We start from the raw sequence: 206,798 nt of genomic DNA, 5'->3' as shown, positions 1-206,798 counted from the left end.
TCTCATCTCCGCTATAGGCTTTCTGCTCCTAAATTTCGCAGGCTACATATATATTTATGTATATGTCGCTCATTGGAATTTAGGAGCAGAACATGTAGTGTATCATACATACATGTTCGATCAGTTTCTTGCGCGCTCAACGAGTCCGCTCAGTAACAAACGACGTGTCATAAACTTCGACACCAGATGAGAACTCAGCGACAGACTATCGCTGAAAAGTCACGGAATTAAACAGAAACTGATTGCCACTTTACAGGAAACATTGAGCAAAATCCACCCCATGGACACTTAGAACATAAGCACCAGGTGCCTCCAGAAAGTTACCCTGATGTTCAACACTCGCGCTTACGTTTGAACTCTCTCAATGACGTTTCTTGCTTCTTACGTTTATACTAAATACTTGAAATAAACGTACAAATCGCAAGTATACTAGAAATCTTTAATCTCTCTTCGCCTTCAGCGTTAATTATTAGGTCGTTCGAAAAGTTCCTTTCGCTTTATAAGGAAATAATGGATGCACAATATTTTCTGTTTTATATTATTTTATCGAATTACGTATAGTCCATTTTGTTCTATCGAAATAAAGATCACAACGTTCGACAGATTAGGTTTCATGTTTGTATAAAGATGCGTTGTTGTGTAAAAGACGTATCTGTAAAAGAAAATCACTTTTCGGACGACCTAATAATATCTTTCAAGCTTCGCGAGCTCAACCGACTAAAGTACAATTTTAACAGATGGCCACTTGGTTCAGTGGTCTTATCGTATTTATTTAGATTGACATTATCTACGTACACCTAACATTGTTTTGCATAGTTCTTTTTTATTAAGTTTATGTTACTTATTTTATTAACAATAAATTAACCTTATCCATGGGATAACGAATAAAGCGCTTGACGCTTATGATAATTGGGAGGAGGTTCGAGTGAGAAAAATACGCACGAAAAAATATTTATTTGACTATCAACAGCGAGATATCGTTGTTGAAACAATTAAGAAATCGTTAATCGAAAGACGTTAGCCACAAATATTGTGTATCTCGTTTGTTGAGAATTCTTATCCGCAAAATGTCTCTATATAGTTCGTACTTATCTTGAATTTCTGTTAATATACACACGTATGCGTTTGTTATTAATTTCTTAATTACGCCTTGCTAAACTTCTCAATTCGCTCGCTCCTCTTTTCTTCTTGCTAACTTGTCGCACTAACCTGAGTAAGTAGACAGCGAATCTCTGTGTGTTCATGAACAGTGGAACGAATTCACGGAATATACGTTTTCCAATTTATAGATTCGACCAATATGATGGATTAATTACTATTGAAAGATGAATTCTCGTTAAATCACGTCAGATTTCTCAGCGAGGCTCGTTATTTTCTCTCGACAAATTAACCCGACAACGCAAACCTTAAATTTCTCCGAACAGATAGCAACGACCAAAATTACTTCCCACAACGCCCTTAAAAAAAAGAGGAAGAAAGAAAAAAAAAGAAACGTTCTCGGACGAAGTAGAGAAGGAAACGAGCTGGAAACAGAAGAGACTGGGAAGAAACAAGGGAGAAGAAAACAAATTGAATGAGCAACGAGACCCGTCAGAATGTCGGGATAGAAACAAGTTACGCGGACACAGCCAGTCCATCCTGATAAACGTCGCATGTAACCTTTGGCCCGTTCCATCGCACAGCTTCCTGGCAGTCAAGTCGTTGGAGAAACAATGCTGACAGAAGCGTATTTCAAAAAGCCTGTTCCGAAAAAGAAGCTTCTGCCACGCTTCCCATCTCTGTACACGTATCGATACAGGAACGTAACGATGGACGCGTGTAGCTGGTTGCTTTTGCATCCATCAAAGTCTCGCGCAAACCAGTACCAATGGCTTTATTGTGCCATCGAATTCCGATTAAATAGTCGTAAAACCAGCATGAAAAATCTGAAATTTACGGTGATAAATTCCTTCCTTTTGGAAAAATGAGTTACGACGAAATTTCGATGTTTTGGGATGTTTGATCTTGTTCGTCGGATCTGTTCCTCGTTTTCGAACAGGTTTTGCAAGCGGCTGGTGCGTGTTTCTAGATAGTTTTGTTGGAATTTGAAAGTGGAAGATGGGAAGTACAAGAAATTGATTTTTCAAGTTATTAAATTTATTATTCAAATTTATTAACTATATAGATAGTTATTGATTGGAAGAAACGCGACGAGTCGCAACTTCCTTAGGATCATCGGTGATCGCGAAGCTAACGAAATGGCGAATTACCGAGCAACGATACGAGGGATAATTAATACTGAGGATAATTAATTTCATTGAAAGCAACCGCGTGAAGATTTATAATATGTAATTTGCGAAATTGAACAGAGTAGAATCTCAGAGAATTATTAAACTTAAACGCCTCAAGGCATATATATAGTGGTTATTTCGAAATGTTTCGTTATACCTGGTGAAACGATGCGTTTAAGGACTAAAGGAGCGATCAAAGGAATTTTAATATTTTACCGTTTCAAGCATTTTATTATTTTCTCAATTACTTCACAAGATCGCAGATAATTTTCTATAAACGTTGATTCGAAGCAAAGAGAAGAAAAATTCAAGCTTTCCTCGCGTGCATACGTACACTAATTTGCATTAGCATTCTACTCTACCATTCGCTGAGATATATTCACGAGATATTTATCTTGCTGCAAACGAAAGCTTTTTCTTCCTTAAATTCTCGCTATTTACCTTCGTTTCTTCTTTTTTTTTTAATTATTATTTTTTCAAGTAGAAAATAGTACACGAGAAAAATTTTACTCGTTTCTTCCGAATCGAATATTTCGACAAAATGGTCCAGGTTTTCTATAGATTCGATGGTTCATGGTCGGTTTTAATAATTCACGAGTCAACGATCTACTAACAGAGACTCGAACGGAAGTTCATCTCCTCGCGACAGTCTATTCTCATGAGACCAGACGATATTTAATCCAGATATACCACGAACACGCGACTGGCTATTCTCGTTGCTCAACAATGTTCTTGGACGTGTTCCAATTTAATTAGCTCGTAATTCGCGAAGATGTCGAAGTTGCACGGAAGATGGAGCGTTTACGAGCTATTGGCCACCATCCGCAGTAGCCATCTTATCAGCAATACTCGATATCTAATACATCGGTTTCCTATTCAAGCTGATCGATGATCTTATTCTCCGATGTATTGGAGTGACCTGTTCGAGAAATTGATATTCCGTGGAATATTTTAGACAAGGACTCTAACAGTTATAACCAAAATGACTAAAAGTTGCAGTACAAGAATCAGCAGATCATTTCGCTTATGAATAACCAGCTACAAACGATCGAAATGTTTCTGGTTACTGATAATCATTAATATCGAGAGAATTTTTCTTTCACTGCCGATAACCATCATCGGTAAGAGAATTCCCTTTTGGTTGCCTATAACAGAATTTTTCTTTTCTTTTTTTTTTTTTTTTTTTTGGTTACCGATAACCATTATTCTCGACAAATTTTCCTTTCGTTACCGATAAACATTATCGACGAGAGAACTTTTTGGATTATCGATCACCATTATGGACGAGAGAATTTCTTTTTGGTTGCTGATAACCATCATATTGTACATGAGACGATACTTTTGCTTGTAGATAGCAGTTATTTGTGATATAATTTTTCTTTAGATATATCCATCGATAACCATCGTCGATGAGAGCATTTTTATCGGTTACCGATAACCGTTATCCTTGACGAAATTTTTGTTTTTAAATAATAAAAACTACTCGTTTCAGATTATGCGAAATTTTACTGGGAAAGAGGGTATAATATCTGCCGCGTGTAACTATCCTGAAATTTGACGGTGAATGGTACTTTGAAAAGGGTGAAAAGTTCTCTCTAGGTCGCGAGTTCTGTATCCGGGCTCATCGGCTTCCCGGAACTGTTAAAAACTAATTTCTGTCTTGCCTTTTTGGAAACTCTGGCAGTTGGAACGCGCCAATTCCACGTTGAGAATGGTAAAAACGAGAGTTCGAAAAAATTAATTGAAAGAACTTCGAATATTTTAAAATGGATATTTGAAAAAACGTAATGAGATACCTGAGCGAGATTTTCGCTTTAATTAATAATTTTTGTGACACGAACGTCAGAAAGAATTTTAATTTACAGTTGATAAATACTGTACGTACTTCATTTGTAATAATCCATGATGACGCGAATGATAACAATAAAATAGTACTTAACTTTATGTATAATAAAATCTACAATTGTGTATGTATTTATTCGATGAATTATTCTCAACTCCGATGCGAAAATTTCTACGTTTGAATAATCTCAGAATTTTCAAAAATTGAAATTCTTCTCAGTTTCAAATTAAAGCCTTTTCACAAAAATTCAACGTTCTCTGAACCAATCTACCTACTAAAGAACCTCTTCCACTTTAATTTAATAGTTTCTCAAAAGTATCAATCTTCACTCACTTTGCGAATTACACTTTACTCCTGTTGCCGTGCCACTTTGTTCCATCGTTGTGCTATGACTCTACCATCAACAAATCCCTTCAGAAAAATCGCTAATCCCCTGTTCTGACGAAATTTTGTTCCATTGAAATTATTCCAGCGAGCCGAAAGATTTCTCAGCAACGTCGTAATGTTTTCTCCTCGAGAGCATCAAAAGATGAAAACCAGATGTGACAGACTTAGGGATATCCGCGTAATGCTCTTGACTCATAAAATCACGGCAATTCGCCTTTCTACGTGTAAACTTTATCGTTCGTCGTGTCACTCGAATCCAGAAGTTCGTTACTTTTCGCCATCGTCGACCACCGTCTCATTTCCGCTATAGGCTTTCTGCTCCTAAATTTCGTAGACAAAACATATATATTTATATATATATATGACTTACCGAAATTTAGGAGCAGAACATGTAGTGTATAATGTACTATACCTTCTCGATCATGATCGCCTTAAGGGGGTGTCCTGAATTAGAATGTTCTAAAACAGCGTCTTTTTGTGATTTTTTTTAGAAAAGAAAGAAAGGAATGAAGTTATTGAATTTTGAAGTATGGCTTTACGTATATTTAACCAATACAATAAAATTTTTGTTAAAGTAAAAAAGAAATTATAACAGATTTTTAGGCCTATTTCATGGGCTACAGTTTTCAATCGGCGTGAAAGGTGCACCTCGTAATTCCTGGCTGAAACGAATAACCGAAAAAGGATTAAATCGTTATATATTTTTCTTCTCGACCACCGTCTCATCTCCGCTATAGGCTTTCTGCTCCTAAATTTCGTAGACAACGTATATATTTATATATATACGTTCTATGGGCATTTAGGAGCAGAACATGTAGTGTATAATGTACTATACCTTCTCGATCATGATCGCCTTAAGGGGGTGTCCTGAATTAGAATGTTCTAAAACAGCATCTTTTTGTGATTTTTTTTAGAAAAGAAAGAAAGGAATGAAGTTATTGAATTTTGAAGTATGGCTTTACGTATATTTAACCAATACAATAAAATTTTTGTTAAAGTAAAAAAGAAATTATAACAGATTTTTAGGCCTATTTCATGGGCTACAGTTTTCAATCGGCGTGAAAGGTGCACCTCGTAATTCCTGGCTGAAACGAATAACCGAAAAAGGATTAAATCGTTATATATTTTTCTTCTCGACCACCGTCTCATCTCCGCTATAGGCTTTCTGCTCCTAAATTTCGCAGGCTACAAATATATTTATATATATGTAATTTACCGAAATTTAGGAGCAGAACATGTAGTGTATAATGTACTATACCTTCTCGATCATGATCGCCTTAAGGGGGTGTCCTGAATTAGAATGTTCTAAAACAGCGTCTTTTTGTGATTTTTTTTAGAAAAGAAAGAGAGGAATGAAGTTATTGAATTTTGAAGTATGGCTTTACGTATATTTAACCAATACAATAAAATTTTTGTTAAAGTAAAAAAGAAATTATAACAGATTTTTAGGCCTATTTCATGGGCTACAGTTTTCAATCGGCGTGAAAGGTGCACCTCGTAATTCCTGGCTGAAACTAATAACCGAAAAAGGATTAAATCGTTATATATTTTTCTTCTAATTTCTTTTTTTACATTAAAAGAAATTTTATTGTATTCGTTAAATATACATAAAACCATACCTCAAAATTCAATAACATCATTTCTTTCTTTCCTTTCTAAAAACGATCACAAAAAGATGCAGTTTTGGAACATTCTAATTCAGGACGCCCCCGTAATGATCCCAGGGGTTGCCGGTCGCTTGTCAGGTGAGGTGCACGTCAGGTTATCTTTCACGCCACGTCGAATTCAATTTACCGTGCAACGTCGAATCGTCACGGTGAAAGCTCGTGCTCTATCCTCTGTGCATGGATCATAGATCTATAGAGGACGAAGAGTCGAGACGGTGGTCATAAATCGAGGCTTTTGCACGTCGCTGCACCTCGCAGACGTAGAGTTAACTGCGACTGACCTCCGACCTTTGCCAGGCGTTTTATTGAATTCTCGGCTACCGTGGGTGTCGCCGGGAACAGCCGAACGATTTTCGGCCGAATTGTTTCCGATTTAATTTTCCAAGTCTCTCCGAATGCCGGCCAGTCGAACGATTCTTTTATTTTTCTGCGTCGTCAATTTTACGTCACGGGGAACGCGTTAGGAGGCGATGGAAGGCAATTGCTTCCCGAAAATTGCGTCTCGGTTTTAATCGTGTTTTTCAAATTCGACAGTTAATCGGAATTAAAATTTAATTATTGTTAGCGGAGAAGGAATTTTGCGTCGTTTGGCAGTCATGGTCTTTTTTTTCTTTTTTTTTTTTAACAATGAAAGATAGCCTGTTTCGTGATCGATGATTTATCGAGGAGACGTTTCCTTTTTTTTAAGGCGTGTATGGCATGGTATTTGATTGGATATTTGTTTACTTCTACGAATTTTCTCCTCTAATCGTTGTTTTACGTTTTAGATTTGCAATTTTTGATTGTTCGGTTACGTACGAAGTTAGATGTGAATTTTCCTAACCGATAAAGGTTTTTAGAGGGACGCGTCGACTTTTCTTCGCATCGGAGATCCAGAAATATCTGCTCAAGCACCGTGACTCTATTTGTATCAAAAATACCTAGAAATGACGGCTTGAATAAATTACCGCGTGACGTGAGTGAAAAATTGTGAATTAAAATTCGAAATGGCACGTGTGGGATTATCGTGTCGTGATGAATCGTGTCGATACGAGGCAAATGGCATGGAGTTTTGGCGATGATTCCATGGCGTATCGCTGATCCAGCAACGCATTTGAACCGTCGCCAACCATCTACGGGATTAGCGAATACCAGGTTGCTTGGCTACGCGAAAACCACACGAGAATTCGCTGATTCTCGCGAGGATCTTGTTATTGTCGCGAGAAATTGGACGCTGCGTCTCGTTACCTATGCTCACAGCAAGTTGGAATTATTCCCGTGAGTAGAGCTTACTGCTTCTGCTTGATACAGCTACCTGCGGATCGTATTCTCTTTAAAACTATGATACAAGGTGTGATACATAAATAAGAATCTAAAAAGCTGCCGATGAAAAATTCTGGATTGGTATTCCAATAAAAAAATAAAAAAAGAAGAATAAGTAAATAATTAATTGAAAAATTTTTGATCGAAAATAGCGCTCAAAATCAGTTCTGCACGAACGAAATTTTGTCTCAGTTTAATTAATTTGTTGGTAACTTCGAATCATTTAAAGTAACACAGTTTTTGGAAGAAGATTTTATTTCGTTCCGATTTTACTTCTGATTTACTATCATTTCCAACGTACAAGTAACTTAAAAACCATTTTCTCACGAAGCAAATTTGACTTTGGTTTCGTAATCGTAACCGGTTAAATTAAGCACTCTCGGACACAAATATTGCGTTGAGAAGAAAGTTCGTTCTGTTTTTCGTAGCGAGATGAGTTTAAACAACGGCTATTAACCTCAATTTAATTGGCGTTGTTGATTACTTCCGAAACAACTGTAGAGAGTATACCAATATTTTTCGAAGCATTTGTTTTCCGTTGGCCTGGCGCAAGTTCAAACATAGTTCGGTAAGACAACGCAACGCTACGTGTATCAATCGTCGCGATTTAGATAAAAATCGATGCTTCTTGAACGAGATTTTCTACTTTATCCACCATATTTTCCCTATCCTGCACGCTCAGACTATCATTTGTTCCGCTGCTTCGGAAACTACCTCAACAATAAGAATTCATCTTCTTCGGAAGACTGCAAAAACGAATAGGATCGTTTCTTTCTCTCAGAAGGCTCAGACGCGACTCAGCGATGTTACGCTAATGGAATAGCAAGGTTACCACGAAGATGGCGAAAAATGATCGAAAGGATTGGCGCATATATTGCGATCGAAAACAATGTACTTATTATATATAAAACACGTACTTCAGTTTGGCCTTAAAAAGGGAACAAACTTCCTTTCAACCCGATACGTTAATTAATAGTACAATTATCAGTATTTCGACTGTACCTTCTTCGATACTTGGAATTTATTTTCACTAAAAACGAATGACTTTATTAGCAACGAATGGTTTTGTGTCAATGTGATCCCCAGAAGAACAAATGTTCGTACGTATTACGACATTGCGTAAGTTAGGATAATTGAGTCTCAGCATTAACTTGTCCGGATAATTGAATCTCAGAATTATCCTACTCGAATAATTGACTCCCAGCGTCAACTTGTACGCGCGATCGAGCCTCGGCGCTAACTTCATCGCGTAGTCGAGTCTCAGCGTTAACTTGCTCGGATTGCTGAGTCTCGGAACTGACTTGTTCGGATAATTGAGTCGCGGAATTGGCTCGTTTGAATAATTGAATCTCAGAGTTATCCTGCTCGACTGATTGACTCTCAGCATCTCGGAATTAACTTGTTCGAATAATTGAGTTGAGTGTTAACTCGATCAGACGAACAAGATTCTTCCGTGGCGATTCACGAGGCATCTGTCGACTAATAGTAACAAGTACGTATTAGTCGAAGAGGAGAGGAGGCTGGCTCGAGGCCAGAAGCTTCTTTTCGATAAAGGAGAGATCGGGTGCTTGACACAGTGCTTGCCGCGACGTTTCTCGCGGAGGCAAAAGGAAACGTCTCGCGCATCGTGCTTTTCAGCCAGGAATTAGACGAAAGAAACAGGAAAAAGGAACAGGCGGATGAGATGAGAACTGGTGAGTCTTTGAGAATGTCTTACAAAAGCTCTTCCTCTAGCTCCGGCTTTCGTGAGACCGCGTTTTATCGCGTCTATGCAAACGAGCTATTGTTAGAACATTTTCAAAGGGTTTCCTAACTCATTGTCCAACGTTTGTGTTTATTTGGCCGTTTGTTCCTATCGGTGATCCGGAGCTGTGTTTATAGAAAATCGATAGAGAGTAGGCGGCCAGGTGCAATTGTTCGTGATTCATTGAAGTCGCGTAGAGATACATTTGTTTGATATATTGTTAGATGTCGCAGGATGTTCACGATTTCTTGCTTCACACGAAATAACGGATGTTGGTTAAGATTAGTTGGAAAATAAATTGTCGAGTTCTGCAAAGGAAGTTGCAGTATTTTCTTTCGACAGCTTTTTAAAAGGAAACTTTTCAAATCGTTCGTGGGACGAGATCTTTTAAAGAAATACCTTTCCCGCCCTTAATACGCGTATAATATCGATGTTAGAGGGAGCTATTTTAACACACGGTTGTCACGCTTGTCACACTGGACCACCGAGATCCTCTTTAATCTTCAAGTAGCTGCTATTCAAAAAATAGCAGTGATATTGAATCGAAGAAATTTGGGAATATTGTTTGAACGTCCTAGAATACGTTTCGATAAAAACTGGTTAACAAACGAAGTGACATCATTGCGAAAAAAAATCTTTTTCACTGTAACTTTTAAAAACGATCATTTTTATGAAAAAATGTTGTTAACGTTCGCGCGATCATCAGATATTATAAGAAACGCTTCAAATTAATAGTAAACTGTACACACGATGCCATTACATGCGAATTATGAAGATATTTCTTTGCAAAGTAAAACTGTGGATCGCTAAGACTCATAATGACAACCGATTATTATATTAAAATACACGAAAGAATTCACATGATGAAAGTAAAGAAATACTTGATCTTGAATATCATAGATCATCCGTTCTTACAAAAAAAAAAAAAGAAAAAATTGCAGTGGTGTCAAATTCAAAAGCTTCCAGATAACAGATAAAGAATAATCTTGCGTGTATATGTATACGTTTTTTGTATATATATACGAGTACGAAATCTGAAATAAAATTATACTTTTACACCTTTCAAGCTCACTTTATCTTCCTGTAAGTAAAACCTAATCGCCACGAGTGGGGATGCAGAAATGAAAAAATCGCCGACGCCAGCGGAGAGCAGAAGTTTTTCCGCAGCTAGAGTTTCCAGTATCGCGCAATTATATTATTCCTATATTCGCGATGCGAATTATATTATTCTTTGAAAACGCGTGTTCCACCGGCGATTTGGTATTCCAATGGCGTGCGTATGCCGCGAAATTTAATGAATTCGCCTCACGAACCGCCTTCTCCTTTCGAAGGGGAGGAATTTTTCTATTCCATCAGGACAACCGACGAGCTTAAACGAGCGTATTTTCCTCGTTGGTTCCTTTTTATTCCCCCGGCAATCTCTTTCGCTTGGAATTCTATCGCTTATTTATAAAAAAAAAAAAAGAGAAAATGTAACGAATAACAACGATCACCCGAAAATGTAATTCCTTTGTGATTTCTTCTCGCTCTGCATTTCGCAGTTCTCTTCTTTCTTTTCGCCTTACGAGCGTGATCGATCGGTGAGAGAATATTAATTCGCGAAGAGTGTTTCCGAGATAAAGAGGATCAATGGCTGGCAATTAAATCGAGAGACGAGCGGATTTACCTTGTGTGGAAACAGTGACAAGGAATTCGTTTAATGTTTCTTCCGTCTTCTGTTCGTTTCTTTGTAGCATAAAAGTCACTTCGGGGACCACGTTTATTTGTCGCGTGAGATTTCTCTGTCTACGTTTTATCTTCACATTGGAAGTAGAAAAAGCTTGGATTAGCGTGGAATCAAGCGAACAAATGAATATTTATAACGCTATTCGTAGAACAATCAGAGCTGAAGCAAGTAATCGATGCGGGAAACAAGAGTACGAAGCTGAAAATACATTTATTTTGGTATTCGAATATAGCGAACAATTTTTTGACACATTTATCGAAGTAATTTGTCGATAACGGTGCTCCGCTAATTAATCGCCTTCCAGTCTATTTGTCTGTATGATTAGCGCGTGATTAAGGTAATTCAATTGTTTATATATCTTACGACCGAAGGATAAGAAGAACGCATTAATAAGATGATATTTATTCAGCCGAGTATAGTGCACCGTCTCGTCACTTTGATTAATTTAATCATCTTGATCATAGCACCAGGGCAATTGGTTCGAATTTCTTGTTTTAATAACGTTGGATAGTAACCCTATTAAGAGGAAATCTGTTTTTAAGATTTCACGAGATTAACATGCAAGTTTGTATAAAGCTGCGATAGCTTTAAAGGGATTCTACGATTTAAGAGGAGAGACGATTTGCCGATCAGGATTCCCCTCAACAACTCACAGACGTTCGATAAAACGAATCAACACCACACAATATTACAAAACGTACGTGCACAATACAAATAACAATATTGACACAATTTTTGTTACAGTTTTTCTTCACTCTTTCCTCCTCCTCGTTATCATCGTCTCTATGGGGGCCCAAAAATATTTTTTGTAACTACTAAACGTCCCATAACTACTAAATGTCCCATAAACGCTCCGATTCTTAAATCCGCATCCTTGCCACGAAGAAGCTGTTTCTGCCAAACTAATCTGTTAATGAGTTCACCGACAGATTGCTCGATCATCGTCCGCGCTAAACGGGCACGAACTCTCGCTCGTTTGCTCTAAACGCATCTTCACGCGATCGATTCGCAATCGCGGACACAGCTGTTATTTAGAATCTACAGCTACCTGTTACGCGTCGCCGTTTCTGTTTCCATCGGAAACGCGCTGCCAAGGTCCAAGAGGAGTAATTAAAAATGGCCGTTCGGGGGATCAAACCCTTTGGTCGTTGCGGAAAGGTCGTCAATGGCTAGCTACGTTCGTCCTGTATTCGCCATTGAAACAAGCTCATTTATGGCCACGTTCTACCGCAGCTTTCTCCGCTATCGCTATGCGTAAACGGCGGCGTTAATTGCGTTTAAACTCCGCTCCGTGGGTTTATTCTCTGTGCATAGCAGGGGATGTAACGCTGCACAATAACAAAATGGTTCGATTGTATGGATAAATAGGACAACGAAGTATTGTAAAAAGAGCGAAAGAGGATTAAGCTTTCGTTAGCGGAATTTTGTTTGTTCGAGAGAAAAAGGGTATGGGTATTATCGAGTGTAGTTTTTCTTTTTTTTCATTATAGCTCGAGCAGTCGTTTTTTTCAAATATTTCTCGATGTCTTTGTGTTTAATCAAGCGTAAATGTTTGGTTTAACCAGTTAGCTGTTTTTGACGAGTATACTCGTTATGAAGAAATGAAGTTTGCCCTGTCGTTAACAAAATTAAAAAATATACATGTATCGGAATAACAGCTAACTGATGGTTAAACTGGAATTTTTCAGTCTGTTCGAAGATCTCGAGGTATTTGAAAAATGTGGGTAACCTTTGGCCTTTAAAAAGGCACCGGGCAATTCAACCGATTAATTCGAAAAAATTCATCGATATGTAGTTTAACTTTGTTTTAAATAAATGTCCAAGAGATATTTGTACGTTTATGTTAATCGAGTGATATGCGAAGTATGTTCACGCGAAATATATTCGTTATAAAGCTACGTATTTTTTACGTGTTTCGCGTACGTCTTGCGTATTTATTATACGTTTAAGAACATACGCGATATACGTAGCACCGTGTTCTGCGTATCACAGCTATGACAAAGCAACGCGAAACATCTTTCACAAACATTTTCACAAACGGGTTCGATCTCTGTGAAAAACGAAATTAAATTAAACATCGTGATCGAATCGCTTTTGTAAAAGTCGTCGCCTTTTTTCCAATCCACGTTCTTTGCCACGGAAAACAGAAACAGAGGAAAAGGTAGAATTAACGAGGAAAATGTTTTACAAAAAAAATATCTCGCGTGTATAATCGTATTTTTGGAAAAAAAAATAAAAAAGAGAAAAGAAGATACACGCTTATCCTCGGCTTATCGATTAAATTACCGGTTATTTCTATCCAGCGAGCAAATTTACAAATGAGATACGAAAGGCGAGATCAGCCAGCGATCTCTGATGATTTAATTACCGTGCCATAATTGACCGTTCAATTAACGTGCCTCTAGCGTCAGGAGGCTTGCGTCCAGAGTAGATTTCAGTTGCACACGACGTCCTTTTATCGTCGTTTTCTCATATTTTCAACGAAGCTTCTCCTGTCTTCGAGACGTTTAGGTATAAAGACAAGCGAACAACGTAATACAACAGCCGTTGTCGATGATAACAGCGATCTGTGTAATTTGGCGAGCTGTAAAACCTCGTAAATCTCAAATTAGCTCGTAAGCGGTATGCGGGAGATTAATTTTCCTACGTCGGTAGCGTTCGAATGAGTTGCTGTTTCCCTTGTCGACGATCGATGCGAGATAATTTGGATTTGACGGGATTTTACTTGGGTTAATCGAGGTTAATCGAGAAGCTTTTCACAACGAGTTTATAAAAATCGAAAGCCGAAGAAATTTCAATGTGCGTTCTATCGAAACCAGTAGAAGATTAATGTAACTTCTCGTTCGATCAGGAAACCTTTAATGGAAAATAATCGGAATACTTCGAACACGAAAGAATTTTAGAAATAAACGAACGACAGAAGGCTGACTCGGTAGTATAATAAATCAATTAACTAAATATTGCGTGTCACTAAAACGTGACAAAGCTTCGGTGAAATTCTCACTAATTTTCTCGACTTCTTAATAGGAACTAACGTGTCGGCTGGAAACGTTTCGATCGACGATCCCTCGAACGCGATGATTTCTCTGTTTAAGAATTCGGCGTTTCCCTGTTTTTTTTACGCGTTTCCTTTTTTATCGAAAATAAATTCTATCGCGTGTCTACGTTTGCAAAATTCTCGTTCAAGGCAATTCCTTTCTATTAAATTTCGACTTGGTGATTACAAGAGTTTCTAGTTGAAGAACGAGCCGTTTAACGAGTTATCCTATTCCACGATAAAGTATCGATATCCGCGACCGATATTTCCATTTCGGCACGGAATTCCACGACAAACAGAACAAATACGTTTCGTCGAGCGTTTTCGAGTTCGCCAAGTGCCATTTCCCCGATACCCTTCTCCGCTGGTGTGTTCGTTAACGATGGAACCTGACGGTAACGAGATACACATCAACGAAAGATACACAAAACTACTTCCCGTGTCTCGTTTATGTTATTTGTTCGTATAACCAATCGCAAGTGCACGCGATTCCCTTGCGTTCTGGCACGAGCAATTAACCAGTTGGCTGTTTTTCGCGAGTATACTCGTCATGAAGAAATGGTAGTATTTTCTCCTCACAACTCGTATACACATTATACGTAAGAAAAGGTTACAATTTGTAGCCTAAACTGTAATTTATTGATTGCAGTACATCGTAGTAATAAAATTCGCGAATAGAACAGTCGTTTGTTTACAAATGAATTGCATGTTACAACAGGCACGCGTACTCTGCGTTTCACGAGTATACTCGTCGTCGTCGCTTACCTGTAGCGACACAGCTTAGGTACGCGGTTTTCAAGGAGATCGCAACAGCTGAACTGGTTAAGCGAGAGCAACGTGCGCGCAAATTCGCGTTCCTGCATATCAAACAACGCGATTACTTTTGTGATGTTGCATTGTTACCGAATGAATGGCAGTTGTTCGCGATAAAGAGCTTCCTTTTCCGAAGCGAAGAATTTGGAAGATGCCGCAGTATTATTTAGAAGATGAATATTATCTAGAAGATATTGTTTAGAATTTAGAAGATGACGAATAGAGCCAGTGACGCGAGACTCTCCATGCAGCCGCATTTTCTAACCTGCGGCCTCGGCCATCGACGAGAAGCCTGATCACGAGTATGATAATTTTTAATCATTCTTGAGACGAACGACGTAATAATTTTAGAAAGACCGTGACTTTGGAGAGAATAGGCGATTATCTGCTTACAGGAGAAATTAACCGAAATTGCTCGTGATAAGATAGACAGGATCGTTTTGCTGGCGTGAAAATTAATCAGAGCAAAATTGCGAAAGCAGTTGGTCGCGAGACACGGCATTGTGCAGCGTTTACGTGGCTCGTTCGTTTTATATTTCATCGCGTGCGCCGCATTTACAACCGAACCATCTCTCGCAAAAATATTCATTGCGTTTCTCTTATTACGCGCTCGTATAACCAACTATTCGTGCAACTTCTTTATTTCCGCCTTGGACCGAAATATTTACAATCTTCCGTTTAATTTCGTCGGATCACGAGTCGAGTCGAGGCGACTCTCAATAATTATTTTTAACAAGTTTTTCAAGAAGTCTGGAAACCGACAATTGCGATAAAAAAAAGGTCGTTCGATTACGATACAACGGCGGTGCCAATGAAAGATACAGAAGCGCAACGAACAGATACGTAATATCAAATTAATTTTGCAGCTTCGTTGCGTTTTCGAGAAACGTTTTAAAAACTGTCCATCGAGATAATTGCTGGAAGTTGTATTTTGCTGTCGTTTAAAGCAAATGGCGTACACGTACGTGTGGGAAAATAAATTTCAAACGAAATTGCACGAAACGAATTTTGTACAATTTCCCGCGTCACGTATTCTTAGCATAAAAAAAATCGGCAGCCACGCAGCTTGCAAAATTAGTAAAACTAACAGCTCGAAAATACGACGAAGCTACTGAAGAACATAGAAGAATTCTCTATTGGAAAAACGTAATAATTTTCCACGACATTGTGCGTTCAGAGTAATCAATACTTCGTAAGAATCAAGTTTCACATCTCGCTGAATGAACTCTGGACGAAACAACGGGAGATAAAATTAGCATACTCACAGCAGAGATCGCACGAATGGGGAATAATTTAGCAAGAATGCAAATGGGAGATGTATCAGAAGTCAGTTCTCTAATAACCATAGACGAAATAGCTCACACCACTAAAGATCAATCAGTCTTTCGAGAACCTCCTCCAATACCTCAGACACCACCTCAATCATCCGAGGACAGAATTTTTCCTAAACGTTCTACACGATTAAAGCTAAAGACGCATTAGAATGTATTTCGACATTAGCGAACAAACATCATTAAAAATGATTGAAACAAAGAAAATTGTGGGAAAAGCCGCAATGGCAATCCGAAATATCCGTATTACCGAATTCGAAACCCTGTACAAAGCGTTGAAACGTAACGTTAGCTACTCAAGCATCAGTGAGAGAACACCAAAACGAACTATGGAAATGGAAATACAACAAGTCGTTTTCGAAAAGTGTTTAATCGTAGTTTCGCGTTCATAAGCGAGCGATGAATAAATAAACGACGAAACGAAAGCTGCAAAACAGCATTGAATAAATAACATTCTCGCTAAACTGTTTAAATCCTTTTGGAATTATTCACGTTGGTTCAGAGTCGAGAATTAGATGTTTAAACAGCTTGATAATAATAATTGAAAAACGATTATTTCTATAATATTTAATTATTGAAAAACATAACCATCCACTAGGATAATTTCTGTGGTTTGTTACAAGAAGCGCCGACGTCATATTTTTATGTAAAAATGAGTCAAACCGGATATTCAGTTTTGGATAAAAATTTATAATTCTAAGTATTTCTAACGATAATAAATCAAACCAAAGACAAATCAAAGATTGCTATTTTCTTCGAACTAAAAACTTTCCTTCGCTTTTCTACATTTTCGATTCGTCGGATCTCGTTTAAAAATTGCTACATGGTTTCATAAATAATTTTTCGACGCGCAAACGACGATATTCCCTCGTGGCAATTACCAACGTCTCTTACGAGGAATACGGCGCGAGAATGGCCGCTCTAACTTCCAAAGAAACGCCATGTAAAATAAACGACGAGTTCGAAGATGTTTGGTCTGGTCTAGCCGACGTCATACCGTGAAACGAAACAAACAGCAGTCGGTTTTTAATGTTTGAAATTCTTATGAATAAGGGATGAACGTGGAAGTTGGTATCGTGACCATGACGTCGGTCGATGGAAACATTTTTCAGGGACATTATTATCGTTCCGTCTGTCGCAGTCAGTGCGCGACTGGTCATAAAACAATACGATCGCGATTTAACCAAGAATCTTGAAATTTTTATTTACGACTGTGAAAACGTTGCTCGCGCTACAAATTGTGACTCTTTCTGCACGATCGTTTCAACTTCTGCTCCTGGTACGTATTATCTGACGTTTCGTATTTAAAAAGGAAAAAAAATCGTTGCGCTTTTTGTGTTCTGCCGAATCACGCGACAATTTGCGATTAACCAGCCGATTCTCGCTTCCACGCGCCGTGCAATTGTGTTCTGTGCGAAGAAAATAGCGTGAGCGTCCTTGGCAAATTATGTAAAAATAGGGACCAAGTATGAGAAAAATATAGAAATATATCCTTGATATGTTAAAAAAAGATTGGAACGCGAAATTAACATAATAAGAAATGTTAAGAATATTTATGTTCAAGGTACTCTTCAGAGAATTTATGCTCAAGTTGTATTATGATTTAACTGTAATACCACGCTAACTACGATATTATGTTAATGTTAGAATTCAGAAAATAGGATAAGATGGATTACATAAATTACGTAGAATTATGTAGTATGATATCCCATTTTCCTTTCTTCGTGTAATATAGTTGTTTAAGTTTTATAAGCGGTTAAATTTTATTATCAAATTTCAATCTACACGTATTAGCATCACGTTATACAGGCTTGTTTTTCCGGAACTAAACAGTATCCTGGCTCTTATATACTAACAAATTTCACGTGACTGAGTGAAGCTTGTTTAAGCTTCCTTTCGTCGAACATGGTTCACTCAAGAAATTTCGCAATGCCATTTTATACTGTCATTGTACGAGCGTTTTAAACATTCAGAATTGGTTATCTTACGTGGTGTCCTTATACGAAAAACGTATACAATGTGAGCGATAAGTATCTATATAATTACTTACTACGATAGCTCGTCCAAAGCCGAAATAATAATAAATAATATAATTACTTATAGACGCGTCGTTAATTGATTAACATTGGAACTACTACTAAAAGAAGAGACGAGAAACATTTTAACACATAATAAGGAAAAAACATTTTTATCCGCTTAAATCGTTTACTAAGACAGTGTAACAGAAACAGGTGCACTAAAAGTCATCAGGAATAACGAAGAGCTTTTCAAAGATCATCGATCGACGATAAATAAATAAATAATAAATAACATAAAAGAAAATACTTTCTGTAGCCACTGTAAACTCAGTTACAGACGTTTTTAACGTAATTGCCAACTAAAAGGGTGAATGTACAGTGACATTGAAACGAAACGATTAGACGTGAAACGGTTGGCAGAGCAGAGTGAATTTCAAGTTCCCCTGGCCGACTGGTCAATGCGTCGCATCGGTATATTACTATGAAGCGAAATCCTCGATTTATTGGCTCGACCCACGCAGCCTGTGCTGTACCAGCGACAACTACCTTAATTAAGTTTACCTTCGTTAAAGGCCTGATTCAGTGTTCCCCGTGAACATCCGCCGCCTGCAGCGCTGTCCCTTCTGCTTTCACCGATCTGCATCCTTCCCCTCGAGACTCGTCCAGCCTTGCTTCGATCGTGAATAATTCGTTTTAGAGGTCCGATTTAGCGGTCTTAGTCCGATATATCTCGCTTGTCTGTACGAAATGTAAAAGAAAAGTCTCCTATTCTTGCCGCGTGCAATGAAATTCCATTGTAGATGACTTGGAAAATTAAAGCTTCTACATGGGAAAGTATAGCGGCAAATATTGGACGATAGCGTCGAATTTATTAAATTTTAAGCTTGTAACATTTCTTACGTCGCGCGAAAATTATTGCATAATTTTTCCTGCGATCCTATGTTCAACTAGTTGGAATTTTATATAAATATCGGATTAATTTAAATAAGTAAAATTATTAAAGCGATACACACGAAGACGAAGATGTACAAGCGATCATACTTTTGTTCGAATGAAATGGAAATTAACGACAATGGTATTCCGGCGTTAAACAATCCTTTTAGTCCTTTTATCGTATAATACGCTAATTTTATGGCGAGAATGTGTAATTTAAAATTGTTAAATATCCTGTAGAATACGTGAAAACTTTTATGGATGCTTGTATCGTATTTTGAAACTGACCTTCTTGCTCGCAGAAATTCACATATCAAATTTGATTTTACACCATCCAACTTGTTTTCCTTTTCTTCGACGCTTTTCTTCGTCTCTTCTATCCCGCGGATGACATCGTATATGTGTGAGTATATTTGCAGCTACGATCACAGGTTGGAAACTTGGTGCACGAAGTTACTCGAAGCTTCGATCACTTCCCCGACTATTTATTTTGAAGACTGTGCAAACGTTGGAAACGTCGAACGTTTGAAGAGAGAAATCCCTTGAAGATCGGCTATTTCCTTGCTTCTACACGCCTCCAAATGTAAAGCGTATTAAACGTAACATGATCGGCAATTTCTCTCGTTCAATTTTATGCCTCGACAAAGCGGAGTCTGTGGTTCCTTTTCTAAATAAAAATCGTAACGTGGATTAATATACAATTATAGTTAACGTTTTCCTAGGCTACAGACAATTTCCATCCAATAATCGATAATTCTAAAGAATCATGGAAGAGACTTGAACGAAACTAGAATTCAATTTCGTTTTATATCGAGAAATTGTTAGTCATTTCGACGTTCAAGAATAAATGAGAATTTCGAAATATTAAACAATTTTTCGGTACAGTTAATTTATTTGTTGGTTAATTTATTTAAATGGTAACCATTTGTCAGTGGTTCTACGCCGAACGTACAATTATCTGTATTTATAACAAATCAGCGAACAAAAATCTTCCGCGTTACTGTGTAGAAAATAAATGATCCTCTTTCACCTACATCGACGAAGATATTCTAAAAATAAATTTCTGAACCACTTGGAAAGTTTGGCAGAGAATAGGAACGGCCGTAAAAATCCAAGCTGTAATACCGAATCTCCGAATCGTAGTTTGCTAAACGTCAGCCCCGAACTCGAGCATTTATGCCAACCGTTATAACCCAGTTACATTGCCTGACCACCTGTATACTTCTACTACTGACGGTCTGACCACCGCAGAGGTTTGCGTGTCGCAGGTCGTTACAGCTCACCTACATGTATACCAAGGAGCCTGTATTTCTACGTATGTACAAAAGGTGTTAATAAAAAATGTATTCAGTTTTTGGAAGGTCGTGTATCTATATATAGCTGTGTACAAGGGTGGAACAAAATAATGGAATAGAAAAATCTTATACATTATGTACGTATATGACATATAACAGGCTTTTCTGTTATTAAATAATAAATTATGTATATACAATATTGTATGATTGATGATTTTCTGCTCCTAAATTTCGTAGACATCATATATATTTATATATATGTGATCTATTGCAATTTAGGAGTAGAACATGTGTATCATACATACATGTTCGATCAGTTTCTTGCGCGCTCAACGAGTCCGCTCAGTAACAAACGACGTGTCATAAACTTCGACACCAGATGAAAACTCAGCGACAGACTATCGTTGGAAATTGAACAGTCACTGAATTTAACAGACCCAGATTGCCACTTTACAGGAAACATTGAGCAAAATCCACCCCATGGACACTTAGAATATAAGCACCAGGTGCCTCCAGAAAGTTACCCCGATGTTCAACACGCTCGCTTACGTTTGAACTCTCTCACTGACGTTTCTTGTTTCTTACGTTTATACTAAATACTTGAAATAAACGTACAAATCGCAAGTATACTAGAAATCTTTAATCTCTCTTCGCCTTCAGCGTTAATTATTACGTCGTCCGAAAAGTTCCTTTCTCTTTATAAGGAAATAGTGGATGCACAATATTTTCTGTTTTATATTATTTTATTGAATTACGTATGGTCGATTTTGTTCTATCATAATAAAGATCTCAACGTTCGACAGATTAGGTTTCGTGTTTGCATAAATATTACAATACAAATTATACAAATGTATAAATATATTAGGTTCGGATAACCTAATATAAGATATTGGAAACAGCTGTTATATGTCATATACATATATGACGTATATACGTGTAACATGTTTCCATTATTTTGTTTAATAGTGTATGTGGATATGTATATATAAATGGATATGTATATATAAATACATGTGGATATGTATATATGTATATATAAATAGAACCACGACCTTCGAAAAGGGGAATTCATTTTTTATCAACATCTTATTAACGCCTGTACATCTGTAACACGTATGGCATGTATGTTTCTTGTTACACGAAAGTTCGCGTGCCCGCCAATCGTACCACCGAAACGTACAATACAATACGAGGAAACGAAAGTTTAAAAGGCTTGAAATATCAAAAAATCGTGATACTATAGTAATTTCGCTGTGTAATTTTACTTTTAAGACGTTGCTTTATTTGACAAGAATATTATAATTATAAATAGATGATCAGTAACAACGTTTAAATTGTCACGTCCACCGTATATCAACCGTATAGCTGAAAACGCTATGTCGCGTAAGTATTAGGTTGTCCGAAAAGTTTCTTTCGTTGCATAAGGTGATATTAGGAGAACAACAATTTCTGTTTTATATTATTTTACTGAATTAGGTATCATCCATATCGTTATATTTCTATTATTATGTTCGTTCAATAAACTAATATAAAACAAAAAAAACATTATGTGTCTATTATTTACTTATAAAACGAAAGAAACTTTTCGGACGACCTAATACCAAGACCAGCCTTTTCTCAAACTGTGCTAATCACCCAAACTGGCCCTTATTCTGCAAGTTCCCATTCGATCGTGAATGCTCCGCGATCCATGGACGATAGCCCACGTTCTGGCTCGTAAAATTTTCCATCGAGAAGATGCGTCATTTCCCGTACACCCGGTAGATCCACGTCGAAAGGGATTTTGTCACGCGATGGCCAGCCGGCCAGCTCGAGAGACTCGGTTCTCGATTAAAACAGGGACTATCGAGCGGCCTACGTCGCCTTTTGCACACCGTGTCCCCGTAACGTGTTACAAAACGCGAAAACGAATCTCTCCGTCTGTTTCTGTGACGCGACGTCGGCCCAATTCGCGTGTGCCAAGTGTTGTTTCCGCGATCCCCACAATTTTTTTTCCTTCCCTTTCGACACGATTCTCCAAAGGAGGTGAACGACCAGGCGTTGTCCTCGTCGCGTTGTTAACGACGGACAAGAGTTTGCTTCGCAGAGGACTCTCGGAAGGGAAAAAGGCAGGTTTGTTTCCGTGTTGTGCGTGTTGTACACGGAAAGGTGTGTTTGCTTTGCTGGCGGTAAGTCGAAGGGATGTTTATTAGTTGTGAGAGGGTGTTTCTCTTTTTTGACGAAGGGTGGATGTACACCGGGAGATTGTAATTTTTGATAGACTTCAGGACGAATGTCGTGTTGTTTGTAATTGGTGTGTGTGTGTGTGTGTGTTATCAGGGATTGAGAACGTCTCGTTTGATGGACGCGGTATTTTTAGATTACGCGACAGAGAATGCTTAATGCGAAGCTTCAATTAAAAGAATTAACGTAGAGATGGTGGTTGTAGCGGTTGATGAGCATTCTGCGGATACGTACGCAAATTCGTATTTTTATGGACAGAATGGAAACGAATGGTACGTTGTACGTTGCAAATATTATGCTTTCGATGTGTTCTATATTTTCGCGTGAAACCTGGATATGTTTTATACGTGTAATGTAGACAGTGATACAGACCGTAAGTGGCCTGTACTGCATGTTGTTAGAAGAATATGTGTGTGTGTATTGAGAGAGAGAGAGAAATTGGAATAAAGCGAGCCTTTGTGGAAAACACATGGAAGAGAAAAAGATTGAGGAAGACAGTTGTAGTATTGTAAAATAAAGAGCAGCTTTTTGTTTCGAAAGTTTATTTATTTATTTGTTATTTATATGTATTTAGGCTCTTTTGTGTGTGCAGTAAGAGATATAGATATAAAACATGATTCTTTATTTCGCTTATTTATGAAATAGGAGAATCGATACGGTTACGTAAGGCCACTAGCCTGAATAATTACTGCGAAGAATCAACGTATATCTCGGATATCGTAAAACTATTATTTCAAAACTAGCGTGCCATCTACTCGAGAACGATGCACCCGAAACTGGCTCTGGAAAACGAATCTTCGCCAACAACCCCATTTAAACGGGCCTCCTCTGCAGCTTTATCCTCAGTCGTTGCGAAAGTTGTCTATCGCAACGATTTCCTAATCGTCCAGTGGACATGCAGACGCTCGTCCATCCACGCGATTATGCAAATTAGCCGTGTCGATGCAGAATCGTTGTTCGGATTCGAGGGGTCGTTAAATGGCTACAGCTTGCAACGAGATCGGCGGTTCTAGTTGGCAGAGTGGAGGGCAGACACTCGTCTCCTGGCACGTTTACAGGCCGATGGAAAAAGTTTTATCGTATTCATGGGACGAAGAACGATCGTCGTCGAGGCGAGTCCAGCTTACGAACTCTGAAATCGATTCGATCGTTTCCAAAACGGATACGACGTTCATTATCTCCTCGTCGTCCATCGACCTCGTAAAAACTTGCCGAAGAAATCACTTTTAACCGCGTTTATGCTCAGCCAGCTTAGATTTCTCGAAATTTCCTGGAGATATCGAGCAAGAACTACGACCCTGGGAACCCGCACCGTCGTCGTTACACGTCGTTTGCCAAATTATAAGGTCGAGAGGTAACTCGGGCAAACGTTCATTTAGTTTAGATACTGAAGAGCTCGTAGCGATGTCGTTAGACCTTGTTACCGTAAATGCTACGTTTCACGTCCACGTATTAATAACCGTTGTTGTAAGCTGCAATGTAACTGAAAGTGGAGCGACAAGAACAATGCGAAAATCATGACCGCTGCTGTAAGCTTTGTTGCAAATACCCTAACAATAACGATCTTCTGGTATTTTATGTTTCGATGTCGACGTAACGCGGAAAGCTGGCATAATCAGGGTGTCGCCATAAATGTGGAAATTTCAAACATTGTTCGCGTAATACGTACACGGTTTACATTAATTAAATATACAGTTAACTCGTGTTCGATATCGCTACATAGATAACATAGCATTGTCTATTAAACACTTTGACCGCCACGTGGAAATCACATGTTTCGCTCAGGACGCCACGGGAGTATTTTTATTAATCAAAACATATGACAAAATATTAATAACTTCGTGTAAGACAACTTTCTTCCCCAATGGACCGTTTATCCTATTGATGGTCACGGGTGACCAACGTGGCGCCTTGGTAACATTTGATAGCGACATATCATAACAAGGTTTTGTTTATTTCAACAAACCATTTGTTACCATAGATACTGCGCGTAAGAAAACAAAATAAATAGTGTATTGAGATATATGTAATTTTGCGTGTCACACTGCATTAGCTGCGTAGTGGTGACACACGTATATGAGTATGAGTGTATGTGGGAGTATGTACGTGCGTAGCGTCTCGTAGAACAAAATAAGCATAGCGGTAAAAAGATGCTGAGACAAGAAGAATGCTGAGACAATGCTGCAATGGGTATCTACGAATATCTTGTAAATCGCGTATTAAATAAATATAAAACAATTTTCATATTATTTCTACGTGTAATGTGAATATTCCTATACATTTATTTCGGCGACTAACGTTCACAATTCTCAACAGGATGAATAAACAAATAGAATATATATAGAATGTCGATATGAAAAGGATACGAAAAAGATATCGTAGAAAATATACGAACAAATTCTATAGATTATTTCGGTATTTCCGTAATTATAAGCAAAACTACTAGATATTTTCATTGTTATCGTTAATTATCAGCTTCGTTGCTTTACCATTATCGCTGTCGATGTTATTACGATACGAGACACGCGATTATCTCTGTTAAACGATAGATTCGTTTGTTGAGTTATCGCACGGTATGCGTAAAGGCCGCCTGCTACTCGAGAAGAAGAAAGTCTCTGCGATATAACGTAATCCCAGGTATTTCGACATTCTGCGTAGAAGTTGGCGTTCCAATTTCAAAGTAGCCGCATTAAAGGCAAACACAATTAGTGGGACACGGCCCAGTCGAAAGTTTACACACGGCCACGCAAAAATCGCGGAATACGAGGCGGGTAAACACGAAGAGGAATATGGCAAACGCAAAAGGTTTCCGGCGAGTCGTCGAGCGGACTTAATGGGGGCGTGGATCGATATTGACCCCGGTTTACACGGGCAATTTTTTCGCCATCGCTGACATGCTCCCGTCAAAGCTTTGTGTCGCCATACTTTGCCAACTAATTAATAACTCGTCGTACTTTTTACCTGTACGCTTGTTCGCATCGTAATTAAAAGAAGTGAAATTATATCGAGCCATAAGAAACGAAATATGGTACGGTAGTAAGTGAAACAGAAGTTTCAACGAATAATTACCCTACAAGTTTGTTTTCCGTTACATTGTATAACGCTTCTGCGTTTTCTACTGCAGCAAAATATCGCGTTTCGATGGAAATTATTATGTAAAATGAATGTATATAAACGATAGTATGGAATATACGAGAATAATTATAATATAATAAAATATAATTCGATATTTAAATATATATACTACGTATATGATATAGGAAAGTTTTGAAATTGCATTTACTGTATTTTTAACGATTGGTGTAACGCATAAAGAGAAATTACGATTGTTAATAATTACGTGAACGTAAAATACGAGAAGGTGTAATTATTTTGGACGAAGCGAGCAAAAACTTTAGTAATCGGAATCGACCATACGCATTCCTAGAAAGAGGAAGGGAGAGGTAAGAATGAATAGCTACAAGGAAACTTCTTAGTTCGAAATCTTCAGAAAAATTTAGCAATATACATGAAATATGCGTTTCGTGCTTCGATCCAAAAGCTTTCACGCAAATTGAAAGATAGAACGCGCATCGGAGTGAGCCGGACGCTCCTTGAAACGAGTAGAAGAAGGAGACCTTCTTGCGCAGCCTGCAAGAAGATTCTTCGGAATTTCAAAGCGAAACGCAAACATCGGCAAAGTTTCGCGTGGATGGCCGTCGATAATGATTCTGGCCAGTCTCGAAGAGGATGTCTTTGTGATTCGTCCTCGACGAACGATTTTATCCGAAATCACAAGCCCCGTAATGACTCGGTGTGGCCTGGTAGTCGAAGCGTTCCAGTTTTTTTTTCTCTTTTTTTCTTCTCGGGGCAGGAAAAACCGATGGAAACTGATTACTCGTGGAGAAAATGCGACGGGAAATCGATAGCCGGCCGATGCGTGGAACGACGCTCGTTTTCAACGACTTCTGGAGCCTTTTGACGTTGAAACAGGGGTCGTGGCTCTGATATATCCAGGACAAGAGGAAATCGTTTTCATTTCCAATGGAACGAGCCTTCGTATTCCCTGCGCGATGGAAAATGCCTTTTCTCTAGTTATTCCGTCACGTACAACGGAGAATCTCTGTTAACCTCGAAGCGATATAATTCTCTTCGTTATGTCTGCTCGTTCGGGATTAGCCCCTTAGAGGGGGAGGGGGCGGATTCTCGCGTGACGACGACAAAAGCCAGCGAATTTCACGAATTTTTTTTTTACTCCAACTACTAGTTACACGGAACTGGACGTTTTCCTGGGACGTAGATATAATCTCGAGGTACAAATGTAATTTTCTTTTTTATATCTCGATTCTTTTTATCGTTTATCAACTTTTTTAGGCGCAACGTTCAATAACTTTTTTAAACCGGCGTGCGCGATAATTGAAAAAGTAATTGCTCCATCAATTTCGAACAAAACTCATTCGCTTGGATTGCAAATCGGTCCTGGGAGATTGAAGCTGGAATTTCTACTCGATTATTTTCTAATATTCTTTTTAAACAACGTACGCTCTATTTATCTGTCAGAGAAGACGTTGGAGATTTGTTGGAACAAATAGGCGCGATGTCAGCGTGAAGTATCTAACGTTAAGAAAAATCTCTTTGCTTTTGCGTTCTGATAGCAGTGACAGATACCATACTGTACGCCAACGATGGTTACATTATAAAAGATGATCGCCGGGCTCGTATCACATGCAACAAACGATAAGGAGAAGTGAAATAAAAAGAGTTACTTCAACGCTTTTGCACTTCAACGCCATTTACTTACACGCCAGAAACGTCTAGACTCGTAGAGACAGCAGTTAGTCGATGGAAAAAATCATGAAAATGACTTGCTTTTATCCTTGTTACCTCTGAAACGTTTCTTAACACTCGCGACAATATAAGAAATGAGCACAGCTGATCGTCCAAAATGCACAATCCTGTACAAGACATAAGTACAATTAGCCAGTCGTTTTATTTTTCACAAAATTTTTCACCAATTTTCACAAAACATTTTAACCAATTTTTCTACTAATAAATGTATTGTGTTAGCAACTAAGCGATTGCGGATTTTGTCAATGCCACCTAATGACAAAATCCACAATCTGTTAGTTGCCAATCAAATATTTACAGAAACATATGCTACTTTTCGCTTCCTGCTTTGCGTTTCACGCCTACTTTGCGTATCAAAAACTAGTAAAATTAGCACGTGGACCGTTGATTTTGAAAGTGGTGCGAGTCCATCTTCCTTCGTTTCGAGATGTTGAAGCGTCCGCGTTTCCATCGATCGAAAAATATTGATACGCTCTACTTGGTTTGTCCACTTCTCTGCAATGTATTTAAGTAGACCTGAACTCAATATACGAACAATTTCCTTCTTTTTCTTTGAGAATTAGCCAGGCCAGTGTCTTCCTTCTGCATCAGAAACGAACCTGAACACGTTCGAAATTAGTGAATCGTTGAACTGATTAAATTTTAATCGTTCAAAGTGTAACGTGTTTTGTGTAACGAAATTTTCTTTCGTGGGTAGATAAGAGCCGAGAAAGCAAACTACCGCTGTTTAATTTCCATATCGTTTGTTTTTTATTCTACTGATGCGACGACTGTTCGAGGAAACTGTAGATCGCAGGAAATGAACTCGCACCGCATATCGAAATAAATGATTACGCATTAGCAATTTTGCGATTGCGTTTTTTATCGAAATTTCAATCGAACAAAACAAAGGAATATTCTAAAATGTAAATCGTGCGTTGTTTATGAATAAAAAGTTCACGTTGAAATATCCTTCATGAAATACATTCATTGAAATACATTTTTCGCTTTCTCTATTTTTTTTCGAAAAATGTACTCGACCTGCAATTCGAAATGAGCGGCTCGTATAATGTATCGGAAGTACAGAAATTTAATAAAATAAGATGAAGGTAAGATATGGAAAATTACAGAAAAATATGTTGCTATACTACGACCGAGGAACAATTGCGTTAGAGAAAATCGTGTATTTTGACAGATTAGGTCGAAAACAATTGTAAAAGGATTAATTGTAATTCCCTCACTATTGGTATAGTATTTTAATATGCTGCCTTCTTTCGAGCTTCTTTCTTATCTTTTTAATATCAAAAGGTATCTCAAGTTTGAACAAAACACGGAAGAAATGTCATTGATACGTTTGATTTGCCGTTTCAATTTTTTGTTGAACATTTTCTTAAGGCATTGAAAATTTTCCTTATTTTCTATAAAAATATATATATCCTACAATATAGATTAGAATATAAAAATTCGAGGATAGCAGAACGGTTAATAATAAGTATTAATTAATAATCGAAGCGTTTGAGGACATTTTATCGAGTAATAAAAATTAAAGGTACAACGATCGAATTGTTCGATCGTTCGTGGGAAGAGAATTTTTTTTTTCTTTAATTTTATAAATGGAACGTCGTTCGTAACTAATGAGAATCGAGTTGCTTGCCATTACTCTTGATTATTCAAATATTATTGGTAAAATACGTTGAGAAGTAATGTGTCGTAAACGCGATTCCACTCTCGGCTCACGTACGGTTTCATTCCCGGAGGGAAACGTCGGGATTTAATACCGAAAACGTTTCTGGCATCGAAAAGGGTTACAAATCAGCCCTCGACACGCAACTAACTTTTTCATCGACCGAGTCTCAGGAGCTCGTAAATCGATGACAGATATGATACTGAGAAATATGTGTAATTATCGGAATAATGTCATTGTTCCTTTAGAAACCTTCCGGGGACTTTCTATTTTACATTTATGAACAAATATTATGATACATATATCGAAGATATAGAAACGAGAAGTTTCCAACTATATTTTGACGTATCAATGAAAATTGAATCAATAATATTTCATTCTCAAAATTTTACTGTACAAATATTTTGACTATAAAATGTATTTTTTATTTATATATATACTAAATAATTAGCAATTAAATAAAGTGATGAAATAGTTCTAATAAACTATAATATATAATGTGGCTATTGAACGACTGAATTTCATCGGTTTTCTATATTTTTCAAATGGAAATTTAATCCCTATCAGAGAATTCAATTCTGAATTTGATTAAAAACACTGGACGAATGAAAATAATTATTCTAATAGATAAATAACTTTTTATACTAATTCCACATATAAATATTCCCTTTTCCTTTCTTCTCCTTCTGGTATCTTATCATTTTCATTTATCTTCTTAGCCATCTCCATCGACTTCTTCTTCCTCCTCCACTTCCTCTTCTATCTCTTCTTCTTCTACCTCTCCGTCATTTTCTTCTTTCTTCTGTTTCTTCGTTTCGTCATTTTTCCCCTAAACGTAAAGCAACGATCATACGTTCGAGCTTTCGGTGAATATTTCTATCTCGAGGTTCTCAGTCGAAACGACGTTAATTCAGCTTAATTTCACGTTCGTAGTCAATTTTTACGAAATGTGCTAACGAATGGCATACCTTTTCGTGTTGTTACAGGAGCAAGCCGAAAACCTTCGCGTTCGATCATTGTTTCTATTCCCTGGACCCGGCCGTGGAAAACTTTGCGAATCAAGATGTGGTGTTCGACGCCCTGGGTCGCGACATTTTGGACAATGCGTTCCAAGGTTACAACGCCTGCATTTTCGCCTACGGTCAAACCGGTGAGACAACATATCATCAATATACCGATTAACCATAGAACCAACGTAACAGAATATATTTTACGATACGAAGATCGAGTTGAGCTTTGCTAAATGAAACTCTACGTACGCACATAAATTGTCGTACCCTGTACCTGTCATTGGTGATTTGCGTTAGCGATATCTGACGGAATCTAGCGGATTCTCCTGCGAGGCGACATAGATTTAGTGAAGGGAATTGGGATTTATAGGTAGCATCAGATAGTGATAGATTTAACTGAACCTAACCCGAGGCAAACCTAACTTCTTGCTTCCTGATGTTATCTAGTACGATGTTTAGATAATCTGCTAGCTTTCCTGTAACGTAGGTTTGCTAAAAGGAATCCGAATCTGTGGCTAAGTTACACACGACGGTGTAACTAATTTTAAACTTAATTCGAACTTTACGTAGCAGCGTTCGAAATATCTTTGGAGTTTCGAAATATTAGATCGTCGTAAGAGTTTCTTGTCTTGTAATAAGGAAATAATAGATGCAGCACATTTTTTCTTTTATATTAATTTATCGAATCACGTTGGATCCATTTTGCAGTAATAGAAGAAACGAGAGAATCTTTTGCAAGAATCTAACATGGATATTTTATATTGTTACGAGCCGTGTCTACGCGATTTTATTATTTAAATACCTGCTACGGTATAGCCATTCCTATTTGAACATTCATTTTCAAAATACCGAAGGTTTTCTTATCCGAAGATAATATTAGCTTGTCCGAAACGTGTCTTTCTTTCGCAAACGTGTTTCTTACAGCAATGCACCTTCGTAGAAACGTGAAACCGAGTCTGTGAAATGTCGCTGTGTTTATCTCAACAGAACAAAATGGATAATAATATAAAGCAAAAAACGTCGTGCGTCTATTATTTCCTCAAAAAAACGAAAGAAACTTTTCAGACAACCTAATATTTCCCAGTTGCGGATTTTTCCCTTTCGGATATGGACATATTTCATTGACGTTCGCATATACAGTGTATTCTTCTCTTCGTTCGAATCGAAACAAATTTCGATTATATTGTAGATAATTTAGAAACTGGTAATAAATAACGTGATAGGTTATACGGGTTTAACATTTCGACCTTGATTTCACGGTCCTTCGGACAGCCACACCCAACGTAACACGTAGCTGATTAAACTCCCTTCACGTGGAACGTTTCCACGTACTTACTTTGATCAGATTCTGGTTTCATTAACATTGCACAAGCGTGTCGCATTACGGATTTGTCGCCTCGCTGTGGTCTTTAAGTCTCTCCGTTCCGACGAGATCGTCATTAATCGGCAAGAATCTGATTATTTACCGTTCGTTGCATAGCGAATGCAGCATTGATGTTCGCGTGACTGCCAACGAGACTACGGACGTTCGTGCGATTTTATGTTCTCGCGAACGTAATTAGAGAAAAAAGTGTCTAAATAGAAATTTGTTCGAGTCTGCTAAATATCGCGACGAGTACGTTGCTCCGGATATTTTTTTCTAATTTTCCGTATCGCGTGCTGCCTGTAGATTTTTCCGCCACGACTTTCCTTCTTCGCCCTGACACGAACTTTTATTTCAAAATTCCCCGGTGAAAAGGACAAACAAGAAAAAGCCAAGCGTCGATTGTGATCTCAATGATTCGTAGATCTTGAAACGCGCAATGAATTTATTCGCTCGACGTGAATTTTGATTCTGAACATTTTTAAGCGTCCTTTTTTCGCGAGAGACGAAAAGGCAGCTGGTTTTTATGCTGCGTTTAAATCCGAGAGAGAATAGCACGGAGAGAAGCAGCGTCGATTAGAGTCCGGCCATGCGCTTAAAAGCGCACGGGTTGAGGATTAAGGAAATAATGCCGCCAATTGAAAGACAGAGGGAAATAATAGCGCGTGATAACAGAAATTTATGCACTGGCGTGAACTGTAGTTTGGTTATCACAGTTAATTGAAAGTTGGCAAAGAAGGTTCGCTGATTTTCAAAACGCAACGCTACGACGCAATATTCGAAGAACCCTGAAGACGACGAGGGAAGAAATAAAACTAATATAAGAAATAATCTAATGACAGGAAAGGTAACGATAATTACTATACAATTGACACGAGTTATGTGGCACTGGTACTATTTATGACCAAACAATTTGTTTAATATTGTAAAAGTTTGTAAAAGTCTACTGTACAGGAGTCTGTAGTCGCTAGCAGGCTTCAGAGGAGGACGTGACTCTAAATAAGTAAAGATAAAAAAAGAAAGAAGGAATATTTCTAAACTTCGATAGCGTAGAAAGCATAATGGAAAAATTCACGATAACAAAAATATACGTCGTCCATTATAAAGAGTACACCTTTAGAACTTAGCGTTTGCGGAAAACTTCACTCAATTTGTGTTTCACGGAGATTAGATAAAAAGCAAACAACCTTTTCAAATTATCGATGTATCTGAAGGTCTGAAGCGAAACTACACAACTTGTGAATGACAGTGTATACCGCGCAAACTTTTTTTTTATTTAAAACGTCGTTTATCGGCATCTATGAACTATATACGCTGGAAACTGCGCTGTAAACGCTCAAACATGAGAAAAGAAGCGAAAAAGGTCAAAAGGAAGCAAAGCAGCGTGAAATGTACAGTGCAGAAGAAGAACAACGACCAGAAGCGAAAACGAGCAGAAAAAGGGGAAACGAAGGAAAAAGAAGAAAAGGAACGCGAGGAATAGAAATAGAAGGCAAAGATAAAGAACGAAAATGTGCAAGATAATGGAAGGAAAAACGTGATAGAAAATGTCTAATCTCCGACCAAATGAGGCACCAAGCGAAAGAAACGCCTGTTACTGATTTTCTACGTCGTTCAACATCCACGTTCACCGTTTTCATCTAACGTTTTATTTCTGCCGATAAGGCGAGAACATGGTTCCACCCCGTGAACACGATCACCGTCATCCGCTTTTGCGCGACGAATAACACAATTAGAGGGGTCGACACCGATAAAACGCGAACAGTATGAGCAAGGTTCACCTTACAGAGACATTGGCCCCTTTTCTCTTTTTCCTTCTGCTTTTAAAGCGAATTAACCAAATGGAATCGAAGTGGAAATGTCCTTTTTTTTTTATTTCGGTTATTTCTCTTTACAATTTGTTCGATTGGACATTCGAAGAATTCTTCCAGCTATGAATTACCACTTGGGTGACTATCCTCGGTAGGATTTCATCTTGCTAATGCAACACGTATCCCATGGGAGTTCCATAACAAGTCAGTACACATTCACAGGTACACACATGCTTTGAGTTTTGCGAACGGTCGCAGTATGAGCGCAACTATCACATGCTTTGTGACATGTCTATGTAATCTTGCCGACCTCCTGGGCACAATCGGTACACTCACTGGGCCTCCCCCCGAATTATTCTCACTCGTTAAATTGTCCATGAAGTAGTCAGTCTCCCCTTCATCGTTTTCGCCATCACTTTGTGTTTCGACGTCAGTCCGCTCCCCTTCCAAGTTCAAAATTTTCTACGTCCCATATCCATTCTGAGGACCTCCTTTTTATATTGCTCGTGTCCATCTTAACACTCTTGTAGGGAAACGTATTCTCCTCGAACCTGACATGACAAGATATTATTACTTTCTTGGTCTTTAGCAGGTAAATCCTATAGCCTTTGACCTGTCTGTCGTATCCTACAAATATCCCCTCATCTGCCCTAGTAACATGTATAGCTTATACAGAATTGATCCTAGAAGGTTTCTCTGAAGATTTTCCTCCTGCTGTAACTCAATCGCCCTAATTTTCCAGTATGCGTCTTTGACTCCTGCCATAAATCTTTCCATTGCTCGCGTACGATTTAAGTAAGCGATACATTTGCCTTGGACAATGATTTTTAATTACTCGCGGTAGCCTCTCGCGCCAGACCTTGTCGAATAAGTTTTAGCCCTCTCGATATCCAGGAAGAAAATAGAAATTCGTTTCACCTTCTGAATATTATAATACGTAACGCTGTACTTTGCATACTTTGTGCCTATCATTTTTACGTATTGCGTGTATCTTTTACAATTTAATTTCCCTCTAGCGCATAATAAATCCACATTATCCGCTGCTTATAACAAATCGCTTCGGTTAGGATGTTCCGTATATTTTTCCATGTCACGCGTACTCTATCATTTTTCCATATTTAAATTTCCTATAAATGCAATAGATATTCGCATAGTCACGATAGCAATGCCTCTCCCTTTCGAGGAGAGGCATTGACCCTAGCGTGGGCGATGACGACGTCGACGACGACGACGAATGTTGAACTTCCCTCGACGTTCAATTACTGCCGCGATGTTAAAAAGGAGGGTGAACAAGAAAGAGAAAAAAAAGAAAAAAGGAACAAGATTACGCACTTCTAAAGACTCTCGCGTCTTCTCGCACTTAGCTGCTCGCTTGTCATCGATCAATCGGATTGCACCTCTCCTCTGCTCATCGTCTCAAGGGATTATAGCAGGATAGAATGCTTGTACGTCTTATGAGAAGTTGTAGATGAGAATGCGAACTTAAACCTGTTAACGTTCGAGGAAACAATGGTGTCAATTGGGGGTTAAAAGCCTGTTGGAGGATGGTTCGCTGTTGATCGTCGCGGTCTTACAGGTTTCTTCGAGAGCCGACGATTTAAAGGAAGATTTACAAGTTAATAATGGGGTGAAAAAGTATGTTTGCATTATGAGAATCGTCGAGAATATCGATTATGGTTTCTGTCCATGGAAGAGTGGTCTGTCGGTGATCGGAGCAGCGTCAGTTTCCTTGAAAGTGATTGGAACTAAAAGGAGACTTGGACGTTAACGATGGGCAGGAAGATGTGTTTGACGTGGAAATTTGAATACGCGTAATTGAAAATTAATTGAGTTCACCGAAGGGTGATCTGCCTTGGTTTGCGCGATTCATCGTCTTGCGATTTTTCGACAGGATTTGAATTGGAACACGTTTCATCTATAAAATTTTATGAAATCCAGTTACAGTCTGAGTGGATCATAGTCGTGGTCCGACTAAAATATATTCTACTACTAACGTGCTTCGATTCGAACTCTGACCTTAGTCGCAACTTTATAGACCAGGAATTATTCAAATTTTGCTATGGTTCATCAGGTTCGCGTTCTACGTTTGAAACTGACCATTAGTCCATCCTCCGCTCGGTCCTGATAACATCTAAACGCCAACCCTCGCTCAATTACTTCATTTACATAACTCGCCCTGTGGCTAAACATTTCCAAAGAAGAGAAGTCATAAAGCCTGGCAAAAATTACGGGATGTCTCTTATCTCATCAAGGTGTAGTCGTTTTATCGCCGAGATATAACTTCTCGCAAAGACAATCCTTTTAGCCCGTTTCACTAACTCTGAGTCTGTGTATAATAACGAGAAACAACAGGATTTTCAAGATCGATGTACGTGTCTCATACAAGTCACAAACTTCGGGAGAAAAGATTCAGCTTCGATTTCAATTTTTCAATTCCATTACTTTGGCAAATTCTCTCGTCGAACATCTGTCGAAATGAAAAGAATTAATCAATATTAATAAAAATAGAATTTTAATATTATTATAATAAACAATGAATAATATATTAAATTAAAATATGAATAAAAAATTTAACGAATTCTTCCACAGGTTTATACATTAGGTTGTCCAAAAAGTTTCTTTCGTTTCATAAGGCGATGATAGATGGACCAGAATTTCTGTTTTATACTATTTTATTGAATTAAGCGTAATTCATTTCGTTCTATTTCTATTATTATGTTCGTGCACAATTCAATAAACAAGAAAATATTGTGCGTCTATTATTTCCTTATAAAACGAAAGAAACTTTTCCTTATAAAACGAAAGAAACTTTTCGGTCAACCTAATAGATACGATCGATCCGATGGTCTGCATTTTTTAACGATTGATCCAAGTTAATAAGAAAGCCAATTTTGTAAAAAGGGTCCGGGAAATCGTACACGATGATGGGAAGCGGCGAGAACAAAGGTATCATACCACGGCTGTGCGACAACCTCTTCGACATGATCGCGAAGCAGCAGAGCTCGGAGCTTACTTACAAAGTCGAGGTTTCCTATATGGAGATCTACAACGAGAAGGTGCACGATCTGCTCGATCCAAAGCCGAACAAACAGTCGCTGAAAGTCAGGGAACACAATGTCCTGGGCCCGTACGTGGATGGACTTAGTCAGCTCGCCGTCACATCCTTTCAGGTAAGGGAAGATTTATCGATATTCGTCCCGTCCTTTTTAATCATTCCTTTTGTGTGCGCATAAAGCATCGAAATATTAAGTTAGTAAGTGCCTGAAACTCCTGGTAAGTAAAGTAACGAAGAAAGTAAAATTGAGAATTTTCTACACCGCGAGCGTTGATGACTTTTGCGTTAAACGTTTTTCGCATTCTTTCATATTTGTTAAACCTATTATATCTATTTAAATATAAAATTACATCTCGTATAATTACATTGTCTCTCTCTCTCGTATTCTTTTCCTTTCAAACTTTCTGTCGTTCGACGCTGTACGCGTACGAGTTACGAGCGACAATCGAATTATTAAAATTACATGAAAATTGTACATATCGTTTTCTTCTTATCACACTCTTTGTATCGTTCAATATACCTAGATATTTAATATCGTTCGTTTTATTCGCGATATAGACGAGATACTGGCGTATAGAAATTACGTATAAATTATACCGTCGTATTCTTTCGTACGATACGTCTTGTTTATTCTAAATATTCTTTTCGATCGAGTTATTTATCGATAAACGAGGACTGGCAACACGCTTGTCCGGTTTTTCCACGATACGGCAAATCGCAGCGGTGTTATTTATCGCTTGTTTCGCGTGTAACTGGCATATTGCCAAAACTGAAACCGTTATGATCGATATCCGTCATTGCGGTGCTTCGACAATTTAATTCCCGCAATAATGTACTATCATCTGCAATTAAATCGCGAAATAGTGAACTTTATAGCTTTCGAAATTAATGATTTCGTGTTCTCGTGAAACGCAACCGAATATTATGGACAAAAGCGTGGTTTCGTTTTACCAAATTAATATGAATCTCTTTGATGTGCATTATGAAATTGGCATTCGTTTGCAAAGAACGTTGAAAATCGTACGCACGTCGGTTTATTTTCTAAGTTGATGAAGTTGATTGAACTGTCGCGATTACCACCGATCCGATGACTTTTACCGATCGCTCGACCGACGTACGAACATTAAACGAACGAAGGTGTATAACGATACACGATCCTTTCAGAAAGTAAAATCAGGTCGTTTTACATGTATGCGAAGCTAGTGGTTACCTCTTTTATGCAACAAACACGTTTCGTGCATACCAGTAACGCGTGATAAGTTTCAATTTGCTTCATCGACTGTGAACTACGATACTATCGTGTCACGTTTTTCGGCTTTCCTTTGTATCCTTTCGATGCGATCTCTTTTTCCATACAAACGGCGCGCACAGTCGTTCGATCCTGCAGTTTTTTAAGGGAAAACTTAAGAAACGTTTACCTAGCAGTCTCTTCCTTCGTATTTCATCACGTTTCGTTTATATTTCGCGTCACCGTGTCTCGGTCAGTTCTCTGCGTTTCTACAAATTAACGGGAACTATTTGCCGTATTTGTCGGAATTACGCTGAAAGGCTGGAATTTTCCAATCGATTTCTCTCCGATTTTCAAAATTACAAAACGATCTTGGAAAAGACAAGTACATACGCGTACTGGAAATCGTTAGAAAGTCCAAATATCTTTCTCTTTCTTTTCCATCTGAGGATAATCGTAAAAGGAAGACAGAGAAAGGCTTTTGGAATTTCAAAGAAACGATGGATACGTAACATTCGAGAAACGAGTGGAAATGGTCCCCTCGTAAAACTTGGGTCTCGATAGGCGAACACGAAAGTCGGAGAATGTCAAATCGGTTTCCCGGTTCTCGGAATACCCAAGAATCTGCTCGTTACGTCACGGTCGCCAGCTACCGATTCGTTACGATCGTTAAATCCAGCATTCCTGCCGAATCGACTGAATTTCCCAACAGAATCGCCTTAATTTCCCAACTTTTCCATGCCAGTCATCCGTTCGCCGGTAACCCGAGCCCAGAAATCACCTTTCACCAAGTCAGTCAAGTCACCCGAGTAATCTATCAACGACCGGATGATATGTTGGAAACCGCTCGAAGCTGTGTATCGCGTGTGCGATTCGAACGGTAACAAGAGAAAAGTCAAATTGGCCGTGAGGCGTCACGAGTTACCGCAATGATTTCGCAGGACATCGACAATCTGATGGCGGAGGGGAACAAGTCGAGGACGGTAGCTGCAACGAACATGAATTCCGAGAGTTCACGGTCGCACGCTGTATTCTCCGTGATCCTGACGCAAACGTTGACGGACTCGAAGAGCGGCGTCAGCGGTGAAAAGGTCTCGCGGATGAGCCTGGTGGACTTGGCAGGGAGCGAAAGGGCTGTGAAAACTGGAGCAGTGGGCGATAGGCTTAAAGAAGGAAGCAATATAAACAAGTAAAGTTTCCTTTTGTTGACGCTATACAGCTAATCGTCTAACGCGGTTAGAAAACGTTGCTTGTAATTAAATATTTACCATCCTCTAGCTTGTTAATAAGGCTAGAAGTGTTTGCGCCTGGACATATACGAGAGACGTGATAGATCGTGCGATATAAGAGAGACAAATGTTTGCAGATCCCTAACGACGTTGGGTCTAGTCATTTCGAAGCTGGCGGATCAAAATTCCGGAAGTAATAAGAATAAGGACAAGTTCGTGCCGTACAGGGACTCCGTTCTGACGTGGCTGTTGAAGGTATCGTTTGATATATTTAGAATTTTAGATGCGACCAGCTTGCTAATTGTTAGGTACACAATGGGAAAGATATGTCAGTACGGTAAAGAACGAATTAACACAAAATTACTAATATAAAGGGTGGTGAGGATGGTACTTTTTGACGCGGAGATTTTATTTTCTTTTTTTTTTTTTTGTTTGGATTATAACTTTCAATATGAAGAGATTCGTTAATAATTACAAAGTAGGCTGCAACTGTATCTAAAAAATAAAAAAATAAATAAATAAATTAAACTCCGTGGATGATAGATCGTAGTATGAAAAAATTGTAGAATTAAAATACAGTGAAATCATTAAGAAGACAAAGTTTTGCGATCGCCGACGTTTAATTAATTTTAAAAGCAACTTCTTTCATTTATAACCATGCTGTACTTTTAATTATAGGATAACCTTGGCGGGAACAGTAAGACCGTAATGGTAGCCACTATATCTCCTGCCGCGGATAATTACGAGGAAACGCTTTCAACCCTGCGATACGCGGACAGAGCCAAGAGAATCGTTAATCACGCGGTGGTCAACGAGGATCCAAATGCAAGAATCATTCGGGAATTAAGGCAGGAAGTGGAGGCGTTGAAAGAGATGCTATTACATGCAACTGTAAGATGATTAAGACTCGTTAACATCGTTGTATTAATTATGCGTTAGACCGGACAGACAAACATGGCCATTAGAGTTGGTCGATAAAAACTTGAAGAAGTTTCTTACAATTAGCCGTATTAAAAACTTGCCGTCGAAGTTTCACATTTTGTGAAGAAAATTACAAGGAAAGCGTCAAAGAGAACGATCGAGATTAATTCCCTTAAATACGAATAATGTGATATTTCAACGAGAGACGAGATTCCAACGAAGTTATGAAACTCGTCGAATCGAGCAGATTTATTTTTAAAAGAGGCGTAAATAACGTACAACATAGTTATAAACTATCGGAAATTTAATAAACTAGATAGAGGAAATAATCTTAAACCGATTCCTCGAACTTCGTACTTGGTAGTTCCATTAAAATTCATTCCGGATTTAACAAACAACTGCATTCGTAGAAGTTACTCGAGAAATAATTACTTCCGCGCTCTACTAAACTCAGGATTCTCTTTCTTCCGGAAATTCTAGGGACAAGGCTCGATAGTGGGCCAGCAACGCACAGACATAACGGAGAAGCTGTCGGAATCGGAACGATTAATGAAGGAAATGTCGCAAACGTGGGAGGAAAAACTGGTGAAAACCGAGAGGCTGCAACACGAAAGGCAGCAGGCCTTAGAAAAAATGGGAATCAGTGTTCAAGCCTCTGGTATCCAAGTGGAAAAGAACAAGTATTATCTCGTAAATCTAAACGACGACCCTAGCTTGAACGAGTTGCTAGTTTATTATCTGAAGGTACCTAAAAATTCTTAATTACTTCCGAACAATTAAGACACCCCCTCCCATTCTTAATAAGATATCGATTACGAAAATCGTTGATATATTAGTAGCGTATAATTTGATAATAAAAATATCATTTCTCAATATCTTTGTTATGTAATATGAATTTATCCCAGTAAATTGTACTAATCTTAGAAAACTGGAGATATTCGTCGTTTCTCAAATTAAATAATTGCCAAATAATATTTTACACATAGAATCACTACGTTTGCCAATTGTATCATAATTACTAGAACATTCTGTATATGTAAGTAACATAATACATAAAAAAATGTACAATATAAAGTATAAAATACATAATACAAAATATTGTGCTCGTTGTGTTAATAATTAGGAAAGGACTCTGGTTGGAGGACGTTCGGCAAAGACAGACCAAGACATTCAGCTGCACGGGCTTGGTATTCTGCCTGAACACTGTGTCATCACGATAGAGGAAACTGGCCTCTATATGACACCATTAAACGGTGCTAGGTGTTTCGTGAACGGCACTCAGGTAGTAGAGAAAACACCGTTGTTACACGGTGACAGGATCGTCTGGGGAAATCATCATTTCTTCCGGGTGAATTGTCCCAGAAGTGCAACAGGTAACGCTTAATGGATATCCCTGATTGAATTCTTTGAGATCGATGTGTGACACCCGATAGTCTGTACGTATATATGTGTCCCTCTGTTTATAGCGATCAACAGTGAGCCTCAGACGCCGGCACAGAATATTGATTACACTTTTGCACGAGAAGAACTGATGCTTAACGAGTTGTCGAACGACCCTATTCAAAGAGCTATCGCTAGACTCGAGAAGCAGCACGAAGAAGATAAACAGGTATTCTTAGGGATTGATGATGTTTGGCGGAGATTCTCAAAGATATTGTTCATATCCAACAGGGAATATCGCACATTTATTTCAAAAGTGACACAAGTCCAACAATTTTTTCAAGAAAAGTGAAGAACTATTTGGAGATTTACAAAAAAATGTTCTATTTTAACTTCTTTAATCAGTTCTAAGCAACTATTTCAGAAGCCATATAATAGTAACCTAATTAACTGTATAGTCCTAAATTTCATATTCACTTGGGAAGGTTCAGAATCATATTTTGTTATATGAAATTCCTCGATGTTGGATGAAATTGTCACAGCTGACTGTTACTTCCCAGTTTTATCTTATCAAGTACCATCAATGTGTTCCTTTATTTAGGTCGCGTTAGAGAAACAGAGGCAAGAGTACGAACGGCAGTTTCAGCAACTTCGCAACATTTTGTCTCCATCGACACCATATTCCCCTTACGTACCATACGATCCCCTGCGGGGCAGTCAAAGCAGTAAACTTCCTGCTTGCACGCCAACTACGCAAATGCGAGTAGAGAAGTGGGCCCAGGAAAGAGACGAGATGTTCAAAAGGAGTTTAGGCCAATTGAAAGCGGACATCTTAAAGGCGAACGCATTGGTGCAGGAGGCAAACTTCTTGGCGGAAGAGATGGGGAAGCAAACGAAATTTAGCGTCACTTTACAGATTCCGCCAAACAATTTAAGTCCAAATAGAAAGGTAACGCATGTGCTGGTTCTTATTGATTCTTATTACATCTTTAAAGTAATGGATTAAGGAATCTTCAGAGCTTGACTCTGGATTCTTAAAACTCGTGTTTACAACTTTTAAATAATTTGGAATCTAATGAAATTGCTTTTCCTGATCTTTTCAGATTGTTAGAAGTGAAAACTAAGAAATTTATTCGAAATATATCAGTATGCCTATGTATCAACTTATCCATCAAATACTTCAGCATAAATATTTTGTTACTTTATTAATACTTTTTATTTTATATATTTTCTGAATTCTCTATTCTTCACTCTCTTCCTTATCTTGTCTTACTTTGTGATATAATTTTGCAATTTCCCATCAATTATTATCTTTTTTTTTATATATGCACCCTCTTCGTTGTACTAATTTAATTTCCTTTTGAGTTGTATTTATTTATTTCTGTTCATTCTGCTTTCACACTCTTCGACATGCAGAGTGTATTTTTTCAGCGGGGCGCCTTCGTCAGCGAGCCTGCGATTCTAGTGAAAAGGACAAACATGGGCAGCCAGGTGTGGTCCATGGAAAAATTAGAAAACAAATTAGTCGATATGCGGGATATGTACGAGGACAGAAAGGATCCCAACAATTGTCAACGATTACCTGCCATTAAGGTATACTACCTAGTTCGTTCTAGTTTTTTAATACATTTTCGACTGGCTATTTTATCCAAAATGAGGATGAGGAAAATTGATGATATCAAAGCTAATCGGATACAATTAAAATACACACAATTTTACAAAACTTACGTGATTCTGTGCTTATGCAAACACGAGCATATTCATAGCCAGTCAGCAATGCATTAAACAGTAACTAGAGAAACTATGTAAATCTGAACGATTTCTAAATTAGGATGAAGTGCCCGGGAAGACTCAAGACCCGTTCTACGAGTCCCAGGAGAATCACAATCTCATTGGAGTAGCGAATATTTTCTTAGAGGTTCTGTTTCACGACGTTCGGTTAGATTATCACACGCCAATTATCAGTCAACAAGGAGAAGTCGCTGGACGACTGCAGGTCGAAATTAGTCGCATATCTGGTCACTTTCCTCAGGACCGTATCTGCGAGGCAGCATCAGAATCGTCGAATGACTCGACCTCGTCAGAACCTGAGGATTATTCCGGATCGAGCTTCATCACTTGTCGCGTGACCATCAAACAAGCAACTGGTTTGCCTCTGTCACTGAGCCATTTTGTATTTTGTCAATATATGTTCTGCGGACATCCAGACCCCATAGTGGTCCCAGCCATCGACAATTCCGAACAATTAACTTCGAATTGCCAGATAGGGCAGAGAGACTCTCTGGTGTTCAAGTTTAATCACACGAAAGATTTTACCGTGCCCATAACGGAGGAGTTTATCGAACACTGTAGCGGTGAGTGGTGAATCAAATTGTTTGATGTCTCAGTGATACGATAACTAATCCTATTAGGCTGCTTTCCAAGATACTTTTAGATACGTATGTAGATATGGAATTTTTAAATACATAGAAACACATTTTCATATACAGAAGGGGCCTTAAGCATAGAAGTTTGGGGACACCGAAGTGCCGGATTTTCGCGAAGTAAACCAGGTTGGGAAGTGGAGCAGCAGCTTGCTAAAGCTAGATCTCTGGCTGATCGATGGTCAGAGTTAACGCGGAAGATCGAATTGTGGGTCGAAATTCAGGAACTAAATGAGCAAGGGGAATATTCACCGGTGGATGTGGTTGTGAAACAAGATACATGGACAGGTACATTGTATACTTGTCTTTTTTAAATATATTAAAATATCGTTACGTTATAGCTCATTGCTTAGCATGTAATTCATATCTTTTTAGGAGGTATTTATCAGTTACGTCAAGGACAGCAACGACGAATACAAGTTCGTGTGAAACCAGTACAAAATTCAGGAACATTGCCCATAATTTGTCAGTCGATATTAAATATAGCAGTTGGTAGCGTGTCTGTAAGGAATCGTCTTCAGATTCCATTGGATAGTTATCAGGACGAAGACTTAAGTATACTAAGGGAAAAGTGGAGCGAAGCTTTAATGAGAAGGAGACAATACTTGGATCAACAGATACAGAAACTCATTAACAAACAAGGTATATTTTTCGTATAGAAAAAACTTCGACCTTCTATTGAAATCATTATATAATTAATATCATGTAATTGATTTCAATGTATAATTACAGATAAAACTGAACAAGATATTGAACGAGAACAAAGCCTCGTGGATCAGTGGGTCAGTCTCACAGAAGAAAGAAACGCAGTGTTAGTCCCTGCAGCAGGCTCAGGTATTCCTGGTGCACCTGCTGACTGGAACCCCCCTCCAGGAATGGAACCACATATACCTGTTCTCTTCCTTGATCTCAATGGTACGTCAAAAAGATTCTATATGTATTTTGTGGAAAATTATTCATCCTTTTTTGAACTGTCACAATTTGTTTAAAATCGTTTATATTTAGCAATACACATTTAATGATCTCTTAATAATCGAATATTCACAGCCGATGATCTTTCAACACATCAGTCGGGAGAAGAAGTCTCCGTAACCGGATTAAATTCCATCTTACCAAAGGAACATGGCAATAAATTCTACAATTTACCCATAATTCGTCGCATAGAGAAAGATGTGTGCGCTATCGCTGCTTGGGATTCCAGTATACACGACAATATACATCTGAACAAAGTCACAGATGGTAAGATATATAACAATAAAAATCTAATGTTCAAGAATTTATAATATTCGGGATCTTCAATTCTGTTTATGAATATATTTTAGCAAACGAGCGGGTTTTTTTAATTTTGAAAACAACGGTGCGCCTCTCACACCCGGCGCCAATGGACCTTGTGCTGCGTAAACGATTAGCCTTGAACATCTACAAACGGCAAAGTATCACAGACAGAATCTTCAAGAGAATCGTTCGTACCGACTGCTTAACTCAAACTGGAGTCACTTACGAAGTCGTGTCTAATATACCAAAGGCTAGCGAAGAATTGGAAGATCGCGAGAGTTTGGCACAAATAGCTGCAAGTGGCGAAGACAATAGCTTATGTGATGGTGAGACTTACATCGGTAAGTCAGCTTTGATAATACTTGCGCAAAATCTTGTACACTCAAGACCAAACACACATAAAAATATAATTTAAACTCACATGTCTGATGTTTGCATAGAAAAATATACACGCGGTGTTTCTGCGGTGGAAAGTATCTTAACTTTAGACCGATTACGACAAAGCGTCGCGGTAAAAGAATTACTGCAAGCACAGGGTCAACCACTTATGCGCAAGACAGCAAGCGTACCCAACTTCTCGCAGGTACTACTGCCTCTCCGCCGTCTCGGACGCACTGTATGCTTTTGTTTAATTTGTTTTTCTTTTTTAATCTCTATAGTTGGTATTTTAATCTCTATTCTATAGTTGGTATTTTGTGTTCCACTTTTGAGTCCAAGTATTTTCTTATTCCAGTCCAAACCAGTAGTAGTTTTAGACATTGTAGTATCATTAGTTTCAAAATTTCATTGTATTCACTATCCTGTCACTTTTTCTAAATTATCACGGTTTGTCTAGAATCATTTGGCCATATAAACACCTCAGTACACTTAACGAAGATGATATTTTAAAGAAATGTTTTCATTAACTTTTTTAATTTTGTAAATGGTTGAAGAATGTAAAAGAGGGAGGGGTCACTTGTGATGTTGTTTATAATTGGGAAAAGGCCTTGAACGGCTGATTGATTTTGGACAGACTATAGTTAAATCATACAGTATCTCCTGAGATAGAGATAAGTAACGTGATACGCCGACTACTTGCAGATCATGAGATCCGATACTTCGATGGACTCTTTGAACGTTACGCGTTCTGAAAGCGTGACTGATCTCAACACAGAGTTGAACGGGCTGCTTCATTCGCGACGTGCATCCACGGGTCACACCAGAAACGATGAGAACTTCGTTTCTGCGCCGGCTAAACCATTCGGAATCGGTAAGCAAACTTTTCATTTTTATCCATTACATTTTTCCAACGAAACATTTCCAAACAACAAATTCAGCGATCATACGTTCTATGATTTCTTAATTGCACATCCAACTGAAAGTGTATGAAATAATTATATGCTTGATATTTAACGTTGGTAACAATGAGCAATTTTGGAAGAATATATAATTTATGAAATCATAGAAGATAAATGAAATTTTGATTGATACTCAAGTTAGAAGCTAATATAAACGATAAACGAAGGATTCTTTTTTTTTTATTATTATTCACACAAAATATTCACTCATACAATTCATTTTCTCATTCATTAGTTCACCGTTCATTTTGTAGTAATCCATTTTATTAATTCGATCGATTGCATATATCACTTAATTCTTCGATTGTGTAATGGCAATAGAATTAACATGTTACTATTGTTCATAATAACTTTTAACAATATCTCCAACGGTGCTACCATAAGCACGCCAACAAAGAGGTAATTCCCAAGATTTCTTGCAAGAGAGTTCTTTTGCTACGCAAGCGTTTTTGCCATGATGTTGATGAAGGCGTAGCTAATTTAGCAAAAGGAATATTATTTTGTTTCGTTATTAACGCTGCTCTATGATCGACGACAGAGCTTGCTACCTGGGCGCAGAATTTTACGCTAAATGGATTGCTACTTTACATTAAAAGTTCGAACGAATTTTAATTATCGACGTTTTAGTTCTTTTTCTCTCTCTCTTTTTTTTTCTTTTCCTTTTACTTTTTTCTAATTTTGTTTGGATATCTTTATGACTTATAATCTTATGCGAATCCATCATTTGATTGAATGCAACATCTTAGTTTGCTTAAATCACAATTTGAATTATTAATAATATTTAAACGCTTTGATAAATTTTAATGGCACTGTGTTTTGAGGACCTTAGTCTTAGAATAATATATCGACATACGTTTTACGATCACTTCTCGTTGCCTTGATTTTTTGCTTTCTTGAATTATATTCGACGAAAAAAGTCTATTCATTCATTTCTGAAATGTGGCTTATGCAATGTTTCTTAATATATTATACATATATATATATATATTTATAAATATACCACCTTGCCATGATAGTCACTCTAAGATTTGCCCTAGTTTTTGATTGTCTTAAAATTCCACTGTTATGTCCTCCTTTGGTATTAGATATGTTGTTTCTGAATAATGGAAGATGTTCATTTCATACGTTTCCTTTTTCGTTCGTTTTTATTATTGAGATTTCATGTCATCCATCGTTAGCGTTTCCTTATATCGTGTCCACTGGAAATCAAATTTACTTCTATCTTTAAAATAAAAAGAGTTTTCTCTATATTCGTTTACAGAAGCGTTACGCGTGCTCTTTTGATAAATTTTGCGTTTAGGATAGATCAAAATATTGCAATATTTTAATGGAAATTTTCAGAAAATACTCGATAACAAACCGTACTATTTGTTAATTCACCGATATTATTTCTAATATTAAATAATATTAATTAATATTTCTAATATAAAAAAAATGAGATTTCCAAGTAATAAAAATTCTATGAAATTCTACTGAATTCTATGTATGAAAAAGAAGAACACCATACAAGGAAATCGCTCAATCACTTAGAACAGACACGATCAAACAGATCGATCACTCTCCTTAACGATGTTTGGTAAAACCGATCTCCCTCTTAGCGAATTACCACTACACATTGGAACTTCGTATTTATTCTATTTACAGCTTCTATCATACTGTTATGTCACCACGCTATGTTCAACTTTTACGCACGATTTTTGCCACTATTTAGCAACGTTTATTAAAGCTTTCCTAGTAAAAAAAAATCACATGAACCGTGATATCATGCAAGAAAGGGGAGAGAGAGAGAGAGGGAGAGAGAGGGGCGGGCCTAAAGAGAGTTGAGCATGGTAAAAAGAAAAACGACCTACTGTTTTTTTCTTCAGATCCGCCTTTACTATAGCGTTTATTAGCAGCGATATTTACAAAAAAAAGCTCCACCACTTGTTACAGAGCCTCTTTGATAACGTTAATTAACGAGCCTTATTGATAATCAGCAGAATTTTGTAGCAAAATTAACACGAACGAGTCCAAGCGATTATATCAATAATACGCAACTTATATCTCTGTTCCTCTGTTTATAACACTACGTCTACTACTTCTACAACTATTTCGGCCCACGCAAGGCTCCATTCTGAACTCAGGTAAAATGGAGTCTTGATTGATATTTGATTGATGCCGTAACAGGCAGTGACGATTTAGTATATAAATATGTCTCGTGAGTGGTTGAGTCTGTCTGTTGTTTTAGTTCTTCCAGTGCGCCTTAAATATATATATATGTGTATATAGTGTGTCGATGGTGCTGCACTTCTATTTTCTTTCTTTTTTTTTTTTTTGTGATCCTAGCAATGTTCAGAACCAGAAGTGATTCATATCATCAAAGAAAATACAAGATTTTCATGATTTTCTATTTGTTTCAAGCTCTTATTATCATAGCATCAAAATCAAATTATGTGTATTGTAATACACATGGACTAGGGATAAAAACAAAAGAACATCTTAAACCTATCGATTAAATCTATCGATTGTATCTAGAATTATCTTCTAATTACTATTTATTGTAACTAGGGCATCTGCATATAGATAGCGAGCGTGAACTCACGTTGTCATTTTCAATAAAAATCGTATTACGAATATTTCGCTTCAAATGATCTAAACTCTAGTTCTGAAAATTGCTGATGCCTTCTCTGTCTATGTGTCTATGTGTCGAACGCTGTTTCATTGCAACGAGAGCAAATGCTGTTTTAGTTTCACGATTTTACTGTTGCATGCCGAATGCGTTTCCTTGTGTGCCTCTAAGCAAGCATATATCGGCTCGTCTATGTTCATGCGGACTGTTTCTCTTTGGCTCACATCTTTTACACGATGATTTGTCTGCGTTGCTGATCATGATCGACGCTTAACGAAAGTCACGTCAACGCATTGCAAACGCAAGATGAAAGAACGATCTTCTCTCGTGTCTATCGCAGTATCTATCAGAGATCACCATGCGTAGAAATCATGTTCACTAGCACTGTATATCACGACTATGATTATCTATAATCTATACTATACTATATCACGAATCGCAGTCGAAAAGCATGGGTATTTGAACAATTCTTTCGCAAAAGTTTTTTACTAGAATAGAAACGATTTCTATAGTTCTGTTTTTCTTATCTTTTTCTTTTTTCTTATTTTTTTTTTTTGAAATCTTTTTCTTCTTTTTATCGACGACTCGTCGAAGTTTGAGACAAGAAACAAAATTCGTAACGTTCGACGAGTTATCGATATTGGTATCTATGTTTTAAGACTGAATTTAAGAGTGAACCAGCGTGCATAAGATGTTTTTCTTTTTTCTATCATGATCGAATTATAGTCGAAGAGTAAAAAAAGAACAAATTGAGAAAGACGAATAAGATGGCTTGTAAAGTTGTTCTACTTTTACTGTCTCTACCTGTGAATGTGCTATTAAGCGATATTTTAGAAACAGACGTAGGGTAACTGTATCATATATGTGTACATATATATATATATATATATAAATATTTATTGATTAATGATTTAGGTGGACGTGCTTCTGAAAAACAATTCAGGATCTTTCTTTTTTTTTGTATTATGAATATTTCCTTAATTAAACGATATTGTTGGTCTTAATTAATTAAAGCAACTAAATTGTTTTTCATTGAAGCGAAGAAGAAGGAAGAAACTTACAAGTAACTAAGAAAATGGGAAGATATATCTCAAAGAAGGGAATAAATATTTATTCGTATTTGGAAGAAGAATTTAGCCAACTATTCTTTATGACGAAAGACCCATTTTCTTTATCCGCAGGAAGAATTAGTTTAAAGTCGAACGAAGCGAAGAAATACAAGCAGACAAGTTGAGAATGGCGTAGGGGGCAAAATTAAGAGTAATTTAGTACTGCATGAGATTATTGTTTCGGCCATAGTGAAGCATGCTTTGCGGGAGGATAGAGTCTACATATTTAATGCTATCGACTGTACAGTAAAAATCCAAGGAAGATACCGCATTGAGAAGAGCTCGAGATCAATACCACTTTTGACTTTAAACTAATAAAATGCTATCGTTAGCATACTTTATGACAAATCCACGATGCATATGAGATCATAAATTACGATCAGATCTCTTCGTTAATGATATTTCTACGTTAGTTTCCTCTGGATAAATTGAAATTTCTAATCGTACGAAATAACTTTGAATTTTAGAAGATTCCTAACAAATATCTTCTCGAATAAGATCAGGAAAAATATATTTCGAGTTTTAATCAACGTATCGGTGCATTTTGGATTGGTTAAAGAATGGCGAGTTAAATCGTTTCACGTGTACAAAGAATCTCAAAATGAGAAAGCAACGAAGAAACGATTTGAAATTGTACCTCTGCAATATTTTCTACTAAATTTTACAAATATTTGTACGCGGCTGTAATAACTGCTGTCGACACGAATATCTTCGATATGAGACGCAAAAGGTGTACATCGTACGCTGATCTGGTTTGCCTGATTGTATCAAGTGTCTTCTAGCCTACAGGCATGATCGATCACGCGTGACAAGCCTGCAAACAGAAAGAAAGAAAAATAAGAAAGGTTTTGTCGAAGGCTCGCCATTAAGAGGAGAACAAAAATGTAGTGTTTAGCGATCGACGAGAAAAACCGAGTGCCGTGTAATCAGTACGTCTATCTCCTTTCAGCGAGACCAACCTTCCTGAATTTGAACCTGAATCTCAACTCATTGACACGTCTGCAACAATCCACCTCTGCCAAGTGTAGGTGACACTCGCTGTTGATGGCTCTTTCGAACTGGCATTGCCACGAGAATTCATCGATTTTATTTCAAATTATTCGTGTAAATTCTCGCGGAAATTTCGTATCTTTCGTAAGAATGCGAGGATCTATGGATCCTCACCTCTGAAAGAATCGAAATGGTCCAGGGGTTCAACGCAGCTCGAGAATAAGTTGGCAGATATTTTAAGGAAAAAAGTTTCCTCTATTCATTTTTGATGCAATTTAAGCCTTTCTCCAATATTTTCTATCAAACGTCTTATCTTTCTGCTTCGATAATAGAATAGTAACGTATATATATATATCAGTGATAAGGTAGAATTTCATACTCTTAGCTTTCACATTCAGCAACGAAGCTAACAATAGTATCAATAGATGGACACTGCTAAGTATTAGAATTTTTCTAGAAGCTAATTTACTGGAGAAAGGATTAAAAATTAATATTCGTTGAATTTAATGAATTTCTGAAAATCGTCGACTTCCTAAATCAATGTGGCGAGTTTGAAAGAGTCCATTCGATCATTCTCGTAGTGATTAGTAGATCGTTTCGTTTCCTTACTCCTTATTTCGATTATTACGTAGCACTACGATAACAGATATCGATAAGAATCACGATTCGTTTTCTTTTTCTTCTTTTCTTCCGTATTTATCATTTTTCTCCGTAGTTATTGTCCTTTATCGGAACTGCAGCCTCGCTGTGCCGCAGTGCATAGTCTCCGTATGTGTTCGATGTTTTATCGCTTTCGATTACCATACGGTACCTTTCTCGCCCTCTGTTTTACGTTTCTTCCAGGCTGCCTTATATTCCACGTATTTATGTGCTTGGATCTTCCGAATCTTTATAGTATCTTCATTTCGAGCACTTACTTCGATTCTCGAGTACAAAATTTGGCCTCACATGGATCATTCTGACACGTACAGAAACACACACGTTTTATCAGAAGTAAAACGAAGAAATATACTGTTAGGTGCAAGACGAGAAACAGTCGAACATTATCAATACACGAAATTAGCGTATAGGATGAGACACGTGACCGAAAACATTTTGATAATTACGCAAGTACTAATTACAGACTGTGGATTTTTATGGAAATTACGGGAAATTTGTAAATGCAAAAACGTACAGAACGCAATATCAACAAGACAATAGTACAAGGACACTTTGTGAATAAAGAATAAAAGATAAATGATAATTTAATTAGAAAAAGAAATCGTCGAATACGTGGAATATACCCGTTTATCCTTTTCATTCTTTTTTTTCTTTTTTCTTTAGGAACAGCATGGACCACATTCCTTTTGTTCGATATTATTGCAATCACTGATAAATGTGTATCAGAACCGACCTGGCACCTTTTAGTGTGATCATAAACCCGATTAAATGGATGTTTGATATGTTGGAACCCAAAAGAAGGAATAAATCTAAATAAACGGGCAATCACAAATCAATCGATTCTTCCCTTTTACTTTTAATCAATTTTTCTTTATTCACGGTGGCCAGATCGGCCCTGATATTCTTTACAATTTCTCACAGTCTTCGCAAGTGCGATATAATCACATGCGACTTTTATTGACTTGATAATGTTCGTTTTTAGCATCTCCGAATATGGTCGGTGGCAAATTGGGTCTACGAATGACCACTCTGCACGAGGAAACATCGAACACTGGCAACCAGTTGTCGACGCCCGTACACGACGAGGACGAAGAGAAGAGCGACGCTGATTACTCGGAATACGACTCGTACCAGGTAGTACGCCTTTTTAAATTTCGAAAATACATTGGAAATAGTTTATACTTGAATCGTTGTCTTTGTTACGTGATCGATATATTCGTATTCTATTAAAAAAAAAAAAAAACACTTATATATAACAAATTACCATTTCGAGTCTTAAGTTTGAAGTTTCTACAGTTTTAGTTAAGCTTTGAAATTTTTGCTAGATTCGATCATCTTCGTAAAGAAATATTTGATTTATTATTCGTATATCGTATATCTTATCATTTATCTGAATAATTTCTATGCAGTTTTAAAATTTGATGAATTTAAACTTAGAGGAACAAAACGCGAGGAGCATAAAATGTGAAAACGGATCGTCTATGGTCAGACACGCTCTTGCAGTAAACGTAACAAAAATTGTGGTATTTCTATTTTCTTTTGAAAGAACGATACCACGAAGTTTGTATTCATATGTTGGCGAACGATTCTAATAATTAATTTCTTAAAAAGCAATTCTTAGAAGACTTAACCATTAGAATATCACAGACAGTGAAATTGTTAACTTTGTTTAGAGAAGAAACATTGTATCTGTATCTAGAGATCTGAATCCGTGAAAAGAAACGGTACAAAAATACAAATGCGATTAAATACTACTACAGGTATAAAAATGAACAAATCGTCGAGAAAGATCAAGTACAATTGTTTCTCCTCTTTCTGTCTACGATTAGAAAAAAGTTATTAAGTCCCACGATATCATCTTTGTCACAATCAAATCACACGCGATTACGTTCAGGCACCGGCGAAACCAGTAAAACCGCTAACTTCTTCACGCACACTGGATTCTCTTGTCGAACTTCAATCGACGAAGATCAACACGCCAAGCATGAGCAGCAGCGGCTACGGTTCACAAGCGGTGTCTACGACCAATCTCACGTCCGAGGACTCCATCTCCGTTAAATCTATCAGCGTGGACGAGACACCAGACCTGGAATACAGAAATCTGTTGGATTATAAGAAACCAGAGAGAATGGACAGCTCACTGGTGGAGGAAACGCCGGAGGAATATATGGGTGAAGTGACTAACGCGTTGGGCAACTTAAACGTGATGGAGAACACTTGCGGCGAGGGTTAGTTGAATGGCTCTCGAAAGAGCAAATACTTAAAGTATACATTCTTGTTAAGATGAGCGTCGCGTGAAATAGTTACTGAGAGATTGTATCGTAAGGGAAGAGTAAGGGAAGAATAGTCGAAGTTTAACAGTTTAATGAGAACAGAAGAGTTTAAAGGTTGTTGTTTGCTATTTCAGATTTACTTAAAATCCAGGGATTGATAGATCTTTATGCATTTATGAGAAATTTGAAATCCGTTTTTAGAAAACGTTTAGTATACAGTTTCTCTCCCCATTGATTTAATATTTTTTTTTTAATTTTATAAACATACAAACATATATGCAAAATGGATCTTTTGTATATCGCAGAACATACTAGAAAGAACTTGGACGAGACAGGTGCCTACATGGACGCAGACATCGACAGTCCGGTTTCTTCGACGAAAAGCGATGGCGATGCAAATACCAATGTGTCGCGTACAAGTTCTACTCATCGTCAGAAGAAGGATATACCAAGTCAGGGTTTGAGCAACAGAAGGAAAAGCGACATGGAGATTAGTCAGGCATCGAATTCTGGAGAAGACAGCCCTCTGGAGGGTAGCTCGGTTGTACACACGAAGCTACCACCAGGAAAGGTAATGTTAATATTTAAGCTATTGAACGAACATATATATCGCGTACATTATTCGTGTCGAATTGACTAATATGTCAAATTAAATCGACTAATCTTATAATGTTAATCTGACGATTACAGGTCGTACGTCGAAGGAAAGCTTCTACTAGTACAGGAAGGCCTACGAGTTCTCAGCACAGGGCTTCATTCCCCATGGTCCGTCCACAAGTTTCAGAGAGCAAAGCAGCAGCACGACTCGAACAATCAATGCAACCTAACATTCCCTATGAGAACGGTGACAACAGCTCCTCTGAACGAATCGATGGTAAATAACTATTGATAGCAACAAAGTAACTAGCGTTTGTTAACGAATCTTTAATAAAATTTCGCCTCTGTTTCTATAAAAATTTAATAGACGACGTGAGCGACAAGAGTTCAGCTTTTGGATCGAGACACGACTTAAGTAGAGTCGAAACTCCGCTCCCGGATTGGGTTATAGTTGGTGAATCGGTGCTGGTTCGCCCATACAGCTATTCTGGTGTCATAGCGTACGTTGGCCCAACAGAGTTTGCAACCGGGACGTGGATAGGAGTTGAACTCGATGCCCCGACAGGTAACGTTCGCTTTTATTATCTTCACGTTTCTATTAAATAAAAAAGAACGTTTTTAATAGATAAAAAAAAGAAAAGTAGTTGAGGAAATTAATTTCATTGTTACAGGTAAAAACGATGGTGCTGTGAATGGCCATAGGTACTTCACGTGTCGACCGAAATGCGGTATCTTCGTTAAAGTGGACAAACTAATTCAGGACAAACGTGGCCGAGCACTTAGAAACTATGTCTCTGTCCCTCAACCTGCACCGATGCGTCGAAGCGTCAGCAGAGGTACGAAGAATATTTTATATAAAAAGCTATAACAGAATAACTTAATGTGCAATTATTACAAAATAATCAACTACTTTCTTTTAAATTCGAAGATAAACTCTGCAAACGAGAAGATAAACTTGCACGACGTAGCGAAATTAATAAAAACCTGGCAAAAACTTAGAAATATTACGTCTTCCGAGTGCTTTGAAGTATTATAAATTTATGCCAATATATAATCGAATGCTCCAGGTGAGGGTTTACATTCCTTGCACCGAAGTCGAAGCCGAGGGGAGGGCCTTTCAACGACAGGCACGCGATCTTCTCCACGGGGCAAGTAAACGGATCACAACGCCGCTTCACCAGTAACTTCGTTCTACTAATAAGCCACTAAATATCCTAATTGCTACATGCCTATGATATGTGTAGCAGCAGTGTTTCAGTCCCTTAGACATTAGGGCAGTTATGGATTAATTAATACTTATAAATATTACTTGAAATATTAGGTCATTGTAATGTGTATCACACAAAGCATGGGACGTTCTGTCAAAGAAACTTTTTTTCTGGTGTTTTTTTTTTTCTCGAACAGAACATGCTGTTCTGAAAGCATAGTATCTACAACTACTTCGCATCTTCAGTAGCATAGCGAGAGCGAGAGAGAGAGCGAGTATAGCGCGAAAGGGAGAGAGAGAAAGAGTGAGAGAGAATGAGTATTAAACAAAAAGCGCAAGAAACATCGATACGAAGAAAAGTTTCGTCTTTGCGTATCGAAAGTCAGCGAACGATGTTCAATCGAATATATATAGTATATATATATAATTTGTAAGCATTCCACAAAAAACTTTTAATTTTAACGACTGGGATGATGAGCCATTTACTTTTTACATAAGACGAAGCATCATTTAGTTCGCGTATTAATTGTACATTTTTTAATACTAATTGAAAAAATAGGGAAAAACAGAGTCAGTTATTTTGATCGTAATCTTCTACCATTGGTGGTAAATCAAGGCTCGTTTTAAACAATAATATTCCATAATTTCTAAGCATCGATTGCATTTAAAAGAAAAGAAAAAGAAACAGAATAAATATCGACACGAATATTAAATATATTACAATATGTACAATAATCATATGAATTAAAATAAAAAAAAAAGAAATAACAATTTGGCAATTTTATGGAAATTGCCAGTGAATATATATATAAATAGACAGAATATGAAAGACACTCTCCAAAATTGCCGGGCCGGTAATTTGAAACAATGGAGATGTAGCCAACAGAGGAATAAATCACACGGGACGGCCAAAAACTAAAATAAATGTGAAGATGATGATTCTTTTCATGAGACACGAATTTACCGCGTTGCGTAGATTATTTAAAGATTTTATATGTATACAATTGTTTCATATATATTGTATTTTTTTAGCGCAATCTGTTAAGTTCCTTTTTATTGTAACATACAATTATTGTCCTCTGTCCAGCATTACGTTGTTAACGCGAACATGACACGCAATTAATTTATACGGCGCAAAAGTGTATGGAAGAAACTGTGCGTGTTGCATGACGATATAAATTGAAGATAAAAAAAGAAATTCACATTGGCTATCGTCTCTGTCGTAAGTGATTGTCAGTGTTGGTCATCGATCGATTAAAATCTTAACAAATTAGACACAAGTTATTCTTGCGTAACAGCAACTAGTTTGTTGATAAAACAAGCGAAATTTTACAAATTACGAGTTATCCGTTTCTGTATATTATAAAATCATAAAAAACAAATATCGTACACTAATATTATTAATTGCTAAAATATCGTGCAAGAAGATCCACAGAGCAAGGATAATAAAAAAAGTCAACGTTTCTTACAAATGTTCATAACAAAAGACGATTGAGAATGCAATATTACATTATAGTGTTCCAAGATTAAATAGCAATTTTAATCGTTAATTGTGATTACACTTAGTTGAATGAAATTTTCATCGTCAATGACAATTAATTGTAATCATTGATTATCAATTACGTAGTAGTTGCCCGATGCTGGCATTGATTCACAACAATCGATTCGCTGGCTAATGTGAATCGTCTCTGAGTGCAACACGATCACATAGGGTCGCAATACTAGATTCGTAAGTTTTAGATAGTAGAGATCGAATTAAAGAAAATGAAAAAACACACGAGCTTGCTTGATCGTATCTTGAATTAGCGTCACGTCAAACTGCGTTGATTCGACGTTATTTCTTTCTTTCTCTGTTCTTTATCGTGGCGAATTGTCCACGATTCGTTGCACTTGACTCTTCTTGATTCTTGGCTGAATTTTCACCGCGAAACGACTCTAATATACATATATGTATATATATTTGATACATTTCAAACGTGATTTTTGCTCAGTACGACGATGACGATACTGATTTCTCGTTCGACAATGAATTAAATAAAAAAAAAAGAAGCGAAGAAGAAGAAGAAGAAGAAGAAGGAGATAAGCAAAGCACTGTGAAAAGATATAACGGCGATAGATGGTCAAAGGTGTCGCGTATAAGAGAAAAATCAAACGACGGTATCGCATATTTTTTTTAATTTATCGAATAGATCGTGTGGAGTACAAGAAAGATGCGAAAATAGAAAGAAAGGAGGGGGGGAAAAGGTTAAACGTGTAACGAAGAAATGAACGTCGAATGAAAGAAGCTAATTAATCATCATAAAGATTAAGATATAATCGTAAAGAAACGAAAGAAAAGAAAGAAAAAAGAAAGAAAGAAAATTCGCCCAAATTGTGAACATCAACCAAAAAGAAAAAAAAAAAAAGAAAAAAATAACCATAACAAGAACAACAACTTCTGTCCAATTAGAACAATACTAAACGCTATCAATAATGAACATATATTACTGTATGTAATACTTATTGAATATAAATAATAAACTCTCGCCTGCGACGCGACGTTTCCTTGGTCATACGGCGATTAAAAGACGAGAGACTTGCGGTTGTTGCTTTCGTGTGCACGCGTGTTATCATAAACGAATAGAATAAACGAAGTAAAGATGGTAAAGATAAAAATACGAACGCGTATTTTACACGAAAGGGAAACGCCGCGGGCGAAGGTATCTCTGTCCATTTTTTGGTAATTCAAGAATATTAATGATGAAAGAAAATTAAGACTCACAAATGTCACAGTGATGCTACATGCCTACCTGGCATATAGGATTAATAGAGTCTCCTTTAAGTTTCAAACAACGCGTTACACTTTTCTGTTCTTTTTTTCTTTTTTCTTAGGTTCTTTTTCTCCGCTATCGTTACGATGAGAAATTATATACATACATAGAATTGAAACATAGTAAAATTTAATTTCTAATAATTGTAAAATGTTCGATCGTCTGCTTATAAATATTTTCTAATAATTAACTAATTTTATTGTAATAGCTAAAAATTGTACATATATGATTACTTTCGTTTTCTGTGTTTTCTTTTCTTTTTTATTAATTTTGTCTGTTCATTTCCAATTATATCTCGCAGTGGAGCATCTAGCATCGACGGAGCTTACACAGCCTATTCCATCCCACGATAAGACAATGTCCATTTTTATCGTTATTAATTATCTAATATGATAATCGTTCAACAACTATACTTTGTACCCTAACGGATCCTAGAATAATATTTTCGACCAATCGGTTTTACGAATGTCTCTGGAAGACTTCCGAGTTTAACATTATCCCTTTCATCTGAAAGCAAAGCTGCTGCAGCCACAGACAAACACACACAACACACGGTCTAAGTTCCAAACGAAAATCAGTGAGAAAGAAACGAATAAAATGATGAAAGAAAGAGACGAAGACGCGAACAAGTGAAATAAATAAACAACGTTGAAACAAAGGGTCGCACGGGTCCATTTTTTTCAGAGTATTAAAGAAAAGAAAAAAAAAAGTAACAAGACGTAAAATAAAACGCCCTGTAATCTAATCGATTCTCCTAACTATAAAAAGGCTGTGAGACTAATCTTTTGCTGTTTTACGCTGCTCCCTCGTTTTTCTACCCTCGCACTGCTGCCGATTGCATACGCGCGACTTGTGCACGGTACCATTTTACGCGTCCATCAGGCTAGCCATTTTGGCTGGACTTCTCAGAAAGCTGGCATAAGCTCCAACTAAAGAAAACAAATCTTCTTCGTTATTTGTGGAAAGTTTCGCGAGACAATGGTGAACGTGTTATGCCGAAGAATTTTAAAAGCGTAAACCATTTTTGGGAAGTGTGAGTCGAGGAGGTATTTGAGTACTTTTAATTAATAAGTTAAATCTGTACTCTAAATTATATGTCTGTTTCGTACTTCAAATTGTGGAATAGACTTGAGAATATTTTTATTTATGAATAATATGATCATGAAGACTATGTTGATAAAAATTGAAGGTAATTTGAAGTATGTGATGAAATTGGAATGTTTAACTTGCAGTAACCTGCTTACATATTTCTATATCTTTTACATTCTCTTTTATTTGTTTATCATCGTAATATGGTATTTTATTATCGCGTCATTAATTTAAAGATGTTCGTGTTACGATATAATCATCAGAGCATTGTTATACTTGTTGATAAACGATAATCAATCTGCGATTGATGAGTATTAACGAGTAATAAGTTAGAGAAACAATTAATGTTTACAAATTCTAATAATAATTTGATTAACTCAACTCTGGTGCTTTGGTTTGTTAAATACTTTGATTACAAGTACTCCAATACACGATTAATGATTGGCTTAAAGTAAAATTATTCGCGTTTCCATATTTCAGAGAACTGACAAACATCTGTCTACTAAATAGTCGAAATGCTAAAGGATAGCAGTAAAAAAGAAATTGGAAACTTTTGACTTCTTTTCTCCCAAGAAAGTTAGCAAGAATTTAACAGCACGTCTACCAGAAACTTATTTAAAATATCTTTACGGTGTATTAAATATTGTGTAGTAACGTACAAAGTATTTATCAACTATATTGCTTTCATTGGGAGAACATAAAACATACCTTTTTTTCATCAGGCAACAGTTTATCAATTAAAATTCATTTAATTCTTAATGGTCCATGTGCTAAATTATCGAAATCAAGGATGAAAAATAAGTAAAATAAATAATTTGATACAGCGAAGGAACATACGAAATTTGTATTCATGGGTGATAACCACCAAAATAGCGTTTCTAAAATTGAAAAAGAGATATGCCGAAATATTACAATAAAAGATTGCCACTCTATTATACATTAATATAATCCAAGTAAAAAGTATTTTATATTTAATCGATAAAAATATAATAAAACAATGCAAGATGATCTCTAAACTAATATAAGGAAATCAATTATACTGCTACATAATATTTAATTGCACTTAATCGCCCAGAAACTTTCCTACAGAATCCTAATTGCTATACCCGCGGAGCCTGCATTTTCCAGTGTCGTCAATTAAACGCGAAGTGCGAGCATGTTAATATTGAATTCGGAACTCTTCTAAAAACGCTTGACGGTGAGAGACTGTTCGAACGATCATCGCTAAATACATTAAACGAAACAAAAGAAAAAAAAAATAATAAGAACTCACATATGTACATGTATAATGTAAGCGAGTCGAGATTGGTGTTATATTTTAATATAATGTGTAAAAAAAGAAGAGCAAATAACAAAAGACAAAGGAGGTATGTGCGCAAACGAAAAAAAGATGCCATCAGACACACACACCGGTATTTAGACGTTTATCGACACAGTATTGTAAGAAAATTGTAGCTACGATGTGCACCAGCTTCACGATAACTCCAGACACCCTCCACCTCCATATTTCCTCACCATCATCCCTTTGATTGTTGTTATTGTATTAGCGATACCGAGACCGACACTCTGTACATTGCAAATCGAATCAATCTGTACGTCGAACATGGTGCGACCAAATAGAATTGTCGACCGTACAATTTTCGTTCATTGTACCTTCTCGAATCCTCGATCTTCGGAAACACGTGTGTATTCTGTTCTAATTTACTTCATAGGGAACAATTGTACGGTAAATTGTCTCCTATCGAGTAAATTATTGTCTCAATTGCTATTGAAAATTATTGTTTCAATGAGACGTTTGAATCCATGACTTTATACAAATTTAATACTGGTATACTTGGATATCTCTGTTGATCGCGTTGATGTATTTGAATACTGGTACTTAACGCAATGAATTAGGCGCATTGGTGATATATGATATTACTGCCTCTGAAATATTAAACAATTGATGTTTAAAATTACTCAAATATTTGGTATTCAACATTTTGTGGTACCCGAATATTGGTATTTAATAATCCAAGCACTCGAATACCGGTAATATCAGTAACTTTTGGTATTTGAATATCATTATCTTGTATTCTAGTGGAATCGAATACCGATACTTGGTATTTTTAAATACATGAATATCAGTATTCGGTATTTTTGGGTGTTCGAGTACAAGTATTTCGAATATCAGAAATCTGAAGTAATTTAATATTGGTACTCTGTATTCTGAGGTATACTAGAATATGAAGGTTAAATATTCTAGAATACTTGAATATCAGTATACTGAGTCATTCGAATATTAAATACTAGTTACATCACTGAGATGTATAATCGGAAATTATAAACATTTCAGTTACAAAGAACAAACTTACTTACATAATTACAAAGTAACTTTTGTTTGAACAAATCATAGCATAATTAGTATTGTCCCATTCAAATTGATCGCCAGCGATCAAAATATTCGCATGAAAAGAAAAGAACATGGAATACATGTACGTTTATTCCGATTGATCGAGGATTCACCCTGTAATAACGTAGAACTCCTCTTCGGACGAGTAGGACGAGAAAAGTTAATAAGAAAAAAAAAACGATTGATACTAGATTGTAAGGATTTTGGGAATTCTCTGTAGATCCGTAGATCGCTGTATCACTCGCTCCGGTACTAGATAACCGGAAATAGGAAAGCCTATTTTTGCATTGCGTGATTAAAGGCAGAAAACACGTTTAGAGTCAGTTCCCATTCAACTGATATCTATTCGGACGATGTCTTATGTAAGGCTATGGGACGATGCAAGGACGATTCGCGGGATGTTCTGCCATTTTGCCATTACCATGTTCGCGTGATCGAATTATCTGAATGTTTTCACTTTAATCGCAGTGATCCGCTGTATCATTCTTTTTTCTACTCTTCCACGATTCATTTATCCTTAGATTCATGAGCCGAGAACAAAATGGGAACGTTTCTGTCAATATTCTATGTACAGTTGTAGAAATTTGTCTCTGTGTAATATAAATGGATTGATAAAATACATGGATTGAATCAAAATATGCAGATGAATATAAATAATAGTCTGTGTGTGAATAAACTTACCGCTGTCTATAGAGTTTCATTGTACATCCTTTGAATTAATCTTGCATTCGATATTTTCGTAAAAAGCAGGCGTAACATCAATACGAATGCATGTTTGCTTATATAAGGTTAGTAGATTGATATAAAGTTGGTTGATAGGTTGTGTTTTAACAAATGTGTTCAGCAATTAAAAGTTTTCATTTCACCAGTTTTATACTTGGAGGTTAAAAGATATTTAAATGAGAAGGATGTACTACACATTATGAACAAAGAAAAATCAAAAATTAAAAGGAGTAAAAAGATGAAAAATCAAAGGAATAAGGTACCTTGAATATGCGTTAAATGCTATCCTAATAAACATATTAATATTAATTCACACAATACAGTTTCCTGAAAGTGTAGAAAAAAGTACTCAATCAAATACGATCAATACAAAATAACCAGCTCTATAATAAATTCTTCAGAAATTTAAATAATAATTATTACCTGATAATGGTAGAAATCAGATGCAAAATAGCAAAGAACATCAAGCAATCGAACTTAGATCGCCTTGATATTGTAACGATATGTTGCTTCGACTACGTTTGCGAGAACACACTAATATACGATCAGTAACTAAAACTTAACACGAATCATTAAACTTACAAAAACTTTCCAAATCAATTTTCATGAAAAAATAAAGAACTTCAAAAGAAAACGACGCGACGCGACGCGATAGTCCATTGCGATTAAGCGGAACAGTCGATAAAGATCGACTCGAGTAACGATTATCGAAGTACAGCACCGATCGATCAAGCGTCAAAATTCTAACCTCAATCAGTCATAATAGAAGAATTACCAATGAAGAGGACCAGTTATGGAAAAATATGCGAATAATGTGATCGACTTTCAAGGAATTGATATAAGTGCTTGCGAATGCGGTCGAAGTAAAGATCGAAGCCGGGAGTGTAAAATAAAAAGTAAGATAAATCAGAGGCGCTTAGGCGACTTTTATTTCGTGTTACGCATACATATAGTAAACAATTAACACGTCGTCATGACGAAAGATTCAAATTCCATTACTTAGATTATAGTTAGCGATCGAATTAGCATCGTACCTTTTTCGCGCGCACTGGTGCTACAGTGGCCGTTGTACGGAGAACGCTTTCAGAAAGCATCGTGTGATCATTTCTCACACTTGCTCACCCGTGGACATGAACACAACACAACATGACCGAGCACGATTAAAAGAGCCGAGAAAAAGGAAACAAGATCGCGTTACATCGACGAACGTGCTTGTATGGAAGTTAAGTTTAGTCGTGGCTCGATGCAAACTCGCGTTATTGCCATCAATATTGCAGTCTCCTTAGCATTAATCTGACTTAAACCTTACACAAGATATATCAACTAAATTCTCGCCTCATATTTTCAGCACCTATCTTCACGTGTTAGCCTACACGCTTAACCATGAATGGACCCATTTTTATTACTATAGCCTTTATTACGAAGCGAAGGTTTCCTTTCGATTTCGCGACAATCTCGAGCAGCACCTCTTAACCTTTATTACTCACACAGCAATCACATACGTATTACACACGCACACACACATCCGATCGCAGGCGTACGCACTAGTGGCACGACGTGCTTAGCGGTGAAGACAGATAAGTAAGAAAAGCAAAAAAATATATGATACATTAACGAAAAAAAAATAAATAAAAGTATAGGTAGGAGATATATTCCATGTAATTTCTTCGAAAAAAAGGAAAAAAAGCTAATCATTCTTTGTTTGATTCAGTAGCGGACTCGTAGCGGAATCGCGCGGTATCCCTCATTTATTGCCAGAGACAGAGTATCGTATACTACTTTTTTCGATCTCGTAGGGCCATGTGAAGGCTGAAGCGAATAAATAAGTTTAATGGAGTCACACCGGAACTGTGTCGTAAACCGAGAGATGACTTATTGTGTAATAGTATTATTTTATAAGCAGTCAATAATATTAATAATTATCGGAAGTAAGCTACAAAATACCGTATCACCCCAAGGAAATAACAAAATAAAAAATTTCATGTATTCTTTTCGTAAACTCGTCTCGTCTCGAGAGTACCTATACCTCTATTGTTAAATATTATACATACTGCGATACTTGCATAGAAGCTAATACGAGTATGAACTTAAACAATAAGGTGTGTACATTTTAATTTTTATGAATATAATAAAAGTATAATTTAATGTTCTGCCTGTGTGTACTGTTGTTGGATATATATACATATTTCTCTTTTATCTCACTCCGTTTTTCTATATTTTTATATTATATAATCATGTATTCTAATTAAACTAAGCTAGTCGTACAAAACTTTAATTAATTAATTGCAAAAGAATTGATTATAGAATTTTTCACCCCCCTTTAGGTAAATACTTCATTATTACGCACCATATGTTTGGTATTCAATCATTGTTTCCTTCAAGGCTCGCCATTTAATACAAGAATTGAACAATCGACTATAAAGATCTTTTGAGGGTGAAGTATCAAAATATAATAAGCATAAAAAATACGTATTCTGGAAAACATACGTACAAATTTGTCAATGAAGAGCAAATATCCCTTTAGACCTCTTCGAACAATACAACGTTTATCCAAACAAATTTTTACTAAAGTCATTGTCAACAAAATTATCGAAGAAGTTCTACTTCCTATTTCGTCTATCAACAATTTCGACTAATTCGCACCCCAAAAAAGGTGGCCCAGCAATCAGACGCTCCTCCCGAGGTCTAACAAAAATTCAGTTAGTTGATTATACGCTGCTTAGCATAAATATTAACGCAGACAGCGTCACGACGAGCGTTCCGCACTTCCGGCGATCATGGATCGCTCGGTGACAAATGAAAGTGCATCCTTTGTCGACTCCGTGCTCCGAAGGAAAAAAGAAAGAAAGAAAATCGAAGAAGATTCACATAGGTGGGCTTGCCGGTGGCTCTGACCTGCGGTGTACACTACCATTCATAAGTATTTTAAATTCTGACATTTCTGAATTGTTGCAAGCATTTATATAAGAAAATTAGAAGAGGAGAGATTAGAATTTTATTTCATATAGAACTCTTTTTCTCAAATAAAACTATTAATCTAAATTTGGCCTCTGATAGCAGCATGTTATCATCAATTAGTGGACATTGATGATAACAAGTAGTCGATATTAAATAAAAAAGAACATAATATTCTTTAAATGTTCCAGAACGCAAATAAAAGAGCAATCACGAAGACGGATGAAAATTGATCCTACTATGAGTTAAGTGACTTCAAGTGTGTCTGTTCAATGTTAAGGGTCTTGAAGCAATTGAAATATGTTTTTCCAACTGCATTCTAAAAGTTTGTATGGACTTCGTGAAGTATCAGCCATTCATCACAGACAAACATGGAACTACCCTTGCAGATACAACACACCCTTCTTTAGTTAAAATTTTTACAGAGTATATTTCATTCCAGTTCTGATACGAGGTAAAGAATTAACGACAGAGAAACGTTGTTTGGTCGTAAATTTCGAAAATATAACAAACATATCAACCTTTCTGATCGAATTGCACCAGGTGTCCAAATACTTATGGACGGTAGTGTATACGCTCACGTGTTCGCATATGTGCTCGCGTGTACGAGCAATCCTCGCATATGGGCGTGAGGCACGCTCGCCCAATTTAAATATAATAGGATGACTCCTGTGGGAATGTCGGTGACACCAAGCCACAGGATTCCAAGGTCCTTTTTGTTCCGGTGCAAGAAGAACCGTGCGTCTTACACGAGAAAACCGAGACGCGACAAAGATCTCTCGTCGGACAGAGTGCAAACAGCCAGTGCACTCGAGCAACTTTTTTTCATCGTCGATAGAGCGACACGATGAGATGTCTGCAATTAATATGCCACTTGTACAGTTGCCTCTTAGCCGTTGTTTGCTCGATGGCAAAGCGCAAAATTCCCGTACAATCATCGTCGTCGAGCTTTACCTTGGTCGGCGTAAATAGTTGTCGACATGCTGTTGCTCATGAAAGTATTTGAATACTCCTAGAAACTTTTTGTAAATATATATTGCACCAATTAACCGATAACGAGATGCGATTCTCATGATTATATTGATAAAACTGCGCTACAGTACAAGATAAGGAACGTGGCTTATCGTGTTTCTCATCTGCGCAATCTTCAATTGCAAAATATTTCGTATAATTCATATAATACGATCGTACAAATTTTCTATGACAAATGTCAAGTGAATCACTGTAAATACATGAGTTTTGTTAGTCACTGTAAATATAGGCTAGTAGGATCTAGAGCACGTGCACGCTGATTGAGTTTATGGCAGAGACGCGTATGAGCAGCGACGGGAGCGCTGTTTCGCGGAAAACATCTTGTTTAATTGCCAGGGATATTAATTGCCAGTGTTCCATAATCAGACTTAATTACCGGTTGCGCGTTTTTTGTCTCCTTTGTCTCGTTGAAAATACACGGCAGACGTGTTGAAACGTTCGTTCGCTTGCTTAGACGATAGAGGTGTTTGGCTGGAGAAAGGAAAATGGATGGAAAAGTTTAATAATTGAATTGGAGATCGATGGTTATTCCAATGTATAAAGGAAGTATCGTTAGAGCGAGGGAAATTGTTTATGGGGAAGTAGGATGATTGTAGAACAAAGATATAGAATATGCGACTATTTATCTTGTTAATAGAGAAGATAACGAGAAATTGTTATATAAAATTAATAGATGGAAGATTGAAATGCATTAAGAAAGTAAAGCTTATGAACATGTAAATGCACGTATGTATAGAGACTTCTGATTTTCATAATTGTTAAAGTTATACTGGGAGTAATCTACAAGTCACTAAAATGAAAAACGAGAAAGACGCAAAAGTAGCATAATTCAACATTTTTAATGTTCCAATGACAATGAAGTAAAGGTAATGTATTTTTGTCCAAGTAATACTATTACGTTCATTGTCATAAGAGCATTTTATATCGTTTCCTTTCTGACAATGAGGAAATGTTTTAAATATCCTGTCCTCTAAGAAGCTTATAATTTTTGAATTATATCTCCATGTATATAAATTTAATTCCAAATTAACGTTAGCATGGTCAGAGCCTGAATAAGCGTAAGGACGCGTAGCCATTACAAAAACAAGAGTACCTTCTGATAGACGTAAGCGGCAGACATTGAACAGTTAGGCGATATAAAAGGGACTTGTATCATGGAAGCTGCGTAATATCGAATGCGTATTATCGTTCATCTGTAAAAACCAATATTTTCTGATATACTAGTATTACGTATAAGTATTCATACTAATACTTACCAAACTACGAAGTTTTATGCGAATCTATATTTTTATAAAAACACTCTCTAACACTGTAATTAACAAACCTATGAGAATGACAGATTTCAGATTTCATAGACATTTTTTACATCTACTTCGAAGGCGCCAAACAACCAGAAAGACCTGTAAGAGGCCAACATAAGAAGTACCCTACGAATAAACAACTGATCAGCTCAGGCACCCTACAAAATTTATCCAACCACTTTCGCTAGTTGAAGGCTGTATTTCCGACGGTTCACCGTGAGAAAGGCCATCAAACACCACCATGCTCCGAATTACCTCTAAACTCCGCTCCTTGCCATGAATCTCAACTTCGCACAGACCCAAACAACGAATTCGAAACGAAAGACACAAGCGAAAATAAAAGCTCGAGAAATTCGTCTCGAATCCTTTCTGCAGGAGCAACTTTTTTGCCCAACGACGAGGAAGGTGAACGATCGCGGCTCAAGAGTTTCGTTATCGGGCTGACCAGGCTGGGGATCATCGATTTTTCGCCGGAATTCCAAGAAGCGCCCTAAGCATTGACATTCAGCAACCGAGGGGAACGTAGCGCTCGGATGTAACGCACGCCTTCTCTTTGCTTTCACGTCATGGCCGTGTTCACGGTGTAAGAGCGAGTTCGAGTCACTCTTCTCTCCTTTGCCTTTTATTTCTTCTTTCTCTCTCTCTCTCTCTTCCTCTCTCGACAAGAGCGTGGCCACGAACGAACCGTGTGTATATTGTATCCAGCGTGTCTCTGCGTGGCACGTTTCGAACGCGACACACCGGGATCAGTGAACTTGCCCATGGCCAGCAGGGCAATCATCGTCCTCCGCTTCTTCCCTTCGCCAATGATACACCGACTACTCTATCGTTCATAATTGGACTACGGATTTTGTATGCATTTATGGGAAATTTAGTGAGGTGCTTGTAATATTCAGTTAGCGAGATAGATCTTTCGTGTAGATTCCTTCGCCTAGTTTCGTTAACGATAGTATGAAATTCCGTTAAGAATCCGTAGTATTACTCGTAGCTGGGCACTGATAGATTTTTTGTAGTACAGCCCCCATCCTGATCATTGAATTTGTATCGCTCAAAATTTTCTACGTTTTTAATTTTTATTTTTGCAAGAGAAATATATCTTTGCGTAGATTCTTTCCCTTAATTACGTTAACAAGAATATGAAATTGCGTAAGAATCTATAACTACTACTCATAAATATCTGGACACTGGTAGATCTTCGTTAATACAGCTGATCATTGAATTACCACCACTCAAAACATCAACATTTTTTTTATTTTCGAGGCGTGAGCAAATTCAAATAGCAAAATTTATTAATTGCACACCGAGGCCCTTTTCATTCGTTATAACTCACATCCATAATATATGTACATACTTAGGAAAGTGAGATCCTGTAAGCTGTATTTTACGAAAGATACAGAAATGAAGTATAAATATTCGTATTTTTCAAAAATCCATACAGGATTTTACGGGGAAAGTCTGCGGTCTGTTCCACTATCTTTGTTCCTCACTGTATATGGCTAGCCATTGTACGAACACGTGAAACAACCATTACCGATACCCTAACATCGTTCGTGTAGTGGTGTCGGTTGGGACCGGTCGTAAAACAAAATACAAAGGGAAGAAGTTTGCTTCTTGCCACCATACCGATTAAACGACGCGACGTGTCCGCAGGATGCATAACTCACCGACGATGAGACTTCGATTGATGGTAAAACGATGGTTCGAAATGGTTACTTAATCGGTTGGTGGTTGTTTGGCTGCATTGAGAGAGCTTGTTGAATGAGTTGGGGATTATTTTGATAGCGCTTGTGAAAATCGAATGGCAATTGTGTTAGAATGGGGATACGTGTACTGAAAGTTATAAAGACTGTTTGTGAATGATAGCGAAATCTATTATTTGAGACGCGATGGTATTTGTTGATCACGTTAGCGAATATGTCAGCCTGTTTTGCCAATATTAATTCTCAAGTTGTGTTCAACGAGTTGTGTTCGTTACCTGTTAAAACTACACCGCGAGAATTTTTCTTAATCTCAGCACCTTCTTATCAATATGCTCGTATCAGTATCTAATCTATCCATCTATCTTGAATAATTTTCAACTTGGACGGGAAGAATTTCCTTTCGCGTCATAGATCGTAATTTCTAGAAATAGTTGGCTTAAAAGTAGAAACACCTGTGATCATTCGCAAGAGCAAACCTTTTAATCTTCTCGTGATACGTGTGTGGTCAAAGGACAGCACATTGTTAGGGAACGTTGATTTCCGTTTGTAATCGCCAGGTGAATAAGTACGTGAGTTGTCAAATTATGACATATGCGAACACCCCCGAGAGTTTTCCATCGCCGTGATAGAAATGTTGTTGATACCTTATAATCAATTCATAAAATATGTATACTACAAAGATGAAATTTTGTTTATTTATTTTGTACTTTACAATTTGTCCAGCTGGACATTTGGTAAATTTTTCCAATTTAATTGCTAAATAACATGCATAAACAGCATAATACTATCTTCGAGTTTGACTATCTTATTTCTTTAGTGAGGTCAGTGGGGTGTTTTCTTTTTGGTCTTCTTTCTATGAGAGTTTCCCTTCTACTTTTCGATGAAATTTATAAGACTAGAAACGAAAAAATGCTTGTATATCGAGTAAACGTACGTGCCAATACTTCTTCTAGCCACTGTATATCATGTACCTTGCATCGAAGATCTCGCTGTTTGATGAAAGTTTACACGAAGAAATCTCCGGTATGAACTGAACGATCGAACATCATCGACTCCAGAAACCCTTTAATCCTTTGTTCTACATTCTGCCAAAAGGACTCTACACGGTGATACAGACCGTAAACCGTGCACCCGCGTCATATCCACACGGAGACTATTACAAAACAGGAATTATCAATTCTGTCGACTACGAGTCAGAAGCCGCGTGGTTCCTCGAATTTTCGTTGCGTTTCTACGTAACGACTGCGGGCCAGATGAAAGAAAAATGGCCATGAGCGTGCCGCATTCCGATATATCGCGCACCATCTCTCGTCGAGGCGTGCCACGTCCGAATGCATTTATGCGGGAATGCGTGTTCTCCAGTCGTTTTATTTTTCTCAATGCGCACACCTATTCCTCGGCCACGCGCGTGTAAAACATGAATCTTCTCGCGGTTGTTTCCCTCGGCGATCGTTACTCCGTTCAACAACGCGTTAAATACAAATCTCACAAGCGATCCGCGAGCTCGACACACGATTCGAACGTGCTTGAAAAGGGACAGGATTATGCGAACGACCCCTCTCGTTTGTGTTTCAACGAACGTAGCGCGTTCACATGATCGACACACGTGTACCATGTGGTAGGTTGTTTAACCCAGGTTCGGTGGCGAGATCACTTTTGTTCGACAGTGGGTTAAATTGTCCTTTGTTACGACGTTTCATATTTCCCGATCGTAATAATAGCATAAATAAGGAGTAAAAATTGATTTACGCTGAGCCTCGGTTGACAGGTTTAGACATAAGAGTTTGCATAAAACGAGGACTATGGAGGAAATGTGTTCCAGGAAAATTAAAACAGAGGAATTTTCGTTCGATTCAGAAATAGCTTTTGCGTGGGGTTGTATGTTCAGTATCGTTGCAACGTTGAACAAATCTACAGCCACGTGCAGCTTCTATGTACGTAGGTGTTCGATCGTTACAGCGTCTCCATAGATGAATGTCACGAGAAATTTTAACGCGTTATTAATCTATATACCGACAGGTAGATGTATTATGCAAACGCTCAAACTATACGCTTGCACGTCTCTACAAACTAATTAATCGTATGAAATTGTCGAAATTTTCGTAGAAAACAGATGGATAGATAAATCGATAGTAAATATGAAGGATATAGCTGAAGCTGCAGTAACAATAAAATGTCAGAAACATACAGAAGAATCTTCTTTTTGGTTAAATATTTCATTTCGCTTTAGCACGAAATCTTGCCCAAGGAACGATCCTATTATATCGTTAGATCCAACCTTTTAATGGAACGGCGTAGCTTTGATATTTCGATCACGGTAAAGACAATAAGATAGGAAACGTTGGCCGACTCATCTCGAACGCGAAAGCTAAGAGAGCCTCCGCGTAACCTAGCGTTTGTATATAAAAAATTAGATATGCCATAGACGATTTCTGAATGGAACGTTGAATTATTCAGACGATTTCCCGGCCAGCAAGGTCGGTCGTGTTATTGGAATCCCTTCGTGTGCTTTTCGAAATGCCGCCAGCACACTCGCAAACCTTCGTTCTCGACCTATCATCAGCTCCTCATATTAGTGTACCTCGTCGATCGTTCGATCGTTTGCCAATCGCATGCACAATAAAGTGACAAAGTCGTTGCATATATCTTTCATTATGCAGAGCACTCCAGCGATGTTCTTATTTTTAAGGATGCGAGGAAACGCTTGAGAAATGCATCGTTTGGTCCGAATGGACCAATCGAGATTATCTTTCGATATTCGGTGGCTTACGAACGAGATTGTACGATATTGAGACGATGGAAAGTAGAATTTTATAAAGTCGCTAACCGTGACTTCCTATTCGTCCTACTGCGAAGAATTTGAAATTCGACTTGTTTAATTGCGTGTGATCGTGATCGTTGCGTCAGTAAATAAGAAGCGAACCGTAAAATTAGAAATTCTGAATGGAGAAAGACATGGCCGGTGAGAAATTGCGTCAACATCGATCTGAGAAAGCGTGATCTCGTTGCAATTGCTTTACACCTGATCGCCTTGTAAACGTCGATCTACACGAACAGGGAATACCAAATAAATGTGCGATAAAGTTGCATTTATTCAACTTGGCGGAATTTTAATAAATCGCTGTAGTAACTTCTCCCGTTATATTGAATAACAATCGATGATTTAATCGTTACATCGACGATTCCTTCCTTTTATCCATCAATGGCATTTAGCTTCGAATTCGATCATCTGCTTTGCAAATTACAGAAACGTATTTGCTTCGTATGTTGGAATAAAAATTTCATTGGTGATTTGAAAAGTAAAGTTAATTTTGCACAATATCGCGAGTACCGATCTATTTTCCTCCAACGATTATGTTCTTCGCCTTCCATAACTCTATTCTACCGTCCTACGAGCTTTTGTATTAAAAATGAAACTTCAATCGACCATATCATAGAAATAATTAACAACACGCGAGTTACTTGTAAAGCTAAATTAACCCAACTGATCTGAACGTTGTATTTCGTTCCATTCCCTGTCCTTTTAGCACGGAATACATTTTCTTCACGGAATATACATTTTCTTCATATCGAAACTTGACTTTATGCAAATATATTAACGTGTACGATAACTAGAAACAAATTTATACGCTTCATTTCCCGTTCGAGTAATTGAAAAAAGACGAGACATGAAAGAAACAGCGAAAGGATCGCATCAAGATCGTTCCACTCTTCCGCAAGCTACGATGCAATTACCGACAGAAATTTTCCAGACACAACTGGTTTCATTATCACGAATACATCTATCGGCCTTGGAGAATCGAAGCACGTAGTACACGGAGGCCTCAGAGTTCTGAGATCTCCGAAATTTCGAATCTAATTGCCAGATCGATTCGCCTTCAGGGTGAGGTGGTCGTTAATTCATCTGGACGACGTGCACGTTGAATTCCGAGTAGATACGACTACATTGAGAGCGTCTGCATGATCGAGGCGAGTCGAACGACTTCCTCCAGTCGTATCTTCTACTCTTGGTGTTCCAGCCACTTCCGTCATCCCGTTCGCCGTATAAATTCACGAAGCCAGCGGAGTACAGGCACGTGCCTGCACGATCGTCTTTATCGAACGGTCGTCCATGCCTCGAAACCGTGTTTCCACCTGCCTTTTTCCCACTCACACCCGATATTTGTTTTCCATTAGCAAATTGCTAGTTGAGTTCACGCATGCCGTGCGCGTGTTGTCGCCGATTGATCCAGTCGCGCGATGTTAAATTCGTTTGATCGAAGGAGTTTTGCTTCTAAGGTAGGTATCGAGGTTACGTTTAACATAGTTTTCGAGAGAATCGCTTTACAAATTGGATCGTTCGTTTTTCTTCAACTTTCCACCAATCGATAATTACTTTCTTTTCTTGTCATCCTGATCGAGGAAGAAGAAAGGTACGATAGGTTCGTTTTTTATTGAAAATTTAACGTTAACGTTACTTGGTTATTCGAAGCGGGTATTTTAATACGACAGATGTTATAATTCTATGTGATAATTGCTGTCGTAGTTTTAATTATAAAGATAGTTCGTGTAATACCAATTCGATGAACAGAGTATTGGATTTAAAAATTTTCCCCTGTCTTCTTCAAGCGGATGGAATGTTCTAAGAGTTGAAATCACTTAATTGTTTCATCAGGGGAAAAAACCTGATCATTAGATCGGTTCAGATAGTACAGCGACAGATGAATTGATGTAAATAATCGTAAATCATGCGTTTATGTGTGAAATTTCTTAGAAAACGACCAGTTAAGGTTCCAGCGAGTGACTCGTACTAGAAGCAAGATAATCGTATCGTTAGGGATAACACTTAGCTTTTGGAAAAAATACCGGCTACTATAGGCTTAACGAAACATTACAAGTGGTTATACTTCGTTGCGATATTTTGAAAAAATTGTATCCTGGAAAGATTTCATCAATTTGCAGACAATCTTCTCCCACTTTATGCCCACTTTTCCTATTACGTCTTCAATCATTCATTCACCCTTGTTCTTTCATCTCATTTCTCTATTTATCCATTTCTCCGCTTATTTATACATCAATTTCTCCCTTGTCCCCTGTCCATTTTTCTCATTTCCTATTCCTTTTAGAAACGAGTTGAGAGATACAGTTGGAAGAATCAATGCGTGGTATTGTCCGAGTACATACAAAATTGTCCATAATAATTTTGCACTCGTTATCTTTTTCAAACTGTTACAAGGAAGCTGTGAATTTTGCAATTGCCACGGAGAAAATATGAGGATTATTTGGAGAGATGTCGAGTTTTTTCTTTTGCGCAATACGTGTGGTTTTAAAAGAATTATTTATGGCAATTAACGTGTCTGAGAAGTCGATTTGAAACGGTTAAATGCGTGAATCACCGACAATTCGCTATATTTACCGGAAGAAAAATTTCCTGAAACAAAGAGACGACAAGCAGGATCGCACTTTGATGAATTTGACGTCTACACCGATACTTTTCTACTAATGACGATAATTCGTTACCTTACGATTACAGAAACAAATACGACAATGTTCATACTGTGTGTAATTTTCTCACATTCACGCATAGGCATAAAACTACTTCGCTATATCACGTTCCCGAAGAACACGTCTCTATGCATTTAAAATGCGCAGGATTTGCATAATGCAGAAAAACGTACAAAAATATCCAAGATAAAACAGTCGTCACTGTATTTAAAGAACGAAATAAATCTCTGTCAGAGTTCCTCCATTTTCTTTGCTAATGGAAAGCTATGGAATCGATGCTGTAAGATAGCAATTGAGAATTATCAGAAGCCTCAGTATCTCCGTACGGATGCCGATTTGTGTTTAACCAGTGATCGGTAAGGATCGATGCAACGTGATTTCGATCTGAGTCAGTGATCGATCATATCGTCGCAGCAGAATCGATCGTTCATCCCTTTGCCATTTTAGATTCTTCGGCGATCGACCCATCCAGATTCGACGAGTTCTCTGGACGTATCGTCGATTCAGCAAAAATAAAATCTTCCGCGATGGAAAAGGAAAGAAATGGATACAGGAAAGAGCTTAAAAAAAGGAAAAATAGAGAAAAGAAAAGGACGGAAAGAAAAAGACAAGGAAGAGGAAAGAGAAGGAACGAAACTTATTGGCGTTGTGAGTCACTGGGTTGTAGTCGTGGAAGACGATGCTAAAAGCTGACGCATTTTCGCCGATGCTATTCGACGATGCAACGCGACAAGTTGCATTCTTATCGTAGAAATTTGCCATTGTAGGCCGGCGTAGATCTCGTCAACTGGATATGTTGGCCTTTGCGGATCATCCATCGCGATGCATTTCAATCGAAATGGTAATACGATGCATCCTGCAAACCTTGCGCATAATTACGCGGTCAATCCTTGCATAGGAATCATTTATTGTTGGTCTGGACGAAATGTCACGATCAGGAAGGACGGAGATGACGATGATAATGAAGAGACGTTTAAATGAAGAAAGGCAAAGAAGAATAGAAAGTGGAAGAGGTGAGGAATTTTCATGAATTTTGATTGCAGAGGAGGATGAAGCTGATGCAGCTCTTTTTGTCAGAGGTTACCATCGAAGGTTTTATGGTTCTGAGGAACACAGGGGAAAACATAAGTCGTATTTTCTATTACTAAGCGATCTTCATCCTCGATCGTGGTTGTGGGTCCTAGTGACACCAACTATCTTGAAAAGAAATATCTTTAAGATTATTTTATTCCTGTGCATTTATCGCGCAGGAACCGATTGAAATTATTACATTTCTTTATACCTAAATCTACGTATATAATTGAAATGAAAGATTTTTGTATCTGTGTGTACGAATAAATTGATTTTTTCATATAATCGCATCGTCATTCGAAAACTGCTCTTCTTCGCTGTACTGCGTCTTAAGAACATCGTTTTACATTTTTAACAGGAAATGTCAAAACGCTGGAAATTTATAGTATTCTTTCATAAAAACGTTCCTTTTTCCAAACTTACAGCTAAAAAGAATTTTTTTCAAAATGATGTCATTCCATTTGTTGATCCGTTTTTATCAAAACATATTCTATAATAGGATGTTCACAACGTGTTCCCAGATATTTACGACGCGACATCGCTGCTAGTTTTTGAACAGAAGCTACGATGTGAAAATTGAACAGTGTAACAGCCGATGAAACTTTCTTTTTGTATAATTTCGACACGTATGAACGAAAGTTCTATAATTTTGACGAACGGAGGGGAAAAGGCGACAAACTGTATCTTCTATATTTTTATCAAAAAGCAATTTTCTATCGATCAATCGTCCCATAGATATTATCAAATCTCTTCTTCCTTTTTATGCTTGGTTTCTGTCGAATAAATTGTAAGATTCTCTAATATTCGAAGATAAATAAAAATCTAATTTAAATCGCTTCATATATTTCCGTCTTAAATTTTTCCTTCTATTTCTTTCTTCTTTCTGTTTCTACGTATTTTTCAATCTTCCATTTTACACCGCAGTTGCCACTGCGTAGAATCTCGCTGAAATTGCCTCGCAATTCTTCGAAAAACATAACAATTTCTAGCAACAATACCTCGACAGAAAACAAATAATTCATATCGTTCTTCGTCATCTTTCGCAGTCCGTACCAAACAATCCTACAGATGCAGGGCGATTCCACTTCACGTAACGAATGTAATCAGCGCGTTTAATCGTCATCGGGCAGAATTACGTGCAACGTACACGTAACATCGGACGCAACGACTCCATTTTTTCTTTTTTTTTACCGTAACGCGGAAGCAACGTGGAAATTAGACATCAAAACGAGTAAATTGATTTTTCCTTGTCGACATCAAGAGATGTGTGGCGAAAAAAGGAATCTTCCATCGAACAATATCGTACAACGTTCGAGACTATCAATGAGATCAGAATATCGTTTCGCCTGTTTGTATTCGCGTCGAAAGGAGAAAATTCCAATTAATTACAATTTTTCGATTCGCGACATTTTTATCGAAACTTGAGTTATAAACAAATCGCTTGATCTTGACATAACGACGTGTTAATAACATGCTACAATATTTTCATGACACACGAGTAAGACATAAGAATGTAAAAAATATATCCATGCAACTTGCAAGTTACACGATTACAATGCGGATACGCATGCAAACACGAATTTTCCAAGAACTTTTGCTTTTCTTACTGAATATTACAACGAGTACTATACTTTGGATATTTTCTACGTTCTCGCCTATAATACGTATATTTACACTGAAAGTTTTAGCTCGCAGTCTGACAACCACTGTCACAGAGGGTTAACTTAAGCGCTGACTTAAGAATTTCCATAGAACAAAGTGAACTGTACAGTGTCCGTCGCCTGACCAATTATTTAATTGTAACAGATTTCCTGCTTTAACAGTCGCGACTGCAGACTAGATTTCTCGTTGCGATAGACGCGTGTTTGTGCGTCTCGCAGTTTCCCGATGATGCCGATGGGAAATATCTTGAGTGTGATTTTCTTGAAATAAATTTTTCTACTTGGTGCGGTTCCTACTAGGAAAACAAGATGCTAATGTTGGAGGAAAATTTCGAGAGATGTGTAAGATTTTGTTGCACAACTGCGCACGCACGATAATTATTTTCCATCGATAACTTTTGATCCATATTTCACCGTGACTTATAACACGCTACTTTAGCTTCCCACGAATGAAAAATAGTAACGGAAGACGTGATAAATCGCGTCTCTTCTGTGTTACGACGTTACGAAAGAAGGAGCTAAGTATAATAATTTCCGAGGGAGATTGTTTTTTTTTTTTTTTAATAAAGAACAAATGACACGGAGAAGGATAGTAATTGGAGAAAAAAGTGTGAAACGAGTCTATCTCGTAACTTTGAATGGTTGTAAACATTTTACTCGTATTCTAGTCTACTGCAATAGCGTGCAGTCTTGAAAAAAGTTAATAAGGCTAAGTAGAGACTATCAAGCTCGTAGCGATATTGCGTTAGATTTACGTCAGCTTCGACTAAAATCGACTGAACTCTGAGTGACGATCTCTCGATCACAACCTGCATGTATCTGCACGTGTGTGCTTTTAATTGATGCGCGTCTGTTTGAAAATGACTGATATATCGAACGAAAAAGAGGATAGTTGGTCGAATAGGACGTTGGACGAAGCTATGGATCGTCGTCACACGATTCGAGAAAAAGTTGAATACTAACGGCGAGTCGGTCTATCTTTAATAAGAATCGTTTGAATATCTGATCGAATCTATTTGCCTTAAAGAGGACCGTTTTCTGAGAAATATCGAGGTCCATTTCGAAGGGAATAGTCGACAGGAATCTAACAATAGATTCGTCGCATCGACCTAGTCTACGCCGAACGACTCGCCTTTCTGACAAATTAACGAGTTATGGAAATCAGTCAGCGAGAAATTATGAATTATAATGAGTACTATCTCCTGACTATTTACCGTAAGGGAATATATTCCTGCAGGTCACGGTCAATTCGTCGATTAGTTTCAGCTATTTAACTTTCTACATAGAAAAATGAGCAGTAGAATCTTCTCTCTTTACGTTCGTTCGTCTTTGCACACAGGAACAGTCTCGGAGAACCTGTCGAATTAATTAAATTCGACGAATCTTCAGAAGATAATAAGAAGCAAGAAGAATAGAAAAGAATTTCTGATTTATATTTCAATGCTGGAAATATATACAATTGATATATCCTGGCAAATGAAAATAAAACAACTGACTTAGCTTCGATTTTATATTTAATTAATTTCATATTTAATTCTATGCTTGAGATCGTGTCGACTTCGACATTTCCGCGTTTATCTAATCTCGCTTCCCTCTTTTATCGTTCTAAATTTCCACCGATCACGATTCACGGAAATTATCGAATTCTTTGGCGAAAATCAGTGACCCAGAACTCGGCGAATCCATCCTGACTCGTTCGCGCGATAAATTTCGTTCAATTGGCCAGCTTATGAGTTACAAACCGACCTTCGTGTCCGATGCATAATCAAATCGTGTTACTTGTTGCACGGTAGAAAAAAAAGGAAGAAACGAACGAGGGAAGCTTCCACTCGTCGATGATGGATGAATCAGCGGCTCATCCATCAACGATTATGGCATCGATTCTTCCGGTTTCGCGCGCGACTCACGAAAGGAAACTCTCCGCGCTTTCGTTTCCCCTCTCTTTCTACGAAATTCCACCGCAACCGAAACCGCGAACGAATAGTCTCATCTGTCGCGCGAAGAATAAAAATTTCTTTTCTTTTTTTTATTCAGTAGAAATAGAGAGGAAAATTCACGTTCGACTTGAAACCGTAGTATTCATAGGATTCGAATAGTATTCAGGACGATTCCTTTTTTTGTCATTGTACTTGAATCCTGTTCGATCACGATTTAGTTCTTTTAAACGTAATTTAGAGTACTCCAGAGTTTCTTCAGAGTGCAATCGTATACCAGTACAGACGTAAAGCAATACCTATATAACATGTACGAAAGAATTGGAAAGCAAGTGCAAATAAATTCGCATGTAGATTAATAGGAAGCCACCGCATTGATTGCTCAATGGTCGCACTATGAATCACAAAAGCGATACCACAAAGGTGGTAGACTGACCGATACGTCGTATCGATTGAAACCGCGAGCAAATTGTTCGCAGAGTTTGCTACAAGGAAGGATGTTGACTCATTAAAAAGACAGACAGTCCGGTCACAGACGTTCCGTGTAAACACAATGAATCAAAAAAGTTGGGCTAGCCAAATAGCATTGCCACGTACAAAATGTTCTTCCTCACGATCACTGTGACTTTTTCAATATTATGTCGGCGTATATGAAGAGTCATTTATCCAAAATTCCACTTAAATCCTATATCGTCGTAAGAAGTTGGAATATATTCGCGCGATTTTTCCACGCCAGTTTAAATTGTGAAAAATCACCGTCAACGAACGTATAGATTTACCATTGGAAGAGAGGCTCGAAGATGCGATTTACTTCATCCGGATAATTTTTCTAAAGCACGATACAATGCGATCGAATAGAATTCAAATCGCGCGATCCTTATAGTCGACGCTAAGGATTCCTTTACAGACTACTCTACTCTTTCGCGACGTTGTCGTAGACGAAGCTGGCTTTAAGCTAATCTATCATCTACATATGTATATCTTCGTTCTTTCTTAATGGGACCAGTTGCAACATTTTTCATCCTTAAAAGGAATCTACCACCTTCGTTTCATCGAGTTTGGCTTGTCACGCGATAACCTTGACCAAGACGTAAAAAAAGCAGAAAGGAAGCGACAAAGGAGGGCTGAGTCGACAGCATCGATAGACGATTAGAATTAGACGGTGACAATGGAATGAGAAAGCAAACAGTCGGTTGACCAGATGATTTTTTAGGCGCGGCCAACTGACTCCTTTCACGGGCCACTTTGATGATCGAGATGCTCTTTTATTTCTCACAAATTCCTCGCAGTTAGAGCGTGCGCTCTGAGAAAGAAAGAATATTTTCCATGCAAGTGTTCTATGCAATTGGGAATTTTCCTGCGCGAATATTCTTCGAGTGTTTTTAGTTCGCCTGCGAACATTTGCAAATATTTTCTAAATTATTTATATCATAGCGATCGTATTCGAGATTTTTCGAATAAATGTTATACATGTTCCGTGGAAAATTCAATACAATACGTACTTTGCTTGGTAATAACCTACTGATTGTTATTTACAGGGTAAAATTACGAAAACCAAGGTAAAAATTGCTTCGAAAGAAAATATCTTGTTCGCCGTAAAGTGGCGAAATAATAACAAGCATATTGCAATGATCGCTCGACACGATCAAACGAGAAAAGAACGAACCGTTTCACCGTGCATTTCTTCGCAAGAGCAAACTAACGAGCGTAGATTTCATCTAGGAGTAACGATAAACCAGTCGTTCTCACATCTTTTACCCGGCAAAGCATTTACGATACAACGGGGTGAATTGCAACCGCTTCATGCTCGAATTCAATTTTTCATCTGCGAACGCAGTTAACGATAGATACGCGAGATAATTATCAAGAAAAATGTTCTCGGAAATTCACAATCTAAATAAATTGATCGCTCAAAGTTCGGAACTTGGTAATCTTTCATTTTCTTCTTCTTCTTTTTTTTTTTCTTTATCACAGCCACGCGTGACTTCTCCGAATACTGGCCGGACAAAAAGAGATTCACAGCAGTCCCATGCAAGGAACGAGTAAGAGAAGAGGTGGAAAAAGTAAAGTGATTTCACGAGAAACGTATTCAAAATCTACGAAAGTATCTGAGACTCGACGAAGAAATGAAGAATCGTGGCGCCTGGGCACGTGCCGGCGCATCGGCAACACGATAAAACCACCATAATAAATTCCTTCGTGCAACTTATCGCTTCTTTAGAAACCCACTGATTTCTCGCTACGGTGTGAATCAAACTGAATAATCGAACGAAACAAAGGACCGTGAACATTATTCGTAATGTTATCGCTAAATCGTCGAGTGAATTTCAAGCGGATCGTTGATTGATTTTTTAATTAAGTTAATTGGGCAATTGCATTTGCAATTTATTTGACGTACAGTCGCTGCGAGACTATAAATCAATTAGTGGATAGTGTAACAAATTAACAGAAGTAATCAAGAATACAGAAAAATCACTAAATATTGAATGAAAACGTAAGAGAATTAACATTGAATTTATTTTTTTTTCACAGAAAGAAAAAAAACAGAATTTTACGAGAAAATTTAGTTTCGCCCGGACTTCAACAGAAGAAAATATTATATTGTAATATCATAAATTATGTACAAGATTTTGTCAATTTTTATCGTAATGTTGTAAGAAATGAGCTGTTGAGCTTATAATTTATTCACGCCACTGTATATTTATCAAAGGGAACGATCGTTTGCGTCTCGTTATATATTAGAACTTTCGTTATACGTTATTTTTAATAAACCGTGATCGTTAATAATTCAATTATTATTTGAATTTTACGTATTACACGTATGTTACTGGGTTCCCTTTAAAAGCAAATCTTAGAGTTCGCAGAAATCGATTCACCCCCTAATTTCCATGGCCTGGTTGGGTCTTTGTGCGTGGAACTTTTTTCTGCAAAACGTTCCAGATAGGATTACAAACTCGATTCTGCTGCATTTAAATAGGCTTAGGACCGAATTAATGCAAATGCATTCCAAACTGGCGATGCTATCTTCGGGTCAGCCACAGGGTCAGGAAAAAAGAGGCTCACGTCTTTTTCCTCTTTCGGTCGAAATAAAACCGAGAGGAACCATCATCTTTAGCCATCGTCTTTGTTTCTCTTTCCAACCTCCGATCGCTCCCCTATTTTCATTCAAAATAGCCCTCTTCTTTCGGCTTTCGTTAATTCGTATTTGACTCACGTATATCTCGAATGGAAAGACTTTCATTCATCGTCGAGCAAAAAACGGTCCGACCTGGTTTTGTTTTCCAAAAATCGAACATCAAGAGACGGGGAGCTGTGGGCAATTTTGTTTCGATAAAGCGTGCATTGGTAACTTTATTATTGAAATATGAGATTCGCGTGTTTCACGCGCGTCTGTTTTCTTTATCTTTCATTTGCGCGAACGAAACATCGATCTTTTAATTTACTATTTTTTATTTGCTTCTAATATCTATAAATAATTAATTGCACCAAAGTAAAAGATTGATTTTGAGAATCTTTTCCGACGTACATAGCCTAAGATACGACCGAATCTATTATTTAAATATACATATAAAATAAATAGTATTAATAGGAATTAAAACATTTTAACGTTAACGAGTAAGTAATTTTTATCGCAGTACGATAATTATAAAAATGTTATCTTTTACGATTCGTCGTATTGTACACTTCTGCAATTCCTCTTATAATTTGTTTAAAAAAATATAGAACGGAAAACGGTTCGATAACTCGTTATATCGGTATTATCGTTATGAGAAGAGTCATCTCGCTTGTCTCGAATACATTCCATCGTGTTTCCAGAAAGAAAGGAAAAGAAGACAACATTTTTCTTATATCGAACAGTTCCATGAAATTATCTTTAGAAAAGAAAACAGCACGTATAATAAATATACTGATAAGTCACAGCAGGTATGGTAATCAATTTTACGCGAATAACAGCCTTCTCAAAATTAATTTAGTCGATAGATAATCGACAATAATTCGCAATTTTATCACGTGTGAAATATATACAGAAAAATTCTTTCCTTTCGTACCAATCTCCAAATCATTATCTTCTAGTAGCGAATATTTCCTATGATATTCTTTTATTATATTATGGAAAGTTTTTTGTTAATATGAATTTTATCTAGTCAAAGTCGAACGTCATTACGTTCATTATCATAATGTTCCGAGATGAGTCATCGAATGACTAAACATAACTTTTAACCAACAAGACGAATAGGTTACTTTGATCAGTTCACATAAAATTTATATCTATCGCAATTATTTCATTATTGCTTTACATCTTTTCCACTGGATTACTTCTAACACCATAATCATTTATTATAATCCTTTTCTTCCTAATTGACACGCTTGTGGACACAATTTAAGGCATAATTTTTAACTTAACTACAAATAACAATTTAACGAATGAAATTATCTTTCCAAAAATCAAAAGCAAAATGGTATCTAGTTTAACAATTTTCTTCGTTGAAGTTCGACATTTCTCATTCGAACTGAACGACTCTTTCCCCCCGACGTCGCTTTCCCTCGGAATAATTTTAATAAATTGGAATATTCTTAATTTATGATATACCAATTCCGAATATAAAACGCCGCTGGTCGTTGCTACTAATCATCCATTAATTTATATAATCTGGAGAAAATTAACATACCATTGCTACGAATCGACTGATATTTGAATTAAATCGAATTCGTCTAGCGATTAGTCACTTTGGCTCATTTGCATTCGAAAATCGTGCAAGAAACCCGACTCAGAATCGAGTCTTGCGGTCGTCGGCTCGACAGAAGAAATTCTTGGGAATAGAAAGAGTCTCGAAATCCTGGGTGATTCACAGACTCAACCTGGGTGAGTGTATCGCGTGACCCCATAGGGTGGACACTTCCTCGATCAGACGCAGCAATGAAATTCGCGCAGGATTCATCGGCGTCCATTGTTCGTATCTTCGAATAATGAAATTCGATTGCTCTTTGTTTCGCTCTGCGTACGATTATTATGCACTCTTCAAAGTACAAGGTCTCTTAAGTGTTTGATTGAGAATGGAATATGTTCTCTCTTTCATCGTGCGATCGTCGATGAAAATTAAAAGTATCGTCAGACGATTCGATGCAAACAGAGCAGATAAAAAGAAGGAAGAAGTAGAACGAAGGTACCTGACCATTTTATCTATACCTGGCCACAGCTGTGTATTAATATATTAATATATCCTCTTTGTCCTATCGATATTAAATTTTCAAGAAGTTAATTTCAAGCGAAGGGTAATATTAATCGAATGTTAAACACGTATTCTTTGCTACGCTGTCGCAATATTGTATTAATCTATCAAGTTTCACGAACTAATACGAGTTACAAATTATCAACGCGTTATTCGTTTCTCTAACGTTATTAACTAAGAACTTGTACAAATTTCTATTCAATTTCGAGCAATATACGCTGGAATAACGTTTGGAACCCTGTTAAAATTAGAAATTGCGTCTCGTGCTATTAACAATAACAAAACACTATACACTATACACTATACACTATACACTATACACTATACACTATACACTATACACTGAACACTATACACTAAACACTATACACTAAACACTATACACTATACACTATACACTAAGCACTATACACTAAACACTAAACACTAAACACTAAACACTATACACTGTACACTAAACACTAAACACTAAACACTAAACACTGTACACTATACACTAAACACTAAACACTGTACACTGTACACTATACACTAAACACTATACACTGTACACTAAACACTAAACACTAAACACTATACACTATACACTAAACACTATACACTAAACACTATACACTATACACTATACACTAAGCACTATACACTAAACACTAAACACTAAACACTAAACACTAACAATAACAATAACAATCTTGTTGTTGTTGTTGTTCTTATTATTTATAGTATTTCACGTATGCTTATGTCCAACATAATATGAACAAAAGAAAGTAAGTAATTTCATTTACTGTTATCCCTGTTTCATAACAATCGATCTAACGTGCGTTTACTCGTTAAGTTTTTTCTTTTATACTCGGACGTACTTGAACGTTAAAACTTCTAAAGTTCTCCGTTACACCGTGATAACTGAAATGAAAATTCAAATTTCAATTACAGAATCGAATGGCCTCTACTATGTCTATTTTTGAAAGGTTAAAAGTATTTTGACTATCTGATCGGGTTATTTCGTATTTGTAAAATTAAATTTCCCTTTATGGAAGTGGTTTGTGATTACGCGTAATTGCAATTGAAATGATTAAATGTCAATTCTCTTCTTTCCTGAAATTCATTTATCTTAAATCAATCGACAACGTAAATATCAGAGACCATCGTTATAAATATCTATAAAACGTCGATGTAATGTAACGAGCGACGGATATATAGAAATTTATTTCCCTGTTGTTTCTAGTTTTTCGAAACCACTGATAATAGCGACAGCGTGTAACGGTAATAAATAAAAAAGCAGGCTATTGTATTTCGTTGTGAATTAAAGTGTGAAATAAAAAAAAAAAAAAAGAAAGGATCAATGCAGCGGAAAATATCGTTGAATTATTAATAAGTTGAAACACACATTAATAAGTTTAATACACGCATTGAATTTAAGCTTGGCTCAAGTACGTTGTTGATTGGATTTTTAATTTGGTCCTTTATGGAACTAGGCTAATTAACCTGCTCAGTTTTTATTATTTCTGATCAATTATCATTTCTGATTACATTATTAACAGATTAGCTCTCACGATTTATGAAAGTTGTTCGTGTACTAAAATTAAAACGTTGAACGAAAATATAAAATATGCGGAAGGCGGCGAAGCTGTAAGAACCAAACAAGCGATGCTCTTTAATATTGATAATCGTTAGATTCTACTCTAATGGTTAACCGATCACTTGAACGAAAGTGAATATAATACTTTTACTTTCGTTGCATTCGTTATTACGTTTATATATAAAATTTGTTGCTATTAAATTCATTATGATAGTCAAAGAATAATTTCACGTGTGGCTGCAATATATTAATAACAATAATACACGCTGCGCACCGATATTCCTCGGCAGCTTAAGCCTACGAAGAATTGTTCGAAGAACGGTTGATCGTCGCGATCGAAAAGTCGTGGACATCGATATTGAAATCGGCGTAAACGGCATCGAGGTTCTAAAAAAACAGGTTTTCGAAAGTATGCTCGCCGGGAAGAAGGAATGTTTTGCGTGGAAGATTACGCGACGAAGCAAAATCGTGGTCGTTCGACTGGAATTACAACAACTCCGCGTTTCACAAGGTCCGTGCAAATTGTATTTATGGTCTTCGATCTTGTACGAAAGAAGCGTGTAAGCAGAGTAAATAGAGAAACGAGGAAGAAAAGGAGCGAGATTCGGAAGATCTCGTAAGTCTGAGGAAACTGAATCGAGGGGAAAAAATGAAAAGCGAACGCGCGTGTGAGTACTGTAAATCACATTGTTTTCTTGGCAAATTATTTTCAGAAACGTTTCGGCTATTTCGGCATCGTCGGATCATTTATTCATGACCACGATGTGCGTAACGCACGTGTGGCATTGCTAGATGCACTTACGGAAGAGACGACGTAAGTTTTTGAGGAAATTGTAGGGCTATCCTCTTCGAATCGCCGTATTATTTCGCGAGTGTCGTTGTTTGCGAACTTTCGAATTTATATCGAACTTATTATTACGAGAATATCAGCAGAGAAATAATCGACGAACCGTAGCAGCAACGCTCAGAACAGTGTCAAAGATGCGTAATATCGTAACATTGTGTAAAATTGTCAAAATGTTGGAAAATTGAATCTCACTGACGCGATACGAACGATCGTAGATCAGATTCCTCTCGAAGATTTGTATCTCGAGAGAGGAGTAACGTGTTTATGGTTAAATTTCATTTCTTGGAAATATTTGTAGATACTAACGAAGTGACTTGTTTCTAAAAATATATTTCTAGCAAAGAAACAGCATAAACGATTGTGAAGCTTGAAGCAAATTAAGAACATAATTTAAGAAGCTTAAAAATTAACTTAACGAGACGAACCTAAATATTCAAGTAAAACAAACACACACGTAACAGCAATAATAAAACCGGTATAAACTGACAAACTGTTGAGAGATTTGCGTGATCAAAGGATTATATCAGAGACTACACGGTAGTTACGGAGTAAAGGAGGAACAAAGGATAATGCGGGTGGAAAATCGTTTTTCTTTCGTGTCGTGACAAAAATCAGGAGACAATGGTGTGTGCCTTGTGCTATTGTGGAATACGGAAATACGTATCGCCGAGGAAACTGCGATCGATGAAAAAATAAAAATCAAGATAAAATAGATAAAGTAAAGCCTGTACAAACTAGAAACTACTCGAAGCTATATGCTGATGCGTGTATTTATTGCAATAAAATGTTGGCTAATTGTTTGTATCAATTACTGGTATTATATAAATTATCGTAAAAATTGAAATGTTTAATAAGATCTGAATCAACGTGATCTTCAACGCGAAACTTATCAAACTTGTCGGATTTTCCCCTTTAACGAGCACGGGTGAATCAGACGTTTCGCGTACGCTTTTATTTTGAAGGCATTTCCGGTCAGAAGAATGCAACTGCATGCCTCTCAAGATATTTCTATTCGCATATGAGAAGAATTAGTGGCGTTTGAATAGCTAATGTCGTTTCGTTTAACAATTTCTCGAATAAGGTACAAAGCAAAAGTAAAACGTTTCTATTATTGGTAACGTAGAGGAATCATTGTAATTTCTAGATTGCAAATTTTTATGTATTTACAGAAAATCTAAGCTCGTTATAATCCCCAATGGATAGAGTTAATTTCTATTCATAAATTATTAAATGTCCGTAGTATAGTAATTGGGAAAAGTAATTTGACATCTGACTGTGTCCATTCTAGATCAATTTGATTATATTTATGGATTCTAATTCGAACATATAACGTATAACAAAACATATAATACTATACATAGTACATAATAAACATAACATTAATTGGAATTATTATATAAAAATTAGAAGGTACCAACTTTATAATTTTTGAAATACTAATGGTAAATTATCGTACATTGCGATATTTAGTAATAATTCTTGGAAATGACCGCTTTTTCTAGCAAAACACATAATTGTGATATCGATAAAAATTTAATGAAAACTGGTAATCGATTCAAGCACTCAAACCATCGTCAATTCCACGCGTGTAAAATCCCACGTTGAACCCAACGTAAACTCGTCATCGCGGTTTGATTTCAATCAGTTTCGATCGTAGGATATTTCCTAGCCACTCCTCTATTCCTGTAAACGCCGATCATGCGTGCCCATTACACAGATGTTTCCAACCGTACTACAACACCTATCGTTTCTCCTATCATCCAGTAAACCTATCCTTTTATCTACCCTTTTTTTCTCCCTATCTCGCCATTACTATATCGCCACAAGGAATGTGCTAAAAATCAAACTAATGCGAGCGAATCGGCGAAAGAAAGAACAATACGTGCAATGCCAACGCGAAATATGTATATTGAAAACCAAGCCAAACCAATGCACAGTTCAATGCAAGACAAAACAAGAACGATACGTGGATTGATAGCGAATCAGGAGGTAAATATATACAGCTACGAAAGGCTACAAAGAGTATTTGAGCACGCGCATATATTACAACGATGCGTTCTTTCTCAAATTTGATATGCATCGAATCTTGTAGTTGTACGAAAATTCCCACTAAAAATGATACGAGATCTATAATATGCATAAATCTGTAATATAGAAATCTGTAATAAATACGATAACATTCGAATATTTCTTGCAGCGTACTAAAAAGCAATCGACGAAAGAAACGGAGCACGATACGTCGAATAAACCGAGAGCCAAATATATTCAAAATCAAAGCAGAGCTGCTGAATCTAGAGCGCGATACGTCGATCGACGATGAACGAAGACTGAACTGTACCGAAAATCAGGCGAATCCGATGCACAACTGAAATGCATGACAGAAGGAGCGCGATACGTCGATTGACAGTGAACCAAGAGGCAAAGCACACTCGCGTAGCATTGTACGCTGCCGCTGGCGTTGATGGTGGTAGTCACGAGTCGCGTGGTGGGAGGCCTCAATAAAAGTCAGTGGCAGACTGATTGTAATTCAGAGTGGCGGTAGACTTCGGTACCAGTTCCCCGTACGGCCGCGTCCTTTCTCCGTGCCTCTTTTTCTCTTTTCGTTCTTCTTCGTTCTTGCGTGCGGTCCTTGGTGATTTTTCAAAAAGATTTTCTCCTCTTCCTCGATATCAATCTCGTCACCGATACGCGTACAAGAAGAAGTACAGCTCGAACGAGAACTTGGAGTCGATCGTCGATGATCATAGGTCCCAGTCAACGCGACAGACGCGAGAAACCGAGGAGACGTTGCTCGACCACGTTCGACGAGGTGCGTGCCTCTACGAAAACTCGCGAGACTTCGTAAAGATTATCCGGCGAGCTACCTGCTTGGGAAACACACGAGATCGATAGTGTCGTGGCAACGACGTTTTAGACTGACCCTGCTGGCGAGTTGTTCCAACCTGGAATAACTCGATCCTGCACGTTTTCCCGCCAGGACAACCCATTTTCGATAAGATTCATGCTCGACACGGTCAACCGAGTGGCAATCGAGCGAAGCTGGAATTGTTTTTGGGAAGAAGAACGATAGTTCGAAGAGGAAGATCGGAGATTTTGAAGGATCGAAAAGACACGTGGATCATTGGTCGCGTCATCTTGCGATCAGCTGAGGCACAAACGACCAACGAACGCGTGCGTGTAGTCAGTGACACCGGGGTGAAGGGACATTTATCTTGGACTTTGTGACATTCACGGTGATCGCCTGGCGCCTGAAGAGATTTTGACAGAGGAATTTTCAAAATTTTCAAGTTACTGAACGAAGCAGCAGAATGGCCAGGTGGAATCGTATGTTCGCATGGGAAAGGTGTGTCGGAAGTGTCCTTTTGGCAACTCTATTCGCCGTTTCGCACGTTAAATCCGAGGAGCAGAAGTCGACTGTATCGCAGACTGCAGCTATGGTAAGCGTTCGAGCAAAATCATTTTGAATTTCGATCATTGGAAAATACCTTGTAGAGAAACCTGACAAATGTATTTTGTCGATTGCAATGTCAATTTCATTTTGTAGTCGCAATATCCGTTTATCCCTATGCTAAGTAGGCTAATTGCGATTCCGATAACACCGACTCTTTCGAAAAGATACTGTCAAGTACGACAGAAGTCAGAAAGAATGATAGACATATTTGAGTATCAATAATTAGTCAAGCACGCCTGGTATTCTGTCAGAACGCTAGTAGTCGATCAAAAAACGTTGTTCCATCAAGATATACCTATGAATCTTAAAAAACATTAGCAACCATCCGAGAAAAAGTTAATCACCCGAAACGTAGTATTATTCGATAAAAAAGTAGCACAGTGGAATACTAAGATTTTCATTTCTCATTCGAATCGATCAATTTTCAAAATAGTAAATTTTATTTCTAGAAATTCTGTAATAATTGGGCAGAAATCTGTCAGTGTAGAGTGTCGTAAATAATGTAGCGTTATAATAATTTACACCAAAATCTAGCATTTACGCGAGTATCGTGAAAAGCTCCAACGAATTGAATGGAAACGGACAACAATGAACATCGATGAGTAAAATTACGTTGTGCAATCATTCGCTTCTCGTGTGGTGTGCACCGTGCGGTCGGAAGTATTTTCATGGTTCTTCCTGGAAAATGAAACGTTTCGAACGAACGCAACAAGTTCCAACGGTCGGAGACTTTACAGAGGGAAATACCTGCATAGAAACGGTTAATCGTACGGGAAAATTGATTCGCGCGAATCTGTCACACGCATGCTACATGTGTGTGTCATGCGTGAATGAGTAATGGTCGCGTACACGGTTTCTTTTGACAACGCGAATAACATTCCAGAGGAAACGTTTATCTCTATGACACTGATATACGGATTACGATGAACACCAGGCATATCGCGAGTATGACACCAGCTCGATCTATAAAACGATCTTTCCTACATTTTACTAGTAATTAGAATCGAAGGACAGTACTTTGTTGCTGATTTGCTATCTTTCTTACGACGTTTCTTTCCATTAGATAGATTGTACATTATCGTTATTATTAGTGTTTAACTTCGTTGTGAAAATAATTTATCTAACGATATTAATATCGAATTTTATTTCGTTTGTATCGTCGGTATTAACTTCATATTAGTTGTTGGTAAAAATTAACGTTTGAATATTATAAGTTAATGTTAAATTTTATTCCAACTTCATATTATTCGTGTTATTAGTATTGACTTTCGTTTTATTGTATCATGCTAATACCGTTCATATTAACTTTATCTTATTCGTGTCACTAGTAACAAATCTCGCTTAAACCTTTCTTATTATCGTCAAATACTGCATCAACTTTGGGTTATTGCTGTTACTGATTATTCATTTCGATTTTACTTCATCATATTATATTACCTTATCGACGTTATTAGTAAAAGAAAAACTTCTCTTAAATATTTATTATTAGGAACAAACTCTATTCCAATATTACTTGCGATATTACTGTCGATCTTTACCTTCCTTTATCTGTCACCGATATCATCGATACGAATATCTTCTCCAAAAATTATCAACAACTATTCTCTTATTTTTAATAATGCTCGCTTAAACTCTTGCACAAAGGTTCGTTCTATTGAGATCGAATCCCGGCGATAACAATTACCAATCGCGCGAATTTATTGACGATAACTGCGAAGATAGAACTTCATCAGATAGAGGACAATGGTAGTATAAAACGATAGGAATGTCGCATAAGTAATTTCGTCTATTCCTGGTATTCTGAAAGGTATGCAGCGTATAAAGCAGGAAAAAAAAAATTCAGACCGGTTTGCGAACATAATGACATAAGGTCGGACAGTGTGACGTCACTTAGCTACCTTCGCTGACAAAGTTCAGCTACGCGCGATGACTCGCTCCTGACCTTCGATTCATTGAACAGCATCGGCTACAAGCTTACGGTAGTATTATACGCGTTTCAATGGGAAATTTCACAATTCCTAACAATGCCAATCGTCCAGTTTCCTAATGAACGTTTCTTCCTATTTAACTTCGCGTTTCGGGCCATAATTGAACCGAATAACAGAGATCGCCTCGGATAAGTCTGATAATAGCACCTTGGTCGAACGACGGTCATTGAAATCGCGGCTGTAAAGAGGTAATTTTGCGCGAGCCTCTTAAGCAATCTCGGTACGCGATAACGACGTAATTATCTGTCCCGGTAAATACAAACGATGGGCCGCTTTATCTTCAAGGTTCGCGACACGTGAGCAGACCGATCTCACACCCTTGATTGCGATTACGTTCCACCGACTCTTTGTTCGGCGTTAATCGACGCGTGTATCCGTAAACCAGAAGGGGATTTCGTTTTGACAAGTGTCTCGATACCTGTTTGCAAATAAAACTCGATAATTATTCAGGAATATTTATTTGTTCTGTTTCACAATGTTAGTATAACGTTATTGAACGTCGGTACAGTTAAATTCTGTCCTCTATTTTTATTGTCATACGTTGGTAAAGAAACATTTCTACGTGAGGTATATAGGTGAAAAATTAAATAAATATTAAATAGGTGTTACTGCTTATTAACTGCAATCGCGTGTAAATAAATTTTATGTTCTTTACGATCGATAGAAAAGAACGCTATCGCGTGACTTTATTATGTACATCGGTTTTACGATTGTTGATTCGATTCCGTCAAAAAACGAATAGGAGTAAAGCTTTGTAGATGTCTCGATCGAAACGATAATGTCAAATACCAAGTTCTGCTTGCACTCGAGTAACAGCGTCGCGAGTGAAAACTAGGCTAAACGGTTGTTGCAAGTAGTAAGAATCAGGAACGTAGGCAGTAGAATCGTACTTACTTCGATCAGACATATCGCAGCGTACTTATACTTATTCCTTAGCTTCTCTTATGTCCTTATTCAGATATATTTACGCGATTGCAGAAAATTTATCGAGGGGATTTTTTTTTGTCTAAATTAATTCCTAAAGGAAGATCATTTCAATGAATCTTTCCAATTGAACTATCGGAATTATTTGGCATATTCTTTAATGGTTCGAAAGATATTCAACATTTATCCCTCTTTTCTAAGTTCTTTTCTATTTTAGTATTTAACGTACTTTCAAAGAAGGAGGACAGTGGATATTTTCAAGTACATTTGGTATTATTTGATCGTTTTTCAATTTATCAAGGAAATATCAAACGCTTATTCATTTTCCATAATTTCATGTGCACGCTTCATGTAGGTTTAAAGGACACAGCTGATTTTAATTATTCATAGTATTCAATCGTTCAATACGATATAAGAATCATAAAATCGTCTCGATTAAAAGAACAAGTTTCCTGCCGCGTGTTCAAGCTGTACCGACACGATAAACATGATCGATTGTCCAGGAAGAAATGCTATTGCCCTACGCTAATTTATTCGATAATTATTATAGCTGTCTAGTAGAACGATGTAGTCGTGATACATCACTCGACACATGGGATATAATACTTTGCACTACGATCTTGCCTATAATTGACACGAATTTATGTTCCTGGCAATGAGCCAAGTCAAACAAGCACCAGCATGACAAAGCACCGTTTCACTCTAAACGCCCATGTGTTGTAGCAGAGAATTTTAGAGACGAGGTACGCCCTTACACGCGTTTCAAACGCGGCATCGTAATCCGTAATGACTTAATTATCGAGAGGAAAAATAGTCGTTCATCATTCTCCATGATGAAGCAAATGGTGGTCATTAATTTCCTTTTCTGAAGAATTATGAGGCTGGGTGAATGAGGCCGTAATAGGATTTGTGTAACAATTATGAAATTATTATCACGAATTACGAGATGGTAAAAGGTGGAATAATTTAAATACTCTGCTAATGAGTTTCTTTAAGTATTGTAATATTAATATTTCACTGGAAATTTCACGTATTCACGTACCCTAAATTTTATATTATTTCGTTTAATCGATAATATTTCATTTTATACGGGCGTCATTTTCGTAATATTTAATCAAGTTAACATCTCACGCAACTTTTCTCTGTACAAATCAATAATATTGTTAGGCATAAAAGATTAACGCAATACACAAACCGTGATCATTGGTAAATCCTGGAGCAAACAAAGTCGCCCTGTACCAAGATAATGATCTATGTATGACTTGGCAAGATTCCCGTGCCAAGTCAGCAATTGAAAAAGACAAAGGCGCAATTCGATTCCGGTCATCCAATATTAGATACAACAAAACATTTTAACTACGCGAAAGATCTCTGCATCAAAAACTAGTGATATTTGTGATTAATGGCATATACGACTTCGTTTCAAGCGACTTTATGCGAGTTTATGAATTCATACACGCGATGCAAAATATACATTAATTATGCGAAACATCTTAAAAAAAAAATACGTTTCAAGCGTAGTAAGAATCTCTAGATCTTTAGATATACTACGTGAAAAGAGGGGTCGTACAAAATCGCCTTAGATTCCTCATACTTTCGATTGAAGAAAAATCGTTCGTGATTTAACGCGTATAAAAATTCAACTAATTAATTTTATATTATATATTACTTTGCCTGAGATGAAAAGATATTGTAACGAATGAGATTCTAGAACCAGTTAGTTACGCTATTATAGCATATATTCAAGCATATTTCAATTATCTTCCTGAAAACGCAACAATCCTTCCGAAGGAACATAAACCGTGTGAAACAAGGGTCTTTGTCTTTTCTTTTTTCTTCCGAAAGGGATGATGGTCAAGGGAAAAAAACTTGGTTTGGTACTTGGCAAGGTGCCAAGTGATCGGTTCTCTCTCGGGTCTCTTTCTCTCTCTGACGGATCATACTAGGAAATGGTAAATAATGTATGTGCCTCGACACGGAAATACACGCGACTTAGGATAGCGAATCGTTGGCCTTCGTTGTGGCCGATCCGCAGTCGAGACACGATCAGTCCGTCATCAGAATATTAATCATCGTCGTATAGATATTCTCATCGTCGCTCGATCCAGCGATCGTTCGCTCTTTTACGTATCTTTACCGTCTGGTGCATATGGCATCCAACTCTCTCTTTTCATCTGTCTTTCGAATGAGACGCGTGTTCTTCCTCAGGATGAGATTTAATCGAGTCGATTAGCTCAATTAGCGACGCCTTTAAAAATATTCGTGAATGGAAATTTAGATGAACGGTTTGACTACTCGTCTAGTCACAGGCGGCTGTACAGTCGTCCTTTCGTTAAACTCCTTCGCTTTACGATACGCGATCAAAGATCAAATTACGCGAAAGTGGAAAGGAGTTCCGATCGGAGCAAACGAAATCGATTTAAATTTGTTTTATACTTTGGCGAGGGAAGAACTCGACGCGAAGTTGATTCTCACGATGGAAGACTCCAATTTTGACTCCAAAGACGACAATTTTGTGAAAACGGAGCGTATGGAACTTGGAGAAGATTTTATATTGGGGAAAATTGATTAAGTAGATCTATTCTCAGGGAGATCTTTAAAATTCTGCGATATTTCTAACGTGGATGTAAATCGATTATAAAAATGCTCCTCCAACTTTAGAAATTAAGCGCTTTTGTTTGAATGCACTCCGATAGGAAGAGGAAAGAGCTTAATTCAAAATTTGCCTCCTAAATCCTAATCATATTCTTCTAATACATCCACGCATATCAATTAACGTCTCATCAGGATTCTACTTCCATTGGTAAAATTGAACAGTTCAGAGATCGATTGTTCAGAAAGTCGAAGGAAGATGTATCTCCATGAGTAATCAAAGTGATACCGTTTTATCGCGTCGATAAAAAGAAATAGAAATGTATATTGCAATTACGAATTCATCGCTCGTCCGATCTTGAATACCGTTTAACGCACGAGGTGATACCGTGAGTAAAACAAAGGATGATTTATGAGATGATTTGAATAATAGAAGTAGCATTACAAATTGAAAATAGATTATTTCTTCATCGTGAATACGATCGTCGCATTAGATTCTTTAAATTCAACGAAGCCCCAAGGTCTTCTGTAAAAGGTTTTAATGATAGCAAGATTCACCGAAATAATTGAAACGATTTATACGAAACTATTTGTTTCGTTCGAAGGAAGGAAATTCGAGAGCGAAACTTTATTTCTCGCAAGAAGAAACAATTTGTCTGTGGACGAGGTAATTGAGTGATTGCGGATTTTGCCATTAGGTGGTATTGACAAAATCCAAGGCAATCGCTTAGTTGCTAACCCAATACAAGGAAATATGAATCGATGAAAATCGACATTGACGTTAACAAAATTAATCGATTGGAGTTGTTGAATGTCAAGAAACGCATCGACTGACTAAATCGGCGACGCGAGGCTGACTGTCGCTGGTTCGAAAGTGCCTTCCGTGTCTTATCAAGCTTTGCGGAAGATGATTGCCGATGCAATGCAAAGATAGCACCGCTCCTGACAACGGTTTATTACAATTACTAATCGCGCTTGATCATTACCCGACGTGCCTCGAACGACTAATTAGATACAGAACTGTAATCGCATCGTTGCGCAAAACTGTCTCACAGAGAAATGTCCAATGCGGCTATTGCACCGAACAACGCGAGCAAACACGAGCAAACGTGAATTCGACGGAGATGCGTTAAGACTTATGATATTTCGTTTATGCGGAGAAGGAAAAGAACATAATTAGAAACGCATACAGTGGCTACAAAAGTTATCGACACGCTATTGTATTTATTATAGCGTTTCAATATTATTTGATATTTTTATTGTAAATTATATCTTTTAAACTTCCTAGTACTTGCGTACGATTGCAAAAGTTTGAAGCTTATTCGAACGAAATATATATAGAACCTGCAAAAAAAGCTCTTCATTGGAAAATAAGTGTCGAAGTATTTGATAAATCAGTCAACTATAAAAGAAAAATGTTATCAATTGCGTGCTTTATTGACTCTTGACTGACGGCATTCCTCAACTTGCCACCAATTTCTCTAGTTATCTTATTTACAGCCACTGTACACACTCTGTACGCGCTTAAAAATATGCGCACCTATGCTCGTGCTCCGTACAATTCTAAACTACGAATCCACGTGACAAAGCCGAGTATCCGATTTCTGAATGGAGCTACCTCAGCGATTTTCACACAGATGCGTGTAACCTTTCGCAACGTGACACGTGAGACGTGTGTTACGCAATTGACCACCATAGCGAACTTGAAAAATACATACAGCATCGATTACTCTAATTATAGATCTCACAAGACTTAATTACTTGCATCATCTTTCCTCCAAGCCTCTTTTATATGCATAGATCATAAACGTAGAATAAATTAACTTCTCTTTACAATATCACGCTATTTACATAAGAAAATCATCTAGCTGCTCTAAATGTAACTATAACTTCCACAAAAGCAAAACATTCCCATTTAATCGCAACACGGAACAAAGAACGCATCTGATCGATGCAAAAGCATTCTCCATTAGAGGAAGGACTTTGCTTTGACAAACGTTTGATTATCCCTTGTTCCTTATGTTGATCCGATTTCACCTGATACATCTTCGATGATTTCACCTGATATATCATCGATGATGTCACCGACTCATCCTCGATAACCCACATTTACATCTCTTGACATTGGTGTACGTCGATACGCGTGCAATTCACGAAACAAGAAGAAAATAAAGGTTCGATACGCGTTTGGATCGGTTTCCTTTGTGATACGAGCAACCGACACTTCCGGAATGGTTGAATCAGCTATTTTTTGTAAACCGACACCGGTGACTCACGTTGCTTTATCGGATCTCTATCTTTTTCCTTTTTTTTTTCTCACTGGACGAAGAACACCGATTGCTACACGGCATTCGTATCGTAACTCGGTTCATAGGTCAGCAACCTCCACGCTTTTCAAATACAAACAATATTGACCGAGAAAAGAGGAAGAAATGTCGCGGTATCTGCGCGTTCAATTGCAACCGCAGAGTTATGCATGCAATGTCTGAAGAAAGCGCTCGAACGCTTATCACAAAACACGTTTATTGTGTGTGAAGAAATTCACGTAAGAAGCATTTCGAAATCTTACATTATCATCGTAACGAGACGCGACTGTCCCGATTGCGTTCCATTGCTTGTTTCTTGGCTCTCGATCGACGATAAAATTGAAAAATTACTGGAAACGGATATTTCAAGTTAAAACGTTCCGAACGATCACGACTTACTACGATACTATGGAATACAGAATTTCCTATCACGTCGTTTAGAAACGGAGAACAAATTAACGATCCTAAATGAAACCTCATCGTTGGAATGGGTTAAACTAACAATCAAACGCGATTATCTTTCTCGCAAATACTTGCAAACTAGATTCCTTGGAAATCTAAATTCTACAAAATATAGATCTACTAATGTCGACATCTTTTGGATCTCAGTATCGTCTAATTTAAGAAATTACACTCGCCTAATTGCCAGTCGCGTCATAATTTTTCAAGAACACACGAAAATGTAATATTCGCGTTAAAATTCCGAGTATCGTATCTTGCAAGATAGTAACGGTTAACAGTGGTCATACTTTGCGGAACGGGACGAACCGAAAACTTCCACTACCGTTCAGAATAACTAATTTCGGCGAAGCGCGCGTTTTTATCGCGCCAACGATTCTGAATTCTAATAAGAAAACGCGCAAAATGACCTCGTAAAATCACACTGTGGCCGTTGTTCGATTCTTAACAATCTTCCATGCGATACATTTCAATTGTGTACGGCGGCGAATTAAGAAAAACGAACGTCGGGTTGCCTCGAGGTTATTCCTAAATCTGTTATCTCGAAACTATTCCACGAACAGGTGCACGCAAGATTTTAAATTGACCTCTTACCTCGCCACCTGGCTGGGTCGAGTAAGGTCAGTTAGGGTCAAACACCTGTGCACTGTGCATGTTCGATGATTTCAGCGATTTTTATCGAAAAAGAAAGAAAGTACAAAAATTTGTGAGAAGGCAATGTCGAAGAAGGACTCGATGTCCTTTCGATTCCAATCTCTTTGATACAAGCACACCAAGCCACATCTTCGCTGTTATAATTTTGTTTGCCACGCCTTGTCGAACTCAATATTGGCGAAGATTCTTGTACGTACGAAGTATCGCTTAAATTTAAGTTTCAGTTAACTTCGGAGTATCCTAACTCTACATAAATTATTCAACTAGTAACAGCAACCTATATAGTAATATAACCTGCGTTAACTGAATCCAAATTATTATAAATTACCTGACGATTTCAGTCGAGAGTTGAGCTAAATCATTCGTACTAACAGTTGTGTTAAAAAAAAATATGACGAACAAGTAAAATAAAATGAATAAAGATATATCGTATAAAAATACATTTACGCGCTGCAGTACAATGCGATCGTTCGAATCAGCCTTTTTCTCACATTGGTAACGTGACGATGTTTACAATAACGCAACATACCATCTGACGATGATACGTCATAATTCGATGGAAAATCTTAGTTTCGTATCGCTGATAAAAGAATGCTCTTTAAATAAAATCCGAGCGTAGATCAACGAATCCTTAAACGGTTGATTATATCGGAAGATTAAACTTTATGACTGATAAAGTTGCAGTTTTATAAAGAAATTCGGAAGCCAATCTTTCGTTAAGCTCGACCCACTTCTACTCTTCTTCTACCTTCATCCCGAACAATACTGACCGATTCTAATGAGAATCGAGTATACTGAATTAAAGTAGACGTCTGAAACACGAATCGTACGAATCACTGGGCGGGATTACATGGCGTAAAAGATCCATCGATTGTTGATGTCGCGATAAAGGAAAAAAACGTTAGTACAAAGGCAATCGCGAGAGTACTAACACGAAAATATATTGCTCTGTAGTATAAAGATCCACGTTTGGACGATCGAAGATCGGTTTTGTATTCAAGGAACGGCTAGCAGAAGATGCGAAGGCGTTGAATACTGATGCCGTTTGCGTTGACAAAGACCTCTTCAAGGTCGGGGTCGCTATTCGATACCTCTTGTGCACTTCATCGTCTTTTCTCGAGTAACAGATCCTTCGTGAGCCTTCGCTGCACCGTTAAACGCGACGTTGTTCTCGGAAAAGGACTCGAAAAAGACAGAGAAAGAGGGGATTTCGTATGTCACGACAGATATGTGGAATTCAACGAATCGTTGAATGTTTTTGGCTAAATACGGTTGCCCGACCAACTACTCTGTATATTTTATGTAAAATTATGTGTAGCTATAAAGAAGAAAATAACTCGAGATCTATTTTTGTTTCTGTTGTTGTCAGATTTACGAATTTATTTTCCATTTACATATTATTGCACTCTACGGTGATGATTTCGTAGCTCGAAAACGAAGCAGATCGCTCGGTAGGAAATCATTTAAGAACTTTCTTCACACTTCTTTTCGGGAATCGACGATAAACGTTGAAGTATGGTATATTGGCTGGAGATCTATTTTGCTCTTGTTATTGCGAAATTTCCAAAATTTATATTCTACGATTCTACTCTTCAGAGATGATTCGATAGTTTGAAGATACAGCGAATCGTTGATACAGTTTTGCTCAAAAATTGACGGAAAAATAGATAAAAAGCAATTCGATTATTTCGTGATCGATAACAGAGCATAGCTTTGCAGGTGTTGCGTACACCTTCGAATGTTTCGATTTTCATACTATCGATCGCGCGCCGACTGAAAATCAGGGTAAGTCCCGTATCTGTTCTTTCCCGTGTACAGGCGTTAATCAGCAACAATGTCATTAACCGAGCCATTCGTCTAAGGGAAATGAAAAAGTAACGAGCACGTCGATAAATCAATCTAATAATGAGCACGCACTATAAATAATACTTATCAATCTTTATAAGTCACATAACTGGGGATATTTCAAGCGATATAAAGAACGATATATATAGAGGGAGAGAGAAAGAGAAACTGTATATTTCGTTATAAAGTTAGAGAAATAATCGAAGCTCATGTACGTTGAACTTTTTAGCGACGAAATCACATTATACACGATAGAATATTGCTATGACAAGTTCAAACAAACCGATGTCCTAGTTACCTTCAGTTACGTATCTTGCTCTTAACGCGATATACGATCATTACTTTTAGATTATTTGTTCTTACTAAACAAGGATAAAGTTCGACGAAACTAATTTTCTTCTTGCAAATCGAAAGAATGTTTCTTTAAAGAAAAAAAAGAAAGACGATTCTAGATCATTCTTAGAATCATTTTACTCTACTTTTCTGTCTTTTGCCCTACTTTACCCTATCCAAGAAATTGAATCGTTAGATCATAGGCATCGGTACGTCTTTTATACCAACAGGTACTAAAAACACGTGTTCCTTTTCAACATAAAGTACATCCTTTTAATCGCAAGATAATAAACCTTCTCCACATAATCTTTATATAATGCATTTACGTAACAACTTAACGAGAAGATTCAGAAAATCGAAAAAAAACATTCAAATGCGTTCAAAAAATACGTAAAGATACGTAAAAGGAAGATTTTTTTTTGCATTTAAAACGTAGAACGCTCGTAAAGATTATAATACGTCCACGAAGCATCTAATAAATCTCAACAAATTGCACGTAACTGTGGTACGAGATTTTGAAAAATCATGCATCCGGCGCTCTTTAAGATCGTGAATCATATTCTGTATAAAACGCTACACATAATCGTCACGGGACAAATATGTATACAACACCTGCAAAATCACGAAAAGTGTCTCCATCGTTCGCTCTGGCCGACTCTTTCTCGCTCTTTTTCATCGTGGCACGCATTACGTTACTTTTCACTGGAAACACACACACACACACACACCTTACGAAACTTGTTATCAGCGATAAGAAGCGACGATAGGGTGCCGCGTGTAGACAAACGTAACTATCAAGAGGCATTTCACTGCCTCGTGGCCTCGATTTTGCAAAAGATCGCGCTAGAAGCGAAATTATGTCGGCAATTGAGCGTGCATTTCTGTCATCGTAAATCACCGAATCATCTGCTAGTTTAACGTCGAAGTGAAACTCTCGTTAAAATAGAATTTTTACCAATATCCTTAACCACCCCCAAAACTTTTTTCAAATATATAGCTTCTTGGTAATTTTCATTCTTCATTCTTCATTCAGCTTATAGCGTAATAATATAGAAAAGCACGCCGATTAGGAAGATTACTAAACGTGACTAGAAAAATATTAAACACGTTCTTGGACTTCTCTTTCGTAATCACAGTGCGAATTAGTCGAATGTTCGCGGCAATATGTACTTCCTTCCTTAAGCGGCATCGTGTAAAAACACAGACCTTTATCAGTCTACTTTAACGCCTAACACAAAATTCCCTTGATCAGTTTGAAAAGCGCGTATCTAAAATGTATCGCAAAAAGTAAGCGATGACGAGTATACTCGTCCAAAATAGCTAGCTGGTTAATTATCTTGATACGACGATACGATGACGTCTTCTACTAAAATGAAATCTTCGATGAATCTATCCAACCGTTAAACGCCCAAAGGAAAGACAGCTAAAAAGAATGGGAAGGATATAAAAGATAAAATCACTATCCACGGCAATATCTGCGCCTTTCTGCTTGGATTACTATCCGTTTCGTGAAGGATTTTAGGGGAGATGCTTAAAAGTCAGGGTTTTTCACGATCAAGAATCACGGATTTACATTCACGTTTGGCCTTTCAGACGCTTGTCTAGTGTCTATCTTCTGATCCGAAAGGTCGGCGTGGTTGATACATCGGTCGACCCAGTTACCCAGTTCGTTCCTAGGCAGCCCCGTCGTTAAATTTATCAAGCGAGTTGCCTACGCAGGAATTCCGCTTTAAAAATCGATCTCTCCCATCCGGCAACAAATTTCAACCGAATGTGTCCAGCCTGGTAAAATCGATCGTCCTACCTGTTCCTTATCGCCATTTTGCGCGACGTTATTACCATGCGTTACGTCCGCGACACGTGCATAACGACGATGTTAAAGGTAGATAGACGGGATAGATATGGAATCATTACGAAAGAGAAAACAGCGATTGTTACACGAGTCGTGTGGAGGCACGAAATCCACGCTAGTTTGAAATTGGGTCATGGAAACGGGGCACACGTCACACCTGATAACTTTACCAATCAAAATGTCAACTTTTTGACAGGTGAACGCGATACGACGATCATCTTGTGTGTTTGGGTTTATGTGGAGCAAACGTTGGACTTGTTCCTTTTATCTTGTTTTGGGAGTAGGTGGGACCGAGTCGAGAAAATTTGTTTACTCGAATTGAGAATTAAGTTAAGAACCGAGAGGCGAAACGAACGTATAAAAGATACGTAAAGGATATTATTTTCAATAGAACGAATTTCCATGGGAATGTTGTATACCAGACAGGGTTACGCACCTGTAGAATGTTAAACGAAGTAATAACAACTATCTTTAGCAATAGCAACACACATATACGACATTATAATTCTCGTTTTGTACAATTTTCATAGAACAATGGCTCTCTTTTATTTCACACAATATATACAATATAGACATATAGTTTTTATGCTGCTATTATCACATATTGAATTTACGAGAAAGTATTGAAAGAACAAGAAGCTAAAAGCAGCGAAATCGACGACGTCAAAAATTGCCAAGGCTGTTCGTTAAACTAAGAACAGCGTGGTCTGTAATTTGAAATTGTATTATCGTGTTTTCTGCGCGTTTCTCAAGGTAGCTGGGGCATAAAACGTCTCGTGCTTCGACCGAATAGCCGGCCACAGGTAATTACGTCAACGGCGACGATTATTGATTTGCAGATTTGCAAGGATCGCCTATCAACACAGAGGAAAATGTCACGATTACGTTCCACGTGGCTTATAATCAGCAATTGTCGAAGCTTTCTTCGAGCAAAAAATTGTCAAATAGAAATAAATTCCAAAAGGAAATATCGCAGTTTAACGATTCACGCTATTTCAAATCATTGCTTACTTTATATAACTTGTATGATAAGGACCGGCAAGTTCGTTTATAACGACATATTATGCAATTCGTATCGTTTATAATTTCGAAGAAGTATGAAATTAACTTCTGTAAAATTAAGTTCAATCCTTAACTACTACGGTGAAAATACGGTGCAAATAGGTTGAAGTAATTACAAGTACTGTAACTACCTTGAAGTAATTACAAGTAAACTATCATGGATTGATAATTCATATTTTATCAAAATACTAAATGACGTGTCGTCTATAAGAAATTATTGGAAATTAAATTTAATTTCACACCTGAGAATTGATCACCACAGTGACCTTCTTATTAATGATTTTTCTAGTCTTAACTACTTTCAGTTTCCTTCCGTTCCAGTGAAGACTTTTAAAAGCATTGAAGATTGATAATAGTGTTTCTTATAAAACTCTATTTTCCTCTCTCTCTCTCTCTCTCTTTCTCTCTCTTCTTTACACTTTCAATCTTAAAGAAGGAGAAGAACATTTCGTCAAAATTAGCGCGTTGGTAAAATTCTACGAAGCTTTATTTGTCGATGAGACCCCACAGCCTTGACAAATAGACATCGATCGCACTTCTACAGTTGCTGAAAAGTATGAAAACTTCTTCTGTCCCGATCTTTGCTCGCGCTTAAAGCATTCCACCCTATCGACACCAAGAGGAAACAAATGATAGTAAGAAGCAATAGTAGGAAGTAATAATAGTAAGAAGAGATTCTTAGAAACGAGCTACGTGAGACGGAAAAAATGTTCTCGGGCAACTGGACGACGTTTAATCTTCCTCGTCTTCCTCGTTTCGACCATGAAGATCGCGCAATTGCGTTCTTTTCCTTCGATTTTGCTTCACGTGAACATGATCGCACGTGACATGTAATTGCAATGCTGTCATCGTGATTTACGCCACAATGTCTTCGGCATATTTTTTTCTTTTTTTTTTTCGTTAATCTACGATCTTCTTCGCAACTAATTCGTGTCTTTTCGTCGCCGGCGGTGCGAGCGATAAGCCGCGGCACGTTTATTTACGAGTTGTTTCAGTGTTGTAAATTAAATGATGTTACGCTTTGTGAAAGGAACAGGACATTGTTATGAAAAAATTGTTAATTGTAATATGCTATTTTCTGTGTGTGGGTGTGTGTTCTTGAAAGACATAAAAATGTAGTATTTTTAGTACGATTTTTAAAGTTGCTAATTTACGTATGAGTTAAAGTAATGTCGTATCTTGTACGTAAGAGATATTGAAGAATTATGGCGATACAATAGAATGCTTGAGTACTAATGCGATTAAACACACCCACGATTCGTCACGTTGCCTTGAAGAATTTGTTCGTCATAAAACAGAAAGGGACATTGTGGTCAATTTATCTTTATCTTGTGCAAAATTATTATTATTATATAGGATGTTTCATCGATAATAAATGTCTATATTATCTGTGATGTCGAATGTAACAAACAGTGATTAATTGCTCTTGAGTAACTCAACTTAAAACTCGAAATATACATTTTTTTCCTTTTTGGTATCTCTGCCTACTTGTGATGTTGGAGAAAATAATTACTAATTTAACAAGCTTCGAACTCAAACTCTAATAGCAACAAAGATCAATAGAAGAATGCAGAATTATATTACAAACCCGTAAAAATCTGTAGAAAATCATTTTCTTACACAAAACATTCTGCTGTTCGTTGAGGTAGATTTTCAACCTGAAAAACAGGTGTACGCCTAGTTGTAATTTACTCGATCATGGTTATAATTTTCTCTGCTGGAATATGTAATTCGATATATACGATTATTCTACTTACAAGTTCCTTCACAAAAAGTCAATTATATTCCAGTTAATTACGAAAATCGTTTTCAATCTAAGTACGTCAGACGTACGTTAATAAATGAATAAAACGACGAATCTCCATCATTAAGAAAACCAATGTTCCAACATGAGACACGATGTTAAACTTCCGCGAGATCAATTAGATCACGTTGAATCGTACACGTGTCTGGGTTCGCGATCATTCGCCAGACCGATCGTCTTTATCACCGCCCACGCAATATTACTTGCCGCTTCAATGACGATACGAATCCTTGAATTCCACCGACGATTTTACCTGGTGTTCGAATCACGATCAAAATCCGCGAAGAAAAAAGAAGAGGAAAAGAGAGACGTGAATGATTCAGAATTGGTAGCTTCTCGGCACGTACACGCGTCTACAACAAGAACACTACCGTTCAAAGATATTCAGATACTCGCAGAAAGATATTCAAAAGTCAATAAGTACAATTCTTGCTCGTTAGTTTATCTTCCGCGTGATCTTTCGCGTACTTAACGTGCTACCGCCAATCATTGAAACTAAGAGAGGATTTGTCGTGAAGAAGCTCGATATTTCCATATATAAATATTCCAACTTTAATTTAAACGTTTTTCAAAATTGAAAACCGACCGACCTTTTGTATGTTTTATAAAAGAATGTACGTGTTTTTCTAAAACATTTATTTAATTTCCCTCGTCGAATCGAACGTCTTGTTATTTTACGTTAAACATTTCCTCGCGTCTTTAACTTTGCAACTTCGATATTTGCATAAATAATATCGCGTGTACGTTTTGAAGGCAAAAATCATGTACAGTACGTAGATAGTTGTGTTCGAATACTTCTGAGCAGAAGTGTCTATACTATACGATTGTGTTACGAGGGCGTCGGAAGGAGTGGCCCATTCACGCGTGACACACACGCTCTCGCAACTACGCTTACTCCGCTTACGTTCATTCATAAAAATCACACCGTTCCTGGAACCAGCTCGCGTCGAGTTTATTACGAGATTCGTAAGACGCGGAAGCGTGATCCAGGTTTGAATCATTGACACTGAATGGAAACGAGCGATGGTAATCTTTATAGGCATGGAATTTACCTCGTCGTCATGGGTTTTCGTTATGAGAAAACAAGTTTATCCTGTGAAAGAATTTCGATCGTTACCGAGATACAATTTTTGGTGACTAGTGTTGCGTCTTTCCCCATGGGCGTCTCCTGCCTCTTGGATGTGCAAACTGTAACAATGGAGATTATCGAGTGAGTTTCCTTGTTTGTCTTGTGAGTGAATGGATTTATTGATCGATCATCCTGATATTTCGTGTTGATATAATGAATTATAGGATATAATAACATCATTGATCTGGTAGAAGAGCGATTATATATAAGACATACGTTTTTCTCTATGCAAATCGCGATGTTTATTTTCGTCGATCTCACGTACGTAAGTTATATCGAGCCTAAATCCATACGAGCAGAATTGATTAACATAAGCATCCTCTGGAGCTCGAGATACACTTGAAGCGCGTGTCTCGCGGAATCCTGCTCGAATCCTACGTATTTAGGGTGGAATGCATTAGGTTAAAAATAATACTCGAAGGATGGAATAATCCAGCCTTATAATACGATTTTTACATTAAGTTTCTGCAGCCATTCGAAGAACTACTTGACCAACTCTATCCTAACTACGATACACAGATACGAGTCATAGATGAACGAATCGTTCGAATCCGATATTTTGGTACAATATTCCAATGCAATATTATCCAGTTATAGTTCTTACTTATTAAACGAATTTACAAAAAGCGAGAAAACCACACACGTATATACAGCTAAACGAAATTAATTAAAATTAATTAATTAATTGATAAAAATTAATTAAAAAAGCTTTGAAAAATATTAGTTCACTTCCAAAATTACTTCTCGAAATTATGGCTGCCTGTTAAAGATTTCTAATTAAGGATTAATAACGAAATTCTCGAGTTGGAATTTAAAAAAGACGAACAGGTTATTTCGTTTAGACGATGAATCATCGCCTTTTATGCAAACTGTACATATTCTGAATCCTCAACAGAGGTTCGAGTGCAGCAAGAATTCTCTCTGGATCAGAGTGTGCACATCGATTATTCGAATGAATATCTCTTTTATCCGTTACCGTATTGTGAGTCACGGCATAACTTTGCGTTTACGAGGAGCCAGCCGAGGCTACGGTTACGATTTAATGCTCGTTTCACGATTTATTGGCGTGTCATTTCGCTAACAATGAAAAGGACCATAGAGCGGTTCTAAAAACCACTTCAACCGATACCACATTTATCACGTAATTGTACTATTAAAGTGTTTCAGACATTAGAATGTTACATGTAATGATTGTCACTTAACGATTTATTGTTCTGTGATGAGCTAAATGATACTGAAATACGATAGTGATTCTAATATACTATACTTCTCGGTAAGACGTGTATTTTAATGAAAAAGTAAAATAGTATGTACCTAATAAATAAATTAGATACCGATGTTGTAGAGAGAGACTTATTTACAATGAATTTCTCGATAATTTATGTCAGGCGAATAAAGTTCCTTCTTAACGATACGGTAGCTTGCAATTTCTTGAATCATTGTAGTTTTTGCTTATTAAAAGATAATTATTACGTGGTAGAGACGTTTATCCGCTAACGTGAATTATATTTCTTACTACTTCTTACAAATCGAATTACAGGTTTGTTCCTTTTATCGCTGTCTTACTACAATATATCAAAGTACAAAATATATGTACTTTTGGACCATTCTTTTAATACTTTTAGAACATTCCTAAAGGTATTTCTTTGATTTGTCGATCACGAAAGAGACTGGAAATAAATTACAGAGAATTATAAAACGTTCGAACGACATCTTTCAAGAGACATTCCAAAAAATAAAATACTAAATAACAGCCAATGATAGTAACTATCCATTTTTATTTCTCAATCCTTTACTCGATGTACGATAAATGTTACAGAATCTTATTCTCAATTTCTTAGTCAACGAACCCATTCGTTGTGAGAACCAACGAGCAACTTCATCGTCAATGAAATCATAAGATAACAGATCTTATGCATCAATGATTGATGAAAATTTGCTGCGATTCAGTCAAGAATAAGAGACAATTTTACGTCCAGAAAATTTGCGATGATTCAGTCAGGAATAGGAGATAAGGAAAACGGAAACGCGTACTTACACGCGCGGCGTTTTATTCGCCGGAATATTAATTCCTTTTATTCATCGTGACTAGATAACTGTATCATGCCGCAATGGAATCATCAGCCAGGTCAATCCCCTCGACATCACCATCTGTCCCATTTATATTTTTTCAACGTGCAAAATATAGCGGTCCGGCCATCAAACGAGATAATAAGAATCGCCTTATTATTTTTACTCTATTAAAAAGCTACATAAGAAATACCAATTTCAGCATAATCGTAGAAATATCAAATTATCCTTGAATTTTTGAAACTTATATTTTCTTAGATGTGAATTAATTTAGGTGTGAATTTCAGAATGTGAATTAACAGTAATATAAATCGAAAATTACAATTTCATGTATCAATGAAACGAATGTGTGTCTGTGTGTGTTTTAAATCGTTATTTAAGAAAACCTATTGATTGGAATCTATTTACCTGTTGCAGAACTATCTGTCTCAATTTGGCTACTTACAACCTATCAATCCAACAAGTGGTGGAATTATATCTCAGGATACACTCTCGAAAGCGATCTCGGAATTTCAAGCTTTTGCTGGATTAAATATTACAGGTGAGTCTTGTATTCCGATTGTTTATAAGGTATTTATTTACGTAGTAACAAAATATCAAGGAAAGATAGATACCTTTGCTCTTAGAAAAAAGTTTCAATAAGAATTACTGGTACGTACAGTCAAAATTTACGAAAGACATCAGACCGTCGTATAATAACGAGGAAGCTATTTAAAAATAATAGTGCGATAATAATGCGAATAATAGGAAACTAATGTAAGACTACAGCGGGCTAATAGTCTAAAAATAATTCAATGGAAGAACAGAAAAGTATAAGAATAGTCAAATAGAATGAGCCAAGGATACTTCAGTGGAATAGAAGGAATATAATGAAAGAATTCCACGGTAAACTATTCTAAAAATAATTCAATGAAACTGCAGAAAGAAATAATACAAGAATAATCGAATAAATATCCCGACAGAATGTTAAAGAACGAATGCAAAAATATTCCGACAGAAAAGTTCAAGAATAATTCAAAATTAATGCAACAAAACAATCCAAAAATAATTCGATACAGCTGTATGGAAATAATGGAGACGAGAATACTCCGATTGAATAATCCAAGAAAAATTCCAATGGAATAAAAGAAGAAAATAATGCAAAGCTATTCCAAGTGAAAAGTCTACAAATAATTCGAGATAAATTCAGAGTATCCCAAAATTCTGACAAAACTCCACTACGCGCTTCTTTCCTCTATCCAAACACCTCGAATGATCTACTCCTATCGTACGAACGCAGCAGTCTTAGTCTTATCAATTAATTTTTACAAACGTCCTTGCGATCGTACTATATTAAAACCGTAATTGAGTTTAATAGTTGTCGCGAATGAATGAATCATACCGGTGGATGGTATCTGTTCGGTGTCCCTCTGACATTACTATACTGTTTGCTCTGACTCAGAGAAAACCTCGCAGCAAGCCGTAAATTGGCTAGATAGAAGCAATGAAATAGATGCGAATGATGTGTGCCTCGCCACGCATTATTTCACAGTTCGATCCAAAAAGTAGTTTCCTATACGTCAAAAGACACGCGCGTCATACTTGTTCGCACGAATAATTATTATTCTACCGCGAGCTGAATAGTAAAAAATACTTTCAATTATCAGCCGTGGAGTAATTAAGGCCGTAGATAAGAAGCGACGTCACAAGAAAGTGACATGGCTTCGTACAGATAATAAAATGCAGGTGCGTGTGACTGTATTAATCTTTGCAGTATTCAGGTAACAGACGTGTATTAAAAATTAGTAAAAATCGCATATTTTCTACGTTTCATATCATAATTTTTTTGTATATTATAATCGTGGTTTAACTTTGAAAGAAATCTAACTGATCTTATGAGACAGAAGCGAAACTGAAAGAAAGCAAACAAAAAGTATAACTGACTAGCTATGATTGTCGATTAGTATTATTTGTCCAACCGCAGTCACATTTCTAATCGATCTAATTGTAAATACGTTGCCGTATCTTAAAAATTATACTTATTATGTTTTCTATTATAAAGAGTCAAAAAATAATATAAATACAATGTACTTGCAAGTACATATTACAGCCACGAAGTTACGTATCTTAAAGAGGTGACAGACTGCTTTAAAATACACAAAAGCATGTATATTAGCTACGTACAGCAATCTACAGCTAGCATTGAGATTATGATAATTTCGTAAAACGATAATACGTCAATTTACCCACATATTAGCCTACATACACTCAGAACTGGAACACAAAGTATTTTCAAATGGTACCCACATAGTGCAGAGAATTTTGCAAATACAATATCATAACAATTTAAATCTAAAATGTTTTTATATATTTAATTCTATAATTCGCCATAATTCTATTATCAAACTTTATCATTCTACGTGAACGCGTCAAAAATACAGAAATACAATCTTTCTACAATTGCTAAAAACATAAAGGTGTTTTCAACGAAATTAATGTCAATTTTCATCAAACCTCGCGTGATACATTATTCGAAAGCACTTAATCTTCTCTAATAAAGCGCTGCTCTATCTTCCATTATCTTTAAATTATGGTTTAGCCTGGTGGTAAGAAACATCCTGTTATTCTAAGAATCGTCCCGATTCATTCTCGGTTCGCAACAAGCGGACAAAATGTACGCTTACATCTCCACGTACTTGTTCGACCGGCTCCGAATAAAGAGCGGATTTTTCAGCGTTTCTAGACCTTGAGAGACCAGACGCCACTTTGGCCGATCCGTCTTCTCTGAAAACACGCGATTCGAACCTGCGGACAAAAATCGATGTTGGTAAAAGAGAGAAAAAATAAAAAAAAAGAAGAAACCGCGCCTGTAGCAGAAATTATAGAAAAATGAACAAATAAACATCAGACAATATGCGTGGACGATGAGAATCATTCAACGGGCACCGGCTATTAAAACGAACGAATTCGAACCAATCACTGTCAAGGCTCGAGCCTTAACAGAACGTTGGTCAGCAAATAACGCGACGACGAGGAAAACAAATTACTGCTTCCGGTAAAATTTCAATGGCTGGCCTGGGTAAACGCGAGAAAAGCGAGAGTGCGTTGCTGATAAATCGTTATCTGAGATAGATGATTTCTAGAGACTGATAGGACAAGAATTTTGTGATAGCTGATTATTGCGACTAGGATAAATATTCGACTGACAAGGAAGTTACATTGTACAGAGCGATTTTAATAATTGCGACAGGACATGTGTATATTCCAAAAAAAAATTATGGAAAAATTGAAGAGGAAAATTTTCCATTATTTATACAAACTTCATTGATGGTACATCGATCGACTATACGCGCAATAAATGTAAAAATATATCTTTTACGCGAGTATTGGAACGTTTAAAATTTTATAAAAGCTCGTATATGAATAGGAAGTAAGTAGTTTGCGTTGTAAAGTCATGGGATGATTCCTTGTGGATAATCGATGATGATGCTGAACGGTGTGACTCAGAATTCGGAGAAATGCAACAGATTCATTTAATGGCGCTTAAAAAGTGACTCACATGATGTGACTGCGACCATGTCATCCGGCCTTTTTCTGATATTGATTACGATTAGAAGTCAATAATCGCGATTTTAATTCTTCGACATTAGACTCCGTTCTCTGATTTGAATCGATTTTTGTTGGATCAAATTTAATGATTTTAATACATAATATCTGGTACGATATTATACCGAATCAAATTACTATTTGATAACAATATCTGTTTCTCGATCATTAAAAAAGTAGTATCTCTCCTATCAAATCTATCGTATATCGATATATATTTTCTAACAAAATTGAGTTACTTCTCGATCGAATAAAATTCAAAGCAACGTCCTGCTATATTTACCACGTTGTATAAAAGACAATTTATCGATTTGCATAAAAATCAGCTGCGCTTACGGTCGTTACAATTACAATTGACTTAAAAACATTCTTCTGATTAACATCTCTTACAAATACGTGCATGCTTTTCAGACACCAGTCATCTTTTCGTTTTTTACGACAAACACGCACGTAAACCGATTACATTTTGAAGTAGCCTATAATATTAACCATTACATGATGTGTTGTTAAACATCATTAAAATTCTTGAATCAAGTGCAATTAAAATAATGAATGTAATTAAAACGGACACAGAACAATGAGACACTAAAGATAAAAGCAGAGTGCTGTGAAATATTTGAAGTTGCAGCCAATTTAACATTATATCGCAATAACAAAAGATTTTATAATCACGATCGCAATGTAAATACGTTTTTCAAATGATTTCCTGCGACACAGAAGACGGAAAACACTTTTTTCGACGAATTGCCCAAGCAAGGATTGCTAAAGTTTTTATCAGATAATGGAATCTCTGACCAGAACGAGCAATTTGTGACGCAAAAGTGACCGAATTCATCGATTATTACGAAATCCAGGTAAAAGTCACGTCATATTTCACAGAGAAAGGATTTCACTTAGCTCAAGTACCCGTGATATTGCATCGATTCGATTTAAAACGAATCGTATGAATTAGATTGAACAATAAGAACGACAGAAGTTTCTATTGTGAAACAGGAACAAGAAAAAGCAAGATTTAAAAAGAAATCGTATATGTAACTAGAAAATCGTGATTTTATAACGTCAACATCGATGAACTAATCATTGACGTTTACATAAAGAAACACGTCAAGAGATAATAAAAATAGCGCAGGTAAAATATCAATGAGCTGTCGATAATAAATCGAAATGAAATTCAATCAAATGAAAAAAAGAGAAAGAACAAAATACGTACTAATTAATTTTCACTATCTTTTATTGTATTTTCTTCGCTTTTGCAATTACGCGTACGATTTGATTCTTAATAGGAAATTAAATCGAATAAAACATTAAAATGAATTTTTTTCTCATTAAAGGAGAATGTCTTGGAAAATAGGAAAGAATGAAATGGTCGCTTTTAATCAAGCCAAGCATTGGAAATATCCACTCGGTGGATACAAAGTAAAACACGAAGGTGAACGGAAGAATGATCTAACTGTTAAATTGTACGCTACCAATGGGAGTATTATGCGGGATGAAACAGTGTTTATTGACAGCAATCTTCTGGCACGCGTTCAACGAATCCAGAACTTCCTACTTGCTAAATATTCGCTGGATATTGCCAGCCTTGTCCCTTTATTAGTCGCGGCAAATTAAATCCTGCACACGTAACAAATACGCTAGAAAAAGGAAGAAGCGAGTGCTAAATACATTTCGTAAGAAGTCGTCCAATAGAAGCGAGAAAATTCACGTGAAATCGATTTGCGTTCGACGTAATCGCGTGTTTTCGTGTTCTTACACGACTCAGGAAAGAAACGTACTCTCCATTAACGATTAGACCGAAACGTCGTGAAGAAAAGAGAAAATTTTAGAAACGCGAGTTTTCTTGCTTGTTGATAATTGGAGATGTGTTTGACGAAAGCAATTTGTCTTGTTTAATCGATCTTTCTTTCGTCGTCGGTTATCTCAATCAGTATTTTAAGATTAATGGGACGATATATTTGGAAATAAATTTTAGATTGTTGTAATTTTTGTTGACATCATATAAATCATATATATGTGTTCTATTCTATCTTCTTCAAATCTGTGAATTATTGTACTAGTTCTATTATTATTCTAATGAATGATAATGGCATTGGTAAAGCGTGGAACAAATTAGAAAATTTACAAAGAAATTGCAATGTATTTATTGCAAAAATCTTATCGTAAATATTTTGATAATTTTCTAATGAAGCGAACAAAGTAATCCAATCTTAAATCATCAGAAGCAGGACTCCAAATTGAGAACAAAACAAAATGAAGAGTATATTCGATAAAATAAGAAGAATATTCCAATGATACATCTTCGATCTTTCTTTGATACGTTTACACCAAAATAAACAACTCGATCGTTCGTAACTGTATTCACATCGATTTGCACGATCTTCCAGTTAATACACCACGATTTCCACGCAGAGAAGTATTAATAAACGTACATACAACCTGCAGTCGCGTGCCCAATGCAAAGTAGAGACTTGTTTGCACGTGACACGAGATAGCTAAAGCTCGTTGCACACTTGATCGAATCGCGTTTTCAAACCTGATTAAACAAGTAATCTGTTAAGCATGATTAGAGTCAGGAATATTAAGTATTCGAATTTGATATAGTCCCTGTTGCTATGTATTAAATTCCGCCGTATAAAACATTTGATTTTTGATGATTCGTGCTTCGCTAAATTCTAAAAAAACTGATACGTTTATAGAGATATTAGGATTGTAACATGTTCTCCACTTATGTGACAAATATAAAAATGGAACGAATTTATATCGCGATATTAAATATTACGTTATAATAATTACAATATTTATATTACAAAATTAAGATTATGTACAAACAAAAATAAAATAAAAAATGTCCAGTTTACATATATCATAGCTATGGAAAAATAGAGATATTAACAAATAAATTGATAGAATGAAATCAGATATTCCATATATTACAATAATTAATAATGTAATTGATTAATCGATTCGATCGAACAGCATGATCCGATTAAGGTTTATTTCGGATTTGCTCGGAACGTACGAGTAGCTTAACGTCCTCGCATGCTCTCTGTACTATGCATATATGCGTTTACGTCACGTTGATGCATATGCACCATGATACAAGAAAACACATACATACGAACGAATGATCGTAAATAGGTAGCACGAAACGTGCATGGTCGGGCGATCGATATATGTAGCTACGAATCCTACGATCTGTACTGAACCTACATTCGACGCAGCCTTGATGCGAAACAAATAATGGAAGTGTGTTTGATATATGGCAAAATGTCGTTTTCCTTGAAAATATCGAGATCTGAGAGAATTTCGAAGATCGAAACTGATTTCTAAGTAGAATTAAATTAAATATTATAACCATATAATAAAGTTATGGTTTCAGATGGAAGAGTATCTAATTATCACAGTGAAATTAGTACTTATATCTGTCTCAAAACTGGAAAAATTTAAGTAATCGTAAGAAGATACTTGATATTTCGTACGACAGAAGAGTAACTAATTCCTCTTTTATCGAACTTGCAATTATTAATAAAAGAAATCGGTTTTTTTCAGGTGACTTCGACGATGAAACATTTAAGCTAATGGCATTACCGAGGTGTGGCGTTAAAGACAAAGTTGGTCCTGGCTTTGGAAGATCGAAGCGATACGCTCTTCAAGGTAAATAAAGTTAAAAATAGCACTCTAATTTTAAGATAAAACAAGTATTGTCATACTGTAAACTCTTATCATCCATTTAATTAGTACTTTCACTGTTATAAGAAGAAAACAAGTACAAAACATTCAGTGTAAATAATTCATTTTAATTTGATGAAAAAAGAAAGTGGAACATAAACACGTGTTTCTCTTTCACGAAAATCACTCTGTTTAATCAAAATCAAAGTCCACTAGAATATTTTCAACAAAGTTTGTGACATAACGTTGGATTGATTTCTTGATTATCTAATCAATTGATGTTGTAACAAAATTACATAGGACTTATCATGTTGTATCTGATATCGTTAAAATAAAATACCATCAATATTTTAATAGTAAAATTAGTATCAAAATTGAATAACAGTAATTGTTGGATCTAATTTATCAAGAATATCTTTCAAAGTTAAATGTCAAAATTTAGAACAATTCAAAATACATTAAACATTCAAAACAGAACATTATATTCTTGTGGAATATGTTTATTAATATTTATATGTTATTGCACTTTTTTACATTTAAAATTTATTACAGAAAAAATAATACTGAAATTCTGAGAATGATTTAAGCAATTAATTTCTGTGGGAAAAAGATTATAAAGAAATACTGAAATACTGCAAATACTGAAAGTTGACGGAAATTTGAACGATTATTCAAGTGACGGAATCTGTTCGTGATTTGGTCTTACTTTTAACTTCCTGCCTCATTATCCTCAATGTAAAATCACTCACCCTAAACAGGTTATACGCGCCTATGTAGCATTTGTTGAGCGCTCCGAATGCATTTTTTAAACACCAAAATTGTTCCAGATGCATTTCCGAGGAGGCTATACGTCTGAGTGTTTACTATTAAAAACGAGGTCACTATAATCAGAAATTGCATCAGAAAGATGTCATTCAATCTTTTAAGAGAAAATTCTTATAATCGTTTTCATGTCTAGTATTATGTTTACATCTTACCTTCTTTCTTTTACCAATTATTCGCATATTATTTAGTTAATCTCCTCAAAATGAAATACAACAGCTAGACAAAATTTCAGTAAGATAAATAAATTAAGATAAGCAACCTCGTCGAGTTTTCAAGGAAAACCAAATCACTGGCCAAAGTATTATAATATCCTGTGAATTCTCCGATAATTAGAACAATTTTAATATCCAATTTAAAAAAAAAAACCCCTCCACAAGGAAAATAGTAATGAAGATGAATTCTGAAAATTCAAAACGTTATTATGCATATGATGCTGGAATGATTAAATTACCACACAATAGAATTGCATATTATTATAAGATTACTATTCTGTACCCTCGTTCCATTCTAAAATAGCGAGTTAAAATAACACAATTTTCACACAAGGAAACACACACACAGCCTTGGGCTGTGCAGCTAAACGACGGATTTTTATATAAATTCATATTTTTATTAGAAAGTGATTACGTAATACCATAAGGAGTCTTCTACTTTGGAAATTTTATATATCGCTGCGTGTTACGCGTTTTCTATGCACTTTCGCACTTTTAAATCCCCCACGGATGCATAAAAATCCGCAGTCTATTAAGTCTATTTATCACCAAGTCATGCTAATTGTCCTTTGACCACGAGTCACGCTAACTACCACTGATCACAGACTTTGCGTGAACCTTCCCATAAACCATGACTCCAGCTACATATCTAATTAACTGCAACCCATAAGGCATTCCGTTGCCTTTTCATTGACCGATTCTTCTCGGAAGAAAGTGACCGGCGCTTGATTCACCGTTTCGTTCGTCCAATCATGCCGACACATCACCTGTAGAAGTATAATTCGCTTGGGAAATCATTGAGACTCGATCGATTCTAACCGTGACTTTGAACCTCGCGCGAACGTTTCTCGTTTCAGTGAACTCACGGGCGACAAGATCACCGATGCGTGCATCCTATGGAATTCAATCGCATAACAGGTTCCCTAGTTTTGACCCACTAGCTGTGATCGCGATCGATATGGATCAACAATTCTATTCGACCCGAATACTCGAGTACAGTGGAACCTCGACTATACCTGCGCTATGTTTATACAAATTAATGTTCAGTTTCAGATGTACGAAAATATTTGAAAATCTTCTGTTATCGAAACTACTCATTGCCATGCCAGTCTGTTTGAATTTATTTTGTCCCTCGGTCTGGCTGAATACACGAGACTACTGTACTTCAAAATGGGAATATTTATGAACGTTATTATCAGAGAAACTCGTTTCGGTGAACGAACAGATTATAAAAGAAAGAAAAAAGATATAAATGACGAAGGATGTAAGCTTCGATGAGTTTTGCTCTTTAATCACGGAGATGTCGCTATTTGACCTTGGTCCATAGAACCTTGATGTTGGATCCGTCGTTTGTAGAAAATAACAGATTGGTAGTGCGATGACGAGGCGATCTGTTCGATAATAAGCTTCTCTTAATAATCGCGAGTGCATTAGTTATTCTCGCAACGAGTATATTTCTGACTCTGGAAATAGAGTAAGTAAGTACAAAGTTCCTCTCCTTTGGTGAATGTTTTGGTTTTTGAGACACATTACGATGATTAAGGGGTGAATCAGCTTACTTGGTAGGAAAAATGCTGGATTACTAACGAATGAACTGTGAAACGACGTTTTGATGATTCGCACAGTAGATTAGATATGCCGAAAACGAATAAAAACGCGGAAGCTTTTCGGGAATTCAGTATCATCGTGCTAAAACCTTATGCGTTCGTGGCGGATGCTTATGTTTAAAAATAAATCGTTGCACAAGGAATAAATAAGACGGTAGTACAATGATTGCCACACATAGAAGCAATCGTTACATAAAAAGAAGTTATAGACTTGCCAAGATGATGCTCGAAAATTAAAATGATCGAAGGTCATCATAAATCCGCTGATGGAATGTCTCATGCGTTTCATAGCAAGTCGATTTTCAAAAAATCTCGAGACATCTCTAAACATTATAAAACTAAGTCTACGATTTTAACCGAATCGCTAACAATTTTCTCACTGTAACGACTGATACGACTATAAAAAGTCAATTAAAAAGGATAATAATCCGATATCGAAGCACTTTTGAATAATAATTTACCAACTAACAATGTTAGTGAATAGTAGAAATCTTTTCTTCTACAATTTTACAATTCTACAGGTCAAATAGAGAATTTGTTAACATTAATAACGTATGACTTAACAGTAATGATATTATTTTGATTGTGATAATTCAAAATATACAGATGACAAGAGTTCGAAAAAGAAAAGCAGAAAAATGTAAGGATTAAGAAAAAAGTAGAAGGATGCTATTGAATTGCACATTGATAACAAGACAAATATTTTTCGAATTCCTTAATGCATCGTCACTATTGCTTCCTTTGTTACAGGCTCAAGATGGCGTGTGAAGAAACTGACGTACAAGATCAGCAAGTATCCGCGAAATTTGCCACAGCACAAAGTCGACGACGAGCTGAACAAGGCGTTCAAAGTATGGTCTGAATATACAGATCTCGTTTTCATCCAAAAAAAGTCGGGCCAGGTGAGTCGAATAATATTTACAAAGGTTCCTCACGATCGTGAGTAAGGGAAACAAGAAGGAACAAAGAATAGCGCTTTGGTATATTTTTAACTAAGTTGCTTGTTTTTCATGGAGTCATCTGTGATTTCATTCGTAACATTTCAACGTCACTGCAACTTGGCCAACGCCATAAAATATAGCCATACGTTAAAATATAATGGTATAACATCTGCCATTAAAGATACGCTTAAATTAAATTGAGGATTAATTTGAAATTATCTTTTGCTTATACATCTCAGCTTTCATATTTCTAACAACGTTAATCTACTCCAATAAGCTCCAATCCACTTACGTTTCTACTCTAGAAGAACTCATGACCAAACCTGTTTCGTTTCTAATGAAACTAATTTTGTTTCTAAATTGAAATTAGAACTCATCAAGAAAGATCAAAATAGTCCATTTACTATAAACATTCTATCTATGTAGGTCCACATTGAGATTAGATTTGAGAAAGGTGAACATGGAGATGGAGATCCTTTCGACGGACCTGGTGGCACTTTGGCTCACGCTTATTTCCCCGTATACGGTGGTGATGCCCATTTTGATGATGCAGAGCAATGGACCATCGACAGTTTCCGTGGCACGAATCTCTTCCAAGTAGCCGCTCACGAGTTTGGTCATTCCCTCGGATTGAGCCATAGCGACGTTAAGGCTGCTCTAATGGCACCCTTCTATCGCGGCTACCAACCTTATTTCCAGTTAGATGACGATGATATTCAGGGTATCCAGGTAAATATCATAACAGTCGATTGAGTCAAAGACTAATTTTTATGGCTTTCGCTGCGAGGAAATGGTTAACTGTATTATGAAAAGTTTTATTTCTATTTTTTCCAGTAATATAATATCCTGTATTGTTGTCTATAACATAGAATTTAAAAGCACATCTCGTGTACTTTAAAACACTATAAATATAGAATGACTTTCAAATTCCAAATTCCTATTTCGAGTAATGATTACAAGCTAAATTAAACTGAATTTGGTATAAAGGTTTCCTCTATTTCTGCGCTCGCCATTGTAAAAAAAACTCGATGAAGAAAATTTTGGAACCAGAAATGAATGATAGTGGTGTTTATGACTTTGCTTTAGGCTTTGTATGGAAAAAAATCGGCAAATAGTGGTGGCGTTCCAACTGGACCGAGATATGGAACCACTACTGCGTCACCACCCAGCGAAGAAGACTCCGAGCTCTGCACGGATCCAAAAGTCGACACTATGTTCAATTCTGCAGAGGGGCATATGTATGCGTTCAAGGGTATGTATTCATTCGAATTATTGCTAAAAAAAAGGATAACTATACAAAGAAGGACAAAAGAACGATGACGATATATCATGTCTCATTTTTAGAAACAATCTTAAAGACTTAGAAAAACATAAGTAAATTAGAAATTGTTTCAAAGAGAAGGAATATAGAAAAACGAAAGAGAAAGAGAGAGAGAGACAGATCTATATAGCAATAAGGCTAATTTTTAAGTTCCAGTTTTTGATGCTTTGTCACTCTAAATAATAATCTGAATTACAGGTGATCGTTACTGGAGATTAACCGCGGATGGTGTAGCAGTCGGCTATCCTAAGCTCATTTCACACTCATGGAAAGGACTACCAGGAAACATAGACGCTGCATTTACATACAAAAATGGAAAAACTTATTTCTTCAAGGTACAAGAAGCGTCTAACCATCTAAATTATACATACAGTGATACAGATATGTTTCAAGATCACATCAGGATAAAAATAAAATAAGAATATAAATGAATAAATATGGAAGGAATAATCCATAAATGAATCGTAGGGATAAAAATAAATTATGTTGATGCAGGGCTCGAAATATTGGAGATACGTAGGCAAGAGAATGGATGGAGATTACCCGAAGGAAATCAGCGAAGGTTTTACAGGAATTCCAGATAATATCGACACTGTGACTGTTTGGACCGGAAACGGCAAGATTTACTTCTACAAGGGCGCCAAATTCTGGAGATTTGACCCTGCTCAAAAACCACCCGTGAAGAACACCTATCCAAAATTGATCTCAAACTGGGAAGGTATCCCAAATAATCTTGATGCCTCGATCGTTTATCGTGGTTACACGTATTTCTTCAAGGGAGATGCTTATTATCGATTCAATGACAGAACCTTCTCCGTAAGTACTTAAAAACAGCATACTAATTTTTGTACAACTTTTACGGAACATCAATATCAAAGACTGCATGATTTCTTTATTGAAATCTTTAGTTTCGAACCATGAAAATTAATTCAAGTCGCCAATAGATAGTGAATGTACAATAGTCTTCGACTTAATGTTCTGAAATCATAGAAATCATATTTCCATAACTTTATATTCAAATATTTCCTCTCTATTCAGAAACTTCTCACGTGATCTACGTTGCAGAAAATATTCCATATAAATAAAATAAGTAATTGAAAACGAAAGAAGTACAATACCTTTGATTAAGCTATGTTAAACGTTGTGTAGGTGGATGTTGCTGATCCAGCATTCCCTAGAGCGACGGCGTATTGGTGGTTCGGGTGCAGATCAGCCAACAAGGGAACGTTAGGTAATGTCCAATGGCTTCACGAAAATCCCGAAGATATATTTCCGCATGCTGGCATCCTCACGCCCGATGATGGTGACCATGATAGTGACGACGATGAGGTCGGAGACATCATTTTAGATGCAGGTACTAAAGCTTCATTCGAGTCAAACCAGATTCTTACCTCGTCACAGAGAAGTTTCACAGTATCCACTTCATTATAATCAGAGTACTATTTTATGTGAAAATGTATATACGTGAAATTGAAACATTATAATAAACTCTTATTTATTTGTAGAAAGAAAATTTTGAACAATAGATCAGATTGGTACATTTAAATTTTGCTATTATTATATCTAATATATTACTTAATTATTATTAAATTATCGCTATATTTTTTATGTTATCTCTTTATTTAAAGTTTCTTTCCAAATTAAAATTCAGATTATAGTTATTTGAAAAAAGTTTCAAATATTATTATACATATTCTCAATAGATTAAAATGTAAATGTATTTCGTTTGTTGTATCCAATTTACAGTTATCATAGTTTGATATTTTTCCAAAATTATTTATATTTAATTATAAATAGTTGATGATATGAATAGATTTATGATGTGGATAGTTGAAACTTCGAACTTATATCACTGCCATATATGGACTTAAAGCTGTGATAATTAAACTGTGAATACATAAAAGCAGAAAAGACGAGGATACAGCGTTTGGTGTCTCGAACACCTGGCTATTACATACTTAGGGCTTCTAATCATCGAAGAAATTTGTGCATACAATAAAGTATAACGAACACAGTTTCACAATTCAAAATGAAAAAATATTTTATCGAAAGTATAACATAATTCATTATTCAACAGCTGAGTTTTTATAGAGGTCTTCCACCATTCAAGAGATCAAAATATAATATAACATACCATAGAATATTTCGCAACTTATGTTTCAATCCATAGCCTTACAATTTAAAGTCACACTCGTTACTTACTCTTTCATTTTATTCGCAAATTATAATTCAAATACACAGATCTTATCCATAAATATTACGACAATTGGTTAAAATGTAAATTATAAGCGATAGATACATAGATAAAAGCGAACACGAATATTTCGACGTTCATAAATTTGCACAAACTTCTTCGATGAATATGATATTTAAGAATATGGTGGTCATTTTAATTTGGGTATTTCATGGTGGTAGTACTAACATTAAAATCGAATAATAATCCAAGTTGGTATAACCAAATATCATTGGATCTGCGACATCATGGTACATACAACATATGATTAGTCTGCTAACAAATAAAAGTAAGATCGCTTTAATACATCGTAAATTATTCATTTTTACTAACTTTTCATTAAATCATATTTACACACTGATAGAAATACTAGCATTTTTTAGTTATTGTTTTAACAATAACGAAATATATACATTGCTACTTTAAGATTTTTATAAATATTAATGCAACAGTAATTTTATTAAAAAGTAATTATAAAACACAAATCTACTAAAATTTATTTCCAAAATGTAGTAAAATACTGTAGATCCTAAATTTAAAAAAAAAATCAGTTTTTGTTATGACAAACATCTTTTTATTATCAGGAAGTTCAATTTTTATTATCAAAAATTAAATTATTTTATTTCTATCACTGTGCAAAATTATCATTTAGTTTCACTCCTTTAAACTTAGGATGACTTCTATAAACTGTGGGTTAACCCTACAATTGACAGTTATTTAAATTCCCGCGAGATTCAATTACATTTTATTAAATCTGATAAAATTTACATTAAACATCAGAGTAAAACAACAACATTGATTAAATATTACTTCCTCTAAATAAACAACAAACAAATAAAAATGTAATTCAATAATTAATAAACTTCATTAAGATACCGGAAGTCATCCTAAAGTTTTAACCACGCACGAATACATTTCCTATAGTCCCAAACTTTAAACAAATTGTTATATAAGAAAATCATTTCGTGAATTATATCCGCGTGCTTTCCGAAGCCCAGAGTATTTACTAGCCAGGCGGATAAAAATGAGGTTTTATATACCCGTTAAAAACATCAAATAAAAGAAATAGAGAAAATAGTACCTTTATGCCGGAAAAGGAGTAAATATCGTGAAATATCGTCTGTCACCGTCACCGGACCCAGTTTGCTGGAAACAGTAAATATTACAATATTAAGCTTTCCCTACTTGTCACATTTCTCTTTCTCCTATTACTATTTTGTTGCTTATTCACGTCAGTGCATTTGTCCGCATATTAATTCTACTTTACTTATTTAGTCAAGTACCTTCTTTCTTTATATGTCTTCTTCTTTTACCTATTTTATATCTCGTACATTCTTATTCCAATTCAAACTTGAATCAATTGGTGTATCATATTACCTAACACTCACGCCATTCTCTTTTTCATTGAATATTTTGTCTCCGCACATCTTTTGTTTCACTAACATTTTTAGCAGTTTTACTATTTGAAACAGAAGTAACGCCGTTTTCAATTGCTTCTAGACACATGAAAAGCTATGCAAAACGATTTATTAATGTTGCTTTCAACAGCTTTAAACAATTTTACGGATAAAATAGTACTCACCGAACTCTTAAATCAGGCCTGTCAACATCAACTCTAGGCGCCAAAACACTCTTTCTGTTTTATTTCTGTTACTATAATAATGGCTGTCATGAAATGTATACGCGCGAAATTTTAAACGCGAAGTGAGAGAAAGTGTGAAGAGCTCCATCTGTAGACAGGCCTGTGAAATTAAGTCACTTTGTCGCATGATAATACAATCATAATAATGCACGAATTTTTCGCGAAGGATGTATCACAGCACGAACACATAAGAATATACGTGTGTTAATACGCACGCATAATAAAAGCACGAATCTCTGCGCAAGCGTTTAAAACAAACAAGTGCATGATAAAACTATACGGAGGATGGTTACGTTGTTTGGAACTTAATCTATCGTAGGACAGTATCTCCTCCTTTCCCTCTCTGTGACTAAGAAATGAATCTACCCTCCCGCCAAAGAATCCTTATTTCCATTTCCTATACTTTTTTCTTCTTTCCTTTGAAATTGTTTCCGTATTTCTACACACAGATACACACCACACATGCACGTTCTTTTGTTGATCTCTTATACACGTACACAAGTATCTGCACGAGTATTGTGCTTTTAGTTCTAATAATTTTGTTTTACACGAAATCATTTGGTATAGGGCATGTTGTATTCTCGTTTTCTTTTGCACCAACCTTATTTTTTATTTTCGGGTTGATTTCTTTTGGTAAAGTCTATGTGGAAGTTGCTATATTTAACGCTCTGCATTCTATAATGTTTATTCTTATAGTATACTTTTTCCTAAAAGATAAGATTAAGAATAAGAAATGTAAGATTTCCTTATCTTCTTTTAATGAAATTTGAAGGATTAAAATTCTATATAAAAAGTAGATTATTGAAACAAAGAAGATATATATATATATTAGAAGTAAATATTAATTTAAAATTAATTTATCTTAATTCGTAAAGATTTTTGTGCATGAAAGGATAGAGTCATTCACTTTTTATAAATATTACTATATTTATAAATATCCTGTAACGTAAAATAAATTTATACTGTTATAGCATCAGTAATTTTAATGAACTTTTTTGGATAAATTTATATTTGCCTTTTTTGGAAATTGCATAACTACTTCATATAAGTAAAAATAAATATTACAAAATTTATAATTAGCAGAGTGAGTAGCTTTCCATTACAAGATTTGTTTTCAATTAAGTTATATTTATTACAGCTATCAGAGTTTCTTCATTTTAAATAATTTCTCCAACACCTTCGATTTTTGTTAAAGCACAGTTTTTGTTTAACACAAAAAGTGCAAATTACAATTTATTCCCTCAATGTTAATCCTGAATGATAGTATACCATAATTTTCAAATACAAATTTTTAAAAGGATAAATTTCCAAAAGCACAAAAATCTTGAGACTCAATGAACGATCTCATGTATTGATAACTTACTAAATAGAAAATGCACTGTCGAAATTGGCTATTCGACAGCATATGATGCTGAAAAATTTCGAGGCGAACGAATACGGGGATTGCGTTTTACGCACGGTGACGAGCAGTCACAGTCCCATTAACCCGAGAAAAACTCGCTTTTCCAGAAGACAACAATCTGCACTCCGAATCGCGCGGGTTCGGAAAAAAATGAACGGACGAGAATGAAAACTTGTTCGTTCGAGGAATCTCTCGTTGAGTCGTAAACTCGGGTTAGAAGGCAACAAAATGGGACAACAAATTTTCAAGGGAAAAATATCGTAAAATCGGGATTGCGAGACAGGCGCAGGGACAGCCGTTCCGAAAATTGCCGATTGCCGCCTTATATTATAAGTTCCAAACAACAACAACAGCCTGCAATTACGTAGCCTACGTTCGACTTCTGTTGTTTCGAATAAAAAAAGCTGCGCAAAACGTGTTCGATGCGGTGAACCATCCGATCAGCGATGATTCTCTTAGCTTGCATTAGATCCTCTTCTACGATTTTTATAAAATTCGACAGGCGAAACGGACGAACAGCTAGTCACGTCTTCCAATCAGGATGCGGACTCTGCGGCGGGAAACGTTTCCACGGCAACGTCGATATCGTGGTATCTTCCGTTCAGTTTGATGACCATGATCTTCGCTAAAATTGTTGCCACTACGTAAAAGATAGGGACGATTTATTTGTTGAAGATCATATAAAGCAATGGGATCATCAACGATGGGAAGTCCAGTATAGTTAATTAATCACACGGACCATTAAAATGGGGAAAGTGAGACTCAAAGTGTGTCGTACACGAAAAATGGAAACTGTGCCAAAAAAATGGCATTGTGCTAATCGGCGCTCATGAATCGTGGGTGATAATCATTTTAGGTCAACGAACGTGTTGAAGCGAGATTCTGTTCGTTACTATGTATTTTAATCTCTCATGGAACAATCATTCCAATTGAAGCAACGTTGCGCATCTACAATAGTTGTTTAAAAAAAGTTTGCTTCACTCTAGATAATAAGTATTCTGCGCAGCATGTTTTATAAGATGTGATAAGATTTTACACTTTGTTAATCGATCGTTTCGACGCATCTTACAAGACATGCTATATATATGTAAAATACACAAAACAACATGTAACATATGTTTATACATAATATTTTAAGTCACATGCAATATTATGTCATCAAACCTTTTACACTGCCTATTTATTCTTTATTCGTACATCGTGATTTGTATAAACATTAATGTTGAAGGCACTTATTTTGCGCGTCCATGCAGTACATATAGGTTTAAAAAAGAACTGAGATATGCTGTAACATGACAAATAGCAAATAAAGATAGCAGTCGATTGGTTTCTTCACTGACAGTATTATGAGTATTATAGAGTTTTCATTATTTCCTATAAGAATGTAAATATATACTTCTCAGAATGTAAGGAAACAACGCAAAGAATTCTGAAAACATCTAAAAACCTTAAAATAATGACTTTGTAACTTGCTGTATTAATAAGTGTAATAAGAAAGCTATGAAAACATCTATAGTACTCATGTTAAATGACTGTATCAAAAAAATATTTATCTTCCGTACAAGTGCCTTAAAATGTTCTGAAAATATTATAGTAAATTGCATCTTTCTTTTATAAGTTTCTATTAATTTGTTGTTACTATTGTTGATTAATTAACAGCAATCCCTATAATTTTCTTTTTTTTCACTTATGTAACAGATTTTCTCTAAACAACTTTCTGTATTTTGTTTTATTATGTAATAGGACTATAATAAATAATGTTGATGATAGTTACATATTAATTCCAGATGATAATGTTATGAATATGAGATTTAATGCAATATCTTGAAAACAACAATTTTTATTATTTTGAAAAGAATAATCATTTGTATTGTGCTTCAAAACCAAAATGATATGAAAGGCAATTATGTATAATGTGTGTATATGCACTTTATAAAATACATGTACGTTATGTATTGTAAATACCTTTTAACACATAACTATTCTGTGTATATTAGTTAAATATTTAGCTTAAAATTTAGAAAAAATTAGTTTAAAAGATATTAAATATTGCAATAAAAATATAAACAGTATTTACAAATCATAGTGTACGTGTATCTTTATAGTAATTAAGACATTACCATGTTTCTTTACATTCTAAGAAAGGTTTTCATAATTTTGTTACAAATAAATAATTAAGTACTTAAGAATGACCTAGCATTTAAGGAGAAATAATGCACAAAACGCCTTGTACAGTTTTTTAATACTTGTTAAATAAATTGCTTTTTCAAAGAAATACGTATAAAAATTTTATATTATGATTGTATTTGAAACATTTAAATGTTTAATATATTTACACAAATGAAACGTACATTTGATGCAATATAATGTACAAGGCCTTTGTTCGTATTGGATGTTTTGTCAGGGCACCGAAATGATTCATATTGAAACTTGCCACATTGTGCTACGTCCTGACATTGTACAGTATCAATAAAGAAAACATACGTTTGTTTTAACTAACGCTTATTTTAAAAAGTTAATAAAATATCTGATCATTACCAAATTATTTTTATTAGTTAATACTTTACATCAAAGAATAGAAATTTTAATAAAAAAATATATAAAGTAATATATATCAAACAAAATTTTATTAAGACCTTTCCTTCCCCTCCACTTTAATTAAGCTTTTATCTAAGGTAGTTTTATATGTTAAAAGTTTTGAATATTTCTTAAGAAGGTTTTTCCAAGATTGTGTGACATCAGATAATTTTAAATTATTCCATATAAAATCTCTTCCTCGATCTGCAATCTTTTTTGACGTTTCGTCATTATCTATTGCAAACTGTATTAATTCTCTGTAAATGCAGATAAAAATATTAATATTATATAAAAGATGTTACTGTTAGCAATGAAAAGTAGACAGCAACATACCCTAATACTGTTTGATTAGCATCCTTGGAAACAGGAATATAGTGTATCCAAGGTATCATTGCATTATAATAAAATTCAGTCCACTCATCTCCAACATGAAATACTAAGGACCGACACAAAAATAAATGTTTATGTCTAAATGATGCTGCAACACCTCGATAATTGAATAAGTACTTGTATTTACAATGAGCTTCCAGAGAAACTTCAGAAGCTGGAGTTGCATATAATGTATCCTACAATGACATACAAAATTATTTTATTCATATAATTATATGAAGATAGAAGTTAAAAATTATTACTTCGTTAGATTTCCATGCTTGATTTTTTGTATATTGAGCATCTACTAAGTTTGGTTTCTTGCGACTTAATAATATTAAATTATCACGTTCTGAACTTGTTCTGGAACCCCGAAAGAATGCTTTATTTTCTTTTTCCTCCCACAATGTGTTTTTACTAGCTTTATCTAAAGATACACGGTGTTCATCCCATCTTCCAAGACCACGAGGATACAAAGAAATTGCAGGTCCACCTTCCCAAAACGCCCATGCTGGATATGTAATATCATAGTATTCTGGAGTCTAGAAATATATTTCACAACACTCAAAATTTTTCACTAATAAGATATAAAAGTTCTAAATAGATTTAAAAAATAAATTTTGTTTACCTTACTAAACGAAAAAATAGGTAATGGACCTCCAAAATGTTTACTTGATTGAGGATAATCTCTTACATTTATAACTAAATCCATATCTGTTAATCCAGGGGCAAGTTTTAAAAGAAAATGTTCTATTCCAGAACATCTTGAAGGAAACATACAATCCTTTTGCCTATATAATTTTCCTTGTATTATTTGATAAACAGTTCCTCTATAAAAAATATAAACTTTATTTTAGAAAATATTTATTATGTAATGTACAGTTATCATACCTACCTGGTTTTTGCAATATTTATTAAATCCTTACTTATACCTTTCTTCTTGAAAGGTTTTAAATCATTTATAATAATATCTTTATAACAGCCATTGTTTGTATTATTACAAATTTTGTAATTCTTTTGTGCTTCTTCAATTGCATTATAATACTTAATATATTGCTTATTTAAATCTATTAAAAGAAGAAATTGATGAAAAAGGTATTAAACAAAATTCATCAAACATTCTATACATAAATACCTTTCTTATAAATATTATCCTCTTTTTTTTCAATACAATCTTCCGGATTATCAATAGGACAATATTGCTCTTCACAGTAAACTACCCAAAAAATGGTTATTAAAAAAATATAACTTAATACTAACGTGTTCATTATAAGAAAGCGGCATGACAATTTTTGAATAAAATATAAATGATGCTTACAAGCATCTGGTTGAGACTAGTGACATCTACAAGAATCAGAACTTACATACTATTGCATGACATCCACGTATTAATAAAATTCTTAATCCAAATTTTAAAAGTTTCTTAATATTAGCTTTAATAACATCAATTTTCAATCATAATGGAAATTAAAGCGCAGGGAAATGAAAATGGACAAATACAATATATGTTTTTATTAAAATTTTATTAAATAAAAATATATTTATGGTTGTTCACCAGTAGGCATAGATTTTATAATATCAGAATTTCCAGGGTCAGTAATAGAAAGAGTACATACACGGAAGTATTTTCCACATGCAGTACCTAATTCTATATTATTTCCTATATAGTGATGCACACCTGTCTTCGCCAACATAGCATAGTACTCTATCTCTGATTTCCTGTTAAACAAACAAAATAAACACTTATAATTTTTAAGTTAAAATAGATATAGGATGTCTCTGCACTTACAAGCAGAGATGTGAGACTACTCCGTAGGACTCCCACTATGAGCATATAAATCAATATTGCTCTGTAATTATTGAAGGAGTACTACATCTCAGTCTCACCTTAGAGGTGCAGCATTATTCGCTATGATGACCAATTTTGCTTTCCCTTGCCGAAGGGACTTCAAGGTCTGCTTATAACCCAAGACATATTTCCCTGATTTCATAACCAGTGCCAATCTGGAGTTGATACCCTCCTGGGACTTCTTCTGTTAACAAATAGGGACAAATATATATTTAATAGAATCATAACCTCTATAAAACATCAATACTATTAAAAAATTGCTTGCCTATATTAAAGAAGAATTCGTTGGATCAAAATGATATAAAAGCAAACTAGTAAATTTACTTTTTATACCTATGCGTTATTATATTATATTTTAATTATACTAATATTTTGAAATAAAAAATAATTTTAACATGTGCTTCGAAAATTGAATAGTACACGTGTGCTATTGAGAAAATATTTACCTGTTTCTTTTGTGCCACCATATTTACTATTTAATGAAAGCTAATGCTGAAACAAATATTTAAATACATTTAGTGAAATTTTGCTGTATATTTTTTATGTATTATTATAAAATATTAAAATATTTTTGCACTACCTTCCCAGCACGCTTAATGCCACAGAACACGGTATACGTGAAAGAGGTTGAGGTTGAAAATTTTACAGCGCACTTGAATCAGATTACCAACTATCACGAAATATAAATTATATAGAGTGGTGTTTCCATTGCATAATATTTTGTTGCCTTATGTTCATTTCCATGTATAATATTAAATCTGGTAATATGTGTAATTCATATATGTTTTGCAGTAAAAGATTAAAAAAGTATATAGATACATAATATAATTATAGGAAAAATATCAGAAAAATATAATAGAAATATAGCGAATTAGACTAGATAAATTTTAATCTGCAAAACCATAGAATTATTTATTATTATTATGATTAACAATTGCTAACTCGATTCACACTTTCTTTGTTTTATTTTATTAAATTAGTTATTTGTGAACATTATAACAGCCTTACAAATGCACTCTCTATAGTTATGAACCTTCGTATCTTTATTTAAAATGTAATGAATAATCATAAACAGTTTAATTTATTTTATTAATAAATTAATTATATAATTATATTAATAAACTAACTACAACTTTAAAAATCCGAAAGAAAATATATTTCAATAGAAAATATTTTACTTTAAGAGAACAATGTAATCAATACAGACATAACGTAACAAAAAGAAAATTGCAATGAGTATTTTTCAGTAAATATGATAACAGAGAAACGCAAATGAAATATTGCAGGTATTATCAAGTATCAAATGTTATCGCGAGTGGGATTCCTCATATGACTTGAATCTTCTCTATAAATAAATATACATACGAGTTAATACTATTACATTTTGTATACACTTATAATAGAGGGGCAAATCCCGCGGTTTTTTCTTTTATAAATTTTGCACTTATATGCAATTTTTTAATAATAATTTTATCTGTTTATCATAAGCTATTTTTAATCATATATACATCTTATTAGACTATTTCTAATGAATCTTTCTATATGTCTATTATAAAAGTAATCGTTTATATCTTTAATTTTGCAGTTTAAACATAAAATTTGCGGAAGATTCGCACTGGACATGCGAGATTAGCGTCTCGGTTCCCCTGACGACCAGGGCAGAGTGGGAAAAGCTCGTTCTGCTCGCGATTAAAGTGTGAACAACACTTATCAAAAGAAGTGGTAATATTGTATTTACGTGTCACCTTTTTTATCAGGCTTAGTTTGTACAGATGGTGTCAAATAATTGACGTTTTGACGTTGTCCGCGCTCTATTGTTTCTATGTAATGCTACGTGGAGTTATAAACATATGCTTTCGTCTAAAATACAATATTATTACATATTTTAACAGAAAAAATATGTAATAATAGTATTAAAGAAACATAAATTGGAAAAAGAAAAAGAATTTTTACTTGACAATATTTTTTATTAATGTACTATGTGTAACAAATTTAATATAATGTGTAGGATGTATGAAAGTGTTTTTATAAAAGCTATAGACAATGAATTTCTGTTTTATGTTTCAGAAATATCTTTGGAATGGAGCTCAAATGTAAAGTACAAACTTACGACTGGGGAAGATATGGTATTGACAGTATTGTTGCAACCTTAATAAAATCTTCTAATTCAGATTTTGTACTGGATGAAAAGAGACCATATGCTGAACTGTGGATAGGTACTCATCCCAATGGTCCTTCATATATGAAAGATTTGAATATATCTTTGGAAGAATACATAAAACAGAATACTAATGTGTTAGGAAATGATGCTCAAAAAGTATTTGGTCATCATTTGCCATTTCTTTTTAAAGTGTTATCTGTGAATAAAGCATTATCTATCCAAGCACATCCAGATAAGGTATATACATGTACATATATAAGTATTATTATACTAGCATATACTATATAAGTACATATACAATTACTCAATGTTAAATATCATATTTCAATACAGGAAAAAGCAAGAAAACTGAATCAACAATATCCCACTATTTACAAAGATGCAAATCATAAACCAGAACTTGCAATAGCATTAACGCCTTTTGAGGCTCTTTGTGGCTTCCGTCCAATCAGGGAGATACAAGAATTTTTAAAAATTTTACCCGAATTACGTGCTGTAATAGGAGAAGATAAAGTACTTAAATTTATGACAACAGGTGAAGCAGACAATACAAAATCTTTGAAAACATGTTTTCATAGTCTCATGACCTGTGATCCTGGATTAATTGCATTGCAACTTAGAAAATTACTTGACAGACTATCCAATTTGGGTAATTTTTGTTATTTAAAATATTTATAATTACTTATTCATAAATAAAAATGGTGATTTCCTTTAGATGAATCATTAAGACAAACTTTACATGCTAGTTTACTGGAAAGACTGTATTCAGATTATCCAGGAGATGTAGGATGTTTTGGCATTTATTTTTTTAATTTTATAACTATGCAGCCTGGTGAGGCTATATATCTTGGACCAAATGAACCACATGCATATCTTTCTGGTGGTCAGCATTCTACATTATGTTTTATATTATGTTATCTTTAAAATTTAAGATGATTTGCATAAACATAATTTGAAACCATATTTATAGATTGTGTGGAATGTATGGCATGCTCTGATAATGTGGTGCGTGCAGGATTGACTCCTAAACTAAAAGATGTGCCAACATTAGTTGATATGTTAAGATATATTTGTGAACCAATTTCTGCAAAAAGATTTCAACCTTCTCGAGAGGACGAATGTACCGAAGTATTTCGTCCACCTGTAGTAGATTTTGCTGTTGCTAAAATAACAGTAAGTCCCTCTATACAAGATTATCCATCAATTACTAAATGTGTAAAAAGTATTATTTTTTTAGATTCCTCTTGGAAGAGCTTCGTATAATATAATTCCAAGAAGTACAGTGAGCGTTTTAATAATCATAAATGGAAAGGGTGAAATTTCACCGTCGAAGATTCTTTATCGGGGTTCAGTTGTATTTATTCCAGCGGATGAAAAAATTGGAATTAAAGTTTTATGTGGATGTCATCCAATGTTGATGTTTCAAGCCTTCGTTAATGTTTAAAGAATTATCGGATACTTAGAAAGAAATGTGATGAAAGGAAATGATAAATTTGCACGCACAAAGTATTAATGCACTTTTGGATGCTTCTTAGTTGAAAACTAAAACTGTTGATCTTCAAATTTTATCGATAGTTATGAGCAGTTGAAAGATTTAAAAAATTATTGAACATTGTTCTCAATATCATTCTTCTTAATAGAAATGTGTTTTTCAGAGTAAAGCATTTCATAGTTTATATTAAATGCTAGAAAATAGAGTTAATGTCTGAATATGATGCTTTCATTACTATACTATGAATGCATAAAACTAGGGACATCTTTATTGGAAGCATTTATTATTTATAATTCCTGCCATGATATGTATTATAATGCATTTTAACTATTAAGTGATATTTTTCGTATTAAGTACTATTTTTATAGATAAAGAAAATTGTTACCTCACTTTTTTCGAATTGAAGAAAGGTATACCAATTTATACAGTAACGTAGCTAAATATTATTTTTTTATTTTAAAGCACATATTTTATAATTGCATTATTTACGACAATGTAGTAAATATAACTATACTATCCATTCCAATAACAGAAGGCTATGTGCAATCAACTCTAGTCAGTTTATGTCAACTAGTATTTTCTTATTCTTATTACATACATAAGTTTGTTTTGCTTGTATACTATGTAAAATACACACATTTAAACAACTAAACCATCAGTGAAATCAACATTTAATAATTATCATTGTATAATGCCTTATTTATGGAAAAAAATATTTGTTTGTACTTATCATAAATGAAGTGATAATAATTAACTATATTATTTTTTAAGTATTTTAATGTTCGTATACAATATGTTGTCTTTTATGTACAATTTTAGAAATATTTATAAATCTTGTAACAATTACCTATTTAAATAATGTAATGCATTCTTCTTATATAAAGTATAAATATACACTCTATAAATTTACAATTTTCTCCTATTGTAATAAAAAAATTGTAATATTTATTAAAACATGGTTCATTCAATTTTCGACCATTTACATTAAAAAAATAAACGAACAATTTTATATATAGTCTCAAATATGTATATATTGATACAATGGAATAAAGACAGTGTAAATATACATCTAAAAAAATGTGTTCAAACATTGTTAATTTCGCACAGCCTCAGATGTCAAGTAGTGTAAAATACTTTATTTTAAATTTTATTCTAATACTTTAAATACTTTTAACTTCAATCGTCATCTGATTCATCAGCTTTTTTTTGACTGCCTTCGAATTTCTCTTCCTCTTTATAATGCCGGTATTCTGGTTTTAACTCCCACATATTTCTGTGAGGGTTCTTTAGATTATAATTACAAACTTCATTCAATATTTCCTTTAAATACACCTAATAGAATAAAATAAATGAATAAATAATTAATATTGATATTGTTATCCATAAATATATATTAATATATTCATATAATATTATTAAAAAAATATTTACTATTGGTTGCCTTGTAATCTTTACAAGATCTCTTATATTATAATATTGATGTTTTTCAAATGCAGCAAACAACATGTCCAATACTGCATCTTTATCATCTCTCATCTTTTTACCTTCTGCCTTCTTCTTCTCTGCATATTCAATCTATAAAATGATTGATAACAAAGATTATTTACATAATACATATACAAATACACTTTAAATGCTTCATTAAAGTACTTACGTTGTGCTTGTGATCAGAAACAGGTTTGAAATTCTGAACTACCCTATCTAATTGCTGAACTTGTCTTTGTGGTACAGAAGCTCTTTTAATACTTTGTAATTTTAATTTCATGTAACAATTATCAGCTAAAAATAATACGCATAAATGTGTAAATTATACAGAGCTTAAAGTATTTGAAATATTTTAAGATGTTTTTACCATATGGACGACATTCTAATTTTTGTACAATCCTTCCTTCCATATAGAGTTTTTCAGTTTCAGGAACTATAGAATCTGAACTACTTGAAGCTGTAAAAAATATGAATTTATCAACCACATTGATATACAATTCTCAAATCTCAAATAATTCTTTGCAATAACTTACGTGTAACATGAGAGAATACACCTAACATTTGTTTCGTTACTGTTGTAACATCTAATCTATGCTGTTTTGGAATTTCTTCTTCTCCAGGTTCTTTTAAAGCTAACACTGCTTCTGACAATCTAAGTGATACTTCTGCTTTCTGACCAGGATTTCTAATAAGACATACAAGATTTAACATATTTTGAAAGTGAGATTTTGAAATACTATTACTGGAAACATACTTAGTTATCTTTAATTTGCCAACTTCTATATTGCCAGGTGCTTTCTCCCATTTATTTGCTATGTATTTAGGTACTTTGACAAGCCACACGCCTCTTCCAGCATTACTTAAATCTAATTCTTTTTCTGTATGTGACATATTTGTAGACATGATTTCTTTTTTGATGGGATTGTTATATCAAGAATTAAGTACTGTATTGTGAAATAAATAAAATTGTATTTACACAATACGTTTATATTTCGTGAATTTGACGAAAGTATTATATTTATAAAATGTACAGTAACAAGTTTCAATTACTCTAATTCCTCAATAAACTGAAGAACTAAATGATTATTCAATTTAGGAATACAATGATTGTTACTCCTCTTGACTTCGTCCGTACACGACTAGATTGTTACAAGATACAAATGCACATGAACAAATGTTACACGGCAGCTCCATCTATCGGACTGGATTTGTGCTGTGTACGTGCCTCAACATCAGGTATTCATTGTCCGAAGGAACCATTGGCATGTTTTACTGTCAGATACCTCTATGGGTATTTCCTTTAATGAGGGTCATACTATTGCTCCATACCTTTGTTAGATGAAGCGCCCGTCCCGTTGACCGCGGCTACGTTCGGCGGCTGATGGTCGCCTTGAGCCCAACTAATCGCCAACAAGTACAATTGGGCAGAATGACGGCAAATTGTTTAGTTTCAACTGTAAGCTTTAATTACAATCTTACGGATTTTCCCGAAGTTCCAGAGGGAAAGCTCCGGTGTCCTTTCATCTCCGACATATTTATTTCGTCCAGGATCTGCTAAAGGACTGATCAGTAAGGTATCAGTGCACAGGCATGTTTCTCTTACCAAATGCAGGAGAAAAAACTGTGCGTATAGTTCGGCGGTAATTTGTGGAGCGTATTTTTGGCTGAATTTCTCCTATGTTCATTTTACCATCTCCCTTTTCATTTCTGTCATGAATCGTAGTCATGGATGGCTAATATCTTTACCACGGGTCACGCATGTCATATAAAACACAAAGTATCAATTGACGCACGCTCGAGTTTGCACATTCTCGAGGACTTTTGTATAGGCTATCCTATACCTTCTTTGTAATTTTATAGGAAAATTTAGTTCCATTGGTTCCAATTAAAATCACTATTGTACCAAATCAATAACGTCTATACCTCGTCAGTGGTGATATGACCTATCTATGCACATGTGTTGACACACATATGTATGATGCACTTGTCCAATTTACACAGAGTATCCGTTCCATCTAGGATTTGTGTTACACGAATAAAAATTGCGTAAATAAAGTCAGTACAAAAGAAAAGATATTGAATCATACATAAAATCTAGAGACGAGATGTAAAACCGAAAGCTCGTCCAAAGCCGAAAGGCACAGACTAAGCAATAATAAATAAATAAAGTAATAAAATCTACCGCATAAAAAAGAGACTCGCATATAAAAGTGCCGCGTAAATTGAGGGACAGGTATATGTCAGTATGCCATCATGCACTGTGTCACACATGTGCGAAATGCTTCCTACATCTGTCGCCATGTTGATCCTTTTTGGCTTCACTTGGCAAACGCTTTCCTCTAGTGAATATCCGAGCCTGTATATATGATCGCGGGTTAAACAGTGACGATATCATTGTATCTAATAAAATTGAACAATGTTATAAATATTTGTTTGCTATGTAATTATATGTAACTATACAACAACTGTACTGTATGTAACTATACAAGTGAATTTTTTTTAATAATTTAATACCGAACGATTACATCTATCATTTACAGTAATGCAATTTGTATTTTCGCTCTCATCTAGATAACATTTTTTTAACAATAAATTTGTAAATTGAACATAGGTACATGAAATACCAACCTTAAAGTACGAAACATATAGTGTGATGTGTGTTTGCATTTTGTTGTAATGGTTGTCAAATTTCTTGTATATGCTAAATTGAGAAATAAAAAAGATATTATCAAGAAATAACACCTCAAAAGGTTAACAAAGCTACTTTAAAATTACAGTTGAGACCATTAAATATTGTTGTTATTACTATTTAATAAAATTTAAGTTAGAAAGACATACAGAGGAGATTAAAAATACAGCATGACATTACCTGGGATTGGAGTCTTTGGTACAGGAAGTATTGTTAGAGTAATTATTCCCTTTCTAAGAGAGAAAGGCTTTAGAATTGAAGCTATATGGGGACGTACACTGGCAGAAGTGTCAGAAGTTGCAACAGATCTTGAAATACCATTTCATACTAGTCGAATTGACGATGTACTCCTCAGGAAGGATGTTGATTTAATTTTTATCATGTGCTCTCCTAGCTTACATGCACAAATTGCGGTAAAGGCATTAGGGATAGGAAAACATGTCGTGTGTGATAAACCTGCAGGTTTAAGTCAAAGCGAATCATTAAAAATGGTGCGAGCTGCACAATATTATCCTTCTTTAATAAGTATTGTTAATCATAGTTTAAGATTTTTACCAGCATTTGTTCACATGAAGAAAGCTTTAGAAGAAGGATATTTAAATGGTCCTGTAAATGTAATAGAAGTTAGAGTACATATGGGCAGTTTATTACACAATGGTTAGAATATTATATTTTGTACATCAAATTATTAAAATATTTGTCAAATATAGTTTTCTTTCTAATTATAGGATACGATTGGTTGTGTGATGATACAATGGGAGGAGGAATTTTAGCCTTAGTTGGAAGTCATGTAATCGATCTAATTTTTCATTTAATTGGTCAACGTGCTTCAAGAGTACATGCTGTAGTCCGGACTTTCACGCAAACTACAAAACATATAAATGGAATTAGACACGTTACATCACCAGATTTCTGCAGTTTCCAAATGGAATTAAGTGGTGGCACATTGGTAACAGCAACATTGAGTAATCATTTACAAGGGCAGCTTTCTCAAGAAGTATTAATATGTGGAGGTGGTAATCATCTTCTTGCACGTGGTGGAGATTTGCATGGTTGTCGTAATGGACAAGAAGAAATATTATATCATGATACAGATGATTTACAAGATATATCATTTCCCATTGCTGACTCTATTCCAAGACCATATATCAAAGGATTAAGAAAAATGATCACTGCACTAAGAGAAGCTTTCCAATCTGTTGAAGATAAAAAGGGTTGGATAAAAGAACCAGTATTTTCTGCATCATCTTTTGAAGATGGTTTATATGTACAAGCAGTTATTGATGCATTGAGACAGAGTAATAAACGAAGAGAATGGGTAAAAGTTAATATTTTAACAGAAGAACCAGACCCAAATCCTCTATTAAGTGCAGCTGTTAGAGCTACAGCTATATCAATATAAAGTGGACATTATCTAAAAGTTCTAAAATTAAGTAAAGACTTTTGACACTCAAAAAATCATAAGTTTACTCATGAGTTAACTTATAACTTTATAAATGTATAGTATTACTATTTACAAGGCAGCTCGAAAAATAATGTAAACCAAATTACTGGACTATAAATTTTAATTAAACATCTTATTTAGTACAAAAATTCAAAATATATTTTATAGTGTAAATATGTGCATGACTATGTACAGTATATTTTGAAAATGTTATAGTATTGTTTGTACTTCAGTAGAGATATCTAACTTATGAATAATATTTATTAAGAACTATGTGTAAATCATAACAATATTTATTTATATATTAACGAAAATATTTATATTTGCATAATTAAGCAATATAGAGAAATAAATTTTATTGTAAATAACAGTTTCTAATTTTTAGTAATTTATTGTATTTTTTCATTGCTTATTTTATATTTTATACAATGTGATACATTATAAATGATTAAATTATAAATATATGTAATTTGTAATACAATTATGTCTTTTACAAATTTCAATCATTACCTTCTATGTATTTGTAATATTTGCAATATGTAAATTTATATGTAAATTATATGTATGTATATGTAAGATAAAAGCGTAGATCGCTTAAAACCGTCGGTTACACAATTATGTATTAACAAATGCAATTTTTAAATAATTTTGAATTAGCTCACTCTACATACGTTTGTATAGAAGTAAAATAGTTATATATATACATATATTTATTTGTAGATTTAATATGAAGAAGTAACTAAATAATTCTATTTATTATTTTTATTACTCAATAGAATATAAATTTAATCACTCACTAAATTCAGCTTGTTTTTCTTTAATAGAATACGCTCAATTTTGTGAGTAATTAAATGTAAAATTATGCACGTGTATCTGCTAATTATATGCTAATTCAAATAATAACTTTAAACTTCGTATATATTTCAAATCTTTTCAAATGTAAATTTAATTTATGTATATAAAAACGAATCTTTCATAGACCAGTTATTTAATTTCATTTAATTGCACACACGTACATTTATTATTTATATTTGATAAATTATTGTGACTAATAAAAATAAAAAATATATGTATATTAGCAATAAACATACATATATACAATATATGCTGTTAGCAAAGCTATTATTATCCTATTCTTTGTTATTAATACAATGACAGCTTAATAACATTAATGGAATACATATATATATGTTTATGTAAACTCATTTAAAAATTTCATCACATACAATCAAAAATAAAATTAATATCTATATCAATAATAAAATTAATATCTATAAAAAATAAAATAATATCTATTTGTAAATTTTTAATCTTAAAATTGGTGCAATTCCCTAAGAAATACATGAAAATTAATCAATTAATTTTATTTCCTCTAATTATAATTACATCAATTTCTTATTTTTTAATTAAAATTACAATTTATAATTGCTATAAAATTTATAAGTGTATTTAATGTAAATATATTTTCTATTTTTATAAGCCATATGTATATTTTCACATATTATTTGATTCACGTATTGTGCAAATAAAACGTGTAACTGATAACCTCATTTAATGAGTAGAACATATTTTTATTTAATTCAAAATACAATAACTCCACACGTCAAACAGAGACTTAAAGGTAAATAACAACTTTTTAAAATAATACAATTAGTATTTATATAAAAAATAAATTGTTTTCTACGTTTTCATAAATTATTTTAAAATATATGTGTTTATCTGATCTTATCCGTTGTAAAGGCAATTATTTACGTGTATAAATACGCTGGTGTTTTAAAATAATGTAAGTTTATAGAAATGAATTTAAAACTTAATAATATAAAAATGTTGTAAATCCTATAATAATCTAGTCGAATAGTTTATTTGATGTTACTATTTTTATATTTACTCTAATTGATTTTCTCGGATAACGATAGTAATATTTTGGTTTACTGGAATTTTGTATTGTGAAAGAATTATTTCTATAAAGCACTGTATTATTATGTTTATTCATGCCTTATTTAAAAAATCAAAATGTTTATATTCCTACTATACATATAGCATAGGTCAAAAACATATGCTATTATAAATAATTATGATAGTAGGAATATATATAGCAAAATATTTATACATTTTAATAGTTGTCATTAGTAGTTGTATTCAATATTTGGATATATTGATACTTTATTTATATTGCTCTATATTTTTGGAGATATATAAGATAAAGATTGAAACAAATAGGGTAATTAGAAATTCTTTATAGGGCATCATAATATTGGGAGATTATTTATAATCATATAAATGATTAAACATCAGTATTTAGCTACATTAGTCAAACAATACAATTGGATACAATATTGTTTTTATACCAAAATGTCTTCTTTGCTGGTTCCTCCGGAATCAGTACGAGGAATGAAATGTTTGGACCGTACTGCATTTACAACCACTGTGGAATTACCATTTTTGAAAACTCGTGGTGTAACACTATCAAAAATAATACCTATTGTAAAAAAATATCTGTTTAAAGTAAGACACTTTAAACCAGTTCAAAGTGCAGATAATGAAACTATTATATATTTGAATCCCAAGTTAATAAAAACAATTGAAGAGTTTGTAGAAAGTGAAAAGAATCAGTTATTAGGAATGTATGAACAGTTTGGAACAACAAAAATAACTTTAAAATATGATAACTGGCAATCCTATCAGATATTAAGGGGTATTTTACCTCAGGAAATTGAGGTTCCAACTTCATATAGCATAGTTGGCCACATCTTGCATTTAAATCTGCGTGATGCACATTTACCATATAAAGCTATTATTGGCCAAGTTTATCTTGATATGATTCCAAATGTTCGAACTGTTTTAAACAAAATAGATATCATTGATACAACTTTTAGAAATTTTACTATGGAAATTCTTGCAGGCGATAAAAATACTATTACAACAGTAAAAGAGAATGGCCATACGTATGAATTAGATTTTTCTAAGGTTTATTGGAATCCTCGATTAAGTACAGAACATCAAAATGTAGTTAAATATATGAAACCTAATGATGTTTTATATGATGTATTTGCTGGAGTTGGACCATTTGCTATTCCTGCTGCTCATAAAGGAATTAAAGTATTTGCGAATGATTTAAATCCAGAATCATATAAATGGCTACAGAAAAATATCATCATTAATAAAGTTAAAAAAAATATACAATCTTTTAATATAGATGGTAGAGATTTTTTGAAAACCATTTTTAAGGCTGATATTTTAAACAGGCGAGCTACTAATAAAGCTGGTATGGAACATATAGTAATGAATTTACCAGCACTTGCTGTTGAATTCTTGGATGTATTTTTTGATTCATTTAGTGAAAATGAGATTAAGCAAATGTGTTGTTGGCCACCAACTGTTCACTTATATTGTTTTGTAAAAACAAATAAAGGAGAAGATGCTTGTAAACTGGGACAATTGTTTGTAGAACAGAAACTTGGTTGTACATTGAGTCCTGATTCTTTAATTGATTTACATTTTGTCAGAAATGTATCTTTAAACAAAGATATGATACGTGTATCATTTTTATTAACTGAAAATGTATTAAAAGGCGAGGCGCCAGCAATGAAGAAATTAAAGATGGAAAATAATTTTGATGTACTTGCAAGTGATAATATTACAGAGAATAATGGGAAAGAACAAAGGATTCCAAAAAAAGCAAACGAAGAAAAATGTGTTTAAAGTAGCAACAGTTCGTGGTAATAGACTGAAGGTGAAAGCACAAAAAGTGTTAACTAATTTAAAACAGGTAAGTGAATTCTTAGAAAAAATATAAACATAATATATTTAAATATTGATAATGAACTACATATATATATACTTTATGGACAAATATATATATATATATAAATATATATATAATAATATACAGTTTATTATATGAGTTTTCTTCATTTTAATAGTTGGATCTAAAAAAAAATAAAGCAAGTAAAGGAAATAAGGATGAAACAGTACAAATTGATAAACAACTTGAAGAATTACGTAAGGAAGTATATCAGTCCAAACCAAAAATGAAAGTAACTAATGCAAAGCAAGAAGGAAGGAAGAAAATGCAGAATGCAGCACCAATACAAACAGATGCAACAACTTCCTTGGTGGAGAAAATGCAAATTTGATAAACATACAACTGAGTTGAACATACATATTTAGAACATTCATGTAATATAATGTACTTCATTAATAAAACCGCTCAATAATTGTTTGTTTTGTACATTGTAGCAAAATTATTGTACATAATATATTATGTAAGGTTTTATTGAATAATTTTGTATCAAATAAAAATAATTGAAAATACAAACGTAGTAGTCTAATAGCTTATTTCTTATCACCCAATTTTTATCTTACTTATCACAGCATAAATATGCGAAGGAGTATTATAGCATACTGAAATTTTGTTTATTTAATGATAACTTAATTTTTGTCTTAATACTAAAAGAAGAACTTTTAAAATCTAGTCAATATTCTTCACAGTTACTTATGTGAATGTATTTTAATGTGCACAGGAAACTATTCATGATGGAGAGTGTCTGTACTGCTGGTTTGATTATAATAGGAGATGAAATTCTACGTGGCCAAATTATAGATACAAATACATCATATCTGGCAAAAAGATTACGTGCTTGTGGTATTAAACTTCAAAAAATAACAGTGATTCCTGATGTTGTGTGTATTACTTTACTAGAATCTTTGTATTAAATTTTAGCTACAGTTTTTTTAGTTATTTAATTATTTATTATATTTAATTGTCACTTTAAAAATGTTAAAGCATTATGATTCAATATATTTTGTTTATTCTATTTTCAACTATAATAAAATTAGAAAAGTAATGAATTTTTTCTATTAAAATATTGAATGTATATTAGTAATAAAATAATAAAATATAGATAATAATTTAATTAGTAATAATAAATTTTTGTAAATGTGTATTGTGTACATATATCTATATTTTTATTAAAATCTAAATTCTCATTACGTATAATGTAGCCTTTTGTCTTAGATAGATGAAATTGCAAAGACTGTACTTGAAGCTTCAAAAGAATATTCTGTTGTATTTACATCTGGTGGTGTTGGACCTACACATGATGACGTAACATACGAAGCAGTAGCCAAAGGTTTAGGATTGAAATTTGAACAAAATGGGGAATTAGTTGATATTTGTTTAAATCTATTTCCTAACAATAATGATAAAGAAACTCAACGCCTTACTATTGTACCAACACCCTGTGAGCTTATTCATATTTATTCACCAGGTGAGTAAATTCTGTTTAACGTAAAAAAATTCTTATGTTATCATCCAAAATAGTAATTAATAAAAAATAATGTTTTTAAATCATTGCAAATATCAAAAAAATTACATTGATCATACGTTAATATACCACATCGTGCTGATTTGTACTATGGTTTATGTATTATGCTTGCATTATGCTTTATTTATATATAAATAAAATAACATAATGTGATTGATAAAATTAATTATATAAAATCATTTTCAGAAAAATATGCTATTATAAAAGCAAAGAATGTATACATGCTGCCAGGTTCTCCAATATATTTTGAGGCAGCTGTTGATGTAATCATACCTCAATTAAAAGGAGATACTTCTTTACACTTTGAAGAAATAGATATTAATTTAAACGAATTATCATTAGTAAGAATTTTGGATGAACATGCAGAATATTGGAAAGATAAAGTTAATATTGGTAGTTATCCACAAAGAACACTTGAATGTTTTACAAGAATTACATTAGAGGGGAGAAAAGAAGACGTTCTGGAAGCAAAAGGAAAACTTTTATACTCGTTACCAATACAAAAAATTAGAAATCTAAAAAATGGATTTAGTTATTATCATGCAAAAACTGTACTTGAAGATACTGAAAATGAAGTACATATAAAATATGCTGTGGATATTTTAGAACAGTGTTACAAAATGTGAGTATTATAGACTAAGTACTCAATAATGTGATGTACATGGAAAAAAGTGTCTATAAGTAAAAGTAAATCTAACATATTTTTATCTCATACATATACATCTTTAAGATATAAGCCAGAAGAAGTTTTTGTAAGCTTTAATGGAGGGAAGGATTGCACAGTAGTTTTACATCTAGCTGCCTGTGTTGCAAAGTTACAAAATATCTCGTCATTATTATGTTTATATGTAACAGCAGAACCATTTCCAGAAGTAAGTTTAAATTAGAAATTATTAAATATGATCCTAACTTATTTAAGAATAAGATCATATTATTGAAAGTAAAAATCTAGATTTCCACAAGATTCAAATTAGATTCTAATTCAGTCATAAATAGAAGCAAAAAATATTAAATTCTTTTATCCTACAAGCCATCGCTTTCAAGAAAATCGAGTATGGAATTTCGTCAAGTACGCGATTTTCTCGAAAACGAAGCCTTGTATATCTTATTATTTCTTTTAAAATTATATAGGTTCCTAAAAAATGATTTTGTAATCATAAATCTATAGAAAATATGTTAAATAGCACAATTACATATTCTTATATACCTTTAGTATACATATATATTTTGCAATAATCTAAAACATGTTGAAATATTTTAAGGTGGATTCGTTTGTAGAAAGAGCGTCTCAATACTACGGTTTAGAGCTAATAAAGAAGAAATATCCTTTGCGAGATGCATTATGTTCATTATTAAACGAAAAAACAAATCTAAAAGCAAGCCTTATGGGAATGAGGAGAGGTGATCCTGGCACACAAAATCTAGAGGTCTTTAAGCCAACTGACACAACCTGGCCAAATCTAATTCGCGTAAATCCGATCTTGAAGTGGTCGTATGATCAAGTGTGGAAATTTTTGTTGAAATACAATGTACCTTACTGTCCATTATATGATGAAGGATATACAAGTTTAGGTACAAAATCAACGACAGTACCAAATCCACGATTAAAAGATCCTGATAATCCATCATCGTATCTTCCAGCATATACTTTAACTGATGAGTCTGCGGAAAGACAAGGCAGAGTATAGCTATAAAACACGTACAAAAGCATACACAATTTTGCAGTATTTTTGTAAACTTTATGCAGCTTGAAAGATTATTGTACTTTATTTTAAAAAGACAAACTATATTTATATCTCGCATAATATGAAGTATTTTAACCTATTAGGATTTTCTATTACATGATTTTAATCTTAATGAAAGTATTAAAATGAATAAATATGTAATTAAATTAATTTAAGACCATTTAACTATAATCGTTATATGCTTGATAAAAATATATTAATATACACACGCATAGATTTAGGGAATACAATGGTTTTAAGGAATAAATTTTAAATTACAAAGAACTGATCTTATTATTTCTAATTAAATCTCCCCCCTAAATCAAGAAAAAGAAATTCATCTTCTTAGGCTTTCGTTTATTCGTTTAAATGGCATAGTAATTTATGGGACACTATAAAATAAGGAAAACATTTTTTGATTTACTAAATCCCTTATTAAGATAATATAACACCAACAAGTGCGCTAAAAGACCGATGAAAGTCATCTCAAGCCATCTAAAATAATAAAGAGATTTTCAAAGAGCGTGTACGAGAGTGATACGAAACGGAGGAGACAGTAAGCTCATAATTCGCTAAAGAAAAAGAAAAGGGAGGAAAGGCACGATATAAAACGAATAACGTGTTAAAGTTCAAAGGAGCATCCACCTATGATAAAATCGAAATTTCGATTGACGATTAGTATGACTAACTTCTATGACGTCGACACACATTCCTGCTGACCCAGAGCAACTAGGGGATAATCCCCGGCTGATCCTCATACGAAGCCAGCAAAGCCAACGGGTTAAGGTTTCGTCGATTCGAGGGGGTAGAAGAAATGGTATAAAGCTGCTGCCTGATCAGTGGTATCAAGGAGAGGGGCTGGCAGACGGAGTGACCAACATGTCCAACGACACTATTCATTGGGAGGCAAGATACCTACCAGCAGGACCACCACGTTTGCTGGGATGGAATGTTCCTGCCGAAGAATTAGTCCATATACCGGAACATTGGCTGGTCCATCCTGAGCCGAACCCCTCCCTTCATTATCTATTAGCCCTCTTGTATATCCTTTTTACTTTCCTTGCTTTACTTGGCAATGGCTTGGTAATATGGATATTTTGCGCGTAAGTTATTTTCTTTATCAATAAGACTGATCGCCTCATCATTATCGTTCTTTTATCATATAACATTTCTTGCCATCGTCACGGTAAAAATATCTAATTATCTAAATATCTAATTATAAAAGTCTTATAATATCGCACGTGTATTTCATAAATAGATTACGGATTTTTATGCAATTTCATATTTTTATTAACGACAATCAGATAGATGATAATTGTTTATTTCTCTCGTCAAGTGTTATAACAAGTACTCCACCTTGAGGATACTTTTTATGTTCATTTTGTATATTTCTGTATTCTCAAATATCTCATAAACGGATAAAAATTCATAATTTATTTAGAAGTGTCGTGGTTGAAAATAAGTCAATGTTACGTTAGAAGAGCATGAAAAGTGTCAAGCCAAAGGGAAATTTCAAGGGTTGAAAATAAAAGAAGTTACGAAAATCATTTTTATCCTTTGACCATTGTCTCCCAGAGTTTAATCTTTTTAGCAACATTGTAAATGATAGATAGTTTTGTAAGCTTTCAAATAGTTCTTCGTCTCTCTTGAAAAGCTTGTTCGAGCTGTGTGGCTTCTGAAATACACGCGCGATATTATTTATACCACTGTGATGCGTGAAAATGCGTAAATTAAATCGAGTCTCGTTTTTTCAAGTGCCAAATCATTAAGGACGCCTTCGAACATGTTCGTTGTGAATCTAGCGATTTGCGATTTCTTTATGATGATCAAGACGCCTATCTTCATATACAATTCTTTTAACACCGGTTTTGCTCTGGGACATTTAGGATGTCAAATATTCGCGGTCATCGGTTCCCTAAGCGGAATTGGGGCCGCGATAACGAATGCAGCTATAGCATACGACAGATATAGGTATGATACTTCATTTACCTTTAGACGAACAAAATTTGACTGACAAACTTGCTACTGTACATTAGTCCTATACTGTATACAACTTCATAAGAGAGCAAAGAAGTTAGTTAGAAGTTAACTAAGTTAACTAGGCTTTGGACGCTTCTAAAAAATTTCATATAAGAGAAAAAAAGGAAACTTAGGTGATGAATTGTTTTGTCTACTAAATGCTATAACAAATATTATACTTTGAATATTTTACAAACTTTTGCATATTACGTGCGTTTGTTTCTGTTACATAAATTATATATATTTATTTCATTTAGCGACCAGTTTTTAGGATGCCCATGACGCTAATAGGAAATATTACAATCTATAAAATTACAATAGAACCTACAGCAAAAGAGACCTAAGAATAAAAAAAGTTATTAAGGTTTTACAGTAATTGCATAGAAAAGTAATTATTTACAGCCTTGATCAACGTATGTTTTATAAATTATTGTATGCTATATGACTTCTGCAGCAACCCATAACTGCATAAAAATCTACGCTTCGATTATTTCATACGTTCGTATACGAGAATAGTCTGTATTTTCACGACAATCTTATTTTCCATCTCCACCGTTGTACGTTAATTTCCCAGTATTTGGCACAAATTAGTTAGTTAGAAAATGTTACACGTTTGAAAAGAACGGTTTCGAGTGTTCTTTTATTCCATTCTGAAGTAAATAAATAAACAAATTTCTTTCTAGTACAATTGCAAGACCGTTGGATGGCAAGCTATCTCGTGGACAAGTGATTTTGTTTATCGTCTTAATTTGGACGTACACCATACCATGGGCGTTGATGCCTGTAATGGGAGTATGGGGACGTTTTGTACCGGAAGGCTTTCTTACCAGTTGCAGTTTCGACTATCTGACCGACACTAATGAAATACGGACATTTGTTGCTGTCATATTTACTTTCTCCTATTGCATTCCAATGATGCTTATAATCTACTACTATTCTCAGATTGTTAGCCACGTCGTAAATCACGAGAAAGCGCTTCGAGAACAGGCAAAGAAGATGAACGTGGACAGTTTACGGAGTAACGCGAACACAAATTCCCAAAGCGCTGAGATACGTATAGCAAAGGTATTTAAATGAATGCATCACTTTGTTTCTCTTTTCATTAACACGTTAACTGCCACGCGAATTTTATATATTTTTTGCCCGGAGAGTTCACGTTATATTTTTCAATTTTTGCAAAATATTATTATCGTATTTGCACGGTTTCTACTCACAACGTTATCTAAATTATTCACGTGGTTGACGAGCTTTTACTCCGTGAAGTCTATCTTGCTTTAATTATTCTAAAAAGTTTAGTTACGTGGCTGACACCGATGACCATCGTGGCAGTCAACGTGTCGAACGATATTACTACAATGTTTATACTCTCTGCCAATTTCTTTTGTCAGATATGACATTTTTTAAATAACTTTCTCCGATGCTTTTAACAATTTCAGTTCAGTTCTTTCAACAATTTCGTTGTGACTAGTATTAATCGATCATGGTTGCTGTTAGGTTCCATCAAAATAGTTAAATGTTATATGACCATATTACGTATCATAATTGGTTTATAATATAATCGATAGATTCGACGAGACGTGAAAGGTAGAAAAAGGAAAAGAGGATTATATTATCACGTGAGGTTTGACTGTATCAATGAAAAATAACAGCTAGTGGAGAATATAGGCGAACTTCTATCATATGAATTCTGATTAATCTAAACTGTTTGTCCTCTGGCAAGCTCAGGGGAATTTTATTGTATCCATTCGAAAAAATCCTGCAAACAAAATTTCTTCTTTCCTTAATTGAATAGCTCGAACGTGCATATGTATGTAATATGATACATGACGAAAGAAACAATAGAGAAAAGCGAAGACAAGAAAGAAGAAAGAGGATTAGGAAGAGCGAACGTGGTTTTGTTTCATCAATTTTGCAAATCGATAGCGAACATCCTATTATATACCGATGATTGATATTGATCATATTTAAGAACAAATTCAGAGAAGAGATCTTCGTGTTTGAACTATAGAGAATTATTTTATAAATATACAATCGCTTTGACGAAATAATAGTTATTTTCTGTTTGTTTAGCTGTGTTGTAGACGTTAGAGGGTCGTAACTATCGTTATTTTAATTTTGTACTAACTATACTCGCTTAACGTTTAGTGTAACCGGTTAATTTATGTGTTTGTCCGAAGGCTGCCATTACGATTTGCTTTCTGTTCGTCCTCTCGTGGACTCCGTATGGCGTGATGGCAATGATCGGTGCGTTTGGCAATAAAGCACTGTTAACACCTGGTGTCACGATGATACCTGCGTGCACATGTAAAGGTGTTGCTTGTTTGGATCCATACGTATACGCTATAAGCCATCCGAGATACAGGTAAATTTTCTTAAGAAACTACGAAAATAAATATTTCAGATCTAGATATTAACTATAATATAAATTATAATTCATCGATGTTATAATTCTTTTTATACATTTTAAATAAAATAATAATTTCAGTAGCTCTTTTAGCAAATCATAGTTTTCATATATCTTTCTGTTTACAAATTCTTTTCATTTTCTAATCTTCTGCTCGGTCATTTATTATATTATATTATGTTTCGATCTTAGCTGCACGTACAGGAAAGAATGTGTGAAATGTACGAGCAGGATGGAATAAAATATATTCGTTACTGTTTGAATAGATTGGAACTGCAAAAACGACTACCGTGGCTGGAGTTACAAGAGAAGCCGATATCCGACTCGCAAAGCACCACAACCGAGACAGTAAATCCACCAGCGGCCTCGAGTTAAGTTTCCATCGCAACTTCTCCTCTTCGAGAACAAAAGATAGCAATGTATTCGGCCCTTGCTCGATACTTTGTTCCCACCCTGTTCAACATACGCGGTTCTTCTATAGCGAAAGCAATAAAGTAATTTCCTTGCATAAGTAATAATCGTCCTCAATGTAATTTACATATACGAATGTACATACATGTTATATTATATACGCATACATATACATATACATGTATACATATTTCTTTTTTCGCAAAAGAAAATGAAAAAAAAAAATATATATAAACTGAGATGGTTTAAAAATGAACAATAAGACGAATAAATAAATTGAAGTAAGTATAGGGATTACGGATTTCTTCTTACGATCGGAATTTTCATGTTGGTGTTGGTATATGATTAATAAAAAAATACTCCTAAGTAAGGAACAAAAACTGGCAAATTACAACTTTATTCATTTTGTTACATACTACTCGCCTTATAGCTACGCGACTCTAGGCCTTAGAGATTCGAAAATAAAAGAATGTACGTGACCAATCGACTAAATCCGATTAACTTTGCGCTCGTCGATGTTTAGGTCGATATTATGATAAAGGATTTTTCATATAACTGCATTGTATAATTGAGAATTGACTGTTATGTGCTGTACAATTGGTATCGTTAGCTGTTTCATGGATCGAATAGACAGACACTTTAATCTGTCGATATTGTGGCTTGAGGCGTAGACGAAAAATTGTTTATCGATTTAGGAAACGTCTGAAATTTCGATATTATCCTCTTGTAAATATATATTAATCGAATCTTTATAATTCCTCGATTATTCGATAAAAAAGTGGATAAAAAGTTATCTTGCATTGTTTACGTTTTACAATATCTTATATCAATTTGCGAAAGCGTTACGCCTCGGTCGTCAGACTTATTCCATTAAATTAAGCCTTAATACGAAGTATTACAAATTTCGAAACGTGAAACGAAAAATGAAAAACGGAGAAAAGAAAAATGTCTTTTTCTCGCCGTACTGCTCTCGTATATCGCTCAAGATCTACGCAACTGTGCAGCCGTTTCAAGTCTCTTTCATACTATCTTTTTTTTTTCTTTTTCTCTTTTTTGTAATCTGGTCAACTTGTCTCGTTGCCACGCGTGTCTATGGTGTGGCCTTCCCTTTTGTACTATGTCGATGCTAATTCTTCTAAGATATAATTACAACAATAAATAATAAATCCACGTTCTGTACACCTTTCCTAGGAACTTTCTACTTCCAGCTATGTTAATTCACAGAAGACATTGATTTACTCAGAAACTCCAAGCGATTACAAGGTATCGAGATCCAACTTCGAATAACAAGTACATAAAACAAGTTTGTTTGCAATTCTTAGAAAAAACGAGAAATCCCTTAAAGTCGGATACGATGATCATATCTTTCTCTCTCTCTCTCTCTCTCTCTCTCATAAATAAATATATCGCGGTAACAATGTGGAACGGTAAATGTATTACGTATTACACGTACAACGATCATCGCGTAATACAAGTTATTATCGCTAAGGATCACGGTTCGAATAGCTTACGTTATTTCTTAACGAAGACGAAAGTTTCACGTGAAAAAATGTGAAATCAGATGGATCTATTCGGATGCTTTGAAATGCTTCTTTCATGAGAAGCATCTTCATATACGTATTCGAAAACAATTACAAATATATTAAAAAATAGTCGAGGCGTGAACTTCGGACCATCGGCATAACAAAGATCCCCAAATAGACGCGTCTATGGGGAATATTAACCATTCTTTTCTTTTTTCCATTTCCTCCTCGTTAATTTGCAACTGTACAATTACTTTGTTTCCCTACATCTACGATAACAATGAATAGAAATGCCATTACAGAGATATGTATTTTTACTGACGGCTCGTCTAAAAATCTAAGAGAGAACGTCTTTCTTTCTTTGACCAAATTACAGCGAGATTCGAACGGGAGATTTCTTACTTGTCTCGCTTCTCCCGATTAAAATTAAAGGAAGCATAAACGAAAAAAAAAAAAAAAGAAAATAAAGATCGGAACGATCGCTAATTATAGCGAAACAGAGGCGTCCTTTTTTTTTTTTTTTTTTTTTTTGAAGGCGAGAACGCGTCTTTGTTACTTTGACTAAATTACAGCGAGATACGAACGGAAGATTTCTTACTTATTTCGCTTCTCCTTGTTAGAACGAAAGGCAACAAAAAAGAGAACGATCACCATTAGTAGGAAAAAAGAGGCGATCGAACTTTTTGAGCACGCGTCGTAATTACATTCGTACATAATGCGCGTTGCAATGTTACATGATGTTCTTCATTTTTCGGCGAAGACAATCGATTTAAAATTTCTTTTCGTCGCGTTCGATGACGATGGTGTAAAAGTTTCTTGGAAAACTTTGATTGTTACCGCGGCTAGACATCGGTACCTGGATATAACACAGACGATACTTGCGCTCTGGCTATTCTCTACATGAGCATGTTAACACGTTTCATCATTTTTATTTCTTTTTTTCATTTTTGATTTAACATCTATAACATACGCGAAAAGTACACTTTTTCTTCAACTCTTAAAAACGACCGAACTGAACTCATGGTCGTGCACGTAAGCGCTTCTGGTTCCACTGCGATATTTGCGTTATATAAAGTATATACTTATATATGTGTGTGTGTGTGTGTGTGTGTGTGTTCTACGTGGAAAACGTGGTCAGGTAGATACAACTCTTTGGAAGTGAAGTTCCGTGTCATTTAAACGAGAATGAACATAGGAAAACTTCGGTTGAACCTCGATGCAAGTGGATTTATTTTCAAATGTATCGCAGGATGTTCCAGTAACTTCGGGTTACATGTTATCTTCTAATTATACTATTACTAGAAACTGTACGTTCTTTAAACGAGTATTTTCCTTTTTCAATTTCATTGAATAAGGAGGTCTTGGTGTATACTCTACGCAGTAGAAACGAGAACTCAAGGGAGAAGTAGGTAGAAAGCAGGATTAGAATTGATGGTTTACTGCATAAATATCGTTTGTTCATTTTTAGCGTATTCGAGAAAACCAATTTTAAAAATTCAATGGCACTTTATAATGGCACTCATTAAATAAGTACTCTTTGCATCGTATTTATCCTTATCGATGCTATTGCAAGATCGATTGCAAATTGGGCATTGATCATTTTTAGGAACATAAAATGACAGGGGTGCATCTTGAACATATCTCTACATACACTAAATACAATAAACAAAATATTATTTTTGGACATACAGTATTTATACAGCGAGCCATCGAAGTTTTAAATACATCGGTGAGCAAATTTTCATCACGTTTTCAAGTTTGTATACTAACAATATTTTTAATAATAATGCATATTTCAAAAACTACAAAGAGTTGAGCTTTCTCCGATAATTTCATTCATATCAGAAGTGAAATTCGTTATAAGATACACATAAAGTCGAGTTTAATATTAATTCAAGCTCAACAATTTCATACTGCACTGTCTTACAGAGGAACAAAGTTCTTTTTATTATTATATCGATAAACAGTTTAGTTCAGAAGTTAATAGAAATTATTTTAGATGTTACTTTGGATGCCGAAGAAAATAATATTACAATTAGTATACAATAACTTCTTTGCTTAAACTACCATTATTCTCTGTGACTTTTAAAGTACCTGTTATTATTAAGTATCATATTTCGAGTAAAACATGTTCTTTCAAGTAAAACATGGTGGCTCTACTTCAAAATTTGTACCCTTTCCACTACGTAATAGATTAGAAGTCTCATATATCACAATCTACAGGAGTCTTTAACGTCGTGAAATTTAAAAATAAATTCACATCTATATCCACAATAATTTTCTAAAAAAAAATACCACACGATAAAATTAATAGAACACCCTGCAGATATTTTTAACTAATATACATACAAATATACACATACACACACGTGAATTGATTTATGTAAACTACTATCACAAAGTACTTAAAATACAAATAACAATAATATTCTCTTTAAAAAGATATCATAAGAAAACTTTCAAGAATCGATTCAATAGAAAAGAAACGCGAAAATCGGAACTTTAAAAAGGGCAGTTATTAACGAGTTTTCCGACGATCTACGTTCCCACGTTTTTCCTACTATATCGTGTTTTGATTTCAACGAGGCATATATCACATCGTGTATCTAATGCCTCCTATATATTACAACCATATATTATTATCTAATTGTGCATAAGACACTCAGCAGATGAACGAACACTCGTGTCATTTCGAACAACACTGAGAGACTTTAGCGGAGTTTAGTCGAGAACGACTCGTTTCTCAAAAAAAAAAAAAAAAAAAAGAAAAAGAAAAAAAAGGACGACGAATCTCCCGACTATCATTATTTGTAATTCGGTTGCGTGTTTTCTCATTGCTATATGTCATCGAATGCATATACTGTTCGCGCGACACGCAAAGCTGCCCCAATTTAACCATATTAGGCGAAAGGAGGAAATAACAGGGTCGTGTGACTATGTAGATTACATGTCTTATTAAATTCTCGTTTTTCTTCAGCGAACAGGGAAAAGCGTATGGCCTAAAGATTTGTTATTTGCTATCGTTATTACTATTACCGTTATTATTACTATTATCATTAGAATTATCATCATTGTTTTTGTATCTCTTGTTTTCATCGTATCATTTAATAAGCTTTGATTAACATCTTCTCGCTTGCTTCTTTTTTTAATTCTATGCAAACTGGCATCTTATCTTCTTCGATATTTTATTTTTATTTTAATCGTTTTTTCCCTTTTTTTTTTTTTTATCATTTGAATACCATCCTCGGCGCAATTATATCCCTTCACGCGTATATATATACTTTTCAAAATTGTGTATTCTCTCCCCCTCTTTCCTTCCTTTTTTCTTTCTTTTTTCTCGAAAATATGTATTTCTTCGTGTTATACATTATCTATGTTAGTCTCTATTTTTCATATTATCGAACGTATATCACTCTCTTAAGATTATTATGCGTTTTCCCTAGACGTATTTACACGACAGGCCAAGTCGATATCGTCGACGATACGATGTCGACGTCGTCGTCGTCGTCGTATTCGAAACGCAGATGCACGACCGTGCGAATGTTATTACAGAAGTTAATGGCGTTACTAAAAGAGAAACACTGATGTGATCGCAGAGTGATTCAGTTTCGTATCTACATATGTATACGCGACACAGAACGGAGGATGCTACACAAAGGAGAATTACGCTACGACGAGAAACGATGTTCTTGAGGAAGACAATTCGTGTCGGTGCCTTTGCAACTATGACTGGCCGTTTTGGCCTTTCGTTTTTCCTCTATGCTTAACTTCTTCGTTTTATGCGATCGTAATGAGCATATCAACATCGTCTGGCTATCCTTCGACGGCTCCTCTATCCTCGTTCTCGATTTCTTTCGCTCCTCTTTGTTCTTATTCTCTGTCATTGCCTCGTCCTGCGTGCACTTCTCTTCTGAAAATTTGTTAAATGACAATTATTACGATTACGGCAAATTGCGGATAGTTAAACGCGTTATAGTCTTTGTCGGCGAGTTTGAGCGTTTGGGTGCGAAGCGAAATATCGAAAATAATATCGAAAATCTGATTACGTGTAACGCACAGTAGCAAAGACTTCGACAAGCATTGTAGAATTTCTTTCGATTTTCTTGGAAGCTTAGAATAGGAAAAAGAAGTATTAGGCGTGGACATAAATGACTCAGAATTACTTATAAACAATTAAATGCAGTGGCTCGCGAAAGTATTCGATTATACTTGTCGATACCTTCTATAAACATATTATGTGTGTTACACGAAACATTTTCCGATTTCATCAGCTAATGCTGATTAATGACATAATTGTCGTCTTGCTATCATCATGATTATATCGGTAAAATTTTAAACAATTCTGAGCATGTATATTTGAGTTACGAGATATCCAGTACAAAGACACGTTATATATTTTGTGATATTAAATATTATACATAATCAAACTTGGAAAATATTTATAGACAGGCAATCATCTATAATATTAATAAGTCTCGTTGTCAGTATTCAGTGGGATCAACTTTAATACTTATTATGAGCTTGAGATGATTGTTCACACTGTATATTAACTTTTCACTAGATACATAGTCAATAAATATCTTACAATTTCTATATACACAGCCATATTTTCTATTATGCGAACATTATCAAAACATGATAATAATTCATGATATCAAGATTTCAATACATATATTCTAACGTCATTCTATATCTAACGTCACGCGATATCTTATCGTTATGTCAATCGAGGATCAGTTTATGTGAGTTAATAATCGTGGAGAAGCGTGATATGCGGGAAACGTCATATGCGAAAAGTATTTACAATTCCGAGAACGCAATAATTGCCGATGGAGCGATCTAAAAATCTAATGATCAAACTCGCAATCGGTTAATTGCAATTTCCAATAGAATACGGTGGAATGTAATTATCCAAATATCGTTTGCTAGATTTCATAGGTTTTTGTATTATTAGAATAATGTTTATTCTGGCAAATCGATAAATAATGTTTATTCAAAGCAAATCGATCGGTTTAAAGACGATGGAACCTTATAAACAGGCTGTTAATGTTTATGCATTTATAGGCATATAATTTAAATATGTAAAGACGGACAGAATAATATTAAGAGATGTAATAAAATATTCAAAGTATTGCGATACTGGTTATAAAATATTTAAAGAACAAAACAAATCTACGTTTAACTTCCATTTCTTTATCTGCATTCGTAAAAGTATGAATTTGCACGAACATCCGCAGTCCACTTACAAGCAACGAGTTTAATATCATATTGATGGAGCAAAGACAGTTGCCATTAACAACGAGAAGTTACTTTTTTTTTTTTTTTTATATATATTAAACGTTAGCGATATTCTTGCGAATATTTAACAGCCAGAGTGTAGGGCGTTAAAGCCATTTGGCAGGCACAGAATATTCGGGATATCCGGGGTTATTGATTAAATAGGAAGAGGAGCAGTCACTTTTGAAACTTTCTATAGGGTGGACGTGTGGAAACTATTGTTTCGATGGTTCGATTGCGATTTCTTCTGGAAATATTTAAATCCTGGAAAATATGACTACGAAAAAAGAAAGTTTATTATTATTATTATTCAATATATCAAATTAAATTCGATGTTGAAGCGACGCTAAAACCAGAAAAAGAAGTTTATTTCCTAAAGCATTTGCTCGCATTGTTAAAAGTAAGAGAGATATCGGTTTTCAAGAAAAATCGAGTTACCGAGGCAGCCTGTGCATTAAACACTCCTGTTACTTTAAGCGTAATTCACGTGGAAACAAATTTAGTTTGAATTTTATCTCTCTGGTACACACGTACATCTCTTTGGTCTACGTATATTAACATTTCATTTTTCATTCCATTATTACACGTACACTTTTAAGTGCATTCTGTATCCGTGTGAAGAAGATAGCAGATTCCATTAAAGAAAATTCGATTCGAAAATTTAGAGACCCACAGAGTCTATAAAAAGCTCGTTTCACGACTTCGATACGCTCTTCTGAATAAAATATACCTTTTTCGAGACATTCCGTTGCAAATTTAAAAACCACTCTTCTTTTAACCTGTTAGGCACAATGACATTTTTTATAACAGTCTCCGTTAATAGAACGAGCTATAAATATTTTCGTATCCGATTTTCAGTTACATGAAATCGTATGGGAACGAAACAACCGATTCGTCAATCGACATACCGATCTTTAAATATCACTGTTTCACTTAATCATCGTTTTGTTAGTTTAGAACAAGCCTTTGTTACAATCAGAAAATTTTATATTAATCATGAAATTCTTTCGGATATTAATATTTTATATAATCTTTTAAATTCTTTACAATAATCGAATTAAATAATTTATATCTTACACTCTACGTATCTATATGTTAACATTGCTCTCACGTATCTAACAGCGTCATAGCATTCCGACAGAATTTATTCAATTATAAAGTCACGAAATTTTGCTCATTGTCATTGTTTAAATATTAAATTAAGTATTAGAATGTAACGTAATCTATACGCAAAATAAAACAGTGGCTGGATTGTGCCTGTACATTGTATATTGTTGTAAATTTTTCCCGTTATAAATTTCCAAGAAATGAAACAATCTTCAAAAATCCGATGATCCAAAGTTAAAAAAGAACGTACGGTAAATAAAAGTTACACAACTTTTAGACGAGAAGGTGACCAACGAGCCACCCTGTACTTTCATTCATTGCTTGAAATAACGAAGATCTTTCAGCCGAAGAGGACGCTCTGTACACTCCGTTGAAAATAATCGAGTGTCAGGGATTTACGTTATCTCTGAGGGCTAGTGTAAAACTGGTGGTAGACAATCTCTCGTAATTGATCTGTTATTAGCTTGGCTGAATGGCGAGCTAGTGGCTAGAAAAAGGCAAACAAGTACCTTCGAGGACCTCGTCGAATATCGATCTGCTCATCTTGGAAACACAGTTCCTTTCTTCGCTTTGATCCACTTCGTTCTCCCTCTCGACGTTATTGTTCGTGCGGAAGATCGACTCGAGAACCTGTCTGGAAAGCAACGGCGAGCCAGGCTGTTTCAATCTCGTTCCATTCACATTGGCGAAAACGTCGCATGTGCTCGTCTCATTGTCGCACATGCTTATGGTCGACGCATTATCGGTGATAAGCTTCTCGGTGTCCGAGTCACCGGCGTTGCTGTAGTAATTATTGCTGCTCTCGGACTTCTTGAGTATCGACTTGGAGACCCGGTGCCTGTCTATGAAAGGCACGCCCTCGCTGTCTATCGAATCAGCGGACAGGGAAAGCTTGCTGTCGGTGTTCGTTCCTGAAATTTGCCTTCGATGACCTGCATATACAGTGCTTCCAAGTATTGCGCTGACCCAGAATATAAAGGAAATCGATAGAAGGGTGAATCGACAGGTAGACGCGACTCGAATAATCTTTAAAAGCCAGCGAACGTGAAACGAGCGTGATACGATACGTTCGATACACCCTCGTTTACAAGTATTGCGATAGTTGTGGGAACTTCGATAGATTCGAGAAATTATTAGGAAATTATCTTAAATTTAGCGATTATTATAATTTAACTGAGTTTATCCATTTTTTTTTTTTTTACATTTAACCAATTCGTTCGCGTTTCGTCAGAAAATAATGAAAATATATCTAAATTATGGTATACGTTCGAAGAACGACGAAGAAAAATTTTCTCGACACGGAGTCATGGCATTCGTGGAATAGAATTATTCGCGATAGCATTTAGATAAGAATAAGAAGTAAGTTCATACCACTTACCTGTGTAATGCCTGGGTCCAATGGCAGAGCCGAACAAATGATGATGTATAATTCTCGTAGCCGAGGCCAGGCTGCTGTTGGTCGTGGTAAATGGCTTGCCTCCTCGTAGTCCTCCATAGTAATTGTTCTCCATGGTTTCCTCTTTCGTGATGCTACGAGCCACAATGCTTTCCTGGTCGCTGATAAATTGCGCGCGTGGTCTTACGCTCTGCAATCAGCCGCGCCGGGTAACTAATATGCGACATTACTAGGCAACTAACTTCTTCGTTAGTAACACACACACATATAATACACAAATCTCGATCTTTCCATCAGTCAACTATTCGTTGAAGATTATCAACGATGAACAACCAATGAAATTCTACGATGATTAAAAAAAAGAAAAAAAAAAGAAGATACGTGCACCTGTGTGAAAAGTAATTGTACGTAAGTTCTTCCTCGACATTGAATCGAGGAATGGAGAAGCGACTGGGCGAAACCTGGACGGTGACAAATTTCCATTCTCGTATGTGGAAACTCGATGATTTAGGGAGTCAATATAACAGAAACATCACACGGTTAAACGGAAACTTCGATGTTACAAACGTTACGGTTTAACGTTTTCAGTCCATTGGAAGTATATCCATTAATTATTCCAATTATATCCATTGGAATCATAATATTGCTAACGATATCACAAAGTAAAAATCCTTTTCCCTTTCTTTTCGTCCTTTTTCTTTTTGTCTTTTCCTTTCTTTTCTCTTTTTTTCTATTCCACACTCGTCATCGTCTCTTTATCGCTTTAGACGACTCATCCCAAATTATAGCGAGGTAAAAGACCGATATATATAGTACGTACGTTATATGCAAGATTACCTAACTGCAAATTACAAAAGTCAATGACGCTGTCGTACGCTATACCCTTGAGCTTCAATGTACTGAAAACTGCGAACACGAGTCGTCTCTCGTTTTTAATGCCAGTTCGTCTACTCCTTACAGACAACTCCGATAGGTACCATTTCGATATTTCGAATGGTTATTCGTGGCAGTTAGTTAACGCTTAATAAGAGCGACACGTTTAAGAAATCGTTAATAGACTCGAGTGCAAGAGATGCGTTAATGAATGCAATTAATCGAGACAGGGTGAGAACGCAAGCAGGTTAATTGTCGGATGAAGGGGTTTTTTTTAGCGATTCGTGTGACAAAATAATACCGGGAATGTTTCCTCGACTGAAAGTGTACGGCAAGTCGGTTACGCTGCAACTGTGGCCTTTTGTAATCGAGATAAATCACACCTCTGGGTAATCTGCCAGGCCAAACAATAATCTTTCTTTTTCTCACTCTCTTTCTCTCTCTCTCTCTCCCTCTCTCCCTTTCTCTCTCTCTCTTTCTTTCTTTCTTTCTCTGTGTCGTCTGTCTTTTCTTTCGGCACGGCTATTACGTGCAGTATCGTGTGTATTTGTGCAGACCCTTCTCAGACAAGCACCAGGGCACATTCGGTAATGTACGATCGCCCTCGGCTAGTCGTTCAACTGTGCTCCGTTTGCGATCTTGACGGTTCGTGAAACTGAAAAAAGCAGTGATGATACGCTGTCAGAGCTCGTGCAATAATAATCGCAGCCTTTTAATTATCGCGATTAGTGCAGGGGCGAGGATCGTTTCGAAACGTGGCGGCGGACTTTTACGGTTTCGACTAACGAGAAATGGCAAGGGACGTAACGATCAACGATGGGACCAAGTCTAACACGTACATACAGTACCGTGCACGAGTATCTGGCCTTGTGGCTACCAAGTTACTGCAAATATGTAACATGTAGTTTGAAAAAAGTTCTAGCTTGGTCGAATCCTCGTTTGTGTACAGTCAGTTGGTGGATATCGATAGAAACAACAGTCGATATTAATTAGTGTAAATAAGAAAGCTTCTAGGAGAACACCTAAGTTAAGTGACTTTAAGCGTATCTGTTCAACGTTGAGATGTTGGAATGATCGGAATACCTGCTTCCAGTCACGTTTCAAAATTGTTTATATAGATTCTATAGAGCGTCAGCTATTTATTTCAGATGAATATGAAACTTTTGATTGACGCGGGCGTATTCCTCGTTTCAGTTTCAATTTAGCTGAACATTTGATCCCACTCACGGCAAGAGACAGGACAGTAATCAATAGTAGAGAAACGTTCTTCTATAATAATATTGAGAATATACTTAAAATATTAACGTTTTCATTGGATTGCATCAAGTGTCCAGATACTTATGCAGAGTAGCGTAAACACAGTCGGAGATAAAAATAAGTGGATGGGCGATGGAAGTAAATATTACCGCGTCAGATAGCTAAATAGGTATGCATGGTAGTGTACATACATATTTATAATCCGAATGAAATCCAGTAATCGCTTTACAGGGTTGAAACACTACTCATAAACAGAATGCAGATTTTTACACTTTTTGTAGGAAAATTTGAAAGCGCAAGATTGCACGAGATGCACGGTTACACGAAGAGATGTAACAGATTCTACAATATTTGATAGATAAATCAATTCCTTATCGAGATTCTACTGCGACGTTTAATTATATTCTAAAAGAATACGAATTTGCATAAAAATCCGCAATCTACTCGTAAGGTGTACTTGCTAAGTGCATTCGGTCTTCTCAAGTTGGTCTCGAACGTCGGAACAAGTACTCGTAAGTTTCGAAAATCTACTTGTAGCTTCGATATTTAAACGAATCGAACCCTCTTACAAGCAGCGATCGAATTACTATTTTTATTATCTTTCGAACTAAATGTAGATTTATAAGTAGATAAGTAGATAAGAAGTAGATTTATAAAGTCGAAGAATTTCTTATGAATTTTGAGAAACACGACTTTAAGAGAGAATCTCCGGCAAAGTGCTCGTAAAGTTTCCAACTTGTTCGACCAATGTTCGATTCTACTTGCGAGTATTTTTCTTTTTTTTCATTTCTCGAAGTACTTTTTTATAGGTCGCGTTTAGGTTCGAAATATTTGATACTAGCGTTCCTTCTTGTCGAAATAGAATTATAGAGAGTTCGAATCTATTTGGTGAGTTGGTTCGAACCTACTTGCGACGTGTGTACATTAGTGTACGTACATACTTGAGCTCATCACTAATAACGATAAGCTTTTGAGAGGCGAGTAGAAAATTGATAAAGGGAAAGATTCTATCGGTATCTGATAATACGAAGCTTTGAGGGTTTAATTATTTCCTTCGAAAATAATCAAGTTTTTCATTTTCTTTTTTTTTTTGAATAAAATGGAAATGTTAACGATACGTAACTATGTGTATTTTGATAATGGTATTTTAACGTAAAAAAATTATTAACGGTACAGTGGTGTATAGTAAGGTAATATAGCTTGGACGAATAAAATCAAAATGCTATAACGAACGCGGAAAAATATTATCGATTGCCTTGCGATACTATCAATTACTTGCTCCGCCTTTGTTGTCATGGTAAAGATCAAACATTGACGATGAATCTGTTAATCTTTTTTAAGAGCATTGAGCAACGTAAGAGGCTTCTACTTGTGACGAGAAGTATTGGATTGTTCATCGAAATTTTCATTGTTGCTTGTAAAATTGATTATTGGTCGAGTTCGATTACTTGACTATTGATTATTTCTACATAACAGCAAAAATATTTCGTTTGATCATTTACAACTAATTTTACCCATGGTGAGAAAACTAAATAATTTTCTTACGAATACAATGTATGAAAATGTATACATTACGTTTGTACTTATGTTTATATTATATAATACCTTTCATTTTACATTAAAATTTTCCCATCTACATATACGAGATAAATATATGTGTACACACATGTATTTCAATTTACATTAAAACGAATTGATGCTACATGCTGTATATTGTTTATTTTCATTTATCATCTTAATTTTACGACGAACGAAGATCTGCACAAGTTCAGTGAATTTTAGACAAGTCTAGGTAAGTTTAGTATATTGGTGTGTAACAGCTTGCTAACAAGAAAATTATATCTTGAAGAGTCTGAATGAAACTTTTATGGAAGATGTCAAGTTTTTGCTAAGTCATTATGCTTTTCATCAACTTTGAATATATTTGCACAGTTATCACAGCTGATTAATGACACAGTTAGCAGGCATAGAAATCTCCTGATGATTAAGTTCTAATATGAAATTCAAAGACGAGGAAATAATTAAACACATCGATTTTCCTACAGTAACCAAACGCGCAGCCGTGCAGGTAAACGAGGAAAATGTTGAAAATAATGCCAATCAAAAAGAAAGAGATGTAAAACCTACAGCAGACGAAATTATATAGACTATCTGTAGCATATACAAATTTAGTTATGCGATTTCAAGATTTTATAAACAAATGATTTTTCTGTAGCAATTCATAATTAAAGGGCTAAATGACACACGAATGACGATTGCTTACAACAATGTAATATACTTTTTTGTAAAATATTTAAAAAAAGAGTAGGATACATATTCATATTTTCAAATAGCAAGGAAAAATTCGTCAAATTTTAAAGCGCTATTTTATCCTCTATTTCTGTTCGGTAGTCTCATAAAAGTTTATCACGTGTATAACTTTATATCTTTGACCGTGATTTTATTATATAATGATGACTATAAATATCTAATATATAAATAAATTAATTAATATACGGTATATAAATTATATAAATACATCGTATATATATATATATATAGTATTTATATAATTATACGTATAAATATGTTTAGATCGAAGCAAGCTAAAGCTATAAAGAAACTACATATTCGCCACACTGAACTGACTAAACTACGATATCAGAATGGATATAGCGATAGCAAAACTAAGTGGAAAACTAAGCGTGTGTATACGTATGTTTACGTATCGAGAAATTTTCTATCCTATAAAGGTCGTTAGCTTAAAAGAATCATAAAAAGGAAATAAAATAAAAAAGCTATAGAGAGATAATAAAATCAGAATATCTCGTGCGACCTATGATGTGACTGGAAATCATATAAAAATGACAAAAGGAATATTTCTAAAGAAAACTACCATTGAAACTATAATATAACGGAAATCATGCTGTTTCACAATCGATGGCTGTAAGTGTTCGTATCGAAAATCGTTTGATTATTATTATTATTAATACCGTACCGAAAACCTTACACTCGTCTCATTGGTCGAAAATAGAATTTGATGACGCACACAGTGACAGAGAAAGTAAACATTAAACGCAATATTCATCATGCACGATTAGTCAATTGTTAATTAAATTACGCTTAGAAATTTTGCTGAACGTACAACACAGACTTAGGTACACGCGATCGTTTCACTCTAGTAATTTATGAGAATAATTGCTCTTAAGAAATTTTCTTGAAAACTTTCCTTCGTACGAATCTTTATGTTTAAAGATATTTTTGTTTGTTTCAATAATTTTTCTTACGAGCTCTTCTCAACACTTTCGACAATTAGCCACGTAACGCACAAGTCTTCGTACAAGTTAAAAAGGTATTCTACCCTGCAAGTTACAAAGATCCAAATCTTTTAGCTCCTCGTTTGAGTTGACGACCATGAGAACGTATTCTTAGGAGTATGAGAAGAAATTGATAGAATTTTCAGGCTTATGGATATTTAAGGATAAAGACAATTGATTCTAGTTCGGGCGATAGCCGCGACACTCACGATGAACTCTCAACTCTTCAATTCAATCGCTTCATTTGCATAACCACCTATAAGGAGTATCTGAATTTATAGATACTGTCGTTCGAATATAACCACCGGATGATTTATTCATAACTGAATAGTTAAAACGCGAAGGAATTCTGTTTAGGTATAAAGACCTCTTACACGAATCACTTGTTTCTCTTGCAGGTTTAAGCACGAAATATTAATTAGCCATTAAAGATTTTATGGATCGCTCGTTCTCCTCACAGCTTCGGGCATAAAATTTTAATTAACCATTACAAATTTATACAATCGAAACCTTCCAGATTTAGATATTAAATTTTAACTAACTGTTGTAAATCTAGGTATAAAATTTTAATTCTCAAACTTTTACAACACATTTAAATCTCCTCCAGGTTTAGTACACATTTTAATTAGATATATTAGATTTATACGTAGGTATAATTCATAGGTGAAACTTTCTGTCTAGTTTTAATTTCTTTGTGTCCTCTACGACCATAGAAAAATGAATTCGTACGAACATTTGCAATTGTTTCATCGCTACTAAGGACAAGAGAATCTTGAAAAAGAAAATCTTTAGAAATCTGATATAACGTTCATTTGTTTGTGCTTCACCTTTCGAACGAACGATTATTATCAGAAAATGTGAGTCGACTATTTGTGCAATGTAGTATCAAATAAAAAATGCTTTCCAAGATTCAAAATTTAAATAGATAACATTAGCGTGTACAAGGGTTGAATACCACCATTGTTCGTAATCTACCAAGACGCACGACCATGTCGTAATCTCCAGAATGATAATAGCTTGCACGAAACTCACCAATATCTTCTCAAACAAAGACCCTTTAATCTGTGAAGAGGAGTACATCGTCATTCTCATCGCAGAAGGCACATCATAAATAGATAACAATTCATCATAAGAGCCGTCTTGAGAGACAATTTAAAGGACAATGGATCGACTGAAAACCTACTACGCTGCCTAAAACATACCAAACTGTACAATAAATGGTAAATGTTGCCCTTGTGTCGCTAATAATCCATACAAGTGATTTATGCGACGTTAAATGATCGAAATAAACAAAAAAGAAAGAAGCTTTCATTTCATTGTCAGTTTAATAACAACATTTTAATAATTGTACTTATAACTATTATATTTTAATATTAGTACGTTCTTGACGACAATTGCAACGTTAATAATCACATCCTTGATAACTACGTTATTAATAATTATATCATTAAAGATCGAATGAAAAACTAGTTATTCGGACTAGAATACCTTTCTAAACTTGTTAGCTGCTAACACATCCACTTTTGGTTCTGCAGTTTTACCAAAATCCAGAGACTTTCTAAATTTTGGTACATAGGAGAAAGAAGCTATAAGGAGATGAAAATAATGAGATTGAGTGAAGAAGACACAACGATGGTTACGAAGGAACGACGTCGAATACGTGCGATTATATATAAATAATTACGAGGATGAGTCAATAATTACATTCTTCTATGTTGTATTTTAAATTATATTGGATTAAATTTCAGATAGCATCTGCTTGCCCTATGTTTGTTGATATTTGGATTTTTGTTAATATATCATTAGCCCATGTACAATAAATCAGATCGATTGTCGAATGTTATCCTTGTTCGACCAGTATATCAAACGGAAAGCGAATTTGTTTTTGTTTCGCGTTTATAGTACAACCAGACTGTGGATTTATGGGAAATTTGACGGCACAAAAATACACAGAACGCACGTAACAGGCAAAAATATGTAAATAAACCCAAAACATAGTGCTCGTTGTAATATTCGACAAATAAAACAATCTTGTATCTATGAAGATAATATAATTTTACAAAATGGATTTATATCTCATGAGAGCAACGAATAAATTATAATACAAACCGTAGAATAGATCAGAATTACCAAAATGATAAGAAATTTTTAGTAGAAAACTTACTAGAATCCATAGTCTATGAATTTAAATAAATTAGAAAAATAATTAAATTTTTATTATTTTAAATAAACCGCGCCCTATCTATATTAACGTTCCAATAAACTTCATATTTTTGATAATTATTCACTCAGCATCGTATAATTAGGATACAGCTCGTACGCGAAAGTGTTAAGAATTTTTCTCAAAATTCCTTACAGTTAAAGCAGTTTCACACTTTTCAGTGGATAAACAGCGTTTAACGGATGTTCCATAGATATGCGTGCAAAGATGGACAATTGGAAAGGGATCGACGAAAAAGCAAAATAACGAGCATACCTGCTGAATACGAATTTTTCTATGCTTGGGCACTGTGTCGTTTAACGTAACCCTGCTACCATCGTTAAAGGGACGAACGTCCTTTAACGATTCAACACTCGGTGACGCGTCGCCAACGTTACGTCCGACTTCACCGGAAGCGGACTTTTTCACTCTATTTCCACACTTCTCCGCAGCTTCCAGTGGATTCACGTACAGATTACTGTCTGCTTCTTCGGTCAAATCGCCCTGTGAAACAGCGCAGTTGGCATAAGATTTTCCCTATAGATTTCTGTAAGATATTCTGTATCATTGACAGTGTCAGGCATTTAAAATTGGTATTTTGAAATATTCGTTAATTTATTAAAAATGTATTTCAAAATGAACAAATTTATTATGCGATAGGTTTAAAATTGATCCAATCGCTCTTTAATCTTTTCGTATGTTTTATTCATAGGAATATTATTGTTGATTTAACGTACGTCCAAAGGATGCGTATCAAATATAGAAAGCGTAATAGAATGCTCGCAAAGAGTATCGGTAAATATATAAACATGCCAATAAATATATATTTACTAAAGAAATTAATAATAAAATAACGAAACCAATGACATAATAATTCGGAATGTTGTTTCTTACATCTTCTTAAACAATAAAATACATTCGCAGAACAATTTTCTTCAACTGAATTTTATCGCAAATTTGTGTCGCCATTCCATTTTCAAAAGCTCACTCATATATTTCTCTAAAACTAGTCAAATTCTTCTCTAGATTGTAGGCATTTTAGGTTCAGGGAAATCCTAAACTACTCTTGCCTTCATTCGAAGCAAATTTTTAATTCTATCTTTCAAGCTACGTCTAGTAAATAAATTATTTACAATTTTATTCAAACGTGTTAAAACGTCTACCGTAAGGTAAAAAAAGAAAAGTATTCTAAATCGAAAGTTTCAGCATTGTCCGCACTACGATAAGAACTAGCTCGTTCGGCAATTTCTCGAGTTAAGTGATAGTTAGCGTTGTACCTTATTGTTATCCGCCGAATGACCAGCAGAAGAAACCTATGGTAATTAGTATTCGTTCTCGCCGATGAAACAGTCAGCAACGCAACAATATGCGCAACATGTTACAATAATTTTGTGCGTACTGTACGATAATATACGGAGACGAAGAGGAGAGCAACGTTATACGTTAATTATGGTTAGAAATTCATGCAGAATCGTGTAACAAGAAAAGTATTAAAAAAAAGCAGCAGAAAAAAAGAAAAAAGGTAGGAAAAGTGCAAGCATTAATCAACATCTTATTATATACGGGAAAATAAACAAAGAATAAATAAAAAAAAAAAAATAGAAATAACGTGACACACCGCGGATACGTACAGTTACTCGTATTTAATATTCTGACACAGCAGTATCTCTGTATTTGCTGTGTGCTTATTTGTTAATAAGAGCGGATTTAGATATCGCGTTGCTTATTTTGCGAAAATATGAATGACTTATCGCAGCTTGAAAATACGCAAACATTTTCTTCCTAACGACAACGTTTGCTCTTTATATTTCCCAACGATATCTGCTATGATCGATGCTAATATAATTGAGCAATTCAATCGCGGTTTAGTATACCATATGAAAGGAATATAAAGAATATACATTTTCTAAAATGATAAATATAACGGAAGAAGCAATTTATATAGCGGAAGAATAAAACGAAAGGAGGAAAGGGAAAGAGAAACGGATAAACCGAGGAGAAAAGCAGAAGTCACGGAAGTTTACGTGAATTCAAAGAATATAGGAAGATTTACGCTACTTTAAGAGAACAGTCACTTTCTTCTTATTTAATATTTTATACTACTTTTCTCTCCGATAAATTACGATAAAATACAGTAGGAAACGTTATTAGCTGAGTTATCCTTCATGAAAAAAAGTATTCTTTTCTTTACGTGACAAGTTGAATTTCTTGGTGTATTATAAAAACATCCGCGTTAATTTCACTCGACGTTCATTATACAAGACAATTACGCAAAATAAATGCGGAACGCGCATAAGTATTAGCGTGACACGAACCTGGGTGTTCTGTTAAAATTGTTTGTTAAAGATCTAATTAAACGGTATCGTTAGGACGAAACTGTTTACGTGATTTCAAGCCATGATAAATTGTTGATATTCTCGTAGAGCGAGCTACGCTATGTTTGGATCATCCTCTCTATTATTAACGAACCAACAAATACGGAGACAGTAACGTGTCTGAATATTATTAGTACGAGCGACTGTATTTCAGTGAATTGAATTCACGAATTCAATTGCCCAGATTCTCGCGGCCAATCGATTCCATACTATACCTGCGAATGAGACGGATGCGTTTGACAGCTGGCATACGTATCAGAGCTGTCTACGCTTCCTTGCTCGTTGTACGTTCTGCCAAAGCTGGGGACATCCACCGGTTGTGCCGGGGACGGTTTCGTTTCCACGGCGAAGATCTGCTGATGCGCGATCGGTTCCATCGACATGATTCCTCCGGATCGCATCGACTTCATCTCCTGGCAGATGGGATTACGAAAGTCGCTGGTCGCCAGTGGCATTATATCTTCCGCGTCTCTGAACTCTTTGTATTCCTAGAAATACGACCAAGGTGAAAAGTCTCGGTTTGTCGAAGACGAACCGCCGCATAGCCAAGCGTCGTCGCCTTCAACATCGCTGTGATCCTAAAAATTTAACATTAAACGGCGCGTCACTCGTCGATAAATGGTTGTAACGTGAATAGACTTGGAACTTCGTGCGATCGTTGATTTAACGTTGTTGCGTTCTTTGGATCATCCTCTATTTTCGACAAAAAAAAAAAAAATGTTCTTTTATTATTAAAGTGCGAGTTGATATTATAATTATTCGCGAAGCAGTTAATTATGGTATTAGCATCGTTATGTTAGTCAATAGACGATCGATAAGACAAATATACAATGGTAGTACGCCTCTTTGTATAATTGTTGATTTAACCTTGCTGCGTTCTTTGCATAGTTTTTCATTAAAAAAAAAGTTTTCCTATCGTCAAAATGCGAGAATGACTTAATATTATAATTATTCGCGATGCAGCTAATTACAATATCGAAATTATTTATTACGTTAGTCGATAAATAATTACAACAATATACAATGGTAAAATGTTTCTTTGTATGGTTGTTGCGTTCTTTAGATCATTTCCCATTAAAAAGAAAATGATCTTTTATTATTCAAATATGAGAGCGAGTATTTTACTTCAGAGAATTTTATTTCAACGAAAATAAGCAATTAAGACGAAGTGTTAAAGTGTATGCGTTTTCTGATGAACCAACATTCTGGCACATCTGGCACAATGTCAGAACAATCAAATATACAGAGAATGATCCATGACAAAAGAGGTAATTTTGACAACAGCACGAAATGTCGCGAACAAAATTGGCAATCAATGAAGAATCTATCGATGTAAAAAATTTCAAGCGTTATTCTTTTTTTAACAAAAACTAGAATTACTTTATGGTTTTTTAAATGATACTTTCTTTATCAGATTATCCTTAAACTCGAGAAAAAGGATAAATTCAACGATATGGTAACATTGTCATTTCAATTATCCGATACCACAATAATATATTAATTTATTTCTAATCAACGGAATCAATAACCGACCTGATTACATCGATGTGACACATGTCATCGATATGAACATGTTCGTTTGTTGAGACCGTCAATATTATGTATCAACATTAAGATGGAATTCGCAAATGGTAATTCAGAAATAGATTAAATTATTATTAAATTATCGTAGCATCGGACAATTAAAATAAAACGTATCACCGTATCGTCGTTAAAATCTACATAAAAAAAAAGGAAAACAAATCCGTCTTTCCGTATAGCTGAAAAATATGTGCTATTTAAAATATACAAAATCGAAAGTAAACCGCAATAGAACGATATAAATATAATTTTTATAAATAAATATAACACTTTCGAATCTTTTTGTACCAATAAATTCTTCGTTTGATATCGGTCGACTTTCCTTTTGAAACATGTTCCGTGTTAATCTCGCCAAAAATCTTGACTCGCTGCGGTATCCTCTACGTTTGAGAGGAAACGTTCCATCGAATAGCACAATTTCTCGTCTCGCTTTTATGTAAAAATTCTTTCCGAGGCATTAAAAGCTCCTCTCGTTATTGAAACAGAGGAGCGAAATCTAGCTGCAAGAATCTAAAGGACTACAGCAGCGTTAAATCGACAACGTAGTCGACGAAAAGGTCTTTCTTTCGCAGGTCTTCGTAATAACGTTTGAAAGTAGCTCGAACAGCCCTTTGCACCGTTTCTCTCTGTCTTCATCAATCTATCGCTCTACAGGCTAAAAAACTAGTTTAAATTGATCAGAGTGTAAGAACGAGTGAAACGAATTGCTCCGGGCTCCGTTTAACGACGATAGCCGCGCTCGTTTAATTGAAAAAGTAGTCCCTTCGTGTGCTGTATGTATATACATGTATTAATAGTTAATGGAGAAAAAGGAAGAAAACTGGTATCGTGTGCTGGCTAAAATAATCGCTATCTATACGTATAACGTGACCTTTCTACTTTCCGTATTATATACTCGCCTGATGCGGTCCAGAATTTTCGCATTTGCACGATCATTAAGTAGATTAGAGGAAGACGGTACATATACAAGTACATATACATGTGGGCCTGTAATAAGGTGCGGAACTTAAGAAAAACAACGTTTGCAATTTAGTTAGTCGTATTCCCAAAGCTTGCCACAACTGTCCTAATGGATGCAACAAGTCGTAATAGTATAGTACATTCAGAGAATCATTGCAAAATCTGTATATGCTGTTATCGTGCTTTGTTAGTCTGAGTAGTTCTGTTTCTAAAAAAAGAAAGAAAGAAAGAAAAAAAAGAAAGAAAAAGAACAGCATGCTGAAAAGATGAAAAGTGAAACAAGCGTGTATTGCCGAACCCGTAACACGATATCTTCAAGCTTTCGTATTATACGAAATACTCTGTGTTTCTTCGATGTTTTCTTTCTGTTTTTCTTTCGCCTCGGTTTCTCTTTTTGTATTTTTTGACTGAGATCGTGTAGCGGATTCGAACGATCCATATTCAGATCGTCGTTCGTAGAAAGCGTACATTCCATGGTTCAAATTTTCTGGTTGGAAATGATTCACCCGGGTTTACCGCGAAAAGATTGAAAACTGGAAAAATGATCAACTAGAGAAAAAGAGAGAGAGAGAGAGAGAGAGAGAGAGATGGAAAAACGTGGTCAATTTGAAGTGGAAACTGTACGCTCTGGAAATTGGAAAGTGACGATTGTATACGTGTAACAGTATCATTTATTGACGAAATTCGAGCATTGCCTTTTATTTGGCCACCAGCTCGCGCAACAATGATCTCGTTTGAAATTAAAGCAATGTCAGAGTCTCGGACCATCGTTAATTAAATCGAAGCTATTGCGGAAATTCATACGCGATTTTCTGTCGCACGAACTTCGCTTGTTCAAATAAAACTTGGTCGCCGAGATTTTAATAGCATTACGTGACCAAGTGTAGCAGCTGCAGAATCGCATTCGTCGTTGTCACAGCTGTCGCATTTGTTTCACATGAGATTACCTTTTTTATTCGTGTAATTTCGAATCCTATTTTTCGTTAAATGACACAGAGAATGGGATGCAATCGTTTGAAACAGCGTTTCCCGATTGTTGCTCGATTGTAACGTCGTTGAGCGATTTGCAGTAGCTCGCGAAAGCATTCGAACGTTTATGGAGATTCTTTATAACTACAGTCAGTACGTACTTGCGCGTACTCGTGAAAATGTTTGAACGTTTACTGTGGACAAATTTTACGAGTATGTCGCGTGTGTTGCGCGAAATATCTTGAAATTTCACTGACGCTATAATGAGACAAGACCGTCGTAATTATAAGGTCGCAATTTCCTTAATACTTGAAATCAATCTGGAAACGTGTAGAAAAGCTACAAGAAATTAAAATATAAATATATGTATATTTAATAAAACTTATTTGGTAAAAAATTAGTATACGGTACGAACAGTTGTTTTATTTTTCTAACTGGTGCTAAACATGGTTCCATTAGATAACGAAGCTTATCGATAGATCGCTGATTTCTATGCGTTTGTGCAAAATTTGAATACGTAGAAATGTACAGAAAGCATATAATAATATGCGTGCAAAAATATAATAGAATACTCGTTATAATTTTTAACAAGTAAAACGAATCTCTACTTAACTTCTATTTCTTTAATTGTGTCTATAAAAATATAAATTCTCATAAAAATTGACAGTCCGTTTATTAATTGTACAGAAAATTTTCTGTTCAAATAATCTCGCGATCTCTGTGAGGTGTGTGTTTAGCGAATAACAGCAAATATTTTATAACTTCTATATATTCTCAATTCTTAGATTTTATATAAATATATTCTCCAATTTTCGATATATAATCATAGCCTTATCTCATCACAGTGCTTGTAAAGCTTCAAGAAGTTTTATATATTCATATTGAATATTCACAAAATATTCATAAAAATGTTCTACAGTATACGTTTTAAATAATTTCATGCCTCATTCTACACGCTCCGCGTAAATTAATTTTCTTTATTCGATCGATTGTTGGTCGATGAACACTTAAAGATATGTAGACATCAATCTCTTGCAAATTATATTCAACGATCTGTAATCGTTCAACGATTTAAAGATATATCGAAAAATACATACCTGTACAATCAATCAACCACGTACACCGTACGTATAGGAATACAATGTATTCAGCGATTGTATCTCATTTCATTGTCACTGTGTTGCGTTGTAAAGAAAAAAAAAAGGAAGCAACAGATTGTAAGTAACATCGTGCGATCCCTGCAAGATATCGTGACTAATAATTTGCTAAATGAAAGTGCAACTCGTCGACAAACACGATCCTACGTGACGTTTGCTAATTAATCAGGTTGTATATACCATTTTAGTTGATCATGCCACGGCACGATGATGAGGTGAATGAAAGTCTATTGTATGCGTGTCTGTTGCTATCTGCAGCCAATGAGCTAATGAAAGGGATCAGTAAGTCAATCAATGTCGTTCGCTTAAGACATCCAGTCGTCGTGTGAGATAAATGTCATTGAAGCAATAATATCCTGCTTCCAGGAGGTGAACATTTCCAAGGAAGTTAGTTGGAATTTCGAACGAGAATGTAGAAACGAAATAGAGGACTCGTTCAGTTGATCGATACACGCTTCTGTTTAGAGGGACATCGGACAAATTGAATTTATATAGTTAAACAAAAATATTACGAGTAAATAATGGAATAAAAATTTGAGATTCCATTCCAGGCGAAATCTACAACAAAGCGAATGAATTTCGCCTGAAATTGATCGATCAATTGTTTGCTCAGTTATCGCGCACGCCAATTCAAAAAGTTATTAAACATTCGGCAGTTTGAAAGCTAGTAAACGATAAGAATGAATTGAAATAGAGAAAATTACATTTATACGAGAGTAGTTGTCCATCTCAGAAACGAACGTCTAGTCTCATGTGGCTAGTAATTAGCTTGAAACAAATTCACAAAAAATGACATGCTTTTATTTTTGTTACGCGAGGATCCTTCCTTAAAATAACAATAACGTGAATGTTGAACGCGGATACAGCAACGTGGAAATAATTTATATACACGCTGCATACCGCGTTATTGGTCTCGTTGCGAAATCACCGGAAAATCGTGAATAGTACGAAATAATGTATCGTGTAAAGTTGGTACGTCGTAGCGAATATTCGTTACGGAAGCACTCGAAGTGAAATGTGTTCCAGTCGGAGCACGGCGTTTCGTGTCAAGACATTTGTCCGAATCGTTAACAGCCTGCAAGCAAATTGCTTGAACACGAGTAAATTCTCTTTCGTTCTAGCCTACTCGTACGATTGCCAGCGTGATTCATGCACGACACTAGCGTGCAAACTTTATGTTCGTTTGAAACTTGAAAGCAGGAAATTATCCATCGGAGAGAAAGAAAGAGAAAGTATAAATCGGTTTAAGTAAATACTATATAGTAGGCATGTGCGAATAATTCGAGGATGCAATTTGAAATGTTTTACAATTATTGCAATTCTAACAAGAAAGTACAATTCACGATACGTTACGAAAAGATGAAGAAAACTCGTTGCGCTGTTAATTGGATAGAGCATATCATCGAAGAAGAAATAAAAAATAAGATTTTGGTAATCTTAGTAGAACATGTACATTAGAAATTAATTAAAATTTACATAAAAGGCTTGTTAGCAAGTTATTGTAACAACGATTCCAAGCGTTGTTAGAGAATAATCAAAGAATTGTTAAGTTATTGGAAGAAAATAATATTTGTACTTTTTTATAATGTTTCTCTTTAAGTTTGTTCCTTTTTTTATTTTTGAAACAGAGAAATATTAATTACTTCATAAGGATAATACAAAAAGAAACTTCAATTCGCAGATACCTAGTACTTATAATATGCCCAACGATTAGTGTACCCAGTTTCACGGGCAAAAGTATGTACGTGTCGTACATGTATCTTAAAATGAGTTTCTGTATGAATCAAATCAAAGACAAATTTCAAACATCCATTTTTAACCCTTTGTAAACCTGAATATTGCTCAGGCTTCCACAATTTTAAATATACTTATCGTTCCCATTTATAGTAAAGACTCATGATATGTATATAAGATTACACAGAGACGAATATTCGTTGAATCGAGCTTAAGAAGCTACCTACACTTAAAAAGTATATCTGCATTTGACATTTCCTCTGGCAAACTAAAAGTAATTTTAAAATTAATTGTTTAACATACATGTACGATCTTAAGAGTCGCGTAAATTTCATTTAGAACCGTTGAAAAATAATTTCTATAATAGAGATAATTTTTATGGAACGTTCTTGGAGATAGGATTTTCCGAAATCATATAAATTTTCTATCCTTTTAATTTTCTATCGCTTAAGCTCTTCGACTCGAAGCGATCGCCTAGCATCGCTAAGCAAGCTGTTGCTCGCCGGATAAACTTGTTCGTAGGGCAGATTATAATATTTTCTATTTAGGATCAGGTGAAAGGAGTTGGTGTACGGCCAGAGCCAAAGGCATCGTGTTTCGTTCAGTGGCGTGATTTCGCTCCCGATGTGAAGCACGATGACGATGCCCGTGCCTTGACCTACAAAATTGCGAGTTTACACGCAAGTCAAATTAGTGCAGGAGCTACGGTTGCGTCTAAAGCTTTTGAATGAACTGGTATCGTGTCAATGGAAAAGTTGTGCTCTGTTGAAGGTGAAGGGGGGAGGCAGTGCATACACCCAGTGGACTATACATACGTACAAAACCGTGCATCGGCTGTAGTAGAACGTACAGTAGTAGCGGACAGATAAATAAGAAGCCAGGGGACAAACGTATACTACCACCACGCGCGATAGTATGTGTTCTCTATCGATCAGACATCGCTGGCTAAGGCACAAAGCAGCAAAGAGAGATCGTAACATAATACAGATTTCAAGACGAGACGAGAGAAAGAAAAGAAAAAAAAAAAAGAAAAAAAAATATGAAGAGTGAAAGAAAGAATGTTAGTCCCCTTGGTCCCAATTCTCTCGACAGCCCATTGGTGTATGTAGTGCCGCCTAAGGAAGAACGTTAGTGATCGTAAATACCTTCGTAGTACAAAAGCAACACTCGAATTCGCTAGGTATTTCATCATTTTTCTCGAATTTTCTGCTGTCTTTTTTCTCTTCATCCTACAATGTCACACACACAATTTCCTATTTTACTTTCCGTAACACACGGGGCTCGCCCCGCTCGGACGCGATCGAATCATTTCGCTCTTGCTTCGCCTTGTCCACGGGCAAGAAAATTCCATTTACGGCGAATATTACGTCGGTGAAGTAACGTCGTTCTATCGGTTCGATATCCTTCATCTAGAAGCATATTCTTTTAAACAACTAGAAATTTTCGAATGGAAAATAGGATTAGCAAACTTTCAACAACGTTCTGACTAGAAATTTCATCTGAATTCGTCGTCATGTGTCGTAATGTTTTTGTTTTGAACATTGTAATGTTAAAGTAGTTTTTCATAACATTTGTCTTAATTAATATCTGTTTCTCTTTTTCCTTTTTGTTAAAAGACGTTTCGATACGAAATAATTCAAGCGCATCTCGAACGAGCGAACATGTAATTAATCCTTTGAAGCACGCATTCAAGAAAAAAAACTTCTGTGTGATATTAGTTACCTTGTTTCTAAGCGAACAACTGTATCACGAATAAAAGTTTTCGCAAGAAGCGTCGATCATTGAATACAGCCACCGCGCCGGTAACCTCTGTTCCTCGTTATAAACAAAGAGGTCCTTCAATTCTTTTCTTTTCCTTTTTTTTATCTTATGGAGCACCCTTTGACAACGGTGCTTCAAAGGCTTAAACGAGAACAGGAAACGAGGCAACGTATGATCACGTGGAGCCAGAGAGAGAAATTTTTCGTAGCCGTGGGTGAAAAGGAAAATGTATCACGATTGTATGAATCTGTTAAAGAAAGGACGTTTTGTAATGCGTGAAATCAATTCATAAATCGTGGTATATACGATATTTTTTTCTTTTAGGTTTCTCTTCAATGAAAATGACAGTATGACTTTTTTTTTAAATCGAAGATATAATAATTCTAAACTTTGGTTAAGTTACACGACCTTGCGTCTAAAGCATTCTCTTCTTTGCACGTTATTATGAGAATAATAAATATGAAAAGAATCATAGAAACATCGATTGTCACAAGCCGTTAGTTTTATTTATTAGGTTTATTTCTAGTAGTTTTAGTTTAATGAGACTACACAAGAACCAAACAAAAACAAAGAGAAATAAAGAAGATGAAATAAAGCTTGATATTGAGATAGGTATATACATATATACAATTTGAGAGTGATTTCTACTTATTAACTCTGTGAGAGACCGCAGCAGAAAACAGAAAGCAATACGATGTTTTTAAACACTCCCCCATAGACATAATATTTATTCTTTCATTCATAGAATGGTAGCGTTTGATGTTCGGCAAATGTATTAGCTATTGTACGTTAAAGAACATATTGATCTAGTCGCTTATTTTCACTACTATCAAGACTTCAGCAAATATTCATTTCCATGTGTATATTTACTGCAGTAACATTAAAAAAGAATTAGTTCTATTAATAACATTTTCAAACGCAATGAACTAAACTTTCAACTCATAGATCTTGCTTTGTGTAAAGTGAATCCATAGATAAATATACAGAAAGTCTCCGGTTTTCTACCGGTAAATTGTTAGCGCATAATTTACAAGTTAAAATAAGAAGGAAATACTATACAAAGGTTGAATGCGAAATTGTAGGAAAATGTTCAACACTACTTGAAATAAATACAATTGTGGAATGCGAAAGGTCAATAATCATATCTGAATTCACATTATATTCTCTATCTTGAAATAGATGGCGGATTACATAATATCCTTATATCTATATCCTAATATCTTTCACGTTTCACCCTGAAAGCTACGTAGTTGACGTTGACGCACAGCTTGCGTCCCTTTTAACTATAAAAGGATAAAAAGACAAAAGCTCGTCTGAGGATCTTTATGCATTTTGTGGGCAATTTGAAGGTGCAGGAATGCGCACAATACCAAAAAAAATCATTTGGCTGAGTGAAACAAATCTCTGCGTAGATTTCACTTCTTCAGTTGTACTTCTAAAAATATGAATTTCTATAAATATCCACAGTCTAATTATAATAATTATTATCTTACGTTATACCTACATATGTTACCTACATACGACAGTACATGCAACTGCGATTCATCTCTTTTCTCATAAGAAAATAGACCATTCTAGAGGGTTAAAATAAAATGAGATAATCTATTTTGTATAATCTTCAATACCACTATTTATGAATCGGTGGGCTTGTTTAATGATATATGAAGTGTAATGATGTGTTCATCGAGGTACGTATATACCGAGTGACAGTGAAACGCATCGTAGTGAAAAGAAATTAACATCGTGTGTGGACGGACGTCACAATTGCTTTTCGTTACTTACGCGAGATCAATTGATCGCAATTATAGTTTTAAAACGAACCGTCCCTCGAACCTGCTGTCCTGTATGTCTTTACGGAAAGAAGAGCGACATTTAACCCTTTCAGATTCACTGCGTTCGATCGTGTGCCTTGTTAATTGTTAATATACAGATCTGAAAGGGCTGACATGAAATTAATAAACTCCGTTCGTTATCTAGAATAACATAAAGACAAAACGTTATCGATACGTGGTAAATTAAACTGACATGTGAAAAGAACGAATATCACGAAACCTCGAAGTCGACGTAATGCAGTAATTTTTTCGAACAGCAGTGTAAAACATTCTCCACATTCTATTCTTTTTAAAATTGTAATCGAGTTTATATTATTTCAATGAAAAAAAAAAATATGTCTTCCATTCCATTACAATTTCCTCGAAGTCAATCGAAAATGTATTTCACCGATCGTCTCTAATCCGAATAATTAATTCACCGACCAACTTCGAGGTTTCATTCGATAACCAGACAATCGATCGAATTATAACCCTTTGAGATCAGATTTAAAGTTAATTTTATTCAGTTACAAGAAATTTTTTTATTTGATATAAGAATGGACGTGGAGTTGTGTCGTATTACAATGAAATACGAGCTGAAAGTTCGAATATGACAATGGAAATTACAACTGCCCGATAAGTTCAACGATTCTGTTACGTTCGATTATTTCATTCTTACAGCCAGTATTATCAATGTATATGTTATTGTTAATTATATGTACAGGCAGTGTTTAAGAGAACCGATTTTCATCAAATATCGAATCTTAATGTCTCATACCTACCGAAATTTTTTAATATATTCGTTATCATACGAGAATTCCTAATGTTCACCTATTTTTTCCAAGAATTATAAATATCAATCCTTTTTTTTTTTTATTCCTTTTTTCTTTTTCTTCTATTTCTTATATCACTTGTTAAACGTTAAATTGAGCGTCAATACAATTTTCCTGCGCGCTGTTCATCAACGATAGTAATTAAATACACGCTATTTACTTATATAGTCTATGGAGAGTCTATCACGGATAAACACGTTGTCTCCGTAAGAAGTAGCGTTTCCTAATGAATTTCGCGTTATAGTTCTGCTTAAGAATATTTAGAACCTCGAGAAACCGCGTTCCAATATACATTGCATAATCGATCGACGTACGCAACTTTATCAACGAGTGAATTATAATTGCCCACTTTCGACGATCGGAACTAAACGAGAACACGGGTGTCAGAAGAGTAATCGATGCTAAAAGGCGTGATGCGACATTGATGCTATTTAAAAGATCGAGCCAGAGCACGCGTTTCTCTTCGGCGTGTCTCGCTAAATGTATATTGCGTTACAAATTGAAATTAGTATCACCCAACAGATGGTAATAATAGAGCTGAGCAGAATGGCCGCATATGGGGGACGTATGCATATAACGTGCATTTAACTAAATTTCCAGGTGTATCGTGTTTCTAATCGAATAATAAAATACACGTCTATAATCATACAAAGTAATCGTACACGTGGTTAACAAGCACGACCGAGCAACGAAGCAGTCTAATCAGGGTATATGCTCTAGTTACAGCTCGTACACCTCGAATGCACCATTGATCTGCAGCATGATTACAGTCGCTACTGCCAAAAAAGAAACAAGAGAAAATCAATAAACTTTCCGATAACAAATGAAACAGACGAGAAAAAGAAGGAGAAGTAGAAAAGAAAGGGAGAGCCAAGTTAGTTATACGCTACCGTTCACAAGTATTTGGACGTTTGGTGCAACTCAATCCGAATGTTCAAATACTGTTACGTTTCCAAAGATATTTTGATTTTGTTCATAGATTTTGTTATATTTTCAAAGATACGATCGAAGAACGTTTCTCAATAGTTCGTTCTTTACCCGGTCTCCTAACTGGGGTCATTTGACAGTGGTTATATAGAAGGTGGTTTAAATATGGACTGGCATTTTTATTTCAGGACTTATTGGCAAATCTGTTGGAGATTTTTAAGAGGTGACACTTCGATGTAATATATAAAACACGTTTGCTTTGTGACACGAAGTTAAAACAAGCTGAATGGACGTAATTCATTCATAATTTATAACTAATAGCACAAATACGTAATTCAGACTGTATAGTTGAAGTAATAGTAAAAACGTTGATTCTTAAAAGTTCAACTAGCCCATATTAATACTCGAGCCTGTGTATTCGGGTCATCTACTCTTATTCCGCTTTTAAACTAAAACAGAAAGTATATCTGCATCGTTCTAGGGTTTCACGTTTGTCCGTGGTAGATGTTTAAGAGTTTAAAAATCGTATAAACTTCAAGAGTGCGATTAGAAACGTTTCTCTCGCTCCGTGATCCCAAGATTTTCAACAGACACGGTCGAAGTCACTCAAACTCGGATGTCTGCGCGGGACAAAAATTCATTCACATTCAAAGATCGTGAAGCTTAACGTGTGACTTAAAAGAACTGAATATTCGTTTACAAAGTAAAAATTCGTACTCTTTACAACAGTAAGACACACTTTCATTCTTTAATTACGTTCTTTGGAAAAATCGAATCAGGATAGTTAAAAACTAAGACAACGAATTCTTGTTCTTTTATTTATACCGATTAACTTTATTATTTTCATCTACTAACTTTGTACGATTGCCTGGCATAAGATCAGAAGCCAAAGTTAGATTAAACGCTTTCTCTTGAAATACGTTTTACATATTTGCGAAAAGTATCCAAATGAACTTATAGACGATAGCGTATCCGCATAATTCAAAATGCTGAAAAATGAAAAATCCTTCAACGAAGAAACGCGCGTAGGAGAACAGGGCATGAAGCGGCATGACACGATGAAAAATAGAAGAAACAGAACGGAGGGGCGATCGAGCGTTAGAAAGAAGACAGTAAAAACGTATCTCTGAAAAGTGCAATCACAAAAGCGTTCCGCGCTTTTCTCGGATCGAGCACGGCAAGGTCCGACGTCCAAGTACCGCGGCCTCACACCCCCGGATTATCGTCCATCGTCACGCATTTTCTTTCTCGTCTCTCGCACTTCATCGTTTTCATTCTGCCGTTGCCTTTCTCGTGGCTGCCAGTTGCTACGAAAACTTGCGGAGTTTCTATCTTGTCGGACGTTGCCAGGAAAGACCGTTTAGATTTCTCTTGAACGCGCAAAACTGTTTCCCGTGTACATCTTTCGAAAACTTTAAATCCTTCGTTTCTATCTTTTTCTTTTCATTTTTCTTTTTTTTTCTTTCTCTGTTTTTTTTGTTAATCTCGTTTTTGCTCCTTTTTTTCCCCGTAACTATTTTCATTCGTTAGTTGCTTTTACAGTTCTCTCTGAGAGGATCGAACCCGATTCGAAGATTCAAAGTTTCGTGGATTTTGCTCGATTCTTTTCGACTGAGCGACCGACACACACAATGCACATGCAGCGAAAGAGAACGAGATTCGGCAAGGTCCGACAGTAGCAGGTAATTCGTGTGTGTGACGAAAGTTTCGGCGGCTTTGTTCAACGATGGTGGTTCAATGCGCGCTGTCGGACATTGCCTGTAACATACCGACACGAAATCCGTCAGAAAGTTACCGCCAATGGTGAAAGAATGGATCTGAACTCATCATTGGCTCACGAATTGCGGCACGCTGCTGCCTGCAATAATCTTTCTTCCTACGCACACTGTGGGCCATAAGTATTTCAACGTTTCGTATTCTCCCGTGTTAACTTAAATCGGATACCTCCCGCTGCTTTTGTCTCTTTAGTTATTTTATTATAAATCTGTTAATTCATTCGTTCGTTGCTTACAACGTGAAATATTCAAATTTCAAATAGTAAAATTTGCTGCAGCTCCTCGATAATTGCAACGAGTAGGAAGGTCCTGATACTTATGGCCAGCACTGCGCTTTATCAGTTTCCCAATTATATCATTTTCTTTCTACCTTTATCGGACTTTTCCTCGAGAATCGTTTAACCACCGTTCGTAAACCTTTTCTTTTTCGTTTTTTAAAAACAGTTGCCATTGATCGCGCAACCAACACTTGCATTCCGAAAGATACCCGCGAGCAATCGGCTTGAAAAGTGAAAATAGATCGTACTATTGCAGCCAACTGCGTAAAACGTAACGGGATTGCGTAATCCAGTGTGAGAAATTAATACTGCGAGTTTAATGAGTATAATAGTTTAGAGCGAAGTCGTTGCTGTCAGATAACGAATTTCCTATCAATAACGAATAACAACGAAGTAATCTTTACAAATATTCAAACGAAACAAACATTTATCCTTTGCGATTGGTATAGAAAAATTGCACGTTGCAAATCTATCGTCTTATAGATTCAGTAGTGTAACTACTCCCTTACGTGTAACTGATACGATCGATTGAATTATTTTGTAGTTGCACTGCTGAACGTATTTACGCTAATTATACGCGGTACCGAGGAGAAGTTATCTGACCGCGTGATGCGTCAACGTTTCTCCAACGACTTGTCGAAATTACAGAACATCGAGTGCGCAAGTTTTTGTGGATAAAAATTGGTAGAGCGTGCGGAGAACCTAAAAGGGACGTAGTTCGATTGAAATTAACATTTCCACGACACGAACTGCGATGGCATTATTCGATTACGTGGTGTATTATTTCTGTGTTCCGCAGAGTTAGTTATCGACGGCCGTACGTGATAACGATCAACGAAAGAAAGAAATTCTCAGACCAACTGATAAGAAACTGAAGGAACATCGAAAGGTCTATTGGCATACCTAGAATCTATGTGAACAGAAAAAAGTGAAACAAGTTAGTATCTAATTGAAAGAAACACATCGACGACTACGTTTTAACAGTTTATCCTGCTTTGGTGTGCTTTGAAAACGTGATCGCTGGTGCACTGTATACACGTGACGCACACACGAATCGTGATCGAGAACCTCCATTTACAGAAATTCGTATAGCTGCCTAAGTTTCGGTGCCCTGCGTGTTCTCTGTGTTCTAAAAGAAAAGCACATTCATTCATTCGTTATTGATAAGCGAGCATTCCAGGACCGCAGTGATGTGCGAAAGGAGCACTGCCAGTCGAAGGATAAGATCCGATTCGACGATGCAATCGTTAGACCGGCGCGTTTCCCGACGAAAAAGCACTTGGACGACACGTTATTGCATTCGATGGAGCCAATTTTTCACTCTACGCGGTCTTATATTATCTTTTTCTTTGATCGATGTCTTCACTGTCCTTTAATCTTCGTGATATCCTCAATCCTCTCATTTATCAACACTCGTCTCTCATTTCAGCTCGTAAGTACTTATCTATAGCAAGCTCTATCTTTTTATTCAGTTTTTTTTTTACTCGACGATTGCTGTGTAATTCACTGGATGGAATTCATTTGCAAAGTTCTTATCGATCTTTCTTTTTGTTAAACAACGTTAGAAAGGATAGAAGCCAATATAACGTGAAAAGATCGTGTTATGATGAGAGGATTAGTGTTCTCAATGACTCTATCGTCTTCGGTTCATCGAACTTCCAATGTTTGTACACTGCTATTTACAAATTACCACGATTACTTACAAATGTATGTTGCAATCAATTACACACACGTGTTACATCGTACGTAGCAACGAACGTTCGACGATAGCTTTCAGAAGAATCGTTAATTCGCGGAGAAATAAAAATCCGAAGAGTTACAAGTTCGATGAATCGAGGATACGCAATTGTTAAAGGATTACTGAATTCGAATAGCGTGGACGAGTAAAGGGGAAAGCGAACGTCAAGGGAAGTTAATGTCGTTTCTTTCGGGCTCCGCAGATCGTCGGTTCACTCGCGAACTAAATGAAGGAAAAAAAAAAAGAAAAAAAATCAATCGCGTAGATTTTATCTGCCGAGAGGCGGTATGAACGGTAAAACTCTCGGAAAGAATTTGTCGGGAAAACACGCGACCAAGTAGAGTTAAAATCGAAAGTTGCGCAAACCTTTATTCGGAACCTCTATACCTCACAGTATCAAATTATTCTTCTATATCACGATATTTCTCTTATGTTTCGTTATCTTACTATATTTTGCACGTAACTAGAAGACATTTAAAAAAAAAACAATATTCACAACATTTTATATAAACTGTATACATATGTATATATATGTTTATTGGTCTACATGAAGTAACAGATTGCAAAATCGTGCACTTTTTATCTGAAGATTTTTACGGTAACTTTATCAGCACTGGTAGGTATAGATGCGTTTGTATAAAGAAGAACTCTGTATTGTAGTAGCATTTCTGTTAATTTTGTATGTATCGTACCGAGCAAGGTTGACCATTCTTTCCGTGAACGTACATGTTTCGTACAATTTTGTATTAAAAATATGTAAGCGGAGAAACCGTTTTTACGGAGAAAGTTAAGAACGAAGAAAATAAATGGTGACCAAGCTCCGTATTCTAACATACGCGATATTGTTTCAATGTGTTGTCACCGAGTAAATATTATAATTTCCGCAAACGAGGCTATTCGAAACATTGGCGAGAAAGATTCGTAAAGGAATGAAATATCCCATCGAAATTTAAGCCACATACAAAACTGTTGAGGGGAATATTTACTCGTTTTGTGTTCGTGCCAGACCTGATTTCGAGATTCTAGCAGCAATTTCGCTGACACGGATAAGAAGGTAGACACAACTCTACGGGATACCGGATCAATTTGTCACCGGTATCCCGTAAAAAAGAAAAGAAGAAGGAAAAATCAAGCAGACACACATAGATAAAAAGCTGCACATCGAGCGGATTTGGTCTCTTTTCTTTTCTTTCCTTTCGGCGCTCGACGTGCTTTCTTTTCTCACGAAAGACCAAATAGAAAAAAGAAAAAAAAATAAAAAGAAAAGGAAAAATGGAAAAATTGTTTCACACTAGGCGTGCTTGGGTACATCGTGTCATTCTGCCATTGTAGACGTATCGTTGCAAATTTATTACTTCACTAGGGCACGGCGGTGTGAAGAGACAAACTTGTGCCGTGGCTATTCGACACCAACGAGATTACATCGATTCCAAACAAGAACGATATCATTGGATGCACATTCGTTCAAATAGATATTACATCGAGGAAAAAGCAGCGGTTATACTTGATGCATACATGTATGGTAGATAGTAAATGAATAGAAAAAAAAAAGATAAAAAATAAGTCTTGAGATAAAAGGAACGGTGAGTGTGCTCGATATAAATATACAACACCTTTGTTTTTTTTTTTTTAATGCTTTCACACACACACACGGGTAACTTTTATATTTGGAGAATATGCGTCAGTCTTGTACAACGCTTTGTATGTTAACACAATGGCAGTTGTTTTTGCGAAAACGATACTTTACACTAACATTAACTTACGGTATTGGTTTATGTTTTATAACTTATTTACATACACATATATGCATATACACATACAGGGTTTCCTTTTTAACATTTTACATATTATCTGTATTGAGTGAATAACATATAGTGATAATAAATATTTGGAAAATATTTTTTCCATAGTGAATTCCTAAATGACTACTAAAATGTTTCGAGTGGAATTATATATTTGATTTTCGTCATTATATTGTTGAACATATTAAAATGAATTTCGTAAACATAAAATATACGTATTTTTATTTAAAATTAACAAAATTGATAAATATAGAACGTTGCTTGAAAATCATTACTAGAGCAGTAGTTCATGAAAATCAATTAAACTAAAGCTATTAATTGGATTCTGCAAAAGAACGAAATATTGCTTGAACATGTATTAAAAAAAAATATAGTCTTTCGAGTTTAGCATATATAAATTATACTATCGTATATTAATGTGTTTAATCCTCATTGATTTTATTAGACCGGGGATAAAGTGAGAAATGTTTTCAACGTGCTGTGTTTGTACGTATATACACTGTTCAAAAATAAACTGAGCGAAAAAGACAAGTATTATTACTTCCAATATCATAAACTAGATTACTTTGCGAATAGAAGTATCATTTTCAGTTTGATGAAAAGAAAGTATACAATTTCATTAAAAAAAAAAAAAAACAAAGCTACGTTAGCTTCGTAGCGCGATGGAAAATGATATTTTCAAAATGTTCATTATCGTCAAACATTATCCAATCGACACAGATAAATTTCAATTTGTAACTTCTTTCTGTTACATTGATTTCTTGCAAAAGGTTGGAAAAAAATCGTTCGAAATATTAGTATGAACACTCTGTAGGTATACATACATATATTATTTGTTATATGTAAAACAGTATCTTTTTTATTGAAATTAACTGACAAAGTATCTGTGAAAAGACTCTTCGTAACAGTAAACAGAACAGCGAATGGGACGATATATGTCTCGAAAGTATAAGATATACATATCATCCTTGGGTCTGATTAAAATCAGACTCTACTACTAGTTTGCATCCAATGTGACCGCACTGACGTTCTGATAGTCGTGCCTTTAGTAGCCATGTGCGGATACTAAAAATTTACGAACGATTCTATCCTTACAGACGGGCTCGAATTTCCTTTTTATCGGATTTAACATAGGTGTTAAGGCTATATATTTAACTTTTTTCTACGTTAGATACATTGTTTAATTAATGGAATAATTAAATATTAGTTAACAACGAGTACAGACGCATATCATAACGAAAGCGTCATAAACAAACTTTTACGTAGCAATCGATCAACTTCAATTTATAGCAAACAATTAATTTGTATTTGTCAATTTATATCGAGGTATAAATTTAGAATTTGAAAATTATTAAAAAGAAAAATTATACGAATAGGTATACAATCTGATTGTATAAGATTTACCATTTGCTTCTAAACAAACTATCAATTTTGATTACCTTTATATTCGAGACACATTAGAAAATATATTGGAAAATGTAGGAAATACAAGTATGAAATTCTAAAATCATCAAAGAAGAAGAATTTCTTAAACAGATGTGTACAATGATTTTATTACCTTTTTTGCGTTTTTTACTTACTCTATCAGCTGCTTATTTTTGAAAGAGATGTTATTACGATTATATCACACTCGGCGACGCTATGGTTTCAGTAAACTACGAAACTCATTTCAAACGCAAATTGCTATCAGAGAGCGATAGGAAGCGAAGAGATTGTGCAAATAAACAGAAACTCATATCCGTTGAGAATAATCGTTAAACACGAAACACATTGTAGATATCTCGAAATGATCATTTGAATTAGGTATATTACGTTCATCTGGCTAAGTTTATCTTATTATTTTTTAATTAATATATCGCATATTTATGCAGGGTGTCGCGTTATGTTATCATTCCGACGCAAGTGATAAAATCTTTAATTCGAGAAAACTGTCGCGAAAAATTTGTGGAGTATTTAAAGGCGCAAAAGTACGCACAGAGTTCGTAATACACAAAAATATAAAAATAGAATATGTAAATAAACTACTTGAAATTTGATTTAAAAACAGAGATGAACTACTTAAATTTCATTTCTTTAGAAATTTTCATAGTAAAATCCTCTACATAAATACAATTTGCTTGTTCAATTCGAAGTGAAGAACGAAATAATACAAACGCTACATGTTCTGAAACATTTCTTCGAACAAAATGTAATTCCACAGATAATTGCGAAACGTGGGAAGATTTATAATGGAGCACGCTGTATTTTCTCCGCGTGAAATGCAACTCGCGAATAAGATTAAAAATTACAAATTCTCAATAAAAAATAATCAAAGAATTCCCCGCTCCACTCGAAACAGGAAACTAGACAAAATCGGTTGAAAGCTGTCATAAAATTACACGTCTAAAGTATTTCGAACATTTTCCCAATATAAAATATATTCGAGGGATAATTACGCTGGAAATCTATAGACAGACTTGGCTCCTGCAGATTAACGTAGAGATCAAATTCCATCAAAAAAGATTATCTCCAACTTTACTTACTCCGTTCAAAACGTAACGCCAACGATTCACAAAGAACATGACTGTCAACTAACATGCGTGACACCGTTTTGCTAAGATCCAACGAAAATCGAGCCCAGTCCGATCGCGGTAACATGAAACGCCCGTGCAAGCCTAGTCTTCAGGCGCGCGCGCGCGCACACACACACACGCACAAAATAAAAGGAAACACATAGGAAAATCATACATCATAACGAGGACTGTATAAAAGGTGTGACGACGTGACTTACGCTAGGTGTGGTATTGCCTTGGTTCACGTGCTGGGCTGGTACATCGTCGTGAAAGTAATCGTCGTTCTGAGTTCCGGGTACGCTCTGAGCAAAGTCCAGGAGACGACGGTTCGGGCTGTCCGGTGTGGTCGGCAGATCGTTAGGCAAATTTGGGAAGCAGGACGAGGCGCTGCGCCGATGTCGCGAGAGACTGTAATGCTCATAGTTACGATAACAGCCTGGCCCGGTCTGGGCAGGACCGCGTCCGCACGCGGATTCTCCCTCGGTGCTGTTACCATCCACGCCGGACATATTGTGACCTGGAAACAGGTTCCGCGTCCGTTCTGTCTTTCACAATGCCGTAATCGGTAATCAACCTTGACGCAAGAATAGGCGAGGATTCGCTCCAACTTTTGCACTCGTCCTCGACAACGTACTCCAATAGAGAAAAAGAGAGAAAGAAAGAGAAAAGAAGGGAGAGAAGAGGACAGATAGACAGATAGATATGTATAGAAGGTGTGGAAGAAAAGAGGCATGCAGCGGTATTTTTTCGATGAACGACGCTTTTTTTTGCTTTAACAAGTAGGCTTGGCTCGATTGTATACGAATAATGGGAATTAAATGTTTCGGCTTGGTCCGGCGTGGTAGGCTGGTCGTTAGGTGGATCAGAAGCATAGCAGGACAAGTATATGGCAAATCATAGATACCAGCGTATTAGCGAGCTTTACGTAGCACGATTACGAAGAGAATTTTGTCCCAGTTGCAATTTATGTACAGCATATTTTCGTTGATTGACGTGATTCCTTGCGCCGAATGTTTAGGTATTCGTTGATGAGATATGCATTTGACGCGACTTTGAAAGCAAAAGTAAGACGATTCTTGGCGTGATCTTGTACTTTGATACTCTTTTGTGATTGGTACGTCTTGTTTATATGTTGATTTCAATAGAATGAATTTTGAAAGCAAATGTAAGACGATCGTTGGATACTTTTCGATACTCAATTATCAAAATTCAAGTTTCTGTTCTTTCGGGGAAAGTATTACAACGTCTTGATCGATTATTGTGATTAGCTTTCACGATCGAATGACACATTCATACTACATGTGGCGTGTGGTAATTTTTTTTTGCTTATTACAAGTTATGAACTAGAACATGTGCAGCTTTTCATTTTCATTCATTTTAATTTCATTTTTGTTCGTTATATTAGCTATAGTGCTTATACGTTTCGTTCAGAAGGATATGATTCTCATCTGAAAAACTGAATTCTGATAATTGGTGAAAATGATCGGTCACTTCGAATAATTTACAAAATTTTCATATTATACCATATGTATAATTTACGAACAAAAGATTGATCTTCGTCCTAATCGATTCCTCACACGAGATCTCTTTCTAAAAATCATCTTAATTTTGATTCAAAGATTTAACTGCAATTTAAAAAGATCTTTACTTTAAATGTTCAAATGTACCATTTTGAGAATATTTTGTACATAAATGTGTTCCATGGTATCATCAGTGTTCTGATGTATTTATTCCCAATCGTATCTAAGATCAATATTATTTCATGAATATAAAACAATTTTAATTACAGAAAGAACAAATAATTAAATAAATATATATATATATACACTTGTATTTTTTGTTGATATCAAACAAACATACTTGCTAAAAATAAAATTCTTATCAACGTTCGAAATATAAATCATCGACAAAGGTAATATCGATATAAACGATATCAATAAATTTTAATAGTGTTTGCTCACCATCCACGCCGGACATCTAACGATTTGGCAAGAGGCTCGATGTCCAGTTCGTGCGTTTTCTCGCACCTTGATAAGTTTATCAATTATGGCGCAGGTGCGATAACAAAAAAAGATGACTGATCGTGCTTAGTGTGTCAGGTGTTAGTTATCACTAGAACTCCGAATACGGTCATTTTAATACCTATTTTCATATTTTTTTTTTTTGCCACGGAATATTGATGTTCAATAGGTTTGTTAAAATATTGCAGATACAAAGATTTTGTAACTGCACTTCTTAGGAAATTCTGCAAGATAATATGATAAAAATAATAAAAAATAATATTATGTAATTGTAAGATGTAATTGTGTAAAAGAAATGATATATATTTTTGAAATTCTGAGTTTGCATGAAATACGATAATATAAAAATAAATAATTTCCTTTACGTAGGGTGTCCCAGGCTTTTTCCACGAAACTGTGCCAATATATTTTATGAATATAAATAAGTTCATATACAAAGGCTGCGAAAAATATTGCTACACCGGTCTATTTATCACAGCATATACGTACTAGTTAATTATGTCCAAGTATATTAAATTTCGCATCGTTTGGTGGTACCTTTGCACGACTGTAGAAGTTTTATACTGCGAAAATGAAATATATACAATCTCATAAAAAAATCGTTTTCGATAGCGAATACATTTTGTAGCCACCGTAAATACTCCAATAAAAAGTTATAACAAAAATACGAGATATAATTTCTCATTCGATGGAATATCAATGAACAGATCGATGTTGTACACATTTCCATTAACTCCATTTTAAAAGATTTTCCGTTCTCATAAATACAGGGTTGAGATCTGCGAGAAATTGAATATACTATATTATAAATTTCTCGTTAATTTCCTAGGCTCGTATAATTGTTTCATTAGAGACTTATATAAAAAATATAGGTAACGAGAAATTTATTTCGTATTCGATATAACGGTTCAACGAAGATTAACCTTCGACCCTCAAGATCGCTCGAGATCTCATCACATCATCCCATCGGACCTTCACTCCTGGAGAAGAAAATTCTCTCAACAAGAATTGATACTTATCAGAAATTACAACAAGGCAGAGGTTTTTAATCTTTTCATAAATGCATACCATCAGCAGTAAAATTTCAGTATCACCAAGAAAAGAATATCTCGCATGATTACTTTCGATGGCGATGAAATTTGTATACTGTACGTTGTACAAATACAGTGGAATCTCGGTTATTCGAGTCCCGTTTAACCAAAGTTCCGTATTATCCGAGGTGCTTTGAAACTTTACTTGTAGTAACTTCGTCTTTTTCGAAATTTTAACACGAAGATCTTTTAAGAGCACGAATTTAATATTTCTTAATTAATTAATCCTAGATACATGTACAACATAACGCTATCAAAATGTTTTCTATGTATCTTATCATACGAGCTGCGAACACTAATAGACTTTTCCACGTCACATCGGATAATCGAGATTCTATAATTCACGTAACCCTCTCACGTACTACCAGTGGTACGTGTACCATTCATCGAAATTAAAGAGAAGCTGTGGGAAATTTTTAATGTAATAAATTCAATTTCTAATAGACGTGAATCCTGTATTTAAGTTTGGTAAATATTTTAAAATAGAACTGTCGAAAAATCAATATTCTCTACTTCGTTGTACATTTTAAATTTAAAGATACGAAAATCCACGTGAGATGCAAAAATATATAGAATATACAGTATTCGTTACAATATTCAGTGGATAAAACTAATTTCCGCTTAAATTCCATCTGTTTAATAGCGTTGATAAAAATATTAATTTGTATAAGTATCCACAATCAAGCATTTCTGATCTTATACTTAGAGGATATTTTTTTTTCTTATTTCTACTCACAGAATATTCTCACACCAGTCTTATGAAAAAACTTGTGATCACCCTATATATTCGATCAATTCAATGATAGATCATAAAATCACCCTTCATCGTGATCCGATATTCATTCGCAAAGTATAGAATTTTAAATAAAATACACGCGTCGATCGTATCAATCGGAAATATTCCGTGTAAAACGACTGATCGTTCGTTCCTTGTAATTTCATAATACAGTTCGATATTTCGATACGAGATAATTAATCGCTTATAGAAGGGATAAAACCAATTAACCCGAGCTCAATTCAACGAAACAGTATTTATTTCGTTGAAATTATGAAAACACTGTGTTTGATGAAAACGATCGCCGTCGGTGTTCTACGTGGATAGGATGATATCTCTCAGGGTTTTAGTGTTAATATAATTGATTAACCTTTCTGGGTGAAGAAGAAGCGAAGTCCTGATTCAGTCCGGCGTGGTAGGCTGCTTTCTTATCTATACGTAGGCCGTATATCGAGAAAGTAGCGGAAGCGAAACCAAAAATATATCGATAAAATAGCTCGTTACCATCCACGTCGGACATGTCGTGAGCTTAGGTAGGTGCAATTAGTTTGTCGGCATCGACCTTGGCATAGAGTCGGTGATGTTCGAATCTCGGGCAAGTGTGCCGGATAGTCGTTCCAAATGCGAGTGAGAGATCATTAGTTTGGAAGTTAAGTTTCGGTCTGTCCGGCGTGGTAGGTTGATCGTTAGGTTGACTGAGGAAGCAGCAGGAAAACGAGGCACCGCAACGACGCCACGAGGGACCGTAATGCTCATAGCTAGGATAACAGCCTGACCTGGTCTGGGCAGGGCTGCGTCCGTACACGGATTCCCCCTCCTTGCTGTTACCATCCACGCCGGACATATCGTGACCTGAAAACAGCCTCGGTATCCATTATGTTTTTCATTATGCCATCAATTCATCAACCTTGACGCAGGATTAGTAGGCTCATTTTCCAACATCTGTATGAGAATCGAGATTACACGAAACGCTAGTAGTCGAGATATGTGAATCGGATGGAATACGATTTAAGATGATTGTGTTTGCCATGTCGGCGTTCTTAGGAATCTACCAAGCAAAATCGATAGAGCAAAGGATTCCCAACCTGTAGGTCGCGACCTCCAAAGAGTCGTTAAGTTTCCTCCGTGGATCGCTACGGTTATTTTCACTTGCAACTATTTTTCTGCAAAAATTTATTTATTTATGATTCGCGGTGTTTTCTTTATTTTAACGGGATGTTTTATCAGTGATCATAACGCCACTTCTTAAAATCGATGGGAAGAAGAGACTTAAGGTCTTCATGCGGATATTCGGAACATGTTAAGGGAGTATTCTACTGCATATTTTCGCTTAGAGAATCGATCTTTTTGTGTTCCTAAGCGTAAAGTAGTCTTGACTTAAGTTACGCGCAAAGGAAAAAGTGGATCAACGTGTATACGGGACTTTGTATGTGGAATTTTGTATATCTAGTGAAAGTTGAAAATGTTGAGATTTTTTTAATTGCTGACTTTTTTGCTACTAGCTTCGATATAGACAAACTCATGTCGATCAAGAATTTTTTTGGTTTTTTTAATGTACAGGGATCAGCATAATGACTAGAATCATGAAGCTATGAAAAGATCGTTTTTTAAACGAATACGTTTGAGGATATACAGTGCTGTTAATTTTGATTATTTCTCTTTAAAAATGTTTTCAAATGTCGCTGAAACATGGAAAAGTATATGTACAAGGTAATTATATCGGTAAGACTATTTAATGATTTTTTCTAAAAATACCAAAGAAAGTCTGTAAACCGTGTCTTACAGTAGAATATCTCCTTAAAGGTTCGCCCTATTACACGCATAATCTACTGCTCAGAAGTACGTGAACACTTGCTTATTTCTGACCTACATTACTATGATCGTGAGTTAAAGTGTCAAACATTATGAGACAATTTCGCTATATAAAAAGTTCACTATTCTCAATTTGTCTCGCCGTCGAGTTACAAATACGATAAGGTACAGGCTACATACATAGAGAAACTATCGTGATCAATTCCAGTAATAATATTAAAGATAAATTAACATTTCGACAAATCGCGTACTTAATTTTAATATACCGTTAATGAGGTTTTAAATAAACAATTTAAATTTCATGTAATAAAAAACATGTAATAAAAAACATTTGAGCATTCCTGGATAATTCTTTTAGGATATTCGCTGTTGTTAATTCGCAACCTGGTGCCTTCTTTACTAATAAACTCCATGAGAGTCTGTCCTAATTACAAATAAATTAATTAAAATGAAATATGATATACACATGTTGATTTCACAAGAACATAATAAGTATACTATCGATCGTTAGTTTGTCGTTAATTCATATATTTTAGTAGCATTGGTATACCGTTAATAAATCGATCAAAGTGTCCACATATTTAAGACCAGAAGGTTTATCAAACACTCTATGTTATTCTAATTCTACGCTATGGCAAGACCATAATATTTTTTTTTTCAATTTCGACCACGGTAGACCTTGACTCGTTCACTGAAAATGACATTATTAACAGTATAAATACTTTGATTCTAATGAGAAGGGGTCGCGACTCGCAAGAGGTTGGGAAACACTGCGATAGAGAATGAAAATAACACGATCGATGAATGACAATAGTTTTGTTCTGTGTCCTCCCATGATTCATGAATATTTATGAATATGGTGCAGTTTACATTTAATGAGAAAGTCAATAAAAAGGGTGGTCAGTGTTTCTCTAGCAGTGTGGTCTCTCTTTACCTTGCTCCTGCGCCAGAACTGATAAATTCATCATTCTTGCGTCAGGGTTGATAAATTGTTAACGTTTCGTTACGATAAAACTTGCGATTTTCCATTTTTCGGGTATCGCACACGTGCGTTAGTATTAGTATATTTATGATCGGAGTAAAACGAATGAGAAGAACACCGTTAATGGGCGTAGAGAGTGACAAGGTCCCGCTCAGTATCACTCTGGAGTACGATCGCGCCTTGTTAACTGGAATAATGTTGACATCGCTATTTTCCATTCTAAACGGCACTGAACTGTTTCTAATTGATTTCCTTTTCGTTAAATCCCTGGACATATTTGAGATTCGTCGCAATAAAAGTTAGCGAAAGATACAAGGAATTCCAGTTAAGCAGGTGAAACTTTTGAGATCTACGTGTGCGCAACGAAGGTATGCGACGATGTACAAAGAATATTAGGGAACAACGAAAAAAAAAAAAAAACGAAAACCTTCAGTAGCACGAGAGAAAACGATCCGGTTAGACCGTTAATTGGCAAACAGCAAGCCGTAGTCGTAGCCAAGTTTTCCCGACTATAGCGCGAAAACGTTGATCTCGTGATGGTGAAGCACATATACTCGAGATATGATACGTTTCAACGATATACCAATCTTCAATGCTTCAATCTGTCGACCTTCCAGTAAAAAATTATATTTTATATACTTATTGTATTATATTGTATATATTGTATATATCTTATCTTATACATTAATAACTTGTATCATTATATAAGGTTTGATGCACTGAAAGCACAACTGGAAGAGAATGATTTCGTATGAAAAAGAGGTCGAAAAAATAGAACAAAATTTGTCTACACGACATTTCGTTCTCGAGAAATAATTAAGTATAAATATTTGCCTAGTACGTTTGCACCCAACTATCTACCTTTTCATATGTGTTTTCTTGAACCCAATCATTTCAGGCCTTAATTAGTAAATTCTGATAATTGTTTGTAGAAAAAACGAAGTTGTCTGAGGGAAAAACCATTCTTCTTTCGTTAATATTATTTTTAAAAGCTATGGCTAATGAAAGAGGATTTTCCTATTATTTAATTGGCGATTCATCGAAATACATTCAACTACAGTACCTAGAAAAGTAGTAGATAAATTCATAAAAGCAGAAAGATAAAATTAACTAACACGCTATACTAAAAAACCTCATCAAAAGCATGGAAGTGCATATAAAATTACCAATAAACATAGTGGAAACATCGGAAACGTAGTAGTAGAAATTTCTTAGCAATGAAAATATTTCGACTTCCATTTCAGGTTGTTATATTTATTAGACATAACTAAAATAGTATTTTTGCGATAATATTTATCATCCCCATTAAACCACCATAATGTTGTATGTCCAAAAGCTTACTTGTACACCACAAATACGCTGCATAAGGTACGTTTATGCTAAAATTCTTCACCTTAAGTTTATACGAGTATCGTTTCAATTGAGTACCGAGTACCAATATAAAACATTAATGAAATACCATTTTCGCAATCGATCATCGTCAACTATTCCTATAAAGTAAATTTATTTTAGTGTTCTTTGCCTTAAAATATATACGAGTACCATATCGAGCGAGTACATATATTTATAAAACGTCAACAGAGTAGCATTTCTGCAATCAATCGTCCTCATTCGTATCATCTTATTCTGATTTATTATTAAATATATTATACCTATTCCCTGCAATTTACTTATGCACCAACTATTACTATCAAGTAAATTTACTCTAGTTATTCTAATTTTCTTTATTCCGATATTCTTTACCGTTAGATCGTATCATTCGATTCTCAGAAGATCGGTGTATTTTCAGAGCGTATCATATAACCCGAGTAGTAAGTGTGTATATCCTCCTCGTGGTCCGTCGCTTACCAGTATCGACGATGACATCGATGAGATCCATGCTTTTGGCGAAGGCATCCCTCAGGTTGATGTGATGGAACGAAACGATGCTGCCCTCCCTCTTTGCCCTTTCAAGAGCCTCTCGCCTCTTGAGGGCTTTCTCCCGTCTCATCTGGTTCTTGTAGAACTCGGCGAAATTGTTAACGATAATGGGAATGGGCAACGCGATTACCAGGACACCACATATACAACACACACTGCCGATCACCTTGCCGAGCGGGGTCGTGGGGTAGATGTCGCCGTATCCGACGGTGGTCATCGTGATGCCCGCCCACCAAAAGGTTTCTGGAATGCTTATGAATTTGGTCCCGGGCTCCTCCTTCTCAGCGAAGTAGGCAAGACTCGAGAATATAAGGACGCCCATCGCCAGGAAGAGCATCAGCAGGCCCAGCTCCTTGTACGAGTTACGCAAGGTGAAGCCAAGGCTCTGCAGCCCGGTCGAGTGGCGGGCCAGCTTCAGGATCCTCAGGATCCGCATTATACGAAAGATTTGCACTACCCTGCGCACGTCCTGGAACTGGTCGGTCGCGTTCTTGTTCGTCTCGACCAGGAACAGAGATACGTAGTACGGCAGTATTGCCAACAGGTCGATCACATTTAGACCACCCTTGAAGAACTTCCACTTGTCCGGCGAGGCACTGAACCTAAGCATGTACTCGAGGGTAAACCATGTGATGCACACAGCCTCCACCATGGCGAGCTGCGGATTGTCTTGAAAGTTCCCCTTCTCATCATTCACTTGCATACTAGGAATGGTGTTGAGAGTTAGTGCGATCGTCGAAAGCACAATAAAGAGTATTGATATCACAGCTATCACCTGGAAAACCGACGGATCAACCGGTCAAATACCGACATCGTCAGATCGCTTCATCTCCTACTATTCTTGCTGCGATTAAACTAAAATTACCGCACCTTTTCTAGAACTTTCCGTCGACTGGCTATCGTATATATTTCTTTCTTTTCTGTTTTTCTACAATTGAACGTTTCTGTTTCGTGTGATTTATTATATTTTCCATGTGTAATTTGAACGCAACGTAGTGGAATGACAAAATTGGAAATAGTAACAGTTCCTATATCGTTATCGTAACAGGAAATAGCCAATGAAGCAGACTTCGATAGACGAACGTGAAGAACAGAAGAAGAAAAACTCCGTGTAGTCCGTGATTGCGTTACCGTGTTTACCATATTTATGATACTTTTTCTTTTTTCTTATTATCGCACGAAAGTCGACAAAAAGCTGGATCAGAAATAAGAATTCCAACCGTCAACCGGAAATACGTATCTCTTCACAACGTCCAGACTCGGATATAACATGGAAATACTTCTCAACATGTGAGTTATCGGTGAAATACGAAGAAAAATATAATAGTTTTATTTATAGCCTGCTTTTTTTTATAAGCAACAACAACTACCAAAAAACAGAGTAAATACCAAAAGCTCTCACTGCACGAAAGCGTTCAAAAATATGTACCAAATTATACACCAAATACAATAACAACATATTCGATCACTGACAAAATAGAAGGAAAGCGTAAGTAGTCTGTTTACATGTACGAAAAAATGTACAATACGAAGCAAGCAACAATTTGCGTACGTAAAGAAGCTTATTTTTCCAAATACAATGTTACCCTCGTATAGAACAACGACCGACGTGCCGTTACGATAAGAAGCGGGTTTTTATCGTTCGAATCTTCGATTCAACGCCACCGTTACTTCAATAACGAGATTTTTAAAAGAGACAGTAGTGCAAAAAGGGCCCCATTGTAGACGACTGTACGACCAAGGATAAAAAAGAATACGCTCGAAACGTTTGTCGTGGATCCTCCAAACGACTTCGAAACGATGCGTCGAGAAAATAAGGAAAAAAAGGATGGGGGAGGATGTAATGTGGACTGCTATAACGTTCTAAAGCATTTCCTGCGAAACTGAGGACTCAAATGAACCCAGTGAACAGAATCGCCGAAAACTGCCATAGAAACGTATAGATACCCAGATGTTTGCACCAAGGAGTATCTTCGTCGTTTGAAGGCAGTCTGCCCGACGTCGCTCGACTTATACAAGTTGTATTTTGTACATTGTTCGGCATGCGTATTTAACACATGTTTCATTTACTCCCTTCAAAACCCCGCTCCCTTTGGTCCACACCCTCAACCAAGCCTCGAAAACGAAAAAAAATAAAAAAAATAAAAATAAAAGAAGAAGAGGAAGAGTAGATAAAATAAATGCCCGACCAACCGAAGCTAGTTCTCTCGTGTCCTATAATAACCTGCCACGCTAGTGCAATCGCTACAAAGCGAAATCAATTCGTTGCTTCGGGGAAATGTAGCAAAAATTACCGCGAGTCTGTTTAACTGAAATAAATATAGGCGCTCGCTTCGCATATTTATACTACGGGTAACACAAACTCGTACACTCGGAAGTAAAGCTTTACCATCGCGTTGTAAAGGATCGAACTTTTAATCAATTAACCCCTTGCGATCTCTACTTTCGTTTGCTTTTAACGTATAAAATCTGCTGGATCACGAGGCTCGGTGGAAATATTTGAATCAAAAATATGAAAGTATAAACAGTCGAATCGCGAACAATCTTCAAAAGTAATTTACCGGGTATAAAGCAATTTTTGGAATAAATTATTCAACCTAACTCAGATCGCAAAAGATTAATCTTGTTATTGTTTTGTTATTACTTTATGAATATGTTACCTGGTATTATCTTGAAAATGGTAAAAAAAAAAAAAATGTGAAGCTACGTTAGCGTAATTTGAAGAATCTATCGTCGTTTCTGTTTAGTAAAATGTCCGAAGTTGTTTGGCTTCCGAGTGTGTAAGACTTTGGTGCTAGTCGATAAAGCGAAAGGTGAAGAAGAAAAGGAAGTTACGAAAGGATTGTTGTCACATCCGCAGCTTCTCATGCAATCAGCTGCGATGCTTTCCGCGAATACACCGATGAACTTCTGTTAGTCGTGGAGGAATTGGCGTACTCGTGAGTTTAGTCAAAAAGGTACGTAAAGAAATGAAAATAATCGACGAAGCTTGCGTTGGTGCAAGCTTGTGCGGAACACTCCTTGTGCAAGATATCGAAACTCTTTGCAGAAAGCTGTGTTATGCGATCTTTTTACAATATCGTTAAATGGATTAAGTATAGGGAAAAAAGGAAGAAAGAGAAGACTCGTAAAGTTGGAAGAAAGAGAAAGCTTACGGCATACATTTGTTGCAAAACTAATGTAATCCTGTAAAGATTTAAGAGAACTGATGCGCGTAAAAAAGCGGTCGATGAGAGATAATAAGCAATCTTTATGTTCTTCTAAGACCAATTATAGGTGGATCGTTGCCGAATTACTCACAGCTTTTGCTTACTCTCGCAATCGTGCTACGAAAATAATTCGTTCGAGATGACTATTGAACGCATTGACAAGTTTATAAAAAGAAATATTTAAACCGTACGATGAAATACTTTTACACGACCGTCCATAAATATTTGGACATCTTGTATAATTCAATTAAAAGATTGTTTCGTTATAGTTGTTGAAGTTTGAATGCAAAATCATCTCTTTGCTGATAACATTTTACTTTTTGACACAACATTTATTTTTTAATAAATTTAAATGAAAACAGCGTGTCTTCCTTTAAAACTTCATGTTTATATATAATAAATAATTGACACTTCTATGCGACTAGAAATGTATATTTCAATCACTCTAAAACATCTAATATTAAATAGTCACTTAAACTCGTTAAATGCATGTGTCTACATAGGATCAATCTTCGTCTAAGTTCAGTTATTACTCTTTTATTTATACTAATTAACATTATCCAGTTTTTTCATTAATATCTATCAGCTGTATATAGTTGTTAAATATCATAGGCTAATACTGGATCAACGAATTTTTTTTAAGATATATTTTATAAATTTGTTCAATATGAACGTGCCCAAATATTTGCAAACGGTACCCCGGCTTTCTACAGTCAAACTTTGTCGATGTTTTACATATCTAATAAAATAAGAAAAATACTATAGTCAAACAAGTAACTATTAAACGTCGACTAATACGTAGCGTTAATATTTCATCGCTGTCATTTTTGCATTCACAGAAACAGTGAAACGACTACTTAACCACTGGTTATGTCGTGGATCTATTCCAGTTTGATATTAGAATAACCATAAGTCTATTAGTTATTTAACAGAATTTAGTCCTAATCACGATTCCTTTAATATTTCTACAGTATTTTAATGAAGATTCGTACGTTTATTAATTTTACGATTTTTCATTTATATACAAATTTTTCTTGCTTACACCAACAAAACATATAATGACAAAGTTTGAACTTCGAAATGAAAAATTTCAGCATAATTTTTTACAAATGTTTTAACATCTTTCTCCCTAGAGTATAGATGTTATCTCAAATTTTGAATACGCTAGATCGTAATCATCAACATTGGTATGTTGTAGAAATTATTATCATGCACGTGTTGCGGAGTATGTATTTTGTTTTCCAATTTTGGTAGACCCATACTGGTTAACATTTTAAAGCGCGCGTCATTTTCTAGAAGCAAAGCGGGGACAGATAGAAACTATCAATACTCGATGATACAATTTTTTCTGTTCTTCGAGTTGTACTTCGCTAAAAATACTTAAGCTCAAGTATATATATATAAATATATATATAAATGAAGCAATAAAGTGTAGCGGTTCGGCGCAAACCATCGCTCGACATGTTATTTTCTTCGAAAAAATAAATAACTGACACTGCACAATTATGTTAAAACAGATAAACTTACGTTTCTTTAAGAAGAGACTGATGTCTTTGATTGTTGTCTTTGATACTTAATATGCACTCGTGTTATATAAATTAAAGTAATCTTACGTTACGTTCAAACCTTATAAGTGAGGCTGTTTAAAAAATAGAAATCTGTTATTGTAAAAATTGGGTTCCACAGCTTATAATATTAGTCAGAATATTATTTAATTTGATAAATATTAAGTAATAATATTATTTATAACTGATTCTTATTTCGCCAGGAAGCACAACCTTAATGAAGTAATTACCGAGTAGTTATTCTTGAATGCTATTTGATTTTATCTGCCTTGCATGCAGAAAATGACCTTCGACTTTACGCGTTAACTAGTACGTGCCCTTTGGATGTTTGTAAAATCAGATCTATGCGAATCTTTTAAAATTCTGCTGAAACCTTTTACTCTTTCAATAATTCTATTTCAAATCTTTTAAGTTTCGTTTAAAAATATACAAAATTAACATATATCAATATTGCAATTATCATTGCCGAAATTAAATACATAAATACAGGAAACATCCGTACCTATATCGACTGTCTAATGAATAATCAATAGAACTAAAATAGTAGATACGCCTTAATCGACGAAAATAATTATCAAACATCATACCAACGTATTTCACAAATGTATCAACTTAACAACTTTACTTACTCACGCTGTGTTCTATTTTTTCAAATTTTCATTTATAATACATAAAGAGGAAAAAACAAAGTATACTTTAGTATATTTCCCATTAAGCGATAGAGGGTAAAAATTGCAAAGATTATAAAGTGAGATAAGGCATTAACCTGCCCCTGTCTCCTATTCAGATATAAAGTCATTTTGACTTATAAGTGTATCGATATATTACGAATAAATAAATAATATCATTAAACAAATCTACGTAAATGAAATACGATTCAACGAAGCTAATAAAATTTCAAAATTCGCATAGACCCGAATACAATGAAATCTCCATATAATCATGTATTTCTTAGTCGATTCATAACACGACCGTTACGTCGTAAATAAACGACTTCGACAGAACAGATGATCGCATCAT

At 35.4% G+C, this 206,798-nt stretch overlaps 10 protein-coding genes and 4 long non-coding RNA genes across 45 annotated transcripts; 7 read left to right on the top strand and 7 right to left on the bottom strand.

Annotated features, from left to right (window-relative positions):
* Positions 1 to 22,144: 22,144 nt before the first annotated feature.
* LOC100741797 (kinesin-like protein KIF13B) lies at positions 22,145 to 56,828 on the top strand. 13 transcript variants are annotated; one of them, XM_033321826.1, is made up of 30 exons: positions 22,145 to 22,439; positions 26,397 to 26,403; positions 30,066 to 30,229; positions 36,165 to 36,433; positions 38,488 to 38,735; positions 38,913 to 39,030; positions 39,454 to 39,666; positions 40,177 to 40,440; positions 40,820 to 41,069; positions 41,163 to 41,305; positions 41,678 to 42,025; positions 42,508 to 42,669; positions 42,908 to 43,430; positions 43,566 to 43,787; positions 43,875 to 44,141; positions 44,232 to 44,414; positions 44,547 to 44,738; positions 44,822 to 45,115; positions 45,215 to 45,390; positions 45,855 to 46,023; positions 46,496 to 46,510; positions 48,217 to 48,234; positions 50,778 to 50,852; positions 52,461 to 52,612; positions 53,373 to 53,706; positions 54,057 to 54,322; positions 54,442 to 54,625; positions 54,716 to 54,913; positions 55,020 to 55,184; positions 55,416 to 56,828. In XM_033321826.1, exons 1-30 carry the CDS (start codon positions 22,160 to 22,162, stop codon positions 55,502 to 55,504), a joined length of 5,988 nt encoding a protein of 1,995 aa, XP_033177717.1. In that variant the 5' UTR covers positions 22,145 to 22,159; the 3' UTR covers positions 55,505 to 56,828. The 13 variants fall into 13 exon arrangements, with proteins under 13 accessions (XP_033177717.1, XP_033177719.1, XP_033177716.1 ...); XM_033321828.1 differs by having other exon boundaries at positions 42,493 to 42,669; positions 45,215 to 45,357; XM_033321825.1 differs by having other exon boundaries at positions 42,493 to 42,669.
* Positions 46,263 to 48,576, bottom strand: LOC105681014. 2 transcript variants are annotated; one of them, XR_002947059.2, is made up of 4 exons: positions 47,962 to 48,576; positions 47,585 to 47,842; positions 47,115 to 47,333; positions 46,263 to 47,043 (listed from the first exon to the last, which is right to left on the bottom strand). It is a non-coding gene; the product is annotated as an uncharacterized LOC105681014 (long non-coding RNA). The 2 variants fall into 2 exon arrangements; XR_001102414.3 differs by lacking the exon at positions 47,585 to 47,842 and having other exon boundaries at positions 47,962 to 48,269.
* Positions 49,278 to 57,068, bottom strand: LOC117151886. The gene is made up of 3 exons (XR_004462041.1): positions 56,935 to 57,068; positions 50,862 to 50,866; positions 49,278 to 49,289 (listed from the first exon to the last, which is right to left on the bottom strand). It is a non-coding gene; the product is annotated as an uncharacterized LOC117151886 (long non-coding RNA).
* A 9,501-nt stretch (positions 57,069 to 66,569) lies between these two features.
* LOC112213173 lies at positions 66,570 to 123,247 on the bottom strand. 2 transcript variants are annotated; one of them, XR_004462042.1, is made up of 3 exons: positions 123,112 to 123,247; positions 107,687 to 107,822; positions 66,570 to 67,027 (listed from the first exon to the last, which is right to left on the bottom strand). It is a non-coding gene; the product is annotated as an uncharacterized LOC112213173 (long non-coding RNA). The 2 variants fall into 2 exon arrangements; XR_002947063.2 differs by lacking the exon at positions 66,570 to 67,027 and adding an exon at positions 105,798 to 106,887.
* LOC100741313 (matrix metalloproteinase-14) lies at positions 89,875 to 129,544 on the top strand. 4 transcript variants are annotated; one of them, XM_012388014.3, is made up of 10 exons: positions 89,875 to 90,801; positions 110,251 to 110,374; positions 116,968 to 117,072; positions 120,482 to 120,633; positions 121,099 to 121,401; positions 121,759 to 121,924; positions 122,192 to 122,328; positions 122,489 to 122,809; positions 123,143 to 123,347; positions 127,378 to 127,910. In XM_012388014.3, the coding sequence occupies exons 1-10, from the start codon at positions 90,673 to 90,675 to the stop codon at positions 127,422 to 127,424; spliced, it is 1,689 nt and encodes a 562-aa protein (XP_012243437.1). In that variant the 5' UTR covers positions 89,875 to 90,672; the 3' UTR covers positions 127,425 to 127,910. The 4 variants fall into 4 exon arrangements, with proteins under 4 accessions (XP_012243437.1, XP_012243438.1, XP_003491150.1 ...); XM_012388015.3 differs by having other exon boundaries at positions 89,876 to 90,801; positions 123,143 to 123,224; positions 127,773 to 129,544; XM_003491102.4 differs by having other exon boundaries at positions 89,876 to 90,801; positions 127,773 to 129,544.
* Positions 129,545 to 129,805: 261 nt separating this feature from the next.
* LOC100741194 (O-glucosyltransferase rumi homolog) lies at positions 129,806 to 131,484 on the bottom strand. The gene is made up of 6 exons (XM_003491101.4): positions 131,352 to 131,484; positions 131,112 to 131,283; positions 130,845 to 131,046; positions 130,480 to 130,758; positions 130,181 to 130,413; positions 129,806 to 130,104 (listed from the first exon to the last, which is right to left on the bottom strand). The coding sequence occupies exons 1-6, from the start codon at positions 131,482 to 131,484 to the stop codon at positions 129,900 to 129,902; spliced, it is 1,224 nt and encodes a 407-aa protein (XP_003491149.1). The 3' UTR covers positions 129,806 to 129,899.
* A 232-nt stretch (positions 131,485 to 131,716) lies between these two features.
* On the bottom strand, positions 131,717 to 132,776 carry LOC100741073 (60S ribosomal protein L30). The gene is made up of 4 exons (XM_003491100.4): positions 132,646 to 132,776; positions 132,512 to 132,557; positions 132,104 to 132,249; positions 131,717 to 131,935 (listed from the first exon to the last, which is right to left on the bottom strand). Exons 2-4 carry the CDS (start codon positions 132,530 to 132,532, stop codon positions 131,758 to 131,760), a joined length of 345 nt encoding a protein of 114 aa, XP_003491148.1. The 5' UTR covers positions 132,533 to 132,557; positions 132,646 to 132,776; the 3' UTR covers positions 131,717 to 131,757.
* A 609-nt stretch (positions 132,777 to 133,385) lies between these two features.
* Positions 133,386 to 136,414, top strand: LOC100740956 (mannose-6-phosphate isomerase). 4 transcript variants are annotated; one of them, XM_033321833.1, is made up of 7 exons: positions 133,386 to 133,432; positions 133,651 to 133,787; positions 134,133 to 134,463; positions 134,560 to 134,875; positions 134,942 to 135,109; positions 135,197 to 135,399; positions 135,464 to 136,414. In XM_033321833.1, the coding sequence occupies exons 3-7, from the start codon at positions 134,146 to 134,148 to the stop codon at positions 135,668 to 135,670; spliced, it is 1,212 nt and encodes a 403-aa protein (XP_033177724.1). In that variant the 5' UTR covers positions 133,386 to 133,432; positions 133,651 to 133,787; positions 134,133 to 134,145; the 3' UTR covers positions 135,671 to 136,414. The 4 variants fall into 4 exon arrangements, with proteins under 4 accessions (XP_033177724.1, XP_024224782.1, XP_012243443.1 ...); XM_024369014.2 differs by lacking the exon at positions 133,386 to 133,432 and having other exon boundaries at positions 133,484 to 133,787; positions 135,464 to 135,711; positions 135,880 to 136,414; XM_012388020.3 differs by lacking the exons at positions 133,386 to 133,432; positions 133,651 to 133,787 and adding an exon at positions 133,788 to 133,889.
* A 244-nt stretch (positions 136,415 to 136,658) lies between these two features.
* Positions 136,659 to 138,524, bottom strand: LOC100740836 (general transcription factor IIF subunit 2). 2 transcript variants are annotated; one of them, XM_012388022.3, is made up of 7 exons: positions 137,958 to 138,524; positions 137,737 to 137,888; positions 137,571 to 137,660; positions 137,373 to 137,497; positions 137,150 to 137,293; positions 136,887 to 137,050; positions 136,659 to 136,787 (listed from the first exon to the last, which is right to left on the bottom strand). In XM_012388022.3, the coding sequence occupies exons 1-6, from the start codon at positions 138,104 to 138,106 to the stop codon at positions 136,895 to 136,897; spliced, it is 816 nt and encodes a 271-aa protein (XP_012243445.1). In that variant the 5' UTR covers positions 138,107 to 138,524; the 3' UTR covers positions 136,659 to 136,787; positions 136,887 to 136,894. The 2 variants fall into 2 exon arrangements, with proteins under 2 accessions (XP_012243445.1, XP_003491146.1); XM_003491098.4 differs by having other exon boundaries at positions 136,721 to 137,050.
* An 815-nt stretch (positions 138,525 to 139,339) lies between these two features.
* LOC100740716 (glucose-fructose oxidoreductase domain-containing protein 1) lies at positions 139,340 to 141,629 on the top strand. 3 transcript variants are annotated; one of them, XM_012388024.3, is made up of 3 exons: positions 139,340 to 139,953; positions 140,032 to 140,549; positions 140,621 to 141,629. In XM_012388024.3, exons 2-3 carry the CDS (start codon positions 140,063 to 140,065, stop codon positions 141,292 to 141,294), a joined length of 1,161 nt encoding a protein of 386 aa, XP_012243447.1. In that variant the 5' UTR covers positions 139,340 to 139,953; positions 140,032 to 140,062; the 3' UTR covers positions 141,295 to 141,629. The 3 variants fall into 3 exon arrangements, with proteins under 3 accessions (XP_012243447.1, XP_012243446.1, XP_024224783.1); XM_012388023.3 differs by having other exon boundaries at positions 140,028 to 140,549; XM_024369015.2 differs by having other exon boundaries at positions 139,340 to 140,549.
* Positions 141,630 to 142,826: 1,197 nt separating this feature from the next.
* Positions 142,827 to 148,371, top strand: LOC100740592 (tRNA (guanine(37)-N1)-methyltransferase). Of its 4 annotated transcripts, XM_033321841.1 has the most exons (6): positions 142,841 to 142,957; positions 145,860 to 146,019; positions 146,354 to 146,606; positions 146,850 to 147,285; positions 147,394 to 147,535; positions 147,926 to 148,371. In XM_033321841.1, the coding sequence occupies exons 2-6, from the start codon at positions 145,870 to 145,872 to the stop codon at positions 148,349 to 148,351; spliced, it is 1,407 nt and encodes a 468-aa protein (XP_033177732.1). In that variant the 5' UTR covers positions 142,841 to 142,957; positions 145,860 to 145,869; the 3' UTR covers positions 148,352 to 148,371. The 4 variants fall into 4 exon arrangements, 3 of the variants coding, with proteins under 3 accessions (XP_033177731.1, XP_033177732.1, XP_033177730.1); XM_033321839.1 differs by lacking the exon at positions 142,841 to 142,957 and having other exon boundaries at positions 145,825 to 146,019; XR_004462044.1 differs by lacking the exons at positions 145,860 to 146,019; positions 146,354 to 146,606; positions 146,850 to 147,285; positions 147,394 to 147,535; positions 147,926 to 148,371 and adding exons at positions 143,579 to 145,105; positions 145,260 to 145,648 and having other exon boundaries at positions 142,827 to 142,957.
* Positions 148,372 to 149,251: 880 nt separating this feature from the next.
* SWRh (ultraviolet-sensitive opsin) lies at positions 149,252 to 153,339 on the top strand. Its single transcript, NM_001280123.1, is given in 5 exon segments — positions 149,252 to 149,490; positions 150,143 to 150,358; positions 151,090 to 151,471; positions 152,584 to 152,768; positions 153,077 to 153,339. Coding segments are annotated over 5 exon segments (1,116 nt in total). The 5' UTR covers positions 149,252 to 149,266; the 3' UTR covers positions 153,186 to 153,339.
* Positions 153,340 to 153,588: 249 nt separating this feature from the next.
* On the bottom strand, positions 153,589 to 206,792 carry LOC100741435. Of its 6 annotated transcripts, none has more exons than XR_004462043.1 (9): positions 200,933 to 206,792; positions 192,622 to 192,920; positions 180,072 to 180,155; positions 172,741 to 173,013; positions 171,428 to 171,463; positions 170,427 to 170,654; positions 162,507 to 162,714; positions 161,638 to 162,089; positions 153,589 to 158,654 (listed from the first exon to the last, which is right to left on the bottom strand). XR_004462043.1 is itself a non-coding variant. In XM_033321834.1 (9 exons), the coding sequence occupies exons 1-9, from the start codon at positions 201,705 to 201,707 to the stop codon at positions 158,413 to 158,415; spliced, it is 2,568 nt and encodes an 855-aa protein (XP_033177725.1). In that variant the 5' UTR covers positions 201,708 to 206,792; the 3' UTR covers positions 153,589 to 158,412. The 6 variants fall into 6 exon arrangements, 5 of the variants coding, with proteins under 5 accessions (XP_033177725.1, XP_033177726.1, XP_033177727.1 ...); XM_033321834.1 differs by having other exon boundaries at positions 161,638 to 162,060; XM_033321835.1 differs by having other exon boundaries at positions 161,638 to 162,039.
* Positions 158,554 to 159,002, top strand: LOC117151887. The gene is made up of 2 exons (XR_004462045.1): positions 158,554 to 158,704; positions 158,807 to 159,002. It is a non-coding gene; the product is annotated as an uncharacterized LOC117151887 (long non-coding RNA).
* Positions 206,793 to 206,798: the final 6 nt, after the last annotated feature.

This window comes from Bombus impatiens, unplaced genomic scaffold, assembly GCF_000188095.3.
Source record: "Bombus impatiens unplaced genomic scaffold, BIMP_2.2 scf_0506, whole genome shotgun sequence".
Classification (NCBI taxonomy): Eukaryota; Metazoa; Arthropoda; class Insecta; order Hymenoptera; family Apidae; genus Bombus; species Bombus impatiens.
The sequence above is the reverse complement of the archived record's forward strand: the minus strand, read 5'-3'. Positions and strand labels throughout refer to the sequence as shown.

Bases quoted from the DNA above. Each gene is read 5' to 3' on its own strand.
- LOC100741797 (XM_033321825.1), top strand. From the start codon at position 22,160: ATGGCCAGCCGGCCAGCTCGAGAGACTCGGTTCTCGATTAAAACAGGG. The intron at 42,026-42,492 runs GTAACGCATGTG...TTCGACATGCAG, and splicing joins ATTTAAGTCCAAATAGAAAG to AGTGTATTTTTTCAGCGGGG. The intron at 50,853-52,460 runs GTAGGTGACACT...GTTCGTTTTTAG, and splicing joins ACAATCCACCTCTGCCAAGT to CATCTCCGAATATGGTCGGT.
- LOC100740716 (XM_012388024.3), top strand. From the start codon at position 140,063: ATGACATTACCTGGGATTGGAGTCTTTGGTACAGGAAGTATTGTTAGA. The intron at 140,550-140,620 runs GTTAGAATATTA...TTCTAATTATAG, and splicing joins GGGCAGTTTATTACACAATG to GATACGATTGGTTGTGTGAT.
- LOC100741073 (XM_003491100.4), bottom strand. From the start codon at position 132,532: ATGGTGGCACAAAAGAAACAG. The intron at 132,250-132,511 runs GTAAATATTTTC...ATTTGTTAACAG, and splicing joins TGGTGGCACAAAAGAAACAG to AAGAAGTCCCAGGAGGGTAT. The intron at 131,936-132,103 runs GTGAGACTGAGA...TTTGTTTAACAG, and splicing joins AATAATGCTGCACCTCTAAG to GAAATCAGAGATAGAGTACT.
- LOC100741313 (XM_003491102.4), top strand. From the start codon at position 90,673: ATGGCCAGGTGGAATCGTATGTTCGCATGGGAAAGGTGTGTCGGAAGT. The intron at 121,925-122,191 runs GTATGTATTCAT...TCTGAATTACAG, and splicing joins GCATATGTATGCGTTCAAGG to GTGATCGTTACTGGAGATTA. The intron at 122,810-123,142 runs GTAAGTACTTAA...AACGTTGTGTAG, and splicing joins TCAATGACAGAACCTTCTCC to GTGGATGTTGCTGATCCAGC.
- LOC100740836 (XM_012388022.3), bottom strand. From the start codon at position 138,106: ATGTCTACAAATATGTCACATACAGAAAAAGAATTAGATTTAAGTAAT. The intron at 137,661-137,736 runs GTAAGTTATTGC...TATTTTTTACAG, and splicing joins TGTATTCTCTCATGTTACAC to CTTCAAGTAGTTCAGATTCT. The intron at 137,051-137,149 runs GTAAATATTTTT...TTATTCTATTAG, and splicing joins AGATTACAAGGCAACCAATA to GTGTATTTAAAGGAAATATT.
- LOC100740956 (XM_033321833.1), top strand. From the start codon at position 134,146: ATGGAGCTCAAATGTAAAGTACAAACTTACGACTGGGGAAGATATGGT. The intron at 134,464-134,559 runs GTATATACATGT...ATTTCAATACAG, and splicing joins TCCAAGCACATCCAGATAAG to GAAAAAGCAAGAAAACTGAA. The intron at 135,400-135,463 runs GTAAGTCCCTCT...TTATTTTTTTAG, and splicing joins TTGCTGTTGCTAAAATAACA to ATTCCTCTTGGAAGAGCTTC.
- LOC100741435 (XM_033321834.1), bottom strand. From the start codon at position 201,707: ATGCAAGTGAATGATGAGAAGGGGAACTTTCAAGACAATCCGCAGCTC. The intron at 162,715-170,426 runs GTATGCTCGTTA...GGCTGATTGCAG, and splicing joins GAAAAATTCGTATTCAGCAG to AGCGTAAGACCACGCGCGCA. The intron at 162,061-162,506 runs GTAAGTGGTATG...CTGTATATGCAG, and splicing joins TGGACCCAGGCATTACACAG to GTCATCGAAGGCAAATTTCA.
- LOC100741194 (XM_003491101.4), bottom strand. From the start codon at position 131,484: ATGAACACGTTAGTATTAAGTTATATTTTTTTAATAACCATTTTTTGG. The intron at 131,284-131,351 runs GTATTTATGTAT...TTCTTTTAATAG, and splicing joins GGATAATATTTATAAGAAAG to ATTTAAATAAGCAATATATT. The intron at 130,759-130,844 runs GTAAACAAAATT...ATATATTTCTAG, and splicing joins CTATTTTTTCGTTTAGTAAG to ACTCCAGAATACTATGATAT.
- LOC100740592 (XM_033321839.1), top strand. From the start codon at position 145,840: ATGTATTTTAATGTGCACAGGAAACTATTCATGATGGAGAGTGTCTGT. The intron at 146,607-146,849 runs GTGAGTAAATTC...AATCATTTTCAG, and splicing joins TATTCATATTTATTCACCAG to AAAAATATGCTATTATAAAA. The intron at 147,536-147,925 runs GTAAGTTTAAAT...AAATATTTTAAG, and splicing joins CAGCAGAACCATTTCCAGAA to GTGGATTCGTTTGTAGAAAG.